The sequence below is a fragment of the Pseudophryne corroboree genome, chromosome 1 (genome assembly GCF_028390025.1).
Source record: "Pseudophryne corroboree isolate aPseCor3 chromosome 1, aPseCor3.hap2, whole genome shotgun sequence".
Classification (NCBI taxonomy): domain Eukaryota; kingdom Metazoa; phylum Chordata; class Amphibia; order Anura; family Myobatrachidae; genus Pseudophryne; species Pseudophryne corroboree.
In genome coordinates this window covers 172,328,882-172,578,153 of record NC_086444.1, presented here as the reverse complement: position 1 = coordinate 172,578,153, position 249,272 = coordinate 172,328,882, and the positions used below count along the sequence as shown (strand labels likewise).

The 249,272-nt window shown below is 45.5% G+C and overlaps 1 protein-coding gene across 1 annotated transcript; it reads left to right on the top strand.

Moving 5' to 3' along the window:
• Positions 1-27,297: 27,297 nt before the first annotated feature.
• LOC134893970 (baculoviral IAP repeat-containing protein 1e-like) lies at positions 27,298-233,849 on the top strand. The gene is made up of 17 exons (XM_063913733.1): positions 27,298-27,890; positions 50,752-50,851; positions 61,564-61,645; positions 64,325-64,376; positions 71,383-71,502; positions 107,915-108,014; positions 145,764-145,845; positions 146,115-146,154; positions 147,684-149,777; positions 183,686-183,859; positions 192,264-192,425; positions 197,865-197,951; positions 205,839-206,068; positions 208,160-209,002; positions 209,098-209,332; positions 216,524-216,691; positions 232,788-233,849. Exons 1-17 carry the CDS (start codon positions 27,311-27,313, stop codon positions 233,150-233,152), a joined length of 5,514 nt encoding a protein of 1,837 aa, XP_063769803.1. The 5' UTR covers positions 27,298-27,310; the 3' UTR covers positions 233,153-233,849.
• Positions 233,850-249,272: the final 15,423 nt, after the last annotated feature.

The window sequence follows — 249,272 nt, the reverse complement described above, 5'->3', positions numbered from 1 at the left end:
TATTTATCCCAAATTCATCATGAATATATGATATGATATGATCTAGTGTCTCCTTATATTGGCATATGGCTCTCTAGCTCCGTTGTATATGATTATACTAATTGAATTTTAATGCTGTTTATAATAATAAATTGTTTTTATTATTATGTATGTTTGCGCTCTCTATTATAGTTATATATAGTTTATTTGTGTACTCAGGTATAACAGAATACCTTTTGAGAGCAGCATTTATTTATTAATTATTAATAGAGTGGTCTTATTTCTAAAGCGCCTGTATTGATTTTCCGTCTAGGATTATCTTTTAATTTTATTCTACGTGTTTGGGTGAATTCTGTATATGCTCAGGCTGCATTAGTATGGCATCGCGGAGAAATATTAGTGATATAAATGCACGACGCAATTCAGTCTTCAGCAAAGCTATGAATAGAGATCTTGAAAATGAAACTGCTAATCCATTGGATATGCATCAGTTGTTTGGTGAACTAGAAACTCTGCTGAAGACTGAAACTAGGCATTGGTTAGATAAAATGTTATTGATGAAATATAAAAGTGAAAAAATGATACCTAGAGGACTTAGAGTCTTTAAATCATGTTCCTTTAAGAACGATGAAAAACTCACTACTAAGTGGAATGATATTTTAGATCAATGTTCATTTTCTTTGATAGATTTACTGATCACACATAGGGAAGAAATGGTGCAATCTACGTCGGTGGAAATTAGTAGTATTCAGCAAATGCTAGAACCCTATAGTGTGAGAGTTGATTATAGAGATCAAGATTACATCATTAACTGTAAAATTGAAGAGTACGAGCAGTTGCTGATTACGACTAAGAATAAAAAATTCCAGAGGGATCAGTTTGATTATAAACAAGGGCAGGTGAGGACTTATAATAGACCCTCAAGAATAGAGGGATATAGACCCAGAAACTTATCCACCAGGTCGGGATCAAATAATAGGTCTAGATCTGGTGGTGGTCATCAGATTAGGAATAAACAACAGCCTCATAGAGGGAACCCTGATTTGAAAAGGAATGTTGCGGCAGTCAACTCCCCTCCCAAATATCAACAAATTAGTGGGTCTGCACAAAATTCTATAAGTAATCAGGGAGCTAGACCCAAGATCCAACAGACCTCTAAAAGATCCAATACTGGTCATTTTTTAGAACAGGATGTGTACCCCATATGGAAACACAAAAACAGGTTCCAGGCACTTCAAACAGAATCCCCAAAGAGAAAAGAATTAGAACTAGAGGAATCAGAGGAGGCAGAAGGAAACGCTTCCAAGAACGCAAGAAGTGCTTAAGAGAAAAGGGGTTATTCAATTTATCTTCCCGTATTCTCAATGAAAGTGAGAAGGCTGTAATAGCCAAAGGTCTCAAGTTTGCTCCAACACAGAGACCAGATTTATTTGGTCTCTTTGTTGAACTAAACAGATACACGAGAGACTTATGCAGAAAGCGATATTTCACACTAAAGAATTTGAAAAAACGCAATGAGGTAGGAACCCCTATCGTATTGGATTCTAATGATGAATTGGGACTTAATATACTACTTGAACTAGAAAAAGAGAGTAGCACTGTAGATGATCCAACCATCAAACTATTTGATATAGATAGAAATACGGAGAGAGACTTTGTCTTCAAAAAAAGATCAGAATTCTATCCTCTACAGCATATGAGTGGGAATATAGAGGCCTTTTATAACCTTACACTAAAGGATTTCGAAAAACTATGTGCAACTTCTAAATCTAAATTTCACAAGAGGGACAATCTGCATCCGCGAGAGAGAACAGCCCTCAGGAGCCTTATGAGTGATAAGAGTATTATCATAAAAGCGGCAGATAAGGGGGGAGGGACCGTAATACAGAATCGTAGTGACTATTGTTTAGAAGCCTACAGGCAACTTAAAAACCCTTTATTCTATACAGTACTCAAGTCGGATCCCACCACTGAGTATCAAGTGGTAATTAAAAGGTTCCTAGATACTGCAATGTTGAATGGGACCATATCCAAGGATGAGCATGCTTTTCTGTTTAATAAGTTTCCTATTATCCCCACATACTATCACCTCCCTAAGATACACAAGTCCCTTCAAGCACCCCCGGGGAGACCTATTATTTCTGGTGTAGGGTCCCTCACGTCCAATTTATCGGCTTTTGTTGATTCCTTTCTACAACCTCACGTCAACACTCTTAAATCACACATTAGAGATTCGACTCAATTTTTGAATATGATCAAAGATGTTAAATGGAAAAATGACTATATGTTCTTAACCTGTGATGTGGAATCATTGTATAGCAATATTCCACACCAACAGGGTTTGGAAGTGATAAAAACTTACCTAGAGTCGGATGATTCTATTGATGGTCCACTTTGTCATTTTATTATTCAAGCTATCAAGTTTATATTAGAGATGAGCGGGTTCGGTTCCTCGGAATCCGAACCCGCCCGAACTTCAGCTTTTTTTACACGGATCCGAGCGACTCGGATCTTCCCGCCTTGCTCGGTTAACCCGAGCGCGCCCGAACGTCATCATGACGCTGTCGGATTCTCGCGAGGCTCGGATTCTGTCGCGAGACTCGGATTCTATATAAGGAGCCGCGCGTCGCCGCCATTTTACACGTGCATTGAGATTGATAGTGAGAGGACGTGGCTGGCGTCCTCTCCATTTAGAGAAGAAATAGATAGGAGAGTGAGAGTGAGACAGTGACACTTCATTTACTGGAGCTTAGGAGGAGTACTCAGACAGAGAGTGCAGAATTTTGCTGATAGTATTAGTTAGTTATACTAGTGACAGAGTGAGACAGTGACACTTCATTTACTGGAGCTTAGGAGGAGTACTCAGACAGAGAGTGCAGAATTTTGCTGATAGTATTAGTTAGTTATACTAGTGACTGACCAGTGACCACCAGTGCAGTTTTATATTATTTAATATAATCCGTTCTCTGCCTGAAAAAACGATACACAGTGACTCAGTCACATACCATATCTGTGCTCAGCCCAGTGTGCTGCTGCATCATCTATGTATAATATCTGACTGTGCTCACACAGCTTAATTGTGGGGGAGACTGGGGAGCAGTTAGGTTATAGCAGGAGCCAGGAGTACATATTAAAAAATTAAACAGTGCACACTTTTTTTCTGCAGGAGTGCCACTGCCAGTGTGACTGACCAGTGACCTGACCACCAGTATATAGTATACTATATTGTATTGTGAATGTCTGCCTGTAAAAGTTAAACACACGTCGTGTGACTTGTGTGGTGTTTTTTTATTCTATAAAATAAAAAACTCATTCTGCTGACAGACAGTGTCCAGCAGGTCCGTCATTATATAATATATACCTGTCCGGCTGCAGTAGTGATATATATATATTTTTTATATCATTATTTATCATCCAGTCGCAGCAGACACAGTACGGTAGTTCACGGCTGTAGCTACCTCTGTGTCGGCACTCGGCAGTCCATCCATAATTGTATACCACCTACCCGTGTTTTTTTTTTCTTTCTTCTTTATACATACTACATCTCATTATCATCCAGTCTATATTAGCAGCAGACACAGTACAGTACGGTAGTCCACGGCTGTAGCTACCTCTGTGTCGGCACTCGGCAGTCCGTCCATAATTGTATACCACCTACCCGTGGTTTTTTTTTTCTTTCTTCTTTATACATACTACATCTCATTATCAACCAGTCTATATTAGCAGCAGACACAGTACGGTAGTCCACGGCTGTAGCTACCTCTGTGTCGGCACTCGGCAGTCCGTCCATAATTGTATACCACCTACCCGTGGTTTTTTTTTCTTTCTTCTTTATACATACTACATCTCATTATCAGCCAGTCTATATTAGCAGCAGACACAGTACAGTACGGTAGTCCACGGCTGTAGCTACCTCTGTGTCGGCACTCGGCAGTCCGTCCATAATTGTATACCACCTACCCGTGGTTTTTTTTTCTTTCTTCTTTATACATACTACATCTCATTATCAACCAGTCTATATTAGCAGCAGACACAGTACGGTAGTCCACGGCTGTAGCTACCTCTGTGTCAGCACTCGGCAGTCCGTCCATAATTGTATACCACCTACCCGTGGTTTTTTTTTCTTTCTTCTTTATACATACTACATCTCATTATCATCCAGTCTATATTAGCAGCAGACACAGTACAGTACGGTAGTCCACGGCTGTAGCTACCTCTGTGTCGGCACTCGGCAGTCCGTCCATAATTGTATACCACCTACCCGTGGTTTTTTTTTTCTTCTTTATACATACTACATCTCATTATCATCCAGTCTATATTAGCAGCAGACACAGTACAGTACGGTAGTCCACGGCTGTAGCTACCTCTGTGTCGGCACTCGGCAGTCCGTCCATAATTGTATACCACCTACCCGTGGTTTTTTTTTTCTTTCTTCTTTATACATACTACATCTCATTATCATCCAGTCTATATTAGCAGCAGACACAGTACAGTACGGTAGTCCACGGCTGTAGCTACCTCTGTGTCGGCACTCGGCAGTCCATCCATAATTGTATACCACCTACCCGTGGTTTTTTTTTCTTTCTTCTTTATACATACTACATCTCATTATCATCCAGTCTATATTAGCAGCAGACACAGTACAGTACAATAGTCCACGGCTGTAGCTACCTCTGTGTCGGCACTCTGCAGTCCGTCCATAATTGTATACCACCTACCCGTGGTTTTTTTTTCTTTCTTCTTTATACATACTACATCTCATTATCATCCAGTCTATATTAGCAGCAGACACAGTACAGTACAATAGTCCACGGCTGTAGCTACCTCTGTGTCGGCACTCGGCAGTCCGTCCATAATTGTATACCACCTACCCGTGGTTTTTTTTTCTTTCTTCTTTATACATACTACATCTCATTATCATCCAGTCTATATTAGCAGCAGACACAGTACAGTACGGTAGTCCACGGCTGTAGCTACCTCTGTGTCGGCACTCGGCAGTCCGTCCATAATTGTATACCACCTACCCGTGGTTTTTTTTTCTTTCTTCTTTATACATACTACATCTCATTATCAACCAGTCTATATTAGCAGCAGACACAGTACGGTAGTCTACGGCTGTAGCTACCTCTGTGTCGGCAGTCCATCCATAATTGTATACCACCTACCCGTGGTTTTTTTTTCTTTCTTCTTTATACATACATACTACATCTCATTATCATCCAGTCTATATTAGCAGCAGACACAGTACAGTACAATAGTCCACGGCTGTATCTACCTCTGTGTCGGCACTCGGCAGTCCATCCATAATTGTATACTAGTATCCATCCATCTCCATTGTTTACCTGATGTGCCTTTTAGTTGTGCCTATTAAAATATGGAGAACAAAAATGTTGAGGTTCCAAAATTAGGGAAAGATCAAGATCCACTTCCACCTCGTGCTGAAGCTGCTGCCACTAGTCATGGCCGAGACGATGAAATGCCAGCAACGTCGTCTGCCAAGGCCGATGCCCAATGTCATAGTACAGAGCATGTCAAATCCAAAACACCAAATATCAGTAAAAAAAGGACTCCAAAACCCAAAATAAAATTGTCGGAGGAGAAGCGTAAACTTGCCAATATGCCATTTACCACACGGAGTGGCAAGGAACGGCTGAGGCCCTGGCCTATGTTCATGGCTAGTGGTTCAGCTTCACATGAGGATGGAAGCACTCAGCCTCTCGCTAGAAAACTGAAAAGACTCAAGCTGGCAAAAGCACCGCAAAGACCTGTGCGTTCTTCTAAATCCCAAATCCACAAGGAGAGTCCAATTGTGTCGGTTGCGATGCCTGACCTTCCCAACACTGGACGTGAAGAGCATGCGCCTTCCACCATTTGCACGCCCCCTGCAAGTGCTGGAAGGAGCACCCGCAGTCCAGTTCCTGATAGTCAGATTGAAGATGAAGATGTTGAAGTACACCAGGATGAGGAGGATATGGGTGTTGCTGGCGCTGGGGAGGAAATTGACCAGGAGGATTCTGATGGTGAGGTGGTTTGTTTAAGTCAGGCACCCGGGGAGACACCTGTTGTCCGTGGGAGGAATATGGCCGTTGACATGCCTGGTGAAAATACCCAAAAAATCAGCTCTTCAGTGTGGAGGTATTTCAACAGAAAAGCGGACAACAGGTGTCAAGCCGTGTGTTGCCTTTGTCAAGCTGTAATAAGTAGGGGTAAGGACGTTAACCACCTCGGAACATCCTCCCTTATACGTCACCTGCAGCGCATTCATAATAAGTCAGTGACAAGTTCAAAAACTTTGGGCGACAGCGGAAGCAGTCCACTGACCAGTAAATCCCTTCCTCTTGTAACCAAGCTCACGCAAACCACCCCACCAACTCCCTCAGTGTCAATTTCCTCCTTCCCCAGGAATGCCAATAGTCCTGCAGGCCATGTCACTGGCAATTCTGACGAGTCCTCTCCTGCCTGGGATTCCTCCGATGCATCCTTGCGTGTAACGCCTACTGCTGCTGGCGCTGCTGTTGTTGCTGCTGGGAGTCGATGGTCATCCCAGAGGGGAAGTCGTAAGCCCACTTGTACTACTTCCAGTAAGCAATTGACTGTCCAACAGTCCTTTGCGAGGAAGATGAAATATCACAGCAGTCATCCTGCTGCAAAGCGGATAACTGAGGCCTTGACAACTATGTTGGTGTTAGACGTGCGTCCGGTATCCGCCGTTAGTTCACAGGGAACTAGACAATTTATTGAGGCAGTGTGCCCCCGTTACCAAATACCATCTAGGTTCCACTTCTCTAGGCAGGCGATACCGAGAATGTACACGGACGTCAGAAAAAGACTCACCAGTGTCCTAAAAAATGCAGTTGTACCCAATGTCCACTTAACCACGGACATGTGGACAAGTGGAGCAGGGCAGGGTCAGGACTATATGACTGTGACAGCCCACTGGGTAGATGTATGGACTCCCGCCGCAAGAACAGCAGCGGCGGCACCAGTAGCAGCATCTCGCAAACGCCAACTCTTTCCTAGGCAGGCTACGCTTTGTATCACCGCTTTCCAGAATACGCACACAGCTGAAAACCTCTTACGGCAACTGAGGAAGATCATCGCGGAATGGCTTACCCCAATTGGACTCTCCTGTGGATTTGTGGCATCGGACAACGCCAGCAATATTGTGTGTGCATTAAATATGGGCAAATTCCAGCACGTCCCATGTTTTGCACATACCTTGAATTTGGTGGTGCAGAATTTTTTAAAAAACGACAGGGGCGTGCAAGAGATGCTGTCGGTGGCCAGAAGAATTGCGGGACACTTTCGGCGTACAGGCACCACGTACAGAAGACTGGAGCACCACCAAAAACTACTGAACCTGCCCTGCCATCATCTGAAGCAAGAAGTGGTAACGAGGTGGAATTCAACCCTCTATATGCTTCAGAGGTTGGAGGAGCAGCAAAAGGCCATTCAAGCCTATACAATTGAGCACGATATAGGAGGTGGAATGCACCTGTCTCAAGCGCAGTGGAGAATGATTTCAACGTTGTGCAAGGTTCTGATGCCCTTTGAACTTGCCACACGTGAAGTCAGTTCAGACACTGCCAGCCTGAGTCAGGTCATTCCCCTCATCAGGCTTTTGCAGAAGAAGCTGGAGACATTGAAGGAGGAGCTAACATGGAGCGATTCCGCTAGGCATGTGGGACTTGTGGATGGAGCCCTTAATTCGCTTAACAAGGATTCACGGGTGGTCAATCTGTTGAAATCAGAGCACTACATTTTGGCCACCGTGCTCGATCCTAGATTTAAAGCCTACCTTGGATCTCTCTTTCCGGCAGACACAAGTCTGCTGGGGTTCAAAGACCTGCTGGTGAGAAAATTGTCAAGTCAAGCGGAACGCGACCTGTCAACATCTCCTCCTTCACATTCTCCCGCAACTGGGGGTGCGAGGAAAAGGCTCAGAATTCCGAGCCCACCCGCTGGCAGTGATGCAGGGCAGTCTGGAGCGACTGCTGATGCTGACATCTGGTCCGGACTGAAGGACCTGACAACGATTACGGACATGTCGTCTACTGTCACTGCATATGATTCTCTCACCATTGAAAGAATGGTGGAGGATTATATGAGTGACCGCATCCAAGTAGGCACGTCACACAGTCCGTACTTATACTGGCAGGAAAAAGAGGCAATTTGGAGGCCCTTGCACAAACTGGCTTTATTCTACCTAAGTTGCCCTCCCACAAGTGTGTACTCCGAAAGAGTGTTTAGTGCCGCCGCTCACCTTGTCAGCAATCGGCGTACGAGGTTACATCCAGAAAATGTGGAGAAGATGATGTTCATTAAAATGAATTATAATCAATTCCTCCGTGGAGACATTGACCAGCAGCAATTGCCTCCACAAAGTAGACAGGGAGCTGAGATGGTGGATTCCAGTGGGGACGAATTGATAATCTGTGAGGAGGGGGATGTACACGGTGATATATCGGAGGATGATGATGAGGTGGACATCTTGCCTCTGTAGAGCCAGTTTGTGCAAGGAGAGATTAATTGCTTCTTTTTTGGTGGGGGTCCAAACCAACCCGTCATTTCAGTCACAGTCGTGTGGCAGACCCTGTCACTGAAATGATGGGTTGGTTAAAGTGTGCATGTCCTGTTTATACAACATAAGGGTGGGTGGGAGGGCCCAAGGACAATTCCATCTTGCACCTCTTTTTTTCTTAAATTTTTCTTTGCGTCTTGTGCTGTTTGGGGAGGGTTTTTTGGAAGGGCCATCCTGCGTGACACTGCAGTGCCACTCCTAGATGGGCCCGGTGTTTGTGTCGGCCACTAGGGTCGCTTATCTTACTCACACAGTCAGCTACCTCATTGCGCCTCTTTTTTTCTTTGCGTCATGTGCTTTTTGGGTAGGGTTTTTTGGAAGGGCCATCCTGCGTGACACTGCAGTGCCACTCCTAGATGGGCCCGGTGTTTGTGTCGGCCACTAGGGTCGCTTATCTTACTCACACAGCGACCTCGGTGCAAATTTTAGGACTAAAAATAATATTGTGAGGTGTGAGGTATTCAGAATAGACTGAAAATGAGTGTAAATTATGGTTTTTGAGGTTAATAATACTTTGGGATCAAAATGACCCCCAAATTCTATGATTTAAGCTGTTTTTTAGGGTTTTTTGAAAAAAACACCCGAATCCAAAACACACCCGAATCCGACAAAAAAAATTCGGTGAGGTTTTGCCAAAACGTGGTCGAACCCAAAACACGGCCGCGGAACCGAACCCAAAACCAAAACACAAAACCCGAAAAATTTCCGGCGCTCATCTCTAGTTTATATTGTCTCACAACTATTTCACTTTTGATGGTCAATTTTTTCTACAGGTCCTCGGTGTGGCGATGGGCGCCAGGTTCGCCCCTAGTTTCGCTAACCTCTATATGGGTCAGCTTGAGGAGTCCCTCATCTGGGGAGGCCCCTATGGGGCGAACCTGGTGCTTTATGGTCGCTACATCGACGACCTGTTCTTTATTTGGGATGGGGATTTACAATCCACTTCTTCTTTTGTAGCACATCTGAATTCTAATAATTATGGTTTACGTTTCACCAGCACTGCGCACATGTCACATATCAGTTTCTTGGATATAGATATTTCCATTAAGGATAACAAGCTCACCACTTCAACATTCCGCAAAGATGTGGATACCAATAATTTTTTGAATTATCGAAGTAGCCACTTTCGTCCATGGGTAGATAATATACCGAAAAGCCAATTCTTAAGAGTTCTCTGCAATTGTTCCCAATTAGAACAATTTGAGGTACAAGCGGCGAAACTCACCACTGCTTTTAGAGATCAGGGATATCCAGCCACATTGGTTAAGAAGGCCTTAACAGAAACCCGCTCCAGAGATAGAGGCTCATTATTAGTACCCAAACCAGCAAAGGAACAACCGTCTATTAATTTACAACAACCCAGATTTATCTCTAAGTTTAATATGTGCTCAGGAGAATTGCGTAATATAATAAATAAAAATTATCCCATATTAAAAACTGATAGGGTGCTTTCTACTTTTTTGGATGATAAACCATGTGTTACATACAAAAAAGCGTCAAATCTGCAAACCTTCTTGGCCCCAAGTCATTTTAAATCACTGGATAGTGATACAACAGATACTAATCTAATGTTTGGAAATAAAAATACTTGGTTACAAAAATGTGGAAAACAAAATGGATGCTATAAATGTAGGAGAAGGAGGTGCATCACATGTCAATTTATTATGGATAAAACGTATTCAATCCATTCACATACTCATGGGACCCAGTTTGAAGTAATGGGCACCATAGATTGTCAAACCAGTTATGTGATTTATGTGATTAATTGCGTGTGTGGGATCCAATATGTGGGTCGTACTACACGGGCATTACGCTTGAGATTTTTAGAACATAAGAATAATATACTGAGGGGAATTAGTCATCATAGTCTAGTTAGACATGTAATGGATAATCACAAAGGAGATATCAAAAATATTAGGATACAGGGTCTAGAACACATTAAGCCCACTATTAGAGGAGGAGATAGATATAATCTCCTCTGTAAACGGGAAGCATTTTGGATATTTGCTTTGGGCACCCTTTTCCCTAATGGTTTGAATGATTGTATTGAAATGAACAATGTTTAATGTTCATATGAACTTAGATTTATATTCATTTTAGGCTGATAGTGGGCCTAAAATGAATAGTGGGGTAACCCATTTGATACCAGTATTAAATGTAGAGGTTTATTGTATCAATTTCTAGAGTGGTGTAATCCCTTTCAGGGTTCTTTGTATATATGTTCTCTGGATGATAGAGAGAGATCATTTGTTTATTTTAGAATATTGATCTAGGAACTTGTGTGCTTCATGCCTGCATGCTTTGTTGTCTTTGGTCTTTCTTACTTCCTTTTGGTAGTGAGAAAGCTATTAATTAATAATTAATATATATGGTATGATGATGTAATGTACTAGGGACTCTTTACACTGGGAGAGATATGAAATCAACCCTATTTATTAAAAGCATAAATGAATAATTAATTAAATGAAAAAATAATAAATAATATAAGGCAGGGATTTGGTGGTATTTGAACCCAGGTATCGTAGTTTGGTTGGCCTGGTTATTAGTGTGGTGCGCCACAATAAACACATATAAATTATAGAGGTTTGAAATATATACCTATCGCAGTGTAAAGCTAGTAACTAATGATACGGTTTTTAAAAATTGTTCCATTTTCTCTGCGATGTCAGTATTAGATTGTTACTATTAAATTGTATTTTCTCTAACGTCCTAAGTGGATGCTGGGGACTCCGTAAGGACCATAGGGAATAGCGGCTCCGCAGGAGACTGGGCACAAAAGTAAAGCTTTAGAACTACCTGGTGTGCACTGGCTCCTCCCCCTATGACCCTCCTCCAAGCCTCAGTTAGATTTTTGTGCCCGAACGAGAAGGGTGCACACTAGGTGGCTCTCCTGAGCTGCTTAGTGAAAAGTTTAGTTTTAGGTTGTTTATGTTCAGTGAGACCTGCTGGCAACAGTCTCACTGCATCGAGGGACTAAGGGGAGAAGAAGCGAACTCACCTGCGTGCAGAGTGGATTGGGCTTCTTAGGCTACTGGACATTAGCTCCAGAGGGACCGATCACAGGCCCAGCCATGGATAGGTCCCAGAGCCGCGCCGCCGGCCCCCTTACAGAGCCAGAAGACAGAAGAGGTCCGGAAAATCGGCGGCAGAAGACGTCCTGTCTTCAACAAGGTAGCGCACAGCACTGCAGCTGTGCGCCATTGCTCTCAGCACATTTCACACTCCGGTCACTGAGGGTGCAGGGCGCTGGGGGGGGCGCCCTGAGCAGCAATAAAAACACCTTGGATGGCAAAAAATGCATCACATATAGCTCCTGGGCTATATGGTTGAATTTAACCCCTGCCAAAATACACAAAAAAACGGGAGATAAGGCCGCCGAGAAGGGGGCGGAGCCTATCTCCTCAGCACACTGGCGCCATTTTCCCTCACAGCTCCGTTGGAGGGAAGCTCCCTGGCTCTCCCCTGCAGTCACTACACTACAAAAAGGGTTAAAAAAGAGAGGGGGGCACTAATTACGCGCAGTATTAAAAATTACAGCAGCTATAAGGGGAAAAACACTTATATAAGGTTATCCCTGTATATATATAGCGCTCTGGTGTGTGCTGGCAAACTCTCCCTCTGTCTCCCCAAAGGGCTAGTGGGGTCCTGTCCTCTATCAGAGCATTCCCTGTGTGTGTGCTGTGTGTCGGTACGTTTGTGTCGACATGTATGAGGAGAAAAATGATGTGGAGACGGAGCAGATTGCCTATAATAGTGATGTCACCCCCTAGGGGGTCGACACCTGAGTGGATGAACTGTTGGAAGGAATTACGTAACAGTGTCAGCTCTGTATAAAAGACAGTGGTTGACATGAGACAGCCGGCTACTCAGCTTGTGCCTGTCCAGACGTCTCATAGGCCGTCAGGGGCTCTAAAGCGCCCGTTACCTCAGATGGCAGATATAGACGCCGACACGGATACTGACTCCAGTGTCGACGGTGAAGAGACAAATGTGACTTCCAGTAGGGCCACACGTTACATGATTGAGGCAATGAAAAATGTTTTACACATTTCTGATAATACGAGTACCACCAAAAAGGGGTATTATGTTCGGTGAGGAAAAACTACCTGTAGTTTTCCTGAATCTGAGAAATTAAATGAGGTGTGAGATGATGCGTGGGTTTCCCCCGATAACAACTGATAATTTCTAAAATGTTATTGGCATTATATCCTTTCCCGCCAGAGGTTAGGGTGCGTTGGGAAACACCCCCTAGGGTGGATAAAGCGCTCACACGCTTGTAAGAACAAGGGCTCTACCCTCTCCTGAGATGGCCGCCCTTAAGGATCCTGCTGATAGAAAGCAGGAGGGTATGCTAAAATGTATTTACACACATACTGGTGTTATACTGCGACCAGCAATCGCCTCAGCCTGGATGTGTAGTGCTGGGTTGGCGTGGTCGGATTCCCTGACTGAAAATATTGATACCCTAGATAGGGACAGTATATTATTGCCTATAGAGCATTTAAAAGATGCATTTCTATATATGCGTGATGCACAGCGGAATATTTGCCGACTGGCATCAAGTCTAAGTGCGTTGTCCATTTCTGCCAGTAGAGGGTTATGGACACGACAGTGGTCAGGTGAGGCGGATTCCAAAACGGCATTTGGAAGTATTGCCTTATTAAGGGGAGGAGTTATTTGGGGTCGGTCTTTTCAGACCTGGTGGCCACGGCAACAGCTGGGAAATCCACGTTTGTACCCCAGGTCGCCTCTCAACATAAGAAGACGCCGTATTATCAGGCGCAGTCTTTTCGTAGGCAAGCGGGCAAAAGGTTCCTCATTTCTGCCCCGTGACAGAGGGAGAGGAAATAGGCTGCAGAAATCAGCCAGTTCCCAGGAACAGAAACCCTCTCCCGCCTCTGCCAAGCCCTCAGTATGACGCTGGGGCTTTACAAGCAGAATCAGGCACGGTGGGGGCCCGTCTCAATGAATTTCAGCGCGCAGTGGGCTCACTCGCAAGTAGACCCCTGGATCCTTCAGGTGATATCTCAGGGGTACAAATTGGAATTCGAGATGTCTCCCCCTCGCCGTTTCCTAAAGTCGGCTTTAACGATGTCTCCTTCTGACAGGGAGGCAGTTTTGGAAGCCATTCACAAGCTGTATTCCCAGCAGGTGATAATCAAGGTACCCCTCCTGCAACAGGGAACGGGGTATTATTCCACACTGTTGTGGTACCGAAGCCGGATGGCTCGGTGAGACCGATTCTAAATCTAAAATCTTGAACACTTGCATACGGAGGTTCAAATTCAAGATTGAGTCACTCAGAGCAGTGATTGCGAACCTGGAAGAAGGGGACTACATGATGTCTCGGGACATCAAGGATGCTTACCTTCATGTTAAAATTTACCCTTCTCACCAAGGGTACCTCAGGTTTATGGTACAGAACTGTCACTATCAGTTTCAGACGCTGCCGTATGGATGGTCCACGGCACCCCGGGTCTTTACCAAGGTAATGGCCGAAATGATGATACTCCTTCGAAGGAAGGGAATTTTAGTTATCCCTTACTTGGGCGATTCCCTGATAAGGGTAAGATCCAGGGAACAGTTGGAGGTCGGTGTAGCACTATCTCAGGTAGTGTTGCGGCAGCACGATTGGATTCTCAATATTCCAAAATCGCAGCTGATTCCGACAACTCGTCTTCTGTTCTTAGGGATGATCCTGGACACAGTCCAGAAAAAGGTGTTTCTCCCGGAGGAGAAAGTCATGGAGTTATCCGAGCTAGTCGGGAACCTCCTATAACCGAGCCAAGTCTCAGTACATCAATGAAATGGTTCTGGGAAAAATGGTGGCTTCCTACGAAGCAATCCCATTCGGCAGATTCCACGCAAGAACTTTCCAGTGGGACCTGCTGGACAAATGGTCCGGGTCGCATCTTCAGATGCATCAGCGGATAACCCTGTCACCAAGCACAAGGGTGTCTCTCCTGTGGTGGTTGCAGAGTGCTCATCTTCTAGAGGGCCGCACATTCAGGACTGGGTCCTGGTGACCACGGATGCCAGCCTGCGAGGCTGGGGAGCAGTCACACAGGGAAGGAATTTCCAGAGCTTATGGTCAAGCCTGGAGACATCACTTCACATAAATATCCTGAAGCTAAGGGCCATTTACAATGCTCTAAGCTCAGCAAGACCTCTGCTTCAAGGTCACTCGGAGTTGATCCATTCGGACAACATCACGGCAGTCACCCACGTAAACAGACAGGGTGACACAAGAAGCAGGAGGGCAATGGCAGAAGCTGCAACGATTCTTCGCTGGGCGGAAAATCATGTGATAGCACTGTCAGCAGTATTCATTCCGGGAGTGGACAACTGGGAAGCAGACTTCCTCAGCAGACACGACCTCCACCCGGGAGAGTGGGGACTTCACCCAGAACTCGACAAGTATTGCGCCAGGTCAAGGGACCCTCAGGCAATAGCTGTAGACGCTCTGGTAACACAGTGGGTGTACCAGTCAGTGTATGTGTTCCCTCCTCTGCCTCTCATACCCAAGGTACTGAGAATTATAAGATGGAGAGGAGTAAGCACTATATTCGTGGCTCCGGATTGGCCAAGAAGGACTTGGTAACCGGAACTTCAAGAGATGCTCACGGAGGATCCGGGGCCTCTACCTCTAAGAAGGGACCTGCTCCAGCAAGGACCCTGTCTGTTCCAAGACTTACCGCGGCTGCGTTTGACGGCATGGCGGTTGAACGCCGGATCCTGAAGGAGAAAGGCATTCCGAATGAAGTCATTCCTATCCTGATCAAAGCCAGGAAAGATATAACCGCAAAACATTATCACCGCATTTGGCGAAAATATGTTGCGTGGTGCGAGGCCAGTAAGGCCCCGACGGAGGAATTTTCAACTAGGTCGATTCCTACATTTCCTGCAAACAGGAGTGTCTATGGGCCTGAAATGGGGGTCCATTAAGGTTCAAGTTTCGGCCCTGTCAATTTTCTTCCAAAAAGAACTAGCTTCAGTCCCTGAAGTTCAGACGTTTGTGAAAGGAGTACTGTATATACAGCCTCCTTTTGTGCCTCCAGTGGCACATTGGGATCTAAATGTAGTTTTTGGGTTCCAAAAGTCACATTGGTTTGAACCACTTAAATATGTGGAGTTAAAATATCTCACATGGAAAGTGGTCATGCTGTTGGCCCTGGCCTGGGCCAGGTGCGTGTCAGAATTGGCGGCTTTATCCTGTAAAAGCCCTCATCTGATTTTCCATTCGGACAGGGCGGAATTGAGGACTTGTCCTCAGTTTCTCCCTAAGATGGTTTTCAGCGTTTCACCTGAATCAACCTATTGTGGTGCCTGCGGCTACTAGGGACTTGGAGGACTCCAAGTTGCTAGACGTTGTCAGAGCCCTGGACATATAGGTTTCCAGGACGGCTGGAGTCAGAAAATCTGACTCGTTGTTTATTCTGTATGCACCCAACAAGCTGGGTGCTCCTGCTTCTAAGCAGACTATTGCTCGTTGGATTTGTAGTACAATTCAGCTTGCACATTCTGTGGCAGGCCTGCCACAGCCAAAATCTGTAAAAGCCCATTCCACAAGGAAGGTGGGCTCATCTTGGGCGGCTGCCCGAGGGGTCTCGGCTTTACAACTTTGCCGAGCAGCTACTTGGTCAGGAGCAAATACGTTTGTAAAATTCTACAAATTTGATACCCTGGCTGAGGAGGACCTGGAGTTCTCTCATTTGGTGCTGCAGAGTCATCCGCACTCTCCCGCCCGTTTGGGAGCTTTGGTATAATCCCCATGGTCCTTACGGAGTCCCCAGCATCCACTTAGGACGTTAGAGAAAATAAGAATTTACTTACCGATAATTCTATTTCTCGTAGTCCGTAGTGGATGCTGGGCGCCCATCCCAAGTGCGGATTGTCTGCAATACTGGTACATAGTTATTGTTACCAAAAAATCGGGTTATTGCTGTAGTGAGCCATCTTTTCTAGAGGCTCCTCTGTTATCATGCTGTTAACTGGGTTTAGATCACAAGTTATATGGTGTGATTGGTGTGGCTGGTATGAGTCTTACCCGGGATTCAAAATCCTTCCTTATTGTGTACGCTCGTCCGGGCACAGTATCCTAACTGAGGCTTGGAGGAGGGTCATAGGGGGAGGAGCCAGTGCACACCAGGTAGTTCTAAAGCTTTACTTTTGTGCCCAGTCTCCTGCGGAGCCGCTATTCCCTATGGTCCTTACGGAGTCCCCAGCATCCACTACGGACTACGAGAAATAGAATTATCGGTAAGTAAATTCTTATTTTATAGTATATATATTTTTTATTTAATATGTTATTAATTTTGTTCATGTTAGTGAATGCATTAAAAGTATTCGCTAAATACTAAGGTTAACATGAATTGTTTGCTAGAGACCACACCTGTTGAACAGCATTAGATTCACACCTGGTAGCAATTGGGTGTGTAATTGTACTAAGTACTGATTGGCTGAGGAACCTCTTTTATACTGCACTGGTCTGAGTATCAGACATACCTTCTGAAGAAACCGTCACGAGCTACGTCGGAGAAACGCGTCAAGGGGCTGTGATACGGAGTTACGGAGCCGCAATACTAACTCTCTATATCCAGGACATCTCTACCCAGCTGCATTTAAGACCTGTAGTGCCCATCCAGGTGCGTCTCACCGTTGTGATTTCCAGCTTGGTTTGCTGCCACTTTTGCATGTGCCGTCTGGTCCTTGTGCGATAGGACCCGGCACCAACATCAAACATCCACCGCCGCTGCAGCCATTTCGTCCTTGTGCAATACGACACGGCATTAAGAACAGCATGTACTGTGAGAATTTACCCTATTAACGGCAGAGGGGTGTTATCATTACGTTGTCAAAAAAGTTTAATCAACGTTTTGTTGGAGAATCATTGCGCACCACTGCATGAATACTGGTACCATCGAATGAGGCAATTTAATATACTACAGGCACTGCATATAATAACAGGGATTCAGCTGATCAACAATTGTCTTGGATACCAAGGAACTTTTTTCTCCTTTTTTTTTACTGGATCAACCATCATAGAAGTTAAAAAGGGATTACATCTATATATTTATCCCAAATTCATCATGAATATATGATATGATATGATCTAGTGTCTCCTTATATTGGCATATGGCTCTCTAGCTCCGTTGTATATGATTATACTAATTGAATTTTAATGCTGTTTATAATAATAAATTGTTTTTATTATTATGTATGTTTGCGCTCTCTATTATAGTTATATATAGTTTATTTGTGTACTCGGGTATAACAGAATACCTTTTGAGAGCAGCATTTATTAATTAATTATTAATAGAGTGGTCTTATTTCTAAAGCGCCTGTATTGATTTTCCGTCTAGGATTATCTTTTAATTTTATTCTACGAGTAATAGATATAGCTTATGTAATAGAAAAAGAAGAGGTTATTGTTTTATTGGGGACTAGTTACCAGCCCGTCAAAATGATGCAACAACATAACTGTAATGTCAGCACCGGCAGCTGTGTGCACCCGAGTTGAGCAAAACTTGAATTGCTGTTTCAGGCGCCATCTAGTGCCCTATGGTGCAAAACACACTTTAATTCCCCCCATAGAGGTGAGGAGCTGTGTTAACCTTCTATTATGAAGGATGATTAAGGTTTTATTTTAGTGAGACTGAGGAAGGTAATTGGAGGACTAATTAAGTGATGATTTTGGAGGTAATGAACAATGCGGATTAGGAAGATACTGATTATAAAGAGGTTAATTATATTCAATGGAGTTGTTAAGATGTTACTGAAGTACTTAATAGTTTTTGTGAATGGGTTAGTTATTGATAAGGGAATTATATTGTAAGGCAATTAAAAAAAATAATCTCTGTATTATATGATATCCACTGGACTGGTGCGCTCTGTATTATAATGCATGCTCCATTTAAGAGGGAAGACTCCCCGGACTATAGAATAAATACAGCGGGCGTTGGCACCTTAATGTAATGGGTTTTGCCCTTACTCTAGAAACAATTTTGACTTTACTTCTAACTGATGATGTCTGTATTCAAACAAACCAAGCATAACAACTATCCTCAAAGGGAGCTTTGGTGTGGTCCTTAAACCAACTAATCCTATGGAATCCACATGCTATAGGCTTATTACTTCATTGAAAAGAGACTTAAATTGATTTGCAAAAGTTTTGGGCACTTAACCCCCTCCCCATCGGTCTTATAGACACGGACTAGGATGGCATCTTTCCACTCTGCCAGGCATAGTCATGCACACACTCTGCTCCCATAAGCAGTGTCTCATCAACCATCCTGGATCGAAAATGAGGCTACCACTTGCTTGGCAGGCAACAGCAGTGAGCTCCCCCCTGGGAAAGGTGAGTAGTGCAAAAGTATGTCCAGGGAATGGGTGGCTAGTAGGAATGGGCATTGGGTTTATCAGTGGGGCAGGTTAGCCTATGCCCCGGGTGTTGTGGGGAGGGGGGCAGGGGGGGTTTAGCCTTTGTCTGTGGGTGTTGGGAAATTTGTTGCACACCCCTTTCCCTGAGCCTGTGCACGCCTATGCCACCAGGTCCCGAACAACACCAGACAAACCATTAACCTGATAAACGGTGTGAATTCCAGGATGGTCACACTTGACAAGAAGGGATTTGTTGTAACATTCTGGCTGCTCATGGTACTGACAATGGAATTTGTTTTTTCAGGTGAATTTCTTCAAACAATAATAGTTGTAGGAAGAAATTCAATTAGACCCAGTATTTTACTGGGCATGAAAAAAGGTGGTAGCCTTCGGCTTTAATGTCCAGGCTAATCAATTAGAGCCTTTTTTCTCACGATAAATTACCCTGTTATCTGGCATTAACACATAGGGGGGTATTCAGTTGTTTGAAAAGTCAGTTGGGTGTCTGTTTTTTCCTATCTAAAAGACAGGAAAATACAGACACCAAAACGATTTTTCAAACAATTGAATTCCCCACAGAAGAATCCGGAATAAGCTCCCAGGTGCACTGTACCCGATAACAGGCTTTTCTGCTGCGGGGTACACTGGGCTCCACAGGGAATGACATTGGGGTGTAGAGTAGGATCTTGATCCGAGGCACCAACAGGCTAAAAGCTTTGACTGTTCCCAGAATGCATAGCGCCGCCTCGTCTATAACCCCGCCTCCGTGCACAGGAGCTTACTTTTGTAGTTGGTGCCATGCAGGGCAGGCAATACAACAGGGGCTGCTCCAGCAGCCCTGAGAAGAGCTTTAAAAGTGAAAAATAAAGACTTCAAGGGCTGCAGCAAAGGCACTGTAAGTGTTAGATGTCAGTCAGACATCTCCTGCTGCAGCTCCATCACCTCCCCCAGCGGCGCTGTACACTCATGCGCCCTGGTTGCCGGGTACCTACAGGGGAGGCTACGGTTTCTCTCAAGTTAGTCTCACACACCACCGCAGCTCTCCAGGTTCGCGTGGCCGCACCCAGGGAGGAGGTAAGTGGGTCCCCCAGACGGGACCCGCTGGAAATCGCGATCCCGCGCGGATGGTGGGAGGCGGGCCGCGCGCACTGGCGTGGACACTGTGGCGGTACAGGGACCCTACTAGACCACCAGGGCATGTTTATTATATAGCCCACAGTACCCGGTGGTGAAGTCCAGTAGGGGGATAAGGCTTTGACCTGTAGCCCCTCCCCCCAGCCCCAGGGTGCCATTTAGAGTAAATGTTCCTGCCCTGGAGCTGCATATCGCTCTCTCCCTCACTTCCTGTCAACATTTGGGTGCCATTAGGTCAAGCTGAGCTGATCCTGGGACTGTTTGGGCAAATCCTCCTCTGTAAAGCTGCTTGCATGTCAGCGCTGTGCATTTTACAGGACACTTAAGTATTCTACATGTCTGTTGACAGTGTTAGTTAAGAAAGCGTGCATTTAGTCAGGGTTATATAGTACAAGTACCATGTGATATACATCCAGTCTTTACTGTGCATTGTTATATCTATTGACTGTATAGCTATACTTAGTACTACTCTGTATTGCTAGTCCAGTGCAGTTTTATTGCATGTCATAATTTCTTCATTGTACAATGTGACTATGTGTGTGTGCATATAGCTGCTGTGTGACCTCCATTTCGTGTCTCTCTCTCAGATTGCTATCCCTATATTCTATAACCTGAGGGGGCTAAGTGCGTCAGGTTTATCATTTAATATAGGTATTTCACAAGATATACTCAGTGTGTATTTTTCTCTGTGATTTTTAGTCACCATATACCTCTTGAATTCCCTATTTGTGCTGTTACACTGCACAGGGGTTTCTTGTCAGGTATTGTGCTGCTGATATTGTACTGTGTTGCCTTGCATTGAGCTTTCGAATATGTCAGCTACAAAGGGCAATGGTGCTGGGGCTGATTCCACATTGTTTGGAAGTGATGCTGCAGACACATTTGAGGAAAATCTAGCAGGTGAGGGTTCAGGTCCTGGGGGTTCCTTACCCCCCAGTGGGATCGTAGCAACGGGGGTTCAAAATGACCCGCCTTGGGCTACCTTCTCCACGCTATTGAATACACTGGTAACTAGACTAACGCCCCCTATGGGACCTCCTGTGCCGGTACAACCGTTTATGGTCCCCGCGGTTATCCCGCCATGGCAGATCAACTGTCTGCTCACTTATAGCAATTGAACCAATCACTGACTACTCAGAAATCTATCCCTCGCCTGCCTAAGACCAAGGGGTCCTCTAAGCGGGCCATTACTTCCTCGCAATCCACCAACGTCCCAGAAACCTCGTCTGATGATGATGGCATTTATACTTACCCCACAGATTCTGATCTGGACGCTTCTGATGGGGAATCTGTTTCACGGGTGGATGTTCCTGACTTGTTGGAGGCTATCAGGCTCATTCTTCAAATTACTGATGACCCGGAGCCTGATGCTGCTCCTAAGAAACCGGGCAGATTTAAACGTCAGAAAGTGGTTAAACAAGTTTTACCTTATTCTGACCATTTAGTTGACATACGTCAGGAGTCCTGGGAAAATCCAGGAAAGAAATTCACGCCTCACAAGAAGATGCTGGCTATCCCCTTGCTGCGGAGCTAAGTAAAAATTGGAAAACACACCTGCCAGTGGATTCGCAGGTGGCGCGGCGGGTGGTATCCTCAGCTCTGCCAGTAACTACCGTCACATCTCTGAAGGAACCGATGGATAAGCATGTGGAGGGTTGTTTAAAGGCTATTTACACCCTAGCAGGTGCTGCGCATTGGCCCACCATTGCAGCGACATGGGCTGCAGAGGCTATTGAAGCGTGGGCTCAGAAGTTGGAAGCTGAGATGTCTACCAACGCTTCTGATCATGCTAGACAATGCTTATCGTATATTGTCACAGCTTCTCATTACATTAAAGAGGCAGCTTCTGATGCCAGTATTCTGGCGGCCAAGGCTTCTACTACGTCCATACTGGCTTGCCGGATTCTATGGTTGCGGTCCTGGTCCGTGGATCTGGACTCTAAGAAAACCCTGGAGGTACTCCCTTTTAAGGGAGACATCCTTTTCGGAGAAGACCTCAACAAGATAGTGGCTGACTTAGCTTCTGCTAAAACAGCTGGTTTACCTAGTACTGCTCCTTGTGTACCAAAGGCTAAGAGTACTTCCTTTCGCTCCTTTCGTCCTTCAGGAAAAGCAAAGGGTCAGGCATACCCGAAACAGACTCGCACTTCCAAACCCATTCCGGGGGTCCTAAACTGGGAAGTGGACTTTCTCAGACGTCCGGATGTACACGCCGGAGAGTGGAGCCTCCGTCCAGAAATGTTTCAACTCCTCGTGGACAGGTGTGGCCTACCAGATGTGGACCTGATGGCGTCTCGACACAATCACAAGGTTCCGGTCTTCGGAGCAAGGACAAGGGATCCTCAAGCAGCGTTCGTGGATGCACTGGCAATTCCATGGAACTTTCAGCTGCCATACGTGTTCCCTCCGGTGTCACTCCTGCCCAGAGTAATAAGGAAGTTCAAGCAAGAGGGAGGACTCCTACTTCTGAATGCTCCTGCGTGGCCCAGATGGCTTTGGTTCTCAGACCTTCAGGGTCTCTCGATAAGAGTGTCCCCTTCTACTTCCACAGTGCCCAGATCTTCTCGTTCAGGGCCCCTGTGTATATCAGGATTTAGACCGGTTGGCTTTGACGGCGTGGCTCTTGAAGCTTCCGTCTTGAGGGCCAAAGGATTTTCTGAGGTGGTTATTCAAACCATGTTGAAGGCCCGGAAACTGGCTTCTGCTCGGATTTACCATTAGGTCTGGAATTCTTACTTTGCTTGGTGCACATCTAACAATCATGACAGTTACAAGTTTAGTACGGCCAAACTTTTGGCCTTTCTACAACAGGGCCTGGACTTGGGCCTTCGTCTGGCCTCCATCAAGGTTCATATTTCTGCCTTGTCGGTTTGGTTCCAGAAAAAAATTGCGACTTTATCTGATGTACGTACGTTCACTCAGGGTGTGTTGTGGATTCAACCTCCCTACGTCCCACCTGTGGCCCCTTGGGACTTGTCGGTGGTTTTGGAGGCGTTGCAAGGGTCTCCGTTTGAGCCTCTTGACTCTGCAGACCTTAAGTGGCTTTCTCTTAAGGTATTGTTTCTGCTGGCTATTGCCTCTGCTAGATGGGTGTCGGATTTGGGTGCCTTGTCTTGTAGGTCACCATATCTGATTTTTCACCGTGATTGGGCGGTTCTTAGAACACGCCACAGGTATTTACCTAAGGTGGTGTCTTCTTTCCACCTTAATCAGGTGATTGTGGTTCCGGCTTTTGCCTCTCCTGAATTGTCTTTCAAAGAGCGGTCTTTGGATGTGGTACATGCTCTCTGTATCTTTGTGAAGAGAACTGCCTCCATCAGGAAGTCGGATACTCTCTTTGTTCTGTTTGGTTTTCACAAACGTGGCTGGCCTGCTCACAAGCAGACCCTGGCCAGATGGATTAGAATGGTGATTGCACATGCTTTATGTACAGGCTGGCCTTCCAGCTCCTGCTACCATAAAGGCCCATTCTACTCGGTCGGTTGGACCTTCTTGGGCGGCCCGTCGTGGTGCGACCCTTGAACAGTTGTGCAAGGCGGCTACGTGGTCCTCAGTGAACAGGTTCATAAGGTTCTATGCCTTCGATACTTCCTACAGTGTGTCCCCTCCCATAAGGAACTGCTTTAGGACATCCCCAATGTCATTCCCTGTGGAGCCCAGTGTACCCTCAGCAGAAAATGAGATTTATGTTAATAACTTACTGTTAATTTTTTTTCTGCGAGGTACACTGGGCTCCACAGGGCGCGAACCCTGACGCAGTTAGCTTCTTTGGGTTGGTATGGCATTAGCCGCTGACACTTTCTCCTGTCGTGAAGTGGTATATGTGGCTACTAACAGTTGTCGTCTCTTTTGCTTGCTACTGCATTGGACTGGTTAACAAAAACTGAGCTCCTGTGCACGGAGGCGGGGTTATAGAGGAGGCGGCACTATGCATTCTGGGAACAGTCAAAGCTTTTAGCCTGTTGATGCCTCGGATCAAGATCCTACTCTACACCCCAATGTCATTCCCTGTGGAGCCCAGTGTACCTCGCAGAAAGCGATTTAATAACTGTAACTTCTTACCATAAATCTCGTTTTTTATCAAGAATTTTTTTTTGGCTTCAGCTCAGACCCGAAATGAAATCCCTGTTAACGGCAGCCTGTGGACTACTGTTAGGGCTTATTGAATATCCCCTGGGATCAATAGGCATGCGGTAATTTACCAAAGCTAATTGAATTCCCTCCTTAAAGTTATATTAGACACTTTCTGGCTAAATAATTGAACACAACCATACTATAACAACCGACTGTGTAATGCAAATCATAAATGACAAACATGAAAAATGAATAACTGGATGTGAGTATATATGAGCAAAACAATAAATGCATGGATGCAATTAAAATAACAAATTGCTTAACACACTACTAACGGGGCATAATACATGAGGTGCCCAACAAGGACAACCAAGAGTTTACAGACAGCAGCTATAAAGTAGAGGACTATAATCTGCATCAACACTGAAATCACGTATTTGTGGCCACAGTGGGATCATTTAGACACAGGGCTAGATGTAATAGGGTCTGATTTTTTCGTGGGTGACTAACTTGCACCCTCTTGCACATTTAGAAGGTGCTGTTTTCTGGCCTGCAACTTACAAATGTAATAGCCTGCTAATTTGCGTGTTCAAAGCTATTACGTTATAGCTAGTTCTTTCATATATATACTCGCACATTGTAATGCGAGTTTCATTACAAGTCGTGAGTTTGACAGAAACATGCACAGATCAGTGAGATCCGTGCCTGCTTCGGTCTGTAAAAATGTATTAAAAATTAAATAATTAAAAACAAAAACTATGTGGGTACAGCCCCCAAAGCATAACCATCCCTGGGCTCTCTGAGCTGGTCCTGGATCCAAAAGTATAAGTGAAAATTGTTTGTAGTTCCCCCTGTATTTTAAGAACCAGCACAATGCTCTTGGACCGGTCCTGGTTCTAAAAATACGTGTCGGGGTGGGGTGGGGGGGGGGGGGGGGGAGACGGGGATCCCCCATATGTTTTGAACCAGCATCGAGCTCCACTAGCACGGAAGTAATGCTACAGCTAGGGGACAAAATGTCAACATTGTGAATGGCGACACTATAATAGGGTTTGGATTAGGCTGTGGTTATGGATAGGGTAGGGTTACATTCTGGCAATTTCAACATCAAGTAAATGTCGACATGCCCATGCTGATATTTAGATTGTGTTGACATTCTGGTGCTGACATTTGGAATACTTTGTATCAATGTATGCATAACAATTACTCTGCATATTGTTTGCAAGTGTCACTATTAATTCTGCTTTAAAATGACAAAATATAACATAACAGCAACACTGAGTAATCATATTCTGATGGGGATTTCCTTGCTGACATGCCCAAACACGGATAAACACAGTGGCCTATTCTGTGGTTGCTCTTGCACAGTTCCGTGTACGTGACTGATCTAGTGCTGGGGGAAGCAGATTCCTTATATATAAAATGTCCTTCCTTATATATTACAGTAGGCAAGTGTTAGAGGTAAGTTTCATGTATTATTCACAGGCTGCAACAGAATGCAGCATATCCCAGCAAAGCAGTGCTTACAATGTATTACTATATTTACTTAGTTTTTAAATATTAGTTTGTATTTCAAAGCCTTCACTATGTTTAATATGAATCTCTATCTGAAGCACTTGATGCAAATTTATTTCGATAAAATGATTCTATTTAATACTTAATAGTGGTCTCTGGAGGGCAAGCATTTATATAGATTTTTTGGAGTTCTTAGCAATTTAACACTGGAAGCTTTCCTATACTTTAAATTAATCAAATATAAGTAATATGTATATATAATGCAGGTTGCTGCGGCATTCAGTACAGAAATAACATAGGACGCTGTTGCAGGTGATGAACCGTTTTAATAACCCGTAACAGCGTCCTGTGTCATTCCTGAACCAAGTGTCACTGCAACCCTGTATTGTATGTCCTGACAGCTCCTTGGCACGTGCTTTACGGGAGGGCACAGGCCTAACATTTTTGTTCTAACTGGTCAGCACTTTCCACTAATGTTTTTTTAGATACTGTGTGACTTATATATGAATGATCACTACTAATACTTCAAGGTGAAAAAAATTCTGTCTTTATTACTATGTTTCAGCCCCTGTAGTGAACTTCTTTTTCAGGACCAAAACGTGATAATAAAAACTATTCACCTTTGGAGCTTGCTCTTCGTTCAGCTTGTATATTGTGTTCCAGCTGGAAGCTGCCATCTATATATACTATCTCTAACTGTATATTTTTATGATCCAGTTCATAATGACATCAAATTTAATTTGTGCTTTATACATGATTTTAAAGATACATATTTTATAATTATTGTGAAGGGACTATAGATTCGTTTTAATTTTTTTAATTATAAGGGGCATATTTATCATAATCATTTTTAATACGATTGTGATACTTATGTCTAAATTTGCAATGTGAAAATGTACATTTTGACACAAAATTTAGCAATAATCTTTTGCTGGGAGACGTGCTTTGACAGAAAAGCCTACCCCAGCGAAGAGCAGGTAGCAGAGTTCAGGTCCTGGGCGCGAAATGCGCATTTGTTGCTGTTGACTGGTGCATGCATCAGCATGATGGAGTGGGATCTGGAGGATCCCTCTCTGAAAGAACCTTGATACTGTAGACCGCAGGCTAATGTAGGCTAATGCCATCTACATTTGGCATTAGCTATCTGAGCCAAGCTCCAGAATACTCTGCATTCTGGTATTTGGTAAAGAAGATGGCAATCAGCCTCCATAGAAAGTTATAGAGACTGTTTTGCGGTCAAAGTTGGAAGGGCCATGGCATATCGTAGAAATCTGTAGTGATCCCTCAATATTACATCCGAGTGATCCTTAATATTTGTGGATGTTTTAGCGGGGATATTCCACAAATATTAATTGATAAATAGGCCCCTTAATTTTGCACGCAGAGCACTCTTATTACTTTGTCTGTATGCTAACACCCAGGGGCAATGTCTGGTGAGTTTTGCACTTAATATTAGTACCACTTTAAATTTTGTGGTCAAACTTGCCGATAAGTGGCAACATGCAAAAGCCACTTCTTTGTAAATGCCTAATGTCTTGTTTTATTACTGTTGTGCCCAATTGTAAAACTACAGAGTATGTTGGCACTATAAATACGTGTTGATAATAACAGTAATCTATTTTTATTTATTAAAGTTTCATGTAGGAAATGGCTTCTGTTGACCACAGCGAAGATGGTGAGGATAATGTGGATTTAATTAATTTTAAAGAGCCTGATCCTGTAGTGGCTATAAACAATCTTTTCACCCTTTTCTCGGGCATTGATTTTAACACTGATGAACATAAACGTCATGTCGCCATACGTCAAAAGCTGGGCACAAGTTACAATTTTGAAATGAGATGTGAGGCCAGGAGATTGAGATCTTTCCAATCACTTCACAAAGTGTCATGTTGGTGTCCAAAAGAGATGGCCAGCGCTGGGCTATATCTCACTGGTGTCAGCTACAGTGTCCAGTGCTTTTGCTGTGGGATTGTGTTCAGCTGCAAACCTTTAAGAACCACACCAAGAAAATATCATGCAAATCACAACCCAGCCTGTAGTTTCATAAAAGGAGAAGACATGGGCAATATTTCTAAATACGAGGTGAGGGTTCAACCTTCACCGACTGACCAAGAATCTCTACAGGAATATTCAACAGAGGAATCCAGATTAAACTCTTTCATAAACTGGCCCTTCTATGCCAGGATTCAACCTGCTCAACTTGCCAGTGCGGGATTCTTCTTTACTGGTGAGTATGCAAATGTGTTATTTATGTAATGAGAAATGGCAGATTCACCTGTTCTTTGCTGATTAAATAGGGAGTTTATTTAATAATCTGGGGCAACTTTTAAGCAAATAAATTATGATGTTATAATCATCAAGCATTCATATTAGTCCATCTAGTGTAGTCAACTAATAACATTTAAAGAGAAATGAACTGTTGGGTAGACAGTACCCCAGCCAAAACACATACCCTACCCAAACATTTGCTACCTGGGATAGGGAAGCTGTGCTAGAGCATGCAGGAGCCAAGATCTCCGTGTTATGGGCTTGTAGAACATAAATTAATCCATCTGGCATCTTTATCACAGGACCTAAGTGATTATACTTAATGGTCAGGAAGGATTCAGCCAGAAACAGCAAAAAGGCGCTGTAGAAGCAACATAATGCCCAAGAAAGGTGAGTGGTTCCAGAGCCTGGTGTATGCGGTATTTACCTTACTACAACTGGAGACACCACATCAGCGTACAGTTGACCTTCATGATTAGAGACTGTTTTGCATGGAAACAGGCACCAGTAGGGTGCTGAAAACCAGTAAAAGCCTAAAGGCACTAATTACCTGAGCTTGGCATTGTCTGAGGAGCCTGGCAGGGGCCTGGTGAGCTTTGTGGCAGCAAATATATTTTCCTTTCACTTTTAGGATGGGGCAGAGCTAAACCCCTTTGTATCAGCTGGGTTTACTAAATGTCCTTACGGCTCTGAGCCCATTCTGTCACATTATTAAAATAAGAAAGTGTTTTACATAAACTCTGAGATGGCAGAAATCTGTTCTCCCCTATATTTTTTTTACTTCACTGTCATGGTTAATATAGCTGCAAATTAGTTTGAATTGAACAGTATTTTAAGTAGAAAACTGAAAAGGGGAGAGGAAAGTTACTAGAAGGTAGTAGGTTGGACTTTGACATGACATCTATATTGATAGAGTCAAATATCTACCTTTTAACATTAGCTATATATTAATACCGTGTAGCCGTAATGGCTGCTAAACCATGTGCACATGCTACGCACTCCGTACGCTATTTGCGTATGAAGACCTCGCACGTGGTACGCAAATAAAGTACACACACTGTGCTGGGTGTACGGAATACCCACAGTGAGCATACACACAGACCGTAACCTTTATAAACTTTAAACACAGATTATGCTTACACTGTAACCCTTGTATGCAACACACTATGATTGAGTTTGTATTGTAAAACTTTACTACTGAAATACTGCAGCGATATAACGCTGCTTAACCTTGTTAATGTAAATGCTGTTAGAGCGATTTAGAATTCAGAAACCCTTTGTACCAGCTAGAGAGACACAGACACCCTGCTGAGGTTCTAACACCTTATGTGAACGTTCTATTTGCAAAAGAATAATACAATACAAGTCATACACTACCAATATAACATAGACTACCTAACCAGATAACTACACTTAAAATACAATAACAGTACAATAACACTTAAGAGAAACGAGAGAGAAAGAGGAGAGAGAGAGAGAGATATGGCTCACAATAACAATAAAGGCAATATGATTGCGGAGAAAACTTACGCACAAAGGAAACAATCGCATGCGCCTCTGGATATCCAGCTCCCGATTATCAGTGGTGAGAACCGTTGAAGAGAGTAGAGAAGAATGGGAGCTGGATCAGATCGGCTTGTCTATTTATGCACCACACACAATACAATTCAATGGTCCCTACAATCTCATTGTTCATTGGACACAGGAATTCGTCTCCGCATTATAACAAAAGGTCATAGGTCGATTCATACAGGTGGGCTGTGACTATTTCCAACTGCTCAGGTGGGTGGGAAACTAGGTTTCCCGCCGCATGGATAATAAAGTGCAAATAATAGTAAAAGTCCATAAACTTCTTATGTCCATAACTATTCGCACGAGCGATTAATCCGCTTCAAACCAACACCGGAATATTGCTAATTAAATACTCTTCCGATGGATACTAAACACCACTGTATAACCCTTGTCTGACCCTTCGTATCAAACAAAGAGGGATCTCTTTGTTCATGAACATGCTACATTAACTAAACTTTCAGATTCTATCAAAGGGACCATAATCTACAAAATACATTATATGGTTAAAATATGTAACGATCGAGTCGCCCGCTAGACGCACACAAAATCTACCGTAAATGCGCATACCGTGCACCTGCGGGTATGCGCACGCACGGGAGAGCGTGGGCACGCGCAGCGGGGACACGCATGAGGTGCAAATATGGTAGTGTGCATCATGATATTTTTCTGACTTTGACAGTCCACCCTTTGGCAGTCACCAATAACTGCCACTTCCTAAAACATTTCAAAAAGAGAAAAATATATGTCATGTGTAAATATTTCTATGGTTGGGTAGGGGAGGAGAGGAGAAGGTGAGAAAAGGGTATGACCTAGTGAGATAGCAGAAGCATGTGTGTATGAATCCATGTTTGGGGGGTCATGTATCATCGTGCCGTACGTGTCTTAAATCAAGCTTCGAGGTATTGCGAAGTATACATTTGAATTCCTTCTTATCCCGTATTAAGGGTCTGTGGATGGGCTGTCAAACTTTACCGAGCTCTTTTCGGCTTTTGGTTGCAACAAAATGGGGGAGCACATTTTAGTTGATGATACATGAATAGGGGAATATGTGAGTGCTGATATCTGTGTCTGTATTCCCTATCGACTATGTGTGTCATTACCTGAAGGTTGTAGAGATGAAGATAAAGAACACTTATGGTAAATGCATTGATATTCTATGTGAGGTTAATATGCATTTGTTGGTTTAAGTCTTGTCTGAAGTCTTGTTTGAAGTCTCCTTTGGGCTTTTGCTATTAACGGTATGCAAAAAGCCTTGTCAATGTCCATAAACTTACAAAAAAAGTTGGGCTAGCGTAAATTTAAAATTTCTAGGGAAACTGGGGGTCTATGGCATAGTCCATCTGTTGTTTGTGTACAAGGTCGTCAAACTTCTTCTTTAGTCCATCTGTTGTCTGTATACCGGGTCATCAAATTCCTCTTCCATGCGAGTCTTTTTACCTTGGAGAAAAACGAGAAACAGGTGAAAGAAACGGACCGTAGAATCACATTTTCATCACATCATTGTCTCTATCGTTGGGTCATAAATCAAATCCATTGGAATTACAATTTCCTCACTCCTTAGACTCATTACCCTGGTACTCCGTTTGCACTTCGTTAAAGCCTGACCGCATCTAAATATCAAGCCAATCGATATGACAACACCCAAGATACATAGAAGAAACTTCCCTACATCCATTATGACTCCTTGAGCCCATTCTCCTAAACCAGAGAACCAATTTCGCGGGTTCAACCATGACACCCAACTGGTCAGCTCATTACCCACAGCAGCAAGGGTGAGATTGTGTCTCCTGCGGAATTCCCACTTTAATTGGAGAATGTCGTCCATCTTTTGGTCTATGACCTCGACCGGGTCCTCGGTGCTATTCGTAATATAAGTGCAGCATTTCACGCCGTACTGCGTTGCCAGTGTGACACAATATCCACCTGTCACTGCCGTGAGATAATTAAGAACCATCCTATGCTGAACCAGTTCAGTTTTATAAGCTTGGAGCTCTCTTCCGGTATATCTAAAAGTGTCATCATACATTTCTGTGATATTTGTCTAATAGATTTGCAAGCGCTGATATATATTTATAATTTATCACTCCTCTGGCGGTGCGAGTGATATCTAACGCGATTAGGATTTGAATCCCGGTGGATTCACTGATCAGGTCAGAGGCCGGATGCTCTGTTCTCTCTATCAGGTGCCGTTTAACGATGTGCTCGTAATGAGTGTGAGTATAAGGAGCTTGGGCCCTGCGGTGAATATCTTTCATTTTAGTATGTGATACAGTCATTACCTCAGGCAGTAATTTTCCAATATAACACAACCCTTCTGAGTTTGGGGCAAGCCACTTATACGCCTTCCTCCCGCATATGAAATATGCATCATCGGGGAGAACATATGGGACGGAGTAGGACATAACCATATTACACATTTTCCATATGAAATTTCCTAACCCTAATTCTCCCATCTGTCTAGTACACGTATCTGTTTGTATGATATGTGCACAGTATCCTGGTGATACCTCTCCAACTCTCATGGTCCTACTTCCTAGGGTATACCTATATCGGAAAGATTTTCCTCTACTGGCTATGTGGCGTACAAGCTCTGTATCTGTAGGCATTCTATCTGTTCTATATGAAAAGGTCATGGTTAGGTTACTCCATGACACTTCCCAATTTCCCGGCTTTCGGGGATTGGAAATGTTAAAACATATTAGGGACCTATCCACATGATATTGGTGGAGCTTCAAACTAGGAGGACTGGAGATATTAAACCTCCTGTCCACCGGTCTCCCACCCTTTAGCTCAAGTACCTCCCCTACCGTTAAAGGGAATGGTACTAATCCTGATTTGCTATGGCCTTGAGGTACTTGAGAGCATACCCAACAATCTGTCTGATTTAACATATTACCCACTAAGGAGTGATAGTCACTCAATGGATGCCGGTCCATGTGGATAGTAAAACTGGACTGACATTTCTTGATGCACCCATCCTCAACTACATTGTCACAGAGTCTACAGATACAGTTCTCTTTTCAGCTAACAATCCTTCACAATGTTTACAAATAACATGGCTGCTAGATCGTTTCCGGTACTCGCCTTTGCTTGGTGGTTGTGTTGCTATTGGAAATTTACACCTCCGTCTCAGTCATCAGAACCTTTCTGGATCCTTTCTCGACCTCACTGGTACTCTCGCCGGAACAGACTGCTCTGGTCAACATCATGGTCAACAGGAAAATCCGTATCACAGTCTCTTGGGGCAAGTCCATCTTACAGGAGGAGAAAAGGAGAAATTTGTAATGGGGGTACAGGAAAACAGTTTGAGGGGGAGAGAAACTTGTTACGATAATTAGTTCTCTAGTCTTGTTGTTCTTCTTGTTCTGCTGTCATCTCAAAGGTGCTGTCTCTCAGTCTTCCAACCGAACATTCCGGTGATGCAATATTCCTTCCAAACCAGCGATCTTTCTGTAAGGAGCAAAAATCTTGCATTACTATTTGTCTAACTGATGTGTGACATACCATCTTTAAAACATGAAAACATGAGAAAGAAGAGGGAGAGGAGAAAAAAACAACAAGAGAGAGAACCGTTCATATATGTAAATATCACATAAATCAACCATAAACAACAGGAAAAAAAACATTTTTCAAACATTTTTAAAATATTGTCAGATCATCAGGCTGTCATATCTACATGTCCCATGGTTTCCTTGCGCAGTCCCTCCCACCAGCACCTCCATACTCCACCCTCTGTATCTGGCCAGGATACATTGATGCGGATAGGTCATGCTGGGGTTTGGTAGACTTCTGCAAAGACCAAGCAGATATGCAATGTTTGAGTCCTACCAATAATCATCAGAGATGGGGAGAGAAAAAGAAACATTTCACAGATACATTTACAACGTTTCACACGGTCATTCCTGTGTCTTCAGGGAATGACCTCCCAATTTATTAACCGTTACCTCAGGCTTACCATCAGTCCTAATGATCACCTTTCCTGACTACATATCATGAGTGTGGGCCAAAATTCTTCCTATCTGATCCCTGGTTACAATTTGGTGTGTCCTAACTTTTGCTCATTTTCATGTCTAGGGGGTCTGACTTTATGTGGGCTGTTGCAGTTGCTGGCATAATGCCCTTCTCTTTTACAACGATAACAAATCCTTGAGTTCCTCCATGTGCCAATGGCCTGGGGTTTTGGTTGATTTGATGTCTCCTCTAATGCTTGGATGCCCATCGCCATCAACCGCTCTTTCTGTGTTTCTCTGGTTCTTTGACTATTATGGTCATGTTGTTGTCTAGGGGGTGTATATACCTTGTGTGTGTTTTTAGACCTACAATCTCGTGCAACATGACCTTCCCTTAAGCAGTTGTAACAGCTTTTCACCTTTAACTTACCCCCAGGGATCTGAGGCTTCTTTGTTTCCCCGTGCTTGATGCTGTTTTGCTCATGCCCAACAGCAGAGTCCCTTAATGCAGTTATTGATTTATCTCTCCAGTATGGATTTGTGATCTGTATCCTTGCTCTCAACACTTCCTTTAAACCATCCATTAGCACAGATACTGCTACTTCTCTGTGCGGTGCACTTGTTTCGATGTTTTCTATACCCGTATACCTAGTCATGTCCTGCAATGCCCGGTGGAAATAATTAGAAGAACTTTCCCCTTCGTTTTGTCTTATGGAGAAGATTTTGTTCCACTCGACAATGGCTGGGAAATATATTTCTAACTGTCGGTTGATCTGCTTAATACATTCCTGATTGTGTTCCTCCGTACAAGGTACCTCCGTGTCTAATTTACAATCAGCAATAAATTTCGCAGGGTCAACACTGGAGGGCAAACATGCCCTCAGCACTGTCCGCCACTCTTTGTTGGTGGGTTCTGTGGAGTTTCCTAGTTCTTTAATAAATCTTTGACATGTAACTAGATCTTCCCTAGGATCAGGGAATTCAGACATAATTGATCTCAATTCGGTCCGGGACCAGGGACAGCGCATTGCACTGTCCTTGACGGGAATGGTTCCCTGATCGTCAGTCTTCCCATTGGGGACTGTGATCACCCTGACAGGACTAAACTCAATTACATCACCTTGTTTTGGTCTTACAATATGGGGTACATTTGTTTGTGCGTGATATAAAACATTGTACGTACTTGTGGACACGACCTCACCTGACCCTCCGTTAGGGGGTTTGATTATTGCCTTTACCGATTTGGTCGCGTCCACCTGGATGTCTTGTGTGATGGCTGCTGGTAAAGGTGCCGACATCGTGCTGGGCTCACTCTCTTGCTTGTAGTCCTGAGGGAAGTTTAACATGGGGTGCAACTTGCATAGGTTAATAGTTGTACATTTAACAGTATTACAATTATCATTGTTATGTTTATTACAATTATTCTTATCATCTATAATACAGTTGCTAAGTGCATTTTTATTGTACAACATTGTGCCTTTCTCCGCAACCATAATCCTCTCCATTGCCATGTCTCTCCTCCCAAGATGAGAGTCAGATATGTCAGTTAACTCTCTTTGCATTTCACTTTCCTGTTGCCACAATTTTAAACAATCATAATGTTTTATCCGTCTCTTTGCTGATTTAATAAGACCTATCCTTCTCCTTAGATTTAGTAACACATCTGGGCTAAAGCTGCCTACTCTTGGGAACTTCTCCCCGTCATGTACAGTCATTCTTTCCCATTCATCACATAAAACCTCTGTGTGTGAACCGTATTTTTCACACATTACATACCTTGCCGACCCGATTGGTCGGTTTACTAAATCAACCCGAACCGAGGTTGATCGCCCCCTACCTGAACAACTGGCCCCCATAGCTTGCAGGTGTTGCTTGCACTACCTCTGACCTTTATATCAGGGTCTTCAGCAAACCCTTACAAAAACCAAGATGTTCAAGATAGGTTGACGGTCATAGGCGTACGCACGGGGGGTGCCTGGTGCGCACAGGCACCCCCTAATGTCCGGCACCCCCCGCACATCACACCTGCAATCCGATCATCGCTGTCTGTGTGCTGCTGTTGTAGCAGTGCTACTGCTACTACAGCAGCGCACTGATAGCGATGATCGGATAACCTGAGTCCTGCATCCAGCATTCACCCCTTCCCGCTGCGCCGCCGCCGGTCACACTCACACAGCTCCCTGTCAGCTGCACATAACATAAGCAGCTTCTTCGTGGACGGGTGGGCTGGCCGCACAGCCCAGCCCAGCCACCGTCATAATCTGATTGCCTCGCGTGTGACTTCAGCACGTCACACCGCGCGCCCTCCCTCCCTTCCTGCCCTGCTTTGTCGGCTGTCCTCCGAGTCCCGGCTCCCGCCCGTGCTCACTTCTAGACAGTGGCAGTGAGTAGTGTGTGCCCTGCCGCCCTGCCATTTTCGACCGCTGGTCCGCTGGAGGAGAACAGTATCCTGCCTGAGCCTTCAGAATGTGAGTGAGAGACTCACTCACTCACTGTCTTTGTGTGCACCAGGGCACAGTTCAGGCCAGGCAGGGGGTGGGGGTGTATAAGAAAATAAAGGGTTATTTTTATTATTACTATATATATATATATCTTGTAGAAGGTGGCACTCCCAGGACTTACTTATATATATATATATATATATAATAGACAGCGTGGGCCGCACAACACTGAAAGATCTCCAAGAGGGTGCTCGGTCAAAAACTTTTCAATACGAATATCACCACATCATGAGGCTCCAGCTGGGGCTATGTTGTGGATGAAACCAGCACTCCACAATAGTCAAACAGTTTGTGTCATTTATTGTGCAAATTCAGCAATATTATACCATCACAAGCGGGTTTGTCTGTGCAAATTCAGCAGTTTTGTAAACATAGTTCAGATATAGTCAAGTATCTCACATATCCTGTATGTGCTGGGGATCCATGTCCTACCCAGCCTGATCTCCCAACAGCTGTTTCGGCTATCGCCGTCGTCAGGGGAGTTATTACCGCCAGTCTGCTACCCTTGTCACTTTATAACCCCTACATAATTAAAAACACCGTGCTCACCTGTTTCCACACTCCTCATTATCCCCGTCAGCTGGTGCCGAAAGGCGCGTCCGCCCCGCCGCCCGGACATCGCGGCGCTCAGTGCTGATGTCATCCGGCTCAGTCCCCTGTTGCCGGGCCACTCCCAATGTACACTCCGTCGCCTAGGTAACAGAAGACACCGTCATAACGTGCCACCCCTTAGTGACGCGAGTCCAGTGTTCCCCGCCCTTTTGACGAACGGAGATAAATTCATTGGTCCGCCTTTACAAGGGATCCGCCTTCAGTGACGTCAGCCCCCAGTCTCCTCGTATCCAGGTCACAGAGCCCCGTCGCCTAGCAACACCTGCAGCGGGGATTTAAAAAAGAGAAATGACGGAAACACAATAGTATCAACATCCATGAAATTCTAAACATTAAACTACATATTACCCTTGAAAATGTCTATTTACAACATATGGCAAGAGTCACTGAATACTATGTTCACAAAATGTGCATGGCTGAATATCAGTAATTCGTAATCCCATCAATAAATGTCATCAGTCATACACTGTATCTTATAGTTGGGATTTTTTGTCCCCACTATTTTACCCTCATGTTGTCCCATATAGACAATAATCCCGACCATATAGGTAAATTGGTATACATTATAGCTTATATGGAGAAGGTATTCGCTCAAGGAAATCAGCTACTTTGAACAGCAGGCCTGATTCAGACCTAAATCCTATCTTTGTTTACAAAAAACAAGACAAAATTAATTCCTCATTTAGCCCTACTGGGGCCATAGCATTCAATTGGTAAATCCACCGACTCTCTTGTTTCAGTAACAGCTTGTTACGATCACCGCCTCTCCTAAGCGGTGGTATATGGTCCAACGGCATACACTTAAAGTCCTTTAATTTGTGTCCACAACTCGCAAAATGCCTGGCTACCGGTGGTGTGTTAGTTTCCACTGATTGAAGAGCTTTTTTAATTGAAGACCGATGCATAGAAATTCGTTCCTTTAGCATGCGAATCGTTTTGCCCACATAGATCTTTCTACATGGACATACAATGATGTAGGTCACATATCGGGTTTCACATGTCATCCTGTGTCTCAACACATATTTATCCCCCGATATTGGGTGTATAAATTCGTTCCCCGTCAGCATAAAGGTGCAGTTGGCACAACTGCCACATTTAAAGGCTCCCTTCTGCAAGCTGAGCCAGTTGCTATTGGACACCGTTCCAGGACTGACATCAGCATGTGAGATACGTTCCTTCAGATTCCTACTCCTCTTATAGCTGAAGAGGGGTGTATTGGTGCAGAATCTGTTTAAGGACGGGTCAGTCTGGACTATGTGCCAATGCTTAAGTATCGATTTCTTGACCAAACCCGATGTGATGGCATAGGTACTTGTGAATACCAGCCGCTCGGCTTCTCCTTGTTTGATCTTTGGGATCAATAGATCCTCCCGTTTCAGTCCCAAACACTTGGTCACAGCCTCTTTTACCTCCACCGGATTATATCCACGGTCAATAAACTTCTGCCCCATATTTGCCAGAGCCTCCGGCAGTTTGGTTCGATCCGATGTAATGCGAGTCACCCTTAATAGCTGTGAATAGGGAAGTCCCTTTTTTTAAAGGTTGCGGATGAAAACTGGACGCCATAAGGAGCGTGTTTTTATCGGTGGGTTTCCTGAAAATATTGGTGGTAAAACATCCCTTCTCAATCCCCACCATAACATCAAGATACTCCATGTTCACCCGACTATAACGATATGTGAATCTAATCGATTCAGGCCTGCTGTTCAACTTATCTACAAATTCTACAAGAGTTTTCTCACCACCAGTCCACAGCATGAACAGATCATCAATAAATCTAACATAAAAAATTATGTAATTTGAGAAAATTAAATCATTCATGATCTTTTCTTGTTCATAATCATACATAAATAAATTTGCGTACGACGGGGCCATGTTCGACCCCATCGCCGTACCATGTAACTGTAAATAAAAAGAATTATTAAACAAAAAATAATTTTTGTGCAAAATAACTTCAATTAATAATAATAAAAAATCAACTGGTGGACCCGCATAGTGTGGACTGGTGGTAATAGCTTTCCTCACTGATTAAATGCCGTCAGTGTGATCAATACTCGTGTACAAACTAGACACATCCAGAGTCACCAAGAGACAATCACTAGGCGGCCTGCCAAACTCTGTCAGTTTGTTAATGAAATCTGTCGTGTCCTTAACAAAATAGGGAGTATGTTGTACCACCGGTTGTAGGTGGTAATCTACATATTGGGACAGGGGTTGTCCTAGCGAACCTCTAGAGGAGATGATAGGTCTACCCGGAGGATCCACTAAACTCTTGTGCACCTTTGGCAAGATGTACAAGAGCGGGATCCTCGGGTAGTCCTGGGTAAGAAACTTCTCGGTCTGTTCATCAATCCATGCATTACTGAGTCCTAATTGTATGATGGAATCTATTTCTTTTTTGTAGTTCAGTGTCGGATCAAATAATAGTTGTTTGTAGTTTGTACCCTCAAAATTAAAGTGGAAAAACACACTACAGGCATACAGGCACGTGGAGGCCACACACACACTACTGAGCCTCATTTTGACTTGTTTTAAGGACATTACATCAAAGTTGGATCAGCCTGTAGTGTGTTTTTCCACTTTAATTTTGAGGGTGACTCCAAATCCAGACCTCCATGGGTTAATAAATTTAATTTCCATTGATAATTTATGTGTGATTTTGTTGTCAGCACATTCAACTATGTAAAGAACAAAGTATTTAATAAGAATATTTCATTCATTCAGATCTAGGATGTGTTATTTTAGTGTTCCCTTTATTTTTTTGAGCAGTGTATATATATAATCTATCCTTACAGCAGCAGCCGGCACTCCCATAAAAGCACAACTTGCTCAGGTGCTCAGAAAGATAGATATATAAAGGTCCATAAAAAACTGGCACTCAGGGACAGCAAAATGATTAAAAAGCAATATGTAATATCCATGTCAGGAAAATATGGGGCTAGGCACACCCAGTGGGCGGGGCTAGGCACACCATTCCAGTCGTGCACCCCCTAATAAAATGTGCTGCGCACGCCTATGTTGACGGTGGTAGTTTACCGAGTACCCCACTCACTCGCCCACGCCGACCAATACGCCCACACACTGCTTTAGTGCTGGCGTACTCGACCTAGGGCCCCTATGAACCTTTGTTTACTGGAACATGCGAGTGTGATCCGCAGAGCATTAACCCTTTCCAGTAACTGTTGGTTGTTGGATAATTCCTGAGTGACCAGCGAACTTCCCTTAAAAAATAAAAAATTACACAAATCACGTTAGAATGTACAAATAGCGTTTATGACCCCTTCCGTACGCAAATGGTACTGGGTCAAATTACTAACTAATGCACACAATTACGTGCGGTACAATCGTTCAGCACATAAGCAACTAATCTTATGTGCGGAGCGACCAGTGGAATCGAAATTTAGCAGCTGCGAATTCCTTCAGCCTGAGCTTTATGGCCTATATGGGTTCCGCACCAACCCTTTCTGGTGTTGGGCTACTTGTCTCTATTTATAGCGGACTTCCTTGTCTGCTGTACCTGGACCTCCTGGTCTGTTCTGGACCTCCTGGTCTGTGCTACAGTATGACCTCCTGGTCTGCTATACTCTAATGCTCTTTGTATATTTAACAAGGGATGCCTCCCTAGCCACCGTGCATGTCACTTACACGTATGTAATTCACGAGAACTCGATGATTTCTGTGGTTCAATCCCAAAAAAATTGTAGAAACTTATATATGCAAACACTCACTCACCACATGTACACTTTACTTTTGTTTCTATTTCTATTTCTGCGCAGAAATTTCTTTCCTTTAGACCAGATGAGTCGTAAATTTAGAGAAGGATCTATTAATTTAAATTTCGGACACTAAAATCGATTTGCGCTATTTATCGCGTTGCCACCTTTTCGCCTGTTTAAAATAACCCTTATCGTGTGATTTGTTACGTGGGCGTACTCGGACGCTCCGTTGCGTAATATACGCTGCGTGCGTCGGCCTTTGGGTTGTGTACGCGAGTCTCAACTTTTTGTTAGAGACACGTGTACGCAAGGCAGATATCCACCGTAACACAATTAACACGTTTATCAATGTAGGTGATCCTCGATCATCTACCGAGCACCACACAGATCTCTCCTTGTATCTTTAGGCAAAGCTGTGTGTGTGTTTTACAAATTACCCCTTAATGTATCATTTTTACTCTTTAAGTACCAATAGCAACAAATCTTTCTCAGCACGTTATCAATTATGAAATGGCAACCAGGAAAGTGAGATGTGAAGATTACACAAATGAACATGCAATTCTAAATTAATCTAATAACATATATTGATGTAAGCACACGCATATAGATATTACATATATGAGACCCTATTCAGTGCTTCTAATTTGCATATGAATGTGCAATTTCTTTCACTGCTGGGAGAGAGAAAAAAAACAACAAACCAGTCCCACAGGTCATTTGCATTTCAATGGCCATCCTACAAGTAGCAGCGTTAAAACAGGTTCTTGAAGAGAGACAGTTACCAAAAAAAAAAAAAACTACTTGTGTATTTCTTAAATCAAATATTTAATTTATTATTAACTGTTATTAAACTCTATCTGAACTACTTATGATTGACTATGATATGGACTAAACAAATGCATAAAAAAAAAACTCATTAAATTATGATTTCTTTTTTTGACAGTGGATGGCTGATTATTTCCTGAGTCAACTGAAAATCAGCCGTTCAAAAAAAAATTGACCTTCCCAAAATGGCCGCTGCTCCTCCCCCATCCATGAGGTTTACACAAAATGGGGGACAGACCTTTTGTCACAAAGAAAAATCATCATGCCAGCCCCTTTTAGTTATCACGCTATGCAGAGCGATTAAAAATAATTTTAAACCTATTTTAAACAGACAAACCATCCAATCTGCGTGTGCAGTTGGCACCAAATAGAAATAAAAACCAGATTTACAAAGACAATAGCTTAATGTTCCTACCTTCTTCGGATTCCACCAGCATCCCTACAGACCAAAAGAATCAGACGCAGACTCTCATCTGATCAGCACTCCAAGATACTACCTTTTCCTCCCTTTGCTGATCGATAAGTCTGCGCCTTTTTCGCCTGACTGCGGATATGAGATGGACCGGACTTGCCCCCACTTGATAGAGTCAAATATCTACCTTTTAACATTAGCTATATATTAATACTGTGTAGCCGTAATGGCTGCTAAACCATGTGCACATGCTACGCACTCCGTACGCTATTTGCGTATGAAGACCTCGCACGTGGTACGCAAATAAAGTACACACGCTGTGCTGGGTGTACGGAATACCCACAGTGAGCATACACACAGACAGTAACCTTTATAAACTTTAAACACAGATTATGCTTACACTGTAACCCTTGTATGCAACACACTATGATTGAGTTTGTATTGTAAAACTTTACTACTGAAATACTGCAGCGATATAACGCTGCTTAACCTTGTTAATGTAAATGCTGTTAGAGCGATTTAGAATTCAGAAACCCTTTGTACCAGCTAGAGAGACACAGACACCCTGCTGAGGTTCTAACACCTTATGTGAACGTTCTATTTGCAAAAGAATAATACAATACAAGTCATACACTACCAATATAACATAGACTACCTAACCAGATAACTACACTTAAAATACAATAACAGTACAATAACACTTAAGAGAAACGAGAGAGAAAGAGGAGAGAGAGAGAGAGATATGGCTCACAATAACAATAAAGGCAATATGATTGCGGAGAAAACTTACGCACAAAGGAAACAATCGCATGCGCCTCTGGATATCCAGCTCCCGATTATCAGTGGTGAGAACCGTTGAAGAGAGTAGAGTAGAATGGGAGCTGGATCAGATCGGCTTGTCTATTTATGCCCCACACACAATACAATTCAATGGTCCCTACAATCTCATTGTTCATTGGACACAGGAATTCGTCTCCGCATTATAACAAAAGGTCATAGGTCGATTCATACAGGTGGGCTGTGACTATTTCCAACTGCTCAGGTGGGTGGGAAACTAGGTTTCCCGCCGCATGGATAATAAAGTGCAAATAATAGTAAAAGTCCATAAACTTCTTATGTCCATAACTATTCGCACGAGCGATTAATCCGCTTCAAACCAACACCGGAATATTGCTAATTAAATACTCTTCCGATGGATACTAAACACCACTGTATAACCCTTGTCTGACCCTTCGTATCAAACAAAGAGGGATCTCTTTGTTCATGAACATGCTACATTAACTAAACTTTCAGATTCTATCAAAGGGACCATAATCTACAAAATACATTATATGGTTAAAATATGTAACGATCGAGTCGCCCGCTAGACGCACACAAAATCTACCGTAAATGCGCATACCGTGCGCCTGCGGGTGCACGCACCAGCGGGTATGCGTACGCACGGGAGAGCGTGGGCACGCGCAGCGGGGACACGCATGAGGTGCAAATATGGTAGTGTGCATCATGATATTTTTCTGACTTTGACAATATGTACAATGTGCCTCAAAATGCCTCAGAGGCATCCCTGACAGTTGACAGAAGCAGGAACCTTGATATGCCAGTGGTGCAAAACTATGGCATTTGGTGGTGTTAATCTGCACTTCGATCTGCTCATTATTTGGGTCAATAGTACAGAGGTAGAGTTGAGTCTGACTAAACCAAGTTATGATAGAGTAAAAGACAAGGCACCACTTCTGGAACATTGGAAGACAGAATTTATCACTTCTATTATTTGTATTTCTCTTACGTCCTTGCAGATACTGGGAATCCATTTAGTACCATGGGGTATAGACGGGTCCACTAGGAGCCTTGGGCACTTTAAGAATTTGATAGTGTATGGTGGCTCCTTCCTCTATGCCCCTTCTATAAGACTCAGTTTAGAAAATGTGCCCGGCTGAGCCGGTCACGTTGCTGGAAGCTCCTGAAGAGGTTTCTGCCTTTATTTTATCTGTTTGTTAGTTTCAGGCAGGACTGGATGGCACCAGCCTGCCTGCTTCGTGGGACTTAGGGAGGGGAATGGCCCAACCTCTTGAAGGGTTATTGGTCCCGTTCCCCGCTGACAGGACACTAGCTCCTGTGGGAACTATTCGCATGCCCCACCATGGCGAGCGTACATTCCCGCAGCACGCCGCCACCCCTAACAGAGCCAGAAGAATGAAGAGTGGTGAGTACTAAGCCGGCGTCCCGGTTAGCAGGTCGCAGGCCATTATGGCGGCATGAGGGTACGGAGACGCACGGCTTCTACATAGGGCGGCTGGGTCTCCAGACTCAGTACACAGTGCAGACGCACAGCTTCTTAGGGGGCGAACTGAATCTCAGTACACTATATGTGTATACAGTACCCAGACTGGCATTACAGTCTTAAAAGGGGGCTAACTTCATTTTAGGCACAAAATTACCTCAGCCAGTATAAAAAAGAGTGGGGAAACCATGCACCATTGAAGGGGCGGGGCTTCACTATGAGCAGATCCAGCAGCTCACCAGCGCCGTTTTCCCTCTGCAGTGGACACAGACGCTGACTGACAGGGACACGCAGCTCGTCCAGAGACACTCCAGATTACCTCAGCGGTACCAGAGGGTCATAGCAGGGGGGGAGCAATTATTAGTGTACTAAGTCCCCAATCTGGGAACTTAGTCTGCGACCCGGCTAAGCTTGGCATTAGCGGTAAAGGGCGCTGTGTGCTGGCTCCATACTATCTCTGTGTCTCCCTGGAAGGGCTCTTTGTGTGTTAATTGTGCATTTAACCTGTTCCTGTGTGTGTGTACTGTCATTGTCACAGTATGTCAGACAAAGAGTGTGTTTCATGTAAGGCACAGTGTTCCTCTTCTCCAGAGGGTTCACTACTGTGTACTCAGTGCAGTGTACCTACCCAGGCTAGCGGGGCAGAGCCAGCTTGGCTGGACGCCATTAAGGGAATGATTTCCAATATTTCTACTAAATTGTCCCGCAATGAGAACGAGACTCAATACTTAAGACAATCGATGACTGAGTTTATGAAAAGAGACTCACTACCTAAACCAGCATCTCAGTCCCCTGCCATTTGTCCACAAAAATGTACTATGGCCCATATCCTGCAGTCTGACTCTGATGATGAAGGGTCAGACATGGAGGAGGGGGGCAGGTGGACTCAGAGTTGGGGGAGGCTACTCTGTCACAAGGAATAGAGGCTCTCATAGAGGCTATCAGAGAAGTTCTGCATATCCATGATAAGGTGACAGAGGAGACTGAGGAATCTTATTTTAATATAAAAAAAGAAATCCTCAGCCACTTTTCCTGTGTCAAAGCAACTAAATACCCTGTTTGAAGAACCATGGGTTAATCCTGATAGGAAATTTCAAATGCCTAAAAGGTTGCTCTCATCTTTTACTTTTCCTCTGGAGGATAGGAAAAAATGGGAAAATCCACCGATAGTGGATGCATCAGTATCTAGACTGTCACGAAAAATTGTATTGCCTGTCCCCGGTGAAGCCTCCCTAAAAGACACGGCTGATCGTAGAATTGAGACTACACTCAAATCCTTGTATACAGTTGCTGGGGTGGCCCAGAGACCCACTATAGCATGTGGGTGGATTACTAACGCCATCGCCAAATGGTTAGGTAACCTAATTGAGTGGTTAGATAACTTGCCTCAGGGGAAGATTATTTTAATCCTGCAACATATACAGGACTCTGTGAACTTTATGGTGGAAGCAAGAAAAAAAGCATTTTGTTTCCCCCAGCACCCTGAATGATAGCAGTAACCGTATATAAATCCCAAACAATATTAGAATTCAGAGTTATCTCGGTTACATATATTTGTGCAAATGTATGATTAAGCCCCCAAGCCGTATCAAGGCCTCTCTGTATATTGGTGGCCCCTAGCGCTATATCTAGGTGCAGGGTGTGGCACCCCAAAAATCAGCATAAGCCAGAAAGCCCAGGGAAGCATACCAGTGAAAAAACTATAGTGTTAATAAATTAGTGTTAGGAGGCCGAAGCTATAAAGAAAGTGATACAAAAATGAGATGTAATTAAAATAAGAAATAGTGTTAAAGAAATTAGTAAGTGATAAGTGTTAATAGAATGTAAAGGTATGCCACACTGAACCCATCCAGCTCAGCCAATTCAGGGGCGCACCACCCCACACCTCCATAACCCCAATAGGGGTCTGTGATTACCCAGCAAAGAGCCACATGATAATGGCTCCTTGCTTAAATATATCTAAGCTAAGAGCTACCTACCTTGGAGCAATCCCATAATGCTCCATATGGCATATCAGAACCTGTGCCTCCTCCTAATGTAGGATCCTTTCTGCCTCACACAACAGACATATATAGTGGCAGATGCTCAATTAGCCTAGTGATATTATTCAGGTGCTTGAAAGGGAGGGCTATTTATAAGTAAGAAAAAAAGCATTTTGTTTTCCCCAGCACCCTGAATGATAGCAGTAACCGGATATAAATCCCACACTATATTAGAATTCAGAGATCTCCGTTAAATATATTTGCGCAAATGTATGATTAAGCCCCGATAGTGGATGCATCAGTATCCAGACTGTCACGAAAAATTGTATTGCCTGTCCCCGGTGAAGCCTCCCTAAAAGGCACAGCTGATCGTAGAACTGAGACTACACTCAAATCCTAGTATACAGTTGCTGGGGTGGCCCAGAGACCCACTATAGCATGTGGGTGGATTACTAAGGCCATCGCCAAATGGTCAGGTAACCTAATTGAGTGGTTAGATACCTTGCCTCGGGGAGATTATTTTACTCCTGCAACATATACAGGATTCTGTGAACTTATGGTGGAAGCCATAAAAGAAATAGGCTTGCTTAATGCACGCACCACTGCTATGGCAGTGTCAGCACACAGAGGTTTATGGCTACGCCAGTGGACAGCTGACATGGACTCCAGGAAAGGCGTAGAAGGCCTACCCTTCACAGGAGAGGCCTTATTTGGAGATGAACTAGACAAATGAATCTCCAAAGCTACTGCGGGTAAGTTGCCAAGTTTAAGAGCAAAGCCAGAGGTTCTTCTACAGCCACCAGAGGCGCTAGAGGTAAACCACGCAAACCAGCAACTGCCGGTTCGCAGGAACAGAGCTCAAGCTCTGCTTCCTCAAAGTCTTCAGCATGACGGTGGACCGCGATGCCTGGTAGACTGGCGGGTGGGAGCCTGATTAAAGTTTTTCAGTCACATCTCGATAGGTTTGTGCCAGGATCCCTGGGTCATAGATCTTATTTCCCAGGGCTACAGACTGGAGTTTCAGGAGCTCCCACCTCACAGATTCTTCAAGTCAGGCTTACCAGTTTCGCAAGAGGCAAGTATAACCTTACAGGACGCCATTCAAAATCTGGTATAGACTCAGATCATTCTTCTAGTTCCACCTCATCTGCAAAACAAGGGGTATTATTCCAACTTGTTTGTAGTACCGAAACCAGATGGTTCAGTAAGACCGATTTTGAACATCAAGTCGTTGAACCTGTACTTACAAGTGTTCAAATTCAAGATGGAGTCTGAGTGCGGTGATCTCAGGTCTGGAGGAGGGGGAATTCCTAGTGTCTCTGGATATCAAGGATGCGTACCTTCACATTCCAATCTGGCCACCTCATCAGGCTTATCTACAGATTTCGCTACAGGACTGTCACTACCAGTTCCAGGTCCTGCCATTTGGTCTCTCCACGGCACCGACAGTGTTCACCAAAGTGATGGCAGAGATGACGTTTCTACTCTGCAAACGGAGTGAACATAATTCCGTATCTGGACGATCTTCTGATAAAGGCATAATCCAGGAAGCGGTTGTTGGACAGCATTGGGCGCTCAACTAGACTACTCCTGGATCACGGGTGGATTCTGAACTTACTAAAATCTCACCTGGAACCAACGCAGAGGCTTCTTTTTCTGGGAATGATACTGGACACAGAGTCTCAGAGAGTGTTCCTTCCTTTGGAGAATGCTGTGGTAAACCAGTCGATGGTTCAGCCTGTCCTGAAGCCGACCCGGATCTCGGTGCATCTGTGCATTCACCTACTGGGGAAAATGGTGGCCTCTTACGAGGCGCTTCAGTACAGAAGGTTTCATGCGAGGCCCTTCTAGCTGAATCTGTTGGACAAATGGTCCGGATCACATCTTCACATGCACCAGAGGATCTGTCTGTCGCCAACAGCCAGAATCTCCCTTCTGTGGTGGCTACAGACTTCTCACTTCGTTGAGGGTCGGAGGTTCGGGATTCAGAATTGGATTCTTCTGACCACAGACGCAAGCCTCAGAGGTTGGTAGGCAGTCACCCAGGGGGTGCAGTTTCAAGGAAGATGGTCAAGTCGGGAAGTCATCCTTCCAAACATCTTGAAACTCAGAGCAATCTGCAATGCCCTTCTGCAGACCTCACCTCTACTTCGGAATCAGGACATTCAAGTCCAGTCAGACAGTGTTAAGGCGGTAACGTACATAAACCGATAGGGAGGAACGAAAAGCATAGCAGCAATGTCAGAGGTGTCAAGAATTCTCCTCTGGGCGGAAAAACACGCCGTGGCATTGTCGGCGGTCTTTATTCCAGGAGTAGACAACTGGGAAGCAGGCTTCCTTGGCAGACACGACCTACACCCAAGGGAGTGGGACCTCCACCCGAAGGTGTTCCGGTGGTTGACACGTCGGTGGGGATATCCACAGATCGACATGATGGCTTCTCGACTCAACAAGAAGCTCAAGTGGTATTGTTCCAGGTCGAGAGACCCACAAGCAAAAGCGGTAGACGCTCTGACAACTCCATGGGTCTACCAGCTGGTGTATGTGTTTCCTCCACTTTAACTGATCCCAAGAATTCTAAAGAGAAAAAAAGGGAAAAGGTTCAAACAATCCTCATTATTCCGGACTGGCCTCAAAGGGCCTGGTACGCGGATCTTCTCGAGATGCTAATCAAAGATCCGTGGCCTGTACCTCTTTGCGAGGATCTTCTGCAACAAGGCCCGTTCGTCTATCAAGATTTACCACAGCTACATTTAGCGGCATGGAAGTTGAACGGCTTATTCTAGCCAGGAGAGGGACTCCTGAGAGGGTCATCCCGACTATGATCCTAGCCAGAAAAGGGGTAACATTTAAACATTACCACCGTATATGGAAGAAGTATGTCTCTTGGTGTAAGAGCAAACAATATTCTGCGGTGGAATTCAATCTGGGATGTCTCTTGCTTTTTTTGCAGTCGGGAGTTGATGTGGGCCTATGCCTAGGTCCCATTAAAGTCCAGATTTCGGCCTTGTCTGTTTACTTTCAGAAACAATTGGCTTCTCTCCCTGAGGTCTAGACATTCTTGAAAGGTGTTCTCCACATCCAACCTTTCTTTGTTCCTCCCACGGCACCTTGGGATCTCAATTTGGTGCTGCTGTTTCTCCAATCGGACTGGTTTAAACCGTTACAGGAGGTTGACGTAAAGTACCTTACGTAGAAGACCGTCACACTGTTGGCCTTGGCTTCAGGAAGATGTGTCGGAGCTAGGGGCGTTGTCTCACAAGAGTCCCTCCTTAATTTTTCGTGAGGACAGAGCTGAACTCAGAACTCGTCAGCAATTTCTTCCTAAAGTGGTGTCTGCGTTTCACATCAACCAACCTATTGTGGTTCTGGCTGTTACGGACACCTCTGCTACTTCAAAGTCTTTGGATGTTGTGAGGGCTTTGAAGGTGTATGTAAAGAGAACAGCTTGTCACAGGAAATCGGACTCGCTGTTCATTCTCTATGATCCCAATAAGATTGGGTGTCCTGCTTCAAAGCAGTCTATTGCACGCTGGATGAGGCTCACTATCCAGCATGCTTATTCCATGGCAGGATTGCCGGTTCCAAAATCTGTACAGGCCCACTCTACTAGGTGGGTGGGTTCCTCTTGGGTGGCTGCCAGGGGTGTCTCGGCTTTACAGCTCTGCCGAGCAGCTACTTGGTCAGGTTCGAACACGTTTGCAAGTTTACAAGTTCGATACTTTGGCCACTGAGGACCTTCAGTTTGGCCAATCAGTTCTGCAGGAACCTCAGCACTCTCCCACCCGGTTTGGGAGCTTTGGTACTTCCCTATGGTACTAAATTGATACCCAGTATCCCCAAGGATGTAAGAGAAAATAGGATTTTAATTACCTTCCAGTAAATCCTTTTCTCGTAGTCCGTAGGGGATACTGGGCGCCCGCCCAGTGCTTCGTTCTTTCTGCACTGTTACTTGGTTAAGTATTCTGGTTGGTTCAGCTGTTGCAGTTCCTGGTTTCAAGTTTGGTTAGCATGGCTTTCCTCTTGTTTAGTCTGTGCTGGTTCGTAATCTCACCACTTTCCTTATCTATCCTTCTCTCAAAGTGTGTCCGTCTCCTCGGGCACAGTTTCCTAGACTGAGTCTGGTAGGAGGGGCATAGAGGGAGGAGCCAGCGCACACTCTCAAATTCTTAAAGTGCCCAAGGCTCCTAGAGGACATGTCTATACCTCATGGTATTAAATGGATTCCCAGTGTCCCCTATGGACTATTCATACACGTCTATTCATATTTAGAAATACGTTTAATGTTTTGTTGGACCTTTTGCTGTACCATCCATTTCAAGTGTCCCATCACAGTAAGGCTGTATGCCCCATGTTCTATATTTCTAAAAGAAATACATATATTTTACCAGTATTTAAACATGAGCATATGTGTTTTTTTTTTAATTATATGCTATTACCGGGACCCACTTGACTATTAAACAATCACGCCTTTTTCTTAACACTGTATAAAAGCACTTATACAGGTTGAGTATCCCATATCCAAATATTCCGAAATACGGAATATTCCGAAATACGGACTATTTTGAGTGAGAGTGAGATAGTGAAACCTTTGTTTTTTGATGGCTCAATGTACATAAACTTTGTTTAATACACAAAGTTATTAAAAATATTGTATTAAATGACCTTCAGGCTGTGTGTATAAGGTGTATATGAAACATAAATGAATTGTGTGACTATAGATACACTTTGTTCAATGCACAAAGTTATAAAAAATATTGGCTAAAATTACCCTCAGGCTGTGTGTATAAGGTGTATATGATACATAAATGCATTCTGTGCTTAGATTTAGGTCCTATCACCATGATATCTCATTATGGTATGCAATTATTCCAAAATACGGAAAAATCCCATATCCAAAATACCTCTGGTCTCAAGCATTTTGGATAAGGGATACTCAACCTGTAATATATATTTCCAACTCATATAGGTAGGAGAGACACTGTGCAATGTTTCTCCTGTGCTGGCTGCCTAGGACACTGGCAGGAACATGATGACCCATGGAAGGAACATGCCAAATGGTTTCCTGAGTGAGTAGCAGAACATCTACCATAATTACTGTCAAGTGAAATTGTCCCTTAACACATTTTTACCTTATTATACATATATTAATTAATGTTTATATGAAATATACATCTTAAAGGATAACTTCAGCCAATGTAATATTTAATTTAATGTCAAAGTATTTGACCACTACACTCGGCACAGATTTTTTGGTAGGGGAATGGCCACACCGTGTTTTGTAATTTATTAACTATGCAGGATTCAGTGCGCAATCCTTTTTCACATGGCTGGCACCACTTAAAGAATTTTGGACCCATATGATCTCATATACTATATATAGTATGAAATGTATGCTGGCAAATGATAAAGCTAAATATTTATCGTATATAAAACACTTTAAGAGGTCTAAGAACACTGTACGCTATCTACGTAAGAAGTACCGTAAGGGTACGCAAGTTGCGTAACGATCGCTCAACCGTAGTCGAGACGCTCAAGCGTCACGTTCGCTTACGGCCCAGAGATCACAGGCAGGCACGCTAGTGGCTGCCTACTAACGTAATGATTCGCTATAGCGTAGCGGACGCTCGGGACCACGAGGAGATCACCAGCGGTGCAGACGCTTACAACGTTAAACCTTTATATCTATACCATTAACAGCGAAATATACAGTAAACCTTAGTGTGGTGTTAGAGTGTAAATGCAACCTGGTGTAACCTGATTAACTACAAAGCTGCTTGGGCGTCACCGACGCTCAGGGAATACTTAACACTATAAGAAATACACAGATACCAGGGCTTAGGGTCCAAAACCTATTATATGTATTATGACTATTATACTTGCAAAAGAATCACAGAACAAATCATACACTACAATATAACATAGACTAACTAACCAGATAACTACACAGGAAATACAATGCAATACAATACAATACAATCAAGGGAAAATAAGGGAGAAAGAGGGGAGAGAGAGATGGCTTACAATAACATCAAGACAATATGATTGCGGAGAAAACTTACGCACAAGGGGAAACGATCGCAAGCGCCTCTGGACATCCAGCTCCCGATTATCAGCAATGAGAACCGTTTGAAGAGAAGTGAGTCCTGGATGCCACAGGCTTGTCTTATTTATGCTCCACACACAATACAATTCAATGGTCCCTACAATCTCATTGTTCATTGGACACAGGAATTCGGCTTCGCATTATAACAAAAGGTCATAGGTTGATTCATACAGGTGGGCTGTGACTGTTTCCAACTGTCCAGGTGGGTGGGATACTGGGTTTCCCGCCGCATGACTAAGTAAGAACAAATAATAGTAAATGGACATAAACTTCTTATGTCCATAACTATTCGCACGAGCGATTAATCCGCTCCAAACCAACACCGGAATATTGCTATTTAAATACTCTTCCGATGGGTACCAAACACTACTGTATGACCCCTGTTAGACCCTTCGTACAATACAAAGAGGGATCTCTCTGTTCAGGAACATGCTATGTTAACTAAACTTTCAGTATCTATCAAAGGGACCATGATCTACAAAATACATTATTAGTGAAAATATGTAACGAATGAGTCGCACGCTACGATTACATAAACTCTACCGTAAATACGCATACCGTGCGCCTGCGGGTGCCCGCGACTGTGAGTATGTGCACGTACGGGAGAGCGTACGCATGCGCAGCGCGGACCAGTATGAGGTGCAAATATGGCAGTGTGTGTAGAGATATTTTTCTGACTTTGACACAAATTACTTCATTGGGGTACATTTACTAAGGTGAGAGTTTTTTTAGAACTTGCCCATACCAACCAATCAGCTTCTATCTATTATCTTCTAGAAGCAGCTAGATAAATGTTATGTAGAATCTGATTGGTTGCTATAATGAAAAAGATAGGTGTGTTCCTGCACAGAGAAAAGATAAGAGTACAGAAATAGAAAACCAACATTCGCTTGACATAACTACACTAAATTGGTTGCTGTGCCTGTGAGCAACATTACCAGTTCTAAAAACTCCCACCTTAGTAAATTTACCACATTGTGTTAAGTCCTTAAATGAGGATTAATATTTGACAGCTTTGATGACACTAATTGGTTTCATCAGTAGTCACAGTAGCGCACGCAGGGGGGTTTCTGGGTACCCAGAAAACCCCCTGATCGTCTGAAATAATTTTTTTTCTTCAGAGATGGAGACAGCTGTGTCTCCATCTCAATTAAAACGGCTACCGCGATCGCGTTCACGATCGCAGCCGCTGATGCAGGAAGCTCTTTCCGACACTGAGCTCTCTGCACTGGATGTCCGGACAGAGGAGTGTAGAACAGGAGCTGTTGTGCATGCTCAGCTCCCACATCCTCACATTCTGCTCTGCCGTGGATGCCCGTCTCCTCATCTCAGCCCCAGGCATGTGAGCATATGTTTGTATGAATGTAAAGTATGTGTGTGGTACATTATACAGTATACTGTATGTATGTGTGCAATTTATAACTGTGTGTGTATCTGTGTGCATGCAATGTGTGTGTTGGATATACTACACTATACAGACATTTCTTACACACCCACCTATAATATATATACAGCTGATTGGAACAGTGTGAACTACAGAGAGGCATTGCGACAGTCATTTGTACTGACTCTTTGTAAAAACAATCTTGCCCAATCCTGGGATTTAATTGTTTTATGAGCTTTTGAATAAGTGAAGTGATAATCCATGAGGTGAATTTTATCCGATACCGTTCTGATAATGTGTCTACTTATTGAAAATTTATTGTGCTGATTATCTGTATTGAAGTCTCTTGATTGTAAAGCCCCTGATGAAGTCCGTTGGACGAAACGCATTGGATTTTTGAGACAACAATTGCGTTCTTCAATTGAAGAGTCACTGCAATACGATTAGAATGGAACATTGTTTTCAATCATCTCATGTATAAAGTATCATTGAATGTAATCGAACAATTTTATGTATTGTATTTTTAAAGAAAATAAATTCTTTTTTAAGAATAACAAATAAGGGTACTATTTATACTGTTATATACCAGAGTACTAGTACAAGCTCCTTTGGGAAACCTTTTTTCTTCTATCTCTGTACTGTACCCCACCTAACAGGGGGTAATCCCGAGGTTGTAGCTCATCCACATAGCGTGTTAACTAGGTCTAAACCCGATATATATATATATATATATATATATACATATACATACTGTGTGTTTTTTATGCAATCATCCAGTACTTACTTTTAACAGTAAAAAAATCCAGGTACTGTATGTATGCTCCAGTGCCCTCCAGGGAGCCGATGCGCCAATATAATGCAGCAAGTTGGTGGTACTTAGAGACGTTTATAGTGAAGTTAAGAGAGTAACGTTTCCAATCCTATATTTCATGGGTGATGATGGGCTCATCCCGAAATGTAGGATAATGAAGGCAATATTTCATGCCGCCAACTTGCTGCATTATATATATACAAACGTGTGCATGTGTGTGTATAGAAACCCCCCCAAGTAAATCCTGCGTTTGCCCCTGAGTCGGATGGACTTACACTGGGAGAATTAAACAGAATTCATCTGTGAGTGTTGATAATTGTATTTAACCACAGTTTTTGAAATACATTTGGAAAATCACTGTGAAATTGTATCACTATGATGTGGGATCTCTTCTCAAAGTCTTTATTTCTGAACTTTTGAAACATTTCTTTGCTGTTATTTAAATTGACATCTATTCCTTTACTACTTCACTGATCATATAATATATACAGTATGCTTGAATATTCAACTTCACTTTTCAAGGCTGCCAGCAGTTGTACAATGTCGGAATGTTCTTGAGTGGGAGTGATGGCATATATCAGACACTTCTGTGTCAGGCTGTACTTGTGTGAGAGTGATGGCGTAGATCAGTGACTTCTATGTCAGTCTGTTCTTGTGTGAGAGTGACTGCGTAGATCAGACACTTTTGTGTCAGCATGTTTCTATGTGAGAATTGTGTAGATCAGGCACTTCTGTGTCAGCATGTTCTTGTGTGAGAGTGATGGTGCAGATCAGACACTTCTGTGTCAGCATGTTCTTGTGTGAGAGTGGTGGAGTAGATTAGACACTTCTGTGTCAGCATATTCATGTGTGAGAGTGGTGGTGTAGATCAGACACTTATGTGTCAGACACAGCTGAAGTGGAAACCAATATGGGCACTGGGCATAAATAGTTCAGTATTTGATCGCATCGATCCATACTAAATAAGGCCCATAGTGAGCTGTCTCTTCATAGCAAAAAGCAAAAAATTGGATGCGTTCAGGAGGGTATGGATCATTGAGTCGACAGTCACTAGGTCACCTGCAATAGGTCGACATGAGGTTTTTGTGGTTTTTTTTGTGTTTTCTTCATAAAGTGACCGGGAACCCCAATTAGTGCACGGTGTCCCCTCTCATGGCTTGCGCTTCGGGCAAGGTGCCTCGCTCTGCTACTGCTGCGCTCAGCACAGGTTAACGTTCCCAGTCGTAGTCCACGTGAATCATAAAGTATGAAAAATTTGTAAAAAATGGGAAAAAAAGTGAAAAACTCATGTCGACCTTTTTCCATGTCAACCTAGTGACCATGCCAACCTATAAACCATGTTGACTAATAGTGGTCGACCTAATGAGTGTCGACTTAAGTGAAAAACATTGCAGTACAATATCTCTCTGATCAATTGCATAGATACTATCTCCCCCTCTGCAGCAGACAGATGGATATAACCTTGTGGAAGGAGCAGCGGAATCCGTGTGCCTTTAATCTGCATGTTGGCTCCCCTCCTGAGTCCTGACAGACTCACAACCTCTTGCCACAGGCGGAAAGAGCCGTCAGCGAGTGCAATTGGTGTTTAAATAAAGAGCCGCAGCCCCAGCTGAGCGACTTAGGGGGTCTATGTGCTAAGCCATGGCAAGAGATAAAGTGGATGGAGATAAAGTACCAGACAATCGGCTCCTAACCAGAGCCGTCTTAACAGCAGTGTGGGCCCCTGGTCACAGCATGCATTGGGCCCCCTACCCATCCTCCAGCGGTAGGGGTGGGAGGAGCTAGCAGTAGCACCTTTGATGTCCCACGGGCAGTAGGGGGTGTTCTATATTCTGCTCAGCATGTAGGACCAGAAGCAGTGATTTCTGCTAATTACTCCTTTACTGCACAGATGAGCTAAACTGTAGAAGGGGTCATTGTGCTGAATGAAGAAGCCCTGGTACATGACTTCTAGGGTGGTAGGGGGTGTTTATTACGTAGGGGAGGGGTGGCTAGTGGAGTGGGCTTAATATCATTTTACGGTGGGAGGGCAGCTTGCTTGACTGCAGATATCTCAAGTTCCTGAAAATATATTTCTTAGCTTTGGAATAAAATACTAGAGAGTTCCACCTTTCAGAAGGTTCTGGGGACTTGGGGATCAGAGTTCAGGAGCCAGAGCAATTCACCAATGAAAATCTAAAACTGCATATTAGGCATGTGGAGCTGGAGCAGGGACCAGCTGCTTGAAGGCTGATATCTCTGGTTCTGGGCATAGTAGAAACAAGCTGCCAGTGTCCACTAAAAGTGGAGAGTCCCGGCTTTTGGCTTATACCCTTAGAAATACTCAAAGTCAGACAGAACCCGAAATATCTGGCTGGGAAGAGCAATTAACAGGCTTGGATGGGGACCACTGCTTTCAAGTCAGATATCTCTGGTTCCCCAGGGCCGATTTTCAAAAATCTGGTACCCCTGGAAAGAGGGGACCCTCAGCTATCAGCCTAGGGCCCTTATTCTCTTGGGGCCCTTGGGCAAGAGCCCATTGAGCCCATACGAAAAGACGGCCCTGCTCCTAACTGTCATGGTACTAATTGTAAAGCGCAACAGAATATGCTGAGCTATATAAGAAACTGTTAATAAATAAATACATTAATTAATAAATAATGGTACAGACTGTGGGGTCTATTCATAAAGCAATGAAAAGAGTAGAGAATTGAGCCAGTGGAGAAGTTGCCAATGGTGACCAATCAGCATTGAAGTAACATTTATAATTTACATACTATACAATTGGTCGGAGCAGCTCACTTCTCCAGACTTTTCACTGCTTCATGAATAGACCCCTATGTTTGAAAAATGACAGGAGTTGGTTGGTAATATTTATTTCCCACCATTTTTTTTCTCTCCAAGGCTAAAAACATAGACCCCTTAGTGGTGTAGTGCAGTCTCGACCGGAGGCCTTCCTTCTCTAAGTTCAAGAGGGGTGCGACAGAAAGTTGCTGACCCAGATGGAAGAAGGTACTGAAGGAATGGAGACGACTTTTTCATTTCTCAGTCTAGCAGTGACGCCCTACTTTGGGATTGAAATTGAATCTGCCCAGTGTGATGACAGACAGTCTGGAGGGAGGATTACTGATTTACTGCTATCCACTGTGAAGGTCCTGTTAGACTGAATTTGAAGTCAACACCATATATTATCAGCTTCCAGAAATATTTATGATCAGGCAGGACTTTCAGAACAGCCAGAGAGTGATTAGGCTGCCTCAGCATAATTAATACATTGCTAGTAACGACTTTTCCTAACAAATATCACAGTATTAGCAAAAATAGTCCCTGAACACAGTAGTATGTTTCATTGTCAGGTGAAGAGCAAGTGAACTTTATTTCTCTCATAGGGGCCTGTTCATTATGCTAACTAAGTTTTTCACTTTTCTGGGACTCCTTTCTACAGGCAAGGAGCGGGGTCCTGGAACAAACTCCATCTGGAAATGACGAATGTTCACGCAGTCAAGCTTTAAAAAAATATTGTGTTTTTGGAGCTTGATGAATTTAGGACCCGATACTAGTGTACTGGGACAGTGGTTCAGATTGGGACTGAAAAGTAATCAACAGATATCAGTGATTTTTCTTGCGTTACCTTTTTAATGAATGGCACTGACACTTAATGTGTACAAAGGTAGGTGAAAATGTTGATTTTTCACCTTCTTTAGAAATTTAAGTGATGATGAATAGGCCTCATAAGAAAGATTATTTCCCACATCACCAGTAAGACTCTAGTCTTCACCTTGGACTTACTTATTCTAGCGGGTCAATCCAATTATGCGAGAAACATACGCCGTACTGTACAGCAGTACAAACTCGCACAAAACTGCACTTTTGAGTGAATTCGGGCTGAAATCAGGCAGCGAGTGGCGCGAGATGGGGTGTGTTGCCGGTGTTGAAACTCAACGGCAACTTGCACCTTTCGCATCAAATTGGATTGACCACTAAGTATGGAACTAAAGTCCCTACAGTCAATCTTAGAAACCTTATATAAGTTGGGGCAAGAAAAAGGAGTGACTTGATAACTTGAAATTGTGTCAGTAAGAGGGAAAAAAATATCCTACCATCACCAAGCCATCACTTTTTATTTGAAGTTTGACATCAGTAGCTAGTGCATCCAGTGATCCTCATTGCACACATAACTGTAACTCACCACCCTAGTAAGGAAAATGTAATATTTCCATTTCTTCTTTTCTATTATGACCAGGTTACTTTCCCCTAACAAGTTATACAGTCATATATACTGGCATCCGTCAATAGGCATATTTGGAAACTTAATCGATGTATATTATAAACCTCTAACAGTAAATATGATTAATTCGTTTGAAATTATTTGCTGTATTAATATGTATTACTGCTTAGTAATAAGTCTTATGTTGATGCCTAGTTGAAAAGATTAGTTAAACTTTTTGGCACCCTAACCAGGAGTTTAAATGGGTTTTGCCACGTATTTCGCAATAATTATTAGCTGCTTAGAACAATTGGATTGCTCCATCAGACACCCATTATCACTGATTAGAACCAATTTAATTGCCCCCATTGAGTTAATTCTGCTTATCATTTTTGTTGTAGTCAAACATTAACGTGAAAAGGTAAAATACTTAAAATGTCCACTGAAGGTTGCAGATAAATAAAAACTGAATTATTTCAATTTGTCAATCATTGAGTTGGAATGGGTGAGACTCCTTGCCTCTCTGTCCAATAATGAAGGAGAAATGAACCAACTGAGAATCAATGACATCCGTAGTTAGTCAGGAGGTTAGACCACGACTAGATTGACCACCTGGAGTAGGGAATAACATATAGTATATCTCCACATACTCTGCACTCACATCTGCATCAGTAGCCAGCAACTGGGGTGCTCAGCAATCTACTGGGTCCAGAATAGATTTGATACATTTAGAGGGCATTCACCAATTTTACATGGTAAAAGGCAAAAAAGTTTAATCTTTGAAGGCTTACATGTATTACATTGATGTTATGGTCATAGCAGACCTTTGTCAAGAATTCCAGCAGCAAATCTTGAAAACAGGCGCAGATCCCAAAGAGTAGCATAACACACCCCTTACCTGCGACTTATAGAAACATAGAATTTGATGCCAGATAAGAACCACTTGGTCCAATTAGTCTGACCCTATTTTTTAACCTTTAGGTGACCTCAACCCTATTTGATCCTTCGTTCTTTGTAAGGATGTTCATATGCTTATCCCAAGCATGTTTAAATTGCTCAATTGTCTTAGCCTCTACCACCTCTGACAGGAGGCTATTCTACTTATTCAATACCCTTTATGTGAAGTCATTTTTCCAAAAATTTCCCTGGAACCTGCCTCCTTCCAGTTTCAGCGCTTGACTCCTTATATACTTTTTTATTATTATTATTATCCTTTATTTATATGGCGCCACAAGGGTTCCGCAGCACCCAATTACAGAGTACATAAATAATTAAAACAGGAAAACAGCAACTTACAGTTGACGACAATATTGCACAAGTACAGGGTAAATAAATATAGCTACAACAGCAGATGACACTGTAATAAGTATCAGATGGCAGAAGACTGCTGGATTTGGTGCAGTTGAAGATTATTAAAGTAAGAAAAAGGATAAGCACATGAGGGAAGAGGACCCAGCTCGTGAGAACTTACATTCTAAAGGGGAGGGGTAGACAGGCAGTGGTGACAAAGATGGGGTACATAGAGAGCGTGGAACAGAGGGTTAGGATGAGATTTGGCTGGGTTTGGTGAAGAAGTGGGTTTTGAAAGCCCGTTTGATGTTTTGTAGATAGGTGGATAGTCTGAGGGGGAGAGGTAGGGAATTCCAGAGAAGCGGTGCAGCACGTGAAAAATCTTGGAGGTAGGAGTGGAAGTAATCCATAGGCAGGAGAGTCGGCGTGCATTAGCCGAGCGAAGAGGACGGGTGGGAATGTAAAGGGATATAAGGTCAGAGATGTAGATGGGAGAGGAGTGGGTGAGGGCTTTGTAAGTGAGTGTGAGAAGCTTGAAATGGATTCTGAAAGGGAAGGGAAGCCAGTGAAGGTCTTGTAGGGAGGAGAGGTGGACGTAGTGCGTTTGGTGAGGAAAATGAGCCGGGCAGCAGCATTGAGGATAGATTGGAGTGGAGAGAGGTATTTGTCAGGAATGCCAGTCAGGAGGAGATTACAGTAGTCCAGTCTTGAGATGACCAGTGAGTGGATAAGAGTCTTAGTAGCATCCTGGGTCAGAAAGGCTCTGATCCTGGAAATGTTTTTTAGATGAAAATGTCAGGTTTTTGAGAGGTGCTGAATGTGTGGTTTGAAGGAGAGGGAGGAGTCAAGGATTACTCCAAGACAGCGCACTTGGGGGCTAGAGGAGATAGTAGTGCCATCAATAGATAATGATATTATAGGAGGTGAGGTTATGCGGGAGGGAGGGAAGATGATCAGCTCAGTCTTAGACATGTTAAGTTTAAGAAAGCGCTGGGACATCCAAACAGCGATAGCAGAGAGACAGTTGGAGATACGAGTGAAGAGAGCAGGGGAGAGGTCTGGAGAGGAAATTTAGATTTGAGTGTCATCAGCATAGAGATGATATTGGAAACCAAAGAAACTAATGAGCTTACCTAGTGAGGATGTATAGAGAGAGAAAAGAAGAGGACCAAGGACAGAACCTTGGGGTACACCTACAGTTAGTGGAAGTAAGGGGGAGGTGGAGACATGAGAGGAGACAGAGAATGAATGGTCAGAGAGGTAGGAAGACAGCCAAGAGAGGGCAGTATCACACAGACCAATGGAGTGAAGGATTTGCAGTAGGAGAGGATGGTCCACAGTGTCAAAAGCAGCAGAGAGATCAAGAAGAATAAGTAGAGAGTAGTGGCCCTTAGATTTGGCAGCATGGAGGTCATTGCATACTTTTGTAAGGGCAGTTTCAGTGGAGTGGAGAGGACGGAAGCCAGACTGGAATGGGTCAAGCAGTGAGTGTGAGGAAAGAAAGGAAGTAAGGCGGTTGTAGACAATACGCTCAAGGAGTTTGGAGGCAAAAGGGAGGAGAGAGATGGGGCGATATACACAGTGGCCTTTTGAATTAAGCCCGCCACACTAATTGTGTTCCACCTTGGGACACATCTACTTTCCGGTATTCACACAGATAGACATCACAGGCAGTGCATTAAATCACCACTATAGTTATGTACCCTTACATATCCTGTAATGTCCAAGATCATAAACTGCATCAGCACCTCTGGGGATTGGAGGAACCTGTCTGCAACTCTTGTATGGTTGGTTTGTAACTAATGTCAAAAGGTATTTGTTGATCTGTTCTGACTGTGGACAGGTAGATTTCCAGAACAAGTAATTACTTGCCATTGTAGAAGTAATTTGTGGATTGGCTGTATTACATATACCTCAGTGTGATTAAAACATTGTTCAAATGTGACATGTCATAAAGATTTTTCATAACAGTTTGTTCCTAATCAATATATGTTTTTGTCTTAGATGTGATTTTCTCACACGTAAGAAAACTCCTGATGAAATCAAAGCATATGTGTCATCCTACAGTGGATTTGAAGGAGTCACAGTAAGTTCTCATTATGTTGGTGTCTGGGGTCTTAGATGAAAACTAGAAGAGCACAAGTTACTGAGTGACACAATAATAAAACATCAAAGGAAAGAACCAACACAGTATATACAATTAATACTGTGCATGCTAGTTCTATAATGCAGAAAAGTTGAGTTTCTCAGGCCTAAGAGTTCAAAGGTCCAAGTACACTAAATCCGGGGACAAATGGAGAAAGCACAATCATGAGCAGGGTCACAAAGTGGAGAGTTTAGGTTCAGTACATACAAGAGAACGTAGATTTTGCTGAAGTTCTGGAATTACAGACCAAGAATCAGTCTTCTACCTTTCCAAGCAAAGGTTTTAGTAGTCCACTCATTGCCTGATCTGTTGTTTTCCCTCATGTTCATGAATGAGACTGAACATGGTCAGAAAGGCTTATAGAAAGTCACAAATTTAATAAAAAAACACAATCGCTCGCTGTGTGTTGCTGACTTGAAAATAAAATATAAATATATAAATAATAAACCAATCAGGTATATCTGTGTAAAAGACTACTACAACCCCAGCAGCTGCTAGAAAAGGGTCATAAACCACAATATAAAGAACATGCAGACTAAATAGCGTGGTAGCGCCACCATGCCCGCAGCGTGGCGAGTGCAGTGAGCCCGCAGGGGGCTCTTTTGCGCTCGCCCCGCTGCTGGTATACCGTCGGCGCCGGCATAGCGTAGTAGACCCATTAAATCTAGTGCTCCTATAAGGAACAGTGGTGTATTTGGACGGTCAGAATAAATATAGCAGTGGATGAATGCTTAAGTGTAGTTACTAGTTTCTCCTATTAGCAAGCAGAGACTCTCAGTTCACGGTCAGTCAGTCTCAACGCTTGCCTCGGACGGTATCAGCGCTCCGTTCAAAACAGTAGGAGGTGGCACTCTTACAGGACTGAGGTTTTACAGCCTGCAATGCTAAATAAGTCACTGCGTGATAGGCTCGTATTGACAAACGTCTACGAGCTTTAACGGGATTATCCCCAGCTCTTTGTTGCACTCCTGTATAGAATCTAAACAAGTAGCGGCAGCCCGGTCCCGGAGGCACTCCGTTTGCAAGTGTAGATTGATATTGGTTGTAGCGGTAGGGGAATCCAGATTCTTCTACCACTACAACCAATATTGCATGGCCATCACAACCATTATGCAATAGATAACACCTATCCTTCTGTATCATTGCCTATTTCCCTATAGATTGTAAGATTGCAAACAGGGCCTTCCTAACTTTATGATTGTCTGTTATTACCCAGTTTTGTTTTATCAAAATTAGGTAAGTTTTATGGGTGTAATGGGCAAGGGCATGTTCAGGGGGTACCTATCATCCTGTATGTGTCCCTCATACCTGTGCTAACCCCAGATAACTTCAGTATCCCTACTACGACCCCTACCCGGTCCCTCCAATTACTACCAACATCACCCTCCCCAGCTGCTAGGTGTCACTACTGCTAACCCCCAAGCTATCATTTTTCCTACTACCTTTCATCTGTGTTGCTATTACAACCCCCTTTATCATGTGTCCCTACTAATTCCACCAACCAGCTGTCATGGATGTCCCTACTACTACCACCCCCATCACCAGCTGTCATGTATGTTTCTACTACTACCCTCACCCATCCCAGATTGTTATGTATGTACCTGATACTACCACATCCCTAGCTGCCATGTATGTCCCTACTACTATACCACACGTCATCTGTATCTCTGGCACTATTACAAATATCCCTAGCATCATCTGTGTCCCTAATACTCATAGTATCCCTCAGCTTTCATCCTGTATGTTCTTACTACTATTATCCACCACCTGTCATGTGTCCCTTCTACTATAACATTTCTGAATGGCAATAAGAATTACAACATTTATTGTTTGATACCTTTTTTAAAAAGGCTTTCAAGGTCTTTACTCTTTACTAAATATTTTAGCATTGTGAACATCAGTATGTTACATGTGCTGGATGTATAAAGGGCACAGTGGTTCCTTTTTCTATTTGCAACAATTTTCTTTTAACGCTTTTTCTACAATGTCCTTTTAGGCTAGGAACTCTTATCTACAGAAAGCTGCATTAGATATTTGCAGCAGGACAGTACAGTCATGTTTTCTATATAGGATTATTGTAAGGCAATAGGCTGCCAAGGACCCATCCCCCCTACAGTACCCATACCTTCATCTAAAGATGGCATTAGCTGCTGGGATAAATTTTACATTTTAGCAACCTTCATAGAAACCTATGGGGACAGCTTTGCAGTTGAAAATGGAGGTCTGCAGAAGATATCAGATACATTCCAGGGATGCTTGATATTTGTTGGTATTCCCCAAAAACATGTTTTCAACGGATATCCCACAAATATGTCTGTAAATATGCCTCATAAATTGCTACACCCAACATTTGCTCTCTAAAGTGGCATAAATCCTGACAAGGTCTATGCCCAATACTGTACGTTTCTGGTGGTGTCACATGATCGCTCTTCAAGCTTGTACTTATGAGCTTTCAAATTTTCCTCTAAAAATGTGGAAGTTTTCTAGTGTTTATTGCATTTACACTTCTATAAATGTGTTTTATTCCTAAAAATGTGTTTTAACATTTTTTATGATTCTACTATATTACATTTCAGTGCATACAAAAATATTGTGATTAACATGTACCTTATATTCTAGGGAAAACATTTCTTTCTTGCTTCTGGTGATAAGACTCTTCCAACTGAACCAGGTAAGTGATTATAGTGATTTTACACATAATGTAGTACGCAGTAGATGCAGGCCTGGGATCAGATTTATTGCCCACTGTTGCTGCACTGCCCTATATCCACTAGCAAGCCATGACCTTTACCATGTCTGCTCTGTATATGTCACAAAACGGAGGTATTCAGTATTTCCCAGCCACACTCTCTCTTACCTGTGCTGCACTCTGAGGCACTGTCTGTCATGCGGTGGTTCATCTGACATCCTGCGCTGTCTCCATTACCGGCAATTCCAGGCCTGGCGGCCATTGTCGGTCTCCACTGCCCACTCCGCCCTGAAAGTTCCCTCCAAAATCAGTCATAGACGGCACCATGACAGTTCTGATCAGCTGACCGCATAGAGTCCAATCAGGAACCATTTCACAATCATATGAATATCACCATCAATCAGCAGCAAGCCAGGGGTATAAATCCTGAATCCCAGCACAGGCAAATCACCAGTACTTTGTTGTCTATCATCCTGCTTCTAGACAAGTGCTGTTTCCATCTCTAGCACTCCCTGGCTTCCTGAGCTAACCTATATAGCTGCTCAGCTTCATCATCACAGCACATCCAGATTCACTGGTACAGCCTAATCCAGTGATCCTGAAGGGTTGCTCAGTTCATCATTGCAGCATTTCCCAATTTCTTGGTACAGCCTATCCCAATGTTCCTGAAGGGCTGCTTCTGCAACTCCATTGCAACATTTCCCAATTTGCTGGTACAGCCTATCCCAGCGTTCTTGAAGGGCTGCTCCTGCAACACCATTGCAGCATTTCCCAAATCGCTGGTACAGCCTATCCCAGCATTCCTGAAGAGCTGTTCCTGCAAATCCATTGCATTTCCAGACTCACTGCTTAGTCTCATCCCAGTAACAGTGAACCCTCAGTGTTATGAACTTCCCAGCTATTCTTATAACAACGTGCTGATGATGAGGATCCGCAAACTGGACGTTTGTCGAAGAAGTGGTCGCAGCAGCAGGGAGGAACTGAGGAGGTTGAATGTAATTTCTTTGCATATAATTTGAGGTTCAAGGAAGAGCTACTGGAAGAATGCAGCAGAAGAATGAATACTGAAGAGTCTTAGCTGAAGAGCACAGAAGAGAGCTGCTAGGAATGTTCTCTAAAGATTCATGGCTGAAGAATACTGAAGGTCGTTGCGGAAGAGTAAATACTGAAGGGCAGGGACTGAGGAGCACAGAAGAAATACTGCTGAAGAACAAATGCTGAAGTGATGGCCGAAGAACACAGCAGAATACTGCTGAAGAATGGATGCTGAAGAGTCGTGGCTAAAGAACACTGAAGAGTTGTTGCTGAAGAGCATTGAAGAATACTGCTGAAAAATCGTGGCTGAAGAACAGTGAAGAATACTACTGAAGAATAGATGCTTGAAGAGTCGTGGCTGAAGAATACAGAATAATACTGCTGAAGAAGGGATACTGAAGAGAAGTGGCTGAAGAATACAGAATAATATTGCTGAAGAATGGATGCTGAAGAGAAGTGGCTGAAGAGCACTGCGGATAACCAGGGAGCCCCTGTAAGGGCACGAGGCACCTGTGGATGCTGCAGGGCAGGCGGACAACTGCAGACCACCGAGCAGGGGGTCCACTGACTGCAGTTCTGCGGATGACTGCTGTCACTGGGAGAGCCGAGCAAAAGACTGCAAAAGCACAAGGAAATGGTTTCTCAGGAAATTCCTGAAGGAACTCAGAACTCGAGCTTCTGCACTGGGCAGTAACTTAAAGCACTGGTAGCGTTATAGCCAGGACTGGCTTTTGTAAGAGGAAGCTGCCAGGGATTGGCTGGGCGTTCCACAGAGTCCCACCCAATGGCCACAGAGATTTGGACTCAAACATGCTGTCCCCAACACTGAGGACATACAAGGGTGTGCCTATGCTCCTTCCCGGCTCCCGTTCCCACAGCTCCGGAAGCCACATAGACACCACCACCAGCCCCACCGCGGCCCTGCAGCACCGTCAGCAGCAGGACAGGCAGACCCCAGACACCGACTCCGGAGCTAAGCCGTTGCTGGCTTCTGACAATTCTACTACACTACTACACTGGTAATCCAATACCCCAGTGTTCCAGTTCCCCATATAGCTGGTATCACATCTCCAACTCTGCTCACCTAAAACAGCATCCAGTCAGGTGTTCATGAATAGCTGAACTGCCACATCTATGAAGGAGTAGACCAGAGGTTCTCAAACTCGGTCCTCGGGGGCCCACATAGTGCATGTTTTGCAGATCTCCTCACAGAATCGCAAGTGAAATAATTAGCTCCACCTGTGGACCTTTTAAAATGTGTCAGTGAGTAATTAATACACCTGTGCACCTGCTGGGTTACCTGCAAAACATGCACTGTGTGGGCCCCTGAGGACTGAGTTTGAGAACCTCTGGAATAGACCATATATTAAGCCTGCCCAATTCCGTTCTAATATCTTAAGCCAAAACCAATAAACTCAACCTAGTCTGGATTCACAAACAACCTTAGCTGTGACAGTAAAAAATATATTCATTTACTCCCTCCAACACATGCATAATTATATAAGATATTTTAAAATATAAACGTCCTACGAGAACAGAAGACAAAATATTGATATGTTGGTAAAGGAAAGGGCAGTTGCACACTGTAGAATCCTTTATGTGGGCTTCTGTATAGCGTTGTAACTTGAATATCAAGATGAAAAGTAGCAAACAAGCTTTATTATAATAAACAGCCATAGTAATCTACCATCACTTGAGTAAGTTGTTATGAGATATTTGCTTATGTCATCATTGCAGTTCTAATTATTTCTTAAAATGTATGTATTGCTATACATGTATTTTCCACTTCTGCTTTAGTATTTCTGTTTGTTATAACAATTGTTATTTTAATGACGTAGCTGAAATCACTTCCTCATTGACGCACCTCTGCGGGAGGTTGGGGAGGGGGGGGGGGGGAGCTTGACATGTGGGGCGTCCCCCTGCATGTCAGAGATTCTGAACGTAAAATGTTGTGTTGGCAAAATTCCCTTAATAAAGTTAAGCAAAGTAAATAACAAGGTGCTGTAGTATGTAATTTGTAACCGATAATTGGAGCAACACATAAAATATATGTCAGAGGTCTGACAGATTCAATTCAGTGAGAGACAGAATTAAAAGTGCACAGTTAGTCATAACTCAGAGCCGGTAACAAAACAAGTCAGGGTCTATAATGCACTATCATCACAATAACAGCAGGCATTTTAGGGACCAATATACAATAGTCAGTAATAGAACTAGCGAGCGGGTGAGCCCATGTGCAACATTATGCAACACACATATACATAGTGTTCACTATAGGATTTTTGGGATGGGGTGCTCACCATTGAAGAGGGCACATTTTAATTTTGAAGTGCAAGATTTTGGATGCATCATAGGAGTTGTATACAGAAAAACATACATCAGTAATAGTAATATAATATTAATATAATAATATACTCCAAATTCACATTATGCCACACAACAGTGCCCTAAATTCACATTATGCAACACAATAGTTACCCTTGTTCACATTATGGCACACAATCTTGCCAATACACATTATTACACACAGTAGTGCCCCTTATTCGCATTATGCCACACAGTTATGCTAATTCATCTAATGCTACGCAGTAGAGCCCCTTATTCACATTATGCCACACAGTAGTTCCCAGTGCTGTATAGAGTGTTAAATTCCATGCTTTATAATAGATGTAACATACTATGAGAAACTCATACACAGCCTTAATATAGATGTTATGAAGCAGACGAGGGTGGGGGGAAGGTGGAGAATGGGAGGGAGGTAAGCTGGATGTTGATTGTAGAGGTTACTGTTAGAAAAAAGTCTTTAACTGATAATAAAGATTCTGGCTTCGGACCCTTGATGTTCCTATCCAGGGTAAGAGTCAGTCTCCATTGTTGCAGGATCAGGTTCTGCAGTAACTGACCGCTGACGTCTGACCTGGTTTCAGCCACAATGGGATGCATTGCTAGCTGCCATTGTTATAGTCCAGCAGTCTTGCTCAGCCAGAGCACAGATGCGCTGTTTCAAAATTACCTCCATTGGTGACAAATGTTGCTCCTACCTAGTCTGTAGTATATTTGCAGTTGTATCATTTCTTAGAAATTGGTGATGTGCTCATGTGCTTAAGGCATTGCTATCTCTGGTTCAGAGAGTGACTAACCAACGTCCTATAAAATCTAAAAAGATAGGAAATATATAAGACCCCTGTTAACTATTAATATACTGTATGTTAAACAGAGTATGTTTGCACTAATGCCCTGTGAGAGGTGGTGTTAATTGAATTAATACAGAGTCTGAATCAGGGATATAATGTAATGTATTTAGATATATTCTAGTGTATTAATACGATTGTAATAAAAAAAAAAAACAATATTGTAATAGTAGTACTAGTTAAAAGCAGGTGCAGAAATAAGTGAAATAAAAGGTATACTAATGCATGATATTGACGGTGAGAGACCAGAAGTAATAGGCTATTCAGAGTGACATGGTTTGCCATCCCATGTAGGCAAACACCTACCTTCTACAACAGCAGCCTGTTGAGCTGCTCATGACTGCCTCGGGCTTCCCTTCCCTGGGTGATATAAATTGGGAAGACAGCTTGCTCCCCTGCACTGAATCGGATATTCAGTACAGAGACTATTTCCAAGATTAACATGCAGTAGAATACAGATAAATTCAGATACCTACATACAGATGGAGCCCTTTTCATCTTTGCCTTTAATAGGATTAATTGACCTGGGGCAGTCGGATTTAATCCCCTGCTGCAATGACTTAATCCCTTGCTGCAATGACTTAATCCCCTGCTGCAATGTCTTAATCCCCTGCTGCAATGACTTAATCCCCTGCTGTAATGACTTAATCCCCTGCTGCAATGACTTAATCCCCTGCTGTAATATCCCCTGCTGTATTGTTCTCTCTGTATTGTATTGAAGCTGAGAACAATAGATGAAAGATTTATGCTAATAAACCATGGTGCACCTAGGCGCAGCAGAGAAGCCAAGATGAGCGTGGTTCCATCTGTACATTATAGACAGGAGCGTTTTAAGAGAGGAGGCGGCCCGTGTGCAGCCTCCTCCTCTTGGCCATTCAACACAAAGAGACTTATCTAGTAGATATACAAAACAGTTTAACTCCAAGAGTAGGTATATTCGGGATCAGTACTTAATACTGGCGGTGGGGATACCGACCGTCAGTATACCGACAGCGGGATCCAGGCCACGGTTATGCTGGCAGTGGGGCGAGCACTAGCAAGCCACTTGCGGGCTCACTACACTCGCATGATGCGGACACGGTGGCTTGCCGTGCATGATTTATTCTCCCTCTATGGGTGTAATGGACACCCATAGAGGGAGGGAAGGCAGGCTGTGGTGCCGGAATTCTGGCGTTGGTATTTCCTTGCTAGTCGGGATTCCGGTATCGGTATTGTGATGTCCAGGATCCCAACTAGCGGTATGGTGACCTCTTCCCGTATATTTCTATATATAAAGTGTGTATGTGTGTGTGTATATATATATATATATACACACACACACACACACACACACACACACACACACACACACACACACACACACACAGAAATCCAATTTATGAAATGGTACTCACAGGACATGGTATATCTGCACAATCATGGTGATTAATTGGTCAATGTTTCATCACATGCTGTTTGTGTGTCCTGATGAAGGGGTTCATGTCCTGAAACGTTGACAATTTAATACACTGTGCGTGTGCAGATATACCGTGTCACCTGAGTGCCGTTTCTTCCATTAGATTGCTATTTATTACTACAATGATTTTGGCACCGGGGCCAACTGCTTCATTTTAGTGACGAGTGCCGGCAAAGTTGTATATATACGTATATATATATATATATATATATGTGTGTGTGTGTGTGTGTATATAATATATATATATATATATATATATACCGTACTATCAGCACTAATTTAAATACAATTTAAGGTGCAGGGTCCATAAATCATACTTTGTCGACACTTACCCCATCCATCCGGACAAAGCAGAGACCGGGCACTCACTTATAAGCATGTAGGAAGATTTACTGAATGAACATCAGAGATCACAATAATATGGTACAGCTGTTTCAACTACCAACTGGTAGCTTTCAGGCCCCTGAAGAAATTCTTATGCTTAGAAGTGAGTGATGATCTTTGCTTTGTCCAGATGGATGGGGTAAGTGTTGATATATATAATTAGAACACGCAGACATTATACAAAATACATACAGTATGAGGAATGTTCAATAACCCGGGAGGAAGCTTCGGACTAGAACAAATTCCCCCGATAGCCTTATTGACGCCCGATAAAGTAGCTGGTTAATGGGCGTTAACACAGAGAATCCGAGAAAAGTTTATGGATTCATATGTTAACTCGTTCGCGGCACCAGTTAACCCCCAAATTATCTAGGATTTTTTTCGACCCGCTGAGGCAAGTGAAAAAAATTCCATGATGGCTGCTGGCTTCAGGGCTAATTGGATAGCCCAGAGTGATCAATTAGTCTGTGGTAATCTACCACGGCTAATTGAATCCCCCCTCCCCCCTTAAATGGGATGGACTCTCTTGGCTTATTACTTCAAATAACACACTTGATCATGACAGATTGTAGAAGCTAGTGTTACTGGCCAAAGAGGCTCTCATTCTGTTAGATGTTTGTCACCTGTGTTTAGAATTCAGTATAATTAATGTCCTAGAAGATTCCAAAAGCTACAGATGTTTGCATTCTAACCACATTTAGTAATGCAGTTTTTTTTCTGCAAATTCTTTCACAATCTATTTTCATGATCAATATGCAAATATGTTACTGTACTACTAATGGTAGATATTTTTATGCAGGATATTATGCTAAGAAAACTATTAATAGAATGTTGCCTGTTTATTATGAATCATTAATATGATGTAGAAGCAGAGAGTAACATATTAAGATATTCATATATGATGTTTATATGTGTTTATAAGGCACGACCAGCTGGAACATCTTTGAGGATGAGAACGTCCGTTTAGAGTCATTTAAGAGATGGCCTCTGGATGCCAACGTACAGCCTGCTGCACTTGCCAGGGCAGGACTTTTCTACACAGGTTATTGCTTTTTTGACCATTAACTTTAACTAATTACAGTGTTGCCTGTTTGTTTCTTTATATATCTCTGTGTTTTATATGAACCTCTGGAGGCTGACCCCCCAGCTGTGGACCCTGTAGGCCTCTGTCTAATATGGACATTGTGTAAGATTAATTTTTTTATGATGTAATGCATACATGACTGATGTGAATGCCAAATATTCTCTCTGTAAAGCGCTGCGGAATATGTGTGCGCTATATAAATAACTGGTAATAATACATGTCCTACACTTATTTATTTATTAACAGTTTCTTATATAGTGCAGCGAATTCCATTGCGCTTTATAATTGGACTCAATGATCAAACAAAACTGAGTAATAACAGTCATAGAGGTTGGAAGGCCCTGATCGCAAGCTTACAATCTATACATTAGATAACAGTGATGTAATGGACTCATGTGACTAGATTTATAGATACTGTAAAACTAAATACAGTATGCAGGGTAATTTCTTTGTGCATGTTTATGAGGGTTTTTTTTGTACTGTATGTGTTAGTAATGGTATAGTGTCATTGTTTAAGTGTGATAGGTCACAGTCAGATTTCATAATCTGGTCATTAGGCCTGAAGCAATTATATAGCTGATATAACAGCTCTGGGGTGTGTGATTAGTGCCGCCTCCCAGGGTGCATGGCTCGAGGTGGTTGACTGGCATCATGCGACATGGTAGGGTGCATCTTCTTGCCCCAGGGGTGGGGAGTGCTGGGCAAGGGCTGGAAATTATTTTCCCATGCAGCCACAATGTGCAGCTGAGAACATCTTTGGTCCCTGCTTAATATGGTCGCAGAACATTACAAATCTTCCTGTGCAGTATGCTGTTATTGTTTTAGTTCTGGATCTGGATCTCCTTCATGTTTTGGATCTGTATCTCCTTCATGTTTTGGATCTGTATTGATTTTGCCAAAACTGCCCTTGCGGGTTTAGGTTTTGGATCTTCGTTTTATTTTATTTATTTATAAAAACCGCTAAAATCACAGAATTTGAGCCTTTTTTGTTCCTACAGTGTCATCAACCTCGATCATACGTCCCAACTGTCCCGATTTCAGCGGGACAGTCCCGCTGATTGGACACTGTCCCGCTGTCCCTCCCGCGGGTCGCAGTGTCCCGTGGGCGGGGGGCAGGTGGGAGATCCTGTGATCCCCGCTGCTCTTCTTTGCAAAGCAGCCAGTGATCACACTGAATATCAGCACAAGGAGGGGAGCCGGGGGCTGTCCAGCAGCTCATGAAGCGCTGGTCACGCCCACAAAATGACGAAAACGGGAGTCGCAACAATAGGCCACCCCCTTGCCACGAGACTCCACCCCTTTGCCTGAAGCTCCACCCTTTTTTGCCTTCTTGAATCGGGACATGCTAAAAAGGCATGTCCCAATTCAAGAGCGACAGAAGTTGGGAGGTATGACCTCAATAACATTAATTTCCACTCATTTCCAGTCAATTTTGACCACCTCACAGCTCACAATATTGTTTTCATCCAGTTATGGCCAAACGGTTGCACCGAGGTATCTGGATGACTAAGCTAAGCGAAAGCAGTGGGCGGCCCAAACATGTGGCTCATCTAGGAGTGGCACTGCAGTGGCAGACAGGATGGCAGTTATATAAACTATGCCATAAAAAATGCTCCAAAGAGCACATAATGCAAAGAAAAGAGGTGCAAGATGCAATTGTACTTGGGCCTTCCCTTCCCACCCACCCTTATGGTGTATATATTAAACAGGACATGCACAGTTTAACAATCCAATCATTTCAGCAACAGGGACTGTCACTTGTGGCTGAAATGATTGGTTTGCCCACAAAACAAGCTGGCAATGGGCAGTGCACAAACTGGCTTTAGTACTTTAGGGGTGTGGTATGGTATGCCGAAGGCCGGGCTCCCGGCGACCAGCATACCGGCGCCGGAAGCCCGACTGCCGGCATACCGACAGCGTGGCGAGCGCAAATGAGCCCCTTACGGGCTCGCTTCGCTCACCACGCTGCAGGCACGGTGGCTATTTATTCTCCCTCCAGGGGGGTCGTGGACCCCCACGAGGGAGATAGACTGTCGGTATGCCGGCTGCCGGGATTCCGGCACCGGTATACTGTGCGCCGGGATCCCGTCAGTCGGCAACCTGAAGACCACCCGTACTTTAGTACCCCATCAGTTTGTACATCCTCCTCTTCACAGACTATTATTTCGTCCCCGCTGGAATTCACCATCACAGGTCCCTGTGTACTTTTTGGAGGTAATTGCTGGTAAAGGTCTTCCTCGTGGAATTTGTAATTCATTTTGATGAACATCATCTTTTCCACATTTTGGGGAAGTAACCTCCTACGCTGATCGCTGACAAGGGCCCTGGCTGCACTAAAAACACTTTCTGTGTACACACTGGAGGGTGGGCAACTTAAGTAAAACAAAGCCAGTTTGTGCAAGGGCCTCCAAATTGCTTTTTTCCTGCCAGTATTGAAATGGACTGTCTGACATGCCTATTTGGTTGCTATTACTGAAATAATCATCAGCCATTCTTTCAATGGTGACAGCATCATATGCAGTGACAGTAGACATGTCAGTAATTATAGGCAGCTCCTTCAATCCGGACCAGATGTCAAAACTTGTTCCTGACTGATCTGCATCACCGCCAGCGGGTCTCTTTGGAAAAAAAATTTTTCTCCTTGCAGCCGCAGTTGCCGGAGAAAATGAAGGAGGAGATGTTGCCGTGTCATGTTCTACTTGAGCTGACAATTTTCTCACCAACAGCCTGATGAGGGGAATGACCTGACTCAAGCTGGCAGTGTCTGAACTAACTTTACATGTGGCAACTTCGAAGGGTTTGTGAACCTTGCACACACTGAAATTATTCTCCACTGCGCTTGACTCGAGTGCATTCCCGCTCCTTTCTCTATGTCATAGGTGGATGTGTAGGCCTGAATGGCTTTTTGCTGCTCCTCCATCCCCTGAAGCATATAAAGGGTAGAATTCCACCTCATTACTACCTCTTGCTTCAGATGATGGCAGGGCAAATTCAAGAGTTTTTGCTGGCGCTCCAGTCTTCGACATGCAGTTGCTGAATGTCGAAAATGTCCACAATTTTTTGGGGCCACCGACAGCATCTCCTACATGCCCCTGTCATTTAAAAAAAATAATCTGCACCACCAAACTAATTGTGTGAGCAAAACATGGCATGTGTTGGAATTGGCCAAGATGTAATGCTTTCACAATATTGGCCCTCATTCCGAGTTGTTCGCTCGGTAATTTTCTTCGCATCGCAGCGATTTTCCGCTAATTGCGCATGCGCAATGTTCGCACTGCGACTGCGCCAAGTAAATTTTCTAAGAAGTTTGGTATTTTACTCACGGCATTGCGAGGTTTTTTCTTCATTCTGGTGATCGTAGTGTGATTTGCAGGAAGTGGGTGTTTCTGGGCGGAAACTGGGCATTTTATGGGAGTGTGTGAAAAAACGCTACTGTTTCTGGGAAAAACGCGGGAGTGGCTGGAGAAACGGGGGAGTGTCTGGGCGAACGCTGGGTGTGTTTGTGACGTCAAACCAGGAACGACAAGCACTGAACTGATCGCACTGGAAGAGTAAGTCTCGAGCTACTCAGAAACTGCACAGAGAAATCTTTTCGCAATTTTGAAAATCTTTCGTTCGCAATTTTGATAAGCTAAGATTCACTCCCAGTAGGCGGCGGCTTAGCGTGTGCAATGCTGCTAAAAACAGCTTGCGAGCGAACAACTCGGAATGAGGGCCATTGTTCGCATTGTCAGATATCACAAATCCAGAGGAGAGTCCAAGTGGTGTAAGCCATTGTGCAATGAGTTTTTCTATGAGTTTCTCAGCGGTGTGCCTCTTACTGGAACCAGTGATACACAGCATAGTCTGCCTCTTAATGAGTTGGCATTTGTGAGATGCTGCTCCTGTTGGTATTGCGGAAGGCAATACATCTATCCAGTGGGCTGTCACAGTCATATAGGAGTCTATTTACCAAGCCTTGGATGGAGATTAAGTGCATGGAGATAAAGTATCAACCAAACAGCTCCTAACTGCCATGTCACAGACTGTGTTTGAAAGATGACATGAGCTGATTGGCTGGTACTTTATCTCCATACACTTTATCTCCATCCAAGGCTTAGTAAATAGACCCCATAGTCTTTAGTTTGCCCTGTTCCACTTGTCCACATATCCATGGTTAAGTGGACAGTGGGTACAACGACATTTCTGAGGACACTAATAACACTTTTTTGTAATGTCCTTGTACAGGCTGGTAATTGCTTGTCTAGTGAAGTGAAATCTAGATGGGATTGGGTACCGGAGACACGGTACGTCCATTAACTGTCTAAATCCCACTGCACTAATGGTGACCACTGGACGCACGTCTAACACCAGCATAGTTGTTATGGCCTCAGTAATCTGCTTTGCTACTGCATGACTGCTGTCATACTCAATCTTCCTTGCAAAGGATTGTTGAACAGTCAATTGTTTTGTTAAACTACAAGTAGTCTTCCTGGTCCCCTTCTGGGATGAAGATTGATTCTCAGCAGCAACAGCAGCAGCAGCAGCAGGCGTAGCACTCAAGGATCCTCCAGAGGAATTGGATACAGGACTACTTCCGATCCTGATTGAGGATGAAATTAACGATGAGGGTGTTGGTGGTGGGGACTGCAGGCACTTGGATCCAACAGAGAAAAGGGAGCTAGGTGTCGTAGGACTGGTTACATTCTTAGCCGAAGTTTCTGAATGTGTCAACAACTTGTGATATGTGTAACAGGGAGGAGGTTCCTAGATGATTACTGTCCTTACCTCTACTTACAATGGCTTTACATAGGCTACAGATGGCTAGACAGTAATTGTCCGGATGTGGGGAGAAATAATTCCACGCAGAAGAGGTGGATTTTTTTGTCTTTTGCCCAGACATGACTATGGGCTTTCTGCAGCGGGGTACTTTGGTTTCCACAGGGAAACATCGGGGTGTAGAGATGGATCTTGATCCATGCACCAACAGGCTAAAGGTTTTTGGACTGTCCCAGGATGGATTGGGGCCTCCTCTATAACCCCGCCTCCAGGCACTGGAGCACAGATTTGAGTTTGTGCCCTGCAGAGCAGGTCACTTAACAGAGGGGCTGCACTGGAGCAGCCCTGAAAAGCTTTTTAAAGAAGACTTCAAGGGCTGCAGCACTTACATGTCAGGGTGACATTCTGTGCTGCTGCTCCGTCACCTCCCCAGCAGCGTTGCATCCTCCCGCTGGCTCTGTTCCTTGGAACTTGCGGTAGGGACGTTCCGGCATTGGCCACACAGTCACAGTGCTCTCCTGGTTCGCGTGGTTGCTACAGAAGGGAGGAGGTAAGAGGGTCCCCCAGGCGGGACCCGCCATTAACTCGTGTTCTGATCGCAGTCTAGGAGACGGACTGCGATGCTGGCGTGGACACTGTAACTGGGCAGGGACCCCACTATATCCACCAAGTCAGAGGAGTACAGGTCGGATATATTAATGTCCACTTTTTAAAAGACTCCATAGTACCAGGTGGTGAACCCCAGCATAGGGGAGAAGGCGCTTGAACTGTAGCCCCACCCCTGGCCCAGGGTGCCATCTACTAGTGGTGTTCCCGCCCTGGAGCTGCCTCACACTCTTCCTAACTCCCCGACTGAGACGCTGGGTGCCATTTTCTAGAATAGCTGCGACTGGTCTCCGGGACTGCAGGGCAAGGTCTCCTTTGTAAACCCGCCTGTACATCAGCGCCGTGGTCTTACAAACACTTAAGTATTCTACATGTCGTTATTAAGACAGCGTTAGTTAAGTTCAAGTGTACCTGTGCCAGAATGTATTGTATGAGTATTCTGATATATACATCTGGTCTCAGACCGTGCATTGCTATATATGTGTGTATATATATATATATATATATATATATATATATATATGCACTGCACAAAAAAATAAAGGGAACACTAACACTAAAATAACACATCCTAGATCTGAATGAATGAAACATTCTTATTAAATACTGTGACAAGAACACTGGAATAGTGTTTGAGGGCAGGTATGTTTGTCCCAGGTTCTTGTCTTACATGTATTAGAAAAATGAAAACTTCTAGGAATATGTTTTGTTTTGTCAGAACCTTTTCAGTTTATTGGAAAAGCTGGATAAGGGCCCTGAAAGAGAGATAGGGCAAGTTCCAGACATTAGGCCCAGTTCGGGTCTTTGGCCTCACAGAGGGCTAATCATGGCTTTCAGCTGTGCAAGAGCCTTTTAGGGCTGCTAGCCTGATTAGTGTGTGCAGACTGCCTGAGGAGACTGGAGACTCTCTGAAGAGAGAAACACGCTTCTTTATACAAGTGAGCTATACAGTGTTTACTGGAGAACTCTTGTGTTTTTGTTTAGTGATAGTTAGGAACATCTTGTGTTTAGTTAGTGCTGGACAGGCAAGGTATTTTCTTTTGGTGTTTGTTTTATTTTCTGTTTAATAAAACTGGCTGTGGCCAGTTGCACCACAAACTGGACTTGTGTGATTCCTCAGCTGCTGCTTGCTGCCATTTACCCCAGGAAACGGTACCTTGTACACTTAGTGTTACAACTCTTTGTTCTTTACATAGTTGAATGTGCTGACAACAAAATCACACAAAAATTATCAATGGAAATCAAATGTATTAACCCATGGAGGTCTGGATTTGGAGTCACACTCAAAATGAAAGTGGAAAAACACACTACAGGCTGATCCAACTTTGATGTAATGTCCTCAAAACAAGTCAAAATGAGACTCAGTAGTGTGTGTGGCCTCCACGTGCCTGTATGACCTCCCTACAATGCCTGGGCATGCTCCTGATGAGGTGGCGGATGGTCTCCTGAGGGATTCTCTCCCAGACCTGGACTAAAGCATCCGCCAACTCCTGGACAGTCTGTGGTGCAACGTGGCGTTGGTGGATGGAGCGAGACATGATGTCCCAGATGTGCTCAATTGGATTCAGGTCTGGGGAACGGGCGGGCCAGTCCATAGCATCAATGCCTTCGTCTTGCAGGAACTGCTGACACACTCCAGCCACATGAGGTCTAGCATTGTCTTGCATTAGGAGGAACCCAGGGCCAACCGCACCAGCATATGGTCTCACAAGGGGTCTGAGGATCTCATCTCGGTACCTAATGGCAGTCAGGCTACCTCTGGCGAGCACATGGAGGGCTGTGCGGCCCCCCAAAGAAATGCCAACCCACACCATTACTGACCCACTGCCAAACCGGTCATGCTGGAGGATGTTGCAGGCAGCAGAACGTTCTCCTTGGCATCTCCAGACTCTGTCACATGTGCTCAGTGAGAACCTGCTTTCATCTGTGAAGAGCACAGGGCGCCAGTGGCGAATTTGCCAATCTTGGTGTTCTCTGGCAAATGCCAAACGTCCTGCACGGTGTTGGGCTGTAAGCACAACCCACACCTGTGGACGTCGGGCCCTCATACCACCCTCATGGAGTCTGTTTCTGATCGTTTGAGTAGACACATGCACATTTGTGGCTTGCTGGAGGTCATTTTGCAGGACTCTGGCAGTGCTCCTCCTGTTCCTCCTTGCACAAAGGCGGAGGTAGCGGTCCTGCTGCTGGGTTGTTGCCCTCCTACGGCCTCCTCCACGTCTCCTGATGTACTGGCCTGTGTCCTGGTAGCGCCTCCATGCTCTGGACACTACGCTGACAGACACAGCAAACCTTCTTGCCACAGCTCGCATTGATGTGCCATCCTGGATGAGCTGCACTACCTGAGCCACTTGTGTGGGTTGTAGACTCCGTCTCATGCTACCACTAGAGTGAAAGCACCACCAGCTTTCAAAAGTGACCAAAACATCAGCCAGAAAGCATAGGAGCTGAGAAGTGGTCTGTGGTCACCACCTGCAGAACAACTCCTTTATTGGGGGTGTCTTGCTAATTGCCTATAATTTCCACCTGTTGTCTATTCCAATTGCACAACAGCATGGGAAATTGATTGTCAATCAGTGTTACTTCCTAAGTGGACAGTTTGATTTCACAGAAGTGTGATTGACTTGGAATTACATTGTGTTGTTTAAGTGTTCCCTTTATTTTTTTGAGCAGTGTATATATACATATATACATACATACATACATACATACACACACACATACACACACATATACTAGTCCAGTGCAGTTTTATTGTCTTACTAAAATAATTATCTGCATTGTCACTGTGACTGTGTGTGCCTGTATCTGCTGTGTGGATTTCACTTCTGGTGTATCCCAGCTATATCTATCACTGTATTCTGTACCCTAAGGGACTCAAAGTATTTACCGATTGAAGTGTATTCTACTTTGTACTCAGTCACATAATACCGGATTTGTTCGCTGGTGTCGTGTACTGTGTACTCAGTCACATAATACCGGATTTAATCGCTGGTGTTTGTGTACTGTGTACGCAGTCACATACTAGGGGATTTATTTGCAGGTATTAGTACTCTGTCTGGCTGTATCGTACTAGGACACTCTGCGGTTGCATTCACTGAGAAAATGTCTAACATAAAGGGTGGGAAATCCGAGGACGCTCCTGCATCCTGCGGCGCATGCGCCAAGGATTTGCCTGAGGGGGAAGTTTTGTATGAAGGTCTGTGTACTACGTGCCATGCATCTCCCAGTCAGTCCGCTGCTCCTGTTACCAATCAGGAGCCACCTTGGGCGGCATTCTCAACTTTTTTCTTGTCCCGAAACCCAATGAATCTTTCCAGCCTACACTCAACCTCAAAACACTGAACAAGTTTGTGAGTGTCCAAGTTCCATATGGAAACTCTGCACTCAATTGTACTGGCCATGGTACACGGAGACTATATGGTATCCCTGGATATACAAGATGCATATACGTTTACCTGCATATACTTATTGCCGTATTGCATCAGCAATATCTGCGGTTTGCTATTGGCAACCTTCACTATCAATTCCAGGCTCTGTCGTTTGGACTGACCACGGCCCCTCGGATCTTCAGCAAGGTTATGGCCATGATGACGGCTCATCTCCGTCGCCAGGAAGTCAGGATCCTGCCATATCTGGACGACTTGCTGATTCTGGTAAACTCCCATGATGTCCTCCTCAGTCATCTACAACTGACGGTAAACTTCCTACAAGCCCATGGGTGGCTCATCAACTTGAAGAAGTCCTCGCTGGTCCCTGCTCGGAGCATGGTGCACCTGGGGGCACTACTGGACACACACAGTCAACGGCTGTTTCTGTCTCCAGAGAAGGCCCTGAAACTTCAGGACAGGATAAGATACTTCATCTCTTGCCCAAGAGTGTCGATACACTCGGCGATGCAAGTACTAGGCCCCATGATGTCGGCTTTCAACATGGTGGAATACACTCAATTTCATTCCCGCTCTCTACAGAGGGTTATCCTTTCCAAGTGGGATGGCCTGCCTCATTGCATCAGGTCTTACATGATCTCCTTGACACTGGAGGTTCGTCTAACACTAACCAGGTGACAACAGGACCAGCAGTTGAGCAGGGGCCGTCCCTTCTGGATCCCCAACTGGGTCTTACTGACTACGGACGCCAGTCTGAGGGGTTGGGGCGCGGTGTTGGATCAACACTATTTCCAGGGTCGGTGAACCATGGAGTAATCACTCCTCCTGATTAACATTCTGGAAATGTTCAATGCTTTGTCTCTCGCCCTGCCTCTGATACAGAACAGGCCTGTCCAAGTTTGGTCAGACAACGCCACCACGGCGGCGTACATAAACCATCAAGGCGGCACTCGAAGCCACATGGCAATGATGGAAGTATCAAAAATCCTTAGTTGGCCGTAACGCCATCTGCCAGCCATATCGGCAGTGTTCATTCCGGGAGTCCTCAACTGGGAAGCGGATTTCCTCAGTCGTCAGGACGTGCACGCCGGAGAGTGGAGTCTTCATCAGGAAGTCTTTCAACTCCTAGTGGACAAGTGGGGCCTACCAGATGTAGACCTGATGGCATGTCGACGCAATCACAAAGTTCCGGTCTTCGGATCAAGAACCAGGGATCATCAAGCAGCGTTCGTGGATGCATTGGAAATTCCATGGAACTTTCAGCTGCCCTATGTGTTCCCTCCAGTGTCACTCCTGCCCAGGGTTCTACGGAAGTTCAAACAAGAAGGAGGAATACTATTTCTAGTCGCTCCAGCATGGCCCGGACGGCATTAGTTCTCAGACCTGCAGGGTCTATCGATCGAGCGTCCTCTTCTACTTCTTCAATGCCCAGATCTCCGCGTTCAAGACCCTTGTGTCTACCCAGACCTGGCCAGTATGGCTTTGACGGCGTGGCTCTTGAAGCTTCACTCCTGAGGGCCAAAGGATTCTCCGAGGCAGTAATCCAAACTATGCTGACGGCACACAAACCGGCATCTGCGCGGATTTATTATAGGGTCTGGAATTCTTACTTCACCTGGTGTGCTGCTAAGAATTACGATGCTTACAAATTCAGTACTTCCAGACTTCTGGCTTTTCTGCAACAAGGCCTGGACTTGGGCCTTCGTCCGGCCTCCCTCAAGGTTCATATCTCTGCCTTGTCAGTATGATTTCAGAGAAAAATTGCGTCTCTTCCTGACGTTCATACTTTCACTCCGTGTATTTTACGGATTCAGCCTCCCTATGTCCCTCCTGTGGCTCCATGGGATCTGTCTGTTGTTCAGAATGCCCTGCAAGAGTCTCTGTTTGAATCTCTTGAGTCAGTGGACCTTAAATGGCTCACGGTCAAGGTCCTGTTCCTACTGGCTATTGACTCTGCTAGGAGGATGTCCAATCTAGGCGCTCTGTCAAGTCGTCCACCCTTTCTGATATTTCACCATCACCAGGCAGTTTCTTAGAACTCATCCTGGTTGTATGCCTAAGGTGCTGTCATCTTTTCACCTTAACCAAGAGATTGTGGTTCCGGCTTTCATCTCTACTGTTTTGTCCTCTAAAGAGCGGTCTTTGGATGTGGTACGGGCTCTCCGTATTTACGTGGAGAGGACTGCCTCTATTAGGAGGTCAGATACCCTTTTTGTACTTCTTGGTTTTCACAAACGTGGCTGGCCTGCGAACAAGCAAAAATTGGCCAGATGGATTAGAATGGATATTGCACAAGCGTATGCACAGGCTGGTCTTCCAGCTCCTGCTGCTATTAAAGCCCATTCTACAGTACTTTGTCTGTTGGACCTTCTTGGGCGGCCCGTCGAGGCACGTCCGCTGAACAATTGTGCAAGGCGGCTACGTGGTCCTCAGTGAACACGTTCATTAGGTTCTAAGCCTTTGATACTTACGCCTCCCAGGATGCTTCCTTTGGACGCCGAGTTCTCATACCCGCTATGGTGCGTCCCCTCCCATGAGGAACTGCTTTAGGACATCCCCGATGTTTCCCTGTGGAAACCAATGTACCCAGCTGCAGAAAAGGGGATTTATAGTACACTTACCATTGTTAAATCTCTTTCTGCGAGGTACATTGGTTCCGCAGGGCACCCGCCCTGACGCACCTAGCTTCTATGGGTTTGTATGGCATTAGCCGCTAGTCCCTTCTCCTGTTGTGAGAATGTGGTTCTATGTGACTAATGTCTACCTTCTTTTTTACCTGCTACTGCATTGGACTAGTTAACGAAACTGAGCTCCAGTGCCTGATGCAGGGTTATAGAGGAGGCCCCAATGCATCCTGAGACAATCTAAAAGCTTTAGCCTGTTTGGTGCCTCTGGATCAAGATCCATGTCTACACCCCAATGTTTCCCTGTGGAACCAATGTACCTCGCAGAAAGACATTTAACAATGGTAAGTCTACCATAAATCTCCTTTTTTCATACCATGGGCAACAACTGTCTCCACTGGAGCCTTATTTAAATAAACCACACCCCCATCATCAAAATCCTCATCGTCAACATTCTCTTTAGCGCCAGATACACAAATAACTTCCTCAACCTGAAGTACTTCTACAGTGACATTCTCAAGCTCAATGTTAGCATGTTGACTGGTGCTGCTCCTCCCAACACTTGCAGATGGTGTGCAAATGGCGGGAGGAGCCTCAACGTCCCGTAAAATATTGGAAAGGTCAGGCTTATACATCGCAACCGGGGACACACTTGGACTCTCCTTGGGGATAGGTGATATTTCTGAACCTTAACAAGTTTTATTTTTTAACTGATCTACAAGGAAGAGGGCTTACATCCTCATAATGAGAGATAGAACCGCCAGTTATAAACACAGGCTAAGTCCTTAGCCTTTCTTTGTCACTTTGTATAGTCAATGGCCTATTGGCAGTTTTACGTTTCTCGTCAGCTGATTTTACTGTTTTTTTTTACATTTATCGCCATAAAATTTTGCTTCTTTGATTTTACATGCCCTCTACACCATTGGGCATCGGCCTTAGCAGATGGAGGTAACGGACTTGCATTGTCAATGTCATGACTAGTGGCAGCAGCTTCAGCACTAGTAGTAGGAAGAGGTTCCTGATCTTTCAATTGTTTGTCCTTCATTTCTATCAACACAAAGTGGGGTACAGCAACAGTGTATATAATTGCACACTGCGGTTGACCTTCACCGACAGCGTCGCACAAATGAGTCAGAAACATGTAGTGGTATTTTTTATATCACACTCCGGCGGTTACAGTGTCACACAAATGAGTCAGAAATATATATAATTACACAGTGCAGTTGACCTTCACCGACAGCGTTGCACAAATGAGTCAGAAATATGTAGTAGTATTTTCTCTTACGTCCTAGAGGATGCTGGGGACTTCAAAAGGACCATGGGGTATAGACGGGATCCGTAGACTTTGAATGGGTGTGAACTGGCTCCTCCCTCTGTTCCCCTCCAGACCTCAGTTAGATTCTGTGCCCAGAGAGACTGGACACACACTAGGGGAGCTCTCCTGAGTTTCTCTGAAAAGACTTTCTGTTAGCTTTTTTTATTTTCAGGGAGACCTGCTGGCTACAGGCTCCCTGCTTCGTGGGAGTGAGGGGAGAGAAGTCAGACCTACTTCTTCTGAGTTAAAGGCTCTGCTTCTTAGGCTACTGGACACCATTAGCTCCAGAGGGTTCGATCACTTGGTGCGCCTAGCTGCTTGTTCCCGAAGCCGCGCCGTCAACCCCCTCACCAGAGCCGGCCCTAACCAATATGATGCCCTAGGCAAGATTTTGGCTGGTGCCCCCTAACACCACCACTGGTTCCGCCTCTGACCTTGCACCTCTTTTCTAGCACCATCACCCCTCACCCATAGCAGTCCTTATTTTGGTGTTTGTGCCCCCTATATTTTAAATAGGAACAGTTTGCGCATTTGGCACACAGCCCAAAAAAGGGTGTGTTTTTGCTGGCAAGGGGCATGGCCACACAATAGTAACCCAAATTCCAATTACGCCACACAGTACTGCAACTTTATTCACATTTGATCATGCGATAGTGTCCATAATTCATATTACATCCCACAGTAGTATCACTTTACCTTATAAACGTTACTCCTCACAGTAGAGCCCCTTATTCACATTACATCACACTGAATTGCTCCTTATTCACATTACATCACACCCTATTGCTCTTTATTCACACTAGATGACACAGTAGTGCCCTTTCTATACACAACGCCACATAGTTGAGCACCTTATACACATAATGCCACACATTAGTATGCATTTATACACAATTCCACACAGTAATGCCCCTTACACATATGAGACACATTATTAATGTCCTTATAAACATAATGCGCCTTACACATTATGACAACCTTTATTAATGCTCTTTTACAAATAATGTCCCTTACACATATGCCACACATTATTAATGCCTTTATACACATAATGACAAACATAGTGCCCCCTACACATTTGCTGCACATTATTAGTGCCCCTATACACATAATGACACACATACAGTAGTACCCTGTTAAACATATACCGCACATTATTAATGCCCTTATACACATAATGACACACATAATACCCCTTTACACATATGTTGCACATTATTAATGCATTTTTACATGACACACATAATGCTCCTTACACATATTCCGAACACTACTGCACAACCAACCCACTCACATGCACACAGCACTCACACTGCCACTAACACTGTGACCTCTGCCTCTGCTTGGATACAGATGTGTCCTCATGAATCTTGCCTCAATGCTAACGTCAGGCACCTTTTTTTAATGAAAATGCATCTTCTTTGCATTGCTATATGGCTAGGATGCACAAGAAGCTTCTGCTGATTAAACTAATATGCAGCATGCCTATATTCTGTGTGAGACTGCGGCTGTATCTGTATATGAAATTCTACACACAGAATATAGGCATGCCGCATATCATTTTAATCAGCAGAAGCTGCTGATGCCCCTAAGCATACCAAATGCCTTAGGGAATTGCCTAGTTTGCCTATGCCTATGGCCGGCTCTGCCCCTCACAGAAGCCTGAAGAAAGAAGCCGGGTGAGTATACAGAAGAAAGAAGACTTCAGTGACGGCAGAAGACTTCGGTAACGAGCTACAGCGCAGCGGTCGCGCTGCGCCCCATGCTCCCACACATACTTCCAACAGCACTCACAGGGTGCAGGGCGCAGGGGGGACGCCCTGGGCAGCATGTTACTGAGGCTATAAAACTGGCAGAAAGACATATTATAAGTGCCTAGGCACTCAATATAAGCCCCCGCCAGTATAAATACTTGAAATTGAGCGGGACTACAGCGCGCCGGGAGGGGGCGTGGCTTAGCCCTCACAGCTTACCAGCGCTATTTTCTCTCTTCGCAGACATTGCAGAGACGCTGGCCCGGACCTCCACTCTCCTTATCAAGTACAGGGAGCAAAACGGGGGGTAGCACAGTAATTTGGTGCTATTTAACCAGCGCAGACATCATATATTATTTTTCAGTATTATAAGGGGTAAGGGGGTGTAAGCTGGTATACTCCCTCTGTGTTTTCTCTAACAGGCTTCCCTGTGGGTCTGTCCCCTATAGCCAGTGTGAGTGTGTGTGTGCCGGTACGGTGTGTCGACATGTCTGAGGCTGAGTGCTCCTCCCCGGAGGAAGTTACTGGGGGCGCAGAGAAGGATTTGGGAAGTGACTGTCGGCACCGCCGACTGATGATTTGGTGAATATGTTGAGTACATTGAATGCAAATGTGGCGTTATTGGGGGTCATTCCGAGTTGTTCGCTCATTGCCGATTTTCGCAACGGAGCGATTAAGGCGAAAATGCCCATGCGCATGGTAGATTTACTAACGTCCGACCGAAGAATTTCCATCGTTGAAGTGATCAGAGTGTGATTGACAGGAAGTGGGTGTTTCTTGGCGGAAACTGACCGTTTTCTGGGAGTGTGAGGAAAAACGCAGGCGTGCCAGGATAAATGCGGGAGTGTCTGGAGAAACGGGGGAGTGGCTGGCCGAACGCAGGGCGTGTTTGTGACGTCAAACCAGGAACGAAACGGGCTGAGCTGATCGTAGTGTAGGAGTAAGTCTCGAGCTACTCAGAAACTGCTAAGAATTTTCTATTCGCAATGCTGCTAATCTTTCGTTCGCAATTCTGCTAAGCTAAGATACACTCCCAGAGGGCGGCGGCCTAGCGTGTGCAATGCTGCTCAAATCTGCTAGCGAGCGAACAACTCGGAATGACCCCCATTGTCTAAAAGGCTGGATAAATCTGATTCTCAGACACAAACGTGGAGAAAATCCATGGAGGACGCCTTATCCCAGGTACAGGTCCCCTCAGGGTCACAAAAGCGTTTATTTACCCAAATAGCTGTTATGGATACCGACACGGACTCTGACTCCAGTGTCGACTATAGTGAGGCCAGTTTACATCCAAAATTGGTTAGGAGTATTCAGTACATGATTGTGGCTATTAAAGATGTTTTACATATTTCTGAAGTACCTGCTGTTCCTGATACAAGAGTTTGTATAAGGGAAAGAAACCTGAGGTGACGTTTCCCCCCTCTCATGAACTGAACGCTCTTTGTGAAAAAGCTTGGGAATCGCCTGATAAAAGGTGGCAGATTCCCAAGAGAATTTTTATGGCATATCCTTTCCGCTCTGACGACAGGGAAAAGTGGGAGTCATCTCCCAATGTGGACAAGGCTCTGTCCCGGCTGTCCAAGAAGGTGGCGCTTCCGTCTCCCGACACTGCTGCCCTCAAGGATCCTGTGGATCGTAAGCAGGAAACGACATTAAAGGCCATTTATGTCACTACGGGTGCACTCCTCAGACCTGCCGTGGCGTTGGCTTGGGTGAGTAGATCTATTGCTAAGTGGGCTGATAATTTGGCATCTGACATGGATACCCTGGACAGGGATAACATTCTTTTGACTCTCGGTTATATCAGGGATGCTGCAGCTTACCTAAAGGATGCGGCGAGGGATATTGGCCTCTTGGGATCAAGGGCCAATGCCATGGCAGTCTCGGCCAGGAGAGTGCTGTGGATTCATCAATGGAATGCTGATGCCGACTCCAAGAAAGCTATAGAAGCTCTCCCTTATAAAGGTAGTGTCTTGTTTGGTGACGGCCTCGCTGACCTGGTGTCTACCGCTACAGCGGGTAAGTCATCTTTTCTTCCTTATGTTACAGCACAACAGGAAAAGGCACCCCATTATCAGATGCAGTCCTTTCGGCCTAACAAATACAAAAAAGGAAGAGGCTTGTCCTTCCTTGCTTCAAAAGGCAGAGGAAGGGGGAAAAAGGTCGCCTGCTGTGTCAGGCTCCCAGGACCAAAAGTCCTCCCTGGCCTCTGCCAAGTCCACCGCATGACGCTGGGGCTCCCCTACGGGAGTCCGTGCCGGTGGGGGTGCATCTCCGACTCTTCAGTCAGGTCTGGTTTCACTCGGGCCTGGATCCTTGGGTGTTAAACATAGTGTCCCAAGGGTACAAACTGGAGTTTCAGGAGGTGCCCCCCCACCGATTTTTAAAGTCAGCCGTGCCAGTTTCTATCCCAGAAAGGGAGGTAGTGAATGCTGCGATACAAAAGCTGTGTTTCCAGAGTGTCATTGTCCTAGTACCCCCGTCCCAACGGGGTGAAGGGTTTTATTCGAGCCTCTTTGTTGTGCCAAAGCCGGACGGCTCGGTCAGACCGATCCTGAATTTAAAATCCCTCAATCTGTATTTCAAAACTTTCAAGTTCAAGATGGAATCTCTTCGAGCAGTGATCTCCAGTCTAGAAGGGGGGGATTTTATGGCGTCAGTCGACATAAAAGATGCCTACTTGCACGTCCCGATATATCCTCCACATCAAGCTTTCCTGAGATTTGCAGTGCAGGATTATCATCACCAATTTCAGACGTTGCCGTTTGGGCTTTCCACAGCCCCGAGGGTCTTCACCAAAGTGATGGCGGAAATGATGGTACTCCTACGCAAGCAGGGTGTCACAATTATCCCATACTTGGACGATCTCCTGATAAAGGCGAAATCGAAGGAGCTGCTGCTAAGAAATGTGGAACTCTCCCTGATGGTTCTGAAACATCATGGTTGGATTCTAAATTTGCCAAAGTCTCAGTTGATTCCGATAACTCGGCTGCCTTTCTTGGGCATGATCTTGGACACGGAACTGCAGAGAGTGTTTCTTCCGGCGGAAAAAGCTCTGGAAATCCAATGCATGGTCAAGGAGATTCTGAAACCGGCAAGAGTGTCGATTCATCAGTGCACTTGAGTGCTAGGGAAGATGGTTGCTGCTTACGAAGCAATTTTGTTTGGCAGGTTTCATTCCCGGGTGTTTCAGTGGGACCTGCTGGACAAATGGTCCGGGTCTCACCTGCACATGCACCGGAAAATAAGTGTATCTTCCAGGACCAGAATTTTTCTCCTGTGGTGGCTGCAAAGTTCTCACCTTCTAGAGGGACGCAGGTTCGGGATCCAGGATTGGGTCCTGCTGACCACGGATGCAAGTCTCCGAGGCTGGGAAGCAGTCACACAAGGAAGAAGTTTCCAGGGAAAATGGTCAAGCCAGGAAACTTGTCTCCACATAAACTTTCTGGAGTTAAGAGCCATTTACAACGGCCTTCTGCAAGTGGAACACCTTCTTCGAGGTCTACCTGTCCTGATTCAGTCGGACAATGTAACAGCGGTGGCGTACGTAAATCGCCAGGGCGGATCAAAAGAGCAGAGCAGCGATGGCGGAGGCCACAAGAGTTCTCCGCTGGGCGGAAAAACACGTGAGCGCTCTGTCAGCAGTCTTCCTTCCGGGAGTGGACAACTGGGAAGCAGACTTCCTCAGCAGACACGATCTCCATCCAGGAGAGTGGGCTCTTCATCAAGAGGTATTTGCAGAAGTGACAAGGCGTTGGGGAATTCCTCAAATAGACATGATGGCGTCTCGCCTCAACAAGAAGCTTCCGAGGTATTGTTCCAGGTCAAGGGACCCCCAAGCCAGTGCAGTGGACGCCCTGGTGACTCCGTGGGTGTTTCAGTCGGCATATGTGTTCCCTCCACTTCCTCTCATTCTAAAAGTGTTGAGGATCATAAGACGAACAATGGTTCCGGCAGTACTCGTCGTTCCAGATTGGCCACGGAGGGCCTGGTATCCGGATCTTCAGGAATTGCTCATAGAAGATCCTTGGCCGCTTCTTCTCAGAGAGGACCTGTTACTGCAGGGGCCATGCGTATTTCGAGACTTAACGAGGCTGCGTTTGACGGCGTGGAGGTTGAACGCCAAATCCTAGCTCGAAAGGGTATCCCCAGGGAAGTCATCCCCACTCTCCTTAAGGCTAGAAAGGAGGTCACGGCGAAGCATTATCACCGTATTTGGAGAAAATATGTGTCGTGGTGTGAAGCCAAAAAAGCTCCTACGGAGGAGTTTCAGCTGGGTCGTTTCCTTCATTTTTTGCAGGCAGGCGTGGATGCAGGCCTGAAATTAGGTTCCATCAAAGTGCAGATTTCGGCTTTATCTATTTTCTTTCAAAAAGAATTGGCTGCCCTTCCTGAAGTTCAGACTTTCATGAAGGGAGTGCTGCATATCCATCCTCCGTTTGTGCTACCCGTGGCATCGTGGGATCTTGACGTGGTGTTACAATTTCTTATGTCTCACTGGTTTGAACCTTTGCGGAAGGTTGAGTTGAAATATCTCACTTGGAAAGTGGTCATGCTTTTGGCCTTAGCGTCCGCCAGACGGGTGTCGGAATTGGCGGCTTTGTCTCACAAGAGCCCATATTTGATTTTCCATGTGGATAGAGCGGAATTGAGGACTCATAACCAAAGACAGAAATGCACCCACACCAATTTGCGCTATATGTGAGGCACCAAGAAACAGAGTAACCCCTTGGGTGTTTATCCTAACCCAAAAACAATACAAATATAGAAAAAATGGGGTAACCCCTTCTCTGCGCCTCCTAATAAAATTAATACCATATATTTCTACTTAACTTATGGATGGGTGGAGCTCTCTCAATCTGCTAACTTCTTCTTAATTAATGAGAGATGTGGTGTCCAGATAGATAAATATGTAAAAATAGAAAAGAGCAATCTAGTGTAGCATAATTTACAAGCGATATCAGTCATATAACTTTATCAACCTGTGATTCACTCATAACAGATAAGCATGCATTTCTTAAAAACAGTTTTTTTAATAATAAAAATTCGTCATAAAATATCCAGGCAAGGAAATGTTGATTAAACCACAGATGTTACATCCATACGAACATTTATGAGGGTGGCTTCCTACCAGATTTACGGAGTATAAGGTGCACATAAATGAAACCAATAGATGTTCCAAAAAATCCCCGGGGAAGATTTCAGCTCCAAGAATGGATCACCCGTCTTCTCCTCGTTTGGTCAGGTCGCCGTTCTGTCCCTCTCATCAGAATTGAGGACTCGTCAACAATTTCTGCCGAAGGTGGTGTCTTTGTTTCACATAAATCAACCTATTGTGGTGCCTGTGGCTACGGATGCCGTGACGGTGCCAAAATCTCTCGATGTCATGAGAGCTTTGAAAATTTATGTCGCCAGAACGGCTCTTGTTAGGAAAACGGAGGCTCTGTTTGTCCTGTACGCTTCCAACAAGATTGGAAATCCTGCTTCCAAGCAAACTTTTGTACGCTGGATTTGTATTACGATTCAGCACGCTCATTCTACGGCCAGATTGCCGTTGCCGAAGTCAGTGAAGGCCCGTTCTACCAGGAAGGTGGGCTAATCTTGGGCGGCTGTCCGAGGGGTCTCGGCACTTCAACTTTGCCGAGCAGCTACGTGGTCGGCTTCAAACACTTTTGCTAAGTTCTATAAGTTTGATACCCTGGCTGATGAGGTCCTTATGTTTGCTCAATCGGTGCTGCAGAGTCGTCCACACTCTCCCGTCCGGTCTGGAGCTTTGGTATAGACCCCATGGTCCTTTTGGAGTCTCCAGCATCCTCTAGGACGTAAGAGAAAATAGGATTTTAATATCTACCGGTAAATCCTTTTCTCCTAGTCCGTAGAGGATGCTGGGCGCCCATCCCAGTGCGGACTGTTACTTGCAGTTGTATTGGTTGTTGTTTTCGGTTACACGAAGGTTGAGTATCGGTTATGTTCAGCTTGTTGCTGTTTTTCGTTCATACTGTATCTGGTATTCCTGCTAATCCAGTTGTACGGTGTGTTTGTGGTGTGAGCTGGTATGTATCTCACCCTTACTGTAACAAAAATCCTTTTCCTCGAAATGTCCGTCTCCCTGGGCACAGTTTCTATAACTGAGGTCTGGAGGAGGAGCATAGAGGGAGGAGCCAGTTCACACCCATTCAAAGTCTTATAGTGGGCCCATGTCTCCTGCGGATCCCGTCTATACCCCATGGTCCTTTTGGAGTCCCCAGCATCCTCTACGGACTAGGAGAAAAGGATTTACCGGTAGGTATTAAAATTAGAGATGAGCGCCTGAAATTTTTCGGGTTTTGTGTTTTGGTTTTGGGTTCGGTTCCGCGGCCGTGTTTTGGGTTCGAACGCGTTTTGGCAAAACCTCACCGAATTATTTTTGTCGGATTCGGGTGTGTTTTGGATTCGGGTGTTTTTTTCCAAAAACACTAAAAAACAGCTTAAATCATAGAATTTGGGGGTCATTTTGATCCCAAAGTATTATTAACCTCAAAAACCATAATTTACACTCATTTTCAGTCTATTCTGAATACCTCACACCTCACAATATTATTTTTAGTCCTAAAATTTGCACCGAGGTCGCTGTGTGAGTAAGATAAGCGACCCTAGTGGCCGACACAAACACCGGGCCCATCTAGGAGTGGCACTGCAGTGTCACGCAGGATGGCCCTTCCAAAAAACCCTCCCCAAACAGCACATGACGCAAAGAAAAAAAGAGGCGCAATGAGGTAGCTGACTGTGTGAGTAAGATAAGCGACCCTAGTGGCCGACACAAACACCGGGCCCATCTAGGAGTGGCACTGCAGTGTCACGCAGGATGGCCCTTCCAAAAAACCCTCCCCAAACAGCACATGACGCAAAGAAAAAAAGAGGCGCAATGAGGTAGCTGACTGTGTGAGTAAGATTAGCGACCCTAGTGGCCGACACAAACACCGGGCCCATCTAGGAGTGGCACTGCAGTGTCACGCAGGATGTCCCTTCCAAAAAAACCCTCCCCAATCATGTATAAAGAAAGAAAAAAAACCACGGTTAGGTGGTATATACAATTATGGACGGGCTGCCGAGTGCCGACACAGAGGTAGCCACAGCCGTGAACTACCGCACTGTACTGTGTCTGCTGCTAATATATAGACTGGTTGATAAAGAGATAGTATACTCGTAACTAGTATGTATGTATAAAGAAAGAAAAAAAAACCACGGTTAGGTGGTATATACAATTATGGACGGGCTGCCGAGTGCCGACACAGAGGTAGCCACAGCCGTGAACTACCGCACTGTACTGTGTCTGCTGCTAATATATAGACTGGTTGATAAAGAGATAGTATACTCGTAACTAGTATGTATGTATAAAGAAAGAAAAAAAAACCACGGTTAGGTCACTGGTATATACAATTATGGACGGGCTGCCGAGTGCCGACACAGAGGTAGCCACAGCCGTGAACTACCGCACTGTACACTGGTTGATAAAGAGATAGTAGTATACTCGTAACAACTAGTATGACGACGGTATAAAGAATGAAAAAAAAACCACGGTTAGGTGGTATATAATACAATTATGGTTGGACGGACTGCCTGCCGAGTGCCGACACAGAGGTAGCCACAGCCGTGAACTACCGCACTGTACACTGGTTGATAAAGAGATAGTAGTATACTCGTAACAACTAGTATGACGACGGTATAAAGAATGAAAAAAAAAACACGGTTAGGTGGTATATATTATAATACAATTATGGTTGGACGGACTGCCTGCCGAGTGCCGACACAGAGGTAGCCACAGCCGTGAACTACCGCACTGTACACTGGTTGATAAAGAGATAGTAGTATACTCGTAACAACTAGTATGACGACGGTATAAAGAATGAAAAAAAAACCACGGTTAGGTGGTATATATTATAATACAATTATGGATGGACGGACTGCCTGCCGAGTGCCGACACAGAGGTAGCCACAGCCGTGAACTACCGCACTGTACACTGGTTGATAAAGAGATAGTAGTATACTCGTAACAACTAGTATGACGACGGTATAAAGAATGAAAAAAAAACCACGGTTAGGTGGTATATAATACAATTATGGTTGGACGGACTGCCTGCCGAGTGCCGACACAGAGGTAGCCACAGCCGTGAACTACCGCACTGTACACTGGTTGATAAAGAGATAGTAGTATACTCGTAACAACTAGTATGACGACGGTATAAAGAATGAAAAAAAAACCATGGTTAGGTGGTATATATTATAATACAATTATGGATGGACGGACTGCCTGCCGAGTGCCGACACAGAGGTAGCCACAGCCGTGAACTACCGCACTGTACTGTGTCTGCTGCTAATATAGACTGGTTGATAAAGAGATAGTAGTATACTCGTAACAACTAGTATGACTATGACGACGGTATAAAGAAAGAAAAAAAAAACCACGGTTAGGTGGTATATAATACAATTATGGATGGACGGACTGCCTGCCGAGTGCCGACACAGAGGTAGCCACAGCCGTGAACTACCGCACTGTACTGTGTCTGCTGCTAATATAGACTGGTTGATAAAGAGATAGTATACAATACTACTAATATACTGGTGGTCAGGCACTGGTCACCACTAGTCACACTGGCAGTGGCACTCCTGCAGCAAAAGTGTGCACTGTTTAATTTTAATATAATATTATTTATCATGTACTCCTGGCTCCTGCTATAACAACCTGCAGTGCTCCCCAGTCTCCCCCACAATTATAAGCTTTATATACAATACATTGATGTGCAGCACACTGGGCTGAGCAGTGCACACAGACTGAGTCACTGTGTGACTGTGTATCGTTTTTTTCAGGCAGAGAACGGATATATTAAATAAAACAAACAACTGCACTGTCTCTGGTGGTCACTGGTCACTGTGGTCGTCAGTCACTAAACTCTGTCTGCACTCTGCACTCTCTTCTAATCTACAGTATCACAGCAATCTCTCTCTCTCTCTCTCTTCTAAATCTAATCTAAATGGAGAGGACGCCAGCCACGTCCTCTCCCTATCAATCTCAATGCACGTGTGAAAATGGCGGCGACGCGCGGCTCCTTATATAGAATCCGAGTCTCGCGAGAATCCGACAGCGTCATGATGACGTTCGGGCGCGCTCGGGTTAACCGAGCAAGGCGGGAAGATCCGAGTCGCTCGGACCCGTGAAAAAAAAAGTGAAGTTCGTGCGGGTTCGGATTCAAAGAAACCGAACCCGCTCATCTCTAATTAAAATCCTATTTTTTTATATCACACACCAGTGATTACAGTGTTCATAGGCGGATCCAGGGGGGCACTCGGGCCCATGTCCCCCCTATCGTTTCTGACTTCTTTTTTTTCAAAAGGAGAACAGTGGCAGCACTACTGCTATTTACGTCAGTCAGATTTGATATAAGAGCCGCGGCTCTAACAGCAAGTCCGTGTGGTAACCAATGGGGAGGCTGGAGCCACAGCAACCTACCTCCCCCTCTGCCAGCCGGCCAGAGTTCAGCCCAGGCGCGGGGTTCAAATGCCAGCATCGAGTAAGACTGTTACTTATGACGGCACGGAAGGCTTCATTAGCCCTCATTGCACCGCACAATAATCCCAGCGCTTCCTCCTCCACTTCCTTTACCACCACGCTAGGTGCAGTCAAACTCAGCTTTGAGAAGGCGGCCCGTGTGATTGTGACAGGGCTGTCCTGCAGATGTCTTATGCTACTTGGAGATCCAGCTGGCTGCTGCTGCTAATCAAAGATGGGCAGTTCGTGTCCTGCAGTCTGAGTCTTAGTGCAGTGCCCAAAACAAGGTATGCTGCACCTGCCACCACCAACTAAAAACTATAATAATTATATTGTGCTGGGGTGCCTTCAAGGCTCCCATAACTAATGGAACAGGTGACCAACATTTCAAGGCCCAATCAGCCTTTTCATCAGGGTGAAACATTGGCAATAAACTAGGATGTGCTCCTACAGCCAATCATTACCTGATGGCGTATTCTGTGAGGCCACGCCCCCTGTGATACCACACCCCTTATCTGGGAGCACACGTGCCTTAGGTGCATGTAAATATAACTATTATCGTTCCCCTATCATGGTGCCCCCCCTTTCATTTTCTTCTGGATCCATCCCTGACAGTGTTGCACAAATGAGTCCGAAATATTTATAATTACACACTGCGGTTGACCTTCACCGATAGCGTCGCACAATATGTGTATGAGTAGGAAATAATATACTGCAGTCTGACCGGCATTGTGACAGTACTTATGAAAATAAAATAAAAATGTTATAGTACTCTGGGGTACAGTACACACAAACAAAAAAATATATATATTTTTTTATAATTATAATTTTAGGCTTTTTGTTTTTAGCTTTTATTAATTTAATTTTAAACTGGGGGCAGTGCACCTGGATGGATGGACAGATCACCCCTTTCAGATACAGCAGACAGAGTACCCCTTTTTCAGATATAGCAGACAGAGAGAGCACCCCTTTTTCAGATACAGCAGACAGAGAGAGCACCCCTTTTACAGATACAGCAGACAGAGAGAGCACCCCTTTTTCAGATACAGCAGACAGAGAGCACCCCTTTTAGATACAGCAGACAGAGAGAGCACCCCTTTTTTAGATACAGCAGACAGAGTACCCCTTTTTCAGATACAGCAGACAGAGGAGCGCCCCTTTTTCAGATACAGCAGACAGAGAGCGTAACCTTTTTTCAGATACAGCAGACAGTGAGTACCCCTTTTTCAGATACAGCAGTGAGTACCCCTTTTTCAGATACAGCAGACAGAGAGAGCACCCCTTTTAGATACAGCAGACAGAGAGAGCACCCCTTTTTCAGATACAGCAGGCAGAGAGAGCACCCCTTTTTCAGATACAGCAGAGAGAGCATCCCTTTTAGATATTGCAGACAGAGAGAGCACCCCTTTTTCAGATACATCAGACAGAGAGAGCACCCCTTTTAGATACAGCAGACAGAGAGAGCAGCCCTTTCATATACAGCAGACAGAGCACCCGCTCCACGCCACGCCAGACAACACAATACTGGAGATGGACATGTCCGTCCAGTACGCCAATGCACAGGGACTTATATAGAATCCAAAGCCCACGAGAATCCGACAGTGGTAAGATGATGTTTGGCCTCGCTTTGGGATCCGAGTAAGGCGGGAAGTCCCGAGCCGGATCACAATGTTCGGGAGGGTTCGGTTCCCCTATAACTGAACCGGCTCATCCCTCCTGACCATCGGTCACATAACTACATCCGATAGATATTTGCTCAGATTTGTGAAAGTCAGTGTAGGGACTGACCAAATGGGAATGGCCGTGAAGTGGCTGGTCAGCTTAACAAACTATTGCAATATTTTGGAACTAACATTCCCTGAATTCAGATGAATTACAGTTTGAAGTGTTAATATTAGGTGAGTGCTGAATTTGTATGATTTGTTAAATTTAAATAGTGTGGTCACAATACCACTGGCACCGAGGATGTATGAGTACTGTGGGTTCTTGCCTATTGTTTATCTATATATATATATATATCTATATATAAATATATATATATTATAGTGTTGGGGCACCCTATATATATGTATGTATATATATATATATATATATATATATATATATATATATATATATATATACATACAATCAACAACTGGACCCCGGCACTCCGGACTGACGCAATTACTGCTTCGGTGCCTTCCCTTCAGGGCTTACCACCTCTGTTAGCATATATTACCTTGGAGAGGGCGGCACTCAAAGACTTGGCAAAATGATGTAGGTGAAGAAAAAACCCCGCAGGGCAACCTTTATAGTGACGTTTCGGGGACTAACCCCTTCCTCAGACAACACGTGAACAAAAAACAGTGTTTAAATAGACAAAACAATTAAGACATTTTACCCTCCTCTCCAGTGTGTTCCCAGGCGAGCCCGGCCGCTGTCCTGCAGCGGCACCTCCGGCCGCGGGACCCCCGTCGCGCCGGAAGTGACGTCACGCGTCCGGCCCGGTTACCATAGAAACACACTGAAACAGAAAACGGGGCAACATGAGCCGTGTATACACACAAGACAACTGTCAACAGTAATATTATTCAGTAGTGCACAATACAAATACAATACATAACAGTGCAAAAATAGTTTAAAAATTTATAATTTACTTAACGGTGTTACCTTCATGTGCCTAGTTTACTTAAACTCAACCACCACGTAATCATTCTAATTATATCACCTAGAGGCAAAATATAAAGTGCTAGTGCAAACAACATTTTTTATTCTTATGGACTGCTGAAATTCTTACAATTAAAATCCCTTTGTTAACCTTGCGCAGGTAAGTAAATAAACTCCCAAATACTGCTGCCCTCTTATGGTGAAAACTGGAAGCAGCAACATAAGCTGCTGTTAAAGGAATAATTGTTTGAAAGTAGTTGTTTCAACTAAAGGGGATGCTCGGTGAGATCAATTTACAGAAAATGTGACAGGCCCAACGATTCGTTGAGTCCTTTAGGAGATAAACAATCCAACCTAAAGATCCAACGGGATTCCAGTTGTAATAGTTTTCTCCCTCGGTCCCCACCACGACGTGATGGGGGTATGTGGTAGAGATGAGCGCCTGAAATTTTTCGGGTTTTGTGTTTTGGTTTTGGGTTCGGTTCCGCGGCCGTGTTTTGGGTTCGACCGCGTTTTGGCAAAACCTCACCGAATTTTTTTTGTCTGATTCGGGTGTGTTTTGGATTCGGGTGTTTTTTTCAAAAAACCCTAAAAAACAGCTTAAATCATAGAATTTGGGGGTCATTTTGATCCCAAAGTATTATTAACCTCAAAAACCATAATTTCCACTCATTTTCAGTCTATTCTGAATACCTCACACCTCACAATATTATTTTTAGTCCTAAAATTTGCACCGAGGTCGCTGTGTGAGTAAGATAAGCGACCCTAGTGGCCGACACAAACACCGGGCCCATCTAGGAGTAGCACTGCAGTGTCACGCAGGATGGCCCTTCCAAAAAACCCTCCCCAAACAGCACATGACGCAAAGAAAAAAAGAGGCGCAATGAGGTAGCTGACTGTGTGAGTAAGATAAGCAACCCTAGTGGCCGACACAAACACCGGGCCCATCTAGGAGTGTCACTGCAGTGTCACGCAGGATGGCCCTTCCAAAAAACCCTCCCCAAACAGCACATGACGCAAAGAAAAAAAGAGGCGCAATGAGGTAGCTGACTGTGTGAGTAAGATAAGCGACCCTAGTGGCCGACACAAACACCGGGCCCATCTAGGAGTGGCACTGCAGTGTCACGCAGGATGGCCCTTCCAAAAAACCCTCCCCAAACAGCACATGACGCAAAGAAAAAAAGAGGCGCAATGAGGTAGCTGACTGTGTGAGTAAGATAAGCGACCCTAGTGGCCGACACAAACACCGGGCCCATCTAGGAGTGGCACTGCAGTGTCACGCAGGATGGCCCTTCCAAAAAACCCTCCCCAAACAGCACATGACGCAAAGAAAAAAAGAGGCGCAATGAGGTAGCTGACTGTGTGAGTAAGATAAGCGACCCTAGTGGCCGACACAAACACCGGGCCCATCTAGGAGTGGCACTGCAGTGTCACGCAGGATGGCCCTTCCAAAAAACCCTCCCCAAACAGCACATGACGCAAAGAAAAAAAGAGGCGCAATGAGGTAGCTGACTGTGTGAGTAAGATAAGCGACCCTAGTGGCCGACACAAACACCGGGCCCATCTAGGAGTGGCACTGCAGTGTCACGCAGGATGGCCCTTCCAAAAAACCCTCCCCAAACAGCACATGACGCAAAGAAAAAAAGAGGCGCAATGAGGTAGCTGACTGTGTGAGTAAGATAAGCGACCCTAGTGGCCGACACAAACACCGGGCCCATCTAGGAGTGGCACTGCAGTGTCACGCAGGATGGCCCTTCCAAAAAACCCTCCCCAAACAGCACATGACGCAAAGAAAAAAAGAGGCGCAATGAGGTAGCTGACTGTGTGAGTAAGATAAGCGACCCTAGTGGCCGACACAAACACCGGGCCCATCTAGGAGTGGCACTGCAGTGTCACGCAGGATGGCCCTTCCAAAAAACCCTCCCCAAACAGCACATGACGCAAAGAAAAATAAAAGAAAAAAGAGGTGCAAGATGGAATTGTCCTTGGGCCCTCCCACCCACCCTTATGTTGTATAAACAAAACAGGACATGCACACTTTAACCAACCCATCATTTCAGTGACAGGGTCTGCCACACGACTGTGACTGATATGACGGGTTGGTTTGGACCCCCCCCAAAAAAGAAGCAATTAATCTCTCCTTGCACAAACTGGCTCTACAGAGGCAAGATGTCCACCTCATCATCATCCTCCGATATATCACCGTGTACATCCCCCTCCTCACAGATTATCAATTCGTCCCCACTGGAATCCACCATCTCAGCTCCCTGTGTACTTTGTGGAGGCAATTGCTGCTGGTCAATGTCTCCGCGGAGGAATTGATTATAATTCATTTTAATGAACATCATCTTCTCCACATTTTCTGGATGTAACCTCGTACGCCGATTGCTGACAAGGTGAGCGGCGGCACTAAACACTCTTTCGGAGTACACACTTGTGGGAGGGCAACTTAGGTAGAATAAAGCCAGTTTGTGCAAGGAGGAGATGTTGACAGGTCGCGTTCCGCTTGACTTGACAATTTTGTCACCAGCAGGTCTTTCAACCCCAGCAGACCTGTGTCTGCCGGAAAGAGAGATCCAAGGTAGGCTTTAAATCTAGGATCGAGCACGGTGGCCAAAATGTAGTGCTCTGATTTCAACAGATTGACCACCCGTGAATCCTTGTTAAGCGAATTAAGGGCTCCATCCACAAGTCCCACATGCCTAGCGGAATCGCTCCGTGTTAGCTCCTCCTTCAATGTCTCCAGCTTCTTCTGCAAAAGCCTGATGAGGGGAATGACCTGACTCAGGCTGGCAGTGTCTGAACTGACTTCACGTGTGGCAAGTTCAAAGGGCATCAGAACCTTGCACAACGTTGAAATCATTCTCCACTGCGCTTGAGACAGGTGCATTCCACCTCCTATATCGTGCTCAATTGTATAGGCTTGAATGGCCTTTTGCTGCTCCTCCAACCTCTGAAGCATATAGAGGGTTGAATTCCACCTCGTTACCACTTCTTGCTTCAGATGATGGCAGGGCAGGTTCAGTAGTTTTTGGTGGTGCTCCAGTCTTCTGTACGTGGTGCCTGTACGCCGAAAGTGTCCCGCAATTCTTCTGGCCACCGACAGCATCTCTTGCACGCCCCTGTCGTTTTTTTAAAAATTCTGCACCACCAAATTCAAGGTATGTGCAAAACATGGGACGTGCTGGAATTTGCCCATATTTAATGCACACACAATATTGCTGGCGTTGTCCGATGCCACAAATCCACAGGAGAGTCCAATTGGGGTAAGCCATTCCGCGATGATCTTCCTCAGTTGCCGTAAGAGGTTTTCAGCTGTGTGCGTATTCTGGAAACCGGTGATACAAAGCGTAGCCTGCCTAGGAAAGAGTTGGCGTTTGCGAGATGCTGCTACTGGTGCCGCCGCTGCTGTTCTTGCGGCGGGAGTCCATACATCTACCCAGTGGGCTGTCACAGTCATATAGTCCTGACCCTGCCCTGCTCCACTTGTCCACATGTCCGTGGTTAAGTGGACATTGGGTACAGCTGCATTTTTTAGGACACTGGTGACTCTTTTTCTGAGGTCTGTGTACATTTTCGGTATCGCCTGCCTAGAGAAATGGAACCTAGATGGTATTTGGTACCGGGGACACAGTACCTCCAACAAGTCTCTAGTTGGCTCTGCAGTAATGATGGATACCGGAACCACGTTTCTCACCACCCAGGATGCCAAGGCCTCAGTTATCCGCTTTGCTGTAGGATGACTGCTGTGATATTTCATCTTCCTCGCAAAGGACTGTTGGACAGTCAATTGCTTGGTGGAAGTAGTAAAAGTGGTCTTACGACTTCCCCTCTGGGATGACCATCGACTCCCAGCAGCAACAACAGCAGCGCCAGCAGCAGTAGACGTTACACGCAAGGATGCATCGGAGGAATCCCAGGCAGGAGAGGAATCGTCAGAATTGCCAGTGACATGGCCTGCAGGACTATTGGCATTCCTGGGGAAGGAGGAAATTGACACTGAGGGAGTTGGTGGGGTGGTTTGCGTGAGCTTGGTTACAAGAGGAAGGGATTTACTGGTCAGTGGACTGCTTCCGCTGTCACCCAAAGTTTTTGAACTTGTCACTGACTTATTATGAATGCGCTGCAGGTGACGTATAAGGGAGGATGTTCCGAGGTGGTTAACGTCCTTACCCCTACTTATTACAGCTTGACAAAGGGAACACACGGCTTGACACCTGTTGTCCGCATTTCTGTTGAAATAGTTCCACACCGAAGAGCTGATTTTTTTGGTATTTTCACCAGGCATGTCAACGGCCATATTCCTCCCACGGACAACAGGTGTCTCCCCGGGTGCCTGACTTAAACAAACCACCTCACCATCAGAATCCTCCTGGTCAATTTCCTCCCCAGCGCCAGCAACACCCATATCCTCCTCATCCTGGTGTACTTCAACACTGACATCTTCAATCTGACTATCAGGAACTGGACTGCGGGTGCTCCTTCCAGCACTTGCAGGGGGCGTGCAAATGGTGGAAGGCGCATGCTCTTCACGTCCAGTGTTGGGAAGGTCAGGCATCGCAACCGACACAATTGGACTCTCCTTGTGGATTTGGGATTTCGAAGAACGCACAGTTCTTTGCTGTGCTTTTTCCAGCTTGAGTCTTTTCATTTTTCTAGCGAGAGGCTGAGTGCTTCCATCCTCATGTGAAGCTGAACCACTAGCCATGAACATAGGCCAGGGCCTCAGCCGTTCCTTGCCACTCCGTGTGGTAAATGGCATATTGGCAAGTTTACGCTTCTCCTCCGACAATTTTATTTTAGGTTTTGGAGTCCTTTTTTTACTGATATTTGGTGTTTTGGATTTGACATGCTCTGTACTATGACATTGGGCATCGGCCTTGGCAGACGACGTTGCTGGCATTTCATCGTCTCGGCCATGACTAGTGGCAGCAGCTTTAGCACGAGGTGGAAGTGGATCTTGATCTTTCCCTAATTTTGGAACCTCAACATTTTTGTTCTCCATATTTTAATAGGCACAACTAAAAGGCACCTCAGGTAAACAATGGAGATGGATGGATACTAGTATACAATTATGGATGGACTGCCGAGTGCCGACACAGAGGTAGCTACAGCCGTGGACTACCGTACTGTACTGTGTCTGCTGCTAATATAGACTGGTTGATAATGAGATGTAGTATGTATGTATAAAGAAGAAAGAAAAAAAAACCATGGGTAGGTGGTATACAATTATGGACGGACTGCCGAGTGCCGACACAGAGGTAGCTACAGCCGTGGACTACCGTACTGTACTGTGTCTGCTGCTAATATAGACTGGTTGATAATGAGATGTAGTATGTATAAAGAAGAAAGAAAAAAAAACCACGGGTAGGTGGTATACAATTATGGACGGACTGCCGAGTGCCGACACAGAGGTAGCTACAGCCGTGGACTACCGTACTGTACTGTGTCTGCTGCTAATATAGACTGGTTGATAATGAGATGTAGTATGTATAAAGAAGAAAGAAAAAAAAACCACGGGTAGGTGGTATACAATTATGGATGGACTGCCGAGTGCCGACACAGAGGTAGCTACAGCCGTGGACTACCGTACTGTACTGTGTCTGCTGCTAATATAGACTGGATGATAATGAGATGTAGTATGTATAAAGAAGAAAGAAAAAAAAACCACGGGTAGGTGGTATACAATTATGGATGGACTGCCGAGTGCCGACACAGAGGTAGCTACAGCCGTGAACTACCGTACTGTGTCTGCTGCGACTGGATGATAATTAATGATATAAAAAATATATATATATATATATATATATATATATATATATATATATCACTACTGCAGCCGGACAGGTATATATTATATAATGACGGACCTGCTGGACACTGTCTGTCAGCAGAATGAGTTTTTTATAGAATAAAAAAAAAAACACCACACAAGTCACACGACGAGTGTTTAACTTTTTCAGGCAATCACAATATAGTATACTATACTGGTGGTCAGTGTGGTCAGGTCACTGGTCAGTCACACTGGCAGTGGCACTCCTGCAGCAAAAGTGTGCACTGTTTAATTTTAATAATATGTACTCCTGGCTCCTGCTATAACCTATAACTGCTCCCCAGTCTCCCCCACAATTAAGCTGTGTGAGCACAGTCAGATATTATACATAGATGATGCAGCACACTGGGCTGAGCACACAGATATGGTATGTGACTGAGTCACTGTGTATCGTTTTTTTCAGGCAGAGAACGGATTATATTAAATAAAACTGCACTGGTGGTCACTGGTCAGTGGTCAGTCACTAGTAAACTCTGCACTCTCTAGTACTCCTAAGCTCCAGTAAATCAAGTGTCTCTGTCTCAATCTCACTCTCTCTCTTCTAATCTAAATGGAGAGGACGCCAGCCACGTCCTCTCCCTATCAATCTCAATGCACGTGTAAAAATGGCGGCGACGCGCGGCTCCTTATATAGAATCCGAGTCTCGCGATAGAATCCGAGCCTCGCGAGAATCCGACAGCGTCATGATGACGTTCGGGCGCGCTCGGGTTAACCGAGCAAGGCGGGAAGATCCGAGTCGCTCGGATCCGTGTAAAAAAAGCTGAAGTTCGGGCGGGTTCGGATTCCGAGGAACCGAACCCGCTCATCTCTAGTATGTGGTCGACAGCTTTATACCTCAAACTTGCCAGATTATGTTTAAACTGGACAAAGTGTCGGGCTACTGGTTGTTCGCTTGTCCCTGTCAGTAAGGCATTTCTGATAGCCGACCGATGCTGGGTCAACCTCACTTTTAGCTGGCACTCGGTCTCCCCGACATAATAGAGGCCACAAGGGCATACCAGTATATAGATTACAAATCGGCTGGTACACGTTAGTGGCCAGTTGATTTTGAATCGCTGCCCTGTGTGAGGATGGGGTATGGTGTCACCTGTTAGTAGATAAGAACATGTTGTACACCCCAAACATTTAAAATATCCGTTTTTTCTGGTAAGAAAATTTTGGGGTGTGGGAGATGTTACAAACCCTGTGACATCAGTCTTAACTAGCAGATCTTTCAAATTCCTGCCGCGTGAGTAGCTGGGTCTTAGTCTGGTTTTCTGGAAGCATTTAAGATCTGGATCTGTACTGACCATCTGCCATAATTTTTTGGCTTGTTTTGTGATTCTTGGACTTTGCGTGTTAAACTCATTTACCCATGTGACCACCTCCTGTTTTTTCTTATTAATACCACTTTCAGGGAATTTTTTAGATGCTTGTTGTGACACACATATAGCTTTATCTCTGGCTTTGCGCAATTCCTTGACGCAATAACCCCTGTCACTTAATTTATTAACCATAGCATCTAGTTGACACATGGCCTGATTCTGATCGCTATTATTTCTGCATACACGCAGAAATTGCGAGTATGGAAGACCTCGGATTGTCATTTTGGGGTGAAAACTATCCGCGTGGAGGATAGTATTGCGGTCTGTGGGCTTCGCATACAAGGAGGTATGGATTTGTTGATCTCTAATCTGTATGCATATGTCCAAAAAGCAGACTGTACTAGCATTACTCGTCATGGTAAACTTAATTGGACTACTAGATGCATTTTGTTTCTCTATGAACGAAGTTAAAATTGAGAGATCATCCTGCCAAAAAATCAATAGATCGTCTATGTACGATGGTACATGAACAGTGCATTAGCTATACCTTGATTTTCAAAAAAGATGCTTTTTTCCGTCTCCCACATAAAACAATTAGCGAAAGACGGGGCCACCGAGGACCCCATCGCACAACCGGTGACCTGTTTATAGAACTCACCATTAAAGATAAAATAGTTATGTTCTAAAGTGAAAAGCAATAATGTTAAAAACAAGTCAACATCAGGACCATTGTACAATATATTGCCAAAAATCAACTTGCGGACAGCCTCCACACCTGCTTTGTGCGGTATGCAGGTGTATAAACTGGTGACATCCAGTGTCACCAGTGTCACCTCATCTGGAACCATATCTACCTGTGCAAAATTTTTTAATAAAGTGCTGGAGTCTTTCAGATGTGTAAAAGTGTTCTGAATACAGGGTTGTAGATACGAGTCTAAAAAGATTGCCACTGGTTCGCACAGAGAGCCACGGGACAAAATAATAGGTCTGCCCGGTGGCCTCTGTGCGTCTTTGTGGATCTTTGGCAACGTGTAAAATATGGGTATCACAGGAAACGGGCTACCCAATTTATCCACCATTACCTGGGATAATAACCCCTGTTCCAACGCCTGTTTCAGAATGCCATCCATACCATAGAAAGCTCCAAAGAATTTGGAAGGTGCACTCTCACAAATAAACAACCGTAGATACTTCTTCATAAAATCACCAATTGCTTTTATTGTCGACGTTTCGGTCTGGTCACAGGCCTTTATCAAGACAGGTGATGCATCGTATCATCAAATCACAGTTAGGAACAACATGAGCATAATCTGCAAATGAACAGTAATATACAGTCACAAGCAATAAGCCTCACTGGCCCCTATGGGTGCCTACTGGCTACAATAATGGACCCACCACCAAAAAACACCTGTTAAGACGTGCCATCAAAAATATTTCCATCTGAGGTATGGAGTTAGTTTTTCTGAGACTAGTTTCACTAGTGGAGTGTACACTATAGCCCTAAGTTGTTCATTATTTTAATTTCTTTTGGCAGAATGAGTACGCTTTTTAGTATATTTTCAATGGGTTCTATATGCCCTAATATCCATATATGAGAGATGCTCTGTGTGGACACCTACAGGTATCCCAGGTAATTAGTTTTTCATCCTTCAGATGGAAATATTTTTGATGGCACGTCTTAACAGGTGTTTTTTGGTGGTGGGTCCATTATTGTAGCCAGTAGGCACCCATAGGGGCCGGTGAGGCTTATTGCTTGTGACTGTATATTACTGTTCATTTGAAGATTATGCTCATGTTGTTCCTAACTGTGATTTGATGATACGATGCATCACCTGTCTTGATAAAGTCCTGTGACCAGACCGAAACGTCGACAATAAAAGCAATTGGTGATTTTATGAAGAAGTATCTACGATTGTTTATTTGTGAGAGTGCACCTTCCAAATTCTTTGGAGCTTTCTATGGTACATGCGTGGACCTAACCGGCCCATTAGGAGCACCCACCACCTGATGAACGTTTATTTCGATGAGAGTGCAGGATTATCGATGTTTTTTTGTTTTTATATATATATATATATATATATATATACACAAACAGACATGTACACATTAAGGCATTGCCTTGTGCTGTAATAGGATTTCATAGTTTGTTAAATTGAAACTTGTTGAGTGATGTGAGAGCAATGATGAGTTCTAAAGTGTGATTATTGATCTGTGTATTAAGTGACATGATGAATGACATGATTAGTGGAACTTAGAAGTGACCTTGATGGTATTTCATCATATTTAATACTTTGCTTCTTAAAAAGTAAATGAATATTGTACATTTTACATAATACATTCACCAGTAGAGAGCATTGCAGTAGAATAGTCCCCTGTACAATGTACAATATATAGTATTACAGTACAGAAACACTCTCTGGAATGTGAATGACTTTTTCTAAAGCAAACTGATCAATGAAGTATGAAAACATACAAAAACTGTGAAGTACGATACTAACATACAAAAATTATGTCTCCTATTAGACTTACTTTTAAATGTAGATGTCATGACATGACAGAACATTTTGTGGCTAGTGGGCATAATGGAAACTAAACAAGTGCTTACTTTTAGGAATATCAGATACCGTGAGGTGCTACGTATGTAATATCAGCATTTATGCATTTGAATCTGGGGAAGATGGATGGACAGAACATCTGAAGCACAGCCCTAAGTAAGTATACATTGGAGTGAGCCATGCCGTTTCATAGCCATGTACTGTATGGTTGCCAACTTTTAACCTTGTGGTTCATACAGTCCTTTCTAAATGATTCCATTTAGTGCAATAGAGGGTGATAGTTAGGGTGTGTACACACGAGGAGATATTTTCTTTCGATTTTGACTATATAGTCAAAATCACAAGAAAAGTTAGTGCAGATCGCAAGGTGAAAGTCACCTTGCGATCCCGATTCGATCCCGATGCGTGGTCCCGCCAGGTCGGCATCGCGAGAAAAGATATACTGTGCAGGTAAGTCAATCCTTGCTAGATCGGTGTACTATCTAGTTCATCTCACATGTCAATGACATCTCACATAAGCCAAAATCTCACATAAGCCAAAATCGTAAGCACACATAGTCCACATCTCAAGAAAAGTTAGTCAAAATCGGTGGTGCTGGGCTCCGGGGAGTTCAAGGGAAATCGCAAGTGAAAATCGGGCATAGCAAAGATCTCATCGTGTGTACACACCCTTACACTTTATCAAGCTTCCTCCTTGGGCAGAATAAAGATGCCTAAATAACTAAAAAAAGATGTTGCCAGGTGTAGTTACAATATATTGAGACTGAAGCGCTAGCGACAAATGTAGAAGGACATTAATATCAAGGAATTTCATCTTGTTCTATTTACTTTGTAAATATACGTCCAACACAGTATGAATGTCCAGCAATGAGGTCTCAGGGTGGGCAGGAACGATCAGCATGTCACTTGCAAATACTGTAGACAGTGTTTATGATGGAATATAAATTAAAATTCCAGGGAAGACTATGGTCCAAAAACAGCAGCCCAGTAAAATATGTGAACCTGCCCAACAGGAAAATTAGATAGTGTACTGAAAGTGTAGATATAGGATTCAAGGGACTATTAGGATGCAACAGTGAATAAAGGGAAAAAATGTACTCTCACGCATGAAACAATAATAGCCACTTGTACTGAAGATAGACGCATCATGGTCCAGTTGATATATGTGACAGATCCCTTTTCCTCATATCATCTCACAAAATATCCTTGTGATGATATATAGACATATAAAAGGAGAAAAAGCTAAATTTGTGTGGTACTGTATCAATAATCTGTAAAACAGAAAAAGTGGATGGATGGAGAGGTGGTCTAGAATATCCTCAAAATAGATGAGACAACATTGCCTAAGATTTCTAATAAGATTTATGATAGGGGAAATCCAACTCTCAGTGGCAATATAAACACAGGGCGTACCCCACTTACTTCGATAAGAAATGAGTGACACTCAAAGGTTTCTTTAGGGTGTCATCCTCTCTCGGTAGTGCTGCATGCAGGACACTCAAAATTCCAATCACATGCCACAAGATACATTGTTAGTTGTGTAACATGTTATAAAATTGTTACTGAATTAATCTACTCCCTTAACACTAAAATGGGAACATTTTGATGTGGGAGTCATAATGCTTTTACATGCCACATACATTCCACATCTGTAGAAACCTTTGGTTCTTACAGGGTTCAAGGTCTCATGGTGGAGAGCACCTCTGAACACGTTATCCTTAAGATTAGGAGCTTTACGATGGAAACTGTGAATTACAGAGAAGCTGATTGATTCCAAAGTTTTATAATTTCTGCCATATAAGGAGATTTATGGTAAGAACTTACCTTTGTTAAATCTCTTTCTGCGAGGTACACTGGATTCCACAGGGAATAACATCGGGGTGTAGAGTAGGATCTTTATCTGATGCACCAACAGGCTAAAAGCTTTGACTGTTTCCAAAAATGTTCAGCACCGCCTCCTCTATAACCCCGCCTCCATGCACAGAAGCTCAGTTTTGTTAACCAGTCCAATGCAGTAGCAGGTAAATGAGAAAACAACAGTTAGTAGCCACAGACACCACATTCTCACGACAAAAGAAGGTATCAGCGGCTAATGCCACACCAACCCAAAGAAGCTAAGTGCGTCAGGGTGGGCGCCCTGTGGAATCCAGTGTACCTCGCAGAGAGATTTAACAAAGGTAAGTTCTTACCATAAATCTCCTTTTCTGCAGTGGGGTACACTGGTATTCCACGGGGAATAACATCGGGGATGTCCTAAAGCAGTTCCTTATGGGAGAGGACGCACTGTAGCGGGCACAAGAACCCGGCATCCAAAGGAAGCATCCTGGCGGAAGTATCGAAGGCATAGAACCTTATGAACGTGTTCACTGAGGACACCGTAGCCGCCGTGCACAATTGTTTAAGGATCGCACCACGGCGGGCTGCCCAGGAAGGTCCAACAGACCAAGTAGAATGGGCTTTGATAGTAGCAGGAGCTGGAAGGCCAGCCTGTACATAAGCATGTGCAATCACCATTCTAATCCATCTGGCCAAGGTCTGCTTTTTAGCAGGCCAGCCACGTTTGTGAAAACCAAACAGTACAAAGAGAGAATTAGACTTCCTAATGGAGGCTGTCCTCTTCACATAGATACGGAGAGCCCGTACCACATCCAAAGACCGCTCTTTGGCGGATAAATCCGGAAAGACAGAGGCCGGACCCACAATCTCCTGGTTAAGGTGGAAAGAAGACACCACCTTAGGTAGATAATCAGGGCACGTCCGAAGAACCGCCCGGTCACGGTGAAAAATCAGATAGGGGGACCTACGAGACAAGGCACCCAAATCTGATACCCGTCTAGCAGAGGCAATAGCCAGCAGAAACAAGATCTTGAGGGAAAGCCACTTAAGGTCCGCAGATTCAGGAGGTTCAAACAGAGACTCTTGCAAAGCCTCCAGAACCACCGACAAATCCCAAAGAGCCACAGGTGGGACATAGGGAGGTTGAATCCGCAAAACACCCTGAGTGAATGTATGACCATCAGGCAGAGTCGCAATTTTTCTCTGAAACCATACTGACAAGGCAGAAATATGAACCTTGAGGGAGGCCAGCCGAAGGCCCAAGTCCAAGCCCTGTTGTTGGAAGGCCAAAAGTTTGGCCGTACTAAATTTGTAAACGTCATGATTGTTAGATGTGCACCAAGCAAAGTAAGAATTCCAGACCCTATGGTAAATCCGAGCAGAAGCCGGCTTACGGGCCTTCAACATAGTTTGAATGACCGCCTCAGAAAATCCTTTGGCCATCAGTATGGAAGCTTCAAGAGCCACGTCGTCAAAGTCAGTCGAGCCAAATCCTGGTAAACACAAGGGCCCTGAACGAGGAGGTCTGGTCGTTGCGGAAGCAGAAGAGGACGCTCTAGCGAGAGACCCTGTAGGTCTGAGAACAAATGTCGTCTGGGCCACGCTGGAGCTATTAGAAGAAGGATTCCTCCTTCTTGCTTGAACTTCTTCACTACTCTGGGCAGGAGTGACACCAGAGGGAACACGTACGGCAGCCGAAAGTTCCATGGAATTGGCAGTGCATCCACGAACGCCGCTTGAGGATCCCTTGTTCTTGCTCCGAAGACCGGAACCTTGTGATTGTGTTGAGACGCCATCAGGTCTACATCTGGTAGGCCCCACTTGTCCACTAGGAGTTGAAATACTTCTGGATGAAGGCTCCACTCTCCAGCGTGTACGTCCTGACGACTGAGGAAGTCCGCTTCCCAGTTGAGGACCCCCGGAATGAACACTGCCGATATTGCTGGCAGATGGTGTTTCGCCCATTGAAGAATCTTTGACACTTACATCATTGCCATGCGGCTTCGAGTGCCGCCTTAATGATTTATGTACGCCACCATGGTGGCGTTGTCTGACTGTACTTGAACAGACCTGTTTAGTACCAGATCCTGGGCCAGTTTGAGAGCATTGAACACTGCCCGTAATTCCAGAATGTTTATCGGGATGAGAGACTCCTCCCTGGTCCACCGACCGTGAAGATAGTATTGCTCCAACACCGCACCCCAACCCCTCAGACTGGCATCCGTCGTCAGAAGGACCCAGTTGGAAATCCAGAAGGGATAACCCCTGCTCAATCGGATCCGGTGAGGCAGGCCGTCCCACTTGGCAAGAATCCGTTTCTGCCAAGGGCGGGAATGAAATTGAGCATACTCTACCATGTCGAAAGCCGACACCATGAGGCCTAGTACTTGCATCGTCGAGTGTATCGACACACGCGGTTGAGAGAGGAAGCAACGTATCTTGTCCTGAAGCTTCAGGACTTTCTCCTGTGACAAAAACAACCTTTGGTTGTGTGTGTCCAACAACGCTCCCAGATGCACCATGCTCTGGGTAGGGACCAGGGATGATTTCTTTCAGTTGATGAGCCACCCGTGGGCTTGCAGAAACTGGACCGTCAGATCCAAATGACGGAGGAGAACTTCTGGGGAATTGGATCAGCAGGTCGTCCAGATACGGCAGGATACTAGATGTGCACCGGACATTTTTTGTGTTTTGGTTTTGGATTCGGTTCCGCGGGCGTGTTTTGGATTCGGACGCGTTTTGCCAAAACCTCCCCGAAAATTTTTGGTCGGATTCGGGTGTTTTTTTTTCAAAAACAGCTTAAATCATAGAATTTTGGGGTAATTTTGATCCTATAGTATTATTAACCTCAATAACCACAATTTCCACTAATTTTTAGTCTATTCTGAACACCTCACACCTCACAATACTATTTTTAGTCCTAAAATTTGCACCGAGGTCGCTGGATGACTAAGCAAAGTGACCCAAGAGGGCGGCACAAACACCTGGCCCATCTAGGAGTGGCACTGCAGTGTCAGACAGGATGGCACTTAAAAAAATTGGCCCCAAACAGCACATGATGCAAAGAAAAGAGAAAAAGAGGAGCACTGTGGTCGCTGGACGGCTAAGCTAAGCGACACAAACACCTCAATATCACAGGAATTATTCATTCTAATCAATGGCATTATTGGTCCAAATCACTGGAAGAAAATGACAAAATCACTGGAATTATTCGTTCTAATCAATGGTATTATTGGTCCAAATCACTGGAAGAAAATGACAAAATCACTGGAATTATTCGTTCTAATCAATGGTATTATTGGTCCAAATCACTGGAAGAAAATGACAAAATCACTGGAATTATTCATTCTAATCAATGGTATTATTGGTCCAAATCACTGGAAGAAAATGGAATGGATGGATACTTGCAGTGACACAGAGCTGCAAGATACAGCAATGGCCTACTGTACACAACTATATACTGTTGGGTCACCAAAATGCTGCACTGTAATACTATATATACTGCTCACAAAAATGCCGCACAGATATGGAATGGATACTTGCAGTGACACAGAGCTGCAAGATACAGCAATGGCCTACTGTACAACTATATACTGTTAGTCACCAAAATGCTGCACTGTAATACTATATATACTGCTCACAAAAATGCCGCACAGATATAGAATGGATACTTGCAGTGACACAGAGCTGCAAGATACAGCAATGGCCTACTGTACTGTACTGTACTACTATAATTATTATATAGATGACAGATATAAAGTTACATTTTGGGGGAATCCAGTATACATTCTGTCACCAGGTACCAGTGAATGACCACATCATGTATATAGGTGACAGATATAAAGTTACATTGTGGGGGAATCCAGTATACGTTCTGTCACCAGGTACCAGTGAATGACCACATCATGTATATAGGTGACAGATATAAAGTTACATTGTGGGGGAATCCAGTATACGTTCTGTCACCAGGTACCAGTGAATAACCACATCATGTATATAGGTGACAGATATAAAGTTACATTGTGGGGGAATCCAGTATACGTTCTGTCACCAGGTACCAGTGAATGACCACATCATGTATATAGATGACAGATATAAAGTTACATTGTGGGGGAATCCAGTATACGTTCTGTCACCAGGTACCAGTGAATGGCCACATCATGTATATAGGTGACAGATATAAAGTTACATTGTGAGGGAATCCAGAATACGTTTTGTCACCAGGTACCAGTGAATGACCACATCATGTATGTAGGTGACAGATATAAAATTACATTGTGGGGGAATCCAGTATACGTTCTGTCACCAGGTACCAGTGAATGACCACATCATGTATATAGGTGACAGATATAAAGTTACATTGTGGGGGAATCCAGTATACGTTCTGTCACCAGGTACCAGTGAATGACCACATCATGTATATAGGTGACAGATATAAAGTTACATTGTGGGGGAATCCAGTATACGTTCTGTCACCAGGTACCAGTGAATAACCACATCATGTATATAGGTGACAGATATAAAGTTACATTGTGGGGGAATCCAGTATACGTTCTGTCACCAGGTACCAGTGAATGACCACATCATGTATATAGATGACAGATATAAAGTTACATTGTGGGGGAATCCAGTATACGTTCTGTCACCAGGTACCAGTGAATGGCCACATCATGTATATAGGTGACAGATATAAAGTTACATTGTGAGGGAATCCAGAATACGTTTTGTCACCAGGTACCAGTGAATGACCACATCATGTATGTAGGTGACAGATATAAAATTACATTGTGGGGGAATCCAGTATACGTTCTGTCACCAGGTACCAGTGAATGACCACATCATGTATATAGGTGACAGATATAAAGTTACATTGTGGGGGAATCCAGTATACGTTCTGTCACCAGGTACCAGTGAATGACCACATCATGTATATAGGTGACAGATATAAAGTTACATTGTGGGGGAATCCAGTATACGTTCTGTCACCAGGTACCAGTAAATGACCACATCATGTATATAGGCGACAGATATAAAGTTACATTGTGGGGGAATCCAGTATACGTTCTGTCACCAGGTACCAGTGAATGACCACATCATGTATATAGATGACAGATATAAAGTTACATTGTGGGGGAATCCAGAATACGTTCTGTCACCAGGTACCAGTGAATGACCACATCATGTATATAGATGACAGATATAAAGTTACATTGTGGGGGAATCCAGTATACGTTCTGTCACCAGGTACCAGTGAATGACCACATCATGTATATAGGTGACAGATATAAAGTTACATTGTGAGGGAATCCAGAATACGTTTTGTCACCAGGTACCAGTGAATGACCACATCATGTATGTAGGTGACAGATATAAAATTACATTGTGGGGGAATCCAGTATACGTTCTGTCACCAGGTACCAGTGAATGACCACATCATGTATATAGGTGACAGATATAAAGTTACATTGTGGGGGAATCCAGTATACGTTCTGTCACCAGGTACCAGTGAATGACCACATCATGTATATAGGTGACAGATATAAAGTTACATTGTGGGGGAATCCATTATACGTTCTGTCACCAGGTACCAGTGAATGGCCACATCATGTATATAGGTGACAGATATAAAGTTACATTGTGGGGGAATCCAGTATACATTCTGTCACCAGGTACCAGTGAATGACCACATCATGTATATAGGTGACAGATATAAAGTTACATTGTGGGGGAATCCAGTATACGTTCTGTCACCAGGTACCAGTGAATGACCACATCATGTATATAGGTGACAGATATAAAGTTACATTGTGGGGGAATCCAGTATACGTTCTGTCACCAGGTACCAGTAAATGACCACATCATGTATATAGTAGAGATGAGCGCCTGAAATTTTTCGGGTTTTGTGTTTTGGTTTTGGGTTCGGTTCCGCGGCCGTGTTTTGGGTTCGAACGCGTTTTGGCAAAACCTCACCGAATTATTTTTGTCGGATTCGGGTGTGTTTTGGATTCGGGTGTTTTTTTCCAAAAACACTAAAAAACAGCTTAAATCATAGAATTTGGGGGTCATTTTGATCCCAAAGTATTATTAACCTCAAAAACCATAATTTACACTCATTTTCAGTCTATTCTGAATACCTCACACCTCACAATATTATTTTTAGTCCTAAAATTTGCACCGAGGTCGCTGTGTGAGTAAGATAAGCGACCCTAGTGGCCGACACAAACACCGGGCCCATCTAGGAGTGGCACTGCAGTGTCACGCAGGATGTCCCTTCCAAAAAACCCTCCCCAAACAGCACATGACGCAAAGAAAAAAAGAGGCGCAATGAGGTAGCTGTGTGAGTAAGATTAGCGACCCTAGTGGCCGACACAAACACCGGGCCCATCTAGGAGTGGCACTGCAGTGTCACGCAGGATGGCCCTTCCAAAAAACCCTCCCCAAACAGCACATGACGCAAAGAAAAAAAGAGGCGCAATGAGGTAGCTGACTGTGTGAGTAAGATTAGCGACCCTAGTGGCCGACACAAACACCGGGCACATCTAGGAGTGGCACTGCAGTGTCACGCAGGATGTCCCTTCCAAAAAACCCTCCCCAAACAGCACATGACGCAAAGAAAAAAAGAGGCGCAATGAGGTAGCTGTGTGAGTAAGATTAGCGACCCTAGTGGCCGACACAAACACCGGGCACATCTAGGAGTGGCACTGCAGTGTCACGCAGGATGTCCCTTCCAAAAAACCCTCCCCAAACAGCACATGACGCAAAGAAAAAAAGAGGCGCAATGAGGTAGCTGTGTGAGTAAGATTAGCGACCCTAGTGGCCGACACAAACACCGGGCCCATCTAGGAGTGGCACTGCAGTGTCACGCAGGATGTCCCTTCCAAAAAACCCTCCCCAATCAGCACATGATGCAAAGAAAAAGAAAAGAAAAAAGAGGTGCAAGATGGAATTATCCTTGGGCCCTCCCACCCACCCTTATGTTGTATAAACAAAACAGGACATGCACACTTTAACCAACCCATCATTTCAGTGACAGGGTCTGCCACACGACTGTGACTGATATGACGGGTTGGTTTGGACCCCCCCCAAAAAAGAAGCAATTAATCTCTCCTTGCACAAACTGGCTCTACAGAGGCAAGATGTCCACCTCATCTTCACCCTCCGATATATCACCGTGTACATCCCCCTCCTCACAGATTATCAATTCGTCCCCACTGGAATCCACCATCTCAGCTCCCTGTGTACTTTGTGGAGGCAATTGCTGCTGGTCAATGTCTCCGCGGAGGAATTGATTATAATTCATTTTAATGAACATCATCTTCTCCACATTTTCTGGATGTAACCTCGTACGCCGATTGCTGACAAGGTGAGCGGCGGCACTAAACACTCTTTCGGAGTACACACTTGTGGGAGGGCAACTTAGGTAGAATAAAGCCAGTTTGTGCAAGGGCCTCCAAATTGCCTCTTTTTCCTGCCAGTATAAGTACGGACTGTGTGACGTGCCTACTTGGATGCGGTCACTCATATAATCCTCCACCATTCTATCAATGTTGAGAGAATCATATGCAGTGACAGTAGACGACATGTCCGTAATCGTTGTCAGGTCCTTCAGTCCGGACCAGATGTCAGCATCAGCAGTCGCTCCAGACTGCCCTGCATCACCGCCAGCGGGTGGGCTCGGAATTCTGAGCCTTTTCCTCGCACCCCCAGTTGCGGGAGAATGTGAAGGAGGAGATGTTGACAGGTCGCGTTCCGCTTGACTTGACAATTTTGTCACCAGCAGGTCTTTCAACCCCAGCAGACCTGTGTCTGCCGGAAAGAGAGATCCAAGGTAGGCTTTAAATCTAGGATCGAGCACGGTGGCCAAAATGTAGTGCTCTGATTTCAACAGATTGACCACCCGTGAATCCTTGTTAAGCGAATTAAGGGCTGCATCCACAAGTCCCACATGCCTAGCGGAATCGCTCCGTGTTAGCTCCTTCTTCAATGCCTCCAGCTTCTTCTGCAAAAGCCTGATGAGGGGAATGACCTGACTCAGGCTGGCAGTGTCTGAACTGACTTCACGTGTGGCAAGTTCAAAGGGCATCAGAACCTTGCACAACGTTGAAATCATTCTCCACTGCACTTGAGACAGGTGCATTCCATCTCCTATATCGTGCTCAATTGTATAGGCTTGAATGGCCTTTTGCTGCTCCTCCAACCTCTGAAGCATATAGAGGGTTGAATTCCACCTCGTTACCACTTCTTGCTTCAGATGATGGCAGGGCAGGTTCAGTAGTTTTTGGTGGTGCTCCAGTCTTCTGTACGTGGTGCCTGTACGCCGAAAGTGTCCCGCAATTTTTCTGGCCACCGACAGCATCTCTTGCACGCCCCTGTCGTTTTTTAAAAAATTCTGCACCACCAAATTCAAGGTATGTGCAAAACATGGGACGTGCTGGAATTTGCCCATATTTAATGCACACACAATATTGCTGGCGTTGTCCGATGCCACAAATCCACAGGAGAGTCCAATTGGGGTAAGCCATTCCGCGATGATCTTCCTCAGTTGCCGTAAGAGGTTTTCAGCTGTGTGCGTATTCTGGAAAGCGGTGATACAAAGCGTAGCCTGCCTAGGAAAGAGTTGGCGTTTGCGAGATGCTGCTACTGGTGCCGCCGCTGCTGTTCTTGCGGCGGGAGTCCATACATCTACCCAGTGGGCTGTCACAGTCATATAGTCCTGACCCTGCCCTGCTCCACTTGTCCACATGTCCGTGGTTAAGTGGACATTGGGTACAACTGCATTTTTTAGGACACTGGTGAGTCTTTTTCTGACGTCCGTGTACATTCTCGGTATCGCCTGCCTAGAGAAGTGGAACCTAGATGGTATTTGGTAACGGGGGCACACTGCCTCAATAAATTGTCTAGTTCCCTGGCACGTCTAACACCAACATAGTTGTCAAGGACTCGGTTATCCGCTTTGCAGTAGGATGACTGCTGTGATATTTCATCTTCCTCGCAAAGGACTGTTGAACAGTCAATTGCTTACTGGAAGTAGTACAAGTGGGCTTACGACTTCCCCTCTGGGATGACCATCGACTCCCAGCGGCAACAACAGCAGCGCCAGCAGCAGTAGGCGTTACACGCAAGGATGCATCGGAGGAATCCCAGGCAGGAGAGGACTCGTCAGACTTGCCAGTGACATGGCCTGCAGGACTATTGGCATTCCTGGGGAAGGAGGAAATTGACACTGAGGGAGTTGGTGGGGTGGTTTGCGTGAGCTTGGTTACAAGAGGAAGGGATTTACTGGTCAGTGGACTGCTTCCGCTGTCACCCAAAGTTTTTGAACTTGTCACTGACTTATTATGAATGCGCTGCAGGTGACGTATAAGGGAGGATGTTCCGAGGTGGTTAACGTCCTTACCCCTACTTATTACAGCTTGACAAAGGGAACACACGGCTTGACACCTGTTGTCCGCATTTCTGGTGAAATACCTCCACACCGAAGAGCTGATTTTTTTGGTATTTTCACCTGGCATGTCAACGGCCATATTCCTCCAACGGACAACAGGTGTCTCCCCGGGTGCCTGACTTAAACAAACCACCTCACCATCAGAATCCTCCTGGTCAATTTCCTCCCCAGCGCCAGCAACACCCATATCCTCCTCATCCTGGTGTACTTCAACACTGACATCTTCAATCTGACTATCAGGAACTGGACTGCGGGTGCTCCTTCCAGCACTTGCAGGGGGCATGCAAATAGTGGAAGGCGCATGCTCTTCACGTCCAGTGTTGGGAAGGTCAGGCATCGCAAACGACACAATTGGACTCTCCTTGTGGATTTGGGATTTCAAAGAACGCACAGTTCTTTGCGGTGCTTTTGCCAGCTTGAGTCTTTTCAGTTTTCTAGCGAGAGGCTGAGTGCTTCCATCCTCATGTGAAGCTGAACCACTAGCCATGAACATAGGCCAGGGCCTCAGCCGTTCCTTGCCACTCCGTGTGGTAAATGGCATATTGGCAAGTTTACGCTTCTCCTCCGACAATTTTATTTTAGGTTTTGGAGTCCTTTTTTTTCTGATATTTGGTGTTTTGGATTTCACATGCTCTGTACTATGACATTGGGCATCGGCCTTGGCAGACGACGTTGCTGGCATTTCATCGTCTCGGCCATGACTAGTGGCAGCAGCTTCAGCACGAGGTGGAAGTGGATCTTGATCTTTCCCTAATTTTGGAACCTCAACTTTTTTGTTCTCCATATTTTATAGGCAGAACTAAAAGGCACCTCAGGTAAACAATGGAGATGGATGGATTGGATACTAGTATACAATTATGGACGGACTGCCACGGTTAGGTGGTATAAAAAAACCACGGTTAGGTGGTATATAATACAATTATGGATGGACGGACTGCCTGCCGAGTGCCGACACAGAGGTAGCCACAGCCGTGAACTACCGCACTGTACACTGGTTGATAAAGAGATAGTAGTATACTCGTAACAACTAGTATGACGACGGTATAAAGAATGAAAAAAAAAACCACGGTTAGGTGGTATATATTATAATACAATTATGGTTGGACGGACTGCCTGCCGAGTGCCGACACAGAGGTAGCCACAGCCGTGAACTACCGCACTGTACACTGGTTGATAAAGAGATAGTAGTATACTCGTAACAACTAGTATGACGACGGTATAAAGAATGAAAAAAAAACCACGGTTAGGTGGTATATATTATAATACAATTATGGTTGGACGGACTGCCTGCCGAGTGCCGACACAGAGGTAGCCACAGCCGTGAACTACCGCACTGTACACTGGTTGATAAAGAGATAGTAGTATACTCGTAACAACTAGTATGACGACGGTATAAAGAATGAAAAAAAAACCACGGTTAGGTGGTATATATTATAATACAATTATGGTTGGACGGACTGCCTGCCGAGTGCCGACACAGAGGTAGCCACAGCCGTGAACTACCGCACTGTACACTGGTTGATAAAGAGATAGTAGTATACTCGTAACAACTAGTATGACGACGGTATAAAGAATGAAAAAAAAAACACGGTTAGGTGGTATATATTATAATACAATTATGGTTGGACGGACTGCCTGCCGAGTGCCGACACAGAGGTAGCCACAGCCGTGAACTACCGCACTGTACACTGGTTGATAAAGAGATAGTAGTATACTCGTAACAACTAGTATGACGACGGTATAAAGAATGAAAAAAAAACCACGGTTAGGTGGTATATATTATAATACAATTATGGATGGACGGACTGCCTGCCGAGTGCCGACACAGAGGTAGCCACAGCCGTGAACTACCGCACTGTACACTGGTTGATAAAGAGATAGTAGTATACTCGTAACAACTAGTATGACGACGGTATAAAGAATGAAAAAAAAAACACGGTTAGGTGGTATATAATACAATTATGGTTGGACGGACTGCCTGCCGAGTGCCGACACAGAGGTAGCCACAGCCGTTAACTACCGCACTGTACACTGGTTGATAAAGAGATAGTAGTATACTCGTAACAACTAGTATGACGACGGTATAAAGAATGAAAAAAAAAACCACGGTTAGGTGGTATATATTATAATACAATTATGGATGGACGGACTGCCTGCCGAGTGCCGACACAGAGGTAGCCACAGCCGTGAACTACCGCACTGTACTGTGTCTGCTGCTAATATAGACTGGTTGATAAAGAGATAGTATACAATACTACTAATATACTGGTGGTCAGGCACTGGTCACCACTAGTCACACTGGCAGTGGCACTCCTGCAGCAAAAGTGTGCACTGTTTAATTTTAATATAATATTATTTATCATGTACTCCTGGCTCCTGCTATAACAACCTGCAGTGCTCCCCAGTCTCCCCCACAATTATAAGCTTTATATACAATACATTGATGTGCAGCACACTGGGCTGAGCAGTGCACACAGACTGAGTCACTGTGTGACTGTGTATCGTTTTTTTCAGGCAGAGAACGGATATATTAAATAAAACAAACAACTGCACTGTCTCTGGTGGTCACTGGTCACTGGGGTCGTCAGTCACTAAACTCTGTCTGCACTCTCTTCTAATCTACAGTATCACAGCAATCTCTCTCTCTCTCTCTCTTCTAAATCTAATCTAAATGGAGAGGACGCCAGCCACGTCCTCTCCCTATCAATCTCAATGCACGTGTGAAAATGGCGGCGACGCGCGGCTCCTTATATAGAATCCGAGTCTCGCGAGAATCCGACAGCGTCATGATGACGTTCGGGCGCGCTCGGGTTAACCGAGCAAGGCGGGAAGATCCGAGTCGCTCGGACCCGTGAAAAAAAAAGTGAAGTTCGTGCGGGTTCGGATTCAAAGAAACCGAACCCGCTCATCTCTAGTATATAGGCGACAGATATAAAGTTACATTGTGGGGGAATCCAGAATACGTTTTGTCACCAGGTACCAGTGAATGGCCACATCATGTATATAGGTGACAGATATAAAGTTACATTGTGAGGGAATCCAGAATACGTTTTGTCACCAGGTACCAGTGAGTGACCACATCATGTATATAGATGACAGATATAAAGTTACATTGTGGGGGAATCCAGTATACGTTCTGTCACCAGGTACCAGTGAATGGCCACATCATGTATATAGGTGACAGATATAAAGTTACATTGTGAGGGAATCCAGAATACGTTTTGTCACCAGGTACCAGTGAGTGACCACATCATGTATATAGATGACAGATATAAAGTTACATTGTGAGGGAATCCAGAATACGTTTTGTCACCAGGTACCAGTGAATGACCACATCATGTATATAGGTGACAGATATAAAGTTACATTGTGGGGGAATCCAGTATACGTTCTGTCACCAGGTACCAGTGAATGACCACATCATGTATATAGGTGACAGATATAAAGTTACATTGTGGGGGAATCCATTATACGTTCTGTCACCAGGTACCAGTGAATGGCCACATCATGTATATAGGTGACAGATATAAAGTTACATTGTGGGGGAATCCAGTATACATTCTGTCACCAGGTACCAGTGAATGACCACATCATGTATATAGGTGACAGATATAAAGTTACATTGTGGGGGAATCCAGTATACGTTCTGTCACCAGGTACCAGTAAATGACCACATCATGTATATAGGCGACAGATATAAAGTTACATTGTGGGGGAATCCAGTATACGTTCTGTCACCAGGTACCAGTGAATGACCACATCATGTATATAGATGACAGATATAAAGTTACATTGTGGGGGAATCCAGTATACGTTCTGTCACCAGGTACCAGTGAATGGCCACATCATGTATATAGGTGACAGATCTAAAGTTACATTGTGGGGGAATCCAGTATACGTTCTGTCACCAGGTACCAGTGAATGGCCACATCATGTATATAGGTGACAGATATAAAGTTACATTGTGAGGGAATCCAGAATACGTTTTGTCACCAGGTACCAGTGAGTGACCACATCATGTATATAGATGACAGATATAAAGTTACATTGTGGGGGAATCCAGTATACATTCTGTCACCAGGTACCAGTGAATGGCCACATCATGTATATAGATGACAGATATAAAGTTACATTGTGGGGGAATCCAGTATACGTTCTGTCACCAGGTACCAGTGAATGACCACATCATGTATATAGATGACAGATATAAAGTTACATTGTGGGGGAATCCAGAATACGTTCTGTCACCAGGTACCAGTGAATGGTACAATGGAGGGAGCTGTGCGATGCGCTGTCACAGTGCAGACAGCGCTCAGCCAATCAGGTGAGCGCAACGAAGTTGCGCTTCCTGATTGGCTTAGAGACCTGTCAGTGACAGCTGTCACTGACAGGTCTCATTCGTGGAAAGGTGTCCCATGTGTCAGCATGGGACCCCTTTCAGTCCGTTTTTGGTGCGGGTATTTGCGTTTTCTTATTTTGCCAAGTCCGTGGATTTATCTCTGGACCATGGTTGAGGTGAGTATTTTGAACTTTTCTTTACAGGTATCCGTGGATTCTACATGGAGAAGAGGACCGATGTCGGCGTGTGAACATAGGTAAGTATGTGTGTGTCGACGTATGAAATAAAGTTTTACTGTCGACGGTGTGTGTGTCCTGTTTTTATTTGGGTATTTTTTCCCCAGTAGTACTACAGGTACCAGCGGGCCCGTTTTTCTCCCGCATGCTGGTACTTGTGGTTCTCCAAGTACCAGCTTGCGGGGGAGGCTTGCTGGGACTTGTAGTACTATTGGAAAAAACAATATCTTTTTATTATCCCAAAGGCTATCAGCCCCCCCATCCGCAGCCCATTGGATGGGGGGGGACAGCCTCGGGCTTCACCCCTGGCCCTTGGGTGGCTGGGGACCCCTTGATTGACTAGTTGGATATTTGATGCCACGGCCGCAGGGCACGGCATAAAAGTGACCCCCGGCTGTGGCATTATCTGTCCAGCTAGTGGAGCCCGGTGCTGGTTTTAAAAATACGGGGGATCCCCTGCATTTTTAGAACCAGGACCAGCTCAATGAGCCCGAGGCTGGTTATGCTTTGGAGGGGGGACCCCACGCCATTTTTTTTTATGATTTTACCCTTCCAGCATAAAAAATAAAAATAAAAATATTTTAAAAAATATATAAATAATATTTGTGCCTCCCAAAAAAAAAAAAAAGTACCTAATCCCTTCTAATATAAATAGATCTGCTATTCCCAAAAAAAAAAAACACCAAAAAAAACATGTTTAAATTTTTTTTATTTGTTTTCACCCTCCAAAGTGTGGCGGATTGAAAATGACGAATTTGTTGTCTAAAAGCACTGCTGTCGAATTTCAAAACTTGAATTGAATATGCTTTGGTCGAATTGCAGCACTTGTATCATTGCAAAAATTCGAATTTCAAAAAGTCGAATTTTGAAAGTCCGTTTTTTGGTCGGAAAGCACTGGATTGCATAGGGGAATTTTTTTTTTTGGTCGAAAATGACCCGAAATTCGACAATTTCGGGAATTCGACCACAATTGCATATACCCCATAAAGTTACATTGTGAGGGAATCCAGAATACGTTTTGTCACCAGGTACCAGTGAATGACCACATCATGTATATAGGTGACAGATATAAAGTTACATTGTGGGGGAATCCAGTATGCGTTCTGTCACCAGGTACCAGTGAATGACCACATCATGTATATAGGTGACAGATATAAAGTTACATTGTGGGGGAATCCATTATACGTTCTGTCACCAGGTACCAGTGAATGGCCACATCATGTATATAGGTGACAGATATAAAGTTACATTGTGGGGGAATCCAGTATACATTCTGTCACCAGGTACCAGTGAATGACCACATCATGTATATAGGTGACAGATATAAAGTTACATTGTGGGGGAATCCAGTATACGTTCTGTCACCAGGTACCAGTAAATGACCACATCATGTATATAGGCGACAGATATAAAGTTACATTGTGGGGGAATCCAGTATACGTTCTGTCACCAGGTACCAGTGAATGACCACATCATGTATATAGATGACAGATATAAAGTTACATTGTGGGGGAATCCAGTATACGTTCTGTCACCAGGTACCAGTGAATGGCCACATCATGTATATAGGTGACAGATATAAAGTTACATTGTGGGGGAATCCATTATACGTTCTGTCACCAGGTACCAGTGAATGGCCACATCATGTATATAGATGACAGATATAAAGTTACATTGTGAGGGAATCCAGAATACGTTTTGTCACCAGGTACCAGTGAGTGACCACATCATGTATATAGATGACAGATATAAAGTTACATTGTGGGGGAATCCAGTATACATTCTGTCACCAGGTACCAGTGAATGACCACATCTTGTATATAGGTGACAGATATAATGTTACATTGTGGGGGAATCCAGTATACGTTCTGTCACCAGGTACCAGTGAATGACCACATCATGTATATAGATGACAGATATAAAGTTACATTGTGGGGGAATCCAGTATACATTCTGTCACCAGGTACCAGTGAATGGCCACATCATGTATATAGGTGACAGATATAAAGTTACATTGTGAGGGAATCCAGAATACGTTTTGTCACCAGGTACCAGTGAATGACCACATCATGTATATAGATGACAGATCAAAAGTTACATTTTGCGGGAATCCAGTATACGTTCTGTCACCAGGTACCAGTGAATGGCCACATCATGTATATAGGTGACAGATATAAAGTTACTTTGTGGGGGAATCCAGTATACGTTCTGTCTCCAGGCACCAGTGAATGGCCACATCATGTATATAGGTGACAGATATAAAGTTACATTGTGAGGGAATCCAGAATACGTTCTGTCACCAGGTACCAGTGAATGACCACATCATGTATATAGGTGACAGATATAAAGTTACATTGTGGGGGAATCCATTATACGTTCTGTCACCAGGTACCAGTGAATAACCACATCATGTATATAGGTGACCGATATAAAGTTACATTGTGGGGGAATCCAGTATACGTTCTGTCACCACGTACCAGTGAATGGCCACATCATGTACATACTTATACTGGTGGTCCCCACAATGCAGCACACTGATCAGATATTTGCAGCACACTGAGCACAGATATGGAGCGTTTTCAGGCAGAGAACGTAGATATTTTCAGCACACTGAGCACAGATTATTTGCAGCACACTGAGCACAGATATTTGCAGCACACTGAGCACAGATTACGGATCTTTTCAGGGAGAGAACGCTGCCACGTCCTCTCCGTTCAATCTCCAATGCATGAGTGAAAATGGCGGCGACGCGCAGCTCCTTATATAGAATACGAATCTCGCGAGAATCCGACAGCGGGATGATGATGTTCGGGCGCGTTCTGGTTAACCGAGCAAGGCGGGAAGATCCGAGGCTGCCTCGGAACCGTGTAAAATGGGTGAAGTTCGGGAGGGTTTGGATCCCGAGGAACCGAACCCGCTAATCTCTACAGGATACTGATGCCCTGAAGGCGGAGTGAAGCCGACATAACTGCCATGACCTTGGTGAAAATTCGCGGAGCCGTGGTCAGACCAAATGGTAAGGCTCAGAATTGGTAATGGAGATTGCCAAAAGCAAACCGCAGGTATTGCTGATGTGACATGGCAATAGGGATATGCAGGTAAGCATCCTGTATATCCAGGAATACCATATAGTCCCCTGGTTCCAAATCCAGGACAATAGAGTGAACGGTCTCCATACGAAACTTTGAGACCCTCACAAACTTTGAGGTTGAAAATGGGCTGGGAGGAACCATTTGGTTTGGGGACTAGGAACAGCGTTGAATAGTACCCCCTGCCCCTCTGAGCCAGAGGCACCGGCACTACCACTCCGATGTCCATGAGGGATTGTACCACTAAACGGAGAGTTGTTGCCTTCACCTGATCTGAAGGGATGTCCGCCAGACAACAGCGAGGAGGGGGACGTGTCTTGAAGGATATAGCGTATCCCTGAGTGACGACTTCCCGTACTCAAGCATCTGAAGTGGTCTTCAACCACACCTGGATGAACTGTAGAAGTCGGCCTCCCACCCTGGGATCCCCCAGGGGGAGGCCCACCCCGTCATGCCGTAGGCTTGTCAGATTTGGAAGCAGGCTGACGGGCAGTCCAGGCACATTTAGGCTTCGAGGTTTTGGAAGTGCGAGACTGTTTTGGGTACGCCTGACCCTTTGCATTACCCGGAGAGAGAAAGGAACAAAGGGAAGTACTCTTAGCATTCGGGGCCGAAGGAGTAGTACTAGGTAGACATGCAGTCTTAGCAGACGCCAAGTCAGCGACAATCTTGTTGAGATCCTCACCAAAGAGGATGTTTCCTTTAAACGGGAGCACCTCCAGGGTTTTCTTAGAGTCCAAGTCCACTGACCAGGACCTTAATCACAGAATACGGCGAGCCAAAATGGATGTCGTAACAGCCTTGGCCGCCAGAACACCGGCAGCTGAAGCTGTTTCTTTAAATGTAATGAGATGCCGTGACAATATAAGAGAGACATTGTCTGGCATGTTCAGGAAAATTGGACGGAAACTCAGCCTCCATTTCCTGAGCCCACGCCTCAATAGCTTCTGCGGCCCAAGTAGCCGCAATGGTGGGCCTATGCGCAGCCCCTGCAAGGGTATAGATAGCTTTTAAGCAGCCCTCCACATGCTTATCCATCGGCTCCTTGAGAGAAGTGACGGTAGTGACAGGCAGAGCAGATGACAGCACCAGCTGAGCGATTTGCGAGTCCACCGGCGGTGGCGTTTCCCAATGTTTACTCAATTCTGCCGCAAGGGGATAGCGGGCTAGCATCTTCTTGTGCGGGGTGAATTTCTTTCCTGGGTTCTCCCAGGATTCCTGACGTATGTCAACCAAGTGGTCAGAATGAGGTAAAACCAATTTAGTAACCTTCTGACGTTTGAACCTGTCCGGTTTCTTAGATGTAGTAGCAGGCTCAGGATCATCATCAATATGAAGAATGAGCCTGATAGCCTCCTGATCTAAGAGATCAGGAACATCCACCTGTGAAACAAATTCCCCATTAGAAACGTTATGATCAGAGTCTGTGGGGTCAGTATACATGCCATCTTCATCGGAAGAGGTATCTGGAACATGCATGGATTGAGATGAAGTAATAGCCCACTTAGAGGACTTCTTAGGTTTAGTCTTAGGCGGGACAGGGTCAGTAATACATTTATCCAAAGAGTTATTCAAGTGCTGTAACTGAGTGGACTGAGTATCTCTCCATGGTGGATTAATCGCAGAGACCATAGAAGGCTGATAAGACACAGGAGGTCCCATAAGGGGGCGCAAGTCTAGTTACCAGAGTAGTCAGTAAATTAGAAAAGGCAGACCAAGGCGGGCCCTGATGTGCCCCCGTTGTTACAAACTGACTGGGGTGTACAGAACCCCCAAAACCTGAACCCTCCGCAGCCATGTTATCCTCAAATCCATCTGGGACATCATAATATGTAGCTGACATAATATGAAAGGGTAAACCACTGGCGACACAGTACAATGTCAGGAGATAGAATACCTAACACAAACCCCCTGTGCAGTGTGACAGCACAAACAGAGGATTTCTGAGGTAAAATGTGACTGAAAACACAGAGAAAAATACAAAATGCAGATGATACTCAAATCTACCTATCCTCCCCTGACTTGTCCCTATCTGTACTGGACCGTGTCACTGAATGCCTTTCTGCCATTTCATCCTGGATGACATCTCGCCACCTCAAACTTAATATTTCAAAGACAGAGTTAATTATATTTCCACCGGCCAATAGTAGGTACCAACCTGATATCTGTATCACTGTAAGCAATGTGATCACAGGCCACTGAACCAGCACCTGGGGGTGGTGAGTGCAGGTTTGCACCCCATTCCTGGGAATGGCGAGTGTGATAGTTTTCTGTGTGTGTGTGTGTGTATGTATGTATGTATGTATGTATGTATGTATGTATGTATGTATGTATGTGTGTATATATATATATATATATATATATACTGCTCAAAAAAATAAAGGGAACCCTTAAACAATGTAACTCCAAGTCAATCACACTTCTGTGAAATCAAACTGTCCACTTAGGAAGCAACACTGATTGACAATCAATTTCACATGCTGTTGTGCAAATGGAATAGACAACAGGTAGAAATTATAGGCAATTAGCAAGACACCCCCCAATAAAGGAGTTGTTCTGCAGGTGGTGACCACAGACCAATTCTCAGCTCCTATGCTTTCTGGCTTATGTTTTGGTCACTTTTGAAAGCTGGCGGTGCTTTCACTCTAGTGGTAGCATGAGACGGAGTCTACAACCCACACAAGTGGCTCAGGTAGTGCAGCTCATCCAGGATGGCACATCAATGTGAGCTGTGGCAAGAAGGTTTGCTGTGTCTGTCAGCATAGTGTCCAGAGCATGGAGGCGCTACCAGGAGACAGGCCAGTACATCAGGAGACGTGGAGGAGGCCGTAGGAGGGCAACAACCCAGCAGCAGGACTGCTACCTCCACCTTTGTGCAAGGAGGAACAGGAGGAGCACTGCCAGAGCCCTGCAAAATGACCTCCAGCAAGCCACAAATGTGCATGTGTCTACTCAAACGATCAGAAACAGACTCCATGAGGGTGGTATGAGGGCCCGACGTCCACAGGTGGGGGTTGTGCTTACAGCCCAACACCGTGCAGGACGTTTGGCATATGCCAGAGAACACCAAGATTGGCAAATTCACAACTGGCACCCTGTGCTCTTCACAGATGAAAGCAGGTTCTCACTGAGCACATATGACAGACGTGACAGAGTCTGGAGACGCCAAGGAGAATGTTCTGCTGCCTGCAACATCCTCCAGCATGACCGGTTTGGCAGTGGGTCAGTATTGGTGTGGGGTGGCATTTCTTTGGGGGTCCGCACAGCCCTCCATGTGCTCGCCAGAGGTAGCCTGACTGCCATTAGGTACCGAGATGAGATCCTCAGACCCCTTGTGAGACCATATGCTGGTGCGGTTGGCCCTGGGTTCCTCCTAATGCAAGACAATGCTAGACCTCATGTGACTGGAGTGTGTCAGCAGTTCCTGCAAGACGAAGGCATTGATGCTATGGACTGGCCCGCCCGTTCCCAAGACCTGAATCCAATTGAGCACATCTGGGACATCATGTCTCGCTCCATCCACCAACGCCACGTTGCACCACAGACAGTCCAGGAGTTGGCGGATGCTTTAGTCCGGGTGTGGGAGGAGATCCCTCAGGAGACCATCCGCCACCTCATCAGGAGCATGCCCAGGCATTCTAGGGAGGTCATACAGGCACGTGGAGGCCACACAAACTACTGAGCCTTATTTTGACTTGTTTTAAGGACATTACATCAAAGTTGGATCAGCCTGTAGTATGTTTTTCCACTTTAATTTTGAGGGTGACTCCAAATCCAGACCTCCGTGGGTTAATAAATTTGATTTCTATTGATAATTTTTGTGTGATTTTGTTGTCAGCACATTCAACTATGTAAAGAACAAAGTATTTAATAAGAATATTTCATTAATTCAGATCTAGGAGGTGTTGTTTAAGTGTTCCCTTTATTTTTTTGAGCAGTGTTATATATATATATATATATATATATATATGTGTGTATATATATGTGTGTATATATATATATATATATATATATGCTTTGAGTGCCCAATATGATCCTGAGTCTTCAGAAATAACTGGTAAAGTGTTTCACCTTTAACCGCCCCCTTTTCCAAAACTAATATTGTTCACTGGTACTTGGTTGCCACTAGGACTTAAACTTCAGGTAGTGCAGGCTCCAGATCACCGATACATGTGTCTCATGGGAACAGGACACTGTAAAAAGACTAATTCTAAAATTATATATAGAAAACAGCTAGCCAGATCCTCAGAGTAGCACTGGTTAATTTGCACTAAAGAGTATGCTAGCATGTTCTCCATATAGCACAGATAATTGCACTGCAGAGAATTGCTGGGCAGATTTTTCAAATAACACATTTGTTTTTCTACAGTGGGGATGAAGAGTAGGTAACAGGTTTTTGGAATGCACAGGTAATTGTGCTGTAGAGAAATGCTGGACAGTTCTTTCAAATAGCACAAGTACTTTCCACAGAGAATTGCTGACAGGTAATAGCTTTTCTGAATAGCACAGGTAATTGCATTGTAGAGAAATACCGGGAAGTCCTTTCAAATAGCAATTGGATCTGAACAGCACAAATAATTTTCACAGCAGCAAGATATTGAGCAGATCTTTAAAGCACTCCAGATTAATTGCACTTTAGAGAAATGTGAAACAGTTATTTTAGGTAGCACAAATAATTTGCACAGTACCAATATTGGGAAATAACCAAATGAAACAGATAAATGAGCTCCACTGAGCAGCTGAGAGCAGGAATCCATGTATTCACCAGGCCTGACAGACTCAGACTGATTACAACACACAACAGATTGTCCAGGAAAACTTCTTATAAGGGCTGAACAGCCTATCAGCCCATAAACAAAGCAATACTTTAATACCAGCTGCAGCAGTTAGGAGTTTAAATCAAGCCCAGATGGATAAGACCTATGTCAAAATTTACTAAACATTGATTCTGGTCGATTTAGTGTTTTTTTTAAATTTGGTTGAGAGTTTGCAATTCGGAGATTTACTAAAGTCAAATTTGCACCAAAGTCGCAAAAAAAAAACACAAATTCATAGACAAAATCGACACAATGCACCATCAGCCCAAACACCAGATTACTAACATGGATGCCAATACAAATCTTGAATTTACTAAAAATTATGTTTGTCAGATCGATCGAATTTACATCAAAATCGTAATGCAAAATCAATAGATCAACAAATCACTGGCTTGTTTGGTTGTGAACTGCCAATCAACTAGCACAGCCTTAATCATGATGCCTATAAAAGGAGCCATACATAGCTGCAGCACTGTGTGTGATTTCAGATTTTTTTTGGTTTTGTTGTGCCAAATTTTGCAGAGCAATGGATTAAACCATCTGACTGAAAGGCCCCAGGAGGAAGAACCAGAACACATTTACCAGCAGGTAGAGGTGCCACAGAGATTACGCAGGCCTAGGTTCTTCTGTGGGCAGTTAACCTCAATGCAGTCTCTGATAGCGAAGTCATACAGATGTTCAGCTGCAACAACTTAATGCACAAATATTTCAATAAAGAAATTTCAACATGGCATAATGATTAAAGCATAAAATAATTAAATAAGCAAATTGACTTATTCTGGGTGGGCATCAGAATCGTGGACTTGGAGTACCTACGTCAGTTCAGGTGAAATGATTTGCTGCAGTGCTTGCTCATAGTCTAGCCACTCTATTTGCACGGGGGAACCAACACCACTCCTGTCTTCGGTGGCATGCTTTAATAGCCATCTTCTGCTCCAGCCTCATTAAAGCCCTTTTTGCATGTCTCCACAATGCACTTCACAGGGTCTGCACAATTCGCCTCCGCCAACACCGCATCCCAAATCTGTATCTTTTTCCTTGCAGATGTTCTTGCAGGCGTGCAACAAATAGCACCTCATAGTTGTGCATGATGGCTGTGATTAGGGCAACATTTTCTTTATAAGCAAACTTTACACTGCAGCCACTTTTTGTTTTGAAGCGCACCTCAGACACATCATCATCTGGGCCAGAGCCCACCAAAGGTTGCTGCACTGGGCGCATCCTCATCAGAAACAGTGCTTCTTAACAGCCTTCTCTAACTACTGCTGCCAGCTGCCCACCTCCATTCTAATAAAACAAAATACATAAAACCTTACACGCACGTGCACACACACACTTTAGATTGTAAGTTTGCGAGTAGGGCCTTCATTCCTCTATGTCTGTTATTACCCAGTCTTGTTTTTTCACTGTTGTTTCCAATTGTTTTGTTTTATGTTATCATCACTGTTTCCAATTGTAAAGTGCAACGGAATCTGCTGCTCTATATAAAGGTCTGTACACATGGAGCGATTTTGATTGAGCGGTTTCCCTTGAACTGGTAGTTGGAGATTTTGGCTAACTTTATCAGCAATTGTATATTCAATTAGCGTCGGATCCATTCCGACATGCATTTGTCGGAATGGATCCGACAACCCCTATTCAATCTCCTCTCAATTCGATTTTTTCAAGTCGAATTGAGATGAGGGATCCAGAGGAGGAGAGGGGGGATGGGGAGCCGGGGGGAGACCAGCGTGGACAGCCGCCGGCAGACGGAGGAAATCAGCGCTACAGTAGCGCTGCAGGAGGATGTCACACAGCCGCCCGACCTCACGGCAGTGTCCACCCGGCTCCAGCAAGCGCGACCTCACTTGCTGGAGCCGGGTGGAAACTGCCGTGAGTGGCCCGGCTGTGTGACATCCTGCTGCAGCGCTACTGTAGCGCTGATCTCCCCTGTATGCCCGCGGCTCTCCCCCATCTCCCTGCGGCTCTCTCCCCTCTCCTCCTCTGGGTCCCACATCTCAGTCCGACATTTTTTTATGTCGGACTGAGATGGTCGAAAAGGGGGCCAAAACCTGTCGGTTTTGGCCCGTTTTCGACACAAGCTATTCCGCCGATCCACGTACTTTTCGGCAAGTCGAATTCATCGACTTGTCGAAAAATTTTGGGTTATATTGAATAGGACGAACCACGATTCGACCTTAAAAAGTCGAAAACTGACGTTTTTTCGACAGATGGCAGCTTTCGACTTCAATTGAATATACCCCTTTGTGTGCAAGCGATTTTGGCTATGGGCGATTTTGACTAACTCATTTAAATAGGGGGATGTTTTCACTTTTCCAGCGACATTGTCGAAATTTACTTGCCTGCACAGTCTATTTTTCATAGCGATAGCAACCTGGCAGGGACGCACATCACTATCGCTCGCTGTGTACACACAGAGCGATATACACTAACTTTCTTAGCGATTTTGACTATATAGTCAACATCGCTGAGCCATATGGCTCCGTGTGCACACACCTTAAGAAACTGCTAATACATAATAAATAAATATACAACAAACACACACTAATGACAAGGAAAAAAAAATATACAGGAAAAAAGAGAAGACCGAAACTTAACAACTAAAGACAAGTCTACTTCCAAATTCACTAACCAAATTGCTATTTATCAAACTTTTGTCTCTCAAAACAATGTACTCATTCCTTCAAAGAAAATACGCCCAAAATGCATTTTTATCAGTGAATTTTAATGGCACAGTTGCATGTAATCGATTGGACCAATAGAAAACATTTTAACATATTGCATTGCCAATTCAATTGCATTCATGATTTTCCAATTCAGACATATTGCATTATGATTTTCATTGCAAAGTCATGCGCTTTCAGGATTTGCGAGTTCAATTGGAATAAAACAAAATATTTAAATTGACTTACTTTCGCATGCGTTCAAATTTGATGAAGTGCACCATAGACACAAAAAACCAAACACTGTAAATATGCAAATTCATGCAGGAAACGTTCCGACGAACTACATCAAATTAAGTTTAATGGCAGACAGTATATTTTGACCTTAGCCTGCACAGTTGATTGAGACTGATTGAAGCTCACATAACTAGCCTGACCAAGATCTACTAAGCTGTGCTTTTTCTGGATTCTAACTTATTCTGCTCCTAGCCATTATGCCCATAAGTTTCCTGGCCAGCAAACGGCACACTTGATAACCCTAACAATACAATTTCTGATTGAGACGAGCCGCATTATAATGACTAACGGTAATCGAGTTCTTATTGCAACTTGATAAGCTTTCTTAAGAAATGTGATATCATGGGGTTTATGTAAGATTTATAGTGAATGTACAGTATTTGGGACTCTAGATCCTTTTGGGTTTTAGTCTTTTTTTTTTTAGTCATGGAGGCTATCTGTATCTCCAGCCTCTCAGCACGGCCTTAAGGACACTCCAAAAGTTATTAGAAGTATCTCCAGGGGCATTATTGATTAAGTCAATGTTTACATTGTAAGGTAGAGAGAAGTTAGTAACCTAACCTCAAGGGATTGTTGACGGCACCAAACAGCCCATATTCCAAGAAAAATGTATCAGGGCATGGTCCAACCAAGACATATTGAGATTTGTTGCCTTATGGGTTATAACGTATAAATAGACAAGATAAATGTATTTTACCCTTTCAGTGCTGTGACAAAAAATGTCCTTATATAACCTTGTCATACTACAAATAAAAAAAACAATAGTGTATTAACTTAAAGCATAACAATTTGCCCCTGTGTGCATGATGAACAATATAAAGTGAAAAAAGTTCTTCTAAATGGCATTAAGAATTCAGTACTCCCCTCAAAATTAGTCCCTTACTCATAAATGTGATATCATGAAACAAAACAAATGAAAAAATCTACTGAAACACTTTTTAAAAAAACAATATTAGTACATGAATTTTAAAAGTTTGCACTTAAAAACATAAATGTAAAAATAGCATGACACAAAAAAACACATGAATATGTCTTCTAGAGAAGTAATTTATAATGATAATAATAGTGGAAAGACTCTTAAAATCGTGCGATTGTTACCCATTAGATGCAGTGCACTGGATGTGCTAAATGCCTTTATTTTCCTTATGTTTTTATATTTTAAATTATCCCTTTATACTTCACTGTGAAAGATTTGCTGTAAAGTCAGATAAGGAGAATATATATATTCCCTACCCATAGAGTGAATCGCTCGCCTTATGTACAATAGGCCATGGTCTGAAAGGATCTGCTGAGAGGTCCTGGGTATAGATGAGGACTGGTCCGCCTTCCCTTTATTTCAAGCTTGTTATATCCAATTTACCAACCTCCTAATGCCATCAGTGCTTCCTTGTTGAAAAAACTTGCGCACTGAATGCAGACATTTTTCCAAGTTCCGTACTTTGTGTCACAGCTCTGGTTAAAAGCTGGGGATGTATCATGTGTTAGAGGGCGGGGTGAACAGGAAGGCCAATCAGAGCTGCAATCACAGACACTGTTTTCTCATTGGTTCTCCACAGGGGCGTAACTAGAACTTTGTGGGCCCCATAGCAAAATTTTGAAAGGGCCCCCCTTCTACAGACGGGATGTATAGGGTGACACACATACAGGGGTAGAGGGGTACGGGTCTCCCCATTCACTTGACACTGTGTGCTCCAATCCACCTTGGGGTGTGCTGCAGGGTGTTGGAGAGGGAGGGGGTGGCTGGAGGCTGGTTCCTCGGGTGCACATTACAGGGGGTGGCTGGTGGGCTGGCTACAGGGGTGCATACTACAGGGTGTGACTGGAGGCTGGCTATGGGGGTGCTCACTGCTGGGGGTCGGGTTTAAGGGCTGGCTACAGGATTGTCTAATGCTGGGGTAGTCGGTAATTGGAGTACACACTGTGGGCTGGGGTCGGAGAGCTGGAGGCTGGCTACACTAGCTCACACAGAGGGGGAGTGGGTGTGAGAGGTGGGTGACTGGATAGTAACAGCAGCTCACATCACAGGGCAGTGTTGAATGGAGGTGAGGAGGAGGACAGGGAACCACGATGCTGTGGTGACTGGTCCCATTTTGTGTGGCAACTAATTGCCATAGTCAGCCCTGGTTAGCGCTAGTGATGAGCGGGTTCGGATCCTTGGGATCCGAACCCGCCCGAACTTCACCTTTTTTTGCACGGGTCCGAGCAACTCGGATCCTCCCGCCTTGCTCGGTTAACCCGAGCGCGCCCGAACGTCATCATCCCACGGTCGGATTCTCGCGAGATTCGTATTCTATATAAGGAGCCGCGCATCGCCGCCATTTTTCACTCGTGCATTGGAGATGATCATGAGAGGACGTGGCTGGCGTCCTCTCAGTTTCTATGTTCAGTGGGCTGCAAATATCTGTGCTCAGTGTGCTGCAAATATCTGTGCTCAGTGTGCTGCAAATATCTGTGCTCAGTGTGCTGCAAGTGCAAATATCTACGTTCTCTGTCTGAAAAATGCTCCATTTCTGTGCTCAGTGTGCTGCAAATATCTGTGCTCAGTGTGCTAATTGCTTTATTGTGGGGACTGGGGACCAGCAGTAATATATAGTAGGAGGACAGTGCAGAGTTTTGCTGACCAGTGACCACCAGTATTATACGTTCTCTGCCTGAAAAACTCTCCATATCTGTGCTGCATTGTAGTATATAGTAGGAGGACAGTGCAGAATTTTGCTGACCACCAGTATAACTATATATATATATATATATATATATATATATAGCAGTACTGTACGGTAGTCCACTGCTCTACCTCTGTGTCGTCAAGTATACTATCCCATCCATACCTGTGGTGCATTTCAGTTTTGCACAGTTTGCTGACCACCAGTATATAATATATAGCAGTACGGTACAGTAGGCCACTGCTCTACCTACCTCTGTGTCGTCAAGTATACTATCCATCCATACCCGTGGTGCATTTCAGTTTTGCACAGTTTGCTGGCCACCAGTATATAATATATAGCAGTACGGTACAGTAGGCCACTGCTCTACCTACCTCTGTGTCGTCAAGTATACTATCCATCCATACCTGTGGTGCATTTCAGTTTTAAAATTAATTAAAAAAATATGAAAAATTATAATAACATGAGAATGGGATATATTAATGCTAATAATATATAAATTGGATACTAATTACGCTAAGTATCCAATTTATATATTATTAGCATTAATATATCCCATTCTCATGTTATTATAATTTTTCATAATTTTTTTTAATTAATTTTTATTTTCATCTCCAGATCTAATCATTTCTCTATTCTTTACTACTACTGTTAAATTCATTTTACTACTCATCCATCAATCTACTAATAATCACATTTTTTTCTCTTATCCATGATAAATTTCTATCCATAACTCAACACTCCTTTTTGTATCATTAAGCTTCTCAAGTCATCATATTATTTTGATACACTATACCAGATTTTAAAAGATCGTGCACTTAGCACAGCATCTTTGGATGTTAATCTTGCATAGAGTGTCCCAACAATTGCAAGTATACCCTTTACAAGTAGTGCCTCCTTACACTCGGATATACCTCTTTAAGATATACCAAAATCTTGGAAACCATGCCCATATCACAGAATAAAGATACCCATACACACTACGGGAAAAGCTTTTCCCGTAAATACCAGCTAGGAGCAGCCCGTGAAACATAGACGTTTCTATGACGACCAGAAATCTCAGTTCAAAAACGTCATTTCCGCAAGTGCGGACCAGGCCGTGGAACGCAAGCATTTCCATGACGACCGGAAGTATCGGCGTAAAGAAATCTCAATTCAAAAACGTCATTTCCGCCAGTGCGGACCAGGCCGTGGAACGCAAGCATTTCCATGACGACCGGAAGTATCAGTAAAAATACGTCACTTCCGTCTAACGCCAGCAACGCATGGCACATCGATCCGCCTGCCTGGCGGTCATGTAGGTAATTATACCTTACACTATATATACCCTCTTGGAAGAATATCCAATCACCAGTGAACAAGCCTAAATATTGGTGAAACGGTCCGTTTGGTTTGTGGGCTCTGGTGGGACTGCGCAGCCCACCCCCACACAGGGAACAAATCGGTTCAGTAAGTGCCCATTGGGGCCACAAGATCTCTCTCTTATTGCTATTTTTTTTACTTCTTGCTACAAATGAACTCTTTTTATGGATTCATTGTTTCTCCTTTGGACTGTGCTATCTTAACATTTATGTGGTAATATATAATGCCAGCACAAAAATTGTATTGCAGAGAGGAAATACTAGTTCTGTTAAATCCCATACAAAGGAAGATTCTGGTTTAGCAAGTGCCCATTTGGGCTGCAAGAGATTGTATATATTTTTTTTTTCTCTCTCTCTTATCTTCTGTAAATATCCCATATCTCTTCCATTTTTGACATTTGGGCTGCAAGAGATTTTTTCCTTTTTCTTATCTTTTCTATATATCCCATATCTCTTCCATTTTGACTTTGTCATTTATTGAATCTATGCACTAGATTTATGTGTTTATGTATAATACCAGCACTACATTCGTGCTACAATGATAGAATGGTAGTCTTGTTAAAACGTCAATTCTGTTAGCTGACACTCTGCCTTGTCTGTATTAAGAGACAAATATATCCACGTCATCAGTTTGGTATTTGCTATATCAGCATAACAATTGTGGTAGAAAAGCTATATGGTGCCAACAGGTTCAGAAGTATGCTGTGAATAATAACCTTTTGACTGAGTGACATATGTTTGGATTACCAATATTAGTGATACCATAGGAATTTATTCCTTTACAGCAACAATATTTACATGCTACTGTGGAGCTATGGTTTACTGCCATTTTGACTGTTTGACTCATTGGACAAAATACTAGTGTGGACTACAAACACAAGCAGTACCACAAAGATTTAAGTCTCTACAGTGACAATACCAGCTCGAGATCAGCATGCATTCTTGTCCCATGTACTGTGCATATCTCTCCGCCGCACCTGTATAGCATTTGTACATTGTATATTTTCAATGCTCTCTCATCCACTAATCTGGACAGCAGAAGCATCTTGGTAGTCATACTCTCTCATTCAGCAGATTACGGCCATACTCCACAGGATACGCCTGATCTCGTCCGATCTTGGAAGCAAATCTGTGGCAGGCCTGGTCAGTAACTGTGTGGGGGACCAGCAGTGAACACCAGGTGCAGTAAACAACCCAGCTGAACAGCAGAAGTAAGACACCCTTCTTCTTATTCTACCTTTTCTCTTTTTTCTACAGTCAATTTTACAACAAGTGACTGCCTAATAGACTACATTCTCTCTTCCTAAACACATACCCATACGTTACAGCAATATTTGCACTTTCAGTCCTTCTTTGCCTGTTGCAAAAAGGTCAATGATATAATAACTATCGCAACAAAAGCCTTTTGGTGAACACCACTGCCTCAATCTAGAGCAGTAGGTGTTTAAGGACCCATATAGGCAACAATTTATTGTACTATACTACATCTCTTTTTCCTTATGAAGCATTAACAATACTGAGAGATCCAACCGAGAGATAATCCCTCTGGGACTTAAATGTAACCTGTCTTATATTATAGACAGGATTCCCAGTTTATTTATTTATTTATTTATCTATTTATCTACAAAATACAAGTAATTTTCACCAAGGCGTTCTTTTACTAGATCATTTTATTTCTGAGTCACTATATTTTAGCATGCCTATTAAAAGTTAAGTTTTAGTGTCTAAATTTCAGATAAGAGTGCCCCAACATAGAGTCTTTCTCCTCTTTCGTTTTGCTGTCAAAATTTACTGACTCTGGGAGCACCACCGACGTGGAATTGGTCCAGTACATTCTATGTACATCATTAGTTTAAAGTCGGTCACAGACTTAGATCTAATCTTGGTCATATGTCTGTTAGAAGAAACCTGTTGCGGAACTATCCCCTCTAGTTAAATACTATCCATCCATACCTGTGGTGCATTTCAGTTGTGCGCAGTATATATAGTAGTAGGCCATTGCTATTGATATATTACTGGCATATAATTCCACACATTAAAAAATGGAGAACAAAAATGTGGAGGGTAAAATAGGGAAAGATCAAGATGAAGCTGCTGCCACTAGTCATGGCCGAGACGATGAAATGCCATCAACGTCGTCTGCAAAGGCCGATGCCCAATGTCATAGTAGAGAGCATGTAAAATCCAAAAAAATAAAGCTCAGTAAAATGACCCAAAAATCTAAATCAAAATCGTCTGATGAGAAGCGTAAACTTGCCAATGTGCCATTTACGACACGGAGTGGCAAGGAATGGCTGAGGGCCTGGCCTATGTTCATGGCTAGTGGTTCAGCTTCACATGAGGATGGAAGCACTCATCCTCCTGCTAGAAAACGTAAAAGAGTTAAGATGGCAAAAGCACTACAAAGAACTGTGCGTTCTTCTAAATCACAAATCCCCAAGGAGAGTCCAATTGTGTCGGTTGCGATGCCTGACCTTCCCAACACTGGACGGAAAGAGGTGGCGCCTTCCACCATTTGCACGCCCCCTGCAAGTGCTGGAAGGAGCACCCGCAGTCCAGTTCCTGATAGTCAAATTGAAGATGTCACTGTTGAAGTACACCAGCAGTGGCGTAACTACTGCCCCCGCAGCCCTCGCGGTGGCTTGGGGATGAGGGGCTGCGGGGGCGCCACTGACTTAGAACAGATTGACATGCGGACGAGCGTCCGCATGTCAATCTGCAGGTTTCCTTCCCTCCGCCGCTGTAAGGAGGGAAACGGAGCGCACAGCGCGCGCCCCCCTGTGTCCCTCCCTGGCTCTCCGGCTGTCTAATACAGGAAGTGCCGTTCGTTAGCTCTGATTGGCTCACGAACCGGCACTTTCTTTATTAGACAGCCGGAAAGCCAGGAGGGACACAGGGGGGCGCGCGCTGTGCGCTCCGTGTCCCTCCAACACAAAGGAGGGGGAGGGGAGCAGGCACTGTGGGGGACTATCTGGCACTGGGGGCATATACCTGGCACTGTGGGGGACTATCTGGCACTGGGGGCATATACCTGGCACTGTGGGGGAATATCTGGCACTGGGGGCATATACCTGGCACTGTGGGGGACTATCTGGTACTGGGGGCATATACCTGGCACTGTGGGGGAATATCTGGCACTGGGGGCATATACCTGGCACTGTGGGGGAATATCTGGCACTGGGGGCATATACCTGGCACTGTGGGGGACTATCTGGCACTGGGGGCATATACCTGGCACTGGGGGCATATACCTGGCACTGTGGGGGACTATCTGGCACTGGGGGCATATACCTGGCACTGTGGGGGACTATCTGGCACTGGGGGCATATACCTGGCACTGTGGGGGAATATCTGGCACTGGGGGCATATACCTGGCACTGTGGGGGAATATCTGGCACTGGGGGGAGCAGGCACTGAGGGGGCATATGTGGCACTGTGGGGGAATATCTGGCACTGGGGGCATATACCTGGCACTGTGGGGGAATATCTGGCACTGGGGGCATATGTGGCACTGGGAGCACAGCCCTAGCAACAAGCACTACCCCCTAGCAAAGAGCATGACACCCAGTGCATGAAACCCCTGGCAACGAGCATGACACCCAGTGCATGAAACCCCTGGCAACGAGCATGACACCCAGTGCATGAAACCTCTGGCAACAAGCATGACACCCTGAGCATGAAAACCCCTGGCACCGTGCATGGAACAAAGAGCATGAAACCCCTGGCAACGAGCAGGTAATTTAAAAGTAATTAGAAGCCTTACTGTAGAACTTAATGTGTAATGGGCATTACGGTGTGTGGCATAATGTATCACGGACATTGCGGTGTGTGTCATAATGTGTCAGGCATTACGGTGTGTTGTATACTATATCACGGGCATTGTGGTATAATGTCTCGGGGTCATTGCGGTGTGGCATAATGTATAACGGGCATTGCGGTATGTGTCATACTGTGTCACAGATACGGTGTGTAGCATAATGTATAACGGGCATTGCGATTCCTGTCATAATGTGTCGGGGGCATTACGGTGTGTGGCATAATGTGCCGGGGGCATTACAGTGTGTGCATATTGTGTCATGTGCATTGTTGTGTGTGGCATAATGGCTAAGGCCATTGCAGTATGTGGAATAATGTATACTGGGCATTACTATAAGGAGGAAAAATGACAAATAATGTAAGGGGCATGAATCAGGATTATTTTTCTTTCCTGTGGTGGCTAACGTCTGGGCATGCAGGTTGCAAAACTGGGGTATAAGGTAGTCTTTTCCTGCAATGCCACGCCCCTTTGCGAAGAATTTTTTGGCTTGGGGGAGAAAAATTTCTAGTTACGCCACTGTACACCAGGATGAGGATATGGGTGTTGCTGGCGCTGGGGAGGAAATTGACAAGGAGGATTCTGATGGTGAGGTAGTTTGTTTAAGTCAGGCACCCGGGGAGACACCTGCTGTCCGTGGGACGAATATGGCCATTGACATGCCTGGTCAAAATACAAAAAAAATTACCTCTTCGGTGTGGAATTATTTCAACAGAAATGCGGACAACTGGTGTTGTTTGGGGACTATTTTTTTGAAGTGCCATCCTGTCTGACACTGCAGTGCCACTCCTAGATGGGCCAGGTGTTTGTGTCGGCCACCTGGGTCGCTTAGCTTAGTCACACAGCTACCTCATTGCGCCTCTTCTTTTCTTTGCATCATGTGCTATTTGGGGACTATTTTTTTCAAGTGCCATCCTGTCTGACACTGCAGTGCCACTCCTAGATGGGCCAGGTGTTTGTGTCGGCCACTTGGGTCGCTTAGCTTAGTCACACAGCTACCTCATTGCGCCTCTTTTTTTCTTTGCATCATGTGCTGTTTGAGGACTATTTTTTTGAAGTGCCATCCTGTCTGACACTGCAGTGCCACTCCTAGATGGGCCAGGTGTTTGTGTCGGCCACTTGGGTCGCTTAGCTTAGTCACACAGCTACCTCATTGCGCCTCTTTTTTTCTTTGCATCATGTGCTATTTGGGGACTATTTTTTTAATCTGCCATCCTGTCTGACACTGCAGTGCCACTCCTAGATGGGCCAGGTGTTTGTGTCGGCCACTTGGGTCGCTTAGCTTAGTCACACAGCTACCTCATTGCGCCTCTTTTTTTCTTTGCATCATGTGCTATTTGGGGACTATTTTTTTTGAAGTGCCATCCTGTCTGACACTGCAGTGCCACTCCTAGATGGGCCAGGTGTTTGTGTCGGCCACTTGGGTCGCTTAGCTTAGTCACACAGCTACCTCATTGCGGCTCTTTTTTTCTTTGCATCATGTGCTGTTTGGGGACAATTTTTTTAATCTGCCATCCTGTCTGACACTGCAGTGCCACTCCTAGATGGGCCAGGTGTTTGTGTCGGCCACTTGGGTCGCTTAGCTTAGTCATCCAGCGACCTCGGCGCAAATTTTAGGACTAAAAATAATATTGTGAGGTGTGAGGTGTTCAGAATAGACTGGAAATGAGTGTAAATGATGGTTATTGAGGTTAATAATACTATGGGATCAAAATGACCCCCAAATTCTATGATTTAATCTGTTTTTGAGGGTTTTTTGTAAAAAAACACCCGAATCCAACAAAAATTTTCAGGGAGGTTTTGCCAAAACGCGTCCGAATCCAAAACCAAAACACAAAACCCGAAAAATTTCCGGTGCACATCAGTAGTTAGCGCAGTCACTGTTTCCTCAGCCTGACCAACTCTGGCATAATCCGCTTGCGGTTGTCATCATCCTGAGTCCTCCCCATACATGGTAGTATGGTAGTGGAAAGCCGCGGGGTCCTCAGGGAGTGAGGCTGCCCACTGAGCCTGAACTGTCCGCCGCCGCTGGAAGATAAAAAAGAAAAGAAAAGCCTCCCATTTCCCTGCTGGCCGTGGCTCACAGGTCATACATTGGCAACTCCCTGGTCGCAGCAACTGCTCCCAATCTACTGAATACTGTGCCAGCATACTCCCCCCCCCCCCCCCCCCCTTTATCGAGCAGAAATTGCGATCGCATCGCTATTTCCGCTTGATAGCAGAAACTAGGGTTGCCTCCTTTCGGCGCAGCCTGCAGGAGGCCCGCCGCCATCTTTCCGATAGCAGAAGCTGCGTGTGATGTCACGCAGCCGCCGCGATCATGCCCCCATTTTGATGTCGCCACCCCCGTTTTGCCAGCTCCATCCCCGCAACTTTCAGCCTAGGAAATGGAGCGTTACCGCCTCCTCCTCCTCCCACCCGGCGAACGCCTCTTCCTGATTGACAGGCATAGGCGTTCGCATTTTCTGCGGCCCCCCAACGAAAATGCGGGTGCATGCGCAGGAGGGTTGCAGCGCATGGACACGCATCCTTTATGTATTTTTTGCGGTTGGATCGCATTTTGCGATCAGGGCCGTTTCGAGCCAATTTGGCTCCCAGTGCGAGATTTAAAAATGCGCCCCCCCATTCACATAATAAAAAATGCGCCCCCCCATAGATATAAAGAGGAAAAGTATGCGCGCGTCGAAGGCGCGTGCGCTCCCGGCAAGGGGGCGTGACCTCGTTAAAATGGGCGTGGCTTTGTTAAGATGGATGTGGCCTAATCTGATCTCATCATCACGGCCACCACACGATAAAAAAAAAAGTCCTCATTTTACACATTACAGCAGGCACGCGACCCCATTTTACACAGCATGGCAGGCAAGTGTCCCCATTTTACACATTCCGGCAGACAGGTGTCCCCATTTTACACAGTACGGCAGGTGGGGGGGGGGAGAGAGAGAGAGGGAGAGGGGCTGACTTACATTTGAAGCGGTTCTTCCCGCTCTTCAGCCGCCTCTCCCTCGTCTGCGCAGCGCTGGCCGTCTTGGCTCCCCCTTCTCCCTCCTCCCGAGTGCCCAGCTCGGGGGGCGGGGTTTCGAGGAATGACGCGATTGCTTCGTGTCGTCACGACGCAAACGCGTCATTCTGCAAAATCCCGCCCCCGAGCTGGGCACTCGGGAGGGGAGGGGGGTTTGAAAGTGCTCAGGAAGTGCCGCGGCGGGCGCCCCGTGCGGTTGCACGGCCCGCCCGCCGCAAGAAACGGCACTGTTTGCGATCCAACCTGAATCAGCCCCTTAATTTGCTATACTGTGTGTAACTTTTTGTTTGATTTGTCCATTGTTATCATTTATGTCTATTTTCCAGCTGTGAATTTTTGCAAACAAGATGCGAAAGAAAGCCAAAAGCTATGGAAACTGCAAGAGATGCAGACAACCAACATTTACAGGTAAATGTATTCACTAGATTTATGTATACTTATTTCTGTTCATTTCAATTAAAACCCCACTTTAATCAGTATTGTTAAGGGAAATTTCCTTTTGGTATTTACTGTACCCTTGTTTGTTTTATTACATGTTTGATATGCAAAATGTTTATCTCCTATAATATAACCCAAACTGACTGTTCTTCGGTTTCTATTTATTTACTAGACTTTGGTCTCATTGTTGTCTTCTTTCTCATTTCTAAGATGATTGATCTAATTTGTTTTCCCTGCAGCTTGCAGAAAGAAAAGAAGTTATTCATGATAAAGATAGTGGTGAGTCTGTGTTTAGTGCTGACTTGCGCACATATTATTATTGTCTTAGTTTCATTTGTCTGTACTTAATGCTTTGGCCACCCCCCACCACCCCCTCACCAGTTGCAGGATTTGACAGTACAAAGCTTCTTTTAAAACAACTTTTCTTTGACAGGAATAATGCAGTCCCTGTGCTACCCATGGTGTATATAAACTTTTTATTGCCCCTTTTAGCTCTGTTCTACTCTCTTCATTCATTGCATTTCTGATATAACTCACAGATGTGTAACCAAACACATAAATTCAATGCAGCATATATTTTGAGATGTCCGGCACGACTCAGCAGCTATATGAGGTGTAGCATACCATCTTTCTCTGCTTCCTCTGAGCCATTCTGTATATCTTTTCTGTCCCCTTTGGCCTCTGACAAGCTCTGTCCCTGGTAATTAGTACTCCACCCTTAACGCGCCTAAATATGCATGCCCTTTGGCAGTAATAACACATGTTTCTGCCAAGCACGTCACAGATGCACTCATTTTATGTGCAACAAATACTATGGGCGGGATGTAATGACGCCCGAGTTCGGAGGTCATGTGGGATGCCAGGCAAACTGAGATGTTTTTTTAAAGGGGCAATCACAAGGCAAAACCATGCCTTGAACGTGATTTCCCCTTTAGAAAAAATGCCAAGTTCGTCCGGCATCCAGCACGGCCGCCTAACTCGGGAGTCATTACATCTGTCCCTATTTCTATTATGCATAAATTAATTACAAATTAATTAATTCATTATTTGTGCCTGCACCTGACCCCGATCACCTACAACAAATACAACTTTCTTCTCAGATTGCCTGTGTTCAGAATTATGCAAACATGCCCTTACTGTATTCAACCAACATTAGAACTCCCCCAGCCCACCTATCCTGTTGCTGGGAGGCACAAATATTACGAATCACACAAATATGCATGTGTGCCATTGTTCTGCGCCAAGTGCAGAGTAACACCTGTTAAGATACACTATGCCAACTGGTGTAGTACTGGGATGCAGTCAATTTACCTACATTCAAAATCCTGACAACCATTGACCGATGGTCAAAATACCGACATGGTCAAAATACAGTCATTAAAAATGTCAAAACGGTCAAAATACAGTTAAAATTTCGACAGGTCAAAAAATCGACATGAGTTTTCATGATTTTTTTCATTGAAACTGACGTGTACATACTTTACCATCCCAGTGGACGTGGAGGGGGAATATAAGTGTGCCGAGTGCAGCGAGGCACCGCGCCAGAAGCATGGTGAGCGCAGTGAGCCATGCCAGGGGGCACAGTACACTTATACGGTGTCCATGTTGACCCGTGTCGACATACGCACCCAAAATTTTAAAAAAAACTTGTGATCTACCTTTTGACTTGTCGACATTTTGAATGTCAGTATTTTGACCATCAGGATTTTGATTGTAGGTGAATCATACCGATCCCATAGTACTCGATAGGCATCAGGTCCATTGTATTTATGTGATGTAACTGTTAACTAATAATTCTGTTTTGTCAGGTTTGAACATCCAAAAGGAAGATTGGTCTGTTAAAGCAACTGAATTAAGACAATGTCTTCTGGATCTGTACAGTGATTCTAGATTCAAGAAATTAGCACCATATCCAGACTCCTCCCATGTTTCTGTAGATCTCAGCTCATTGTTTGCAGATATTTCTGTTGTGTTGAAGGACACTAGAAATCATATAGTGCGTCAGCTTACATTGCCAGACATCCTGTCAGAGCTGAGGGATATCACTATGATAGAAGGAGAAGCTGGCAGTGGAAAAACAGCTCTACTCAGGAAGATTGCCATCCTCTGGGCCTCAGGGAGGTGTCCTGTTCTAAGCAGGTTCAGCCTTGTGTTTTATATCTCTCTGTCCTCCACTGAGAGCCAACATTCCCTGAGTGACATCATCTGCCAGCAGCTGATGGGATCCACAACATCTCTTACTGAAGAGACCCTGGGGAACATCATAAATCAATTAAAAAATCAGGTCCTGTTTCTCCTTGATGACTATGGTTTGATGGACTCCAGTCCAGGATCCATAGAAGAACTTTTATTGAAGAACCCCTGGAACAGAGTGAGTCTGGCAGTCACAGTGAGAACTGACAAGGGGTGGAAGCTGCGTCAGTATGCAAGGAACATACTGGGCATCCAGGCCTTCCCCCTCTATAGCTCAATATATATTTTTAGGCAACTCTTGTCACATAATATGCCATTCATTGAGCGCTTCATGGTGAATGTGGGTATGTCCATCACATTTCAGGCTGCTTTAAAGACCCCTCTTTTTACCTTCTCTCTCTGTATTTTTTGGGTGCAAGACCCAAATGAAGAAATAGCAGGGGAAACAGCTATATGCAAGTCCTATCTGATGCACAGCATGCTAAAACATCCCACTGAGACAGAGAGAATCAAATCTGTGCTTACGACATGTGGAGAACTTGCCCTGCGAGGCATCTTCCAATCACACTTTACATTTACTCAAAGGGACCTTGATGAATCGGACGTGAATACCAATGATGCTCTCCAATTTGGCATATTGAGTATGTTCACATCACAAAGACTCCACCCCATTTTCAAGTTCTTCCATCCCTCACTCCAGGAGTTTTTGGCTGGGAGTAGGATGCATGAACTTCTGCAATCTGGAGAAAAAGCAGACAATCAAAGAGGTTTGTTATACCTGCAGGAAATTAATACCTTCTTAAAAGTTGTTGGTCGTTACAACTATTTCTTGAAGCACTCATGCATGCATTCTCCTGAAACGACTAAGATGATCATTTCACACCTGTTCAATTTATTGGATTCAAGTGAGGCATTTGATTGTCAGAGAGAATCAAAGCTTTACCTGGAACACCACCCTGAGCTACAGAGCTTAGAACAAGTACTGATTTTTGTAACTACCTTCAATTTAGGCTTCCGTTATGGATATGTGATCAATGTATTACTGGAGTTTGCTATTAACATAGCCAATGAGAGTAAATATATGACTTCCTGTGCTCCCATCATTTTGCACTTTCTCAAAGGAAAAACCATGTCGGTCAGTTTGCAACAGCCACAATTTTGTCTGCTTAAATTTCTGCACAGTTATCCAGAAGGACTGCAGTTAATACAGAGCCTGGAGATAGTTGTACCTCACAGACAACAGGATTCAAGCCTTGACGTTTGGAACACAGAGAGCTTTGCATCTATTTGGAATGTACCCACAGTTGACATAGACTATTCCAATGCCTTTCAGCTTGTTTCAGATACTCTAGGAAAGAAACCAAAGTTTAAGGATGCAAATATAAAAATTGCTGATCTGTCCACATTTTGCTTCAACCAGGATATCCATAGAATTCCTGTGCTAAGAATTAAATCCCATGGTCGTCCTGTAGAGAATGAAAACATCCTAGTGAATATTATGTCTTTCTGCCGTCTCTCCATTCACATTGAACTGGACCTGATGAATTGCCCAGGATTTCTAAACAGTATCTCACCATGTTTTGATCAATACAAAGAGTCCATTGTGAAGTTCAGAATAATCTCTGTAGAGCTGACCAGAGAGGAACAAGAACTGATTACACATCTGACTTCACTGCAAAGTCTGCAAATAACTGTCAAACTACTACCAGGTAAATACTGTCATTGAAAGAAACTAGGGCCAATATTTACTAAGAATTCGAGTTTGTCCGATTTGTGTTTTTTTTCCTAAGTCCCAATCCGGGAATTCACTAAGCACCAATCTCGTCAGTGTTTGGAGTATTCGTAATGGTTTGATTTGCAAAGTTCAGAAATACGAATGAATAGACCATCGGTCAAACACGGCTGTTATTTCATACAATACGGGCATTCACTATTCATTCGTATTTGGGTGTTAGTTTCTGAGTGCTCAAGTGCGGGTCTGTTTTTTTTAGATTCGTTAAAAAAAGCAGCAAAAAAATAGACTTGCTTTTTCCAGTCGAGTTTGGCTAACCATGCACGGATCAGTGAGATCTGTTCATGGTTATCTATGGGAAAGGGTCTGTTTAGTGTAAAAACTGGAAAAAAAAATTGCGTGGGGTCCCCCCTCCTAAGCATAACCAGCCTCGGGCTCTTTGAGCCGGTCCTGGTTGAAAAAATATGGGGGAAAAAATGACAGGGGTTCCCCCATATTTAATCAACCAGCACCGGGTTCTGCGCCTGGTCCTGGTTCCAAAAATACGGGGGACAAAAAACGTAGGGGTCCGCCGTATTTTTGAAACCAGCACCGGGCTCCACTAGCCAGGTACATAATGCCACAGCCGGGGGACACTTTTATACTGGTCCCTGCGGCCCTGGCATTACATACCCAACTAGTCACCCCTGGCCGGGGTACCCTGGAGGAGTGGGAACCCCTTACATCAAGGGGTCCCCCCCCCTCCAGCCACCCAAGGGCCAGGGGGGTGAAGCCCGAGGCTGTCCCCCCCATCCAAGGGCGGCGGATGGGAGGCTGATAGCCTTGTGAAAAAATGTGAATATTGTTTTTAGTAGCAGTACTACAAGTCCCAGCAAGCCTCCCCCGCAAGCTGGTACTTGGAGAACCACAAGTACCAGCATGCGGTGGAAAACAGGGCCCGCTGGTACCTGTAGTACTACTACTAAAAAAATACCCCCCAAAAAACAGAACACACACACCGTAAAAGTATAAGTTTATTACGTACATGCACACCTCCATACACACATACTTACCTATGTTCCCACGAGGCTCGGTCCTCTTCTCCATGTAGAATCCTTGGGGTACCTGTGAAAAAAAATTATACTCACATAATCCAGTGTAGAATCAGACCTTTGAATAATCCACGTACTTGGCAAAATAATAAAACGGAAACCCAACCACGCACTGAAAGGGGTCCCATGTTTACACATGGGACCCCTTTCCCCGACTGCCAGGACCCCCCCCTGACTCCTGTCAAAGAGGGTCCCTTCAGCCAATCAGGGAGCGCCACGTCGTGGCACTCTCCTGATTGGCTGTGTGCTCCTGTAGTGTCTGTCAGGCAGCACACGGCACAGATACAATGTAGCGCCTATGCGCTCCATTGTAGCCAATGGTGGGAACTTTGCGGTCAGCGGTGAGGTTACTTTCGGTCAACCGCTGACCGCAAAGTTCCCACCATTGGCTACAATGGAGCGCATAGGCGCTACATTGTATCTGTGCCGTGTGCTGCCTGACAGACACTACAGGAGCACACAGCCAATCAGGAGAGTGCCACGACGTGGCGCTCCCTGATTGGCTGAAGGGACCCTCTTTGACAGGAGTCAGGGGGGGTCCTGGCAGTCGGGGAAAGGGGTCTCGTGGGAACATAGGTAAGTATGTGTGTATGGAGGTGTGCATGTATGTAATAAATTTATACTTTCACGGTGTGTGTGTTCTGTTTTTTTGGGGGTATTTTTTTTAGTAGTAGTACTACAGGTACCAGCGGGCCCGGTTTTCCACTGCATGCTGGTACTTGTGGTTCTCCAAGTACCAGCTTGCGGGGGAGGCTTGCTGGGACTTGTAGTACTGCTACTAAAAACAATATTCACATTTTTTCACAAGGCTATCAGCCCCCCATCCGCCGCCCTTGGATGGGGGGGGGGGACAGCCTCGGGCTTCACCCCTGGCCCTTGGGTGGCTGGAGGGGGGGGACCCCTTGATTTAAGGGGTTCCCACTCCTCCAGGGTACCCCGGCCAGGGGTGACTAGTTGGGTATGTAATGCCAGGGCCGCAGGGACCAGTATAAAAGTGTCCCCCGGCTGTGGCATTATGTACCTGGCTAGTGGAGCCCGGTGCTGGTTTCAAAAATACGGGGGACCCCTACGCTTTTTGTCCCCCGTATTTTTGGAACCAGGATCAGGCGCAGAGCCCGGTGCTGGTTGATTAAATATGGGGGAACCCCTGTCATTTTTCCCCCCATATTTTTTCAACCAGGACCGGCTCAAAGAGCCCGAGGCTGGTTGTGCTTAGGAGGGGGGACCCAACGCTATTTTTTTCCGAATTTTTAAGACTTTAAACAAATTTTTAAGGTACACAATGAAGCCCTGCACGGATCTCACAGATCCGGCCGGGATTCCTTGTGTTTTGTCAGGTAGTGTTTTACTCATCACTCCCGTAAAACACTGCCTGATATTACGAATCACATCGACATCGGAAAAAACGATTGTGCAAAACTCGGCAGCTTAGTGAATGATCGTATCAGGATTCAAAAAGTTGCAGTAAAATGCACCCGATACCATTCGAGTTCAAACACCCTTCAAAACGGCCAAAACACGAATCTTTGTAAATATACCCCTAGGTTAGAAAGGAATACCTTTATTTTCCTGAAAAGCACTAGATACCATATAATAGATTCCTAATCCAAAATAAAAATCTAGAAATGTAAAAACTTGAGAAATTAATATAGATACAATCTTCTATGAGAATTTATGTCATCTGAGGCATTTCAACAGAGTGTAACAGGCAATTAAATCAGTTTAGAAATCATACAGGTTGGGTAATGAAATGAACAAAACAAACAACATTACCTTCGTATATCTTTCAAAATAACGATCTGTTTCAAATCTATGAAGCCATTAATGCATTATATGATTGGATTACCTATCTCAATTTTAGGTTATCTCTATTTTTGGTTATCTTTCAAATTAATGGTGCATTTGATTAATTTATATAACTAATAGTAACACAGAAAACGCCTCAATACAGGTGTGTCCTCATACACTGTGATTTCAGTGTGCCCCTCTCAGCGCAGTAGGCCTCGGGTGACTTGGCTGTTCCAGGTGTCTTTCGACAAAACCAATTTTCTAGATTGCACTGATTTGATGAGCGATGTGTACATCTGTATGTGTGAATGAGCCTGAATATGTGTATGAAGTGCTGCGATTTATCACCTAAGATTTTTCACGCCAATTTATGATTATGCTTCATCTGCACCTTTGTACCTGTTTAAATTCCTGTGTTGTTAAAGTCACAGCCCACCATCTCTAGTACACTTTAGGCCTTATTCCGGGTTGCATGCAAAAGCGCATCCAGCAGAGTCTATTGGCTTTCGCCCATCTGAGATTTTATGCAGATAGACTTCAAACTCCTTCCCTTGTGTACATCTGTGTGGCTGAATGCAGGACCGGCAACAGAAATCATGGAGTCCAGTACAGTGATATCTCTGGGGCCCCCTCATATTCAATTTTTAAAAAAATGGGATTTTGGTACCTACCGGTAAATCCTTTTCTCGTAGTCCATAGTAGATACTGGGGAATGCTTAGAACAATGGGGTATAGATGGGTCCGCTGGAGCCGGTGCACTTCAAGAAATCTTCAACTGACTGTGTGCTGGCTCCTCCCCTCTATGTCCCCTTCCGCAGCTCAGTCTAGAAAAACTGTGCCCGAAGGAGACAGAACATACTTTGAGAGAAGGAAGAAACATAACATAATAGAACAATGAGAAAGAACATATCCAGCACAACAAGAAGAAATAGAAGGGACAGCAAAAAGCTGATCCAAAAACTAGAAACGGATAGCAAAGCTGATCCAACAAACTGTCACACAAGAACTTAACTTTTGCAGAAAATTTACGAAACACAGAGGTGGACTATGAGAAAAGGATTTACCGGTAGGTACCAAAATCCCATTTTCTCTTTCATCCATGCTGGATACTGGGCAATGCTTAGTACAATGGGGACGTCTTAATGCTCCCTTCATGGACGGAACTGTGCTGAGACCCCTGCAATACTGAACAACCATACTGAGTGGGGATTCCCCAGATACACCAATCCGAGAATCGCTGTGCATGACTACTTTAAACCTAAAACTGCCACCAGCAAGAAGATTTTAGCAACTAAACGCAAGGCCGTCTTTGCTTTGGCCTACACACACAATTATTAATACGTCACAAAATGATAGCATGGACCATGAGGCCTTTGGGCATAAGAACACAGACCAGAACTAAAAATTAGATGTTTAATTTCAAGAATATCTTCAGAGCTTCAGTTACAAAAAAAGAGTTACAAAGATTATGAGAAATATTTAAAAGTACACACCGATTAGGATACAATTTCAAATAAAACAAAAGGCAGAATAATTTCAGAAAATCTAACTTACTCAGTAGTAGGGGAGCCTTCTGTGTGGAGGGATTTCACAATGTAAGATATATGGTGCATCCCCAGCTCTTGGCTATTCCCTCAGGAATGAACAACCCAGTGTGGGCGAAGGGACAGATATAACCCCCTCACAGCTGCAGCCCCCACCGTTTGTTTCCTAAACTCTCTCAATGCTGTGTACCTGGGCAGTGAGAAACCAGAGTTACTTCTTCCAGCTGGCTTTCTAAGTTTCAAGAAGTCAGGTTTCTTGACCTGTGATGTTCCTCCTAATTATAGTTTATAGCTTCTTAGATAAGGTAAGGGCCATAAACTAACCTCTGACTCCCCACTATACATCCGTGTCCTCTACTCCCATATCTATGTAGCTATGGGTTCACTTAGAGGACATGCTGGCAACCATGTTGTGTCACAGACTCCATTACAATATACACGTAGACATTGCTGGATGAAAATGAATGTCCTCTGACACCAGAGTATCAAACCGATAGAATTTAAGTGGATTTGTCAGCTGTAACTTGTGAACCACTTGTTTAAATGCACTCCAAACAAAACCTCCAATATATGGAAGGCTTTTCGCCTCTCATCTGGACTCCGCATCTGCTGTCCACTTACGAAGCCACAAGTCTCTGTGGGTGGAGTCAGCCATTGAAGAGTTAATCAGTCATATTTTCATAGTGAACTCACACAATAGATTACTGATTCCTTCTGTGCTATGCTCTAGTGGCCCATTGTTCTATGGGCTTTGTAGCCTAGCATCCAACCTCTATAGGTCGCAGGGCCACTGCTACAGCTGTATATTATAGATTTTAGGTTGGTTTCTATACTATGGTCTGAAGACTCCTTTGGTGAGGTAGCCCCCGGGACCGGAGGACAGTATTTATTTGATAGGCGTAAAACAAATGGATCCACTGTTAGTGGATATTCCCAAAGCTTCCGAAATCTAGAGGAGATGGGAATGATGGCAAAAATTTTCTAGGGAATAGAACTGCATTGCTGCATTAATCTGTTTGAGCGCCATGAGCTGCTGGAGCTCTGTGTGAGGGGAAGCTTTTTCACCTCCCTTTATAGAGACTAAAGAGTCTTATTTAATGTTGGATCACCTTCAAGACTGAGGATCCGACACTTTATACTGTAACCGCAGGCCTTTTTCGTCCCTTTTTCCCTGATTCCAACTAGTGACTTCTGCCTTTTTCTATAGGCGAAAAGAATGGTCGAAAACTGAACCGTTTCCGCCCGTGCCTGTCGAAAACACATGGACGAGCTTGCGGAAGCACTCATCCTTTCCGACAAGTCGGAACATGGTTATCATTTAATATAAATATGTGAGCAGAGCGGGATTCGATCCCAGGCCCCTCAGCTTGCTAAGCCTTGTCACTTATGTGTAGAGACACATCTTGTTTAGGCATTAATGATAACAGGATTTTTTTGAACCCAGGTCTACAGACCGTTACAGACTTTTTAAGAGTCTGTCCTGTCTGGAAACAGCCAGTTCTGAGGTAATATTTGTCCGTCTGGACAGCCAAACTGGGGTGTCTGCTACTAATGGGTGTATTCAATAAATGTTGGAAGCTGCCGTCTTGACGGAAAGACGGCAGCTTCCGACAGATTTAGGTCGGGTGGGGTTCCGACCTATTCATTAGGGCCCCATTTTTTCTGACAAGCGGAAAGTTAGGAGCGGGGCAACAGGTCTCACCACTAGTCAAGGCTCTTCTGCCACCTCTGATCCGACTTCCTGATCTTCAGCACCACCCAGGATGCTGAGCACTGCACAGGGTTACACCACCAAGGGCAGGGATCCGCTGTCTTCTGAGGGTCTTCTCTTCTTCAGCCACTGGATGGACACATCTCACTGGTCCGTATCTTCTCCCTTCGAGGCGCTTTTTTACCGGTCCTCGTAGCCGGGATTGTCCAGTGCACCACCTGTTCTCGTATCCTCAGTGGCTCCCTCCATCAGCTCCTCCTCGCGTTTGCCGTCAACAGTGGTCTTCTCTTCTGGTGTCATCTGTACCACTTCACGGCTGCCGATCTTGGACTGGAGTCCGCTCGCAACCTTTACTGCATGGGCAGGTAGTGACTCGGGCAGCTCCGACTCACCGTGTTCTTCTTGCTCCTTTTTTGGCTCCAGCTACTCCAGTCCCACGGTCCTCCGGTAACATTCTCCTCAGCCATGGCACGTTGATCCGGAGTAGATGCTGATGTCCAAGCTCCGCTCCAGTCAGTCCAGGTGAGCGGTCCCTCCTCTCCTTCCCACGCTGTGGTGTTCCATAAATATTCCCGGGCTCCTCAGGTCCACCCACATCCTTCTCGTCACTGGCTCTCGGGGACCCGGCAACACGCCACCCTATGGTCAGTCTGCCCTGCGACCCAAGGGTCCAATGAGCTAAAATAAGTTTTTACTCACCGGTAAATCTATTTCTCGTAGTCCGTAGTGGATGCTGGGGACTCCGTAAGGACCATGGAGAATAGACGGGCTCCGCAGGAGACTGGGCACTCTAAGAAAGATTTAGTACTACTGGTGTGCACTGGCTCCTCCCTCTATGCCCCTCCTCCAGACCTCAGTTAAGGAAACTGTGCCCAGAAGAACTGACATTACAAGGAAAGGATTTTGGAATCCAGGGTAAGACTCATACCAGCCACACCAATCACACTGTACAACTTGTGATAACATACCCAGTTAACAGTATGAACAACAATCGAGCATCACTCAATGGATGCCACATAACATAACCCTTTATTAAGCAATAACTATATACACGTATTGCAGAAAGTCCGCACTTGGGACGGGCGCCCAGCATCCACTACGAACTACGAGAAATAGATTTACCGGTGAGTAAAATCTTATTTTCTCTAACGTCCTAGTGGATGCTGGGGACTCCGCAAGGACCATGGGGATTATACCAAAGCTCCCAAACGGGCGGGAGAGTGCGGATGACTCTGCAGCACCGAATGGGCAAACACAAGGTCCTCCTCAGCCAGGGTATCAAACTTGTAGAATTTTGCCAAGGTGTTTGAACCTGACCAAGTAGCTGCTCGGCAAAGCTGTAATGCCGAGACCCCTCGGGCAGCTGCCCAAGAAGAGCCCACTTTCCTTGTGGAATGGGCTTTTACTGATTTTGGATGCGGCAATCCCGCCGCAGAATAAGCCTGCTGAATCGTGTTACAGATCCAGCGAGCAATGGTTTGCTTTGAAGCAGGAGCACCCAGCTTGTTGGATGCATACAGGATAAACAGCGAGTGAGTTTTCCTGACTCCAGCTGTTCTGGTCACATAAATCTTCAAAGCCCTGACTACATCAAGCAACTTGGAATCCTCCAAGTCACGAGTTGCCACAGGCACCACAATAGGTTGGTTCAAATGAAAAGATGACACCACCTTCGGCAGAAATTGTGGACGAGTCCGTAATTCTGCCCTGTCCATATGAAAAACCAGATAGGGGCTTTTACATGACAAAGCCGCCAATTCTGACACACGCCTAGCCGAAGCCAAGGCCAATAGCATTACCACTTTCCACGTGAGATACTTTAGCTCCATGGTTTTAAGTGGCTCAAACCAGTGGGATTTCAGGAAACCCAACACCACGTTGAGATCCCAAGGTGCCACTGGTGGCACAAAAGGGGGCTGAATATGCAGCACTCCCTTAACAAATGTCTGAACCTCAGGAAGAGAAGCCAGTTCTTTCTGAAAGAAAATGGATAGGGCTGAAATCTGGACCTTTATGGACCCCAATTTCAAGCCCATAGTCACTCCTGACTGTAGGAAGTGCAGGAACCGGCCCAGCTGGAATTCCTCTGTTGGGGCCTTCCTGGCCTCACACCAAGCAACATATTTTCGCCATATACGGTGATAGTGCTTTGCTGTCACGTCCTTCCTAGCCTTTATTAGCGTAGGAATAACTTCATCCGGAATGCCTTTTTTCTCAAGGATCCGGCGTTCAACCGCCATGCCGTCAAACGCAGCCGCGGTAAGTCTTGGAACAGACAGGGTCCCTGTTGCAACAGGTCTTGTCTGAGAGGCAGAGGCCATGGGTCCTCTGTGAGCATTTCTTGCAGTTCCGGGTACCAAGTCCTTCTTGGCCAATCCGGAACAATGAGTATTGTTCTCACTCCTCTTTTTCTTACGATTCTCAGCACCTTGGGTATGAGAGGAAGAGGAGGAAACACATAGACCGACTGGAACACCCACGGTGTTACTAGTGCATCCACAGCTATCGCCTGAGGGTCCCTTGACCTGGCGCAATACCTTTTTAGCTTTTTGTTGAGGCGGGACGCCATCATGTCCACCTGTGGCAGTTCCCATCGATTTGCAATCTGCGTGAAGACTTCTTGATGGAGTCCCCACTCTCCCGGGTGGAGGTCGTGCCTGCTGAGGAAGTCTGCTTCCCAGTTGTCCACTCCCGGAATGAACACTGCTGACAGTGCTTGCACGTGATTCTCCGCCCAACGAAGAATCCTGGTGGCTTCCGCCATTGCCACCCTGCTTCTTGTGCCGCCCTGGCGGTTTACATGGGCCACTGCGGTGATGTTGTCTGACTGAATCAGCACCGGTTGGTTTCGAAGCAGAGGCTCCGCTTGACTCAGGGCGTTGTATATGGCCCTTAGTTCCAGGATATTGATGTGCAGACAAGCCTCCTGACTTGACCACAGCCCTTGGAAGTTTCTTCCCTGAGTGACTGCCCCCCATCCTCGGAGGCTTGTATCCGTGGTCACCAGGACCCAGTCCTGTATGCCGAACCTGCGGCCCTCGAGAAGGTGAGCACTCTGCAGCCACCACAGAAGAGACACCCTGGCCTTGGGGGATAGGGTGATCAGCCGATGCATCTGAAGATGCGATCCGGACCACTTGTCCAACAGATCCCACTGAAAGATCCTCGCATGGAACCTGCCGAAGGGAATGGCTTCGTATGACGCCACCATCTTTCCCAGGACTCGCGTGCAGTGATGCACCGACACCTGTTTTGGTTTTAGGAGGTCTCTGACCAGAGTCACGAGCTCCTGAGCCTTCTCTGCCGGGAGAAACACCTTCTTCTGGTCTGTGTCCGGAATCATGCCCAGGTAGGGCAGACGCGTCGTAGGAATCAGCTGCGACTTTGGAATATTCAGAATCCAGCCGTGCTGTTGCAACACTTCCTGAGAGTGTGCTACGCTGATCAGCAACTGCTCCCTGGACCTCGCCTTTATGAGGAGATCGTCCAAGTATGGGATAATCGTAACTCCTTGCTTTCGAAGGAGCACCATCATTTCAGCCATTACCTTGGTAAATATTCTCGGTGCCGTGGACAGGCCAAACGGCAACGTCTGGAATTGGTAATGACAGTCCTGTACCACAAACCTGAGGTACTCCTGATGAGGTGGATAAATGGGGACATGCAAGTAAGCATCCTTGATGTCCAGAGACACCATAAAATCCCCCTCTTCCAGGCTTGCAATGACCGCTCTGAGCGATTCCATTTTGAACTTGAATTTCTTCAGATAAATGTTCAGGGATTTTAAATTCAAAATGGGTCTGACCGAACCGTCCGGTTTCGGTACCACAAACATTGTGGAATAGTAACCCCTTCCCTGTTGAAGGAGGGGAACCTTTACCACCACCTGCTGGAGATATAACTTGTGAATTGCCGCTAACACTACCTCCCTTTCCCTGGGGGAAGCTGGCAGGGCCGATTTTAGGAAACGGTGAGGGGGCATCACTTTGAATTCCAGCTTGTATCCCTGAGACACAATCTGTATAGCCCAGGGATCCACCTGTGAGCGAACCCACTGGTGGCTGAAATTTCGGAGACGTGCCCCCACCGCTCCCGGCTCCACCTGTGGAGCCCCAGCGTCATGCGGTGGATTTAGTGGAAGCCGGGGAGGGCTTCTGTTCCTGGGAACTAGCTGTATGGTGCAGCTTCTTTCCACTACCCCTGCCTCTGGCAAGAAAGGATGCACCTCTGACTTTCTTGCTTTTTTGTGAACGAAAGGACTGCATTTGGTAATACGGTGCTTTCTTAGGCTGTGAGGGAATATATGGCAAAAAATTTGACTTCCCAGCCGTAGCTGTGGAAACTAGGTCCGAGAGACCGTCCCCAAACAATTCCTCACCCTTATAAGGTAAAACCTCCATGTGTTTTTTAGAGTCGGCATCACCTGTCCATTGCCGAGTCCACAGGACCCTTCTGGCAGAAATCGACATTGCGTTTATTCTAGAGCCCAGTAGGCAAATGTCCCTCTGGGCATCCCTCATATATAGGACAGCGTCTTTGATATGCCCCAGGGTCAGTAAAATAGACTCCCTGTCCAGGGTATCTATTTCCTCAGACAGAGTATCTGTCCATGCTGCTACAGCACTACACATCCAGGCGGAAGCAATTGCTGGCCTCAGTATGGTACCGGAATGTGCATAAACAGACTTCAGGATACCTTCCTGCTTCCTATCCGCAGGATCCTTTAGGGTGGCCGTATCCTGTGACGGCAGGGCCACCTTCTTGGATAAGCGTGTCAACGCTTTGTCTACCCTAGGGGAGGATTCCCAGCGTAACCTGTCCGTTGGCGGGAAAGGATACGCCATAAGTAATCTTTTGGAAATCAGCACTTTCCTATCAGGAGAATCCCACGCTTTTTCACATAATTCATTTAATTCATGTGAAGGGGGAAAAGTCACCTCTTGCTTTTTCTCCCCAAACATATAAACCCTCTTGTCAGGGACAGGGTTTTCCTCTGATATATGCAACACATCCTTCATTGCTATAATCATGTAGCGGATGGCTTTAGCCATTTTAGGCTGCAATTTTGCCTCATCGCCATCGACACTGGAGTCAGAATCCGTGTCGATATCTGTGTCAACAATTTGGGATAGTGGGCGCTTTTGAGACCCTGCCGGCCTCTGAGCTGTAGGATCAGGCATGGGTTGAGACCCTGACTGTCCCAAGGCTTCAGCTTTATCCAACCTTTTATGCAAGGAGTTTACATTATCATTTAACACCTTCCACATATCCATCCAATCAGGTGTCGGTGGAGACACCACATTCATCTGCACCTGTTCTGCCTCCACGTAGCCTTCCTCGTCAAACATGTCGACACAATCGTACCGACACACCGCACACACACAGGGGATGCTCTAATTGAGGACAGGACCCCCACAAGGCCTTTTGGGGAGACAAAGAGAGAGTATGCCAGCACACACCCCAGCGCTATATAACCCAGGGAATACACAGTAACTTAGTGCTTACCCAGTAGCTGCTGTATAACTGATTTATGCGCCTAAATTTATGAGCCCCCCCCTCTCTTTTTACCCTCTTTCTACCTGGAGACTGCAGGGGAGAGCCTGGGGAGCTTCCTCTCAGCGGAGCTGTGGAGAGAAAATGGCGCTGGTGAGTGCTGAGGAAGAAGCCCCGCCCCCTCAGCGGCGGGCTTCTGTCCCGCTTTCTGTGTAAAAATAATGGCGGGGGCTCATACATATATACAGTGCCCAGCTGTATATATGTGACTTTTGCTAAGAGGTATCATAATTGCTGCCCAGGGCGCCCCCCCCTGCGCCCTGCACCCTACAGTGACCGGAGTGTGTGGGTAGTGTGGGAGCAATGGCGCACAGCTGCAGTGCTGTGCGCTACCTCATGTGAAGACAGGAGTCTTCTGCCGCCGATTTCGATGTCTTCTTGCTTCTGCCGGCTTCTGTCTTCTGGCTCTGCGAGGGGGACGGCGGCGCGGCTCCGGGAACGGACGACCAAGGTTAAGATCCTGTGTTCGAACCGTCTGGAGCTAATGGTGTCCAGTAGCCTAAGAAGCGCAACCTAGCCGCAGTTAGTAGGTTTGCTTCTCTCCCCTCAGTATGGTATGGTAGCAGAGAGTCTGTTGCCAGCAGAAGCTCTCTGAAAATAAAAAAACCTAACTAAAATACTTTCTTATCAGCAAGCTCAGGAGAGCTCACTAAAAGCACCCAGCTCTGTCCGGGCACAGATTCTAACTGAGGTCTGGAGGAGGGGCATAGAGGGAGGAGCCAGTGCACACCAGTAGTACTAAATCTTTCTTAGAGTGCCCAGTCTCCTGCGGAGCCCGCCTATTCCCCATGGTCCTTACGGAGTCCCCAGCATCCACTAGGACGTTAGAGAAAGGGGATTTTCCTGGGCCAGGGCTGTTGCTGGTCAGAGGGAGAATAACTACAAGCCAGTGGCACCAAAACCTCCTTGCCAAGGCTACCAAGATCACTAAAAGTTCAACCCATTTACTGCTATGGGCTGGTTGGGATTAGCTGACTGTGTGGGAGACAGTAGCTCAATTAAATAAACAAAGGGGGTCCCCTACCACAAAAAAGAAAAACCCACATGTGGGGGTATTACACGGATATATAAAACGTAACCTTAAACAGTATATGTAAAAATTGGCTGTCAAACAGCGCAACATTATGTAAAACAAAAATTAATAAATTCTCTGGTCCATAGAGAGAGACTAGATAAATGAGGCTAAAAACCCCAAGTTAGAGCAATATGTGGATTGAGAGACAGAACCTCTCTCCAGGGGCATCACTTACCCCTTGGTGCGGCGGGTACCTAAAAAGGGGTGTGGCTTCACAGGACAGGGAGTGGCTTTGCAGGATAGTGGAGTGGCTATCCATCTCGACTCCCGTTTCTGTCACTTGGGGGGTTTGGGAATGAAGGCTGCCACCTGGGTACTGTGTTGGTTGTACTGCCGGCTTCTACTAGGTGACAGGAACCGGGTGCTGCACATAATGTTACAGTGCAGCACCCTGCTCCTATCACTGAGCATGAGCCAGCACTTTGGTGTCATCCCTTGGCGGGTGACACCCGGGAGTGGGCTGCACCCCCAGCACCCCCCTTGTGACGCCACTGCCTCCCTCACAATAATATGGTCATAAGTAAATCATAACACTATGGTCATGGGTCAAATGGCGAAGTATAACATTTCTTTATGAGTATAAGTCATGGATGGATTTCTCTTTATAGTCAATTGTCTGCAAACACCATATGAAATACAGTCATATAATAGGAAAAAATCAGTATAACACTGTAACAGTGTAAATATATTGTAGTGAGGCAGCAATGCAGAAATGAAATCACTTACAACACTGAATATGTGGAATATATTGGTACCTCTACCTCAAAGAGTTATAAGTGTTGAAAATACTTTAGCACAATACAATGGATCGCATTCTGTGTCTCCTGTAGCTTTAAGCAGAGTAGCATACATGTATAGCCTTGGCATTAGAGTTAGTTTTACAGGCTCTCATGTAACTACTTCACAAGTTAATGAGTTGGTACACGTGGTCAGTGGCAAACGCAGGATTTGCATGGGGGGGTTTCCAGAACTGGGCGGAGCCAATCACGGGGGTGGGGACTGAGGTGACCCAGTATATGCTGGGTCCGTAAAACTAGTGTGTCTGTGTGTGTATATATATATATATCTACATATATATATATATATATACATATATCTACACACACATATATATAAATATAGGGTATATATATACGTATACACACACACATACATATACACGGGTGGTCTTCAGTATGCCGGTGGTCGGGCTCCCGGCGACCAGCATACCGGCGCCGGGAGCCTGACCGCCGGCATACCGACACTTATTCTACCTCGTGGGGGTCCACGACCCCCCTGGAGGGAGAATAGAATAGTGTGGCGCGCGTATCGTGGCGAGCGCAGCGAGCCCGCAAGGGGCTCATTTGCGCTCGCCACACTGTTGGTAAGCCGGCGGCCGGCCTCCCGGCGCCGGTATGCTGGTCGCCGGGAGATCGTAGTGAACCCATATACACATATACATAGCATATTAAACATGCATACATATATATATATATATATATATATATATACACACACACATACAGTACACATATATATACACATGTATATATATATATATATATCTATCATATGTGTGTGTGTGTGTGTTTATATGTATGTATGTATGTATATACATGTGTATATATGTAGGCACATGGATATATATGTACTATAATTAAAATAAAGTAAACTTTTATTGCACTTGCAAGTGCCACCAGGAAGACAGCAGGCTGCAGAGGACGCTAGACAGTCATTAATAATACTCATGCAGCTAAAAAAATATATATATATATATATATTTTTTTTTAGTGGAGGGGGGTTTCTGGGTACTCGGAAACCCCCCTGGGTGCGCCACTGGTGGTCAGGGCTGCCAAGAGAAATCCTGGGCCCCGGTACAACAACTTCCCGGGACATATGCTCCTCCATGTAAATATGGAGAGAATGGATGCTGCATAGTGTTTGCCTAAGCACTGGACAAGGAGGTCATTCAGACCTGATCGCTCGCTAGCGTTTTTTGCAGCACTGCGATCAGGTCAGAATTGCGCATGAGTATGCACCGCAATGTACAGGCGTATCGCACAGGTACAAAGCGGATCGTTGCTGTGCAATGGTTTTTTTATGAAGAATCCATTCGCACAGCTGATCGCAAAGAGATTGACAGAAAGAAGGTGTTTGTGGGTGTCAACTGACCGTTTTCTGGGAGTGTTTGGAAAAACGCAGGCGTGTCCAAGCGTTAGTGGGGCAGGTGTCTGACGTCAATTCCAGCCCCGGACAGTCTTAAGTGATCGCAGCGGCTGAGTAAGTTCTGGGCAACTCAGAAAAAGCACAAAGTTTTTTTTGTACTGCTCAGCTGCACATGCGTTCGCACACTTGCACAGTTAAAATACACTCCCCTGTAAGCGGCGACTATCTGATTGCAGGACTACAAAAAACTGCTAGCGAGTGATCAGGTCTGAATGACCCCCAATATGTGAGCGGATTCCTTCCTATAGATTGAGGTAGATTGCTAGCATTAGTGGCATCTGCTGTTAGACTAAAACCAGGAGTGTAACTGTTAATGGAGTACAGGTTCACATACCCTGGAGGTACAGTAGGTCCAATGTGAGTGCCTGAAAGAAGAATGGGTAATGAGATATAATTCTGAGATATGAAATCAGTGTACATGGAAGAAATTTCAATATGGTGTTGCTTCCTATGCTGTGTGTGGATACACAGTGAACAATAGGTGAGCAATCCTGTTGAGGGATGTAGTATGGTTTGCCGGCGGTCGGGTTCCCAGCGCCCAGCACACCGGCGCCGGGTTCCGACCGCCGGCATGCCGACAGTAGGGCGAGCGCAAATGAGCCCCTTGCGGGCTCGCTGCGCTCGGCACGCTGCGGGCACAGTGGCGCGCTACTCTATTTATTCTCCCTCCAGGGGGGGTCGTGGACCCCCAAGAGGGAGAATAGTTGTCAGTATGCCGGGCGTTGGGTTTCCGGCGCCGGTATACTGAGCGCCAGGATCCCCACATCCGGCATACTGAATACCACCCCTGTTGAGCCACTAATACAGAGAGACAGAATAGAAATAGGAGATCCTGTATGGAACAACTGCCCCTCTGCACATGCAGTGCAAGGAAACAAAAATGAGGGTATGCTCCCACTGAATAACCTAAGGAGGAGAAGGTACGTGAGTGTATATGCAGAACTGCTGCTACAGTGTAGCCAAAGCATTCTCCAGTTCACTGTGAGAACTCCGTATGACGCAGCCCAGACATACGTTTCACCAGGGGGCTTTTCCAACTGAAAGTTACATTTTTGCATGCACTAGAAGCCACCTTCCAGTCACCGCCCAGGAATGCTCATCACTTTTCTGCCAGCTTTCTGATCCCGCTTCTCCCTTTCCCAGTAACTCCTTTGTACATACACTTTGTGTAATGCGTGCATCAGAGGGGTTTTCAGAAACTTTTGCACATATGCGGTTGCAAATAAATAAAACAGGGAGGCACGTGACATTGCACACGGGTGTGCCGAGAGTCAGGGGGCGTAGACTTGTGGCACGCCCCCATTTCCATGGAAACACACAGATCAGAGAGTTGGGGGCTGCACTGCACGTGTCCTTCCCGGCTCTCTGTGGGACCGGACCAGCCCACCTGCCCATCAGCCCTTCTGGCATATGCCAGAATTGCTAGATGGGCAGTCCAACCCTGCCTGAAATAAATCTCTAAATGCACAAACAACCCTAAAACATTTCTATAACTTTTTACTTATGGTCATACTCAGTGCTTGAAGTGGGGCGATATACAATGGTATGGCATAGTGCCACTTTGAGCACTGTGCAGCAGAGCCGATGCAAATGAGCTGAGCTCCCTATCCCCTGTGTGGAGCCCTCAGCCATGCAGACAATCTCTGGCACCTCAGCACTGCTCAGGGAGCCGGCTAGCCCGGCCCTCCCTGTGTGCGGCACACTCGGGCCGCAGTGGGCATGTCCTCCCAATGCCGCCGCACAGGAAGCTGTTGTCCTGGACTACCAGCTGCAGTGAGGTGCAGCTCCCTCCACCACCAGCGCACTGGGGGTCAACAGGCTCTCCTGCTACCTTGTATGGCTGGGGTGCCGGGAGCAGAGTTCCCGGTCCCCAGCACTTGGCACTGAGCGCTGCAGCTGGGCACACTTCTCCTTGCTGCAGCGACTTCTCACCCTCCAATTTCCCTCTCACACCGCACCACGGGTTAACACTTGGTAGTACAGCCTTTTGCTGCTGGGCAGCAGTCAGCCTAAGCGATGTGGGCCTGGACAGGTCTTCCCAGCTGCAGTGGCTCCTTTACATCTACGCTTCCCTGGCGCAGCGCGCCGGGGGTTAACCCATCACTGCCGCAGCCACTGACCGGTCATGGCAGAGCAAACATTTAAATACATTTTTTAACTTTTCTCCGGCTGTGTCACGATCCGGTTACTGAGACGCCATTTTCTACCCATTAGGTGCCTCCTGAGGTTGGCTCAGCGAGCCAGGGCCAGGCTTTAACCTTGGTTGTGGCCTGCAGCGCTGGTCTTAGCGTCCACCTTGGTATGTGTACTCACGGAAGTGTGGTGCCCTCAGCCCCGCCGCGGCCGTCACCGCCGCACCCGAGGTCCTCTCCTAGATGCACGTCCTCCATGTGTCCCTGCTGTCATCTCCGTCCCTGTGGCCGATGTGCGCGTCTGGGCGCGTGAAGTTCTGCTGTTGCGGCCTCCGCCGCCATTGCCGCATGTCTAAAGTACTTTATTCCCCTTCTGTGTGTGTTCATGGGCGCAGCCATGTTGGACTTCAATCACATGACATTGTTCCTCCTATCTGCTGTACTGACAGTACTGGAGCCTAATTGCCCACCAATCCCTGCTAAGCTGTGGGTATAAATATCCTGTATCCACACCCAGAAGATAGTCAGTGCTTCTGTTTCCTTCAGCTACTCCAGTGTGCAGTTCTCTTGTGGACTTTCTCTGCAGCTCAGCCTGACTCTCCCGTGGTTTCCTCCGGTGGTGCATTCCAGTTCTCCTGTATCCAGCCTGTGGTACAGCCTCCTCCTCTGTGTTCCCGCATCTAGTGCTAAGTGGTGTGAATACTCTGGCTACCCAGCAGCCACTCTCCATTTACATTTCTCATTTACCAGCGAACCCCAGCTTCATTTCTTATTTACCAGCTAACCCCAGCTTCAGTTCTTATTTACCAGCGAATCCCAGCTTCATTTCTTATTTACCAGCGAACCCCAGCTTCAGCTTCTGTTTACCCACGAGCACTCATATTATTTACAGTTTCACGTATCATCCTCATCATCATGTTATTCCTCACCTGGGTCCCCAAGCTTTATACAGAACTGTTATTTATTCCGGATTACTGGTCTCAACCAGCAGTATGTTCCTTTATCCCCTGTGACAGTATTATTTCATTGCACCTGGTTTAACTTTTTATTTAATAAAACCCTTCGAAGTTATTTCAGTTGTCGTGGTCACGCCTTCGGGCTCCTCATACCAGGGACGTGCAGTCAGGGGAGAGGCAGTGCCTCCCCTGTGATTAATTATTAAAATAACACAAAGAAGATACTTATGACACATGTTCTGTGTCATAAGTATGTTCTTTATTTTATTCTAATAATTTTAGGGCTTTAAATAGGTTTGGGAGGAACTGATAGCAGTGCCTCCCGTAGATAATGGAAAACGGGGATCGAGCAGGGGGTGGGGCCAAGAACTGGGCTGTAAAAGCCCATTGAAAAACATAGGCAAAGCGGCACCTATAGAAGTGCCTCGCTGACATCACTGTCAGCAAGGCAGAAATGATTGGACAGCGGATCCAGTGCTGGATTGGACAGTAAGCTGCTCCCCTCCCTTCATTCCCCCCCCCCCGTACTCCGTCACCTGCTGCTGCCTGCTGGCGATCATCCCTGGGACCCTGTGTAGAAGACAGCGGCGGCAGCGCTCCTGAAGCCGGCGTCTGTAAGGCAAGTGGTGAAAGTTGAGCTGCGGCGGCTGGCGCTCTTCTCCTCCAGCCTCAGCACCAGGTGTCTGTCTGCAGCGGAGCCTCGTCCGGAGTGCAGGGACAGCGAGAGGCGCCTGTGGCGAGTACAGCATATAGAGATCTCTCTCTCTCTCTCTCTCTCCTTTCCCCCGGCCTGTGCATTGATGTATGTAAGCATAAGTTTCATTTCTACAGGTACCGGCCCTAATGGATTCTACTGGACAAGTGGACGTGACCGGCGTGGGATGTAGGTAAGTATGTGTGAGTGTGTAAGTGTGTTTTTAATAAACTTTTACTTTCACGGTGTGTGTGTTGTGTTTTTATTTGGGTATTTTTGTTGTTGTAGAACTACAGGTACCAGCGGGCCCGTTATTTCCTCTCACGCTGGTACTTGAGGTTCCCCAAGTACCAGCAAGCGGGGAAGGCTTGCTGGGCCTTGTAGTTCCACAACAAAAAACAATACTCGTTTGTTTCTTTTTCATCCACTAGGGGTCACTGGAGTACTCTTGGGATATGGACGGCTTCCACCGGAAGAAGGCACTGAATAAATTAATTTTTGAGACTACTCCTCCCCTCCATATCCTGCAGCACTTCAGTGTTTTTTCTGTGCTCGACACAGTTAGAAGGCATAGTGGAGCTCATCCACAAAGTATTGGAATTTTTTTCTAAGTTTTTTTTTTTTTCTTCAATTTCCACGTCCTTTCCCCCCTTCTAACAGGCGTGGGTCAGGGACAGTGGAAGCGGCTGAGTAGCCGTGAGTGTCGGACCTCTCTGTAAAGAGCTCCCTCACTCCACTTGCAGGCTGCCTGCAGGAAAGCTGGACGGAGCTTGGATGAAGGCCCCGTCATAGACTTTTGTCACGGTCCAGGTATGTTGGGTTGGGGCGGTCAGCGCTTGCTGCCGCTCCACTGTTGGGGATTGTTGGGCCGCTGCCCGGAGCACGTGTACATGGGCCGCTTCACGGTCCATGCGGCGCGCTCTCACTCTCCGGCTCCCAGCATCCTAAAAGACCGCTGCTCCCTGCGCAGCAGCAGCGCTGCTTGGCTACACAGACACGCCGTTATGCTGTGTGTGGCGGGCGGGAGCACGTGTGCATGGGCCGCTCCACGGCTCCATGCAGCACGCTCTCTGCTTCCGCCATCCGCCCGCAGCAGCCGAGGAGTTCCGTTGTCCGGGGTCTACAGTCAGGCCGCTCACACGGCCCTTTGCAAAACTTCCACAGGCCCAGACCCGGTGCTGTACACGGAGGTCGTGGGAGTGGGGGGGGGGGGAGACTTTAACAGTATTTGGCAGTGCAAGAAATGCTTAATATGTTTAAATGTTCTCCTGTCTGTTCCAGGTTTCCTATTTTTACATCTCGGCTAAGAGTGGTACTAGAGGAATTTTGGGGTCAGTTTTCGTATTTCTGGCAGGCACTGCACTTGCCTAGATATATACCAGGAACTTTGGTGTTATTACTGAGTCGTGCAGTCTGTCTGTGTGGAGTTTGTATTGTCTGTCTTCATAATGAGTAAGACACCAGCAAAATCTAAGAAACATTTGTCATGTCATGTCTGTAAGAGTGTGTTGCCTGATGGATCCACCACATGTACAGCATGTGTTGTTAATACAGCCATAAATACGATTTCCATTCCAGAAGTAAAGGCATCTCAGGACCCGCCATGGGCTTTACTTGCAGATGTATTAGTTGGTTTACAATCAGAACTGGCCGCCTCTCGTGAAGAAAGAGAGGCGGCAAGATCTGAGTTTAAGATGAGACCATTTGAGTTACCTGGGGAGTCTCAAACTGGTCATAAGTCCACCTTGAGTGGAAAAGATAAGTTTCCTTTTCCTACTAATTTTCCTGTCTCTGGGATACTAGACCTCACTGAACAGGAGTACGAGGAGGGCGAAATAGAACAACAGTCAGAAGGTGACGACTTTGACAGCCCAGGTATTGACAATCTCATCAGAGCAGTTCGTCAGTCGCTGGAGTTTACGGAAACTGAGGAGCCACTGACGAATGATGAGGTAGTCTTTACTAAACGACAGAGATCTCCGATGTGTTTCCCTATCTCGGAATCTCTTAATAAAATGTTACTGGAGTCACGGAAAAATCTGGACAAACGGTTTTCTATTCCTCGTAGATTTAAATCGAGTTACCCGTTTCCAGAGGCCATGACAGCTACATGGGAGAACCCACCTTTGGTGGATTCATCCGTATCTAAACTTACGAGGAAGTTAACCATACCAGTCCCAACTGCTACTACGCTTAAAGACCCTGCAGATCGTAAAATAGAGGCTATGCTAAGGTCCATGTACACAGCAACTGGAGTGCTGTTAAGACCTGGGTTGGTTGGCATTTGGGTTACTAAAGCTTTAATGGTATGGATAAAGGAGCTCAAGTCGGCTCTGCAAGATGATCATCTTATACTTCTCGCGGATCAAATCTGGGAAGCTGCTGAATATCTATGTACAGCTTCTACTGACGTCTGTCAGCTTACTTCTCGCCTGTCCTCATCGCTAGTCACAGTACGACGAGCACTTTGGCTGCGTTCGTGGCAGGCGGAGACGGAGGTTAAAAAAGGTATAGAGGCATTGCCTTATGATGGCGAGAAACTTTTTGGTCCTGAATTGGACAAATGGATTTCTGAGGCTACTGGAGGGAAGTCTGTTTTTCTTCCATCGCCTACAACTATACCTAAACGGAAATATTCTGGTCCGGCGTTCAAATCCTTTAGAACTCAGCCCTTTCGTGGGCAGGGAGGAGCAGTCACGCCGGGCAGAAGAGGTCGGGGACGTAGTGCCCGACAATCCAATGCACGTCGTCAAGACACCAAGACCACTAACAAACCAGTGGCATGACGGGCTCCCAGCCCATCTCGGATCTCCAATTGTGGGAGCACGCCTTCAGAGCTTTCAGGGGGCGTGGCTGCAGACGTCCACAGATGGGTGGATCCGCAATTTAGTATTAGAGGGTTACAAAATAGAGTTCGATTATCTTCCGACAGGAAGATTTTTCACGACAGGACTGCCTGTGTCGGACGACAAGAAAGCAGTTCTGCAGGTTGCCATTCAGTCTCTGCTGAATGCTGCAGTGATAATTCCGGTCCCTGTGCAGGAACAGGGGCAGGGTTATTATTCCAGTCTGTTTCTGGTACCAAAACCAGATGGCTCAGTCAGGCCAATATTGAACCTAAAAGGTCTCAATCATTACGTCACTTACCACAGATTCAAGATGGAATCTCTCAGGTCAGTAATTGCAGGGTTAGAGCCACAGGAATTCATGATTGCACTAGATCTCAAGGATGCGTATTTGCACATTCCGATTTGGCCACCTCACCAGAGTTTCTTAAGGTTTGCGATAAGACGAGACCATTACCAATTTCAGGCTCTACCGTTTGGCCTCTCATCAGCGCCTCGGGTATTCACCAAGGTAATGTCCGTGATGACAGCTCATCTCAGGTCCCTAGGGGTAATAATTGTTCCGTATTTAGACGATCTACTCATAAAGGCTCCGTCTCAACAATTGCTTCTCCAACATGCCTTACTAACGTACAATGTACTAGTTCAGCACGGTTGGATAGTCAGTTTAAAGAAATCACATCTAATTCCGTGTCAACGACTTCAATTCCTAGGGATGATTCTCGATACAGTAAAACAAAGGGTTTACCTGCCACAACAGAAAGTACAGGGCATTCGTCATCTGGTGCAATTAGTGCTCAAGCCACGCACAGTCTCAGTACATTTGTGCATTCGCCTTCTAGGCACAATGGTGGCGGCTTTCGAAGCACTTCAGTTCGGAAGATTTCACTCACGTCCGTTTCAACTGGAGGTGTTAGCACAGTGGTCGGGATCACATCTGCAGCTGCACCACAGGGTGAGGTTGTCACCACAAGTCAGGGTGTCTCTTCTCTGGTGGTTAAAAATACACAATCTATCTGCAGGGAGACGATTCGGCGTCGCGAATTGGATAATTCTGACAACAGACGCAAGTCTCAGAGGTTGGGGAGCTGTAGTTCAGAGTTATCGGCTCCAGGGCCTCTGGGCGGATCACGAAAGATCGCTATCCATAAATGTTCTGGAACTCAGGGCGATTTACAATGCTCTAAGACAAGCGGTGTACATGTTTCGTTTTCAGACTGTTCAGGTGCAGTCAGACAACGCGACGGCAGTCGCATATATAAACAAACAAGGAGGAACGAGAAGCCGCATGGCTATGCGGGAAGTAGCTCGGATCCTCAGATGGGCCGAATATCACCAGGTGATATTATCGGCAGTGTTCATTCCTGGAGTGGACAACTGGGAGGCAGATTTTCTCAGTCGTCGGGATTTTCATCCAGGAGAGTGGGCATTGAATCCAGAAGTATTTCAGATGTTGATCCAGAAGTGGGGTTACCCTCAGGTGGATCTAATGGCATCCCGCCACAATCATCAGGTGTCAAGATATGTGTCCAGAACAAGAGATCCAGGGGCAGTGGCGGTGGATGCTCTCACAGCCACGTGGCCATACAGCCTTGTGTATCTGTTTCCACCGTTTCCGCTGCTCCCGTTGGTGCTAAAACGGATCAAGAGAGGGTTCGTCACAGTCATTCTAATAGCGCCTCATTGGCCTCGGAGGGCTTGGTTCTCGGATCTCCTCGGGTTACTCGCAGACGATCCGTGGCCACTCCCACTACGTCCGGACCTGTTACAACAGGGTCCGTTCCTTTACCCCGATTTAGCGCGGCTGCGTTTGACGGGGTGGCTGTTGAAAAGGCCATCTTAAGGAAAGAGGGCATTCCTGAGTCTGTTATACCAACCATGGTACGAGCTAGGAAGCCGGTTACGGCAGCTCATTATTATAGAATTTGGCGTACTTATATAGGTTGGTGTGAAGCTCGGAAATTTCCGACATCGTCTTTTAAATTATCCCGTCTTTTGTTATTTTTACAAATGGGGTTAGATGGAGGACTACGTCTTTCCACATTAAAGGTGCAGGTATCTGCGTTGTCAATTTATTTTCAAAGGAAATTGGCCTCGTTGCAGTCAATACATACGTTTCTACAGGGTGTAAAGAGGATACAGCCTCCTTTCATTCCACCTACAGCACCATGGGACTTGAATCTGGTTTTAGATTTCTTACAGTCCGATTACTTTGAACCCTTACAACAAGTGGATATTAAATTTCTCACTTGGAAAACGATTTTTCTTTTAGCCTTAGCTTCGGCTAAGCGTGTTTCAGATTTGGGTGCCTTGTCATGCAAGTCACCGTATTTAATTTTTCATGATGACAGAGCGGAACTTCGGACGAATCCCGCTTTTCTACCAAAGGTAGTGTCGTCTTTTCACATCAATCAACCAATAGTAGTTCCTGTGTTAACAGGAGACTCTGGAACGTTGGATGTGGTTCGCGCATTGCGTATCTATGTTTCCCGAACGTCTACTGTGCGTAAGACAGATACGTTGTTTGTTCTCTATGACGCAGCTAAGAGGGGTTGGCCAGCCTCTAAGCAGACCTTATCCAGATGGATCAAACTGACTATACGTCAGGCTTACCTTTATGCTAAGTTACAGCCACCTACTTCAGTAACAGCTCATTCCACACGTTCTGTGGGGACGTCATGGGCAGCGAGTCGTGGGGCTTCTACGACACAGCTTTGCCGTGCGGCTACTTGGTCGTCAGTGCACACGTTTGTGCGCTTTTACAAGTTTGATACGTTCGCGGCAGCAGCATCTAGCTTTGGCCGTTTAGTGTTACAGGTGCCAAACAGCTCTCCCGCCACGGAGGAGACTTTGGTACATCCCAAGAGTACTCCAGTGACCCCTAGTGGATGAAAAAGAAAATAGGATTTTGGTACCTACCAGGTAAATCCTTTTCTTTGAATCCATAGGGGGCACTGGACGCCCACCCAGAGCAGTTTACCTGTTTTAGGAGTCCAGTGGTTCTTATGGTAACACACTTTCACGACTGGTTTAAATTTAACAGGGGTTAATCAGTTATGGTGTCAACTGTTGAGTTGTCTGTTACGTTGTGTCAACTTTATTGTTGTCTGTGAGACTATATGTAATTCTCCTTTTGTCAATCTCTCTATCGATCCTGTTCGGCTCAGTAAAAAACACTGAAGTGCTGCAGGATATGGAGGGGAGGAGTAGTCTCAAAAATTAATTTATTCAGTGCCTTCTTCCGGTGGAAGCCGTCCATATCCCAAGAGTACTCCAGTGCCCCCTATGGATTCAAAGAAAAGGATTTACCTGGTACTGTAGGTACCAAAATCCTATTTTTACACACATGGCTATCAGCCCGGCACCCACCGCCCAGGGGTGCTGGGGACAGCCTCGGGCTTCACCCCTGGCCCTTGGGTGCCTGGGGGGGGGACCCCTTGATTTAAGGGGTCCCCACTCCTCCAGGGAACCCCGGCCAGGGGTGACTAGTTGGGGTAATGCCATGGCCGCAGGGACCTACATAAATGTGTCCCCCGGCTGTGGCATTATGTCCCTGGCTAGTGGAGCCCGGTGCTGGTTTTAAAAATACGGGGGACCCCTACATCTTTTGTCCCCCGTATTTTTGGAACCAGGACCGGACTAAGAGCCCGGTGCTGGTTTTCTAAATACGGGGAACCCCTGTCAAATTTTTTCCTGGTATTTAAACAACCAGGACCGGCTCAAAGAGCCCGAGGCTGGTTATACTTAGGAGGGGGGACCTCACGCATTTTTTAACCCATTCAGACCCTTTTCCATTAAGTTAATGGAAGCCCTGGACAACAAAATTGCATTCATGTCCTCCTCCCACTCCCTTCCCAAACACTAATTTTCATTTATTTTTTTCTATACAAATGTACAATATATCACAAGTATGATGAGCAGGCATTGGCGGCATTGGACTGAGATGCAAATTAGTGGCGGAGGGCTGGGTCAGTTGATGGTAAGTGAGTTTGTAAGCCATTGGCGGTGGCAGCAAGCAGCGGCTCAGGGCAAGTAGCAGGCATTGGCTCGGCGGCGGTAGGGCCATCGGCAGGATTCGGCGGACATTATGGCTATAGTGCCTCACCAGCCACTGACCTCACCGCACGCCACTGCCTCATACTACTGCCTTGCGCATGTCTAGGAGTCCACTCTCTCCTCCTAAATTCCGGTACCAGTCAGCCCCTACAACTGAGGCTTTCAGTCACCATCATCAGCCCTCAGTTGTGACAGTAAGCACTGACCTAATGAATCCGGTTGGAGATCAAGTCCAAGGGACCAGGCCGATGCATTGGACGGCAGTAGGATTCCTGATGCTGTTATTACCTCCAAGACCCTACCTATCTGTCTGAAGGTAGGGGTCTTACACACCGAGATGATTTCTTTTCTGGTAATCCCAAGGGCCACTCATCCTGTAGTTCTAGGCCTCCCATGGCTTCATCTGCATAATCCCCAAGTTGATTGGAGGATGACCCATATCCTGGCATGGGGTCCTTCTTGCTCCAAGACATGTCTGCAAAAGGTCCTTCCAGTATGCAAATCCTCTTCTAAGTCTCCTGATGTTCCACCTTCTCCATTTCTGGACTTCACCGATGTATTCACAAGTCCTCAGCTGATATTCTTCCTCCTCATAGAGAATGGGACTGTCCTATTGATCTTATCCCAGGGAAAACTCCTCCTCGTGGATGCACGTATCCATTGTCATTTCCTGAGACCCACTCTATGGAGTGGGTCTATATTAAGGAAAATCTGGCAAAAGGATTCATCCGGCCTTCGTCTTCACCAGCTGGCGCAGGCTTCTTCTTCGTAAAGAAGAAAGACGGCGGCCTGCGGCCTTGTATTGACTACCGGGGTCTGAATGACATCACAGTGAAGAATTGGTACCCTCTGCCGCTTATCACCGAGCTGTTTGACCGCGTCAGTGGAGCCACTATCTTCACCAAGTTAGATCTGAGGGGTGCGTATAATCTCATCCGAATCCGAAGGGTTGACGAGTGGAAGACCGCTTTTAACACCCGTGACGGACATTATGAGTACCTCGTCATGCCCTTCGGACTCAGTAATGCTCCAGCGGTCTTCCAACACTTCATAAACCAAATTTTCAGAGACATCCTGTATCGTCACGTTGTGGTATATCTCTATGACATTCTCATCTTCGCAAATGATTTGGAGGAACATTGGTTCTGGGTGAAAGAGGTTCTATTCCACCTCCGTACCAATCATCTGTATTGTAAACTGGAAAAGTGCATCTTTGAAGTCAAATCCATCCCATTTCTGAGGTATATTGTATCCGGTTCCGGTCTGGAGATGAACCCCGAGAAACTTCAAGCGATCCAAGATTGACCGATTCCTGTAACCCTCAAAGGCGTCCAGAGGTTCCTATGGTTTACCAACAACTACAGGAAATTTATTCGAGACTTTTCCACTGTTGTAGCGCCTATTTCGGCTCTTACCAGAAAAGGTGCCAACCCTTCTAAATGGCCAGAGGAAGCTACTCAAGCTTTTCATTTGTTGAAACAAAGATTCATCACTGCTCCGGTTTTGAAACAGCCTGATACCAGCTTGCCCTTCATCCTGGAGGTGGACGCCTCGTCTGTTGGAGTGGGCGCCGTACTGTCTCAAAGAGCTAAAGATGGACATCTACATCCTTGTGGCTTCTTCTCACGAAAGTTCTCTCCTGCTGAGCGCAACTACGCCATTGGCGATCACGAACTTTTGGCGATTAAGCTCGCTTTGGAAGAATGGAGGTACTTGTTGGAGGGTGCTTCCCATACCATCACCATTATGACGGATCACAAGAACCTTATGTACCTAAAAGGCGCCCAATGTCTTAACCCTCGCCAAGCCAGGTGGGCACTTTTCTTCTCTAGATTTGATTTCAAGTTACAGTTTTGTTCCAGGGTCACAAAATCGCAAGGCTGATGCCCTTTCCCGCTCCTGGGAGCAAGAAAATGAGTCTGAGTCTACTGACAAGCATTTCATCATTGATCCAGTGGCATTCTCCGCAGTGAGGATGGACTCTATGCCCCCGCCAGGGAAAAGTTTCGTAAAGCCGGCTCTTAGAAGGAAGCTCTTGCATTGGGCACATTCCTCTCGCTCTGCCGGACATGCGGGCATACGCAAGACCTTAGAATTTGTTTCCAGATCATACTGGTGGCTGACCCTAAAAAAGGACATTACTGAATTTGTGATCTCCTGCCCGAAATGTGCCCAACACAAGGTACCCCGCCAGTCACCTGCTGGGCAACTGGTTACTTTGTCTGTTCCTCATCATCCGTGGACTCCTCTCTCGATGGATTTTGTCATGGATCTCCTTATGTGTAATAAGTTCAACACCATCTGGGTGGTAGTTGACCAGTTCACCAAGATGGCTCACTTCATTCCTCTCACCGGTCTACCATCAGCTTCCAAGTTGGCACAAGTCTTCATCCAAGAGATCTTCAGACTACATGGTCTCCCTGTAGAGATAATTTCCGATAGAGGTGTTCAGTTTGTGGCCAAGTTCTGGCGAAGTCTTTGTCAAGCTCTTCAAGTCAAGCTAAAATTCTCTACAGCCTATCATACACAAACCAATGGGCAGACTGAGAGGGTGAATCAAGACTTGGAGGCCTTCCTCCGCATCTATGTATCCTCTTCCCAAGATGATTGGGTTCAACTTCTCCCATGGGCTGAATTCTGCCACAACAATCAGTACCATTCTTCGTCTTCCTCCACGCCATTCTTCACCAACTACGGATTTCACCCAAAAGTTCCTGAGTTCCAGCCGCTTCCAGCAACCTCAGTACCTGCAGCTGACATCACAGTTTAACAGTTTTCAAATAACTGGAAGAATGTTCGTACAGCTTTGCTGAAAGCTTCCTCCAGGTACAAGAGATTTGCAGATAGGAAGCGTCGGGCAATTCCTGCCCTTAAAGTTGGTGACCGCGTTTGGCTATCTACGAAGAATCTACGACTAAGGTTTCCGAGTATGAAATTTGCCCCACGTTACATCGGTCCTTTCCTGATTGAGAAAGACGTCAACCCGGTGGCTTACGAATTGCAACTACCTCCATTCCTGAAAGTTTCTAAGACATTCCATGTTTCTCTCCTTAAGCCAGTGGTTTTAAATCGGTTTAATTCCACGCTTCCCTCTACTCCCAAGGTCCAGACTCAACGCGACTTTGAGTGCGAAGTCGCTAAGATACTGGATTGTCATATTAGATGGGGTCGTCTCCAGTATCTAATAGATTGGAAGGGCTATGGTCCTGAGGAACGTTCCTGGATGAATGCATCTGATGTTTACGCTCCTAAATTGGTCCAAAGGTTCCATTCCAGGTTCCCACGAAAGCCTAAGAAGTGTCCTGGGGCCACTCCTAAAGGGGGGGTGCTGTCACGATCCGGGTACTGAGACGCCATTTTCTACCTGTTAGGTGCCTTCTGAGGTTGGCTCAGCGGGTGTTATGAACCACGGGTAGTGGTTCATTCCTATTTTATGTTTATAGTTCTCTTGTAGGCCAGGATTTTCCTTTTCTCTGGTTTAGAAGATTCTTGTTTGCTGTCGGTGGTGAGTCTGTGTAATTGCAGCCTGTTTCCATGTGTTTGGCCTCACCTGTCTGCTAATTGCATCTTGTCAGTTTGGAGTCATGCAACAGGGCAGCTGCACGACATAATTAATTAGGGCTCTCTGTTATATTCTGGCTGAGTGCCATACACAGACGCCGGTGATAGTTCTTGAGTTCTGAGCTAGTTTCTGCCAGTTCCTGAGTTTCTGAGCTTCTGTCTAGCAGCTTCTAGTGTCGGTTCTAGTGTCGGTTCCAGTGTCGGTTCCAGTGTCTGATCCCATGTCCTGCCGTGAAGCATTCCTGTCCTGAAGTCCTGTGGCTTTGTCTGTGCCTGATCGAGTATCTGGCTTCTTGGTGTCCACCGGTCTGTCGTTTGGGATTCTGCCTGTCCTCCGGTTCTGAGAGCCTGTGTCTGCTGCATTGGGGGTTCCTGTCCATTTGTCAGTATTTATACCGGTTCCGTGAGTAGCAGCTTTGCCGCGTCCGTTGGCCTAGGCCGCTGTATTCTTTTGTTATTTGTTACTGGTGTTTTGCAGAGGGTTCTGCATATGCTGTCACCGCCGGTACACAACAGTATGGTGTCTGCGTGTGGACAGCATTTCCTTTGTTCTTTTCCTTTGGCGGCATGCCGCACATATATTTAGTTTTAGGGTTGTTAGTAGCCCCTAGCCTTCTGTTTGCTTTAGTTAGAGGTCCCCTTGTTATTATCCTGTCTCGGTTCACGCCTTGTCTCACTCTAAGACCTGGGCTCATCGGAGTTGGGCAGACCTAATCCGCCCTCCAAACGCGGCTGCCGTGGGCCCAAGAAACCATAGTCACGCAGGCGTGAACTGACCACATGGGTGAAACAATGGAGGTAGGCTGCTAGGGGCTATTTCCATACCACACCTTATTTCAGCGTCACGTTCTGGTGCCCTGGACTCACTACGCAACATCTCTCTTGTTCTGAGCACCAGGAACGTAACATTATCACCGACCATACAACAAAAAAGAAACAAAGCTAAATAGTAGTTTTTTCTTTTTTGGTCCAGTGTCTTGTCTAGAATCCAGTCCTGTCTAGAACTCAGTGTGCAGAATCCAGTCCGGTGTCTAGAATCCAGTCCTGTCTAGAATTCAGTGTGCAGAATTCAGTCCGGTTTAGAATCCAGTCCTGTCTAGAATTCAGTGTGCAGAATCCAGTCCGGTGTGCAGAATCCAGTCTTGTCTTGTCTAGTTTCAAAAAAAAATCCAGTCCAGTCTTGTCTTGTCTAGTCTAGTTTAGTCTTGTCTTGTCTAGTTTAAAATCCTCCTATGCCAACTATGCAAGCTCTGCAGGCGTCTCTCTCAGCCCTGAACTCTGCTTTCAGTGCTTTGAAACCCGAGCGACTGGAAGTTTTGCAGCAATCCTTAAAGCAACTGCAAAACCTTCTGACTAAAATTTTGCTTATCTTGCCAGAAGTCGTTGAGAGTTCATCTACCTCTAAAGAGACTCTTGCTCACAATATGGTGACAAGAGAATCCTCAGGTTCAGTTGGAGAGAAAAAGTTTAAAAGTTTTCTGCGGCCCAGGCTCTCAGAAGAGGAGCGTCTGCGTCGCAGAAACTTAAATTTATGCCTATATTGTGGGGGTTTAGGCCACTATCTGCAGACCTGTGAGTTGCGCAAGCCAAAGTATGGCGACAAGTCCTGCCCTCTGGCCAAGTTGAGTCAGGATACAAGACCTACTCCTGTCTCTACTGTGGCAGAGGTACTTGTCACACAACCCACACTAAAAAGCACTCTGTCCTATAATTGGGGTCCTTGGGCTAGGGAGCCCTATTATAGATTCAGAAACCAAAGGAGAATGTTTCTCTCCTCTCTTGATTTTCCTGTTGAAGCAGAGTTGCAAACCCATGGAGTGGTGCCCGATGCCCGGGGTCCTGGAGTGGTGCCCGATGCCTGGGGTCCTGGAGTGGTGCCCGATGCCTGGGGTCCTGGAGTGGTGCCCGATGCCTGGGGTCCTGGAGTGGTGCCCGGGGTCCTGGAGTGGTGCCCGATGCCCGGGGTCCTGGAGTGGTGCCCGATGCCCAGGGTCCTGGAGCGGTACCCGATGCCCAGGGTCCTGGAGCGGTACCCGATGCTCTGGGTCATAGAGGGACGTCGAATATTATAGCTCAGGTGTCAATACCAGAAGGGGTCTCAGAAGCTGTTACCCCAGGTAGGGACTTGAAAAGCGCAACTCCAGGGAAGGTGTCTAAAACCATAGTTCTAGAAGGGAACTCGAGAAGCAAAACCCCAGAAGGGATCTTTGAAGTAATATCCCCAAGTGGGGTCTCGAGAGACACAGCCCCAGAGAAGGGTCTAGAAGTTGCTTCCCCAGGAAAGGACTCAAGAGGCATAGCGTTAGTGGAGGTTCTGAAGGTTATAGCTTCAGCAAAAGTCCCGGAAGTCATAGTCCCGGGAGAAGTTTTGATAATTATCGACTCAGAGAGGGAGGCTGGCGGCCCGGTCCCAGAGAGGGAGGCTGGCGGCCCGGTCCCAGAGAGGGAGGCTGGCGGCCCGGTCCCAGAGAGGGAGGCTGGCGGCCCGGTCCCAGAGAGGGAGGCTGACGGCCCGGTCCCAGAGAGGGAGGCTGACGGCCCGGTCCCAGTAAAAGAATCCGAGGTGCTGCCCCCAGCGGGGTTCCCGAAGGCCACTGCCCCAGCGGGGTTCCCGAAGGCCATTGCCCCAGAGGGGGTTCTGAGGGCCACTGCCCCGGGTGGGGTTCAGAAAGTCACTACCCCGGGTGGGGTTCAGAAAGTCACTGCCCCGGGTGGGGTTCAGAAAGTCACTGCCCCGGGTGGGGTTCAGAAAGTCACTGCCCCGGGTGGGGTTCCGAGGGCCACTGCCCCAGGTGGGGTTCCGAGGGCCACTGCCCCAGGTGGGGTTCAGAAAGTCTTAGCCTCGAGTAAGGTCAGTAGTGACCAGGTCCTAGCAAAGCACTCTAGTCAGTCAGATGGGAAGGAAGCAGATCCTGACTCTGTTGATATCTCAACATCTATAATCTTTGATGGGGACTTAGTCCAATTTCTGGCGCTTTACAAACACTATTACATCATTATGTTGTCTAGACCATTTCTGATATATTCCTTTAGAGGGGAGCCTTTTGAGTGGGCATCCAATTTAATGAAAACTGAAGATCCCATTCTTCAGGATCCCCCAGCATTCAGTTTAAATTGTGACTATTTGGTGCCATTTCTGCTGTCGCTCCGGCTTATCCCAATGTTATCCTGTGGATAACCTGTGGACATAGGAGAAATTCCGTTATCAACAGTAAGTTCTTACCATAATGGTATATTTAACACTTGGTGTCTAGCGACAGTATTACATTTTGAAACTGGCGCCTAACGCCTTTTGTCCCTTTAAAAATCATGTCCTGACAATTAGCATGAAACCGATGGCATCGAGCATGAAACAGCTAGCAACGAGCATGGAACCCAAGGCATGAAACCATTGGCAACGAGCATGAGACCCCTGGCAACAAGCAGGTCATTTAAAAATAATTACGGGCCTTAGTGTGGGCATAATTTGTAAGGGACATTATTGTTTGTGGAGCATAAAAAGGTGTCAGGGGCATAACTGTATTTGGCATAATGTGCAATGGGCATTACAGTGTATGGCATAATGTGTGGCATAACATCTAATGGGCATAATAGTGTGTAATGGGCATTACAGTGTGTGGCATAATGTGGAATGGGCATTACGGTGTGGGGAAAAATGTGGAATTGGCATTACGGTGAGTGGAATACTGTGAAATGGACATTATGGTGTGTGGAATAATATGGAATGGGCATTATGGTGTGAAATAATATGTAATGGGAATTACAGTGTGTGAAATAATGCGGAATGGGCATTACGGTGTGTGGAATAATGAGGAATGGGCATTATGGTGTGAAATAAATGTGTAATGGGCATTACAGTGTATGGCATAATGTGTAAGGAGAAGAAATAACAATGTAATGGGCATGAATCCTTTTTTTTCCCTGTGTTTTTCTACCTGGAGTAATGTGAATAAAGGGAACTACTGTGTGGTGTAATGTGACTGACGGACACTACTGTGCGGTGTAATGTGAATTGGTATTATTCTGTAGCCACGTCCCTTACCCAGAAAGCCACACACCTATTTTTTTGCACGCGTGCCCTTGGCGCGCACTAACCCTTTCCTTTTTCCATACCCCAACTTCAAAATTTCCACTTCGACCACTGGTCATACAGTTAACTTAAATCAGAATTTCCCAATTCCAATCCTCAGGGACCAATAGCAGTGCTTGTTTTACAAATTTCAAAAGTGTCACAATTTAAATAATTAGCACCACCTGTGGATCTTAAAATGTGTCAGCCAGTAATGACTACACCTGTGCACACCTGCTAGGAGATCTGTGAAACTCCTGGGGACGAGTTGGGAAGCACTGACTTACCGTAAACATATACAGAGTTGCATACAAGACCATTTTGCAGGTGGGTCCTTTAACGTTTAGCGATCCACAGGCGAGAGTTTGCATCTATGGGGATTCTAAGTTGTATACATCTTAGTGGCAACTCCACTTGCAGCAGAATGTGTGTAACTGGGACTCTGGGAGGTAATAGGGCATTCGCATGTTGGCTAAGTTTAGTTAGAGAGTGTTGATGGCATGTAAGGTAAAATATGGAAGGTCAATGAAAAAGTGGAATTACAGTAAGTTTTTTTTTCTCCATACAAATGTTACATAACATAACCATATATTATCTTCTACAGAGTACTTACTTTTCAACATACACCATCTGAAAGAGCTGAAGGAAATTATGCTGGAATGCTCAGATGGTGAATGGGATTTAATTGAGATTTTCCCTGATGAATTTAAAAGCCTGAACAGAATTGAAAAACTAGTGTTTAAAAATGTTAATATGAAAGGACAGACCTCCCGATTAGGTAAGTAATGTATTTTAATAATGTTGATTTAATCTGTTTTGCTTAGTTTTTGGGGATTATGGGCCTGATTCAGAGATGGAAGAAAATGTAATGTTGCAAGTATTTTCATCCGATCTTCAAGAGGGGCATGCAGGAGATACCTCAGTAGAAGAGACGCCTCCTGCATGTTGCTGCGATCCCAGCACTGCGACCGACATCGCAAGATGCTTCAAGGTCAGGATAGCTGCATGGGTTACACGCAGACCGCCGGCTCTCCCCTTCCAGAAAACAGGGGCAACATGCCCCCATTTCTGGGAATACAGGCCTCCCCCTGCCCTCTGCCACCTCCTCAATGCCTCTGCCTGTCTATCAGAGGAGGGGGTGGAATTGCGGGTGAGTTCACAAGGCCCGTTCTCATACCTCCCAACTGTACCGATTCTTGTGTGACAGTCTCCTTTTTTTGGGACTGTCCCGCTGTCCCACCTGCGGGCCGCAGTGTCCCGCGGTGGGGGAGGGAAGCAGTTAGGAGGCTCCTGGCCGCTGTGCGTTATTCACAGAAGACAGATGGGTTGGGGGCTGGGGACACAGAGCGCTGGCCATGTTCCCTAAGTGACGAATTTGGGTGGCGTGGCTTGTGGATGCATCATCACTGCTAAGCCACTCCCCTTTTCTAGCACCGGCGCGGCTCCGCCGCGCGACAGTCCCGACTTCACCTTCCACAAAGTTAGGAGGTATGCACAGCTGCAGACTCCCGAAAATTGTAAATCTGTGTGCTGTGCAGGAACTGCGACAAACTCAAAATCAGGCCCTATATTTTTACAGCAGATACAGTAGATAATTATACAGCAATAACATGAATTTACTACCATGTGAAACAACACTGAAAAAACAAACAACAATAAACAAAAGAACATCTGAACCAGATAGTATGGCGGACTTTGTATACATTACATATACCACAGTAAAACCACACATTGATTGAGTGGCGAAATTTGTAGGCGGTGGGCCCAGGTGCAAAAATATAATTTGGCCCCTCCCTCCTCCATCCCAATCCAGGTTCACTGTATGCTGCACACAGTACTATTTTATTTGAAAAACCAGTTCAGGAAGTATGAGTCAGGGAGTGGAGCTATTAAAAAAGATAGTGAGCTGCTTTAATTCACAGACAGCAGTGAATCAGAAAATAAATGTACAGCTGTTTGTTAATTAGAGGCAGTAAGTGGTTGTGATCGTTAGCGCTGATACAGTAGGTGCAGGAATCCTCCACCAGTCTGGCACACACAGGGTCAGCCATGCCTACCTAAGGTAAGGGACAGGTCCCCAGGCAGAGGGACCCACTCTTCTCTCTGCACTGGGCCATTCATTCAACATTGCCCAAAATGGTCTATGAGGGGGAGGGGGGTGGTCAGGGGATAACTCATTGCTGGACTGGGCAGCAGTGGGCCCCTCAGTCCTCAGGGGCCCGGTGCAGTGTACCTGCTGCCAGGGCTGGCCCAAGCTTATTTTGGTAAGCATATATAAATGTTGGCGCACCTTGATGGGATAAACTTTTTCTTACATGAAAAGGGCGTGGCCCACTAATTGTACACCCAAGGGTACAGGTATAGAGATAACAGATAACTTGGGAGGCAGGGGCAACAGGGAGATAGTGGGTGACTGGGGAGGCAGGGGTGACAGGGAGATAGTGGATGACTGGAATGGCAGGGGTGACAGGTAGATAGTTGGTGACTGGGGATCAGGGGTGACAGGGAGATAGTGTGTGACTGAGGCAGCGGTGACAGGGAGATAGTGGGTGACTGAAGCAGGGATGACAGGGAGATAGTGGGTGACTGAAGCAGGGATGACAGGGAGATAGTGGGTGACTGGGATGGCAGTGGTGACAGGTAGATAGTGGATGACTGAGGCAGGGGTGACAGGTAGATAGTGGGTGACTGAGGCAGGGGTGACAGGGAGATAGTGGGTGTCTGAGGCAGGGGTGGCAGCTGTGGTGCAAACAGAAATCAGTACAAATGGTGAACACACAGGCGGGTGGGGGCAGGAGTTTGCACGCCAGGGTGAGGGGGTAGAGGGTGCTATATACAAATAAGGCAGGGGGTACAGGGGCCCCACACAGAGAGGTGGGGGCAAGAGGGCACAAGGTGTCTCTCACATACACACACCCCCCCCCCTGGGTGAGGGGGGGTACAGGGGGCCACACACAGGGGGGTGGGGTGGGTGGCAGGAGGGCACAGGGCTCTCTGGTCACTCACCGCTCCATGTCCAGTTAATCTTTGGGTATCAGCAAGGGAGGCCCATGGACCCAGGCACAGGCCGAAGAAGGGGTCGGCGACAGGAGGATAAGTGCACCATCGCACCCGCAGCACCATGCCTCCGCGGCCGCCTGGCTGTAGTCAGTTTTCAGCACGAAGGAGGCAGGGGAAGGGCATAGATACGCTGGAGTGTGAGCGGGTGCAGGTGTAGTGGCAACCCTTGAAGGCAGTCCAGGGCCATGGCAGCCGGATCCCTGAACACACGTGTCACACCACTGCCTGCGCCCATACTGCCCTGCAATAGCAGCCAGACGGAGCCGCAGAACTGGGCACACCGCTGCGTAACATGTATAGCAGCGGCAGGCGCCGGGCTATTTGTATTGTGGCTGCAGTGCTGATGAGCAGCACTGCCGACAGTGTCCTGGGAGTGGGGTTGAGCTTTGTGTGTGGAGAATGCAGCCACTGCACCCTCTACAGCATGGCGCTCTACGCGGCTGCATACTGTGCATTATGGTTGGGCTTGCCCTGCCTGCTGCACCAGTGGTAGTTCCACTTCTGCATTGATGCCTAGATCTGGAAGATAAAAATAGTAACAGAGATTGTCATCATAGATTTTGAGATTGAAGACCATGGAAGTTCCCTGTGACCTTTCAATCAAACACCTAAACATACTTCATATAAACAATGATGGTGTCCTGTTTACAAAGACATTTATCTATATTTGAAAGACAGAACAGTTCCATCTGTTTGTGCGCTTCTTCTGTGGCCCCACACTCTGTTGTGTGGTTGAGCAACTTAAAGGTTTGCTTGTGACAGATGTCAGCTGAATGTCAATGTCTGGTTTTGACCTCGGTATCACTTGGGCTTCCCTATCGGCTCTGTTCACCACCTGATACCAGCTCTGGAAATCAAAATCCAGGACACATAGCTGCCACTTGCAAGCCTTCCTTGCATGAGTCCCTAGAGTCCGTGCCTCCACTTAGCTAGCACTAAGCTTCCCCAAAATTCACATATCAGGACAGTGCACTCTGACTTTGTATTCCACTGGTATTGTGTAAAGAATCGTTGCAACACCTTGTGTGAAGAATTGAAAAAGGAGAAGTGACTCAAGACCAGCTGACACAATGGGCGGCATCCATTTAGCCACGGCAATCCATCCAATCCAATCCAATGCGCACAGCACACACAGCCCTGCTGCTGCATATGGCTCGGCACTCTCCGCTATCTCACTGTGGAGGCTCCAGCACAGGATCAGAGCTGCTGCTGTCACTGGGATCTTCTACTCCGACTACAACAAGGAAGGAGGTGGCACTAACCAGCTTAGCAAAGCTCTCCACTAACCTCTTTAACCAGCACATGGTACTGCCTGGGTAGAGAGCTGCCCTATGTACACAGCAGGCACCAGGGGAGGGCAGCACAGCTTTATTTTCCTCCGCCCACTGTGGCTCTCATCATCCGGGACTATTGTCTGGCTCTGCTGTGCAACAACAGCAAAGCCAGACAATAGTCCCTGATGATGATCTGCAATCCAGACCAAAACATGCGAGATCCGACACAAGAAAGATTACTTTATGCCTTGTTTTTGGATCTGAGCCTAGTGGGAAGCCCCGAGCTAGGACTCGAATCCGCTCATAAGTGGTAAGTTGTGGTGGGTTTGGGTTCCAGGAAACCAAACCTGCTCATATCTTTTAGGAATTACAGCTATTTAATGTGTAACCCAAAGTAATTGGACAATTGACTCAAAAAGTGTTTCATGGACTGGTCTGGGCTATTTCTTTGTTATTTCTTCATCAGGCAAAAGACCTGGAGTTGATTCCAAGTGTGGCATTTGCATTTGGAAACTGTGGCCCACAACATGTGGTCAAAGGAGCTCTCAATGTAATTGAAAAGAGCTATCCTAGACTACAAAAACAAAACATCCATCAGAGAGATTACGGTAACCTTGGGAGTGACCAACTCAACAGTTTGGTACATTCTGAGAAAAAAAAATGTACTGGTGAGCTCGGCAATACGAAAAGGCATGGGCATCCATGGAAGGCAACAGTGATGGATCCAGTATCCTATACATTGTAAAAAAAAAAAAAAAAAAAACAACACACTTTGCAATGTCCGGCAAAGTAAAAAATTATCTCCAAAAGAGATATTATTATGCAAGTCTACCATAAAGTGAAGACTTCACAAAAGCAAATACAGAGGGTTCACAACATGGTGCAAACCATTCATAAGACAAACAGAGAAAGACCAGATTAGACTTTGCCCAAAAATTTTTTTTTAAAAGCCAGCCCAGTTCTGCAACAGCATTCTTTAGACCACGGATGGGGAAGGCCTCCAGCTGTTGTTAACCTACACATCCCAGCATGCCCTGCAACAGTTTTAGCATGGCCAAATAGCAAAACTGTTGCAGGGCACGCTGGTATTTGTAGTTAAACAACAGCTGGAGGGTAAAAGGTTCCCCATACCTGCTTTAGACAGATGAAACTAAGATGATGGTACGAAAAAGTACTGAGGCTTGGAATGGCTTATGATCCGAAGCATACCACATCTTCTGTTAGATACGGGGGAGGCAGTGTGATGGCATGTTTCTTCATGGCTTCCAATGGCACTGGGTCACTAATGTTTATTAATTATGGGGGTCATTCCAACCCGATTGCAGCGTGCTTTCGTTCGCTGGGACCGGGTCACTACTGCGCACGTGCGGGGGGCGTAATTCGCACGCGCGCCATTGCCCAGCGACGCAACGACACTGACAGTAGAAAAAGAATGATGGCCAATGTGACAGAAGACAGAAGCAGCCAGATGAATTCTGAAGTGTATAGAAATATACTGTCTGCTTAGAATCAGTTGAATGCAAAGTTGATTAGATGATCCAAAACATACTGTGAAAGCAACCCCAGGAATATTTAGTTTTTTTAAGGCAAATAAGTGAAATATTCTGCAAAGGCCAAGTCAATTACCTGATCTCAACCTGATCGCGCATGTAGTTCACTTGCTGAAGACAAAGCTAAACGCAGAAGGACCCATGAACAAAGACATCTGCAGTAAAGACCTAGCAAAGCATAACAAAGGAGGAAACCTAGCATTTGGTGATGTTCATGGGGTCCAGACTTCAGGCAGTCATTACCTGCAAAGGATTCTCAACAAAGTATTAACAATGAACGTTTTATGTATGATTATGTTAATTTGTCCAATTACATTTGGGCTATGAAAACAGGGAACTTTGTATAAAAATTATTGCAATTCCTAAACATTTAATACAATATTTTGTTCAAGCCCTTGAATAATAGCTGAAAGTCTGAACTTCAATTGCATCTTAAATGTTTCATTTCTAATCTATTGTGGTGGTTTAAGGATTGAAGATTGGGAAAATTTGCGTCAGTGTCCAAATACATATGACCTAACTGTGTGTATGTGTGTGTGTGTGTATATATATATATATATATATGCTGTGGCCTGATTCTTCCTATTAGTGGCAACATATGCATCGGGTGCCCGCACAAATGGGGTAATTCCAAGTTGATCGCAGCAGGATTTTTTTTAGCAGTTGGGTAAAACCATGTGCACTGCAGGGGGGTGGGGGTGGGGGGCAGATACAACATTTGCAGAGAGAGTTAGATTTGGTTGGGTTATTTTGTTTCTGTGCAGGGTAAATACTGGCAGCTTTATTTTTACACTGCAATTTAGATTGCAGATTGAACACCCCCCACCCAAATCTGTCTCTCTCTCTGCTCATGTTATATCTGCCTCCCCTGCAGTGCACATGGTTTTGCCCAACTGCTAACAAAGTTCCTGCGACGATCAACTCAGAATTACCCCCAAAGTCTTATACATACATACAGTATCCAATGGCTGCAGCACTCCAGTTGGCTTAAAAAGATTCACTCTGAACAGGATGTGTAGTAGCTACATTTCAATGCCTTGTTATTGTGCCATTTTCGTCAGGTCACAAATAAATCAAACAATGTCTTGCCTTAAGTAGGTAACATACAACTTGTGGACGCCACCCCCGTAAATGGGACGATTCACCCGGCCGGCTGGCATGTTCTAAATGACGTCCGCAATCTGCACTGGGTCACTGTGCTAGCCATGGTTAGCACAGTGACCCAGTGCAGATTGCTGCCCTTCACCTCTCACATCAATGGCACGTGGTGCTCTGCAGTTTCCATGTCGGTTATTTGCATTGATACCATTTGTCCAGTCACGATACACCTTCACCACAGCAGCACACACACAGTTCACAAACTGCGCTGTTTTAGAAATACTGCCACCCTTGGCCCGAAAGCCGATAATCATCCCTTTTTGTAACTCGGATAAATTGCTCCATTTACCCGTGACAGCAACGAGTGATATGTGTGCGGACGTCCTATCGCACACCTTATATACCTACCAAGCCAGCGCACGAAACGTAACGTACTTCATGGGCTATGAGCTGCCGACGTCAAATGTAGGAGGTGGTCATAGTAATGTGACTCGACCGTGTATAATCCTGTCTTTAAGATTGTTTCAGTAACATTTGAGCGGGCTAATACCAGGTTGTTGATGTTTTATAAGATTTTCAGAATGTACCATTATCTATTATAAGATGGCAATCATTATCAAGATGATCTTTAGTATGTAGGAATAATGTAGTGATATAAGGAGATCTTGTGTCAATAAATGTCCCTACTAGTCTGTCTATTAGTACTAGCTTCCACCCAGTCCATGTGATACATACTGTATATGAAATAAAATGTTTAACTTTATATATATATATATATATATATATATATATATATATATATATATATATATAGGGCACATCTGATGCTATCTAGGGTGAGAGAATTGCTGTTTTTGGAAGCAGCTGCTATTATTATTATCACAGTGCTGGGAGAGCCTGGGAGCAGCGCAGCATCTTTGGGACTGCTGCGCTTCCACCCATAGTGATGAAAACGGGTCCATGCTGCGAGGTCACATCCCCTGCTCACAAAGCCACACCTCCTTTTTGAGGGGTCCAACTTAACCAATTTTTAACTCCCAAATGTTGTGAGGTATAGTCATTATTGTAAAAGGCCCTCTTCTCAGATCAGTGAGGAGGGCTTCTCTGAGCATGTGCAGGTCCTGAACCTGCATGTTAGGAAGAGACCCCGCACTCTGCTCTTTCGTGTACATAGATGGGGCCGGCAAGACTAGAGCAGCTTCATAGGGCCCCTGTCCAAATTTAGCTTTGGAAACTGTCAGCACATTGGGCCTAATTCAGACCTTATCGCTGCTGTGCATTTTCGCACAGCAGCCGATCAGGTCTGAACTGCGCATGCGCCGGCGCCGCAGTGCGCCGTCGCATGCCAGACAGTCAACGCCCGTCTTAGCCCTGCAATCGCCTCTGCCTAGTTGACAGTCGCTTGGCGGGAAGGGGCGGGCCGGTGGCGTTTGCCCGCCGTTTTAGGGGGCGCGGTCCGGGCAATGCAGGCGTGCCCGGACCGTGCGGGAGGCGGGCCGTGATGTCACACGCAGCCACTCCAACCCGGACAGCAACGAGTAGCTCCCTGCCAGCGCGCGGGAGCTGCGCTGGTCGGGAGCTACTCTTCAAGTACAAAAGCATCGCTGCTGTGCGATGCTTTTGTACTTGTGTGACAGGGTAGGGCCTGACATGCAGGGCGGACTAGTCCTGTGCTGGGTGTCCCCCCGCATGTCAGGGAAGCTGATCGTAGATGTGCTAAATTTAGCACATCTATGATCAGGTCTGAATTAGGTCCATTGTTGGAAGCGAGTAGTGGCTAAGGGAAGTTGCATTAGGATTGTGAGAGATGTTATTGATGCTTTAAGTGAGATTCAAATGATATATCACACCCAATTTCCTTTCTAAAATTATCTCCGTTATCGCGCATATTGCGCCCATAGTAATCAGGTTTAGCTGTGTAAAGGGTTGGGTGCCTCGCTACTCCGGGGGTAGTGAACTGAAATAATGATACAATGTCCCTGAGGGCAGAAACAGAACGGGTGTGGAAAGGGGTGAAAAGAATTGAATCCCGCCCTTTGAGTCAGTAAAAAAAAAAGTCCTGTGTTACATAAGTGATAGTTAAAATAATAAGCAAAGTGCTAAATATTGTAAAGATGTTTCTGTAAATTGACTAAACACCGTTGTACCAATTGTCACAAATTACTTTCATTACTTTCCATATATGCATTTTGCTTTGCAGCAGAGTTTATTGAGGAGTTCTCCAATCTGATCTCCTTCACACTGAGCTCTAAGTGGTGCCCTGAGGTTGAGAAGCTTATTACTTCATTGTGTCACAATGGAAAAATGCAGGAATTCTGTTTATTGGAGTATCCATTATGGGACAAGCAGATCATCCATCTGGGTAAGATACTCTGAGTTCTCTTCTAGTCCTTACTATTCGACTATGTACACAAAGTACTTAGGTTAATTACTAATCTTGCTCAAAGATGCAAGTCTACGCTCAAACCACTACAAGCAAATAGCATTTTACTTTTGTCTGTCTAGTGCAGGTTGGACAATAGAAGATACTTTCTGACTTTATGAATCTCTTTTCTGAGAGCAGCCCATAGGGGAGATGTTCCTCACAGCTGATGAGGGCAGGGCTGGTCTGTCTGCATCATTAGGCTCCTCCTCCTTGCATTATTCTGCCATGAATTGAACATCTATGAAAAGGGGGGGGGGGGGGGGTGAGACTAAAATTATGCAATTTTCATAGAATCACATCACATTTGCCCACCCCCTCCGCAGGTACTACGATTCCTGGCATTAATCTCTGCAGTGTGACCACTTCAGTAGGAAGCGGGCAGAATGCGGAAGGACCATCCACTCCTCCGGGTGCCAAGGGGATCAAATTTCACTGATCCAGTGGCCATGAATATGTTTGTTATACAATTGCCAATATACCATGATACAGTTTTGTTATGAAATATGCAGCTCATGTTTGCTGCTAACAGTTTGTGCTCGAGATTTGCCAATTGCTTTTCATTATGCAGCTAGCGTTAAAGTTGTTCCCCTCCCCAATATTTTTATTCTTTTATTTAAATAATATTTTTAATTAATAAAAATTCTAAATTACAACTTTTTCTAATTTTTTATTTTATGAGATAGAGTACATTTGGGAAAGTAATTTTTATTTGTTTCTTTTCCGTCACACCTCTTTATTATAATTTACTTAAAATTAATAAACTACTCATCTCAGGGCATCCTATTATTTCAAGTTCAGGATCTTTAATTTCAAATTTGCCTATTAATGCTGACTATTACTTGCAACTTTTGTTGGTTTTTAGAGAGTCTATATGATTTGACCCATTTGCTATTTAAAGACATTCAATGGAAAGTCTATAATGTTTGTTTGAAATTGGTCAGAGATACAAGTCATGGGCATCAGATTTGCCAGCCTAGATATGGGTTGAGTTTGAATGCCATATATATGGGATCATTAATATATGACCATTATATAGATTCTTTATTTTTTTTATTTGTGAGGGTGATGAGTCTTCAGTTTACACATTTGTATTATAAATTCCTTGATATCACACAAAATTCTTTGATGTCACTCCCAAGGCTTTACATTTGTTACTGCTTTGCAAATAACAGTTGATTCAGTTATTATTTTTTACGTTTACAAAGTAATCACCATAAAGCTTGGGGTTAGTTTGTATTTCAAAGGATCAACTATGACATTTGAAGTGCTGTAATATGATGTGGGCTTTTCTAGAGAGAGGATAACCATCAGCTGTGATCCAAAAAGATTAATCAAACTAAACCAATGTACATCTCTTCACTTATCTCACAATATATCACAACTTGACCTCTCTGCTCTGCACAAGATCTGCGTCTTTCATCCAAAAGCATTACTCGCTCCCATTCATTATTGCAGGACTTCCTTTGGGCTGTACCCACTCTGTGGAATGTCCTCCCACGCACAATAAGACTCTCCTCTAGTCTCCATACCTTCAAGCATTCCCTGAAAACTTACCTCTTCAGACAAGCTTATCAAATTCCAGAACCACCCACATTACCTTCATAAATATTCATATCTAATTATATCCCCTCTGTACAGTCCACACATCCTAACATACAGTATTTTCCTTTTCTTCAATTTGACATCCTGTTGACTTCTGGTCAACATTGCTGTGTGACTATATCATATAGCCTACCTAGAAACTCTGCAATCTGGTGGACCATTATGCAATAGGTAGCATCTATACTTGTGTATCAATGCCTATTTCGCTATAGACTCTAAGTTTGTGAGCCCCTTGCACAGAACCGGATTAAGGTAGGGGTGACAAGGGCGGCCGTCCCGGGGCCCCCACACACTGCTTCAAAGGAGTTTCCCTCCCCCAGCTCAGCTGTTAATTAACAGCAGCCGTCGAGGAGCTCCTCCATGCATAGATAGTCTTGCAGGATCGCTTCACGATCCCATAAGACGTGTGCTCTGGCGGCGCTGTCCCCTCCTGCATCTTGACGGACAGGGGGTTAGCGCCCGTGTCCGGTAGCACAGCATTACATGGTGGAGCAGCTCTAAATATAACTACAGCTCCCAGCAGTCCTTGCTGTCAGAAGCAAGGGATGCTGGGAGCTGTAGTTTTATTTAGAGCTCCTCCACTGTAGTGCGGCACTGCCGGACAGTGGCGCTACCCCAGGACACCTGCGCTGTTGTGCGGTGCAGTGCAGAGACACTGGGTGCTGTACGTGTCTCTGCAGCCAGGCAAGTGAGAGAGAGAGAGAGAGAGAGAGAGTGTGTGGTGTGTGTGTGTTTTTTTGGCAGGGATGGGGTTTTGCCAGCAACTTTACTGGTGGGGACCTCTACAATTTGCGTTGCCCTTGGCCCCCACCAACCTTAATCCGGCCCTGCCCTTGCGGGCTCTTTGTGCTTGCCACGCTGGCGTGCTACGTTACGTGCCACCCTATTTATTCTCCCTCAAGGGGTGTCGTGGACACCCCAAGTGAGTGAATAGTTGTCGGTATCCCGGCAGTCGGGATCACGGTGCCGGTATGCAGAGCATCGCAATCCCGACAGCCGGGATATCGAGTGCCTCCCGTCATTGACACATAGATACAGTATGCACACTACTGGTAAGAGTAATAATGCACACTAGAATGTATGTACACTCTGAAGGTTGTGAGTTGTAGTGCTCGCTAGTATGGGATATGCACACTGTGGACTGTGAATGGTAATCCACGCTAGTATTGGATGCGCACTCTGCAGGCTGAGTGGGTATTGCACGCTGATGTTGGATGAAATAGTGCTGAGCAGTGTGCGGAATGCAGGAAGCAAGTGGAAGATAGGAGCTGGAGAACTTAGGAACACTGTTGTGCGCAATGGCGTTTGCACCAAACAGCATGAATAAGGAATCAGGTAGCAGAGCTGCTGACAGTGAAGCCAGGAATAGTTACAGCTTACAAATGAGGGAGTGGTGGTGGCATTACCGGGGCACGCAGTCGCTCCTATCAAAAAGACGGTGGTGGGCCTCCTGTCGTCGCAGCCAGGCTGCGCCAGCAGGAGGCTTCCATAATTTCTACGACCGCACACTAATTGTGGCGTGATCGCAGTTAGTGCATGGTTGCAGTTGGGGGTGGCGGGTAGCATGCTGGTGGGCCTTGTCCTGCGATGGGCGGACCCCAGCATGCGAGACAAAGGATTACAAATTCTACTAAAAAGCAGAATTTGCAATCCTTACTGAATAACGTCCTGTGTGTGGTAAGAGAGACTCAGAGCCCACTGTGTGGCAACCTGTGCCTGGGATCTGCAAAGGCATGGTAGAGCAGCTGAATAGAGAAGGGATGTAGTTATGTGACCAGCGGTCAGGAGGCTGCATCCAGAACCCTGAAAATCCCGACAGTCAGCATGCCGACTAAAAGGGACTATTCCCACTCATGGGTGTCCACGACACCTACAGAGTGGGAATAGAACCTGTGGCTAGCACAGCTCACCACCGAGCCCGCAGCGTGGCGAGCACAATTAGCATGCAAGGGGCTTTGTTGCGCTCGCCTCACCCCCTCCAGGTATTCTGCGGCCGGCATCCTGGTGTCGGGATGCTGAACGCCGGGATCCTAGCCACCGGTAACACAGCCCCAACCGTGGAAATAGCCCTCTCTTTCAGCTGAATGGAGCGAGACCTCTCTGAAGGTGATGTTAGTTTAGTAAGGCTGCTTTCTAAAAAAAAATTTACATTTACAACTTGGTAAATACTGTATGGGCTGATCACAATTCCCATTAGAGGTATGAGGTATTTATTAAAATAGGGGCACCGGGGCAGAAAAAGCCCTGTTCTGGCGACTGGCTAGAAACAAAGTGATTGCTACCACTATCCTTTTACTTCCAGGTTTGGACTCTGCACATGTTCTACAGTTGGACTGCACATATCTCAGTGGGAGCCAACAGGGAGGGATCTGGAGGATTCCTCTCATGTAAAATATGTGCTAAAGTTGTCCATAGGCTACTTCGCATTCTGGAGCTTGGTAACTCCAATTGTCACAAGCAGCACTTGCTGCAGCTACCATAGGTCCAGCCACACATGAGGGTGCAGCCTCCTTGCATTCTGGTGGTCTGCCTAGTTAAAGCATCAGTGTACCACGCTGCTGGCCACCACCAATACAGCCGTGCAGTGTGGGGAAAGCTCAGCCTTCCTCTCCAGACCTACTGTATGATGAAATGACACCTGCATGCCCGCTGCTGGTCATATTTATAACTCTCTGGCTAATGTCTTCAGACTCCAGTGCCCTATTTAAGGGAAACATGCCCAGCTTTCTGTGCTTGATTATTAGAGGCGTCTGCATGCTGTTTGGACATGACCGTTATTCTCTTAAACTCCTTGCTTTAGTTAAGCCTTGTACCTTGGATTACCCATCTGTGTACCAAAGTATTCCTGCCTGTTTCCTGCTTGTACCTCACCAGTTGTCTGGTTAATGCTACATGTCCTGCTGTCTGATCCTTGTCTGTACCTTGCCAGCATCAGTAACTCCATGTGTTGTAAAAGATTGTTGCCTATCCGTGCATTAAGGGGTCTATTCATGAAGCAGTGAAAAGTGTGGAGATGTGAGCCAGTGGAGAAGTTGCTCATGGCAACCAATCGGCATTGATGTAACATTATAATTTGCATACTATACAATTGTACGAAGCAGCTGATTGGTTGCCATGGGCAACTTCTCCACAGGCTCACTTCTCCACACTTTTCTCTGCTTCATGAATAGACCCCTTAGTGTCAAAGCCGTTATCAGTGCAACAGCCCTATAATTGGTTCAAAAGACACACCTGAAACGATGTGTATTTACACGTACACATAACTCTGTATAGCTGGTAATGCCATTGATGTACCCTTACTATACTGCCTATGTTAGACGCCCCATTACAGCCCAGTTACACCCATTCCGTTGCATCACCCACATTTGCGTATAAATGGTACTGTGGAATGCGTTGTACAAAACACATAAGATATGCTGCACAAACACTTGTGGTCAACTGCACATTAACCTCATTGATCTACTATATACTTCAAACAAATTCACAATAGTCATCCCAATGGGGTGTTTGTTGTTTAGTGAATTTTTAAAAAAATTAGTTATTTTTATACTCTGTTACTAAATAGCCTCAGTATCAGTTATAAGCATATGTCATAATAGCAATATAGAATATTAGATTTTCGCTATTTTATATACTTTTAGTTGGATAAAACTTATGTGCAATATGGATCTGAAAAACAAGTGCATATTTGTCTATTTAACATGTTTCAAAATGTACAACATAATTTACTTTCATTATTTATTTTTGTAATTTTCCTGTTTTTAATCCTTTTAGCTTTGGCATTACCATCTCTTACAAATCTCAACATTTTGGAGATTGAATTTAACTATTCTGTGAAAGCTGAAGCAACAAATAATTTTGGTATTTATGAATATATTCATTATATTTACAGTACATTTACAATTACAAAATAAATGTTCTGAGGTCATGCTAGGAAAGTCGTAATGGTGGGACTAATATTGTAATTATTTTTTTTAAATGTGTTTCTATGCCAACTTTTTGTTATGCAAAAATGATTCAATTGAAATACAAAAACTTTTGTAGACCAAAGAGTATGCAAAAATTAGAAAAAAACTTAAGATGTGTAAAATTAAGTAGATTATCTGCAGCATCCAATGCACTTTCTTTCTAACCAAGCAAGCAATACAACCGAACGGAGTAAATAAAAGGAAAACATTTTATATATACAGTATATATATAATCACATGATGTATATACCCTGAAGAGTCTCTGATAGAAACACTGTGGGGCATATCCTTCACTCTCTTGATTCTGGCAGGAGAACCGTGCATGTGCAACAGCATACTTGTCAGGTCGGACATTGTGCTTCTGCCGGTCAGGGTCCTAGCACCCCGGACTGAAGAGAAAGCTCTCAAAGCACTCTCTCCAGCAGTATTTACTAAAGTTATTTTGCTAATAATTCCCTGTTGATGGCAGATTCTATCTGAAACTGGTATCAAATACGAAGTTTAGTAAATGCTGTTTTTAGTAAACAATCTGACAGTGGTGTCCATTGGGGTGCAAAATAGACGGCAAAACCAATTCTTAGTAAATTTGCACCACAGTGTGTAATATGTCCTGTAAAATATACTTCTTCTGTATATTTGGTGTATAATGACATCACCACTGTAGAATTAAACTTTTATTTGTAAAGTAGTGATGTCACTTCTGTAAGTTAGAATTTATATTCAGAAGCTAGTTGTCACGTGTCAGATCCCAGGCCCTCCTATCAGCGTCTGGTGGTGACTTATACTGCCTCTAGTGTTTCCCCTATACTTATGTCTTCCATATGTCTGGCATCTCCTCCAGTAATTCCTGCAGAACTGTTATGACATCATCCAGTCATCTGGCAAACCAGCAACAAGCAGCTCCCAGTCATGTGAGCGAATTCGCAATAATCTGTGGTGATGCCGTATATACTGTAAATCTGCAAGTGCTGGAAGATAGTTACCAGTACAACTTCACTCTCTAGTGGACAGACTGCAGCACTTGGCTCCGTCATTTGCAGTGCAGTTTACAGGCTGCTAATCCTCTATAGTTCCAGCCTGCAAACTCTGAGCACTTACTTCTGCTGACCTGTGCAATTTTCAGACTACTAATCCTCTGTAGTTACAGCCTAAAAAGCTTGTGCAGTTTCCAAACTGCAAAACCTCTGCAGCTCCAGCCTACAAACCCTGTGCAGTTAACCGCTGCTGTATTGTGTAGTTTCCTGACTGATGATCAATCATCTCCAGCTTTAGTCTGCAAGTCTGTGCAGTTTCCAGACTGCTAATCATCTTCAGTTCCAGCCTACAAGTCTGTGCAGTTAACTACTGCTGTTGTTTGCTGTTCACAAACTGCTAATCATATTCAGCTCCAGCCTGCAAGCCTGTACAGTTACCCAGTGCTGTACTGTGCTATTCCCGGAGCGTTGGGTATGAAATGTAGGCATTCGGGATGACAGTGGTGAGAATACCGATCGTGTATCTCGATGGTGGGAATCCCGACAGCGGAAAGGTAAGTATACTTACTTTTCCCCAATGCTTCCCTAACCCACCTATCTGCCAGTGACGTGCGGTGGGGTGAGGCAGGTGAAATCTGGCTCTGGTGCTAGCCAGTGTCTCTTGAGCAATTTAGCTCACCGCACGTCCCTGCTACCTGCTGCCTAAATCTAACTACCGCCAACCACAGTCTAACCCTAACCCCCCTCCCACAGCCTAAAGGCCCATATAGACGGGCCGATGCAGGAGAGAAGTGTGCTGAGCGAACCGCTCAGCACACATCTCTCCCACCGCTCAGCACAGCGCGATCTGTGCTGAGCGTGCGGGGGGAGACAAGGTGCCGCTCACTTCACCCAGTGGGTGAAGTGAGCGACCCGCTAGATTGGCCTGCACAGCAGGCCAATCTAGCAGCAGCGATAGCGATGCGCGGGGCTGCACATCGCTATCGCTGTAAGGGCTACACACAGAGCGATCCTGCTTAAATTCTAAGCAATCTGGTCAGATTGCTTAGAATATTGCTCCGTGAGTACCCCCCTTAACCCTCCCCAGTAGTGCCTAACCTTAACCCCCGTTTCTGCAGCCTAAACCCTTCCCTTCCCCCCCCCCCCAGCCTACACTCCTTTCCCGCAGCCTAACCCTAACCCTTCCCCCGCATCCTAAACCTATCTTCCCCTTCCCATGGCTGACCTCTCCAACAGCCCGGCATTGTCTTGTTCGGGATCCCAGGTGTCGGGATACCAGCGGTGGGTTTGTGAACCTTGTCGGGATGCAGGCGCCGCATTCCGAGCAGCATCAGCAATTCAACTGCTGGGGTCCCCACAACTGGCATCCTGACCAGATCCCTTCCCAGACAATCATTTCCAGCACATGCTTGCAAGCCTGCGCAGTTAACACTGAAATCCTGAACAATTCCCACACTTATTATCTGCAAGTTACACCTGCAGTTCCTGTGCAGTCCCAGCCCGCTTCCTCATTTCTGTTCCAGTCTGCTACATCACCACAGTAGCAGTGCTATACAGTTTATACTTGTGCTCGTCCACCAAACTACTGCATTCCATTTCACCAGGCCCACATAAAGAGAAATATATTATAACCTGCAAGCTTTCACAGCACTTCAGTTTAGTCTTTTCTTTGCAACTTCTTAATTGGTAGTTACTGGGTGGCAGCAAGTCAGTGTCTGGGCATTCCCACAGAAAAATAAATGCTCCACGGATGTATTGTGAACATGTAGCCAGAGTTACTACCTAGTCTGTCATGCATATGCACAATGGACTCCAATTTCAGTCGTACTGTATCTCCAGCATCTAGCATGGGGTAGATGTGTCATTTATATGATGAGGTTGCCACACAGTTTCCCAGTTCAGTGCTTTGATGCCTGGTTCTAACTTCAGCTTATCTTCTGGCTTTGTGTTCTGCCTGCCCTGATCCTCACAGTTTTCCTGACTCTTCTTTTGTGTTCTGCTTGCCCTGATCCTCACAGTTTTCCTGACTCTTCGGGGTATATGCAATTGCGGTCGAATTCCCGAAATTGTCGACTTTCGGGACATTTTCGCCAAAAAAAAAAAATCGTCAATGCAATTCAGTACTTTCCGTCAAAAAAACGGACTTTCAAAATTCGACTTTTTGAAATTCGACTTTTTGAAATTCGACTTTTTGCAAATTCGACTTTTCTGCAATGATACAAGTGCTGCAATTCGACCAAAGTGTATTCAATTCAAGTTTGGAAATTTGACAACAGTGCTTTTAGACAGCAAATTCGTCATTTTCAATCCGCCACACTTTGGAGGGTGAAACCAATAAAAAAAAATTAAAACATGTTTTTTTTGTGTTTTTTTTTCTTGGTAATATCAGATCTATTTATATTAGAAGGGATTAGGTACTTGGTTTGTCTTTTTTGGAGGCACAAGTATTATTTATATATTTTTAAAAATAATATATATTTTTAATTTTTTTTTTTATAGATGGAATGGTAAAATCCTGGGAAAAAATGGCGTGGGGTCCCCCCTCCAAAGCATAACCAGCCTTGGGCTCTTCGAGCTGGTCCTGGTTCTAAAAATGCGGGGAAAAATTTGACAGGGGATCCCCCGTATTTTTAAAACCAGCACCGGGCTCTGGTGCTGGTGCAAAAAATACGGGGGACAAAACGAGTAGGGGTCCCCCGTATTTTTCACACCAGCATCGGGCTCCACTAGCTGGACAGATAATGCCACAGCCGGGGGTCACTTTTATACAGTGCCCTGCGGCCGTGGCATTAAATATCCAACTGGTCACCCCTGGCCGGGGTACCCTGGGGGAGTGGGGACCCCTTCAATCAAGGGGTCCCCCCCCAGCCACCCAAGGGCCAGGGGTGAAGCCCGAGGCTGTCCCCCCCATCCAATGGCTGCGGATGGGAGGCTGATAGCCTTGAGAAAAATGACAAGAATATTGTTTTTTCCAGTAGTACTACAAGTCCCAGCAAGCCTCCCCCGCAAGCTGGTACTTGGAGAACCACAAGTACCAGCATGCGGGAGAAAAACGGGCCCGCTGGTACCTGTAGTACTACTGGAAAAAAAATACCCAAATAAAAACAGGAGACACACACCGTGACTTGTACAACTTTATTACATACTGCCGACACACATACTTACCTATGTTGACACGAAGCAGTCGGTCCTCTTCTCCAAGTAGAATCCACGGATACCTGAAAATAAAAGATAATTATACTCACCTTCCAGCGTCCAGAGATACATCCACGTCCAGAAAATAATCCAGGAACTTGGCAAAAAAACAAAACGCAAATACCCGTGCCAGCGGACTGAAAGGGGTCCCATATTCACACATGAGACACCTTTCCCCGAAATGCAGAGACCTCTATGTGGCAGCTGTCACAGAAAGGTCTCTTCAGCCAATCAGCGAGTGCAACGTCCTTGCACTCTGCTGATTGGCTCTGTGCGCGTCTGAGCTGACAGCGCATCGCAAAGCCTCTCCATTACTTTCAATGGTGGGAACTTTGCGGCTAGCGGTGGGGTCACCCGCCGGTCAGCGGCTGACCGCGGGTAACCCCCCTGCTGACAGCAAAGTTCCCACCATTGAATATAATGGAGAGGCTTTGCGATGCGCTGTCACAGCACAGACAGCGCACAGCCAACCAGGTGAGCGCCACGTAGTAGCGCTTCCTGATTGGCTGAAGGGACCTCTGACAGGAGTCACGTGGGGTCCCGGCACATTCGGGGAAAGGTGTCTCATGTGTGAATATGGGACCCCTTTCAGTCCGCTGGCACGGGTATTTGCGTTTTGTTTTTTTGCCAAGTTCCTGGATTATTTTCTGGACGTGGATGTATCTCTGGACGCTGGAAGGTGAGTATAATTATCTTTTATTTTCAGGTATCCATGGATTCTACTTGGAGAAGAGGACCGACTGCTTCGTGTCAACATAGGTAAGTATGTGTGTGTCGGCAGTATGTAATAAAGTTGTACAAGTCACGGTGTGTGTCTCCTGTTTTTATTTGGGTATTTTTTTTCCAGTAGTACTACAGGTACCAGCAGGCCCATTTTTCTCCCGCATGCTGGTACTTGTGGTTCTCCAAGTACCAGCTTGCGGGGGAGGCTTGCTGGGACTTGTAGTACTACTGGAAAAAACAATATTCTTGTCATTTTTCTCAAGGCTATCAGCCTCCCATCCGCAGCCATTGGATGGGGGGGACAGCCTCGGGCTTCACCCCTGGCCCTTGGGTGGCTGGGGGGGGACCCCTTGATTGAAGGGGTCCCCACTCCCCCAGGGTACCCCGGCCAGGGGTGACCAGTTGGATATTTAATGCCACGGCCGCAGGGCACTGTATAAAAGTGACCCCCGGCTGTGGCATTATCTGTCCAGCTAGTGGAGCCCGATGCTGCTGTGAAAAATACGGGGGACCCCTACTCTTTTTGTCCCCCGTATTTTTTGCACCAGCATCAGGCGCAGAGCCCGGTGCTGGTTTTAAAAATACGGGGGATCCTCTGTCAAATTTCCCCCCGCATTTTTAGAACCAGGACCAGCTCGAAGAGCCCGAGGCTGGTTATGCTTTGGAGGGGGGACCCCACGCCATTTTTTCCCGTTTTTCCCCGTTTTTTAAAATCGCGGCAAAATCAGGCAAATCGGCAGTTTTTCGCCCGCGGGAATGTCGAATCCGTTTTTCATTGAATATGGTGAATTCCGGCAGCCACCTGCCGGAATTCACCTGTCGAATTGTGTCGAATTAAAAAACGGCGATAATTTGCCGCGATTCGCCGTGAATTGCATATACCCTTCTCCTCAGCGCTTGATATTAAATAAGTTTGCTCTTTTATTTTACATTTATTGTCTCCATTACTAATGTTTATTACTGTGTTTTCACCATTTGCCACCTTATTATTATGATTATGTTGTGCTGCTGAAGAAGCTCTTGTATCATTTCTCGTTTACTCAGTTTGGAGCAATAATGAACTTTGCCTGTGGTTGTATTTGCTTTGTTTATTTGTTAGACCAGATTTGCATCCCTTTTATCCAGCAGAATTACACTGACCATTAATAAGCCATTACTACCCAAGCTGTAGAATACTTGGCTTTATCGGAAAGGTGGCCGTTATACCAGGGCCGGCAACAGAAATATTGGGGCCCGGTGCGGTGATACCTCAGATTAAAATAAATATATATATATATATATATATATACACCTGAGACTAGCCGCACATACTTTCATGGCACACAACTGTAGGATTTGCATGGCTCCATAAAAATGCTGAAATATTAAAAAAATTACAGCCAGCAACTTCCACTTCAATAATTCATGATTTCTCCAGGAGGGTCCACAGGTTATCGACAGGATAACAATGGTATATGATGGAGTGTCAGCGGATTGGCACCAATCGATCAAAGTTTTCTGGCCTCCCAGGATGCAACGGGCCCGTCCATATATCCCAGCCCACTAGCTCAGGCAAATCAGTTTTTTGCGACAGGAGCTGGACCATGGTCAGAGGGCTGCGTTTTTTTAGCAGCCCTAAGCTTTCTTATTTTATTTTTCTATAGTCTTACTAATTTTTGAGTGATCTCTCTAAACAGCGTCTTATACGCACCTTAGAAAGAGTTTGGTCCAACAACTCTCCGCCGGGTCGCGACAACGCTTACCCACGAGTACAGTGCTGTTTTGGCGGGCGTCTGTGTCGGATATACTAGCAGGTCCATCAGACGTTACCAGACTGTGGTCGGAGCATGGGGAGAAGGTAAGGCATCGGTTCCACTTAGCTACATGGAATACGGACACAGCCGCACTGTTTTGGGAGGGGACTACCAAACAGTAGCTGACGCGGCTTCCACCGTGGGTGCACCAGTGCTAGGCCTTAGGGCTCATAGGTTCTATGAATAGCATGAGGCCGCGATCCCTAAGGTTGATGTCAGCAGGGGGAGACAGAAGCTCTCCTGGTCGCCCCTCCCCCCGGTCCATGACCAATTTCTACCAAGACTCCCACCATGAACTGTTTCATCGCTTCCGTCCCAGACACTGCCACGAGGGGACCCGGTCGCAGCATAGGCGGCTGTGTGACCGGTGCGTCTGCGTCCACTGAGCGTCTGTGTTCACTATAGGTTCGTGAAGCAGCAGTGTACACTAGTAGCGTCTGAAATCAATCAGCGTTCGCTATCGTATTGATCGATCTTGGAAGCGAGGTGAGTCTCCATGTATCCCACTCTACTGAGTACGGGGTATACAGCACTAAAGCTCTATCTACCTTTTGAGTACGAATAGTTAGATAAGTGCCTATTACATATGAGTCTGTATACACTTACTGTTGTTTCTCTCACATTGCGTCTGAATACGTTAGATCGGTTTTAAACAGTATCAGTAATATGTTCTCCTACATACTTAAAGATATGTTTTTAGTTGATGATGTGTTCATATTGCTAATTATACTAATGTATAACATGTGACTGACTGCTAGTGTGTTTGCTGACTTTATTATATGTCTGTCAATTGTCCTTTCTGATCCTCAATGCTGGTGCATGGGTAGGGTCAGATTGTATGTCACTTTAAAAACTTTAAAGTGATTACAGTCACTAATTGTGTAGTACACTGTGAAAGTGATGATTATTTATCATGTCTAAGAGCGGCAAAGGTGAGGAAGGTACACTCACAGCAACACCAACACTCATTTCATGTTTGCAAAGACATTATCCAGTATAGCTGAATGGATAATTCCTACACCATCTGTACCAGGAATAGGTTACTCTATTAACCCTTACATGCAGTCCCTACCCATGGTATATTATTTACACCAGCACCTGCTCAAAAGCAGGCTGATAAACTGAGGGTAAGTAAATCTTCACCTTCACAGGCTACACATGAGGCAGAGGAGGATTCATCAGAAGATGAAGGCTCAATTAATTCTACTTCAGCATACGAAGAGGAGGAAGAAGGTCTCAGCTCAATGGCTATAGCTAAGTTAATTAGAGCCATGAAAGCCATTCTTTCCTTAGAGGATTCAGCAGAGCCTGTGTTAAAATCCAAGGCACCTGTGTCTAAATGTCCTAAAACAGTTAAGACTGAGTTTCCAGGGTCAGAGCTGTGGTTTAGAATTCCAAGGAAATGGGATTCAAGTTATCCTCTTCCAGCTAGGGATTGTTTAAAAAGGGAGGTGGCCCCTAAAGTAGATACGCATGTGATTCGATTAGTGCAAAAATCTATATTAACTTTGCCTTCAACATCATTAAATGATGTTACAGATAGGAGAGTGGATGGATTTCTAAAAAACATTTTTTTCCCTGACTGTGGCAGTCATAAGGCCAGCCATGGCTTCTGCTTGGATGGCAAAGGCAGTAGCTGCCTGGGCTGATACATTGGAGGGGGATTTTCCAGTATCTTCTAGAGAACAAAAATCCCATATAGCTCATATAAAACAGGCTGCAATATTCTTGGAAGAAGCAGCATTAGATATGGGTACTATCGCCTCCAGGGCATCAGCTTCAACAATAGCTGCTCGTAGAGCAATATGGTTACGTATGTGGAAGGCTGATTCAGAATCCAAGAAGGTTTTGGAATCTTTGCCTTTTTCTGGAAATATTATTTTTGGGAAGGAATTGACAGATATTCTGGAGTCAGAAGCAGACTCCAAAAAGGTCCAGTTTCCTTCCACATACAAACCCAAACCTAAAGTTCCGGTTTTTCGGCCCTTTTGAGCTCAAAGAAAAGTTAAGGGAAAAAGTGATCGCAAGCCCCAATACAACAGGTCTGGTAAGACTAAAAAACATTGGGCTACTAGAAGACCGGCTTCCAAATCCGAAGTTAAGCCATCAGCCTGATGGTGCGGGCCTCCAGGGTAGGGGGCCGACTTCTTCAGTTTGCACAGATTTGGAAGCAATCTACAACAGATGCCTGGGTGCAGGAAGCGGTGTCTCTAGGTTATGCTTTTCCCTTCAAGAAGCATCCTCCTCAAAGGTTTTTTCGTTCCAGCCCGTCTCGGGTAGAGGCGAACACCAGGGCTTTGTAAGAAGCAGTTCAGAAATTGCTTCACTCAGGAGTATTTATTCCAGTTCCCCTTGCACAGTGAGGACAGGGTTTTTACTCCAACCTATTTTTGGTTCAGAAGCCAAATGGGTCATTTCGGCCCATTCTCAATCTCAAAATGCTGAACAAATACATTTGGGTACAGTGGCAAACGCAGGATTTGCATGGGGGGGTTTCCAGAACTGGGTGGAGCAAATCACGGGGGTGGGGACTGAGGTGACCCAGTATATGCTGAGTCCGTAAAACTAGTGTGTGTGTGTGTGTGTGTGTGTGTGTGTATGTGTGTATATATATATATATATATATATATATATATACATATTGACACAGGTTGAGTATCCCTTATACAAAATTCAAAATCCCCCATTTTTGGGTCCCCTACTGAGAAAATAACATATATATTATATATTGTGTGTATATATAGATGTATTATATAGATATATAATATATATGTATATGTGTCATTTTCTCAGTAGGGGAACCAAAAATGTGGGATTTTGGATAAGGGATACTCAACCTGTATACCTATCCACACATATATATACCGTATATACACACAAATATATATATATATATATATATATATATACATACATATACATAGCATATTAAACATGCATGCACACATATATATATGTATATATATATATATATATACACATACAGTACACGTATATATACACGTATATATATTTATATATATTTATATCTCATATGTGTGCGTGTGTTTATATGTATGTATGTATATACATGTGTATATATGTATGCACATGGACATATATGTACTATAATTAAAATAAAGTAAACTTTTATTAAGCACTTACAAGTGCCACCAGGAAGACAGCAGGCTGCAGAGGACGCGATTTTTTTTTTTTTTTTTTAGTGGAGGGGGGTTTCTGGGTACTCGGAAACCCCCCCTGGGTGCGCCACTGGGGTACTTCGGTTTCGCATGGAAACGTTACGTTCCATAATCTTGGCCATGGAACCAAGAGATTATATGGTATCCCTGGATATACAGGATGCTTACCTACATGTTTCTGTAGCACTGTCCCATCAGTGTTATCTCAGGTTTGCTATCCTCCAACATCATTTTCAGTTCCAGACTCTACCCTTTGAGTTAGCCACAGCCCCCCAGAGTATTTACCAAGATTATGGTGGTTATGGCAGCTTATCTCCGCCAGCAGGGGATAAGAATTTTTCCATACCTCAACGATCTTTTAATCATGGCACAGTCACAGGAATTGCTCCTATCTCATCTCCAAGAGATAATAAGATGTCTACAGAAACCTGGGTGGCTCATAAATTGGGCAAAATCGTTTCTGTGTCCGTCACAGCGGATGACTCACTTGGGGGCTGTTCTGGATTCTGGTCTACAGAGAGTAATTTTACCTCGAAACAAGATATCCAAGGTACAGTCAAGGATTCAAGACTTGCTACTTGGTCAAATAATATCCATTCACGCAGTAATGCGAGTAATAGGGTTGATGGTGTCAACATTCGATATGGTGGAGTATGCACAATTCCACTGGAGGCTTCTGCTGTGTTTGATTCTTGCCAAATGGAATGGACTACATCAGACAATAAAGAAACTATGGTACTTTCAGTAAAAGTAAGTAGGTCATTAGCCTGGTGGCTACAGACATTCCATCTGGACAAGGGGAGACCCTTTTGGATATCAGATTGGGAGGTTCTGACAACAGATGCCAGCCTCCAGGGCTGGGGAGCAGTATCCGGAAGGTTGTGCTTCCAGGAACAATGGTCCAAAGATGAAAGTTGCCTGCCAATAAATGTGTTGGAACTTTGGGCCGTATACATGGCACTAATTCAGGCAAAGAACATTCTACGAGGAGCTCCAGTCCAGATCCGCTCGGACAATGCGACGGCAGTAGCGTACCTCAACCAGCAGGGAGAAACTCGCAGCCAAAAAGCAATGAAGGAGGTAAGTCACATACTAAAGTGGGCAGAACTACATTATCCAGCCTTATCTGCAGTGTTCATTCCGTGAGTCCTAAACTGGGAAGCGGACTTTCTCAGTTAACACACCATTCAGGCAAACGAATGGGCTCTACACCCGAAGGTCTTCAAGACTCTAGTAGACAAAAGGGGGTTGCCAGAGATAGATCTCATGGCATCCCATCTGAACAACAAAGTGGCCGCATACGGGTCAAAAACAAAGGATCCCAGAACAATCGTTCTGGACACCTTGTCGGTTTGATGGGACTTTCATCTAGCTTATGTGTTTCCTCCGATCACCCTGTTACCCAGGGTGGTGAGAAAAATAAAGCAAGGAAGAGGTGCCGTGATACTAATAGCTCCAGCTTGGCCCAGAAGGCATTGGTATACGGATCTGCAGAGAATGTTGATGGATGCTCTATTTCTGCTCCCTCAACATCCAGACCTATTGGCGCAGGGTCCTTGTTATCACAGACATCTGGATCGACTGTCTTTGATGGCGTGGCTCTTGAAACCTCTATCTTGAAGTCAAGAGGATTCTCTCAACAGGTAATTCAAACAATGCTCAGAGCAAGAAAACCTTCCACAGCTTGTATTTATCACTGAATATGGCAAACCTATATTCATTGGTGCAGTGAAAGAAAGGTGGATCCTAAGTCTTTCACAGTTTCCAGGGTCTTAGCATTCCTTCAAGCAGGAATAGATAAGGATTTGAAGGTGGCTTCCTTGAGAGTGCAAGTATCGAAACTGACTGTATGGTTTCAAAAGAAAATTGCCAATTTACAGGATGTGCATACTTTTTTCCAGGGAATGCTGGGCATTCAACCTCCGTTTGTTTCACCTTCAGTGCCGTGGGGCTTATGTGTAGTCCTGAAGGCCCTTCAAGTTGCCCCATTTGAACCACTTAATACAGTGGATCTTAATTGGTTAACAGCTAAAGTGCTCTTTCTACTGACCATGGCATCAGCTAGAAGAGTATCAGATTTAGGGGCGCTGTCATGTCGTTCTCCATTTCTGATTTTTTTATCCATATAGAGCAGTTCTCAGAACTAGATCTGGGTATCTTCCTAAAGTGGTGTCTAAAGTCCACCTTAATGAAGAAATTGTAGTTCCGGCTTTTCAGGTATCGGGACTTTCTGCGGGAGATGCATCGCTGGACGTCGTCCGTGCATTAAGGATCTATGTGGATCGTACTAGTGCCATCAGAAAGACACAGTCTCTCTTCATTCTCTATGGATTTCACAAGAAAGAATGGCCTGCTATTACACAGATGCTGGCAAGATGGCTTCGAATTACGATTTCAGAAGCATATTCTCTAGCCGATCTCCCTGTTCCGGCTAATGTCTCTACTCACTCTACTCGTAAGGTTGGTCCTTCATGGGCAGCACAGCGTGGTGCTTCAGCAGAACAGATTCATTAGACATTATGCCTTGGATACCTTTGCCTCTCATGACGCTGAATTCGGGCGAAGGGTTCTCCTGTCCGATCAGGAGTGTTCCACCACTAAATTGCTTTGGGAAATCCCATTGTTATCCTGTGGATAACCTGTGGACCCTGCCGGAGAAATATACGTTATGGTAAGAACTTACCGTTGATAACGGTATTTCTCCTAAGTCCACAGGATCCACAGGGATCCCTCCCTGACGCACCTGATTTGAGGATCCTTCTACTCACCAGCCTCTTCCTTCTTGTAGAGAAGGGTGTGCATGTGTGTTCTTCTTGCCTGATTAGGGCTCTACATGATGCTCCTGTATATTTTATCACCATATTGTAACAAGATCCAGATCAATGATTCCATAAAGTGCAAAAAAGGGTATCCGGACTCCAGGTCGACAACAAAAAGGTCGACACACCTTAGGTCGACGCCAATTGGTCGACACACCTTAGGTCAACGTGGACAAAAGGTCGACAGGAACAAGGTCGACATGGAAAAAGGTCGACATGAGTTTTTTATGTTTTTTTTTTCTTTTTTCGAACCTTTTCATACTTAACGATCCACGTGGACTACGATTGGAACGGTAATCTGTGCCGAGTGAAGCGAGGGCACCATGCCCGAAGCATGGCGAGCGAAGCGGTGCACTAATTGGGGTTCCCGGTCACTCTACGAAGAAAACGACACAAAAAAACATAAAAAACTCATGTCGACCTTTTCCATGTCGACCTTGTTCCTGTCGACCTTTTGTCCATGGCGACCTAAGGTGTGTCGACCAATTGGCGTCGACCTAAGGTGTGTCGACCTTTTTGTTGTCGACCCTGAGTCCCAGACCCGCAAAAAAGTGCATAATATACAGGAGACCAATTAGTAGCAAACAAATGTGGGACACATGGTTGCATATAGATACTCATCCACAATGTCCCAGATGAAAAGACAGGCTGGTCATCCTGCAGGTGCATCGGGCTCAACAACCATTTTGGTGTGCTACCCACACCTTAGTCATGAGCTAATGACACATACCCAGCTAGGTGACTAAATACCCCACACGCTGATTACAGACAACATTCATCTGTATAAATTCCAATCACCACCACCACGGGAACCACAACCGGAAGTATACTTCGTTACCAGGAAACCCACGTAACGCGGAAGTGACAAAAGTGAGCATGTGACCGTAAGCAACATCCTGTCCCACTGTGTAAGACAGCCTCGCCAACCATGCGTAAGCAGCAACGCCAACCACCTCCTTGCATGTGTCCAGAAAACACATCCGGTCACGTGAGATGGCTGGCTCAATACATTGTTACAAAATATATGGCCGAAGCCAAAACACACATTCTATTGCCATGGCAACAATCAAATACCATATAAATAATGAGCATATAGAATAAGCAAACATGTACTGGCATATAATGATTACTGTATAAATAGAGTCTGCAATAAACAGCGCAGGGGCACATAGTCACCCAGTACAAACAATAAACCATATAAACTTATATACAAAACAAAACCACTGTGTACACACAAGAATACATCAAAAACAAATTTATTGCCAAATTCTCATCTTTAGACAAATTAGAAAAAGAGATTTTTTGTTTCTCTATAAGCAAAGTTGTACCACGTCTAACAAGTCAAACAAAAGTCTCTATGGAAGGATTGACTCCAGGAGGGTCAAAGGTACTTTTAGGTATAAATTGCATACGGGGAACAGTCACTTTGGGAGTGTTTTGTTTAGCAAAAAATACTTTAAGTTAAAGCAACCAATGAAATTTGTAAAGTTCAACCTCAAAATCAAAAGGGCGTTGGCTGTAAGTTCTAACAAACAAGAGTCCTTTAGATAATATAGATATCTCATGCACAGTTGGTGTATAGGATGAAAGATTAAAAATATTTAATCCCGCCCACTTTCTGATTTCTCTTTTTTACGGTGTCTCTGCCCTCCCCTCATGCCTGGTCTTTTCCTCTTCTGTTTTTGTACCTGCTCCTGGTGACACTTCCTCCTAAAAAAGTAGATGAATTTGCTTGTGATTGGTCTGAGTCACTCGCCGAATTATGGGTGTCTATCTCAGAGAAACTCCTATTAGCCTTATTTCTCCTAAATCTTGTGGCCCCTCTCCTTCTCCAATAACTGAATATCAAAGTTAACTTGTTCAATAACCCCAAAATCATTAACTGAAACGAGCACTCATTAAGAAACTGACACCACTTGGTGCAAAACTCTGAATTTGATCTACCTATGGTAGGTTGGTTGCATATACGAAACCCCCGGGTATAAGTCTTTCTTTGTAATATTGAGACAAAGTCAAATCGTGTAGATTGAGTTCCACTTTTCTTTTTCTCAATTTCAATAAATCTGAATAAACCTCAATGGGGGTGTCGACATCAAACGCCAATGCATCTGTATTATCAAACAACATGCGAGTTATGTCCTTATTATCAAAACGTTTAGTCCTTGGAGAGAAATTCAAGGACCCTGTCGAGGATAAAGTGCATAATATTAGGTACCATCTGGACTGTAATAGTCGTTTTGTGGTCTATATTATAGTCTGCCCTTGCAACAAGCTTTATGTAGGCAAGACTATCAGACTTCTGAAAGAACAGATAGCAATGCATCGCTCTTCGATAATAAAGCACTAATTAAATTGGATTCTGATACACCACTTGTGGCGAGACATTTTGCCGTGTGTAAACATAAACTTACGGAATTTCGGTGTATGCCAATAGACCATATACCACCACTTAGACGGGGTGGTGATCGTGGTAGACTGCTACTACAAAGAGAATGTTTTTGGATCTACCAGCTGAATGCAACGACCCCAAAGGTTCTAAATGAGGGCCAATCCCTTAATTGTTTCATATGAGAAGGATGTGATCTAATGGTGGTATTATCTCCTCCAATTATGATCATAATTACTTGCTTTTGGATATTTGTTTTTGATGTATCCTTGTGTGTACACAGTGGTTTTGTTTTGTATATATGTTTATATGGTTTATTGTTTATACTGGGTGACTATGTGCCCCTGCGCTGTTTATTGCAGACTATTTATACAGTAATCTATATATGCCAGTACATGTTTGCTTATTGTTTATACTCATTATTTATATTGTACACTGCTCAAAAAAATAAAGGGAACACTAAAATAACACATCCTAGATCTGAATGAATGAAATATTCTTATTAAATACTATGTTCTTTACATAGTTGAATGTGCTGACAACAGAATCACACAAAAATTATCAATGGAAATCAAATTTATTAACCCATGGAGGTCTGGATTTGGAGTCACACTCAAAATTAAAGTGGAAAAACACACTACAGGTTGATCCAACTTTGATGTAATGTCCTTAAAACAAGTCAAAATGAGGCTCAGTAGTGTGTGTGGCCTCCACGTGCCTGTATGACCTCCCTACAATGCCTGGGCATGCTCCTGATGAGGTGGCGGATGGTCTCCTCCCAGACCTGAACTAAAGCATCCGCCAACTCCTGGGCAGTCTGTGGTGGATGGAGCGAGACATGATGTCCCAGATGTGCTGAATTGGATTCAGGTCTGGGGAATGGGCGGGCCAGTCCATAGCATCAATGCCTTCGTCTTGCAGGAACTGCTGACACACTCCAGCCACATGAGGTCTAGCATTGTCTTGCATTAGGAGGAACCCAGGGCCAACTGCACCAGCATATGGTCTCACAAAGGGTCTGAGGATCTCATCTCGGTACCTAATGGCAGTCAGGCTACCTCTGGCGAGCACATGGAGGGCTGTGCGGCCCCCCCAAAAAATGCCACCCCAGACCATTACTGACCCACTGCCAAACCGGTCATGCTGGAGGATGTTGCAGGCAGCAGAACGTTCTCCTTGGCGTCTCCAGACTCTGTCACATGTGCTCAGTGAGAACCTGCTCTCATCTGTGAAGAGCACAGGGCGCCAGTGGCGAATTTGCCAATCCTGGTGTTCTCTGGCAAATGCCAAACGTCCTGCACAGTGTTGGGCTGTAAGCACAACCCCCACCTGTGGACGTCGGGCCCTCATACTACCCTCATGGAGTCTGTTTCTGATCGTTTGAGTAGACACATGCACATTTGTGGCTTGCTGGAGATCATTTTGCAGGGCTCTGGCAGTGCTCCTCCTGTTCCTCCTTGCACAAAGGCAGAGGTAGCGGTCCTGCTGCTGGGTTGTTGCCCTCCTACGGCCTCCTCCACGTCTCCTGATGTACTGGCCTGTCTCCTAGTAGCGCCTCCATGCTCTGGACACTACGCTGACAGACACAGCAAACCTTCTTGCCACAGCTCGCATTGATGTGCCATCCTGGATGAGCTGCACTACCTGAGCCACTTGTGTGGGTTGTAGACTCTGTCTCATGCTACCACTAGAGTGAAAGAACCGCCAGCTTTCAAAAGTGACCAAAACATCAGCCAGAAAGCATAGGAGCTGAGAAGTGGTCTATGTTCACCACCTGCAGAACAACTCCTTTATTGGGGGTGTCTTGCTAATTGCCTATAATTTCCACCTGTTGTCTATTCCATTTGCACAACAGCATGTGAAATTGATTGTCAATCAGTGTTGCTTCCTAAGTGGACAGTTTGATTTCACAGAAGTGTGATTGACTTGGAGTTACATTGTGTTGTTTAAGTGTTCCCTTTATTTTTTGAGCAGTGTATTTGATTGTTGCCATGGCAATAGAATGTGTGTTTTGGCTTCGGGCATGTATTTTGTAACAATGTATTGAGCCAGCCGCCTAACGTGACCAGATGTGTTTTCCGGACACATGCAAGGAGGTGGTTGGCGTGGCTGCTAACGCATGGTTGGCAAGGCTGTCTTACACAGCGGGACAGGATGTTGCTTACGGTCACATGCTCACTTACGTCACTTCTGCGTTACGTGGGTTTCCTGGCAACGGAGTATACTTCTGGTTGCGGTACCCGCAACGGTGGTGGTGATTAGAATTTCTACAGGTGAATGTTGTCTGTAATCAGCGTGTGGGGTATTTAGTCACCTAGCTGGGTATGTGTCATTAGCTTATGACCAAGGTGTGGGTAGCACACCGAAATGGCTGTTGAGCCGGATGCATCTGCAGGATGACCAGCTTGTCTTTTAATCTGGGACATTGTGGATGAGTATCTACTGATATATATGTATATGCACAACAGAATTTGCTGAGCTATATCAGAAACTGTTAATATATAAATAAATTCCGCACAGCAGACCTCACTAGAGGAGGCTGGCGCATGCAGCAGAGCTGGACCTGGAATAGTGGGCGCACACTCGTGCTGTATAGTCACTCTGTGAGAGGCTCACATCACTGCCGGGTACCCTAAGCGGTGTACCCTCGGAGCCACTCTGATCTTTGGGGCCCGGTACAAGTGACCCCCACCTGACGCCGGCCCTGGTTATACAGTAGGTTAAACATATGGATCTGTTTCTAAAGCCTTATTATGAAGTTATTAGTGGGATTTATAACAAGCAGAAGGAGAACAGTGGGGGTCATTCCGAGTTGTTCGCTCGTTGCCAATTTTCGCAACGGAGCGATTAAGGCAAAAATGCGCATGCGCATGGTACACAGTGCGCATGCGCTAAGTATTTTATCACAAAACTTAGTAGATTTACTAACGTCCGAACGAAGAATTTTCATCGTTGAAGTGATCGGAGTGTGATTGACAGGAAGTGGGTGTTTCTAGGTGGAAACTGACCATTTTCCGGGAGTGTGCGAAAAAATGCGGGAGTGTCTGGAGAAACGGGGGAGTGGCTGGCCGAACGCAGGGCGTGTTTGTGACGTCAAATCAGGAATGAAATGGGCTGAGCTGATCGCAGTGTAGGAGTAAGTCGCGAGCTACTCAGAAACTGCTAAGAATTTTCTATTCGCAATTCTGCTAATCTTTCGTTCGCAATTCTGCTATGCTAAGATACACTCCCAGAGGGCGGCGGCCTAGCGTGTGCAATGCTGCTAAAATCTGCTAGCGAGCGAACAACTCGGAATGACCCCCAGTGACCATTGCGTGTGTGTGCATATTTTCATATGACTATCCTGAAAGTTTGATTATTCTATATTTCCTGTGCCCCTGAATATTTGATCCTCAGCCGAAGCTCTGCCGTCTCTAAAGCTCCTGGAAGAATTTTGTCTCCCGGGTGGAGATGCAGTGAGGGAAACAATTACATGTTTTATACAGCAGTTCCAGTATATGCCCAAGCTCAGGAAGCTCATCATCAACCGTAGATTACTGAGTGACAGCAGCCTACTGGAGTTAGGTAAGTTATGTGAGATGTCATTGCATAGTGACTGGAAGATATTCATAAGTAAATAAACAGTTACAAAACTTCAGTTTAATGTTTGCTTAGCTTAAAAATATAGCATTGATTTCATCATATAGGATAGGCTTTATTTATTAACAGTTTTATATATATCGCTAGCATATTCCATTGTGCTTTACTATTGGGAATACATTAGCAAAACAATGCTGGGTGTTAACCAGGGGCGAATTCAGTGGTCAGTTTGCCGCTAGACACAACATTATCAGTCGCCTCTATCATGTTACTACCCCCTTCATGTTAAGGCCTTCTGACTGCCAATGCAACAATAACCTCACCCTCCCTCCACTACCACAATTTGCTGTCCATTGCCCCTCTCCCTCACCAGTTACAAAATAAAAACAGAAGTTGTAATGACAACAAAAAAAAAAGAATCACCTAGCCCCATCCCTACCAGCATGGACCCTTGGTGCTCCAAAGGCGTGCCTGTTGCCTCAAAGGGGATGGAGGCTCAGAGAATGGAGCAGGGCTTCATGGAACCCTGTTCCCATAACTGTAGGGGTGTGCCCAGCACTCTCCGAGATGCTGGGCATTGCCCCCAAGCTCTCGCTTCACTTTGAATAGACGGTGTGCGTATGTGCACAGCGTCTATTCACCTGCTGCTTACCCGCTGCTCCGCAATGCAGAATGGTGGTGAGCAGTGGCGTGTCTCCCCAACTGCCCTCAACCCCACCGTGAGACACCGCGGCCCACGGGTGGGATAGTGGAACAGTCCTAGGAAAATGGGACTTTTCCGCTTAATATGGGACAGTTGGGAGGTATGTAGCCTCATCTGGCCATTGGCCTAGCAGCAAGTGAACAAGCTGTGTTTCCCTCCACATGCTAGTTGGAAATACATCACTGGTGTTAACAAACTGACAAATAAGTAAATAATTTGATACATGAGGTTAATTGCTACCTATAGAAAGTACTTAGTGTATTGTATGTTCCAGTCATACAGCATTGCTGGCAGCAATTTTGGCCTGGAATGTATTTATTAGAGATGAGCGCCTGAAATTTTTCGGGTTTTGTGTTCTGGTTTTGGGTTCGGTTCCGCGGCCGTGTTTTGGGTTCGAACGCGTTTTGGCAAAACCTCACCGAATTTTTTTTGTCGGATTCGGGTGTGTTTTGGATTCAGGTGTTTTTTTCCAAAAACACTAAAAAACAGCTTAAATCATAGAATTTGGGGGTCATTTTGATCCCAAAGTATTATTAACCTCAAAAACCATAATTTACACTCATTTTCAGTCTATTCTGAATACCTCACACCTCACAATATTATTTTTAGTCCTAAAATTTGCACCGAGGTCGCTGTGTGAGTAAGATAAGCGACCCTAGTGGCCGACACAAACACCGGGCCCATCTAGGAGTGGCACTGCAGTGTCACGCAGGATGTCCCTTCCAAAAAACCCTCCCCAAACAGCACATGACGCAAAGAAAAAAAGAGGCGCAATGAGGTAGCTGTGTGAGTAAGATTAGCGACCCTAGTGGCCGACACAAACACCGGGCCCATCTAGGAGTGGCACTGCAGTGTCACGCAGGATGGCCCTTCCAAAAAACCCTCCCCAAACAGCACATGACGCAAAGAAAAAAAGAGGCGCAATGAGGTAGCTGTGTGAGTAAGATTAGCGACCCTAGTGGCCGACACAAACACCGGGCCCATCTAGGAGTGGCACTGCAGTGTCACGCAGGATGGCCCTTCCAAAAAACCCTCCCCAAACAGCACATGACGCAAAGAAAAAAAGAGGCGCAATGAGGTAGCTGACTGTGTGAGTAAGATTAGCGACCCTAGTGGCCGACACAAACACCGGGCCCATCTAGGAGTGGCACTGCAGTGTCACGCAGGATGTCCCTTCCAAAAAACCCTCCCCAAACAGCACATGACGCAAAGAAAAAAAGAGGCGCAATGAGGTAGCTGTGTGAGTAAGATTAGCGACCCTAGTGGCCGACACAAACACCGGGCCCATCTAGGAGTGGCACTGCAGTGTCACGCAGGATGGCCCTTCCAAAAAACCCTCCCCAAACAGCACATGACGCAAAGAAAAAAAGAGGCGCAATGATGTAGCTGTGTGAGTAAGATTAGCGACCCTAGTGGCCGACACAAACACCGGGCACATCTAGGAGTGGCACTGCAGTGTCACGCAGGATGTCCCTTCCAAAAAACCCTCCCCAAACAGCACCTGACGCAAAGAAAAAAAGAGGCGCAATGAGGTAGCTGACTGTGTGAGTAAGATTAGCGACCCTAGTGGCCGACACAAACACCGGGCCCATCTAGGAGTGGCACTGCAGTGTCACGCAGGATGTCCCTTCCAAAAAACCCTCCCCAAACAGCACATGACGCAAAGAAAAAAAGAGGCGCAATGAGGTAGCTGACTGTGTGAGTAAGATTAGCGACCCTAGTGGCCGACACAAACACCGGGCCCATCTAGGAGTGGCACTGCAGTGTCACGCAGGATGTCCCTTCCAAAAAACCCTCCCCAATCAGCACATGATGCAAAGAAAAAGAAAAGAAAAAAGAGGTGCAAGATGGAATTGTCCTTGGGCCCTCCCACCCACCCTTATGTTGTATAAACAAAACAGGACATGCACACTTTAACCAACCCATCATTTCAGTGACAGGGTCTGCCACACGACTGTGACTGATATGACGGGTTGGTTTGGACCCCCCCCAAAAAAGAAGCAATTAATCTCTCCTTGCACAAACTGGCTCTACAGAGGCAAGATGTCCACCTCATCTTCACCCTCCGATATATCACCGTGTACATCCCCCTCCTCACAGATTATCAATTCGTCCCCACTGGAATCCACCATCTCAGCTCCCTGTGTACTTTGTGGAGGCAATTGCTGCTGGTCAATGTCTCCGCGGAGGAATTGATTATAATTCATTTTAATGAACATCATCTTCTCCACATTTTCTGGATGTAACCTCGTACGCCGATTGCTGACAAGGTGAGCGGCGGCACTAAACACTCTTTCGGAGTACACACTTGTGGGAGGGCAACTTAGGTAGAATAAAGCCAGTTTGTGCAAGGGCCTCCAAATTGCCTCTTTTTCCTGCCAGTATAAGTACGGACTGTGTGACGTGCCTACTTGGATGCGGTCACTCATATAATCCTCCACCATTCTATCAATGTTGAGAGAATCATATGCAGTGACAGTAGACGACATGTCCGTAATCGTTGTCAGGTCCTTCAGTCCGGACCAGATGTCAGCATCAGCAGTCGCTCCAGACTGCCCTGCAACACCGCCAGCGGGTGGGCTCGGAATTCTGAGCCTTTTCCTCGCACCCCCAGTTGCGGGAGAATGTGAAGGAGGAGATGTTGACAGGTCGCGTTCCGCTTGACTTGACAATTTTGTCACCAGCAGGTCTTTCAACCCCAGCAGACCTGTGTCTGCCGGAAAGAGAGATCCAAGGTAGGCTTTAAATCTAGGATCGAGCACGGTGGCCAAAATGTAGTGCTCTGATTTCAACAGATTGACCACCCGTGAATCCTTGTTAAGCGAATTAAGGGCTGCATCCACAAGTCCCACATGCCTAGCGGAATCGCTCCCTTTTAGCTCCTTCTTCAATGCCTCCAGCTTCTTCTGCAAAAGCCTGATGAGGGGAATGACCTGACTCAGGCTGGCAGTGTCTGAACTGACTTCACGTGTGGCAAGTTCAAAGGGCATCAGAACCTTGCACAACGTTGAAATCATTCTCCACTGCACTTGAGACAGGTGCATTCCATCTCCTATATCGTGCTCAATTGTATAGGCTTGAATGGCCTTTTGCTGCTCCTCCAACCTCTGAAGCATATAGAGGGTTGAATTCCACCTCGTTACCACTTCTTGCTTCAGATGATGGCAGGGCAGGTTCAGTAGTTTTTGGTGGTGCTCCAGTCTTCTGTACGTGGTGCCTGTACGCCGAAAGTGTCCCGCAATTTTTCTGGCCACCGACAGCATCTCTTGCACGCCCCTGTCGTTTTTTAAAAAATTCTGCACCACCAAATTCAAGGTATGTGCAAAACATGGGACGTGCTGGAATTTGCCCATATTTAATGCACACACAATATTGCTGGCGTTGTCCGATGCCACAAATCCACAGGAGAGTCCAATTGGGGTAAGCCATTCCGCGATGATCTTCCTCAGTTGCCGTAAGAGGTTTTCAGCTGTGTGCGTATTCTGGAAAGCGGTGATACAAAGCGTAGCCTGCCTAGGAAAGAGTTGGCGTTTGCGAGATGCTGCTACTGGTGCCGCCGCTGCTGTTCTTGCGGCGGGAGTCCATACATCTACCCAGTGGGCTGTCACAGTCATATAGTCCTGACCCTGCCCTGCTCCACTTGTCCACATGTCCGTGGTTAAGTGGACATTGGGTACAACTGCATTTTTTAGGAGACTGGTGAGTCTTTTTCTGACGTCCGTGTACATTCTCGGTATCGCCTGCCTAGAGAAGTGGAACCTAGATGGTATTTGGTAACGGGGGCACACTGCCTCAATAAATTGTCTAGTTCCCTGTGAACTAACGGCGGATACCGGACGCACGTCTAACACCAACATAGTTGTCAAGGACTCAGTTATCCGCTTTGCAGTAGGATGACTGCTGTGATATTTCATCTTCCTCGCAAAGGACTGTTGAACAGTCAATTGCTTACTGGAAGTAGTACAAGTGGGCTTACGACTTCCCCTCTGGGATGACCATCGACTCCCAGCGGCAACAACAGCAGCGCCAGCAGCAGTAGGCGTTACACGCAAGGATGCATCGGAGGAATCCCATGCAGGAGAGGACTCGTCAGACTTGCCAGTGACATGGCCTGCAGGACTATTGGCATTCCTGGGGAAGGAGGAAATTGACACTGAGGGAGTTGGTGGGGTGGTTTGCGTGAGCTTGGTTACAAGAGGAAGGGATTTACTGGTCAGTGGACTGCTTCCGCTGTCACCCAAAGTTTTTGAACTTGTCACTGACTTATTATGAATGCGCTGCAGGTGACGTATAAGGGAGGATGTTCCGAGGTGGTTAACGTCCTTACCCCTACTTATTACAGCTTGACAAAGGGAACACACGGCTTGACACCTGTTGTCCGCATTTCTGGTGAAATACCTCCACACCGAAGAGCTGATTTTTTTGGTATTTTCACCTGGCATGTCAACGGCCATATTCCTCCCACGGACAACAGGTGTCTCCCCGGGTGCCTGACTTAAACAAACCACCTCACCATCAGAATCCTCCTGGTCAATTTCCTCCCCAGCGCCAGCAACACCCATATCCTCCTCATCCTGGTGTACTTCAACACTGACATCTTCAATCTGACTATCAGGAACTGGACTGCGGGTGCTCCTTCCAGCACTTGCAGGGGGCGTGCAAATGGTGGAAGGCGCATGCTCTTCACGTCCAGTGTTGGGAAGGTCAGGCATCGCAACCGACACAATTGGACTCTCCTTGTGGATTTGGGATTTCAAAGAACGCACAGTTCTTTGCGGTGCTTTTGCCAGCTTGAGTCTTTTCAGTTTTCTAGCGAGAGGCTGAGTGCTTCCATCCTCATGTGAAGCTGAACCACTAGCCATGAACATAGGCCAGGGCCTCAGCCGTTCCTTGCCACTCCGTGTGGTAAATGGCATATTGGCAAGTTTACGCTTCTCCTCCGACAATTTTATTTTAGGTTTTGGAGTCCTTTTTTTACTGATATTTGGTGTTTTGGTTTTGACATGCTCTGTACTATGCCATTGGGCATCGGCCTTGGCAGACGACGTTGCTGGCATTTCATCGTCTCGGCCATGACTAGTGGCAGCAGCTTCAGCACGAGGTGGAAGTGGATCTTGATCTTTCCCTAATTTTGGAACCTCAACATTTTTGTTCTCCATATTTTAATAGGCACAACTAAAAGGCACCTCAGGTAAACAATGGAGATGGATGGATTGGATACTAGTATACAATTATGGACGGGCTGCCGAGTGCCGACACAGAGGTAGCCACAGCCGTGAACTACCGCACTGTACTGTGTCTGCTGCTAATATATAGACTGGTTGATAAAGAGATAGTATACTCGTAACTAGTATGTATGTATAAAGAAAGAAAAAAAACCACGGTTAGGTGGTATATACAATTATGGACGGGCTGCCGAGTGCCGACACAGAGGTAGCCACAGCCGTGAACTACCGCACTGTACTGTGTCTGCTGCTAATATATAGACTGGTTGATAAAGAGATAGTATACTCGTAACTAGTATGTATGTATAAAGAAAGAAAAAAAAACCACGGTTAGGTGGTATATACAATTATGGACGGGCTGCCGAGTGCCGACACAGAGGTAGCCACAGCCGTGAACTACCGCACTGTACTGTGTCTGCTGCTAATATATAGACTGGTTGATAAAGAGATAGTATACTCGTAACTAGTATGTATGTATAAAGAAAGAAAAAAAAACCACGGTTAGGTGGTATATACAATTATGGACGGGCTGCCGAGTGCCGACACAGAGGTAGCCACAGCCGTGAACTACCGCACTGTACTGTGTCTGCTGCTAATATATAGACTGGTTGATAAAGAGATAGTATACTCGTAACTAGTATGTATGTATAAAGAAAGAAAAAAAAACCACGGTTAGGTGGTATATACAATTATGGACGGGCTGCCGAGTGCCGACACAGAGGTAGCCACAGCCGTGAACTACCGCACTGTACTGTGTCTGCTGCTAATATATAGACTGGTTGATAAAGAGATAGTATACTCGTAACTAGTATGTATGTATAAAGAAAGAAAAAAAAACCACGGTTAGGTGGTATATACAATTATGGACGGGCTGCCGAGTGCCGACACAGAGGTAGCCACAGCCGTGAACTACCGCACTGTACTGTGTCTGCTGCTAATATATAGACTGGTTGATAAAGAGATAGTATACTCGTAACTAGTATGTATGTATAAAGAAAGAAAAAAAAACCACGGTTAGGTGGTATATACAATTATGGACGGGCTGCCGAGTGCCGACACAGAGGTAGCCACAGCCGTGAACTACCGCACTGTACTGTGTCTGCTGCTAATATATAGACTGGTTGATAAAGAGATAGTATACTCGTAACTAGTATGTATGTATAAAGAAAGAAAAAAAAACCACGGTTAGGTGGTATATACAATTATGGACGGGCTGTCGAGTGCCGACACAGAGGTAGCCACAGCCGTGAACTACCGCACTGTACTGTGTCTGCTGCTAATATATAGACTGGTTGATAAAGAGATAGTATACTCGTAACTAGTATGTATGTATAAAGAAAGAAAAAAAAACCACGGTTAGGTGGTATATACAATTATGGACGGGCTGCCGAGTGCCGACACAGAGGTAGCCACAGCCGTGAACTACCGCACTGTACTGTGTCTGCTGCTAATATATAGACTGGTTGATAAAGAGATAGTATACTCGTAACTAGTATGTATGTATAAAGAAAGAAAAAAAAACCACGGTTAGGTGGTATATACAATTATGGACGGGCTGCCGAGTGCCGACACAGAGGTAGCCACAGCCGTGAACTACCGCACTGTACTGTGTCTGCTGCTAATATATAGACTGGTTGATAAAGAGATAGTATACTCGTAACTAGTATGTATGTATAAAGAAAGAAAAAAAAACCACGGTTAGGTGGTATATACAATTATGGACGGGCTGCCGAGTGCCGACACAGAGGTAGCCACAGTCGTGAACTACCGCACTGTACTGTGTCTGCTGCTAATATATAGACTGGTTGATAAAGAGATAGTATACTCGTAACTAGTATGTATGTATAAAGAAAGAAAAAAAAACCACGGTTAGGTGGTATATACAATTATGGACGGGCTGCCGAGTGCCAACACAGAGGTAGCCACAGCCGTGAACTACCGCACTGTACTGTGTCTGCTGCTAATATATAGACTGGTTGATAAAGAGATAGTATACTCGTAACTAGTATGTATGTATAAAGAAAGAAAAAAAAACCACGGTTAGGTGGTATATACAATTATGGACGGGCTGCCGAGTGCCGACACAGAGGTAGCCACAGCCGTGAACTACCGCACTGTACTGTGTCTGCTGCTAATATATAGACTGGTTGATAAAGAGATAGTATACTCGTAACTAGTATGTATGTATAAAGAAAGAAAAAAAAACCACGGTTAGGTGGTATATACAATTATGGACGGGCTGCCGAGTGCCGACACAGAGGTAGCCACAGCCGTGAACTACCGCACTGTACTGTGTCTGCTGCTAATATATAGACTGGTTGATAAAGAGATAGTATACTCGTAACTAGTATGTATGTATAAAGAAAGAAAAAAAAACCACGGTTAGGTGGTATATACAATTATGGACGGGCTGCCGAGTGCCGACACAGAGGTAGCCACAGCCGTGAACTACCGCACTGTACTGTGTCTGCTGCTAATATATAGACTGGTTGATAAAGAGATAGTATACTCGTAACTAGTATGTATGTATAAAGAAAGAAAAAAAAAACACGGTTAGGTGGTATATACAATTATGGACGGGCTGCCGAGTGCCGACACAGAGGTAGCCACAGCCGTGAACTACCGCACTGTACTGTGTCTGCTGCTAATATATAGACTGGTTGATAAAGAGATAGTATACTCGTAACTAGTATGTATGTATAAAGAAAGAAAAAAAATCCACGGTTAGGTCACTGGTATATACAATTATGGACGGGCTGCCGAGTGCCGACACAGAGGTAGCCACAGCCGTGAACTACCGCACTGTACTGTGTCTGCTGCTAATATAGACTGGTTGATAAAGAGATAGTATACTACTAATATTATATACTGGTGGTCTGGTCACTGGTCACTAGTCACACTGGCAGTGGCACTCCTGCAGCAAAAGTGTGCACTGTTTAATTTTAATATAATATTATGTACTCCTGGCTCCTGCTATAACCTATAACTGGCACTGCAGTAGTGCTCCCCAGTCTCCCCCACAATTATAAGCTGTGTGAGCTGAGCAGTCAGACAGATATATAATATATATAGATGATGCAGCACACTGGCCTGAGCCTGAGCAGTGCACACAGATATGGTATGTGACTGAGTCACTGTGTGCTGTGTATCGCTTTTTTCAGGCAGAGAACGGATTATAAATAAAAGTGGTGGTCACTGGTCACTATCAGCAAAACTCTGCACTGTACACTACTGAGTACTCCTAATGCTCCCCAAAATTAGTAAATCAAGTGTCTCTCTAATCTATTCTAATTCTAAACGGAGAGGACGCCAGCCACGTCCTCTCCCTATCAATCTCAATGCACGTGTGAAAATGGCGGCGACGCGCGGCTCCTTATATAGAATCCGAGTCTCGCGATAGAATCCGAGCCTCGCGAGAATCCGACAGCGTCATGATGACGTTCGGGCGCGCTCGGGTTAACCGAGCAAGGCGGGAAGATCCGAGTCGCTCGGACCCGTGAAAAAAAACATGAAGTTCTGGCGGGTTCGGATTCAGAGAAACCGAACCCGCTCATCTCTAGTATTTATTCCTCTTCTCCCCACTTGAGAGTCTGCCTCTCTCTGTGTCGGACAGGCAGACTCTTCTGCCTGCCTTTCTAGCTCCCAGGAGTCCTAGCACTTATGTTATGGCAGCACTCAGGTTCAGGGTCGAGAGTCAGGCTGGTATATGAATTGCCTTGGAATGCATGGGAGATGACCCCTCTCCTGATTGCCATGACCATGCCAACCAGTGAATGCACTACTGTACCTTAGATTAATACTGGACGATGGATGTAGTCACACTGTGACCAGATCCCCCAACACCCAAGCAAGCCTGAAAACTTGGTGGTCCTGCACAAGTCAGGTAGTGTGTGCTGTCCCACAGATGACAAACAAATGCAGCCACTTGGAGGAGACGGGTGGGCGCACTCAGTGTGGAAGTTAAATAAGGATCAGAATTCCGTTAGTCTCCTGTCTTCAGTGGGTTCAGCCAGCTCAATTTTATTCTGTATATTATATAGAAACCTTTCCTGTAACATCTTGTAACATACTGTAAGAGTTTGACCCTGGAGTAGGTCCCACCAGGTGCCAACTTAAACATCCTTGCATGCCAAGGGTTGGCGCTACCTGATATAGTTTATCTGAGTGAGTTCTTATTAGAGGAAGTTTATCATTATTTCTCTGACGTCCTAGTGGAAGCTGGGGACTCCGTAAGGACCATGGGGAATAGACTGCTCCGCAGGAGACTGGGCACATCTAAAGAAAGATTTAGGACTATCTGGTGTGCACTGGCTCCTCCCCCTATGACCCTCCTCCAAGCCTCAGTTAGATTTCTGTGCCCGGCTGAGCTGGATGCACACTAGGGGCTCTCCTGAGCTCCTAGAAGAAAGTATAGTGTAGGTTTTTTATTTTCAGTGAGATCTGCTGGCAACAGGCTCACTGCAACGAGGGACTAAGGGGAGAAGAAGCGAACCTACCTAAGTGGTGGTAGCTTGGGCTTCTTAGGCTACTGGACACCATTAGCTCCAGAGGGATCGAACACAGGACCCGACCTCGTCGTCCGTTCCCGGAGCCGCGCCGCCGTCCCCCTTACAGAGCCAGAAACAAGAAGGTGGTCCGGAAAATCGGCGGCTGAAGACTTCTGTCTTCTCCAAGGTAGCGCACAGCACTGCAGCTGTGCGCCATTGCTCCTCATGCACACCACACACTGCGGTCACTGATGGGTGCAGGGCGCTGGGGGGGGGGCACCCTGAGCAGCAATAATAACACCTTGGCTGGCAAAACTAACACCATATATAGCCCCAGAGGCTGTATAGGTGTATATTAACCCCTGCCAGAAACGATAAAATAGCGGGAGAAAGCCCGCCGAAAAAGGGGCGGAGCCAACTCCCTCAGCACACTGGCGCCATTATTCCCTCACAGCTTCGCTGGAAGGAAGCTCCCTGGCTCTCCCCTGCAGTCCTGCACTACAGAAAGGGTAAAAAAGAGAGGGGGGCACAATTTAGGCGCAATATATATATATTATAGGCAGCTATAGGGGAAAACACTCTGTATAGTGATATCCCTGTGTTATATAGCGCCCTGGTGTGTGCTGGCATACTCTCCGTCTGTCTCCCCAAAGGGCTTTGTGGGGTCCTGTCCTCTGTAAGAGCATTCCCTGTGTGTCTGCTGTGTGTCGGTACTGCTGTGTCGACATGTATGATGAGGATAATGATGTGGAGGTGGAGCAAATGCCTGTGAATGTGATGTCACCCCCTGCGGGGTCGACACCAGTGTGGATGGACTTATGGAAGGAATTACGTGACAGTGTCAGCTCCTTACATAAAAGGTTTGACGACATAGGACAGCTGGCTACTCAGCTTGTGCCTGTCCAAGCGTCTCAAATGTCATCAGGGGCTATAAAACGCCCGCTACCTCAGATGACAGATACAGATGTCGACACGGATACCGACTCCAGTGTCGACGATGATGAGACGAGTGTACCCTCCAATAGATCCACCCGTTATATGATTGAGGCTATGAAAAATGTATTACACATTTCTGATGATACCCCAGGTACCACAAAAAAGGGTATTATGTTTGGTGAGAAAAAACTACCAGTAGTTTTTCCTGCATCTGAAGAATTAAATGAGGTGTGTGAGGAAGCGTGGACTTCCCCAGATAAGAAATTGATCATTTCTAAACGGTTAATGGCTGCGTACCCTTTCCCGCCAGAGGATAGGTCACGCTGGGAAACACCCCCTAGGGTAGATAAAGCGCTGACACGCTTATCAAAGAAGGTGGCACTACCGTCTCCGGATACGGCCGCCCTAAAAGAACCTGCTGATAGAAAGCTGGAAAGTACCCTAAAAGCTATATACACACACACTGGCATTATATTGAGACCCGCTATTGCATCAGCTTGGATGTGCAGTGCTGCTGCGTGGTCAGACTCCCTGTCGGAAAACATTGATACCATGGATAGGGACAATATTTTGCTAACGATTGACCATATAAAAGACGCGGTCTTATACATGCGTGATGCACAGAGGGATATTTGCCGGCTGGCATAAAAAATAAGCGCTATGTCCATTGCCGCCAGACGGGGGTTATGGACTAGGCAATGGTCAGGTGATGCCGACTCCAAGCGGCACATGGAAGTTTTACCCTATAAAGGGGTGGAACTTTTTGGGGAAGGTCTTTCAGACCTCGTTTCCACAGCTACTGCTGGGAAATCGACTTTTTTGCCACAGGCTACCCCACAGCAAAAGAAAGCACCGTATTATCAGGTACAGTCCTTTCGGCCCCAGAAAAATAAGCGGGCTAGAGGCTCATCCTTTCTGCCGAGGGGCAGAGGAAGGGGGAAAAAGCTGCAGCACACAGCTAGTTCCCAGGAGCAGAAGTCCTCCCCTGCGTCCGGTAAGTCCACAGCATGACGCTGGGGCTGCTCAGGCGGAATCGGGAACGGTGGGGGCACGTCTCAGGTTTTTCAGCACACAGTGGGCTCTCTCACAAGTGGATCCCTGGGTCCTTCAAGTAGTATCTCAGGGGTACAGGCTGGAATTCGAGACGTCTCCCCCCCGCCGTTTCCTAAAATCTGCCTTGCCGGCAACTCCCTCTGCCAGGGAGGCAGTGTTGGTGGCTATTCAAAAACTGTATTCACAGAAAGTGATCGTCAAGGTACCCCTCCTTCAGCAAGGACAGGGTTACTACTCCACAATGTTTGTGGTACCAAAACCGGACGGTTCGGTGAGACCCATCTTAAATTTAAAAGCCTTGAACACTTATATCAAAAGGTTCAAGTTCAAGATGGAATCGCTCAGGGCGGTTATTGCGACCCTGGAGGAGGGGGATTACATGGTATCCCTGGACATCAAGGATGCGTACCTGCATGTCCCCATTTACCCTCCGCACCAGGAGTACCTCAGATTTGTGGTACAGGACTGTCACTATCAGTTCCAGACGCTGCCGTTTGGGTTATCCACGGCACCGAGGGTCTTTACCAAGGTAATGGCCGAAATGATGATACTCCTTCGCAAGAAGGGAGTTTTAATTATCCCGTACTTGGACGATCTCCTGATAAAGGCGAGGTCCAAAGAACAGTTGATAGTGGGGGTGGCACTTTCTCAGGAAGTGCTACAACAGCACGGCTGGATTCTAAACATTCCAAAGTCACAGCTGGTCCCGACGACACGTCTTCTGTTCCTGGGAATGATTCTGGACACAGACCAGAAAAGAGTGTTTCTTCCACTGGAAAAAGCCGAGGAATTGTCATCTCTGGTCAGAGACATCCTAAAACCAGGAAAAGTGTCGGTACATCAATGCACACGAGTCCTGGGAAAAATGGTAGCTTCGTACGAAGCAATTCCATTCGGACGGTTCCACGCAAGGACGTTCCAGTGGGACCTGTTGGACAAATGGTCCGGGTCCCATCTCCAGATGCAACAGCGGATAACCCTATCGGACAGAACCAGGGTGTCGCTGCTGTGGTGGCTGCAGAGGGCTCATCTACTAGAGGGCCGCAGATTCGGAATACAGGACTGGGTCCTGGTGACCACGGATGCCAGCCTTCGGGGCTGGGGGGCAGTCACAAAGGGAAGAAATTTCCAAGGACTGTGGTCAAATCAGGAGATTTCTCTTCACATAAATATCCTGGAGCTAAGGGCCATTTACAATGCCCTAAGCAAGGCAAGACCCCTGCTTCAACACCAGCCGGTACTGATCCAGTCAGACAACATCACGGCGGTCGCCCATGTAAACAGACAGGGCGGCACGAGAAGCAGGATGGCGATGGCAGAAGCCACAAGGATTCTCAGATGGGCAGAGAATCATGTGTTAGCACTGACGGCAGTGTTCATTCCGGGAGTGGACCACTGGGAAGCAGACTTCCTCAGCAGGCACGACCTCCACCCGGGAGAATGGGGACTTCATCCAGAAGTCTTCCAAATGCTGGTCAACCGGTGGGAAAAACCACAGGTAGACATGATGGCGTCCCGCCTCAACAAGAAGTTGAAAAGATATTGCGCCCGGTCAAGAGACCCTCAGGCGATAGCGGTGGACGCTCTAGTGACACCATGGGTGTACCAGTCGGTTTATGTGTTTCCTCCTCTACCTCTCATACCCAAGGTACTGAGAATAATAAGAAGGCGAGGAGTGAAAACCATACTCGTGGTTCCGGATTGGCCAAGAAGAGCTTGGTACCCGGAACTTCAAGAGATGCTTACAGAGGACCCTTGGCCTCTGCCGCTCAGACAAGACCTGCTGCAGCAGGGACCCTGTCTGTTCCAAGACTTACCGCGGCTGCGTTTGACGGCATGGCGGTTGAACACCGGATCCTGAAGGAAAAGGGTATTCCGGAGGAAGTCATCCCTACCCTGATCAAAGCCAGGAAGGATGTCACCGCAAGACATTATCACCGCATTTGGCGAAAATATGTTGCTTGGTGTGAGGCCATGAAGGCCCCGATGGAGGAATTTCAACTGGGTCGATTCCTGTACTTCCTGCAAGCAGGGGTGACATTGGGCCTCAAATTGGGGTCCATAAAGGTCCAGATTTCGGCTCTTGTCGATTTTCTTCCAAAAAGAACTGGCTTCACTGCCCGAAGTTCAGACTTTTGTCAAAGGAGTACTGCATATTCAGCCTCCTTTTGTGCCCCCAGTGGCACCTTGGGATCTCAATGTGGTTTTGGCATTCCTGAAATCACATTGGTTCGAACCACTTAAGACTGTGGAATTAAAATATCTCACGTGGAAAGTGGTCATGCTGTTGGCCTTGGCGTCGGCCAGGCGGGTTTCAGAATTGGCGGCTTTGTCTTGTAAAAGCCCTTATCTGATTTTCCATATGGATAGGGCAGAATTGAGGACTCGTCCTCAGTTTCTCCCTAAGGTGGTCTCAGCTTTTCACTTGAACCAACCTATTGTGGTGCCTGCGGCTACTAGGGACTTGGAGGATTCCAAGTTGCTGGACGTGGTCAGGGCCCTAAAAATTTATTTTTCCAGGACGGCTGGAGTCAGAAAGACTGACTCGCTGTTTATCCTGTATGCACCCACCAAGCTGGGTGCTCCTGCTTCTAAGCAGTCTATTGCGCGCTGGATTTGTAGCACTATTCAGCTGGCGCATTCTGCGGTAGGCTTACCGCAGCCTAAATCTGTAAAAGCCCATTCCACACGGAAGGTGGGCTCATCTTGGGCGGCTGCCCGAGGGGTCTCGGCTTTACAACTTTGCCGAGCAGCTACTTGGTCGGGGGCAAACACGTTTGCAAAATTCTACAAATTTGATACCCTGGCTGAGGAGGACCTGGAATTCTCTCATTCGGTGCTGCAGAGTCATCCGCACTCTCCCGCCCGTTTGGGAGCTTTGGTATAATCCCCATGGTCCTTACGGAGTCCCCAGCATCCACTAGGACGTCAGAGAAAATAAGAATTTACTCACCGGTAATTCTATTTCTCGTAGTCCGTAGTGGATGCTGGGCGCCCATCCCAAGTGCGGATTGTCTGCAATACCTGTACATAGTTATTGTTACAAAAATCGGGTTTTGTTGTGAGCCATCTCTTCAGAGGCTCCATTTGTTATCATACTGTTAACCGGGGTTCCTATCACGTGTTATAAAGTGTGATTGGTGTGGCTGGTATGAGTCTTACCCGGGATTCAAAAATCCTTCCTTATTGTGTCAGCTCTTCCGGGCACAGTTCCTAACTGAGGCTTGGAGGAGGGTCATAGGGGGAGGAGCCAGTGCACACCAGATAGTCCTAAATCTTTCATTAGATGTGCCCAGTCTCCTGCGGAGCCGTCTATTCCCCATGGTCCTTACGGAGTCCCCAGCATCCACTACGGACTACGAGAAATAGAATTACCGGTGAGTAAATTCTTATTTTTATTTTTGTGCATCTGAGATTGAACATTTGTACATAGCCCCATAACATGCCTGGACATATAGTACATATGCTTGTGTGTACAAAGGAAGCAATTCTACTTTTGATATAGTAATATTGTGCAACAGGATTCCTCCCGTTATCTGACAAACTATGGCACTAGGAAGTCCATGACAATTATCTATCACACATTTTATTTAGATTATTATATTTCCTTTCTTTTAATTTCTTTTTTTTATTTTAAATAACTTCTTATTGTTTAAAACATGTAATTTCTTTTGCAGCGAAAGTGTGCGCAGATGGCCATTTAAGAAATCTACAGAATCTCAATCTTGACAATAATCTCAATGTCACACAGACTGGATGGAGAGACTTCTTCCAAATTTTAGATAATCTGCCAATATTGAATGAACTCAATATTTCAAGAGTGTATTCTCATCAATTTAAAACAGACCCTGTAACTCTGATTGCCTTAGTCCAGTGCGTGTCCAGGCTTCATAGCTTGAATAAGCTAGTCATGTTTGGATGGCTCCTGGACGACAAAGATATTGAGATGTTTAATGCAATGAAATTGAAACATCCACAGGCAAAGAGCCTAATGCTTATGTGGCAATGGATACTGCCATTCCCTTCAATTGTCACAGAATAAACAATAATTTTTCTCTGCCTGTTATAGTTCCTGCCTGTATAAACATTGCCTTATTCTAAGGCCTCTATGTATTGATATATTGGGCATGTTTGGGATTTGTATGGAAACCTGACAGTTTATGACGCACAAAACCAATGGTTGGTGCACTGCGTAAGTGCAGAACAAGCCCTGCGTGATCAATCACTGTCCACCTTTTGGGGTATGAAGCGGGGATGACAACTGGTACCATTCTACAAAATGGCCGAGGCATGTTGCCCCTGTTTGGTAGGTGTGCAGAGCCCAGGGTCTCCGTCATCCACACTTCCTGAACCTTTGGCAGAGGAGTAAACTTTGGCTTATGCAGACGGCCAAGGGCTGAGATCATTGCGACCATGGGTGATCCGATGCTACATCTTCAGAAACGGCACTTAGATCGCACATGCTGGCAGGAGCGGTCTATTACCTACAGACGCCTCCTGCAGCATTACCATATTAGTTGTACATTATTGCACAGCCGTTGGCAGCTATGTAGTACTGTGCATATTGCAGTCAGGCAGATTCTTATTGTTTTAAAATGTCCAAATTGTCTACACACAACAGAAGACAAATGATTTGTTCCATTAACTTCTTTTCTATTCCATTCACTAGAAATTAATGACATATATATGTATGTATTTGTGTGTGTGTGTGTGTGTGTGTGTGTGTGTGTGTGTGTGTTTGTATGTATGTGTAAATGACTACTATACCTGTAAGATATCAGTAAACCTTTAATGTTTACAAAATTGGTGAGTGCCCTTTCTTTATTGACTTTAAATGTGTGTGTGTGTGTGTGTGTGTGTGTTAGTATAATAATAAGATGTATATATGAGTACTGGAAATTAAGGCAAATCTAAAGGAGATTACAGAAACATTTTAGTAAGATCTTTATATTTTCATTGTGATACAGGTTAAGTATCCCTTAACCAAAATGCTTGGGACCAGAAGTATTTTGGATATCGGATTTTTCCGTATTTTAGAATAATTGCATTCCATAATGAGATATCATGGTGATTGGACCCAAGTCTAAGCACAGAATGCATTTATGTGTCATGTATGCTTTATATACACAGCCTGAAGGTCATTTTAACCAATATTTTTAATAACTTTGTGCATTTAACAAAGTGTGTGTACATTCACACAATTCATTTATGTTTCATATACACCTTATACACACAGCCTGAAGGTCATTTAATACAATATTTTTTAATAACTTTGTGTATTAAACAAAGTTTGTTTACATTGTGCCATCAGAAAACAAAGATTTCCTTATCTCACTTTCACTCAAAAAATTCCGTATTTCGGAATTTTTGGATATGGGATACTCAACCTGTACTATACATATTAGTCTATAACTTTATATTTATTTTCACACTTTAGTTGTCTATTTCACCTAGTTCCATGAGTTCTATTTATAAAAAATAATAAAATTACACTTTTAAAGGGACAAACTAAATATAACTTAGATCTATGGAGCAACCCACCATATTAACTACCATTCCCTCAGCCTCATTATCTATCTAGGTACACTTTAGCTTCCTGCAGTTTGATTAGTGGACAACTCCAGCCATCCACCATTGAAGTTGTGGAGCCCTCGCATCACTGTGATTGGTGGATGGCCAGTGCCATTCACCAATCAGCATTCCAGTAGCAGCTCAGTGTATTCATTATGTGACAAGTGGCTGCCAGACAGGCAGAGGATATTTCTTGGCTGCTCAGACACAAACAGAGAATGCTTGTCATCACTTGTACCGCTTGTCCAGTCTTAAGGACATGTAAGTCATCGTTATTTAAACCCCCCCAAAAAAACAGTATATAAATGTCTGCTTACACATGTATAGTATGGAAATTTATATTGCATGCAGTAGCGGATCTTGCCACGGGCAAGCAGGACTTTTGCCCGTGGCGCCATCTGAAGTGCGCCACACCATGGCAAGATCCGCTGCTGCTGTGGTGCCCCCCGCTGCCGCTGCCCGCTGTGAAGGGAAACTAGATGCTACGCGTCTAGTTTCCCTTCCTGGAGAGGACCTTAACTGTAATGATGTGCGGTGCGCGTTGACGTCATCGCGCACTGCACAGCAAAGGTCCTCTCCACGAAGGGAACTAGATGCTTAGCGTCTAGTTTTCCTTCGTGGAGAGGACCTTTGCTGTGCGGTGCGCGATGACGTCATCGCGCACCGCACATCCTACTACAGTACAGGGGGCGTAACTGACCATGCCCCCTGTATGAAGTCACGCCCCCTAATGCCGCCCGGGGGCGCAAGATGCCCCGGAACCGGCCCTGATTGCATGCAAAAGAAATTGTATGTGTCCAACTCTAATTAGCCCTTTACTTTTGATATATTAAACTGTGTCAGGGCTGCATACCTTCAAATCCTTCTCAGAACCAGTGGGGAGCTGAAAGTGTGTCTTTTGTACATACCAAAAATAAGGCAAGTCTTCTATATTTCGACATACATGTTTTGAACTGAATTATTTCTATAACATTTTTGGATATCTCTCTGAGATAGTTTCACCATGGAGATATGAATAAGGAAGGTCTCAAGGTGACTAAGCATGTTGGATATACAGGTTGAGTATCCCTTATCCAAAATGCTTGGGACCAGAGGTATTTTGGATATCGGATTTTTCCGTATTTTGGAATAATTGTATACCATAATGAGATATCATGGTGATGGGACCTAAATCTAAGCACAGAATGCATTTATGTTACATATACACCTTATACACACAGCCTGAAGGTAATTTTAGCCAATATTTTTTATAACTTTGTGCATTAAACAATGTGTGTGTACATTCACACAATTCATTTATGTTTCATATACACCTTATACACACAGCCTGAAGGTCATTTAATACAATATTTTTAATAACTGTGTATTAAACAAAGTTTGTGTACATTGAGCCATCAGGAAACAAAGCTTTCACTATCTCACGCTCACTCAAAAAAGTCCGTATTTCGGAATATTCCGTATTTGGGATATTTGGATATGGGATACTCAACCTGTAATTAGATAAAACAAAACAAGTTCCCCCAGCACATTGCAGTTGACCAGCAAATTATATTTATATCCTACATGATAATAGTAATGCAGAGATCTCAGTTACATACATTTGCAAACATATAGAGAAACCCACAAGCCATGGCAAGGTGTGTCTGCTCTGGTGGTCCTACACTATATGATAATGGGGGTCATTCCGACCTGATCGCTCGCTGCAGTTTGTCGCAGCACAGCGATCGGGTTGGAACTGCGCATGCGCATGCGCCGGCGCATGGCAGTTGTCGCTGTCTAGCGATCGCCTCTGAGACAGAGGCGGTCGCTGGGCGGGAGGGGGCTGAACACCGGCATTAATCCGCTGTTTAGTAGGCGCGGTCTGGCCAACACAGGCGTGGCCGAACTGTTGGGGGGGGTGCCGCGGCGGCTGCGTTATGTCTCACGCAGCCGCTGCATTCAGCGGCAGCGACACACAACTCCCGGCCAGCAGCAGGAGCTGCGCTGGCCGGGAGTTACTCCACAAATACAAGAGCATTGCCGCTGTGCACTGCTTTTGTATTTGTGCGGTGGGGGGGGGGGGGGACGGCATGTCTAAGTTCATGATCGTAGCCATGCTAAATTTAGCACAGCTACGATCAACTTGGAATGACCCCCTATATTACCTACTTTTGGCCATACATTTATGTATTTCTATATTGTGAGCTAATAGCAGCTACTTTGGTTCACTGCATTACTATTATCATTTAAGATGTAAATCTCATTTTCTGTGTGCTGGGGAAATTTTGCATTCCAGAGCTTGGTTAATGGCATCTGAAAATAGCATTAACCATTGTAGCCTATAGGCTGCAGTCATCAAAAAGTACCGGGAGAGGGATACATAGTACTACAACGGTCCCTGGCAAATTAAAGTAAAACAATTACTTTACTATTACATATTACTGGTATGGGCTCATACTGGAGCCAATGTCCCTCTATATGAACAATGATTCATGCATGCTGTACTTAATTGTTAATGCCGCAAAAAAACAGAGAGAAGAAATCATAATTATTGAGTTAATTAATGAGCCCATTTATGTCAAATTGGTGTCTCATACACTTATGGTTACAATCTTGTGGATTTTTGCTATATATGAAATATAGTATATACCCTGCTCCTGTACAGTATACTTGTCTATATTCTAGAATATAATAAAGACAAGTTTGAAAAAAAAAAATCCTCCTTGAGTTTGGCTATGTTGTTTTGCTCTATAGGACCCCTAGGGAGCAGTGCATGTCAGGATTCATCAATCTTAATGCTGCTCTCTGAAGCTCTGACACAACTGCCCTCCAGTTCCCATAAAGTCACTTGTGACAAAACTCTTCAGATGAGAACTCACTAAATAATATTTACTGTATATGACCTGATTCCACCTGCATCTAAAATGCCTGCAATCACCACTAAAATCTGGAACTATTACAGAAGGCTACTTACCATCTACTGCTGTGTGAGAGGAATTCTCTGGCCTATAAGCTCCAAAGTTAAGAGGCGGCTATTAAACCAATGGGATGGTATCGGGACCCCGGCGCTTGGGATGCCAGCAGTCAGAATACCGACAGCGGCATCCTGACGTGCAGGATCCCGACACCTAGCAGGTAAGTACCCTAACCCTAATCCCCAACCCACCTAACCCTAACCTTTCCTATCCGCAGCCTAACCTTACCCCCCACCCCACAGCCTAACCCTTCCTGGTGGGTCTTAACCCTAACCCTCCCCACAACCTAACCCTAACCCTCCCCCAGTAGCCTAAACCAACCTGTAGCAGCCCTGATCCATGTCAGCATCGTGGCATCGATATTCCAAGCAGTGTTGGGATTCCGGCATCAGTATTCCGACTGCCGGGATCCCGAATGCCGAGATCCTGACAGGATCCTAACCTACTGTAATATTGTAGACCACTTCAATGGATAACCAGACTGGTAACAGGAATTTCACTGGAGGATATGTTGTAGTTTGTTATTTACATCCGGAGAAGTGGTAAGATTGCCTGTGCTTTGTGGTCTGTTGTCTGTGGTTGTTGCAGGAAGCAGTTAAAATACCACTACGCGGTCACAATGCCGACGCCGGAATCCTGACTAGCGGTAATATGCAGCTGCCAGAATACCGGTGAGGTAGGTGATTCTCCCTCTATGGGTGTCCACGGCACTCATAGAGGGAGAATATAACCTGTGGCGAGCATAGCGAGCTGCCGTGCCCGCAATGGGATTCCTATAGCTCGCCCCGCTGCCGGCATACTGGTGGGCGGGATGCCGGCTGCCGGTAATTCATACTGAACCCGTTGTTGCTGACATGACAGATGGTTCCAAAGTTTCTGGTGACTTCTTATGTATTTATTGGTGTTTCTCTGGCACAACAGTGTAGACAAACTGTATGTGTCATCTGTCCTGTAGAAGTAAGCGGTTATATGTATCACCTTGGTTTTGTGTCGTTTCTACTGCAGAAAGGGTGTAGTTTATCCTCAGAAAAATGTTATTGATTTCTTTGTAAAGAATTCTTGGTAAACTTTTGAATGACATACTGTAGCGACGTAATGGCTCTTTAAGAGCGTATCCAGTCTCTAGGTCTGATGGCTGCATAGCACCTCCTTCCTGCATTTGCGATCTGTACACTGCAACAACATCGCAGTTCTGGATGAACATCGAGACTACAAGTTTACTCAGACTTGCCGTCTCAGGGCGGTTTGCGAAGACATGGAAACTGCATCTCACGACGCACTCCATGGTCTCGCCAATAGGGCAACACGCCCCCTTTTCCAGCAACACAAGTTGCCCATGCCCCTATCCTTCCCTGGCAGAGGCGATCGCATATCTGCGATATGATCGCAGGACCCTTTCTGCACATGCGCAGAATGGGTCCTGCACTTACGCTGTTTCCCGACCAGGAAACTGAGGGTTGGATCACATAAGTGACAAGTGGTTCAACCTGAATAGGCCCTCAGCGTGCAATTAGTTAAGTATCTTCATGTACGCCCAAAGCTTAAACATGCCTCAGTATATAGTTATGTTTATTGTCTATTTCCAGCCACCTGATCAGTGTAGGTCTGGGACATGAAGGGCCACCAGGGAAATGCAATGGAAATGGCCCATGCTTATGGGCTGCCACATACACTTGGCCAGCCATCAAAAATTGTGGGGCCCAGGTCTGACAAAATAGCCAGGGACTGACAAGGTAACTAACAGATGTTGATTGGTTTCTTTGGGCAGCTTCTCCATTTTGTCTCTCTCCAAGGCTTGATACATCTCCTACCCCACATGTCTTCCCTATAGTACCTGACACCACCGTTTACTGCCTCACATTCTTCCTCACACCTCTTACTGACCAACTGCCTCCTGCTTCCAATTGTCACTTCCCTTATCTCCTGACACCACTCATGTGACGTCCCTCTGACTTAGCAGCTGCAGAGGCTCCTGGCAAATTGTAGTCCATGGTCAGCATGTGTTTCTCAACCACCTAAAACCCCTTTTCCCGGGGGTGTAACCAGAACTTGTGGGCCCCACAGCAACATATTGAAAGGGCCCCTGTTCCAATGATTCTTGAGAGACACTTCTCTGCAGCAGTTAATCATTTTATGCCCCATAATAATGTTCTAGTTTATGTTCTGAACCATAGCAGTGACCTAGTTAATATTATGCCCTATTATAGTGCCCTAGCTTTATGAACCATCGCAGTTCCCTAGTTTACATGATGTCACATTGTAGGGCTACCACTACACATTATGCCACAGAGTATCCCCAATTCATATTGTGACATACAATGTCCTCAGTTCATATTATGCCACATTACAGTACCCCCTGTTCATACTGTACCACATTAGAGTGCTCTCCAATTCAAATTATGCCATGTTATAGTGAGTTTATATTATTCCACACTAAAGTACCTCCATTTCATATTATGCCACAGTAAAGTGCCCCAGTTGTTAATTATTATGTAACATTATAGTGCCCTCTACATTACAATGATCAGATTATGACACATTACAGTCCCCTCCAGTACATATTGTGCCAAATTATAGTGCTCCGGTACTACTTGTGTAGCATTATAGTGTTTTCCACCTTACATTTGACTAAACAAATCAGATTATGACACATTACAGTGCCCCCCAGTACATTTTGTGCCACATTACAGTGTTCTCCAGTTGAAATTATGCTACATTAGTGTACCCTTACCATTATAACATCCACTATACACTCATCTCACTGAAAATGTAATGTCACACAATTCAGGCTGGGAAATGGCTCAGATCCAGTTGCTTAGCATGCAAATCTGGGAGATTGGTATGCAACTTTATAACTTGGGTCCAGGCCCCCTAAGCCTCTGGGCCTCATAGTAATGGAACCCCTTGCACCCACTATAGTTACACCCATGCCTCTTCCCTCCTTCATTTGTTTTGACCTCCTTTCAGTATTCTTTCTGCTTCTTCTTATTTCTGGTGGGTCCCATTGCCTCCGCTTCACTGTCAACGTAACAATGCCATGACATCATGTGCACGCAAAGAAGAGACATCTTGTTGCTGGAAGCAGAACACTAGATACTGAGAGAGTCTATAGGGCCTGGTGGAGTCCATCATGCTGCACACAAGTGCTGGTGGGTCATCAGCTATGCCACCCTCTTGACTTTAATATCGGCCACTAGTCACACCACCTTCAGTCAAGCATGTGCTGCCAGTGCAGAACTATACACATCTCAAGAACTACATGACTCAGCATAAGGACAGAAATACACTTTGATCGTTTGTTAGAGTAAATTACGCCTATTGTGAGACCAACATTCTGCACCAGCCCATTATGTCTGAAGCTATGCCACTGAACATCCCTGAAAACACACTAGAATTACAGCAAATGAACCAGATCCTAACAGAACCATTTTCTATGTACCAGTTTTAGTATAAGTCTGGTTAATGGGTCGAAAACATATTCTTAATATGTATATGCATTTATTGCACTGTATGTTCTGGTATGTACTAGTGATGTGCACCAGACATTTTTCGGGTTTTGGATTCGGTTCCGCGGCCGTGTTTTGGATTCGGACACGTTTTGGCAAAACCTCCCTAAAACTTTTTTGTCTGATTCGGGTGTGTTTTGGATTCGGGTGTTTTTTTTTCAAAAACCCCTCAAAAACAGCTTAAATCATAGAATTTGGGGGTCATTTTGATCCCATAGTATTATTAACCTCAATAACCATAATTTCCACTCATTTCCAGTCTATTCTGAACACCTCACACCTCACAATATTATTTTTAGTCCTAAAATTTGCACCGAGGTCGCTGGATGACTAAGCTAAGCGACCCAAGTGGCCGGCACAAACACCTGGCCCATCTAGGAGTGGCACTGCAGTGTCAGACAGGATGGCACTTAAAAAAATAGTCCCCAAACAGCACATGATGCAAAGAAAAAAAGAGGTGCACCAAGGTCGCTGGATGGCTAAGCTAAGCGACCCAAGTAGCCGACACAAACACCTGGCCCATCTAGGAGTGGCACTGCAGTTTCAGACAGGATGGCACTTAAAAAAAATAGTCCCCAAACAGCACATGATGCAAAGAAAAAAAGAGGTGCACCAAGGTCGCTGGATGGCTAAGCTAAGCGATCCAAGTGGCCGACACAAACACCTGGCTCATCTAGGAGTGGCACTGCAGTGTCAGACAGGATGGCACTTAAAAAAATAGTCCTCAAACAGCACATGATGCAAAGATAAATATATATATATATATATATATATATATATATATATACTGGTGGTCAGCAAAATTCTGCAATGTCCTCCTACTATATACTGCGCACAACTACAATGCAGCACAGATATGGATGGATAGTTTACTTGACGACACAGAGGTAGAGCAATGGACTACTGTACCGTACTGCTATATATATATATATACTGGTGGTCAGCAAAATTCTGCACTGTCCTCCAACTATATACTGCGCACAACTACAATGCAGCACAGATATGGATGGATAGTATACTTGACGGCACAGAGGTAGAGCAATGGACTACTGTACCGTACTGTTATATATATATATATATATATATATATACTGGTGGTCCGCAAAATTCTGCACTGTCCTCCTACTATATACTGCGCACAACTACAATGCAGCACAGATATGGATGGATAGTATACTTGATGACACAGAGGTAGAGCAATGGACTACTGTACCGTACTGCTATATATATACTGGTGGTCAGCAAAATTTTGCACTGTCGTCCTACTATATACTACAATGCAGCACAGATATGGAGCGTTTTCAGGCAGAGACCGTAGATATTTGCAGCACACTGAGCACAGATATTTGCAGCACACTGAGCACAGATATTTGCAGCACACTGAACACAGAAACTGAGAGAACGCAGCCACGTCCTCTCGCTATCATCTCCAATGCATGAGTGAAAATGGCGGTGACGCGCGGCTCTTTATATGCAATACGAATCTTGCGAGAATACGACAGCGGGATGATGACTTTAGGGCGCGCTCAGGTTAACCGAGCAAGGCGGGAAGATCCGAGGCTACCTCGGAACCGTGTAAAATAGGTGAAGTTCGGGGGGGTTCAGATCTCAACGAACCGAACCCACTCATCTCTAATATGTACAAGTACAGTATTATAGTGAGTTAGCTTTCCTAGGTACAGAAAACGAGTTTTATGGTAAGAACTTACCTTTGTTAAAACTCTTTCTGCGAGGTACACTGGGCTCCACAAGTCTAGACAATGGGGTGTAGAGTAGGATCTTGATCCGAGGCACCAACAGACTTGAAGCTTTGACTGTTCCCAGAATGCACAGCGCCGCCTCCTATATCACCCCGCCTCCCAGCACAGGAGCTCAGTTTTAGTTAACCAGCCCAATGCAGTAGCAGGAAAAAAGACGACAACGGTTAGTAGCCACATACACCTCACTCTCACAACAAGAGAAGTGTCAGCGGCTAATGCCATATCAACTCAAAGAAGCTGAGTGCGTCAGGGTGGGCGCCTTGAGCCCAGTGTACCTCGCAGAAAGAGTTTTAACAAAGGTAAGTTCTTACCATAAAACTCGTTTTCTGCTGCGGGGCACACTGGGCTCCACAAGTTTGGACAATGGGGATGTCCTAAAGCAGTTCCTTATGGGAGGGGATGCACTGTAGCGGGCACAAGAACCCGGCGTGCAAAGGAAGCATCCTGGGAAGCGGCAGTATCGAAGGCATAGAACCTTATGAACGTGTTCACGGAGGACCACGTAGCCGACTTGCACAATTGATCAAGGGTCGCACCACGGTGGGCCGCCCAAGAAGGTCCAACAGACCGAGTAGAATGGGCCGTAATGTGAGCAGGAGCTGACAGACCAGCCTTCACATAAGCATGTGCAATCACCATTCTAATCCATCTGGCCAGGGTCTGCTTGTGAGCAGGCCAGCCACGTTTGTGGAATCCAAACAAAACAAAGAGAGAATCAGATTTTCGAATAGAAGCAGTTCTCTTCACATAGATACGGAGAGCCCGTACCACATCCAAAGACCGCTCTTTGGGAGACAAATCAGGAGAGACAAAAGCTGGAACCACAATCTCCTGATTAAGGTGGAACGAAGAAACCACCTTAGGCAAATATCCGGGACGAGTCCTAAGAACCGCCCGGTCACGGTGAAAAATCAGATATGGGGATCTACAAGACAAGGCACCCAGATCCGACACTCTTCTAGCAGAGGCAATAGCCAGCAAGAACACCAACTTAAGGGAAAGCCACTTAAGGTCAGCTGAACCAAGAGGTTCGAATGGAGGCTCCTGCAACGCCTCCAAAACCACCGACAAGTCCCAAGGAGCCACAGGCGGGACATAGGGAGGTTGGATACGCAACACACCCTGAGTAAAGGTATGCACATCAGGTAAGGTCGCAATTTTTCTCTGAAACCACACCGACAAGGCAGAAATATGAACCTTGAGGGAGGCCAGACGCAGGCCTAAATCTAGGCCCTGCTGCAGAAAAGCCAAAAGTTTGGCTGTACTAAACTTGGAAGCGTCATAATTGTTAGATGCGCACCAAACAAAGTATAAATGCCAGACCCTATGGTAAATCCGAGCAGAAGCCGGTTTCCGGGCCCGCAACATAGTTTTAATGACCTCTTCAGAAAAACCCTTAGCCCTCAAGACGGAAGCTTCAAGAGCCACGCCGTCAAAGACAGCCGGGCTAGGTCCTGGTAGACCCAAGGGCCTTGAACGAGGAGGTCTGGGCGTTGTGGAAGTAGAAGTGGACGCTCTGACGACAGGCCTTGCAGGTCTGAGAACCAGTGCCGTCTGGGCCACGCCGGAGCTATGAGAAGCAGATTTCCTTTTTCTTGCTTGAACTTCCGAACTACCCTGGGCAGGAGTGGCACCTGAGGGAACACGTACGGCAGCCGAAACCTCCACGGCACCGCCAGCGCATCCACGAATGCTGCTTGAGGATCCCTTGTCCTTGTGATTGTGTCGAGACGCCATCAGATCCACATCTGGAAGACCCCACCTTTCCACGAGGAGTTGAAACACATCTGGATGGAGGCCCCACTCGCCGGCATGTGCACGTCCTGATGACTGAGAAAGTCCGCTTCCCAATTCAGGACTCCCGGAATGAATATAGCCGATATTGCCGGTAGATGGCGTTCTGCCCTCTGTAGAATCCGTGAGGCTTCCTTCATTACAAAAACGTCCTCGAGTGCTGCCTTGATGATTTACGTAAGCCACTGTGGTGGCGTTGTCCGACTGTACTTGAACAGGACGGTTCTGAATTAAATGCTGGGCCAGGTTCAATGCATTGAAGACCGCCCGCAACTCCAGAATGTTGATCGAGAGGAGAGATTCCTCCTTGGTCCACCGACCCTGTAAGGAGTGCTGCTCCGTCACCGCGCCCCAATCTCTTAAACTGGCATCTGTCGTCAACAGGACCCAGTTGGTTATCAGCAAGGGACGGCCCCTGCACTATTGTTGGTCCTGGAGTCACCAGAGCAGCGACAGACGGACCTCCGGAGTCAATGAGATCATTTGAGACCTGATCCGGTGAGGCAGGCCGTCCCACTTGGCTAGAATCAACTTCTAGAGGGGGCGACAATGGAATTGAGCATACTCCACCATGTCGAATGCTGACACCATGAGGCCCAGCACCTGCATTGCCGAATGTATTGACACTTGCAGACGAGAAAGAAGCAACGAATCCTGTCCTGAAGCTTCAGGACTTTCTCCTGATACAAGAACAACCTCTGGTTGTGTCCAACAGCGCTCCCAGGTGCACCATGCTCTGAGCAGGGACCAGGGAGGATTTCTTCCAGTTGATGAGCCACCCTTGGGCTTGTAGAAACTGGACCGTCATATCCAGATAACACAGGAGAAGATCTGGGGAATTTACCAGGATTTACAAGTCGTCCATATCCGGCAGTATCCTGACCCCTTGATGGCGGAGTACCACCGTTATCACCGCCATTACTTTGGTAAAAACTCGCGGAGCCGTTGTTAAACCAAAAGGTAACGCCCGAAACTGGTAATGGATGTTGCCAATAGCAAACCTCAGGTAAGCATCCTGTATGTCCAGGGAGACCATGTAGTCCCCAGGTTCCAAGGCCAGATCTATAGAGCGAAGGGTTTCCATACGGAACTTGGAAATCTTCACAAACCTGTTCAATGCCTTGAGGTTGAGAATGGACCGGGAGGACCCATTCGGTTTCGGGACTAGAAACAGCGGAGAATAGTACCCCCGGTCCCTCTGAGCAAGAGGCACCTGTACTATGACTCCTGTATACAGGAGGGTCTGTACCACCGAGTGTAGAGTTTTTGCCTTTGTCCGGTCCAAAGGGACGTCTGTCTGGCAAAATCGATGAGGGGGTCGGTTTTTGAAGGCAATGGCGTAACCTCGAGTGACGACTTCCGTACCCAAGCATCTGAAGTGGTCTTCAACCATTCCTGGGTATACCCTAGAAGCCGGCGCCCCACCCTGGGATCCCCCAGGGGGAGGCCCGCCCCATCATGAGGCAGGCTTATCGTCTTGGCAGCTGGCTGACGGGCAGCCCAGGCTCTTTTGGGCTTCGGCTTACCAGGTTTGGAAGTGCGGGCCTGCTTAAGGTATGCCTGACCTTTTGCTTTACCTGAAGGATGAAAGGGACAAAAGGACGTACCTTTAGCCTTCGACACAGAAGGAGTGGTATTAGGTAGACAGGCAGTTTTGGCAGTAGCCAAGTCAGCCACTATCTTATTTAAGTCCTCCCCAAACAGAATATCTCCCTTGAAAGGGAGTACCTCCAGGGTTTTTCTAGAGTCCAGATCCACAGACCAGGATCTCAGCCACAATATCCGGCGAGGCCAGGACTGACATAGTAGAGGCCTTGGCTGCCAGGATACCGGCATCAGAAGCCGCCTCTTTAATATATCGAGAAGCTGTAACAATGTATGACAAGCATTGTCTAGCATGGTAAGAGGAGATTTCAGCTTCTAACTCCAAGGCCCATGCTTCAATAGCCTCAGCAGCCCATGAAGCTGCAATAGTAGGCCTTTGTGCAGCACCCGTGAGGGTGTAAATCGCTTTTAGACAACCCTCCACACATTTATCCGTAGGCTCTTTCAGAGACGTGACGGTAGTGACAGGTAGAGCTGAGTAAACCACCATCCTAGCCACATGTGAGTCCACTGGAGGAGGTGTTTCCCAATTCTTAGACAGCTCTGGCGCGAGAGGATAGCGAGCCAGCATCTTCTTTTGAGGCACAAACTTCGTACCCGGATTTTCCCAGGGTTCCTGACGTATATCCACTAGGTGATCAGAGTGAGGTAAAACCTGTTTAACCACCTTCTGATGCTTGAACCTATCTGGTTTCTTAGGAGGCACGGATGGCTCGGGATCATCCGTAATCTGCAGAATTAACTTAATAGCCTCCACAAGGTCAGGAACATCCACATGTGAACTACCCTCCCCATCAGCCGTATCTTAGTCAAAACCTGTGGGGTCAGTGTAAGTGCCGTCCTCATCAGGCGAGGTGTCAGTGACAGCAGTGGATTGTGAGGAGACGAGCGCTCGCTTAGAGGACCTCTTGGACTTAGGCGAGCATTGGTCAGACTTTTTAGTAGTCAAGGACTGATTCAACTTCTTCAATTGAGCAGATAAATCATTTGCCCACTGCGGGTAAGCTGCAGGTACCACATACGGTTGTATCGGCATTGGGGGTCCCATAGGGGGTGTTAGTTTATTAACTAGCGTATGCAGAAGCGTGGAAAAAGCGGCCCACGGTGGGTCAGTATGTGCCCCCTTTGCCACAGTCCCACTGGGGGGCAAGGAGCCCCCAGAACCAGAGTCCACAGCTGCTATAATCTCCTCATATGTGCCTGTGGCTTCAGCAACACCAGCAGTGTGTTCCGCCCCAGAACCGTTACCACTGGCGTGCGCAGCACATTTTATTAGGGGGTGCACCCATTGGAGTGGGTGTGTCTTGCACAGCCTTTTGGGCGTTTCTAGCACCTGCTGGTCAACGCATATAAAATATCCACCTTTGTACCAATACTAATAAAGCAGATACATAGTCAGATGTTGTGGTGTGCACCAAACACCCCTGATGGCACTAACTGCAATTACAGTGCTCCTCCTCAGCCTGGTCTGGCTCCCCCTCTCTTTCCCCTGCAAGCTGCAACAGCTTACTTACAAGTCAGTAACTAAACTAAACTGACACTGACAGTCGCAGACTAGTACTGCTGCTGCTGCTGGAAAAACGAGTGACGTGTCAATGCTGCTGCAGACCGCCTGCCAGTATTGAATTTGTCTTCCTAAGAGGAATGCTGGCTGCATGCTGCTCCTCATCAGTGGCTGGTGTTGGCATAGCATAGAAGGAGAGAGGTGTGCATGTGGCGGGTGTGACAGGTGGGTGTGCGAGCAGCATGACGTAATCACGTCACATCACACTGTTTTTGTACATGGAGGTGGAGCCGGGAATTTGAAAGCCGGTGTCAGTGGCACCCTTGATTAACCCAGGTGTCCGGTCAGTAATACAGTCCTGACAGGGTGCAGCGCAGAGGGGACAGTAATCAGCCTGCTCGGCGATTGCTGCATCAAGCATGTGAGATCGGGGTGCCAGACATTAGAGGGTGCCTGTGCGCACCAGGCACCCCCCCTGCGCACACCTATGACCGTTACCCTCAGAAGCAGACATGATATAACTTGCAGTATGAGGTAACACAGTACAATTATCAGCAGCACAATATCCCAAACCCAAACCCCTGCGCAGTGTAGTCAGCACTAGCAGAGATAAAGGAGAGATATGGTGACCAAATCACAGAGAAAAATACGTAATACAGTATATCTTTGTGAAAATCCTATATTAGATAACACCTGACGCACCAAGCCCCCTCAGGTTATAGAATATAGGGATAGCAAGTTGAGTGAAAGACACGAGATGGACAACACTCTGCTATCAAATCCACACACAGAAGGTCACAGTTTGTACAATGCAGAGGTTATTTTACTGACAATAATACTGCACTGGACTAGCTTACACAGCTACATAACAGTAGATATAACAGTACACAGTAAGAACTGGATGTATATCACAGGGTAATTGTACTAGAAAACCCTGACTAAATGCATTCTTTCTTAACTATCACTGACTAAAAAGGCAGGTAGAATACTTAAGTGTCATGTAAGGGCACAGCGCTGACAACCAGATGGCTTTACATAGGAGGATTTGCCCAAGCAGTCCCAGAAACAGTGAGCTGAGGGATAATGGCGCCGCAGACACTGCCAGGGAGTGAGGAAAAGACAGATATGCTGCTCCAGAGCGGGAACATTTGCGGGAAATGGCGCCCTGGGGCTGGGGGAGGGACTTCAGGTCTAAGCCTTATCCCCCTTGCTGGCAAAACCACCGGGTACTGTGGGCGATATAAGAAGTGGTTTAGAGAGAAAACCCGACCTGCGCCCATACCCTGGTGATCTAGTGGGATCGCCTGTATCCACAGTGTCCACCGCCAGCGCGCGCGGCCCGCCTTCCACTGACCGCGCCGGATCGCAATAAAGTAAATAAACTTGTGTCGGAATTTCATCCTAGTGGAAGCTGATAGGTCCAAAGGTTGCCAGGAGGTGGATGAGAGTGCTGGTACTTGTGGTCCTA

Coding starts and splice junctions, on each gene's coding strand:
- LOC134893970 (XM_063913733.1), top strand. CDS start 27,311: ATGGCTTCTGTTGACCACAGCGAAGATGGTGAGGATAATGTGGATTTA. Junction 146,155..147,683: donor TATTCATGATAAAGATAGTG/GTGAGTCTGTGT, acceptor CTGTTTTGTCAG/GTTTGAACATCCAAAAGGAA. Junction 183,860..192,263: donor AGGACAGACCTCCCGATTAG/GTAAGTAATGTA, acceptor TTTGCTTTGCAG/CAGAGTTTATTGAGGAGTTC.